Below are 272808 nucleotides of genomic sequence, written 5' to 3' on the forward strand. Positions count from 1 at the left end.
TTGGTTTTGGTGGTTTTGAAGTTGGCTGAAGTCAGGTCGCGTTTGGTCACAGCTGGATTCAGTTTGGTGTCCTCCTCCGCCTTTCGATGCTGGCAGCTCCATGTGAATAGTCCCGTTAGTGGTTGAAGACTGCTCACTGTCAGTGAACTGGGACACCCCACTGTCGCTGTCTGAACCTCCAGGTGTGTGAAAGGTGTCACTGGGGAGGAGTTTGTTCTGCGACCTCAGCAGCTTCCGCTCCTGTTTGCGTTTCTTCTTTTCAGCCCGCTCACGCTCCCTGCGTGCAATCTCCTCAGGGTCCATGGGCTCGCCGCTGCATGTGGTTGGGTGGGAGTTGTGAGCAGGCCGCCCTGGCCCTTTCTTTGTGTTCTCCTTTTTTCTCCATTTAGCACGTCGATTTTGGAACCAAACCTACACATACGCACACACACACACACACACACACACACACAAAATACACACATGCACACAGGTGGAAAATTGGCACATGAGTTGAATTTTGTTTGAAAGTAAGGTCTATGTTAAAACTATCTTTATTACAGTATACAGGCCATAGATTGGTTAAAAATATTTCCCATTTGTTTCATATTTGTTGGGCCTATAATGATCAAACAGGGCATCCTTTCATCTAATGCTGTACCTGTAAGGCTAGATGCCCACTTCAATACATAGCTCTTCAGCTGAAGTAGGCTATACATATAATGTCATAGCATGTGTTTCTAGACTACAGACAAGAACAGACCTGACACCTGCCATGACAGTACTATCAAAGTTATTATCAGACCAGTCTAAAGCCATATTGTCTCCAAATACAAACTGGACTTGCTGCTGGAAAATTCCACAAGGCCCTGAAACAAGTCTAATCTCTCTCTTCTCTCTTTCTCTCCTTTATTTAGTAGCAGCTTAAAGAGTATAGGCTAATAGGTCACAACCATGGACCAACAGATACACAGATGCGCTGGTTTTAATTGGCAATTGAGTTTGTGTAATAGGCAATTCTCCCAATTACGTTTAATTCTACCGTAGCTAAATCAGGCATATCCCCTCTCAATTTACTCTTTCGCACCCAGCCTCCTGCTCATATGGGCTAAACACTTGCACGGCAATTCTCCACTCTCCTCCCTCCGCACCGAGCCAAGAGAGGGAGACTCCCCCGCCTGAGAGCTCTCACCGCCCGGCCTCTAGGCGCGCTCAGGGCCGCATGTTCGGCGCTGATAACGCCGGGAGTTTAGCATGCAGAAGTAGGATCCGCGAACCCTGCATAATAACGACGGGACACCAACATCATGTGCTACAATGGTGCTTCTTATGAATTGTTAATGTTGGGTATATCTTTCCCTCACAAACCTGGCGATAAAGGAGCGCTAAGCAGCTTGAGGGAACAATAATCTGAGGTTTAGGAGCGAAATCCCCAAACAAGATACAGGGACGGCAAGCTCTCCTTCTTGCCCCCTTTCACTCTATCCAGCCATGCATGCGAGTTTTATATAGCATGCTTAAAAAAATAAAAGAAAATACGTGAAATAAAAAAAATAAAAACAAAACAAAACACAGATAGGCCTACAACTAACAAGCTACATTTGCCTATAAAGAGAGAACACACAACCTTACTATTACGTATTAACAAAGCATGAATTTTTAGCAATTATGTTATTATTATTACTAATATTACTATTATTCGCATTATTCTTATTATTATTCTTATTATTATCATTATCAGCATTATTATTATAGTAACAATCCAGCAGGCTTGATCAAGGCGAGGTATCCCATGTTCTTTACTTGTAACTTTTTGTTTTACATTGATGCAGTCTGCAGCTCTTTATGTCCTGTAAGAAAATGTACAATCTAAAGGTCAAAGGGAGTGCTGCTACAATGTGTCCTGGAACATAATTATTATGTTTTGCTCCGTGCGAGTCATTGTTCATAATCGACATCCTCCCCATCTGTTCCGTGCTGTTTGACATTTGCTGTTCGATTATTATTATTGGTAGTAGTAGTAGTAGTAGTAGTAGCCTAGTAGTAGTAATAGTAATATTAGCATATTAGTAGTAGTAGTAGTAGTAGTAGTAGTAGTAGCAGCCTATTATTAGCATATTATAATTATTAGTCTAAAATTATTATTATCATTATTATTATTATTGTTATTAGCACTAGTAGGTAGTAGTAGTAGTAGTAGAACTTGTTTATTTAGCTTATTAGGCTATTTTATTATTATTATTATTATTATTAGGCTAATATTATTATTATTATTATTATTATTATTATTATTATTATTATGGATTGTACTGCTACTACTAGCCTAACTGATCTTATCATACACATCATATTCGCATTTCATATTTTCATTATCACTTTGTGCCTTTTTCCATTTATTCAAGTATAGACGCTAAGTAATGAATTATCATCATCATCATAATCATTATACACAATCATTGAATATGATGTTACAAATAAGCAAAATAATGTAGGCTATATAATAATAATAATAATAATAATAATAATAATAATAATAGGCTAATAATAATGATAATAATTATAAAAATTATATAGAATGTTCTAAGTTCTCCCTCTCCCTCTCTTTCAAAAAAAAAAAAAGACTGAATTAACTGTCAAATAATTGAAGTATAAAAAAACTGAGCGCAGAAGGAAAGGACTATTTGTCATTTTCATCCGTGGGTTTGCTCAGTAAATAGCCCTGTTTTTATTAACCCCTAAATCAATAGGTTGCCTCCATGCATAATTCAAAAGAGACCCTTTATTGATGCTTTGATAATTGACAAATAGCTATCTCAGTATGGGGTAGGCCTTCACGGACCATCACAAAACAAATGCCCCTCTGTGGTAGACAGCCAATCCCCATTAGACAGACTGTGGATTTTGAGATGGGATGAGAAGTAATGTTCAATTTAATCGAAAAATCAAGAAAATAGCTAAACACCAACCGGGAAAATATCTAAACCACTAAAGAAATTAATTAATTCATGTTTTGCAATATTTGACTTGTTTTTCCAGGTCTTTACCTGAACCCTCGACTCCACGAGGTCAAGCCTGAGGGCGAGCGCCTCCCGCATGAACACATCCGGATAGTGACTCTCGTTAAAAGCCTTCTCAAGCTCCTCGAGCTGCCACCCGGTGAAATTCGTCCTCGTGCGTCTTCGTTTACAACCAGGACTGTCCTTATCCGGCTCCCCAGAATCTACAGAGGTGTATGTGTGTGTGTGTGTGTGTGTGTGTGTGTGAGAGAGAGAGAGAGAGAGAGAGAGAGAGAGAGAGTGAGAGAGAGGGGGGCAGAGAGAGAGAGAGAGAAGCTGTCAAAGACATGTGCATGGGACGATTCATACTACAACAACATGTTCAGGAGCCAGGACCACGACAGAATTTACTTTTAAAAAGGCAGCATCCATTTAGTGTAAAATGTATGAGTTCGACCATTGTTTTAATAATTTGTTACTGGTAAATGTTGTTAAATCACGTCACTGAATCTAGGCCTATACGCAATAAATGTATTTGAGATGCCCAGTATTTTCGAAATTCAATGGCCAGTCGTTTAAGCAAGAAATAGCCAAGAAACGTTAACATCAGTTTAACAAAGCTTGATGACAAGCTGTGTTACCGTTGTTTTAGCCTACGGTAGGTTGTCAAGTTAAAGAATGAGCCTGCACACTGAACTTTTTTTTAAAATAATTTACCAACCCAAAAACTTTGGAACAGCGTGGGTTTCTTTACAGACTGACTCTCTCCTCAGAATATATTTAGATATATCAAATACAATGATTTCGGCCTAAATAAGTCCACTTCAGATGACCATTATTTTGCTGTAGCCTAATTGCATTCACCACACTACCCATAACCATACAATGTTTCCACAGTAGATCTATTTATGAGACATAAAACCATATGAAAAAAAGACCCAATCAAACATAGGCCTACCTGAGAGTTTGTACTGCTGACTGTCGGACGAGAGGAGCGCGTTGGAGCTGACCACCGAGGCCGAGCAGGAACCGTTAAGTAATCCGTCTATAGAGAAGGGGACGGCCGCGGACTGCAGCTGATGGCCGCTGGCGAGCTCGTAGACGTGGTGGTGATGGTGGTGGTGATGAGGACCGAGGGGGTACGGGAAGCCGACCAGCCCGCCCAAGGCGCCTCCGAACTGGGCGTGAGGATGCTCGAGTACCCGGCTGTCCATGCTCGCCCGGGCTGCGGCGGGGCCGAAGTGAAGATGCAGAGGGAGGGAGTGTGGCTGAACATGCAGTCAAAAAGTAAGAGAGAGGAGGAAGAAGCGATGAGGAGGAGGAAGAGGTGAAGATGGAGGGGGAGAGACGGGAACCCAAACAACGTCTTCCGCGGTAACGGCGTAGCCTATAGTGAAGCAGCCGAGAGCAGACTGCGAGGTTTTTTACGTTTACGGTCCAGCCGAGATGTCAACCCTGCTCTTTCTCTCCGCGAGCCAGCTCATTAGGACTGCTCCATCTGCTCGCGGGACCAATAAGAAACGTTAATCGCCCTGTGACGTCAGAGGCGCGGTTAATGGAGAAACGGAAGAGAGAGAGCGAGCGAGAGAGAGAGAGAGAGCGTATTTTTTCCAGATCGATCGCTAATTACACCTGGCGTCGTCCTTTAATTCAGCCCTGTCAAAACAATGAGGACGAGGCTAAGCTGGGTGCGTGGAAACAGCCAAGTGATTGATAGGCCTACTCCATTAAATTCTCAGGAACATAGTACATGTTTTCTGCTTTTTTTTAATGAGAAAACACACATTTATTGTAACTTAAAAAAAACAATGACTCTCTCTCTCTCGCTCGCTCTCTCTCTCTCTCTCTCTCTCTCTCTCTCTCTCTCTCTCTCTCTCTGTATGCGTGTGTGCGCGCGCGTGTGTATGTGTGTAAGTGATGTTTTACAGGGGCATTGAGGGCCAGATTGATCCAATAACAGCGCCTTTATCATCCCCCTTTCCTGAGCTGTCACATCGCATTTTAAACTACAAGCCTTCCTCGATCTCCCAGGCACGAGACCCCCCACCCCCACCCCCCCTTCCACATCCAATGTGTTAGTAGTCCTACCGAAGCCAAACTTCCGCATCATTATGTCGATTTTTCACCTGAACAGCTTACACTGATGTTTAGTTGCATGAAGATGGTGAGAAAAGTGGGTTAAATATAAGCTTGACGCTACTGGCCAAGAATTCAATGTTCTACTATGGGTTCTCTTTAAAAGGCAGACTTAAGTGCTACAGGTTGCCCCAGTGCAATTATGAGGAATACTTTTCAACTTTTAACTGTTCTTTATTCACCAAAATACACAGTAGGGGGAAGTAGAGAGTATAGTGCAACTCACTTTAAAGTGAAAATCTTTGACATTTTCATATATTGCTATGTCTTATCACAGATTGACAATAGTGATTCAATCTATACCCAGTTTATTAATTATTTTACATTTGCTACATTTACTGTTCTAAATATTTGGAGTCGGGTAGTTCTTTCCCGGGCAAATTCCTCTGCAGCACAGGAAGTCATGGGTTTTATTTTTCCTCCAGCAGCAACAGTGGTTTGTTTGGATTAAATAAAATGAGAACTGGGTAGTTAGCATGAATAGCGATAGCTACCCAAAGAAATGTCCAGTAGGACTTACACAAACTCAAACTTCAGAAAATTCAAGGAAAAAGACGTCACCTACTGGCGATATTGTGTGATTGCCAGGTGATCTCTGGGAAGCACAGTGAAAAAACATCACAACAGTGACTGCTTATCACCAAAGATATAGCCAAAATAAAAAAAAATAAAAACACGGATCTCGTATATTATATAATTGACATTAAAAGTTGACATTGCAAGTGCTGCTTGTATGTATGCTGAATTGACCAGTGTCATGTTCTAGGAGGCATATTTACTGATAAGCAAGGCAACCTTAAACTGCCTGAATTCCCAATGGAGTTTGACAACCTGATCTCTCCCATACCAAGAAAGCATGACTGGCATGCTTGGGGGCTTGCTTGCCTATAGCTTGTAGCTACTGCAAACATTTTGCTAACTTGTCAGTCAAAGAGGAGAACATGTGCAGGCATTTTATTTTTCTTTAAGTGCATATAACACCATCCCTTATTCTCTTCCATCATTAACAGAAGCACCCCAAAAGATAGTGATCAACATCATCTAGCTCATGAGGCTAGCAGGTTTATTTAAGTCAATCAATATTGCAACATGTTCTCATTCAACGTTCCTATGATATCTTGCGAAAAATGTTTCCACCCTTGATTTGTACTACACCTACGCATTGATTCGTATTATACGTTTGCATGGCCAGCCGCATAACCTATCATAGTGCCAGAACAACTGAGGTTAAGGTTAGGGTTAGTCAACTAAAACTTTGGTTAAGGTTACACAACTTAAAGTTAGGGTACCACGTTTCAGTCATGTGAGCTCTGCCTCCTGTTTCACTCAATTCATAGAATATCATATGAAATTACAGTGCATTACGTTTCGTAACTATAAGTACAAATTTGATATGAGAACAGGCTCACGAATGCCATGCACCAAATTAGGTTGAAAATGGATCCAAGTCTTGGGCCTTAGCTTGAACAGATGTGAGAATATGCTGATGGATGCATATGAAATAACACTGCATACAGACATGAACACAACACATCTACATGGACTTAGGATGTGTATTATACAGACGTCAGATTCTTTGAAGTGTAAAAATAAGGGTTTCAAAATGATTCTTATGCCTTGTGTCCAGTGGCCTTCTTTCAGTTGTTTCAGGGAGAGGATGTGGCCACGCCTTTAGTCAACATGCTCCACCTTTTTTCTGCAACTGTTTGTGGCACTTCAGGTTGAAAACATTTACACAGAAAAGCGTTGTGCCTTTCCTTTGAATGATGGGTGAAAAGTCTTGGATATAAAATGCATTCACAGGACTTTTTTACCTCATTGCACCAAAGTACTACATCCCAACACTTCCCAGTGTCCTGCAGTGGTTTTCTGCTAGAAAAAGATGCATAACAGACATACAGCCTTGGCTAGGTGGCATGGTTCTGCCTAGAAATTTTTTAAATCTGAAGAGCCAATTTTGGAAAAGAAAAATTGTTCATAGGTTTCTTGAAAGTAATTGACTAAAAGATGATAACATGCTTGACCTTTCTTTGTTTTAGTTTCGTCTTTCAGAATTATTCTTATGTGTGGTCAGTGCAGTCTCAGAGGTTAGCTAATAACAATGATAATAATAATAAAAAAAAAAACACAAGCAAAATGGAGTTAGTGGGCCCTAGTGGTATAAGTCCACCACCATTATTGCTCCACCATGTACTGTTTAAGAAACCTTGTAACAACCAATCATCCGGTGTAGCTCAGTTGGTTAGAGTATCAAGCAGAGCAACCATGAAATTGGAATCATACAGTTTTTCCAGATTCTGATGCATAGAATAGACAGTAAGAGAAGGTACTTATTTTCCATTCTTATCCAAAATAATCCCTGAGAAAGGATACAAGATCACACCTAAAGAACCTCATACAGGGACCAACTGAAGAACCCTTAAAGGAGCTTAGTATAACCTTGTTTTATTTAGAGTGTGTGGTCAAACTATATGGACTAAGAGAGTGATTTATTGGCCTTCGGAATAATAACAAGGGGATTGCCTACATGGAGTCTGTAGGCCCTCAGATAGCAGGGATAAGCCAAAGATATTATAATCAACAGAGCTTTGGTTCTTTGGTAAACCCTTAATGGCTCTTTGTTATAAAAACTTCTGGTGTAATCCTTTTTATGTTTACTTGAATTTACTTATGACAGTAAGCCAATAAACACAGAATACTGCTATTTATTTTTCAATTTATAATGCACACTCTTGATAAAAATGTTGCCAGATAGAACCCTTGTAATTATTTCGATCTATGCATGGTTAGGCAAAAACACTGATGTCGATCCCTTTGAGAACAAACAAACAAATCATTCCATGTGTAGCCAGGCATTTTTAAGAGATGATAAAAGGGTTCTGACTGAAAAACATTTATTGGGATAGAACCCATAATGACTTATTTTGACATTGTGAGACTTTGTTGGTTATTGTTCTCTTCCAGACACAATTGTGTGTACACTTTATTCTGTTAGTTTTCTCTATTGAAACCAAGGGACACAGCTAACTGCAAGCTTCCAGTGAGCAATACTATCAAGCCATTTTAGTGAAGCTGAAGCACAAATGTAAAAAATATTGACCAATATGCAAAGATTTAAAGTTGTCCTATCCAGTTAAGGGTCCTAGTGCAGGGGGAAATGGTGCTCGATTTTTACTATTGCCTTTTACTAGGCCTATAGGAAAATACAAGGTTTTGAAATTTACAATCATGACATAGGCCAGAAGCAACTGGGTGTCCAGGTGGACATCTTTGGGGAAACGAGAGAGAGGGGCGGGAGAGAGAGGGGAGAGAAAGATTATACATATAAATTGTAAACGGTGTCGGAGGGGCCAAATCTTGCCTGAGGCGGTGACTGCTTCATTTTGTGTTAAATTTCTTGACAGAAAGCCACCCGCGTGCTGGTGAATACTGAATGGTAATCAGAGCTGGTTGAATAAGTGCCTCCCCCTCCCTCTTCCATTACTGTGAATTAATTCGACTTTATTTATCCAATTTCTGGAGCTGACAGAATGTTAATTTGAGTTGAGATTTCTCTCTGCTGTTCTGCGTGTGACCCCGTAGCCCTGGGATTGGCGTGTTGTAATAACCTGAATCTTTCACCAGAAGCTCCGATAATTGTTACCTTATTAGCATGTAAATTGTTTAATTAATATTATTATGAAGAACCATATAATCCCTCCGTTACTTGACCCCAAGTCCACACATGAGCAGGCTTTCTGCATTTCAATGTCTAGTTTTTAAATCGACTCTTTAATGTTCCCTGGTCGTTGGGCTGTTTTAAACCCCCTTTCCCCAATCTTAGTGCAACTTTGAACGGCTTGAGAGGGGCTTTTGATGTCACCCCGGCTCTTTTTATAGCCTATCTCTCTCTCACTTGCTCTCTCTATTTCGTTTTTTATTTCTTCTCTCCCCTTTCTGATGTCTATTTATTTTCCTTCTGCCATTTTTTGAACATCAAAATCCAATGCCTTCTTGTCATTTGCTTATAAAAGCGTTTTTTTTAAAGGCCCCCCTCCGCTTCCCCAGCCGCTGTGCGAGCCAAACACACGCAGTGCTCGATGAAAAGCAGCCCTTGACATGCGGTCCTGAGAGACCGCAGCATTTAAATTCGTTTTTCTTCCTTCCTCCTCCTTTTTTGCTGGGCACGAGTGACATTGTCAGATGCTAGCTTTAATTAACTTGATAATAAGATGTGCGAGACTCACATACAGGCCAGGGTTCGGCTTGCCTTGCCCCCCTCCCCTCCTCTCTCTCTCTCTCTCTCTCTCTCTCTCTCTCTCTCTCTCTCTCTCTCTCTCTCTCTCTCTCTCTCTCTCCCTCTCTCACGTATAGCTTAAGTACCTATGTCTAAACATCATGGACTATACCCATTCTTAGAAGAAAAAAAAATAACATGAGGTGATACTGCATGATAGTAAAATCGGACTTGAGCCTTTCTGTCTAAATACCAAATAAGAGGATAGGCTGAAGAGTTGATTGTTCAAGGAAGTGCCAAGATTAATCTATTTAAATTTCTCTTTTACTTTGTCAAAATTACCATAATAGCAATCTGAAAATCAGCAGTTCCAAGGATAATAGGCCCCTTTGATCACTTTCCGGGGGTCACAGGGGTCCCCAAATGAAGAATAGACATTCTTTAAACTGCTGTTTTAAGTAAAAGTCAATAAATTTACTATAAGTATACTAGCAAAATCCATCAGCCTTGGTCAAAATCTCAATATTATTGTATAACATAAAACATCCAATTAGCACTTCCCCTTAGAACCCCTCATATATAATCTATTCATATTGTATTTAATAAGATATCTCTAATTAAAACCTGGTCTAAATAAAATGTTTATATTGTTGCTGACTGAAAAGCTGGCACAATCAAACAACCGGAGCATGCATCATGTGGCTGTTCATCACTGTGTTCCATTTTACTTTCAGCCGAGACATACAGCAACTTAATGTTGAATTAGAAGACTTTCTGCAAATCCAAGCAGAATATTTACATCTGACATCCATGGAGATGTAGGCCTATTGTGTTTATTGTTAGTTTGTGTATTTGTGTGTGCAAGAGTGTGTTCGAGCAAGATACTATACAAGTCATGGAACAAAAACCAGAATGCTCATGGTGCTCTGTGAAAAAATGACCACGTAGCCTGAAGGGGGCACTCTAGTTAAAGATAACTTCTTAAAAGTTTGAAAGTGCGCAATATTTTTCCATGACATTTTGATGAGGGGGTGTGGGGTGTCCTTTGTCTTCATCTGAGCACCTCCCCCCTTAGGTCAGGTGGATGTGGTCCCACACCATGCAACCAATGCATCAATAGTAACTTGGTCACTTTTGAGATGAGACTAGGGCTACGTTCCATTCCAAAGGATTCAGGCCTAAATCCTATTCCCTGCACAGGTAGCTCTTCAGTCACCTGATGCCCGGGGAGCTCCACACTGCACTGAGAGACAATTTGACAAAGTTTGGAGTTCCCTGCCAATTGCTCATGCTCTTCTGCTCCTCTGAAATTTCAGACACACATATAAAGCCACACTGGTGATTGCTTCCCCCTACATGTGGTTAGGATAAATGATAAATGACAAATTCTTCAGCATCATCAGAAATGTTATTTAATTTTACGTCATGAAGTGTTTTGCTGTTGTTTTGTTGTAAACAAAGAGAAGTTGCTCATAACAGATAACATAATCCAGTGTAGCCAATTTTACACAACTACACTGAAAGAGGGTATCTTACAAGGCTACTTTATGTTACATCATTTCTCTTTAAAGAGCCATTGTAAAGTGATTGTCCATAGATAAAGACGATTATATTGTAACATTAGTAATGTGAATTATCTAATATTGTCAAATCTGCTTCAGTGTCTAGACTACAATAATACTAGTCAAGTCTGCTGACTTTGGCATGGCACTTTTTTGGCAAACTGGAAAATTGATGAGCGTTTTATATCTTTAGCTTCCTTAAGTAGGTGCAAACAAGGGGTAGGTTAGGGTAGGGTGATCTTTTTGCCCCCACTTCCTCCAAAGTTTCAGCTACATGTTTAGTTTGAAGGTAGCCTACCTCAGCAGTGACTGAAGTTAGCTGATCGGAACCTCACTGGTTATGGCGGAGACTTTGTTGATGCAGATAGGGACCCTGCTCAGGTAACTAGTGCGCGACTGGAGTGGGGCTTAGATCTTAGGTTCTACAGTGGAAACAAACTAAGATCTGTAGCCATAGGGCTTAGGTTCCACAGTTCCTACTCAACTTGTAGTTCCTGCTTCCTTCAGTTTGCCAATTAACAAGCTACCCTGCATTCATAGAAAATCGCAACTGGGAATTATCTGACCCCTTGAAACAGCTAACTGGCAGTTCAGGGAAAGTCAGAATCGACTTCCAGTATCGCTAACACAATGTTTGGTGGCACCAAATAGTGTTAGTATCAATAGAGTGTGTTAATTAACAGCATTATTGTAGTGGAATAGGGTAAAAAAGTGTTTTGCTAGCTAGAATACCTAGTTGAACTAGCTACAAATTTGACATCAGCCTTGACCTCTGGTATGCCTGTACTGGACTACTCCCTGTGGGCCACTAGAGGTCGCCAGTGTGCCCTGACCTCCCACTGTGGTTCGGGGGCTACCTCTGGTGCTAGCTACCAGTCGGCTACCAGTCATCATGATAGGTGGCAGGCAGACCAATGGTTCAAAGTTCCAACTTGCCAGGTAACTTGTTTCTGTCCAAAATACTTACAAAATAAATAAATATTGCACAAAACACAAAACTGCTCAGCTAGCTCTATCTTGTTATAAGATATTCACTGGGACATTTTTACAGACAGATTTAGCTGACTCAGTTGTGAATTTCATTCAGGGTTGCCCCAGCGGAAGATTCATTCTGTGTGTATACTTAAGTGCTTTCCCTCCATGTATTAATGCAGGCTATTTGCAATCATCAACATTATGCTTATAAATGTGCACACTGCAGACTCACAAAAAATGAAATGTACAGTAATTGTTCAAAAGTAAGAAATGGTATAGAAAAAGCAGAAAGTCATGGCTCATTCCACAGACTATTAATACTTAACAACAACATGAAATTCTAAGCTTTGGTTGCTGTGGTCCAACTTAAGTGATTTTGAACTAATGAATACAAAACGTTATGAACCTTGGAATGTTTGAACGGAAATTTAAAAATTTGTAATTACACTCACAACCAACCAATCATTGCAGTTCCTTTTCACGGTTCTAACCAAAACCATTTTGAACTCTATAGCAATTTAGCCAATTTCTAACTGAAGCCAGTTTAAGTAAAACCTACAGAGGTTAAAGTTAGGGTTAGTGGGTTTTTTTTTTTTTTGGAGAGTGGATAGGTCATTCACATTATTATTTTTCTTTATTGAGACAGATGGTAGGAAAACTGAGAGGGACGGAGGAGAAGAAACACAGGAGGGAAGGTTTTTTGTGGCAATCAGTCAGAGAGGCTACCAAGGGAATATGAGAGAGAACTGGGTAGTCTTTGGCTACTTCACCATCACCGGACACAGAAAAGGTTGCTTGGGCAAGTAGTTGGTTACTGTTACAGTTAGGGTTAGGAATGAATAGAATTCAGCTGCTATTGGGGAACAGTTGAGAAAGCTTTAATATTAAAAACCAATGTGTTTCAGCTGAAATATCATTTGTCAGGGTTTCAGAATTACACACATAACCAACAATAAATTTATTCAGATATCCAAAATGGCCAATTTGGACTTAGAGGCTTATATTAGTGTTAGGGCCAGCATTAGCTAAAACATCAACCAAACCTTTAAACACACACGCGCGCACACGCACACGCACACTCAAACAGGCGACGCCAGGCTTGAACACCCCAGGAGCTTTTTCACCAAAGAATCCTTACAAAACAGTCTTTTCCAAAAAGGGCTCATAAGAAAAAAAGCAAAAAAAAAAAAAGCTCAGAACCATGTACCTAAAATAAGAATCTCCTTTGAACCACAAAACCCTCCATATACCTCTTGAGACAAGGAATCAAGTCATATTTATTTTTAATTAGCAAACTAAAGTGAGGCGGTGGATGGTTAATTACTCAATTACTGCATGCAAGTTAATTTTTAACTATCTAAATGAAGTCGCTCATTATTTAGTCGATTGGTTGATAATTAAGAGTCGGGTAATCTAAATTAATTGTTGGGAGGTGATTTTGATCCTGTGTGCTTTGTGCAGCCTAAAACCGGGAAACTAGATGCGATTCCAATTAAGAGTGAAGGGATTTTATGTATTGATGTTTTGGTTTTTCCACAAATCTTTTTCCTGACACATAATGGAAGCTTTGATAATTTAGAGGAGGAAAGAACCCATTTCCTTCTGATCCTGCGAGTGTGTTAGCTCCTTCTCTAATCCAATGCAATTAGAAACTTTTCCTCCATCTAATTATCAGCATAATTGTGCGGCTGACAGAATATAATAGGAGGGAGACGCGAATTGTGATTGATTTGAAGTTTTCTTCTTTAATTCACCTCTTGTTTGATAGAAAGATAAAACGTGATTCTATTCAAATTATCTGAGGCAGTCCTGACAATCTAATGCCCCGTAAAACTCTCTGCGTTTATGTAAAGGGGAATATAAAATGAGAACGGACTTTAACAATAGCCAAACTTCCACTGGAGCAATAATTTCATTTCAATTAAAAGTGACTTATCACCTTTTGCTAAAACGTGCTTAATATGCCAAAAATTATCAATGCTTGAAGGAGTCCACAATGCCAGTTTAATTGTTATCAGGGAATCGGATCTCTCTCTCTCTCTCTCTCTCTCTCTCTCTCTCTCTCTCTCTCTCTCTCTCTCGCTCCCTTCTCTCTGCTCCTTGGCTGTCTTGGCATGAGCCGCACGGAAATAGACCTAATTTACCCCCCCTCCCTCCCTCCCCCCAGGGAAATCCGCTATGCAAATTAACATTTTCAAAATATAGTAATGATATAATTTGAGAAATGGTAACGCCAATTTGTGCGCAGTCTTTGTACTCGAATTATTTGCATACATTTTTACCGGTCCAATCCATATTCTCTCCTCCCGTTGATCATCTCGAGCGTGTGCGTGTGTGTGTGTGTGTGTGTGTGTGTGTGTGTGTGGGGGTGTGTGTGTGTGTGTGTGTGTGTGTGTATTGTGGGGTTGGGGAGGAGGGAGGGGGGGAGGGGGGGTTTAAATCAAATGTTCAGATCTGATAGGCATGCAGGAAGAATGGATCCGCCTATAGGCCTATTCGGCCACTGGCTGGCTACTGGAGCCCAACAAAACCATCTGCCGGCAGTGAGACGGTGGATGGATGGAAGGAGGGAAGAATAGCCCCCCCCCACCCCCCCCCACCCCCCACCCCCCCCCACCCCCCACCCCCCCTGAGGCCCGCTTAAACCCACTCTGTAAACGAGGAAAGATGTTTTAATTAGGAACCAAGTTAACGCGCATCTCATTTAAATCACTTTAATGAATAGCTCAGAGTGGCCTGTGTGTGAAAGAGCTGCAATATAGGGGCCGACTTAAAACAAAGGTGTTCTCTTTGCGGCACTTTTGGTTCATGTTTGGGTTTTGTCTCCTCATCTCACTAAGTCCCTCTGTCTCCTAACCCTTACTTTTCAATTTATGAGTTAGTGTGCCGTTCAGACCATTTACAAAGTTTAGTATTGAATTGTATTTAATCCAGAAGCTCCTAAGGCACCTGAAAACACATCTGCATTAGTATTCCATTAATGCAAATACTGTTGGTTCTATTGGAAAGCATGGCTACTCACACCGAGTGTGTCAGTACCTGCACCAATACTCTGTTACCATTCGGATTACTCAAATAGGCTATTCTAGTTTGGAGTTTGTCTATATGGGCCTAAACATCATATTCTTACAATAACCTGAATCAGATCTTAACCTATGTATGAGACACCGGAGATGCCTAGCATATATTGTGATGAGACATGTATATTTTATCCCATTTTCTGTTGGTTTTTGCTTAGTTTCCATAATATTAGGAATAATCTGTATATTCATGTATACAGATTATTGGTGAAAGGGATATGACAATACATAGATTCTAAATAAGACCTCTACCAGGATATGTGCTATTATTCTGACACAAGTAAATGCAGGAATTTAGAGAGCTAAATAAGCAAAATAAGCTATTACAGTTTCACCTCAGTTTATCCATTTACTGAGTTTATCAAATAGCTTATATGCCAAAAAGTACAAAAAACGTGCAACAATCAATTTCTAGTATCATGTAGTCAAAAATGGCACAACATGCTGTATCACTGATTAAGAGGGTTTTGTCAATTTCTTAATCATAATTCTGGAGATAATTTTCAAGCAAGTATAAAACTCCAGATAAGTCAGTTTCATTTAAAATATGCTGATGGATAAAATTATCACTATAAACAGTCACTGGTATAATTCTTCAGCCATATAGATTTTATATGGCCTAACACTGTCTCGTACCTCTGAAAACATCCTTAAGGGTGTAATCTAAGAAGTCATAATTCAAGGCACGGTTAGAGAGCAAGCCTTTATAAAGCGTCCTTCCAAAGATTTGAATGGTATTTTTAACAATGTTTTATAGAGGCTGTTTAAAGAACTGAGTGCCAAAATGACACAGCTATCCAGCTCATGGATAACCTTCCATATCCAGGAACCTGTGTGTTTGTGAGGTTCTTGTAGGATCTCCTGAACCTTGTCTCGAAGACTCGTGCACAGCGGCTCTGCAGAGAACCACCATAGACAGAGAAGTACATGGAAATTGTTTTGATTTGAAGTGTGAAAAGTGTGAGTGCATCCGTAGACTTTTTTTTGTTTTGTTTTGTTTTTTTAGTAAGCCTGCATGCACAACTGACATGCACACACACGCACAAACACACAAATACATGCACAGTGAACCTGTAAAAATCAGCAGAACTTTAAAGGTTCTTCTAAGAAGTTTGGGTGACTCAAACATCCACAAGGCTCAGTTCCTCCTGGAAGCAATATGTTAGGATGCCTCTAGGAACCTTACTGTAATTTTAATAGATCTGGTTATTATTAAATGGTAGGCCTGTTATCTTTTTGCACATGTATGGGCACCAGCAGGCTTTGTAAATGTGCATGGTTTAATATTTTGAACATTTTCATGACAATTACATGTATTTTCAGGAACCATGTTTGTGTTTTGCTTTAGGTTAAGGTGAACATTGTTGGTACATTTGTCATTATTGCATCTGGGCTACATAAAAGCCTGGGAAATTTAATTACTTGAATGGCATAGGCCACCAGCAACTGGAGCAGCACAAGAGATGAGCAGCCAAAGGAAACATGGCCAATTTGAAGATAGTTGGGTAAAAATTCATGTAAATTGTCTTTTTCATAGAAAATGTGACCTGAATGATGCAGTTTTCCACCTTTCCTTTCAAGAGTCCATCAATATTCTTAAAAATCTTATCGTATTGGTGCTTTAAATCAATATTTTACTTTGGTAGAACATTTTCTTCTTCATCAATTGATGATACAGGCCAAATTAGATCTCGAAAATTGCGACCACACAGAAAAAAATATTATAGTGTCTATATCATCATACTTTGTCTTAGAAGTATGACAGCTGAACTAAAATTACAAAATGAAACTGACTGACATAACTATGAATAATCAGGGCAGCCATAACTTTCATCAATTCATGTTGTAAAAAGTAATGTTGTACCAACGTGAAATATTATTTTATGAAGGGACCTCATGTCAAATGAGAGGATTATTGGTTTAATAAGTTTCTCTTAAAATTTTTATAACAATTAAAATAAATCCAAGCAGAACTATAGTAGCCTACCTAATAACCCTTTACAACACCCTTTAAAAACAACAACAAAAAAGTTCTCATAACCAGTCAAAGAGACACTTTTTGGAACTTTTTCTCTTGCACTTTATTTTCCACATGCAGTCCATGGATCATAGTCAAAATGAATGGACTAGGAACAGTTATGTCAATGTTTGTTTTGTGCAACTAATGCTGAAAGATATCAGTCAGTGAAAGTAAATAATTTCACATAAATGTCAGTCCACCAAGCGCAGCCTGATACCCTCTTGAATATCCCATCCTAACATATGCCTAATTGTTTACCATTGCTTGTTTACATAAACACAAAATGCTGTAGGGAAAGGCGGGAGAAGAGGAGGGTTTAGGCTCTGAACGCTAAGACTGAGCTTGAGAATTAATAACATTTTGTGGCAGATAATTACTTATCAATTAACGCTGTTATCCTGCCTAATTAGGCAACGTTCATTAAATTCAGCCAATTTAAACCTTAATCAAAGTTAGCAGGGCCTGACACCGTGGATCAGTGGCAGAGCGCCGCCCAGTGGACAAACGAATTGGCCTATTTCAGAGTAAAAGCTGAGTTGCTGCCGTGTGTCTGTTTTGTGTGTGTGTGTGTGTGTGTGTGTGTGTGTGTGTGTGTGTGTGTGTGTGTGTGTGCGCGCGCGTGTATGTGTGTGTGTGTGTGCGTGTGTGTGTGTGTGTGTGTCAGTGAGTGACAGAGTGAGAGAGAGAGAGAGAGAGAAAGAGAGAGAGCTAATGTTTTATTTTGTATTGGTCTATCCTGTGAAGAATAGAGGCTTTTTCGTTTCAACAAAAGCCAAAATAAAACTACAACCTATACACTCACGCCTAGAATTATTCTAGGCTTAACACGCTAGTTTACCCTTTGGCCTGTCGGCACTGATTCCAAAACCATAATTCCAAAACGTGTTGTAGGCAATTGAAAACAAAGCACTCGCTTCTAGGGGCGCCTCACACTCGGAACGAGTTAATTAATATTGGCTCTTGTTTGGTCTAGTTAATGAATGAGTGAATTATGCACCTCGGGGACACCGCCTCCCCAATCGGTTTAAATTATTCCCCCCGACATTGTCCTCCAATTTCCCCACTCTGATCCTCCACTGATGGGGTCCCTGTCACGAACCAGACCGCCCTCCACACACACACACATACACACACACACACACACACACACACACACACACACACACATGCACGCACACACGGAGAGACCAGGGCTACCCCGCCGTCTCCATCTGTCTGTCTTTGTCCTGCTCGGGTGTATTTTAGCTCATTGTCTCCAGCACATTTATTGACGCCTTTTTTAATTCAACGCTTCTGTTCGACCTCGCACCGTCAGCGCAGGGTGGCAATATCTTCCATCCCATTAACTCGTTTGAGAGGCGAGGCTAGTTAAACAAAGGCTGCCCGCAATCTGATCCTCTTCTTCAGTCTCTCTCTCTCTCTCTCTCTCTCTCTCTCTCTCTCTCTCTCTCTCTCTCTCTCTCTCCTCCCTCCCTCCCTCTTTGGCAGTGCTGTTGGCCAGAAAAGATCCATATTTGCATTAAAAGCCCCGCACCGTGAAATTCGGTTATAATTGCAAAGTGGGGTGCTGTGTATATGTAGATCAGGGACATGTGTGGAGTGAATCACGTTAGAATTCGTTTTGTGATATGCTAACACGGAATGTATGGTGACAGATTGCAATTATCCCGTTATTGTAATTGTCAAAGTCAATTCACTGGAAGGAAAGCAATCCGAGTGCAGACTCCGTGAGTGGCCCGCAGATTTTAGACATGACTTTCCAGATTTGATTGTCATTTGTTTTCAATCTGGTTAAAACACTGGCTTTAACAAACACTGTTGTTTCGCCTATTTGACGCAATAGCAGATTTGTGAAAATGATTTAAGAAGCCCCCCCCCCCCCCCCTCCTAAAGTGAACAAAAGCCTACATGGATCACCGTGAGATAAACCTATATAGGCCATTTTGCTAATTTAATTTGGAATTGAAGCACTTGAAGGTTATTTATTTGTTTGTTTTCAATAAAATTTGTTCTGAACTGGAAATACATTAAGCAATTTTGCAAGTAGGCCTATACTTGAGCACCTGCTAAAAATAAATGGCTTTCATTGAAGGGCTATAATTGTGCTACAAACACTTCCACTAAAATGTCTACACTACTTGTAAGCCTATAATGGTAATGTTTCTTAACATACTTCTGACAGAAGAAGTCCTTAAAGTTCCAATATGTTGAAGAAAATCTATGATAAATTTGCTAAAATGTGGTTGTGACTTCCAAAAGTGTCATCACTGACCACCTTCCAATGACATTGGCATTGTTCCTGTGACGGATATGTGATGGACTTGAGACCTTCAGTATGGGGGAGTTGGCCGTGGGCCTTCTTCAGAAATTAGCCACATAGCCTAGTTCCAAATCAGAAATATGCTATTGAACGTTATGATTGTGATACACTTTTCTGAAATTAAGTTTTTATTTAATTGTCAGCCAAATCTAATGAAACATTTACTGAGTAGCCTTCATGTGTTCAGAGTGATGAGGAGCCTCGTCAAAACATGTCGTCATTGCATAGTCACATCAGTCACATCATAAATTTGGCACAAATAATGAAATTGTTGCCGTAGTCGCTGTTAGGTTAGTGGCAATTTCACGCCAACTTTTAGTTTCATTATTGTGAAAGCAAACTCTCACCAGTCCCCCAAAACATCTCCGCAGCAGTGTGTTGACTCGCTCCGACGTGATGCTGTTGGTAATTGTCGTGTAATAGATCTCCAGCGCCCCCACCTGGTGAATCAGGCACAATGCAGCTCAACTGCTCCAAGAAGACCTCGGTGGCGGTGCCAATCTGCCCCTCTCTGTCTCTCACTCAGTGGCGTGTCCAGGCCATTTTGACTGGGGTGGCCGAGGTGGGGCACAGACTCAATGCAGGGTGGCACTGTGCGTGGCATTTAGGAAGGATGTAGGCAGGTCCCACTGCTGTGTGGGTGTTGAAAGGACATGTTTTAATCACTTTTTGGATTCAACTCTTGGAGATTGTGATTGCCCTGTGTGTTTGTAGCCTACCTATTGGACTGCAGTGTTCCCAGCTATCTGGAGGTGTGAAAGCTCACCGGTGAATTAAGTCAGCGGTTTTCAGTGTGGGGTCTGGGGACCACCAGGGGTCCATGAGGGTGTTCCAGGGGGTCCCCAGCAAATTGATGAATTGTTAAACTTCAACATCATTTCATTTACAAGAAGTTAACACAATTAGAGAATGTAGAAGAATGACTGTTTTGGTCATAGATTCACTGTTATCTCTCTGCCTACAATACAGATAGTCAAGGAATTCTGGACAAAATCATATCTAACAATAAAAATATTCTCAGATTTGGATCCGCTACAACAAATATAATCAAATGGGGGTCCGTGGCCCTAAATTTGATATGAAAAAGGTTGAGAATTACTGATGTTGCCTATATGTCCCTTATGTTTGTTGCTATCTAGATGATTAAATAAATGCAGATGATTGAAGTGTTATGGATGCTCATCTCAGCACTTGTTAGTCCTTTCTACAGTTAATTGAAACTATTTATGAATTCTCAGGTTACATGGAACAGTCTAACTGGAGATTGTAGTTTAGAATTTAAGTGATTTGTTTCCAGGAGAGTTTTGCCTGCAGCCTGCCTGAGAATAATAAATATTTCAAACTGTTAAATCAGTACTGATGAGAAATCAAGTCAAGATGCAGTTCTCAGGTTTGCTCATGATTGCTGGGATCAGATTCAGTTCAGTGACATCAGAGCTATAAGTTGCAAAAAAATATATTTCACATACTGTATATTTGAGAATATATTTAGAAAAATGCTTAAAAATATGTTGAGTTTTGTCAGATATTTATATACGTGTAGATGACATTAATTCTAAATGTAATTAGACACTGGAACAAGATTTTCTTGGGATATGCTGTTGATAATGTACGCAGCCTCAGGCCTCGGGGAACCTGGGCCAGCAGCAAGATGCTCCACAGTCTGGAATAGGAAACACACACTGAAGTGAAGAGTGTGAACAGCTCAAGCACAATGTATATTCTGACACTGTCTCTAAATTCAACTTTCTTTCAAAAATCATTTTTAAGCATCATCTTGAAGCTGAATAAAATCTAAAACACACAGCATCTTTGACAGTCCAGTCAGTCAAGGGGAACTTGGAATCTCACCAACCTCGTACAGTGTGATATCACAATGAGGGCAGTGAAAGCAGTGTGATATTACAATGTAACATCACACTTTGTGTTGGCTACCACGTTTTCTCCGTTATCCTATGAGATTAAGAGGTGTGTTAACAAACACTGGCATATTTTATCCAGTGACCCTTTAGTAGGTCATTCTTTCAAAGATTTGCCAATCTTTGCCAATAAGCGCGAAGAACCTATGGGACACCTTGGTCAGGGCTGATTGTTATGTACCTCCTCAACATTTTCTGTCTAACCCACCAGGTGGTAATTTCCCATGTTTGAGCTGTGCCCAGTGTAGTGCTATGATTAGAGGAGATGTTTTTTTACATCCCCATACTGGTAAAAAGTTCAACATTAAGAACAGGATCTCTTGCAGAACCAAATATGTGGTCTATCTCTTGAAATGTCCTTGTGGGTTAGCATATATGTATAGGTAAAACTAAACGGGAGTTGAAAACTAGGATTTCTGGACATAAAAGTAGCATAAGGAATAAAGATGAAAAATCCCCGCTGGCCAGACATTTCAATTCAGCTGACCATGATATATGTTCCCTTAAATTTCAAGGTATAGAAATGGTACATCCTTTTAAAAGGGGTGGTTATAGGGACAGATTTCTGTTACAGAGGGAAGCATATTGGATCCACACATTACAAACTGAGAGCCCAAAGGGTTTGAACGAAGAACTACTGTTGGGTTGCTTCGTATAATTTATCGGGGTCCCTATATTAGGATTCCATATTTAGATTGTGTAGATGTATTTATTCTTGTCATTTATCCTTGACATTGTGTCTACGATATTTTACTGTGCTCTCTTGAAAGGATTCATGCTAGTTGACAGGGTCATATAGCTTTTAATTAGTTTCCTTTTACATGCTATTTATCTTTATTATATTTTGTATATATATTTTGTCTTGACATTTTTTCCATGATATTTTTTTCTATATACTCTTGAAAGGGTTCAAACTATTTAACAGGGGCATATAGCTCTTAATTAAAAATTGGCATGCTATTTGTCCTTGCTATAATTGGATTCTTCATATGTATTTTGTGGATTACTATTTTTCCTCTATCGAGGCTCATATACAATGTGAATGTATACAGTATGAAGGTTATTTCTTCATAATGTTTTTGATGCTCTCTTGAAAAACTCAAACTATTTGGGCTAACAGGGTCATATAGCTCTTAATTTATTTCTTTTAACAGGCTATGTGTCCCCATTATAGACATATCCTGTTTCAGAGTTGTTTCAGAGTTTTTTCTATTAACGGAGTAGTTTGAGCCCTCTATTTACATAGAGAATTCATTAGTCAGTAATTTTTTCATTTATGTGCATCTTCATTTATTAATCAGGTTTGTATAGCTCTTTGTATATAGTCTCTTGCGTTTCCGGTCTTAGGCATTCAGTTTTATATATTCATTACTTTTCAGCTTGTGACACCAGTCATTGTTTTTTCTGATTATTGTGGTCACACCTCCTTCATTAGGAGAGGCCGTATCTGGGCGGTTCATTCACAGATGGATCCTATTATGCAATTAGGTATTCTCTTTTCTGGTTGGTGTTTGAACCTCACCTGTCTATATAAATTGTCATTTCTGCTGTTTTGATTACGCTGATGATGGCTTCTAGCTGAAACGAGTTTGTTTTTGCCCATAATAAATAAGAAGACTATTGTTCTGTGAGTGCCGGTGTTCTGTTTGTTTTGATCCTTGCCACAACCGTGCACCCGATATAGTATTCAAGATTTGGAGCTGTGCACACTGCCACTTTTCACAGTGATATGATGGCATCAAAGGAATGGGTCCAGAAGGCGTCTGAGGTGCTGCAGAACCAGCCTTTCAAAGGTCGTCATTAATAATAATAATCTGTAGAGAAATTATCATTTCATTAGACCCTCTCTAGGAAGGTCAGAGTGCAGGGTCAGATACAGAATAGCACTCCTTAAGCTGATGAGATTCAATGTATTGCTCAAGGAAACTTCAGCAGGATGGATGTTAGTCGCCACAGGACTTGAACATTGCATTGTCGTGCCTACTGTATTATTCTTATAGTTGCTGGTCTTGATGCTGATCAAATAGACTGAGCAGGTGGATCCAGGTGACAGCTGTGATCCCTTATTGATTTCGACGGCTGAATCTACTTCAGTCATGGATGGGAGATGAAGAAGGGAAGGGCTTTTAGTACTCTTGAAAATCAAGACATCAGTTGCAACTCAACAATAGAAAGGCAATATTTCCTAATATTTTGTACACTGAGTGAATGTAGTAAATCTTACTACAACACAATGAATTCAGAAATGGACAACGCAGACATGAGATTTGAAGCGCAGTCCAGAGGAGTCCCAGACTGAGGTTAGATGTCTTTCAGTTTACAGCCCTTTGCAGACATGGTATAGTAGCCTCTGTCCAGCCAAGTGGTGTGAGTAATAGCAAAATGCCACAAGTGGATTATGTAAATATATAGGCTACTAAACTTAAAAGTAGCTCCCTGCATGGCTTCAGTTGCTAATTTCAGCTGAAAGATGGGTGGTGTCCTATGAGAGTTATTGTTTTGTTAATTGCTTCTATTGGTAAGATTGGCAAGATTTAGGCAACTAGGCATCCTGCTAACTACAACAAGTGGAAAAGAGTGATGTATTTTACTCAAATAGAATCTGTTGCTTTGCTTACATTTTACTCAAGTCCCCTTGTCTATAAAAAAAAATTCTCCAGAAAGTAGATTAAGAGTAGTCTCACACACGGGTCTTAAAAAGACCCGTGTGTTAGTAGGCTAGATTGTAGGCTAAAGTCCCATCCAAAATCATTTGTACTCCAAAATTGCTCCAGAAATTAATTACCCGTTATAAAACGGATAGTTCCGGTCCTTGATTATGATTGGCTGAGCCGCGTTCGAAGCCGTTTTAAAATACTCTATAAACACGCACCTGTGACCGCATCACATCAGTATTACTGCGCCAAACAAATTGTCTGTGTGTGTTGCTTGGCAACCATTCTGCTAAATGTCGCTGAAGAACTACATTGCTTGGCGGAAGAATGATTATTTATTAATAAATGATTGCATTTTTTGTTGCTGTGTGTTTATTTTATGAAACCTTGCCAGGTATATGTAGTAACCGTTTTATAAAAGCAATAAGCCCCGCGAGGCCGTGGTTTACAGTGATTTTAGAACAGCTACGGGGTGTTGTTAGGCACGTCGCGGAGCGGAGCCCCAAGCCCCTCTTGGGGCTTATTGCTTTATTTTACTTTTTTTTTAAACACCTAAAAGAGCTCAACTATAAGTCCATTGGAAGTCGGAAGTCGATAGAGTTGGAATTCCAGAATTAGTACAATGGAATGCTGAATATACTATTTAAATGATTGCAAGTTAAATTGAATGCCGGTTGCACGCCGCTGTTCCTGTCGATGCGGAAGTGACAGAGCTGAGCAGGTGTAGAAGGCTTGGCGCACACCTGCACGGATTTCTACTTAATCAAATGCTCGATGCCGTGCTCAAACCAAGCCACGTTTTGTCTTGTGCAGTATCAAACTAATGATGGCTGAATCGCGGAGAGTCCAGTTGACTACTTTGTCCTGCGATGTACCCATATCCACTGATCCCGACAAGCCAGCTTTACCCCAGAAGTCACCCCCGCGTGCTTTGCAGGGAAAGGGAAACCATTCAGACCGAGCCGATGAAACCGAGTCGACAGTAAGATGCATCCTCACCTTATTTGAATCAGATGAAAGCGCCTTTCCAGAGTTCAGCTACGTTCAACTCGTGGACAACAAGGTGGGCTTTTATCCTAACTTCAACTGGGAAACTTGGGGAGTCATGATGCTCACTTAAGCTTTGGACAGGCAGAAAGTGGTACAGTCTTGCTTCCTTTAGTTGAGAACAATTTCCAAAATTGACTTTATAGGCCATTTTATCATTTAGAAATCTGGACAAAGTCATTCGTGGTTGTATTTCCTCACGTCTACACAGTGATTTTTTTATTCTTGCATCAACCAAGTGTCCTTCACGTCTCCAGCTTGTTCAAAAGGCTGCAGATGGGATTTTAACTGGTAGGGCTACTAACAGACAAAATCATCACTCCAACCTACACATGTTCACTGGTCAAGTTTCAGAATGGATTTGAGAATCGCGTTTAAAGTGAAGACTGGCCCCAAGCTGTATCACAGACCCTTAACCTCCTATGAGCCAATGTTCAGCCTCAAGGCTTTTGTTCCCAAGTCCAGGCTTTAGACTAAGGTGACTGGACTTTTGCCTTAAGGGCTCCTAGGCTTTGGAAAGATCTGCTGAAGGAGCTTAGACTAGCAGAATCGGCATCAGCTCTTGAATCACTTGAAGCTGCTATAGACTTGTTTTGATGTGGTGTCTTTTACCCTACTATATTTAGGCTACTATTATGTTGTTTCTGCTCTCTATTTTGCTGTCTTGTTTTTACTTGCTTTAAATAACTTTATGGGTATGTTTTGCTTTCCTGTGACTGTTAGCACTTTGTAAACTCTTTTAAAAATGTGCGATACCATAACTGTGACCTTGGTTTAGGACTTATTACTTAACATGGAAAATCCTTTGGCTCAGTGGTTAGTATTGTCACCTCACAGCAAGAAGGTCCTGGTTTTGATTCCCAGCTCTGGCTCTTTCTGTGTGGAGTTTGCATGTTCTCCCTGTGTCTGCATGTGTTTCTTCCCACATTATAAAGACAGTCAGCTGGATTGGAGACTGTGAGAATGTGAGTATGTCTGTATCTGTGTTAGCCCTGTGATGGACTGGTGACCTGTCCAGGGTTTTCCCCTGTCTTCCACCCAATGCATGCTGGGATAGACTCCAGCCCCCCATAAACCTTAATAGGAACAAGAGAGTAAAGACAATGAATGAATGGAAACAATTAACCTAAATGGCCTTTTCGCTGGAATCTGCAAGAAGGCCTTATGGTCAAATTGAGCTAATCCTGACAAGGACACAGGGTTGTTTTTTATTTTGGAAGAAAGTCTGTATCATAACTTTGAGACTTTATAATTTTTAGAGCAGCCATATATTGGTTAAAGATGGGAGCCCACCAAGCACATTTGAAGAGAAAGAAAATGGAGACAAAGATGAAGTGGCTGCCATTGCGAAGAAATTGGAGGAAAAATACGTAAGTATCTTACTGCAACAGTTCTCAGACCTTTTAATAAACACCACAAAATGGTATCACATTTTGCAGGTACCCCCTGTGTCTTGTGTGATCTCAGTGCCTCTCATTGCAGGGTGGCAAAACTAAGAGAATGAAGGACCGCGTACAGGACTTGGTTGATATTGGATATGGCTATGATGACGAGGATTCTTTCATTGACAACTCTGAAGCAGTGAGTTCAGTAATGAGTTACACATTTGGATTTTCCATGTAGCGTATTCGGGACGGAGAAAACGCTCATGAATTTGCATTTATTTCTGTATATTTCTTAAATCAGCATCCATTAAATAATCCTACTGTAATACAAAAAAGTAAGACAAGATTTTGTTATACCCCAGGCCTTAGTTTCTATTGATGGTTAAGGGAAACATTTTTTATTTATTTCTACTCATGACTGATCACACAACTCTTCTGCTCAAGTGTGTTTGTTAGCAGTAGTGCAATTCACTGTGATGAGCATGTGTCAAAATGCAATGCAAAATACAAACTCTTCCCAAAGGGGTGCAAAGATGACTAAATTAAGACTTGACCGGGTGACAAGTTCAGTTGCTGCTCAGACATGTGCCCTCACTTTGCATCCATGTTTCCCTCAAATTTGCCTCCTGATTTTTGATATGCATGAGAGCTGATCAGAGGCCTATGAGTCTGCCCAGATTTATGTAGTGCAGTCATCTTCAATCCATTGATCAAATCTATTCTGTTGTAACTGTAACATAATATTGCTTCCGGCTGGTCTCCTCAGTATGACGAGTTCGTGCCAGCCGCTATCACAACCAAATATGGAGGATTCTACGTTAATTCAGGCCTACTGCAGTTCCGCCAGGCTTCTGAAACTGAGACTGAGGACTTTGCAACAGAGAGGAAAACACTTGAGTCCTCTAAAGTACGTAGTGGATCTTGGAAACATGTGAAGTGTCCTAAAATGTTTCTTCAAAATGGAAATGTGTATAGATTTTTATTTAAGAACAGAATTCTCCTTGTCTCGTAAGTGAATCTTGGCCACCTGAATACTGAAGCTGTTCTTGGCACCACTCTGTCCCATCCCCCAAAGATGTAAAGCATTCAATATGGTTTGACTTGTGGAACACAAAAGACATAAGACATAACAACCAAATACATTTTTAGAAACGCAAACTGAACGGAGGAAAGGATAAGCCAAAGAAGAAGCAGTGCAAAGAAGTTGGAGAGATGAAGCCCACAGTGGATTCAAAGACTGGGTGAGACTGACCATAGCCATGTTGCCTCTTGATTACAAGGAGTCTGACACTTTTCTGTGAATATTGGTGCTAGGAGTACATTGGGCCTCATTCACGAAACATGCATACGATCAGATTTGATCTTAAAGTGTACTTACGAACGTTTCCAAGAACATTTCGGCATTCATCATTTTTTTTCTTACCTGAATTTGTTCTTTGGTACGATCAAAATCTACATGTGTTTGGAAACATGCGTGGGGCATTACGCATGAAGTGGTTTCTGCTTAAAATGCCTTATTCTTTAAGGGAAATCTATTAAAGCAGTCCCAGACCTCATATCAACAACAAAATGTGTTTCAGGCCATTTGTAAGCCTGGTGATAATAACCATATTAACAAAGCTAGGCCGATATGAACAAATTCATAGGCAATTCTATTCAATTTGAAACATGAGTGATTAAAGTGATTAATTAGTATTGTGTATACCGTATATATTATCATATTATATTATTTATTGATCAATAAAGTTCTATTTTATCTTACCACAGGAGCAATAGATGTGTGCATCAAAGCACCGTCTCCAAATGCTTTCCCTATTTAAATCGCAAACAATAACACACCATAAACATTAAATTAATTTGTGACGCCAACCTAAACCTCATACATGTGGTTTCCAGCTGTCCAGGAGGGATCCACGACTCGTTGGTGCTGCAGAACAGTAGGGTGTCGTGCGTCTTGACCAGGTGCTGCTGGAGATGCATGGCGCATATTGGACTGAATGGAAGTTAAATTAACCAGAGTCTCAAGACTAACTAGTTTGTCTCTAGGTGATAGAGGTTATGCCTTGACCACATTGCTAATGACACACCTGATAAACCTTCAGACCCCTCAGCAGCGATCATATAATTATCATACGTGCACTCGCTCCGCCACAGAGCGAGCGCAGCATACTGAGCTGGAAGGCTGTGATGAGTTTGGACACCGCAGGAAGAAAGCTCCTGTCAATAGCTACAGTCAAAACCAGCAATATTTTTATAAAGCCTAAAGTCTGAGCTTACCATCAGATGGAGATGCTGCTTGAATTAAACCAGTGTCCAACTCCGCTGATGACTGGACACCTGACAGCACAGTCTCCATATTATTTCCCCAAACATTTTGGCAGCGCCCTGCCCTCCGCCTGAAGCTAATAAACTGCATCTATTTGGAGTTAGACTATCGCCCTCGCTTTTTAGATTCTAACTGTAAGTCAAACCGTTTCTTTTTAATTTAATTCAAGGTGTGTGTTTCTGATGTTGCAGCATTGACAGCATCAGTAATTTCTTGCCATGTTTTCTTTCTCAGTTGCTGTCACTCCACCGCTTACACTTTTTAAAAAGTATATATATTTTTTTCTCTCACTCCCGAATACAACACTTCTATTTCAGAGTTTGAATTTTTCTTCTTGGGTCTGTTTGCCATTCTCCACCACTCCAGTAATGCTTTCCATTTGCGCACGACCCTTCAGACAGCAGACCTTTTATGGAGTTGCCAGGGCGTCTACCTATGCTAATCAGCATCAACAGGCACGCGCATCCAATTAAGGAACCAATGGCATTCATCATCAGATACACCTGGAATACGCAAAAATCAAGACTCTGCGCATGCTTCATGAATCCCACGTTGGTTTTGCGTAGGCATGTTTCTTAAGAACAAAAGTAAGAACAATTTAAGAAAAGTTTCGTGAATGAGGCCCATTGTCTTTGGTGTGACAAATGTAACACTTTAATAGACTAATGTAGGAGGTTGCAGTAACAATACTTTCTACTTAATACTTTCTAAATGATCCATGCAACATGTGATATGATTCAATTCTCAGAGTAATTCACTCATTGCCATTGCCTTTGTATTTCACAGCACTTTGTCTGAAATTGGAGTGGACGAACAGGTGAAGAAGAAAAAGAAGAAAAAGTCTGCTGGCACCTTGAGTGTCACAAACATGCTGAAAAAGTTTCAAAGAGAGAAAGAGAGGGAAAGACAGAAGAGAGAGAAAGAGAAGCAGAAGGTGGTACCTATCTTTGGTAATCCTACAATGCCTCTGTGCCCGGCAGATGCGGGTGGTGGTGGGGGCTCAGGATTGGCTGATCCTCTGCTCAGTTTAATTGGATCAACCAATGACCATGCACTTATCCAAGCAGCTAGCACAGTGGATTTTGATATTGATTTGGACTCTTTATTAGATGTCACTGAAGAGATTTCCCAGCCGAAATCGGTGCTTCAGCCTCCCGCAGAGACGCAGTTTATCCTACCTTCCCTAGCCAAAACGGATGTCCAGACCCAGGCCACTATTTTCTCTCAGGCCCAATTCCAACCTCCCAAATCCAAAACAAAGATAAGTGCCCAGCCTAAGCCTCATCCAGAGCAAACCCAGCTCCTTTCAGAAGCCAAGACTACTTCTCTACACCAGTGTGTGCCCTTGCCAGAGGGGCTTCCTCCAGTACTGGAAAAGAGAGTTGAAGAGCTTATGGCGGTAAGCTTGTACTTCATTAGTGGTAGTTATGTCATGCCAATGTTGATGTGTGTATGCTGAAGTGAACATCTCTTTGTGTGCATGTTGACAGATGGCATGCCTGTAAAACTGCACCATTTTCAGATAAATAGACAGTTGGAGGATGGGTGCACAGATTAACTTCTTTGATTGCTTCATGCACCTTTCAGGCTGCCAAGACCTCAGAAGGGGAGTCAAAACTCAAGTTCTTCACTCCAGAAATCAACTCAATTCTACTGGAGTGAGTTGCTGACCAACATATATGGAGCAAATGCTCTCGCTCTCTCTAGATTGTCGTCTTAGCTGTCTGTATGTATATGTTGAGTAGGGTTAGTATTTGAATGCATAGTTCTGCTTGCTGACTGTGTCTTGACCCAGTATTGAGCTGCAGTGTCGGGAGCAAGGTGGCCAGTTGCGCTCCAAGGTGTACACACACCTGTCCTCTTTCCTGCCCTGCAGCAGAGACACACTCCTTAAACGTGTAAAGAAACTATTGCATGCACATAAGGTGAGTGCACTTGTATTTGATTGATGTTGTATTTGATTGATTTGATGTGACTGATGACTGTGTCATTTTTGTATCTAATTTACACTGATCAGGAGGACCCCCTGCAGAAACTTAAGGAGGCCATTGGCAGAGCAATGCCAGAGCAGATTGCATGTTTCCATGACAACTGCCAGGCACGTGCACAAGTCAAATCTTCAAAGTACGTTCATCAACTAACATTATTTTTCATTATTCTTTGTTGGGGAGAGATGAGATGAGCCAACAGAGATCTGATGCAAGTATGGCATGGACAATCAGGACTTTGAAGTCTGTTGGACTTCAAGACACTGTCCCACAATAGTGACATATGATTGGCTCCAAAGCAAGAATGTGACTCCCATTTCATGTTACAAACCACCTTGTTTGCCAATTTCTGTTCTTCATACACAATCTGTCTAACCCAAAACATATAGGAAAACTTCCTAATCATTATCACTTATCCTAGGCATCAATATAATTTCAAATTATGTACAAACCAGACAAATAATGCTCGTATACCTTGTTGTACCGGCAACAGTTGAATACATTTATGTATTTTCTATATTTCACTGCAATAAGGATATCCCTCCTTGTAGGCTTACTATATGATCAAGAATATTGCATGTACTTTGACATCTTTCATATGGGATTTGGAAACATAACTCTTTTTCTTCCCATCTTAAACTCTGCTTACTTCCATGTTAGGGCAGCAGAGGAGGGGAAAGAGGGCAAACTGAAGGGGAATGTTGGCTCAGAGGACAATGTGGAGGAGAGAGGTGGGAAGAGGGGCCCTCAGAAGTTGTTCAGATGGAACGAGGAGATCAGGTGGGATATAAAGATCAGAGTATTTAAAGTGATCAACATACTACTTGTAATTGCCGAGAACAATTTGCATTGTTCACTCCTCTCAGATATCTTTGAAAGAGACAAGGTTTGTAGATATGTGAAAATGGGGACAGAGGGGGAATTTGAACTAGAAATGTCTCAAAAGATTAAGTTGCCTGCTTAGCACGTGTAATGAGTTTCTTTCGTTGCAACTCTGAGCTTATATTTTTATATACTTTATAAATATGATCTCATTATTTTCTCTCACACATGCAGGGAGTATTTATGCCATGTGGTAAAGGCAAAGATGGGCCGATATGAAATGGAAAGGAAGGGGAGCCAAGAGATGGAAGAGTACCTCAAGACCTTCCTGGACAGTGAGGTCAAACAGCTTTGGCCAAAAGGGTGGATGCAGCCTAGGTACTTACTCAGTCATATCATATTTAAACTAAAACACCTGTGTGACATGCTATCAAACATAATTTATTATCAAAATATACACTATACACTATACCTTTCTTACCATTCACATAATGTAATGCTTTGTTTTCTTAGGGTGCTGCTAAGGGAGAGCAGGAAAATTTTAGGCCCCCTCACTTCATTACCGTGAGTACAATAATGGTAGTGGTGACCAGTGCATAGCAGGGCACATTTCTTTGGTTCAGAAGTTACTATTGAATACTACTATTAATCTACTACTATCAATCTCAGGATCCGCCTAAAAGCAACAAATGTTATGAGTCTTATTCATTGTCATTATTACTTTCACTTGTTGTTGTTTTGACTTGTTATCAAAGTCTCATTTGAACTCTTTCTCCTAAATATATGCTCAGAGTAAAGAAGGCCAAGTCTGAGAAAAAGCAATCCTTTATCAGTGGCACTGCCACTCCGGCAAGTGGTTCCAGTGATTCAGCTGATTCCAATGCTCTCCAGGGGACAACAACACTGACAGGACTCTCCCTAGAAATGGACTGTGCCCTTGATGAAGGCCTCATCCCCAGTTCTCTTGCTGTGAAGAAGGACATTGATGCCTTGAAAATGGTGCAGGATAAACGTGGAGAAGGGGTGGGAGTGGATGTCGGCTCCCCCACACTTGCGGAGACGGGCAAGCAGCCTCTGTGCAGCACCGCCTCTGCGCCTGCCGTTCCCACTCATTCCCTTCTGGATCTGCTCGCTGAACAAGCACTGGCAAGAGAGCAACTTGTCTCGGACTCCATTTCCCAGGAACTCCTAGCAGCGGCCGTTGCCTCTGCAAAATGCAAACATTCAGTCCAGCACTGGAGCCTTGGTGTGGACTTCAAAAGTCCCCCTCTTCCTCCTCCACCTCCCCAGTCCAGCCCAGTGAGTTCCCCAGGGAACAGAGACTGTCATCTTGTTTTGCCTGCTGTGCTGCAGGTCGCACAATTCACTGAGCATGGAGATGCTACCAAAACGTCTGCCATATCTGATGTCGACATTACCGTACCATGACAACTCCACCATGGGTTTGCACACAGTAGGTTTGTGTGTGCTCATACATGTGTATTGTATTTTTGGATGTTCTTGTGTTAAAACCTTGGGTGACCGTACTTGCTCTTTCAGTCTGACTGGCATAATGTCGACATAAAATTAAAATGGAATTTTGTGTGTGTATAAATACAATTCTCATTTCAATGGACATTTTGTCTGACAGTAAAAGAGTGAAGAGTCACCTGAGGTTTAAACAAAAGAGCATATACACTATATTATACTAGGGCTGAACAATTAATCAAAATTTTATCGAAATCGCAATATGGCCTACTGCAATTTTAAAATCGCAGGAGGCGCAATATTTGTTAAAGGAGAAATGTGTGTCAAAATACCATTTTAAATTAAATATTGTCGTGCTGCAGAGATGTCCTGGCCTACACATCATATTCTACAGACTTAAGAAAACATCTTTGTTTGGTACAGATCCCCGCAAAAATCACACCATAATTATTTTAATACGTTTTTCAATGAAAATGAGAATAATGATGTAAAAATTATCATTCCCTCTAATATCGCAATCATATTTGCGATATGATTTGTGATATTAGAGGGAATGATAATTTTTACATACATTACATTTTGCAATATCAGTCAAAATAATCGCAATTAGATATTTTTTCAAAAACGTTCAGCCCTATATTATACACAGTATTTTTCTATTAAAGAATTGTGCCCTCCATCATAATCTTTGAATTTGGTGCACTGCTTTGATGGAGTAATCTGGAACAAAAGATAAACTAATAGTAAATGGGCTGGTGAACCTTGAATGATGATGTCAATGGTACACTAAAATCTGTATTTAAAGATGAGCAGTTTTATATTCAAAAAATCTTTTCTTTCTAGATGGGAGCAGTATTCTTGGAGAAGGACTGGACACGAGCAGGAACCTACATTATAAGAGATTCTGATATATAAACTCACAAACTGGCACTGTAGTTACATTAGTGCAACACTGCTGAGCACACAATCAACTGTGGTAACTGATTTAACCAACAGAGATCATTTGTTTGACTGGGTCAGTTTTGTTTTTGTTTTGTTTTGTTTTGTTTTGTTTTGTTTGTCCTTCTAAGACCATCAGCTGGGGTTCTTAGTTTGATGTGTTGTAATGCTCTCCCTGTCTTACTGACTGAAAACTTGCCTTATCTTTAGTCAAGTTTGGTTGCACAGGATGACTTGTCAACTGAGAAGGGGAAGAAAAGAAAGTGGCTCATTATTGGAAGCCTGGACTGGTGGTTTTGACCCATGCAATGAAAATAGGAGTGCTGCTTTTGCCGTCTCGTTTGGGCGAGGAATTTCAGACCTGAACTGCACATATATTGTACCCCCTGATCTGGGTCTGATAAGACCATTTGAGAAACATGCTGTCTACAGAAATAATCATTTTAATAATTTCCTTCAACACTGTGTGTCATTGTTTTGTGTTAAAAGGGCTCTATTTGAAATGGTAAGTGATTTACTTTGAATTGAGAAATAATAAAGGGATATTACAAGGTGTAAAGTCATACAGACGCCTGTTTTGTGATTGCACACCTACTATGGTTCCAGAAGTTATGACATTGTAGCCTAAATGTCTAACTTAATTTTTGACTATAATGTATAACCGCAATAAAGCAGTGAAGTTGCATGGTTTCACTGGTTCCAGAGTAAATTTGGCCCTTCAGTTGTAGTTTTGATTGAGTATATCACCAGAGGCTGGATTCTATAGTTTTGTTTTTCCACATTGATCAGTTGAAGTTAAGTGGTATAATTGCATTTTGAAAATCTCAGAATCGTAAGAATTGTGATTTAGTCTTAACCTTTTAAATTACCATTTATAAAAACTATTCACTGATTATTTGCCATGAAATGCAACCCATACCACCGCAGAGCCACCAGATCACTATAGCAGGACTGTTTTGATGACGTTCTTTTTGACTATACTTTGTAACGATGTAGGAAGAGTTTAAACTAAGGCAGCAAACCTAAAGCAAGCGCTTACTGCATGGGGATGCTTGTGATGGTTCAGAGTTTTAATGCACACTAGAGGACGCACAGAGTATATACAGTAGGACATGAAACATACCCCTCCACTGTGTGAGAAGACATCTAGTGATTTGGCTTTAAAATACATGCACCAAATGTGGGAAGTGGGACATTCTATAAAAAGACTTGAACCCAGGAAAGACACTGTAACATTGTTTAATGTATGCCAATGAAGTCAGTTCATAAAAATCATTTTTTCTAGACCAGAGCATGGACTGGTTCCCTGCCTGGAGCAGCTTTGAACAAAGGTGTGCTTTCATATTTAAAGTATTGATGCAATTTCCCCGGAGACTGAGTTTAAGAACATAAACAATGTACCTGGGCAGAAGCTGTCAAAGGGGAACATTTTGTATAAATTATGTGGTTATTATAGCATAACGCCATTATTTTGTTATCTGGAGTGTTGTTGACATTTAGATGCTATGCACAAAAAGACTAATGCACAAAACACTAATGAAAGTAATGGTATCAAACAGTGAAGCGGTCAACTGTATGTACATAGTCCACTTGGATGTAAGATGGGTGACAGAGAAAAAGCAATGAATCTTTGCAGGGAGTAACAATGACAAACATTTCTCACATCAGGAGGACCTTATCCAAACAGCATGGACAGTCTAGTTACAGGTTACATGGGGAGATTTCAGGCAGTTTACAGCCAGTTAATCAACTGAATGAGTAGGACAGCCACCAGGAAATGCCTGCTATCAGTATTTGAAGTTCCTAGAGAGAGGGAAAGAAAGAGTAACTGTGTTAATTCAGTCAACACGGGACGTTTCACCCTTACCTCAGTTACATTTGTCATAAAAATTTTGATCATGCAAGGCTGCCTCATGATAACAGAACAGAGCAAACTCTTTATCCAAATCTCTTAGGAATGGAGGTTGTTCAGAAGAATCAAATGTAAAATGAAAAAAAAGTGAAATATTTAGAAATTCATAACTGAACCAATCAATATATGCAACATTGTGTGTTTACAGTGTAATTTGCAGGCTGCATGCTTCTGGTGTCTTTTTCACATCACACCATTTATTAATCGTTACTACTGTTTGGTAGATAGATCAGTACAGAAATCTGTGCTTTGGATTGATGAGGTTCCATTGCACAGCCAAATACGAGGATAGCAAACTGTGGATACAAGCCAAAATGATGATATAGCATTGAATTTTTGTGTTTAGAATTCACCATGGAAATGTCAGATATGGCCAAGCACTAACAACACACGTTACACACTTGTGCAGATGACACACACACATAAATTCACACAGACACATACCACTGGCAGTGAGGATCTCCACCTCCAGTGCAAGGTTTTTCCGTCCAAGAGCTCCTGTTGCCCAGACTGTGTACTTCCCAGCATGCCTTCTGCTTGAGTGATTGGGTGGGGCCACCACCTGCCCATCTCTGAGCCAGGTGACTAATGGGCGAGGGTTTCCTCTGACCTCACAGGTTAGTGCCTCTCCCTCTCTAACCTGCACTTTTGTAGGACAAAGGAATTGTGGACCATCTAAAAAAGAGGAGAAACCAGAAGGAAGAGGGAGAGGGATATTGAAAATAGAAAAGAGAGACTGTATAGATGGAGAAACCTCAAGAGGGAGGTAGAGGGAAGAAGGAAAGAGATGGAGAATGGAAAGGGATATTCCATTAATAAAATGTGTCCATTGCATGAAGTCTGCAATAATAAATGCGAGAACATGTTACTATTGAACTCACAATGGACACTAGCTGTGAGGTTTTGCGACATCACCACAGGAGGGAGCTGCGGTCCTTCAGGTCCCAGGTCCAGCTTGGCTTCACACCAGTACTGGACTCCATCATCTTCTCTACTGGGGTTGATGTTCAGAGTGAAGATCTCGGTCACCGGTGTCTTCTCTGTGTTATTCTTGGACTGTGGAGGGCCGAGCGCCGCCTGTCCTCTGTAGAAAGTCACAGCGAGGCTCTCAACAGGAGCGACGTCCTGGACGATACACTGCAGAGTGTACTGATGACCCTCAAGCACTGGCCCAGAGTGATTTACATAGCTGATGGACACACTGTCTGGAGGCTCTGGGGAGACAGGCAGGCAGATAGAAAGACACACACAGACACATAGGATGATCAACAAATGCTTGACACATTTTTCTGATATACTTGAAAATATGTCAGCAAAACAAAAGTATCAACTCACTGTAGACCGTTAAATCTAGCCAAGTGTAGCAATGTCCTCCAAGATCAGAGCCTGCATAGCACATGGGCGTCATGCTCCACTCAGTCACATTATCCACTCTCCAGACCAGAAACCTAGTCATACTGAGAGGAGGGGTTCCCTAGAGTGTTTAAAGGTCACAGATCAGGAAAAGCTATTAAAGTTTTGTAAAATTGATTGATACAAATATTTAGAGTATTGCTATTTGGGTGGTATATATGTATCAAGATCAAGATAAGTGTCTTTGCCTTACATTTGTAATCTTAATGAAGGCATGTCTGATTGTTTTGAGAAGTAAGCTATTCATTTTGAAGAAAAGTGTATATTTTGGTATAAAAAAAATAGCCAATGCAGTCAATGTCTATTTACCACAAAAAAGCAGTAGTACATGTAGGCAAACCTAAGTCTTTTAGTGTCCGTATCACAAACTAGAGAATGAGCATATAAGCCTCTGCAGTTTGATGAATAATCACACTGAGCATTAGACGTCATTTCAATGTTGCGTCTCTGCTTTAGCTCTCATAGCCAGGATCTCTTTTGGCTATGTATAGCCCAGTTTTAGATCAAGCAGTACATAGATTATTATTATTTAAAAAATGCATAAACAACTGTAAATATCAAAAATATGCACCACATAAGTCAATATGTACAAAATAATGCTTTATTTTTGTCATTTACAGAAGACAGTCTTAGGCATAGACGTTTACTAGACTTTCACTTTTAAACCCTATGTAGCCTCGTTGTAGCCTAGACGTCTATAACCATTTAGACGTCTTTTAAATGACTAATCAATGTAAAATTGCTCAGGGCAATGTTTCTGTATGTGTGAGTAAATGCAAATTTCAATAGGGTCCTCGAGTCATAAATTAGTGAGCACTGACTCCCCTACCAGTTGGACTTCCCAGCCCAGGAAAGAAAAATCCATCGTTGGTACAGAGCAGTTGGCTGTCACTGGATCTCCAAACCTGTGACAATCGAGTTTATACACAGATTTATTTCTCACAAAATGTAAACAGGCACCAGCTGCTAAACAAACTTAGATCACTGCCACTGGATATACCAAAGATATGTAAACTAATGTAAAAGGACAATCTCTTATTACTTATTCTTGAATAAATATTGTTGTAGCAGCAGCAAAGTGATCTCTATTTAGATTATTTTTATTGGATGTTCCTTCTGCTTTTCCTAAAATGAAGAGGTCAGTTCCCCTCACTAGTCAGCTCCTCCCAGTAAATTTGACCATACCTGACCACCAGTGTGGAGGGTGAGATTATCAGAGGGCAGCGTTCTTCTTCTGATGAACCTGCAAGGGTGTCGATGAGAGGAGGGGTGGGGGACGGGGCACTGAGAGAAGGGGAAGACAGAGATGAGAGTATGGGTGGGTGGGAGGAAGGAGGAGGAGAAAACTGTGGTCGAAGAGACGTGGGAGAGAGAGTAGACACAGGGGATGAGGTAGCTGAGGTCACATGATATGGTCGGGGAGCGGGAAAGGAAGACAGACATACTCAGTCATTTATACATGTCAGAACAGAAGATACAACATAAGTTCCCCCAAATCATTGTGTACTTTAGGAGTTTATTTCCAGTACTACCTCAAAATAAATGATAACCTCCAGGTAATTATTCTTTTCCTCAAGGGATACATAGCATTTTGTAGCCTATACTTTCACTTTTTACTTTCACTTCTAAAACATAAACACTGACTCCAGAATTGTTGTACAGAGTTATGTGTGGTACCAAGATAGATGCCTTTTGAAAACTTTTTTTTTCAAACAAATTAATTGCATGAGCTCAAGTGATTTAAAGCTGTATGATTTGTTGGTATTGTTTGTAAACATTAGAGCAGGAAGGATCTACAGTTGTTTTTTTCTGTCTTCCTTTCAGGAATATATGCCAGTAAAGCTATAACTGATAAACTATATCAAAAAAATGGATTAGGGATTCAAAAGGATCTTAAAAAATAAAATATTGTCATGAATTTTGTGTCTTTACTTTTAATTGATTGATCGTTGAATACTGACTTTAGAGGTGTTAATGCCACATGCAACTGCAACTAGATTGTGGCGAGAACAAATTATACTTCGGATACAAGATTTGGGGAATTTTGGCCCCAGTGGAAATCAATGGCATTGAATTGTGTCGGCAAAGTGTGTAGCAAATGTGTCACATCCAATCACAGTAATTAATACTCTACCTTATCACATGCTTGTCTATCTTAGTGCTGTATTTCTGGATGATTTTTCCTTCTCCTTGCATAATGCAGGAAAAAGTCAATTGAATTTTGCCATTTAGTGAAATAATATTGCATTTAGCTGATCTGTTGAGAACCATTGTGTCCTAGCACACTGAATACACCCAGTGTGTTCCTCTCAGGAAGGAAGGACACCCTGCCCAAGTCAATGAGTTCGCTCCTCTTTTCTATGACCATTGTTCCATGGAAATCCTGAGGTTGTTCTCCTGGCTATCAGATGATCTCATACAGTAGCTCACTGATGTGTGTGTGTGTGTGTGTGTGTGTGTGTGTGTGTGTGTGTGTGTGTGTGTGTGTGTGTGTGTGTGTGTGTGTAGTCCCCCAGTATACCAGCTATCAAAATATATAATTATGTTGCTCAAATGCCATCCTGTAAAATCTATTCCATAAGAGAACTGCCAGTTTAGGTTTAGGGCAGAATAGATGGCATCGAAAAGACACAGAGGATGAAACAGAACAAATTTACCAGTGATCTAAACACAAAATCAATGATGTATGACAACAATTTTTCTGATTTACCAATACTGTTACTCATCAGTCATGAGACACACGAACATTGTCAGCTCTGTCCTTAGACTCTGGGCTATTTCAAGCTCAAATGTTTGAATTACTGATTACATTTTACTTAAAGTACTGTATTTTACTTTGCAATTACATAATTTACACCAATTCACTATTGAGGATTACCAGTCTGTATTATTTACATTATCCTGATTGTTTCCACAGCATGACATCCAGTAGGTTTGTTTCTAGTTTTGCATCTTAGTGCCCCATCCCATTGACACCCATTGCAGCTGTCATTCACTCACCTGACCCGAGGAGGGGAAAAAGGAGAAGAGTGATTGGCCATCCAAATACACACATCCTTTATCTGGGCTCCTGGATAGAAATATTAACAACTGTCTGATGTCTTCCTCAAAGAACAGTGACTGACTGTCTAATGATGACTGCCTGAGACTTCTGAGAAAAGACTGGGTAACTCAGATCTTTATGTGTGTGTGAGTGTGTGTGTGTGTGTGTGTGTGTGTGTGTGTGTGTGTGTGTAAGTGTGGGCGGGTGTATGTTGCGTATGTTTGTCTGTAGCTGATGATCAGGCGTTCCTTTTGCTTTGGCCTCTGAAACCCAGCATGGGCGTTCTCTATTGGTATATCAAGAGAGGAAGGAAGGGAGGGTCAAGAATAATGCAGTGTAGCACTGTAGCACCGAGGGCAAGGACGTGTGCGTGTGCGCGTGCACGCACACACACACACACACACACACACACACACACATGGGCTACTATAGAACTTTTGAGTATTGTTACAGAACACTGTGTTACCATGGAAAAGGCAGCATTTACATGAACAATCCAGTGACAATTGTATGAAAATAATGTTCTTTTACACAACATTATTATCAAAATTCTGTGGCAGTCATCTTAAAAATCCTCACAGAAATTACCATGATAGACGGTCAAGTGTCCTTTCTATACACACTTTTTTGTACTTTTTTTTTTATTATCTTCCTATTTATAAAGGGATGTTCTACATATTTACAACCAGTGGATGTGCATATATTTACATAACATCTGGTCTGCATGCCATCTCAAGACACTGATCTCAAAATGATCCAGCAGACAAAATTCCCTCCAACTCCGGCACACTGAGATGCTATACACTGCTTTTTGATGTGTGAATGAATGCAGCTTGTCAGGCTCCAGCCAAAAGAATACTGGTCCCAGTGTTGGTCCTTCAGTCAACAAACGTACACATTGTTGTCGTGTTTAGTGACCTTTGGTAACACCTTATATTTTCAGATAGACACCATTCTTTCAAGAGACTTCACTTTAGATTTTGACCTTGTGATCCTTAACCAGGTGGTATCATTTCACTGCCAAAACCAGCACCAGTTCTATTAGTGGAGTGTGTAAGAGACTAAGATACATGGAGAGGGCAGAAAGAGAAATTAAAGTGTAGGGGAGCAACAATGGAACAGTCAAGGTTTGTAACATTTCAAATAGCTTTTAAGTCCTATATTGTTAAGTGCAGCATCTCTCTTCAGTAAGGGAAAGATTATAGCCTACATTCATACTTAATTCAGCCCAGAAGAGACAGCCATGGTATTTTAACCATCGAATAGTCAGAAGGATGCTGTGTTGTCCCGCTTATCCAGGTACCCATTAAATTTGTAGGCTTTTGATGAAAACTGTGTTGTGTGAAACCTTGAAGAACACAGAAGCAGAAACCTCAAATTAAAGTAAGTAACAAATATAGTTTCACAATTCTTTTGCCCCTGGTAAAAAAAAAAAAAAAAAAAAAACCTAGTTCCTTATTGGAGCCGTCTATTTTAAACCTCCCCTAATCTGCTCAGCTCTGTAAGTGTCAGTCAGAAAGACAATTTAAAGGACCAATACGTTTCAATGATACGGGATAAATTAATTAAATGTCAGTTTCATGCTTTTGCTCTCCAGCAAAATGTCCTTTTCATTACGCAAGTGATGCAAATCTGTGGGCTAAACCAGGTCTATCTATCTATCTATCTATCTATCTATCTATCTATCTATCTGTCTATCAACTTGTCTGTCTCTTCTTCTGTGGTGGTGCCTAGACATCATCCTGGATGATCTCAGATGTTGAACATGTGGGCAGTCACATCTGCTGCGGAACTTCCTGTTAGAATAAGAGGAAGTTAGTTTGAAATCGACAGTATTATTGCAAGCGTTTCCGCGAAGACGATCTTACGGGTCGATTACTTAATTATTGGTGTTGAGGTAAGACATTTTGCATAATGATGCTTGGATGACCTTGGGTGTGTTGTGTTATAGCCTACTGGTGAACAACTGGGTCGCGGACTTCGTCTAGATCGGCTACGACGACGATGTATAGCCTATATGCAACCGACAGCGCATATGTTGTGATTATGCTGTATAGGCCTGTACTTCTGAAGTGATTTTCTTATTGATTGGTCTAAGATTATAAGTTTTGTATGTTATTATATCTGTTTCCAACACCTGACAGGTTGAATGGGCTTGTGATGGCTGCCCTCCTGCCTATCCTTATTGTTTACGGTCTGTCAGTCTCTACAGCCATTAGCCTATAGCCCTATCTCACAGTGCTAAACTCAGGCCTACAACGCCAAGTCCACACGACTCCAAGTTAGTTATAAAGTTATTATATTATTATATGGTTCTGTCTGACATTTTTTTTAAAAAGCAAAATTGAGTTATCCCCATATTCATGGTATTTGAATGATACTTTATGCCTGTGTGGTGTTTTTTTTTTCTTTTTCTTTTTTTATAACCTTTTGGGTTTGACACAGTTTTGTCAGCTGGTATATGTCAAACCTTTAATCCTCCATATCTCAGAACTGCACTCCACCCAGATAAAACCTTGTGATCCCAAACTCAGGAAATGTTCTATTATACCTTGATCTGAATATTTTCTATTCTATTTCTATGTAACTACAACCCTCATGTAGTGTAATTGATTTCCACATTTACCTTCAGTAACTGTCTAACATTGACCCATATACCTTTTGTGTTGGAGATTGGAGGGTTTGTCTTTTCTGTGTGTGCACTAACGTTCTACTGTCATGTGTGTTTGTTGCCACACAAAAGTGATTAATCTGGACATTGAAAGCTTATTTCCCCTCCTTTACCTATTCAGTGATCTGAAATGGATGTTCGACTACTGCTCTTGGCCACTCTGGATGATCTAGGTTCTGAAGATTTCAGAAGGTTTACGTGGCAACTCTCCTATTTAAATTTGGACGGATATAAAGCCATTCCTAAGGGCCATACTGAGAATGCACCCCGGCACGACATAGTAGAAAAGATGGTGAATAAATACCGCAAAGAAGGGGCTGTGACCGTCACTATTGAAGTCCTGGAGAAGATGGCCAACTTCGAAGCTGCAGATAACTTAAGGACAGCATTCAAGAAGGGACTTGGAGGTGTGAGGCTGTTAAAAACCGCTTCAACTTCATACAACTGTCATTTATCTCTTCTTACTAATTTCTGCACAAGCTCCATTTACATTGTCTCTGTGTCTCTGTCTTTCATCCTCAGAGGGAAAAGCAGCTGAGCAAAATCTTCCTCCTCCACCTTCCACCTCCTCGCCTGCTTTGCCTCCTCCTGCCAGTGTCACAATCACTGCTCAGAGTGGAAGTGTTGTCATCGCTCCTACAATCAGCGGTGGCAGTACTGTCGGGCCACTTAATATGAATGTCAAATAATCCCAAAGCACAACAAAATGTTTTAATATTCCTTGTAACATATGGGAGGACTGGTAGGGAATACACTTTATACATTTGATATCTTTGAGTCTGATTTTTAAACATCACTGAGCAATAATGCCATTTTGTTAGAAATGTATTTTTTCTCTGTCTTTTTTTTTAATCTGATTTGATGAGCCAAGATATTTTTATATGCTTACTGTGTTCCAGTTTATCACATTATGATCGATCAAATCCAGTCTTTGAGAGCTACATGTTTTCTAGGCCACCATTCATGTCTACCAAAGTGTCTATAGTGCTACCTGGTTTCAGCAGCTTCAACTGGGGCCAGGGATTGATATGACACCATGTCTTAGTTGACAAATCACAGCGGCAGCTAGCAAAACTTACTTTATTTGTAATGCATGCAGGTTAGGTCCTGACTGGCACTGGAAAGCACACCTAGACCACCAGGTTTCCACTGCTGATGTATAAGATAGTTTGCTTTACGGATTAGATTAAGACAGGAGAAAGCAGGGAGAGCATTGAAGTGGCATTCTTGGAAATTGCTCAAAATTTGTTTAATATCTGGTCATGTATTTTGTTGTTTCAGAGGAACCAAAATGAGATATCATTTGTCATTAAAAATGATTCAATTGAAACAAATCAATGATTCTGTTCCATAACTGGGGAAAGTGTGAATGTGAAGCTGAATGTACCTGACTGACATTTTCTGTTTTCCTTGTTGTTTCCTGTTTTTTTTTTTTTTTTTTAACTAAGATTAACTAAAATCCCAGACTAATGTTGAATTTAACTCTGGCCGCTCTTGGTGTTAAATATTCCCGTCATACCTTCATCTCCCACACTGAAGGTATATATCAAAATAACAGCCTCAGAATAGTTAATTATGTCTCCATTCAAGTGTGTTGATTGATATAGGTTTTATGTCTCATTTTGTGAAAAACTTCAAGTTAGTGTGAAATTTCAACAGTGAAGTGAAGCTAAATCATGTTTTGTAGACTCCAATGTAACTGACTCTTATACCATACACATACTTGAAATTCAACACTAATTTCCTCATAACTGAGCTCTACAGAAATTACATCAAATAAAACAATTTCAGTACAGTAGGACTCTTTTCCTGGTATTGCCAGGGTATTGCTTGATTACAAAGTGATAATAGACTAAAAATAGATCTGTACTGATGAAAATACAGAAAACATCACTCATCACATCATCCCTGAACAAGTACTTAATTCATTTATTTCTATATCGTTCCCATAATGTCAGAGTTATAGCCTTAGCTAAGTTTGACCCTCAATTCTGTTCGGTTTATGGAAATATCTTATTCTTTAAATAAGTCGAAATTGCACAAAAAATTACAAGCGGCACCAACATTAGACTTATAGCCTAGTTAGCATGTAAGTTATTTATGTAAAATAATAAGAATAAGAATAAAACATAAAAGATAATTATTTCCAACTCTTTTTTTCCACCACTTTGTTTTCCATCCCTGTTGTCCCCTAGTGAATAAATTAAGAATAAAAAAATAAATAAAAAGGCTTATTTCCATCTACAAGTCAAACTATTTGAGAACATATATTAATATACCTAAATGTGGACTGCCAATAAAAACAAAAAAACAACTTGGTCTAGCGCAGTGATTCTCAACCTTTTTCATATCAAGGACCCTAATTTAGTCCACATTAGGGCCACGGACCCCCATTTGATGACATTTTGTCTCTCGAACCCAAATATTTTTATTGTCAGATATGATTTTGTCCAGAATTCCATGACCATCTGTATTGTAGGCAGAGAGATGATCAAAACTATGACAACTATGATCAAAACAGTCATTCTTCTGCATTCTCTAATTCTCTATTTGTGTTAACTTAAATGGCATATTGGTCAAGTTTAATAATTCATCTGTTTGCTGGGGACCCCCTCAAGGACCCCTGGTGGTCCCCGGGCCCCACATTGAGAATCACTGGTCTAGCATACAGAAAATAAATGAGTTACAGAGCCATAGGTGATACCATTTTGAAGGTATGTGTTCCCAGACTTTCTCAGCAGGTGACTCTACATGGAGGTTGACAGATATGGAACACATCAAACCATGCATCGTTCATATTTGAGTTCTCAGAGGGAAAAAGAAAGCAAGATGCTGGTCACAAGCTGCACACAGGTTCACTTCTGTTATCTTCTGTTTGCATATTTCATTTCAAAAGAAAAATCAGTTGGGAAAGTAAAACCTGGTGAAGTATGTTTGTTGATTACACTGACATAGGCTACATTTCACATTTTAGACATTTGAGGTTCTCATGAGTGACTTACAATACGTAGAGCAGTTAAATTCTACAGTATAATATGATTGATGGTGTTCTGAGAATAAATTGTGCCTAAAAATCTCATTCTGTGTGACCTACAGCAAAGACAATGGCTTTGCATGTATTAAAAACATGTTGCTTGTTTTGGGCTTGTTTTGAGATCTTAGATTGCTTGATTTCTCCGTGACATCTGCAGACATGGCAACCTTAATGGTTCATGTGACGTGGAGGCTCCATCATCCATGGTGTGAACTGTTCAAGCCGGAAACTCTGCGCCACGTGACGAGTTCTAGGACAACTAGAACAAGGTTGAGTCAGATTCTGCGGAAGTAAACAACTCCATTGGTTGACAGGAAATCAACAAATTCGCTGGATAGTTTATTTAAAGATCGTTTATTCAAAGCTTTTGTAATTTACTTGTTGTGCTTTTGTTCTGTTGTACTGCATCGCCGCTTGTATTAAATCCATTCGCATGTTTAATGGTTGCGGAACTTTGGCATTATTGTGAACGTGTAAGCGACTGTCGTCGTTGGCTGCACCTTGGTTACTCTTGATACTAGACCAGGAAGCGAGATCTTGCCAGCTACCAGCTAGCTCACTCCCTGCGCAATGAAAGCACAAAAGAATTGGAAAACAGAAAATTCATAGATGTTACCATACAGATGGTTCTGAATTGATAATACGAAAGTAATTTAGAAAACCTCTACACTGAGTTCAAAGATTAACATTACTGTAACTGAGCGAGCTATCGATAAATATTGCTAGCTAGTGTTAGCTGGGTTGCTAGCTAACATTTGGCAGGATTGTTGGTCGCTAACGTTGGCAGATTCACGCAGTTAGCAAGTTGGGTGCTGGTGATGGCTGTGACACATAGCACAGGTTTGGTTGTGGCTGGATTTTTACTCCTGCTGGCTGGATGCAATGCAAGGATACACAAACTCACCCTCGAGGTAAGATGACGAACATTAACTAACGTTAAGTGAGCTAGGTAACGTTATTTCTGGCTGTGGTGGTTCACCAGGAGGCATTTGTAATAAGTCCTAAGTGTGTGTGTGTGAGTGAGTGAGTGAATCTACAGTTTTAGAAAATGGTATTAAAAATGGTGCCATATGTCATGACAACGGTAAAATTGATAAACGGCCATACGTGGCATTTCTGACCAATTTCGTAATTTAGCGGACCATTCTTTATGATCGTTCTTTTTTTCTACTTGACTTACGCATTTGCGTTGCTTTACTAGTAATTTTACTTTCTGTCCTTCCCAGAATGAAACCCGGTTTGTCATCCACCTCAACACTTTTGGTTTCTACGCCAACGGGACTCTGGATGTCAACCTGCATTCTCTGCGCCTCCAAGACGTGGTGGACTACAATAAATTCCCTGTAAGATGTGTGTGTGTGTGTGTGTGTGTGTGTGTGTGTGTGTGTGTGCGCGCTTGAGGCAGGGGTACACCTGCATGTGTATTTAGGGTGTGTAACTTCACTGAAGTTCTCCGCCTGCTTTCAGACAAGGCTTGTCTCTGCTATGCTTTTAGTGGAATTACTTTAATTTGAGATTCATATATATTGCTACTAAGTGACCCAACACGATTGTCTGTTTATCTTTGGATAATCTATTTTTAAACAATACATGTGCTTTTTAATAGATTGAGAAAATGTGTATTTTGCAAACTGTGTAAGGACGCAAGAACATGGTGAACAGTCGGCAGAAAGATTAATGCAAAGTAAACTGAAAGCCCAAGCAAGCCTAGGTAATATGCTACTGACATCATAGTGTGACATGTGGCTGTCAGTTCCTTAACTCAAAGTAGTCTTAAAAAACAGCAACATGTAAATTTTGTCATCACCTGTCGGTTGTAAGTAGGCTGATAACATTTGACAGTAGTATAGCATTATAGTATGAAATAGGTATTATCTTCAGATCTTACCTGCTTCTGCTTACCACTGCTCAGCCAGCAGCACTTCAGCATCAATTATGGGAGATACATACAAAAGGGCTCAGCATCAGACCACAACATTTTTATGACATTATCAATTGATAATCATTCTAATGCCATTATGCTACCCTGGCATTGGGGAGTGAGGGCATGAGTGGAGGGAACAGAATGGTTTGGAAGTAAGATATAGTAATTAGCCCGGTATCAAATCCTGGTATGGAGGGATAAGGAATTTAGCTCAGAAATTACAATTTTGTGGCACATGAGACACAATTTACTCAGAACTTTGGATAACTTTCACAAATTTCAAGTACAGTGTAATAACATTTGAACATAGTTATTTTTAATTGGGGAAAGATAATTCATATTAATTCATATTCAATTCATATATTGATTAAAATAAATGAATTCATATTTGACTATTAATGGACTATCTTACAAAAATCCTGCTAATACAAAAATGTTTCCAACAGCAGGTAAATGATGTCAGGCTAACTGACTAAGCTTACCAGCAAGCTAGCTGCCGTGCCAAACACAGTGATCATAAACTAGGAAGCTAATTTGCATGTTAGCTAGAAGGATGAGCCGTTTAATACCAAGACTTTGACACTTTTTCATAGTGGCCATCAGACCCCTAGTGGAAATTTCTTTTGTAAATGGAGCCTCAGATTTCATTCACACCATGATCACATCGAACTAGATTTAACTAGTAATACTGCATATGATACATTTGTCACTGGATGGGCCACAAAGAGTGAGTGACCGACCTCATCCAGGGAAATGAACATAGTCCATTGATTGACCATACTAAAAACTCTCTCCCTAGGTTGGTTTCAGTCTTTCCAAGTCTCGTGTGAGTGGAGTCCTGTCTTACACAGTAAGTACATCACATTCTAAATATCTCTGTGCTTCACAGATTATGCAGAAGACACACCAGCTAAACTGGGGGGGGTTCAGACATAGAGGCTTTACTAATAGTATGACAGTTATGCAGTCATGGAAAACTAATATCATATATGTAATTTTATTTTATTAGGTGATCAGGTGATGTACGGTTAAACATTGATACGTCAGATTACTGATAAATAAGGATGGATGTAGAGGTGAGATGTGACTGGAATAGGGCTGGGCGATATGGCCGAAAAATAAAATCTCTGATTTTTTCACACCTACACCCGATTTACGATTTTAATCAATTTTTTTTTCTTAAAAACAAACTAAGTGTTTGAAAAACATATGAAACATCAGCGCATCTGTAATGTCTTTCCACCGGGGCTCCTTCTTGTCATCTGGGATGCCACAGAAAAATGATGCTGCTAATGTTACCTGCTTTTTAGGAGCCGTTTGGGGGCTGCCGCTAGCTCGTGCATCTCGCTGTGCCACACACTTCTCCCTGTCGGCTGCTGCCTCTGTCGGAGATGCTGGAATAAATTTGTCGCGCTGCTGCCTTTAGTGGCCACAGACTTTAGACAAACTTTACAACGGACAGTGCTTCGCTCGACGTCGGACGTTGCAAAACCGAACCACTTCCAAACGAGCTCCTCACTTGTAGAAGCGTGTGCTGCCACCTTGATACTGTGTTTGTGTCTGAGGGGAAATCTCGGTGGGTGTTGTTGTCGACTGCGGAAGCTCAGGGAAGCGGTGGGGCTTGATTGACAGAGAGCGATCTGTGCCATATTTACCCAGGTTAAAGTGAATCTCGATTTTCATTTTTACACATCGTCCTAAACCATGAATTCGAATTAATTGATAAAATCTATTTATCGCCCAGCCCTAGACTGGACTGTTGAAACTTGTGATTTTGAGTGACTTTGTTGGTTGTGAATGTTTTTCCTCCAGGCAGAGGAGACCGAGAAATGCCCACTCAGTGTCACTCCGACTCAGACACCCAACAACGAGCCTGTCATCCTTTTTATCATTGATATCAAAAACCTCAGGTATGTATATTTGCGCGCCGCTGTCAAGTGAGAAAGCATATACATTGCATTGACAGCCTGATGCTTAGGTTGACTTTTTAACTGTGTGTGTGTCTGTTTGTGTAGTGTCAGTGTGACATCTTTCGGTGTACAAGACAACGTCTTGACAGCAAAGCCTTGGACAAAGGTGCCGCCTCCCAAAGACAAAGGTCAGTGCCACTCATACCTCATAGCTGTTATAAAATCATACCAATGATTTGTCGACTGTACATTACTTCCTACATTTCTCACATAAGCACCAGAATGAATTGATGGAATAATTTTGTAACTCATATCTGCCAGATTTCCACTCATTATAATGGTGTCAGAGCCTTCTTGGTTTATCACTGTACATACAGATTTTAGCTCACGGCCATTTTGTTAAAGCCAAAGGACATGATGGTTATCTGGTTGTTTGTGTCCTTTAGATGTGAGGAAGAGTAGGGAGAGTGCTCCTGGTCCAGGACCAGGACCAGATCCTGCTGCTAAGCCAGAAGAGCCCAAAGAATCAGATGATGACAAAACAGCGAAGGACAAAACGGCAGATGGCAAATTGCAGCCAGAACCTCCAGTAGAAGGCATTAAGAAAGTGGAGGACAACGTATTCCAGGTGAGAGGTGTGTGTGTATGTTTGTGTTTGTGTGTGTGTGTGTGTGTGTGTGTGTGTGTGTGTGTGTGTGTGTGTGTGTGTGTGTGTGTGTGTGTGTGTGTGTGTGTGATATACTCATGAAATCAATTTCTGATCTATACTTGCCTCTAGCTGGGGAAGACCAACCATCTGAGTTTAGCTCTGGACAAAATTAGTGGCTCCTACAACTTCAGCGTGAGTACACCAATCTTAAACAATATTTCTGATGTTCATACATATTCAAGGCATAATTTTTGAAGTTGAAAAATACAAGTTCAGACCCCCGTTGAACAAACATCTGCATGCATATTTTGATGTAAATCTGGTCCCTCATTTCAATGAATTTAAGTCATTTTAACATTTCACTTGTCTGAATGACCTCCATTCCAGAGGGGCTTAGAAAAGAGAAAAATCCCTCCTAAACTCTGATCTAACAGCTTTGGATTTGAACAGCAACCATCCATTGCATTGATTTCTCCTCAGTAGATCAGTATAGTGATGGTGTTTAAGGAGGGAATGAAAGAATGTCATTTGGTTGAGATTTAGATTCACTTGCTTTTGGTCTCTCCCTCTTCCACAGTTCCACATGAGGGTTGGCTTGCTGGCTGAGGGTCTGTACAACCTGAACTTCCACTACTGTCAAAACATGTATCCTGGGTACGACTTGCCCTACTCTTTCAGTGTAAGTTGAATGTCTTTCTGTACATATGTGTATGTGTTTGTGTGAGTATGTGTTTGTGTGTGTGTGTGTGTGTGTGTGTGTGTGTGTGCGTGCTAACCTGAATGTGTCCTCTGCAGGTGGACGTAACTGAGAAGAATCCCGGTGGCTACCTGTCTGCAGCAGAAATTCCCCTTTCCCGTCTTTACATTTGCATGGCTGGAGTCTTCTTCACAGCTGCCATGGTCTGGGTGTACACACTCATGAAGCACAGGTACACATGCATACACATGGGCTTGTGTGGTAGGAGTATACTGGTGCATTTCCAGCACATTCCTACTGCTCCCTCAGTTCAACATGCACTGAGAGCCGAATCACTTAAGTTTATGTTGTGATTTTGAATATTTTTATAGGTTACGGTAGCAACAAGTAGTGACCAGTATAATGTTAATCTCAGAAAAGATTTTATGTTTTCTTATCCAAGTACAATAAAATAAGTGATAAGTATAAATCTAAAAAAAAAATTTGAAAAAGTTCTGCCAAAGTCACAGAAGTGGGAAAATACTACATGTAGGTACAAGAATATTTGCCATATTATTTAAGCTACATGACTAACTTTTCCTGAATGATTGTCATGCGTGTTTCCTCTTTGATTTGGCGAGTGTCAGGGGATGCTTAAATGGTCGTTGGACCATAAGAGCTGCTGGGCATCAATAGAACAGTGCAGTGAGTCTTTGACATTCTGGAAAATATTTTCTGTTTTCTCATTCAGTTGGTAAAATGCCAAATCCAAAATCCCAAAATGCCCTACAAATTACTACACAGAGCCAAACACAGGGCCAAAAGTCTCCCTAGGGAAAGAAAGTCCCTACCCTTGCTCTGCTGTGAGTGTGGCACACTTTTGTTTGACACACCTTATACTCTCCAGACTTTGGCCCCAAAACCAAAGATCATATAGAACCTTGAGTATTGTGAACTTAAAAGATACCAATGCAACATCAGTACACAGTTTTGTTTAACATGTTCCCTGTGTTCTTGTTTGCAGGTACAGTGTGTTTAAGATCCACTGGCTGATGGCAGCCCTGGCCTTCACCAAGTCCATCTCTTTGGTCTTCCATAGTGTGAGTACACCAACAGCACAGAGCAGGCTATGGTCTGTTCTATAATCTTTAATGTTCGTATTCCGCTTCTTTTTGATGCACAGTTATGGCTACATTCTGTGTTAATTGTGCTCTCACTATACCTAAATTCTTTGTCTTTTTGCGGTGTCACGTTTATATCTACTGTCTCCATTCATTTGATGTCACAGTTCTGTCTTCATTTCCTGGTCTTTGAGATTTCAAAATCACATCTTCTCCTGGTCTTTGTGATGTCACAGTTAAATCTGCATCACCTAGCCTCTTGCAACAACAGATTATTCCATATCTGTTCTGTTCTGCTTTTTATGCATTTTCGGTTTGTCACACATTCATATAGGACCACCTGCAGCTCTAAGTGTTTTGGAGGACAACCACAGTTCTCTAAGTGTGCAATCTCTCCCTTTTGTCTCTCAGATCAACTATCACTTTATCAACACAAAGGGCCATCCTATTGAAGGCTGGGCCGTCATGTATTATATCACACATCTGTAAGTGGAACTGCGCAGACATTAGTAGTTTACCATTATTAAAATGTTCATTGTGTGCAACATGTGTAACTTGTACATGAGTTTGTATTCATATACTTTCCAGGCTTAAGGGCGCTCTCCTGTTCATCACGCTGGCACTGATCGGCACTGGCTGGGCTTTCGTTAAATACATCCTGTCTGACAAGGAAAAGAAGATCTTCATGATTGTCATCCCTCTACAGGTGTGTATGTGTGTTTGTGTGTGCGTGAGAGTAAGTGTGGGTGATTATTTATACTCATGGAATTTGTTTTGGTGACCCACTCGCCCGTTCCCCTCCAGGTCCTTGCTAACGTAGCCTACATCATCATTGAGTCTACAGAGGAAGGTTCCAGTGAGTACGCTCTCTGGAAGGAGATCCTCTTTCTGGTTGACCTCATCTGCTGTGGAGCCATCCTTTTCCCCGTTGTCTGGTCAGTATGCGTGTGCATGTGCACCCCTGTCAGTGAATACATTTTGAAGTGCATGTGCATTTGTAGTTCTTTAACATGCTGTAACTGTGTGTTTATAGGTCTATCCGTCACCTACAAGAGGCCTCCAGCACTGACGGCAAAGGTGAGTAGCCTGCAGTAATCAGTCATGACCAATAAGCTTTATGAGCTGCAGAGTTTGTAGTTGTTTGTTTATTTATTTTTGATCCGTCTCTCCTTCAGCTGCCATGAACTTGGAGAAGCTCAAGCTCTTCCGGCATTACTATGTGATGGTAAGTATAAGTTAGGCTCTGCTGTACTTTTCTTCTTTCCTTGACCATCCATCTGCAGGATCTGACCACTATAATTTGAAAACGCCTGGCACAATTTTGATAGCTTGCTGCATTGAAGCTCCTCAGATCGTACATATTTAGTTATGATCTTGCATGATTTTTTTTTTTTTTTCTCCAAACTATATTTTTTGTGTTATGTGGTATCATTCCCTATCATGAAGCTCAAGCTCTACCGGCATTACTATGTGATGGTAAGTATAAGTTAGGCTCTGCTGTACTTTTCTTCTTTCCTTGACCATCCATCTGCAGGATCTGACCACTATAATTTGAAAACGCCTGGCACAATTTTGATAGCTTGCTGCATTGAAGCTCCTCAGATTGTACATATTTAATTATGATCTTGCATGAATTTTTTTTTTTTTCTCCAAACTATATATTTTTTGTATTATGTGGTATCATGCCCTCCGATTATAACTTATTATGATTATTAAGCTGTGATGCAACATTTGGTAAGGCCACTACAGGTTCCAGTATCATTCAACAGAGTCAATGTATCAGAGCCAGCGCAAAACCCTCCCAAACAAACTCAAATATGTCCTTTTTGAAACTGAGATACTTGCACTCTAGTGACAGGTGTCTGATAATAATAAACTGAACTGAAATTAGAACTGGTCACAAAGTCGGCCTCACTAGCCTGGGAAGATTCATTCTTGATTAAACACTGCATCAGATCAAGCATCCAACTGCTGCTATTGTCATTTTTATTTACTAGTGCAGTGCCCGTTCGCCCTGCTGCTGCACAGAGCGCTGTTTGCTTGTTACTCTTGCATATATCTTCTTCTTCTTCTTCTTCTTGTTATTCTTCCGTGCGTTTCTTTGCTCACCTGTAACTCGAAAACCGTTCATGCTACACATACGTTCTTATATCAAAACATGCGGAATTCTTTGTAGATTTATGCAAATTCATAAAATACGCATACATTTAATGAGTTATTGCAGATTTAGAGGTTTTTTAAAAACGTCTTTGTCATGTATCTCCTCCTACAGTTTTAATGCCACACGGCCCATATGTCAAACCGTGCGGAATTCTTTGTAGATGTATGCTATGACTTTTATTAATGATACTCCTTATACTTTTTGAGTTATTAATTATTAAATTAAATTCCATAGACATCCATTGTATTTATAACTCAGCCTCTGTATACAGTAGAAACTCCATTCAAATTGCAAAATGCTCACTACGGCATACTGATCAACCGTTCATAAGCTCATAATGATGACATGTATACCGTAGTTTATGAGTTATAAAATACATGGCTGTCTATGGCCTTCCATCCACTTCCATGATATTTATAACTCAGCCACTGTATACAGTAGAAACTCCATTTAAATTTCAAAATGGTCGCCACGTCAGCTTACAGCAATCACACGCATTTTCTTCAGGAAATGCTTTTCTAGTTTATTCAAAGTTTATTTATATTGAACGTGTCGCGTGTCCAAATTGCACCAAATCCGACACTGCACGTCCTTGGGTCCCCAGCAATACACCCGCCAAGTGTGAAGTAGATCGGACGAACGGTTCTCGAGATATGTGAAGGACACATACATACAGAGATTCCTTGCTTTATAGTATGATGATTTTATTTATTTTTTCTAGATTGTGTGTTATATCTACTTTACGAGGATCATAGCCATTCTGCTCAAGGTGACTATGCCTTTCCAGTGGCAGTGGTGCTATGAGGTAAGAAGACATCAACATCACACAATAACATACTGACTTCATTTCTCAAAGAAGAAAGGGGAAGACAAAATATGTGCCGCCCCTTAATCTGCAATGTCACACAAATGGAAAAGGTTGCTGTCACAGTACCCTTTAGAGATGTCACATTTTATTCTGTGTGTTAATTATTTTATCTAATTATCTTTTTATATCTTGAGAGAACAGAAACTGAGTAATTGAAAATCAGACTTGATATACAGTATATTGTAATTATTCCACCTCCCTCATTGACAGACTTAACTGTACTTACCCGGTCAGATTTCTAATGTGTGTTTTCCTGTACGATGATATAAACACATTTCCAAGTCTTTCTCAAAGGTGATTGGGTATAGTCAGTTGAAATTTTCACTTGTATGCACACCAATATGATGACTGAGAACACGTTATTAAGTTAAAGGCTTTCATTACTTTGCACATTTAAATCAGAGCAAGCTGTCAAAACACAATTTGTTCCCCAGAGTTTTGGCAAGATATTAGCATTACTTGAAGGAGAAAATGTTGCGGGCTACACTGCATTTTGATTAAATCAGAGGCCCTTTATGTATCCCATCAAATTTGAGAATAAGTGCTTTTATACACCCACACTCTCCCATCTCCTCTCCACTCCTCTCTGCCTCTTCAGTTTCTGGTGGAGGTGTCTACTCTGATCTTTTTCGTGTTGACTGGATACAAGTTCCGACCAGCGTCCAATAACCCCTACCTGCAGCTTCCCCAGGACGAGGAGGACGTCGAGATGGATGAAGTGTAAGCATACACACTCAGTGCGGAGTGCATCCACGCCTCTCATTTCATAAAAGTTGAAAGAGGGCATTTCACCTAAAATAAACTGTTGCTCCCTCTCCCTTTCTCCTTGTGTCCAGAGTGACTGAGTCAGGTGCGTTGGAGGGAATCTCTAAAGTCAAGAAGACGTCTAACGGACGTGAGCGCCAGAAAGAGTCCACCTTGTGAGCGTGAAGCTGCATCTTTTGGGAGGGACCCACTAAACATCCCCAGGCCAGCTGGTATGAAGGGGTGCACACGGACCAAGGCTCCCCACCCCAGTAACAGCTTTCCTTTGAAACTCTTTAAGTGGTTGCAGTGGTAGTGCCCACTGTCTGGCTATGCAAAAAAAAAAAGAACTTGTTGGACTTGCTCTTCATTTCCTGGAACACTCCACCCAGAGACTCAGAATGGTTTATTTCAGGAGGAGAGGGGCTCCCGCAACATGGATGGATGGAAAGGTCCAGGATAGAATGGAAGGGGGCTCTGATATTTTTCTCCCTTTCTCTCTCTCTCTTTCTTTCTTTCTTTCTTTCTTTCTTTCTTTCTTTCTTTCTCTCTCTCTCTCTCTCTCTCGCTCTCTCTCCAAAGATAATGATCATTTTAGAGAAGACTTGCTTTTGGTGTGTTTATATTGGCTATTTAAACGGTACTTCTGCAAGCTTCTTAGCTGTACCTTTTTTTTGTGTGTGGTGTGAGTATATGTGTGTGCTATTCATATGAGAGAGAGAAAACACAAGATCTGAACACAACTGTTTTCCCTTGGAGTGGTCAAACAATAGCCCATACTCAGGTAATAGGCTAATCACTTATCGTGGAATCAAGACAACAATCTTACATGTTGTTTCCCCTTCCCGCTATTCAGGGGTCAGTAATGTCCCATTGGTCAACCTTGATCATACGACTTCCATCACCGCATATATCTGTTGCTTTATTTCTTACGTATTTGACTTGTATATTGAAATATATATATTTAAGAGGCGGTATATTTCAATATATTCACTTGCATATTGAAATATGTTATATTTCAGTATTATTGTTTTCATTTGAGAGGCATAGGAGTTCCTCCTGGTCTGTCACATGGACCACTGCTGTAATTTAGCGCTTTTCGTGGTTGAGGTCATCTCCAACTCTGTGAATTCAGTTCAGATTATAATATGTGGACCTCTTGATGAATAAACACAATTTATTGGATCAGTCTCTCAAATAACCAGAGCAGTGGAGTAGCCCTTGGCCCTAGCGTGTTCATTGGCGGCTTTTCTTTTTTGCCACGGTGTGCCAAGCAGGGCTGAAGAGAAGTGACCTAAATGATAATTTTTTGCATTTGTCTGCTTTTGGTTTTACCTTTTGCTGTTGATGTTAAGCTTATTTTATTCATTATTGATGGTTTATTGGTTGTGAATGGTCAGAAATGTGTGCAATGAGGCAGATGGGCATTTGTAAATAATTTACAGAGGAAGACTGTTGATTATGGGGGAGGCCACATTACACTTTGATAAGAATTGCATAGAGGCTTTCAGACAGTACTGGCACAGGTTCAGTTTCAATGAGATTTTTTGATTCCTTTTTTAGATGGAGGGGAGGGTAAAGGGGAGGAATCAAGGAAAGACTACTGAGATCTAACCACAGACACTCCTCTACAGGGATGACAGATCTACGCAGAGTTTAGAGAGATACATTGTCTCTAGGCTTTGTACTGTAGCTGGAAAAGCTGGAGCAAACAGACAATAAACCAGTGGACTTGATTGGAGACAGGTCTGCCAGTTTTGTGATTGCTATGGAGGGGTGTTTGATGTCTGTGTGAACTGTTAAAATAAAGCTGGTGTTTTGAGAAGGTACACAATTAAGCTGTTATGTGTGTATATGTGTCTTGAAGCAGTGATTTGTCTTTCAGCTGTGTTAAGGAGTGTGTGTGTGTTAGGGTTGTCAAAAGTACTGATACTTCGATAAGTATCGATACTAAAAATTTGAAACGGATACAATACTCATTTGCAACAGTATCGATACCAGCAGTGCTTTCTCTTAATGAAAAATCAAACGTATTATTTCTCCACCTCCACTAGCCACACACACACACACACATCCTGCACCGCAGCCCACAGCCCCTCCTCTCACTAGTAGCAGTCAGCTGGGTTGTTGCCTCAGTAGGGGTGGGCGATACCGCAAAATTTGGTTTCGATCCGATACCAAGTAATACAGGGCCAGAATCGCTGATATCGATACCGATACCGTTTATTATTAAAAGCGGCTCATGTACTTTCATGTAGGGGAGAGCAGTGTGTCATGATTTATGAGGTGAATGCATCATCAATAGGCTAAATCTGAATACATTTTCATGACCACTAAATTATTTGCCAAAGGTTACCAATCATTGTAAGGTGAGTGGTAGAATTTCTACCTGCCACCTGTGAGACCAGGGTTTGATTCCCAACTGAAGCATGTATGTAGCAAGCAAAGCAAAAAAAAACTGGCTTCATTCATTTATGTAGCACTTAGTAAAAAAGTGCTACATAAATGAATGAAGCCAGTTTTTTTTGCTTTCCACTGTTAATTACTTAATCACATGCATGTTAAAAACACAGGACAGTTTTTAAAGGCAAATAACAAAAATATTTTTTTATTATTGTAAATTGAATGTGCAAACATGAAAAAAAAAAAATTGTATAAACAAAGTGCACACAATTATTTGTGGAGAACAATGAATGTTTTAAAACTTTCACAACTTTTATAAATAAGCAAAGTGCAAATAACTAAACAAAAGCACAAACTACCCTCCCAACCATTCTTCTTTCCTTCAGTTAGAGCATGGGTCTCAAACTCGCGGCCCGCGGGCCAATTGCGGCCCGCGAGACGATATTTTGTGGCCCCCACCTTAATATGAAAGTTTAATGTTAGTGCGGCCCGCGAGTTTTATATGGATGGCACTTTACAGTATTGTGTGCGGAGCTGAACGAACCTACCAATCACGGTGGGGTATATGGCTCTCGGGGGTAGGACATCGACCGGGCTTGATGCAAGCAGAGAAACATTTCTCAATGAGTGAAAGTTACAGCAGCGTTGCCATGGAGAGTTTTCTTCCGTGCCTGGCTGGCTGCCTCGTTTCTATTGGGCACACGCGGACATTCGTCCCAGCGCGCTGCGTTCACAACACTTCCAAAAAAAAGATTTTAAAGTTGCTGCCCAGCGGGACATTATACGTATATATGTCTCTCTCTGACAAAATAAATCAAAGTGATGCGTACGCGGCGGGATAAAAGAAAAGTAAGGAACTCAATGTAGCCTAATGTAGCCTGCAGTCACATAGCGACACCTGTCCGTCGGCGATAACAGTCCCCGGTAACCCGGACCAATTATAGGGTCGCACCGTTATTTGTGGGTCATTATTTTTTATTTGCATCGCGCTATTTGCATTGCCTCACACGATGAACACTACATATATTTCTATATGATGTCATTTGTTTTTTTTGTTTCTATGACTACTGCCAGGTCTCTAGCAGCAAGGAGTAGGCAAGAGAAGCCATGTTCAGAAGAACAGTTCATGTTCTTCAATGTTCCATTCATGTTCAGGACAATTCATATTCAGAAGAACCCATTGAGGTTAAAGAACTGTTAATAAAGACGTTTAAATCTTATTTTGTGTTAAAAAATAAAAATAAAGACATTTGAGAAGATTGGAATTTTTTTAACAAAGCTTTTCTTGTGGAATACCTGATGCGGCCCAGCCTCACCCAGACTCTGCCTCCAGCGGCCCCCAGGTAAATTGAGTTTGAGACCCCTGAGTTAGAGCAATGGTTCTCAGGGTGCGCGCCGCGGCGCGTATGTTCGTTGTTTGAGTGCACACGACACGACAACAGCAGTGGAGAAGCAAAGAGTGCATGCATGCACTAAGATGTGTTCACGACAACGGAACGTTGTTTGCACAGACAGTTCTACTCTTTGATGAAATGGGTACAACGTAGAAGAGAGAAACTGAAACTGGTATCGACCCTATTGACGCTAGAATCGATCTTCAAAAACAAGACGTAGTATCTGTAGTATCGATATTTTGGGATCGATCCGCCCACCCCTATGCCTCAGTCAATGCTACAGAGTGGTGCGGACGAAGGGGGGTAACACGTCAAACTTGGCGAAGCACCTTAAGGACCGACACGCCAGTCTATATAAAGAATTTCGAGAGGTTAGCGAAAGCTCCCGTTTCAACATCACTGAAGCATTAAACATTTATCATAAACGTTAACGTACCCTGCACATCATCCTTTTTAGTTTAGCTAGCAAACCAAACGTTAGCTACAGAGCTAGCTAACGTTATCAAGTAGGTTTGCCAGATGCCCGGTTTTCGACCGGACTGTCCGGTTTTCAGATGCATTGTCCGGGCCGGTCAGAAGGCTCGACCGGACGTTGAAATGTCCGATTAACATCATTCTGTCAATAATAATCCACTAACTCTAGCCCTGCTGATTTTTTCCCTATCATTGGTGGGTATCTGTTGCTTCAACAAGCTAAAAGTGTTCTGATAGGCTGAAGACTAGAGCAGGGGTAATCTGCTGTGTAAACGCAGAAGTTTTGAATGAGTTTTATCGGGCCACGTTATGGAGAAGCGTCCGTCTGTCTGTCTGTCCGTCCATCTGTCTCGTTTGCACCGGGATTTTCCCCTGCGCTAGGAACGCAAAACTATTGCAAGGGAATGCAAAAGTATTGCGAGAGAACGCAAAAAAAAAAATTCTCGCCATGACCCTTGGGGGGGGGCTCCGTAATAATGGTAGGCCTATCGCATATCGATACTTTCCTGGGTATTGTATCGAAGTTAGACATTCTAGTATCGTGACAACCCTAGTGTGTGTGTGTGTGTGTGTGTTGGGTGTTCTCTTTAACACTTGCACTGTAGTGGAAACATCCATTTGTATCCTTATTAGCAACAGAGGAAGCCATGCTCCACTGCCACCAAGCCTCCTCCTCCCTCCTGGTCACCTAACTATTCTAATGCTGACATTGGATTCATAAGGCTCCTGTTGTCCAGGACTCAAACCATGCCACCTCATGCCACACGCCCTCAGGCGACAAAGGCTCCATTCTTCACACATAACACTGTCATTGATTACTTCTGTATCTGAGGTATGAGCATGTGGCCACTTCAAGTCTGCACTGCTTGTCCTTAGCAGGCACCATACCACTCCAGATTTCCATTTCATTTAGCCTTGCTTGTAACAGCTTTACTTACACTTTGTGCAACATTCATGTCCCATGATAAGTCAAAATACAACTCTATTTTGCTCTAATGTGCACAAACGCTGCAAACAGATCATATGACACAGCTACATAGCAACAATTCTTATATCAAGAGCAGTGTTAATGTGGGAGTGTTCCCCATCTCCATTCTTTGTCCTTGCATGACCCTTTTACATGACCCATCCGCGTGTGTTTGGATTACGGATAGGGCGTACAGGGTGGATGCTTGACCACAGTTCATACCTGCTACTGCAGCGCTGTTGATGAACTGACTAGAAGCGGATCACATGTAGTTTGGTTGCAGCCTCTCGCCACACCCCCTCTCTCGAGTTGCAGACGGAGCCTTCTCACTGCAGTCTGCAGTAAATCCGCCGGCGCGCCACACTGCAGTCTCCCTGCAGTCTCTCCATCCACACTCTTCCCTGCGGTCTCCTTGCAGGTGGAAAGGACGCATACGGCACCGGGACAATGTGAGTAGCCTATGCTGTAGTCTGGTAGTGAAAGTTATGTCTTTCAACAAAAATCATAGAAATATTATATGAGAAATATATTCATAGTTGGTTGACTATAGGTTATGCTCGGATCCAGCTATTAAAAGCGACTTTTCTGCATCGTTATTACAGTCTAAATGGACAGGTAAAGTTTATTTCTTTGTATTGCTGCTGATCAGTTGTGTATGCATGCGGGAAATGTCTTTGACCTTTTTATTCAATAATCTTAGAATGGTTTAATGATGCAGCCAATATTAACAGCCTGCCATACCATTTACAGAAGCTCTACAACAGTAGCTTATATGACTGAGCTGGTTGTCTCCCACCTTAAACTCAGTCATCTCGTCCTTAAATCGTCTTTATTTTTCACTAATTGGTTCACGGGTTGCTTAGGCCTAATTCGGGTATTAGTAGGCTAACTTGGGCCGTTGGAAGGTATAGACAGGAGTCTCGGTTATTATCAAGAGGATATAATGAGCCATTGACCGCTGATTCTGTCTGACCTCAAAACGCCTTTGCTTTTGAAAAGGTCGAGCGTGATGATGCAGCAGAATCTCTCTCTCTCTCTCTCTCTCTCTCTCTCTCTCTCTCTCTCTCTCTCTCTCTCCTCCCGCGTCGCTCTGAAAGGAGAGGATAATGTGTCCCACTTCATCTCCGCAGTGCCAACACTTGAATGCACCACACTTTGCGCGCACATACACACACAGACACATAAACCTCTAAATCTGCAATCCTCCCAATTTATGCAAAGTCTGTGTGTGTGAGTCCTAGGCCATAATATGGACTGCAGCCCGTATTAGAGATGACGCCACAAAACCTACCTTCCTTTTTTACTCTACATACCCAGACAAATTTTTTCCTGATTGTTCCATACACTCAATGAGAAATGAGAATGCCCTTCTACTAAGAAGTTTGCCTTAGTGTGAATAGATTGATGCAGAACAGGGCCCTTTTTGCTTTCTCTCTTTTAATCTACTTGGTTATTTTTTGGCTTTTTGGCAATTGTAAATGCAGTTTAAATGAAGGTATATGATTTGTATGGATATGTGTGTGTCCATCCTCAGGGCGTTCATCTCAGTCTTGGCGGTGTTGGCTCTGGTGGTTTCAGCTGAAGGCGGTGTAGGGTAAGTTGACCTTCTCTATGAGAGAGAGAGAGAATGGGAATTTCAGAGAGAGGGAGTGAATGAAAAGTAATTTCACCATCACTCTGTCCTATAGACCAAGTTCCAACACCAGCTTTTGCACTGAGTCAAAGGAGTGCCTGGAGTATGAGCTGATTTGCAAAACAGATGAATATGAGGTGAGTGACCCTAACCTGCCCTCTCCCAAACACATACACGCATACACACTCTCATCTTTTACCTACAATGTTGCTGTCTCTCCCTCTCAATCTCTCCCTTCCTCTGTGTGTGTGTGTGTGTGTGTGTGTGTGTGTGTGTGTGTGTGTGTGTGTGTCCAGGTGCGACACTACAGCCCGACCCGCTGGGTGTCAACAGATGCCGAAGCTTATTTTATGGGAGTGGGTGCAGCCATGGCCTTCAGGAGACTTTTCCAGTACATCACTGGAGCCAATGAAGGAGGTAAGGATAGGATGGGTGGAGAAATTCAATATCGATCAAGCATGATTGTTTTGTGTGTTACAGTGTGTGTGTGTGTGTGTGTTACTGTGTGTGTGTGTCTTTCGGCAGGCATCCAGATGGAGATGACTGCCCCTGTCCTGGTCAAGATCCCTGAGGAGACCAAGATGTGGGAGCCAGCTATCTACACTCTCAACTTCCCACTCCCTGCAGCCTATCAGGACAAGCCGCCCACACCCACCAATGACAAGGTGAGTGACGGGCTAGTCCAATACGTACGTAGGGAATGGTGGGAGGGAGAAAAGAGACGAGGGAATACAAGATGGAGTTGGTGAGTTGTTCTTAACTGCAGTCACAAGCTCAAATGTTTTTACATCTCCCTAGTATCTTTGTATAATTCGATTGTGTAGTAATTTGATCCCAGATTTTTGCCTTAAGATCAATAGAGAGCACTGATGGATATACAGTGCACAGTGCAGTGCTGTTCTCACTCAGCAGTTTAGAGATCAAGATAGTGCTCGCTCACGCAGGTATCAGTGCTGCTGCACTCTCTCTTTTTCACCCTTTCATTATTCGCACAGCCACACATCTCGAAAATGTCTAAATGTAGATTTAGACATTTCTGTGCATCTGTACAATCTGATCTAGTTTCATCCTATACATCTTAGGTGGTCCATATGATCTAGATATCCGCACAGTATTTAAGTCTCTGGAAGGTTTCTGAGTATGCTAAATTCAAAGTTAGCAGCAGGTCTAATGGAGTTTTAAGTTTTAACGATTTGCCTATCTGTGGTTTTTCTAATCCTATCAGATCTGGTTCAAATAGTATTTCTCCTCTTCTTTTTTAGCAGATAGGTACCAGCTAGGTGGAGTTCACCACATCAGGGCAATTCAAATGGTGTCAGATGACTTTGCAGTTAGAAAAGTTAGTAAATAGACTCTCAAATATTTTCCTCTGATTGTCTAAAACTCGTAACTCCAGTTTTGGTGATTTTCATGTTTTAACTTCAACTGAAAGACTACATGCTCTTCAATGGGGTGGGAAATTCTATAACCTTTGGGTTAAACCTTTTCAAGACCAATTAGATAAACTCAAAAATGCATGGTCATCAAGCTAAAAAACAAGGCTTTTTTTTAGTTGTCATTTTAGAAATGTGAAGTTTTCACCCAACAACAGTGATATGTTGGATAAAACAAATACTAATTGACCCAGGTCTGAATCTTACACTGATTATAGACAAGGAAATGTTTAGTATTCTGCATATGTCTTGAGTGTGTTAACATGTTCATAGGGAATATACAGTAATTCACCGTGCTGCATGCTGCATTGGACTTTTCTCTCTGTTGTGTCTACTGTCGTGGAGGATATGTCTATATGTGACTGCTAATGCTGCGTCTGTCTCTCCTGCACAGCTGTATTTCACAGAGATGCCAGACATGGATGTTTATGTGAGGAGCTATGGAGGCTGGATGCTGTCAGTCACCTCCAGGCTACATGCCCACCTGCTGACTAAAGAACTGGAGAGAGTACACGCTCCCTGTAACCGCACCTACCACTATGGAGTAGGCTATGACAGGTATACACATTTAACCATCCACAGACTCATGCACATACAAAACACACACACACGATTGGGTGGTTGTCCTATGACTTTTGGAAAGAGACGGTAAAATACCTAAGGGAAGAGCTCAGCAAACCACAAATGTTTTAATTAAATCACAGTAATGACAGATTACATATACACACATATCACTCCTAACTGTTTTGTATTTATCTGTGTGTGTGTGTGTGTGTAGTCCCCTGAAGCTGCTGAACAGGCACAACGAGGTGTGGTATGTGGCCGAGGGGGAGCCCGTTTGCACCGACCCACAGGAGCCCACCCCTGCGCACACACCCACGCCCACACCCACACAGACTGTGACCGACTCTCCCACCGACACGCCGCCTGACTCTCCCCCGCACACGCTGTCCGACTCGCCCTCGCTCGCGCCGTCCAACCTGTCCTCATATACGCCATCCAATTCTTCCTCACAGACGCCCTCCAACGCACCCTCCCTCCCCCCGTCTCACACCCCCGCTAGCGCCTCGTCCCACTTACCGTCCGAGGCCACGTTCAGCAACCCCCCCACCTCCGCCCAGGTCCCGGTGGAACCAACAACCAACTCGTCCGATCCCGTGCCGGCGAGCCCCGCCCTGGACCCCCAGGCTGATGTCGCCCTCTGGAACAACACAGCACACAGCTCTCTGGATACACAAGCTGACAGCGACCCTGTGGTTGAGCCAGTTGACACTCATTAGCAACCGTCACCATGGTTTTATCCACCCATTCCAGGTAGATTAACATGGAATCGAAATAGAAAGAATACAGAGAGAGAGAGAGGGATGTGACAGAAAGATGAGTGAATGTGTGTGACCACAGGGAAAATGTGAGATGAACATGCTCTTCTCTTCCTTGTGTGTGTGTGTGTGTGTGTGTGTGTGTGTGTGTGTGTGTGTGTGTGTGTGTGTGTGTGTGTGTGACCTGGTGTCCCCCAGCCTAGCCTCGCCTCTCTATTCATGTGTATTACACCCCCTCTTCCTAGTGGCACTTAAGTGTTTAACTACACGTTCTATCACAGCTATGCACCTGCAGCTCATAGTATCAGCAAACACAAAGTATTACGGCTATCCATTTTGTCATTCTAAAGGTATCATACAGTTACATCATAGAATTAAGTAAGATATATGTATTAGTTAGATAGTTAGGATTTAGGATTATTGTGTTAATTGACTCATCCAGCTAACTCGGAAGAAAGGGAGAGATGCCGCCAGGAGGGATCTCAACTCCAGAGACAACTAATGGGATTTTAATGGAAGTCTGTACATAATTGATTAGCAAAGCGTATGTTGGGATTAACCACAGTATTATAGCAGAGGACTGTCTTTATTCTCTTACTGTGTAATACCGACTCTTGTTAATGGAGTTGGATGCTGTATTTAGTGATTCTTGAAACTGTTTCCATCCATAGTTTTCTTGGTTGTTTGTTAGTAGCTGTTAAGTTCTTCAGGCTATGGATCAGCTTCTACTATCTGTTGAGCCTCATGTCAGTTAATTTCATGGTATGTGTGGCAACATAAAGCAAAGCTTCATCATAAGTTCACTGTGTCCATTCATTGGGATCATTGGTGCAGCCCTAATCTTAAATCGACATATAAACCTATAAAATTTGTTTTAGTGTTTCCCAAAATTCCATTTCCCCCATTTTTTTCCCTCCTGGATCCAACTTTTTTACACTCAGAAGTGCCTGTATTAACATGAACCATTGTCTTTATGTGTTATGCAACATTTTAATCTCTCAGTATTTATGTGTACTTATTTTTTAGTTACATATTGATAACTAGGCAACAAAACCCTGCAATAAATATTTTGAGCTTTTAATCACAATGGGCCTAACTCACACAAGAGTCAATTATAAAGGATGACTGAAAATATAAGCATTTAGAAGGATTCTTTTGCACGGTATAAACTTAGACCAAAACATTTCAGACATTAATGACAAGATGACCCAACATTCAGTTTATTATAAGACAGCTGTGTACAATTTCACACACATAAACTTATGCACACAGATTCACACACACTGCCCTGAATTTTGTTTCTTTTTTCCCATGCTACAAATCACCCAAATATCAAATATGTAAAACATTTTTCCCTAAACCTCTGAGTTCCATGTTATTTCATGTTTACCCACATTCTGTTAACCCATCTGTTTTTTACACATAGTAGAAAACATTGGGCCCTAAATTAATTCTCAATCCTAACCTTAATAACCTAATAAAACCTTAACCTGAAGCTGTTTCCAGAGACAGTATTTAACGTAAGGCTATATTTATACTGAGAAAGACAATCGGAAACTGATCCCTAATGTTAATTCATAGTCTTGGCGAGGTGCAGGTCTGAAGGCATCTTGCTAAGCTATCATGTGGCCTGTCAAGGCTAGAGTCCAATCTAGATGTACAGTATATGTGGTAGGATTGCCCCAAAGATCCCAAAGAACCATGCCTGATTAACCAATGCTACAACAATTAGATCAATTAATAATAGAGATTCTCTATCTATGTGTCTCTGAGCTACATGTTCTGAGGAAGGTGCAATAAAATACCATAACAAACTCTTGTTTGGTTCATTGTGTTTTTGGTGGCTTTGGACTGGAATAACCAAGAGACAAGCTTTTCAAATGTTGACCTCTTTCATGCTTTCCTGTCTAAGCATTTTGTTAAATTGATATCTGTATTTAACTGATTACTTTCTTAACTCTCACTTTTTATGAGTCATTAACAGTTATCCACTTCATGGCCAAACACAGAAAACATAGCATAGGACAGTGGCAATGAAGGCAAACAGAGACAAAGATCCCAAAGTCAGACAATCTTTTCCATTGAAGGTTCAATATTATTTGATAAAAGATCAACCATGGTTGTTGTCTGTATCTAAATTGGTGAAGTATGGTTGTAGATGACACACTACGTGTAAAGGAGTGTGTGTTGGGCCAGTGAAGAGCAGAGAGGGAAATCACTTCATGGCCATCACAGTCACCTCACCACTGGAGAGAGTGCCTGGAGGACAGAGACAGAAGAGGGGACATAACACAATAAAGATGATGAATGGTTTATCTTTAAAAATATATTTGGATATTGCAAAACATTCTTGTTTTTGGAGCTTTTATTTTTTAGGAGCTGCTAGGCACAGACACCATCCCGTCACCACATGATGACCATATCATGGTCATACCTCCTCAAGAACTGCTAGATTGCTCAGATATGGACTCTTCTCCTGCTGACAACATGTCGCCACTTGCAATCACGGCATCTCCTGTTGACATCATGGTTCCTTCCAATGACATCATTCCTTCACCGGATCTCATGGTGCCATCAGAGCCAGAAGATGAGGAGTTGAACTCAGAACTACTAGACTGCAGTGACACAGAAGCTTCCCCTGCCTCTCCACCTGAGACCATCATGTCTCCACCTGACATCGCAGCATCTCCTGATGACATCATGACTCCTCCTGATGACATAATTTCTCCACCTGATGTCATGGCACCTCCAGATGACACTTCTTCACCTGACATCAGGACAGCACCAGAGCTAATGCTGAACTCAGAGCTGCTAGACGGCACTGAGATGGATCCACCTCCTGATGACATCTCAACAGCAACCTCATCAATTACCATGGCCTCACCAGACATGGTGACCCCTTCTGATGACATCATAGCATCACCTGAAGACATCATAGCGCCTCCGTCCTTCATCAAGTCCCCAGCTGCACCCGTTTCACCTCCTGACACCACCATGTTTTCCACAGAGCTGCTAAACTCTGTGTGACTAGATTTCATCATCATGCCTCCTTCCACCACACTTCCTCTGACAGCCATTTCTGCAGCTTCTGCTGATGACATCATGGCTGCTTCTGATGGAGAAAGATCAGACAGTCACTATCCATCCATAACCTCATACTGTGAATATACTCAGGCAGTCAGTCAACCTAAAATATTTAACAAAGATTGTTCATTCTATGGACAGTCTTGATTATTACTGCATAACCTTTTACATTGCACTTGGCTGAAAGGATAATTCTTGCTTTCAATCTGATATTGACTTGGAACAGTCTACAAACGAAATGGAAATCATAGGAGAAACCATGACATGTTTTATAATTCTTGGCCAAATCACCTTGAATCAATGCTTCTGTTAATGTTTTATTCTAAAGAAGGATGATTTTGCTTAAGATTTGGAATACATTACAGTTATCCTTATGTCTCCCAATGATGTAGCATTTATTGTCAATAATTTGCTGTCATTCCTGCCATTGCTATTCCAATTGAACCAAACCAAGTATTCCAATCAGGCCTGGTTTTTAGACTATTCTCAGGTCAATGAACCATTTCATTAAATTTAATTTCATGAAAAAGAAATCATGCTTTAGTTTGGTTTCTGGGAAACCAACACAATAACACAACCTCAGAAAGAAAAACGCACAGTACAGTACAGTACAGTGCATCATGGGAGGGTCTCCACCAGGCATTGCACCTTTAGATGACATTACAGCTGCAGCAGCCCCACCTGATGGCATTATGGCTGATCCATCAGAGGAGGAAGAAGAGGAGGAAAACTTTGTAATGCTGGTTACCATACCTGCTGCCATCTTAGCTCCTGTGGTTGATATGGTTGCAGCCCCTCTTGATGTCGGCATAGATGCACCTGCTGCATCAGTGGCACCTGCTGTATCACCAGAGCTGCTTATGATGGTGACCGTCTTACTGGTTTTGATGACTGTGGATCCTCCCTCTGGTGTTGACATCATTGCAGCTCCTCTGGCACCACTTGATGACATCATGGCTGCCGCACTAGAGCTAGTGGATGAGGTGGAGATTTTTCTGGGTTTCATAATCAGTGAGGCCCCTTCTCTTCCCCCTGAAGCCATCATGGTGACTTCACCTCTTGGCAGTGAGACCATGCCAGCTCCAACAACGGCAGCCCCCTCTAGCAGCTGCTTGTAGGTGTTGATCTCCATCTCAAGACGGCTTTTGATGTCGAGCAACCTCTGGTACTCCTGGCCCTGTTGTGCGACACCCTGGTGGACTGAGGACAGCTCTCCCTCCAGTCCAGCCACCAGGCCACTCATGCCTAGAAGGCGTTGCTGGTACTGGGCCTCCACTTCTGCAAGCCTGTCCTTTAGGTTCTCATTCTGGAGAAAGACAACAGGAGGGAGAGGATACAGAGAGTGAGCGAATAAAAATCTATATTGTTTAATTCATGTGTGAGTGCATTCTTGTGTGTGTGCGTGTATGTTTGCATTCCATATAAGTGCATATGTTTGTGGTGCAGCTCACCCCCATGAGGAGAGCTTCCAGCTCCATCTGTAGAACAAGCGAGTGTTTGCGTCCATCTGTCACTTCATGTGTCTCACTGACTTCTGTCTCAGCTAGCTGGGCTGACTCTACCTGCTTCATCTCCACCTGAGATACACAGACACATATGCACACAAACACATACTCTGTTATACTGTCATAGTTAACACTGGTTCATTATATTTGTGATTTTAAACTGACCTGTCTGATGTACCAGCCCTCGGCCTGGCGTCTGTTGTGTTCCACAACAGCCTCATATTCTGCTCTGATGTCAGCCAGAACCTGGGACAGATTGGCGCTCTCAGCTGCCTGCACATTCACGTTGATGTGACCCGTCAGATTTCCACGTACAGATAATAGCTCCTGTTGAAGGAGTGGGGATTGAAGGGAGACGGGATGGAAGAAAAGTGGTGGAAAAACAGGTCGACATGTATCAATTTGTAATGATGATACCTTGAAACAAGTCAAAGGATAACAAACAGGTGCCATAAAGGACAAGCAACAGAACAAAGATAAAGACATTAATATGGGGCATATGCATACAAATATAGAAATAGACTAAACAAATGCTAATAATGTGATGATTAACAAAAAATAGGAGACCAAAGCAGTATTGAGGATATAGATGAAGTGCTTGCTGCAACAAAATGAGAGAAAACAGCAAGTGATAGAAAGGACACTTCTGTGTATCCATGTGTGAAAGAGGACATCTAAACATGGAGAGGGTTTGTAGTTTGGCACCTGTTGGTGATTTTTCTTCAGGGCCATGTACTCCTCTGTCAGAGATTGCAGGTCCTGCATCATCGCCTGGTTGGCCAGGTCATAGTCTCGTTGCAAAGCCCGGAGTCCTGCGATGTCTCCCTCCACTGTCTGGCGCATTGATAGCTCCGTCTCCCACCTATCGCCAAACGCACAGCGCTTATTTACAGTCTAGAATTCTAACAAGTTGTTTTTTTTCTGTTGAATAATTTGGTTTAATGAAAACATAATTTAGGTTACTTGTTTTTAAAGGGAGGACGTGACAGAATAAGGTGAACAAAGAGAAGTGATCAAACAAGTGTTCATATTTCAGCTTGATAGCTTTTTCGCATGGCTTATACACCGAGTTGCTTGAAAACAGCTGGTGATGGTAGCCTAAATATTTCAGATTTAGGTTAACAATAAGCTGCTTAGCCTAGAAGTTTCACCAAACATACCTAACTCGGAAGTCGTCCGCTGCCAGTTTGGCATTGTCAATCTCCAAAGAAATGCGTGCGTGCTGAAGAATAACAGCCAGTAGCTGTGGAGAGAAAAAGACCGGCTTATTCAGTGTTTAGTGTTTTGTGTGATTTTTTTTGTGTCTGTTGGGGAAGGTTTGGGAAAAAGGCAGCAGGGCTGAGACATTGCCTGGTCACAGTAGTCTGGTGCTGCCATACTTTTACGCATGGAGAGGCAATGGTTAGGGCAGCTACTTCAGAGTAAATCTTGAATGGTTGTTGGAGAGAAATGTTTTTATTTGGTTAGGAAGTATAAGTAGTATTTAGCCGTACCTGTTCCCTGAGCGGTTTGATCTGTGCGTCAAACTTGGTCAAGTCGTTTGGAACGACCTTGTTGAAAGTGATGCTTCTCAACTTCTCCTCCAGCTCACGGTTGGTGGCCTCCAGCATCCGCACCTGCTCCATGTAGGCAGCGAGACGGTCGTTCAAGAATCGCATGTGCATTTTCTCATTTCCCACAACGTCGCCGCCCATCCCGGCGCTCCCACCGGCACCAGCTCCCGTCCTGAGCGCACTGCCTCCGCTGCGGGATCCCCCGAACCCAAACTGTGCACCGGCACCCACCCCGCCTCCAAATCCCATTCCGCTACCGCGGGAGCTCATGTGGATGGACGTGACACCGAACCCACCTCCTCCACCCGCCACCCCGAAGCCTTTCCCGAACCCGATCGAGCCCAAACCCCCAACCCCCAGTCCACTGGAGGAGGAGGCCGCTCTGCGGCTCCCCAGCCCGGAGAAGGAGCTGGCTGAGAAACGCTGTGTACCGATCAGAGTCATAACTACTATCACAACTGCCTGGCTAACTGAGAGGAAAAACTTTTCTTATTTCTGTAGCCACTGCTGTTGTTAACAGACCGGTGTTGCGTCTATCCAGTTCAGTGGTGCGCGATGAGCTGGGAATATATAGAGAATTCGCTTGGTTTCCACGCCTTCGTCGAGATTTATTAACACCCCCTGCACACACACACACACACACACACACACACATACATACATACACACACACTTCGCACGCACGCGCGCGCGCATATGTGTACAAACACACACGCACACTCCCTCGGGCATTTGTTCCAGGACTTTTTGACAGAGACAGTAAAGTAGGCTACCCAAGGGAAGGGCTCAGTAAACCATAAATTCTTTAACATTATACCACAGTCAGGGGAACACTAAATAGAAAATGACTGTAAAGGCTAGCTGTAAACGTAATTGATTAGGGTACTACTTGGCACCAGAGACAGCTCAGACTAGGACTGACACCGTGCCAACTTCTGCGCACAAGGTGCTATAGCCCTCAGATAAGATAAGATAAGATAAGATAAGATAAGATAAGATAAGATAAGATAAGATAAGATAAGATAAGATAAGATAAGATAAGATAAGATAAGATAAGATAAGATAAGATGTGTGACTGGTAGTATCCTCTTCCTCTCTTCTTGGAATCAGTTTTCCAATCTGATTGGAAAAGAGAGGGAGAGGATACTACCTGTCACATATCCATCTCAGCCAGTCATTGGATCTGAGTCTTAACATTTTATTTTTCTTCAAGCAAGTGTGAAATTCTGCCATCGGAGTGAGATAGCCTAATTTCACTTTCCAAAGCAAGTCTACTTGTTTCAATTTTCTTCTGTGATGTAGGACCTATCTATCCTTTTCTTAATATTAGTGGAGTGATCTGCCTTATTCTGCCCTGTTTCAAGATATTGGCACTAGAAAATTCCTGAAACAAGTGTAAACAAGTGAAATGATCTCACCCTGCTGGCGGTTTTTTATTTGTTTTAACAAAAATAAGATTTCAAGACTGACTATGAGACTGGATGATAGTTTTTGCAATGCAATTCTTTCTTTTTATCATTTTGAAGAGTGTGATCGAAATCCACCCAAGTGGACCCCCTCCCCCAAGCAATGAAGGTGTAGCTTTATGAGGGTGAAGATGGGACTGAGAGATGAGGGGGGTTGAGCCTGTTTAAGTTCGAGGAGTTCAGAATGTTCTCTTTTTGCTCTCACCTGTCGCCCAAGGGAACACACAGAAATACAGGTCTTATCAAAACTGGATAGGGAGGAGAAAGGGGCAAGGATGCATGGGAAAACTTAACAGTGTTGGTAATAAAAGGAGCTTTGTCATGTAACATTTCAACTGATACTGGGAAAATTGGAAACATGCCAAGCCTTTTTTTCCCTTCGTTTTCATCTCGTCATTTCGTCTTTTTTTATGGTGTCAAGAAAATGGCAATCTCAGCAATATTTCAGTCTGTAGGCCTGACTCAACCCTCCAGCCCCACCTGTATTAATCACATAATCTATCATTGTATATCTTTATATCTGTATCCTGATCACTGCAGTTCCATCATACTCAGGTCCATACAGGAACGTTATGCAACAAGCTAAATTCCAATATGACAACCTTCAGTGTCATGATGGATGTGCCTATATAAAAGTGTATATGTCACTAAAATTCATAAGCAATGGTTGGTATCTCACTGCAGAAATTATGAAATGTTCCCAAGAGAAACAGGTCAGGTGGGTGGAGGAGGAAACCAGCAGAAACAGGACAATAGTGAGAGGGAGGGAGGCAGAGGCAGGGAGCGAGAATAAGATAGATCGAAAGAGAGAGAGACAGCTCAATCAGCCAAGTTTAATCCGGTCTGTCATTTCACACATGAAAGCTGGTTTGAAACACACCTATTTTATTCTGCCTACTGTACCATGAAGGCCACAACCCAGTTATCTCTTAATTTTAGCATGGCGTGATAGTTTGTTTACAGTTGCTTACTCTTGTCATCCTCTTCAGTGTACAAAAGTTGCTTAATTGGCATCTAATGCTCATATACCCACTGCCCACACAGCCTTATGAAACCACACATTTTCACTGCGATATCATAGTGAAATAAGATTTTACCACATAAATAACCATTCATGCTGTAGTGATCCTTCTCTGACAATCACAGATATATTTACAGGTCTTTGACTCGCTCCTAAAAACATTTTTACTCTCCTCTATTCACAGAACACTTCTTTATATGGGTATGGCTATCTTTCATTTTGAAAAACAAATGTGCTTTGATCCATCTACTGACAGTTGTTTGTAGAATTAAACTTGAAAACTGTACAAAAGAAAAGTCCTGCCAGTCACTCTGACATGAGAAGGCATTTACAGGTTTGTTTTCTCTGTTGTTTGGCTTAAGGTATAAAACAGATACCGTGGTGTTCGACAAAGACTTCAGTCCAACATTGTCATGTGAAGAACCAGTGGCTTTTGGAACAAATTCTCCTTATTCTTTGTGAAAGTCAATGTCAATAAACACAACTTATTACGCAACGTTTCCTTTTCTTCTTACAGAAAAAAACCCAGTGATTTTCAGTCTACATTTCAAACAATGAAATTATAAGTAATAAGACCTTATTACAATTATGAGTAACCGCTCATTGTGCAATTAAATTAACATTTTCCAAAACGTTCCACGGTGTCCTCTGGATGTGACGTGTCTCAGGGCTCGTTTTAGGGAAGAAGGTTGTGTTGTACCATTTTCATGCACATGAAGGGGAGTACAAATAACTCTTTGAGTATTAAGTATTTCTAGTAAAATTCAAGGGCAAGAGAGGTAACCTGTGTGTGTGTGTGTGTGTGTACACACCTGCGCACATGCATATGCTCATATGTGTGCATATGAATAACTGCATGTTTTTTATGTTTGAATATAGCTTTCACTATAACAACTTGGTGATTTTAGTGTTATCTTACATCATTCTGTCATGAGGTCTTATGTGATGGTACGTTTTCCTCACTTGGACACAGCAGCCTTCTTAGTAATGCTTGCTCTCCTGCTTCCTCCTCCTCCTCCTCCTCCGTACCAAAGGTGGCTAGGGATGGTGAAGGCATCCACACTCATGCCCATGGTTTTAGAGGGGATAGCGCTGAACTGCTTCCTGTCCGAACTGTATTTGTAGATGGACTCCACCTGGACGGAGCTTATTGTCCGCGGGCCCATGCCAGCCAATCGTGCGAGCTCCTGGGTGTCGGGGTTCATGGTGTACACGCCCCGGAACTGGCAGCTGGCATCACGGAACAGGATGAGGAAGTGGTTGGCAGGACTCTTCTCCATCTCCTGAGGGTGGAAGAAGGTAGGGAAGGAGAGTAAGAGAAAGGAGAGGGAGTTGTTCATCTTGACCGAGCATTTTAGTCTGCATCTGCTTGTATGTGAGCCACGGTGTGCATCTAATTGTACGATAATCAAATGTGAACAAGTAACCTAGCACAGTGCTTAAAAAAGCACAAAGTATAACAACAGGATTTGATCGACCAGTGTCGTGAATTTTACCAAAAAGGTATCAAAGAACTGAATCCTCTACCTCAACTATCTTGTTCTTTTGTGTCTCGTTGACCTTGCCAGCCAGACAGCAGCGAGAGAGAGCATTGTGAATGATGAATTTGTTGGACTTGAAGCTTGGCTCCTTGAAGAGTTTTGGACCTGCAAATGCGAACACACACACACACACACACATACTACTATTTACACAAATGCATGTATGCAAACAAATAGAAACACTTTGACGTTAAATACTGGTAGTCAAGAACTGAGAGATATGCTGTGTAGTACCAGTGTATTCTGGGACAGGCGAGGTGCCGTTGGAACCAGTCTCCCAGTCCTTATCTCCATTCTGATTGGTCAGTCTGCTCGGTGACATACATCGCAAAGGTGAAGCAGGATGGCTGTTGGAGAGACGTCAAACAATGAGTAGGGCCCACTCAGTCTTACCTGTATTGTTCGGATCCCTTGTACTATCCAGAACTTACTGATGCGTTTTAATGACTCGTGTAATATCAATGTGAACTGCCCTGTTCACATACTTGAACCCTGGAAGCAATTCAGCCATTCACAGGAGGTGTTCAAGTTCTAAATACACCTAACCTGGTTGAGCCCAGAGTCAAAGAAGGAGAGAGAGAGAGAGAGAGAGAGAGAGAGAGAGAGAGAGAGAGAGAGATTTTCAGCCCTGAGGAGGAACCTGACAGGTCTCCAATTAATTAGTTTTTTCGTTGAGCTGGAAGCATATTTGTACCCTGGCTGCTAGTCAAGCATATATGAATACATGAGTGAGCTGGAGCAAAGACAAGGAGGGAGAGACAGAAAAAGTGTGTGCATGTGCATCTACAGTATGTGACAGCACATTTTGTTTTGTGATTGATTGTTGATTAGTTAGATTTAGGTAGGTTTGTTCTTTGTAAAGTCCTTTGAGACATGCTTTTGTGATGAAGGGCTATAAAAATAAACTTGACTTGACTTGGCTTAACACAACTTAAAGGCAGAGGTCGGAAGAAAAAAATGTATGAATGAGAGGAAAGAGGCAAAGAAATGACCAAGGGAGAAAGAGGAGCGTACCTGGGGGGTTTCTTAGTGGGGTTGCTGCCACTGTTTCCTGGTTCATCAGCCATGGCTGCCAGGTTGAGGGAGGAGTGAGAGTAGACCTTAGTCAACTTAGAGCCTTGAGAAACAGAGACAGAGGAAGGAGAGAGAGAGAGAGAGAGAGAGAGAGAGAGAGAGAAGAAACAAAGGAAGACAACTGTGAGAAGAACAAAAGAAGAAAAGTCAACCTGTAGAAACTTTTAGTCTATAGTGTTGCCAGTTGAACCATCAACCAATACTCTACTTGACACAGTGAATATTGTGAACTGGTCAATAATTCTCTGTTTCTCTTTCTACATTACCTGCAGTTCCCTTGGCTGGGCTCTGGGACAGCTGTGACTCCTCCCTGGTCATGCTGCGGGGCCGCGAGCGAGTCTTCTTGACGGCAGCTCGTCCTGGATTGGCTGGTTTCTGCCGCAGCACTTTGTCCAGGTCAGCCATGATCCTGAGCTGGTGCCGCCGCGCGTACTCCTCTCGTGTGAAATCTCCACGGCGAGCGGGCGTAGCAGGAGGGGTGGGGGAGGGGGAGGTGGTGCCAGCAGGAGGCGTGTGAGAGGGAGAGCCCCTTCTGTCTTCTAAGGAGGCTGGTCTGAGGATGGGAGACGTTAAGGTTGCTTTGACATGGGCTCAGTTTAGCTTTTAATGTTTGAGCTGACAAATGTACACATTCAAACACTGAAAAGTTTGATTCAAGCTTTATGTATGTGTGTGTATGCAGGTGCATGCATGCATGTATGTGAGTGTTACCTGTTTTCCCTGTCTTGCTCATGCCACTGTTTCCTCCTCCTCAGCTCCTCGCTTCTCTTCTGCTGTCTCTCCAACAACAATGCTCTACGCTGGGCCATCTCCTCTTCACTATGTACCTCACCCTACAAACACACACACACACACACACACATCATAATTGTATTGTACAGACATTACTGTCACAAGGTATATGTACATGCAAAACAAGCTCCTGTTTCCCTTCTACTCACCTTAAAGAATAATCCTATTCCTCCTCTTGTCCCCAGCTCACTCTGCTCTCCACTCGGTTCCAAAGCTTCTGTCTGTCTTGTCTGTTCCTCTCTGGATTCTGTTTGCTGTTCTGACGACTCCATGGCTTCTGCTGCCAGATCCAGCTGCTCTGTGGGATCCGCAGGTTCTCCAGCCAGTTCTCTAGCGGGTTCCACGGCAGATTCTGTTTGGTCACTCATAGAATCCGAGGAAAACTCATGCCCCTCATCTGTTGGTTCATCACTGGCCCCCTCTGGCCCTCCCATGGATGACAGTGACACCTCAATCAGGCTGCAACGCTTCTCTGCAACTCCTCCTCTCCCTCCTTCCCCTGCTGCACTGTACGCTGCTGAAAGTGACAGAGTCTCGCTCTCAAATGAGCACTCCGAAGGAGCGCCTGAGCTGCTGCCGTCGGCAGCACCAGGACGCTCTCTTCTGAGCTGGGGCAAGGCTGCCAGGCTTCCCCCTACCTCCCCATCCTCCTGCTCCAGCTCCAGGCTGAACTGGGTGGGAGTCTCGCTAGATCCTGTTTCTGAGGCGCTCTCCTCAGGCTGTGGCTGCTGGGCAGGCTGGGGAGACTCCTGGGGAGTCCGCGGCCCGCCAATGCGGAAGGAAGAGGTGGTCTGCACTTGACACTTGCTGGGCGACACGCGGCGCAGGTGGGGGAGGGTGTCCACATTCTGGGGTGGCGTTAAGACACGGGTGAGCGGGGGGAACTTGAGCTCGGAGGGCCGTGGATGAGGCTGGTGAGGGGGGCGTGGGTGGTGTTTGGGGCTGCGGGGAGTGGAGGAGGAGAGGATCTTAGTGCGGGGGGCGGGGCAGGAGGAAGAAATGACGTTTTTGGGGGAAGTGGAGGAGGTGTGCATGAGAGAACGCCGTGAGGGGGAGGTGGCAGAGGAGGCGGCAGCAGGAATGACCCAAGCTTTAGTGGTGCTCCTGGTAGAAGCCTTAGTCGGGGTCCGTGGCGGTGTTTTGGTGGGGGTGCGGGGAGGGGTTTTGGGTGGTGTTCTGGGGTTGCTTTTAGGTGTTGATTTTGCCGTGGTTTTGGGTGTATTTTTGGGTGGAGTTCTCTGTTTGCCCATGAGTTGCTGTTGCTGTTCAGTCAGTTTCTGCATGTCCTTCTGCAGTGACTGCAGAGCTTCACTCAGTTTCTGCACCACTTCATTATACTCCATTAGGGCCTCACCTCCTTTCTCTTTCTCTCCCCCTTTCTCTTTCTCTGTCCCTTTCTTACTTTCAACAGAGAACGTGACCTGCTTCTCTAGTCGAGGTGGATGGTGGGCATTTCCTTCAGTTGGCCTCTCTTTCTCCCTCTCTCCCTCTCTTTCTTTATCCTTCTTTTCTGTCTCCTCCTTCTCCTCCTCCTGTTTCAGTTGCTCCTCCATGCGAGTGAGGCGCTCCTCCAGAGTTATATTATCCTCCTCTGCTCCTTCCCCTCCTCCCTCTCCTTGCTCTCTCTTCAGCTGAAGGAAGGCGGTTTTTCCCAGCCTCTGTCTGTGCTTGGAGAAGATGGCTTCAATACGTCTTTTCTGGGCTTCAATGCTTTTGCGTTTTTCCTCCAGACGAGCGCCCAACTCCCAGGCCTCAGAGCCCGGCTCCGGGGCTCTGGGACCCGGGCTGTCCTGGCGGCCAGGCCCCCCTGCTGGGGTGGAGGGTGTATGCGGGGTTCCTGGGGTGGTTGGGGTCGGGGTCGGGGTACAGGCTGACTCCTCTCCTGGAGCAGGGGGCTGTCTTCTTCTGCTGTCTCGTCGCTCAGCAAAACTGGTCATGCGTGGACTGTTGCTGGTGCTGTGGTTACCTTGGCGGCCATTACTGGGTCGGAGATTACCGGGAGTGTTTCTAGGAATATCGTCTGATGCTTCAGAGGAGTCGACACTGCCATCTCGTAGCACAGAGTCGTCGTCACGTGACATATCGGGGGTCCGCTTGGATCTCTCCCTCTTCTCTCCCCTTCCTTGCCTCTCAGTGTCACCCAATTCTCCTCCAACAGGCCGGTAGAAGATTCCAGAGCGGCAGGGGGCGGAGCTACTGAGCTGGGCAGTATCAACCTCAGGAGAGTGCAGGAAGAAGCCAGCAGGGGCTCCCTCTGGACGCAACCTGGGCTCTGGCCTTCCTCCCACCCCTCCTCTTCCTCCCCTTCCACCTTTCTCTGCTGTCTTTCCCTTCTTTCCATCTTTGCCTCCAGGAGTGTGGACGGCCTGCAGTGCCTCCTCGATGGTTGGCAGCTCTCCCAGTGGAGGTGTGTGCGAGTGTGTGTGAGGTCCCCAGGAAGAGCGCTGTGAGGGGGCAGAAGCGCTGACCAGGTGGCTGAGGTCTTCTGGGGGGCTGTACGGGACACAAACCATCCCTGATGATGTCATTGGTGATGTCATCGCAGGGATGCCAGTGGTCAGGCTGTCAGTGCTGACAGAGCGCAGGACAGAATCTATAGGGTTGCCCATGACAATGTCAACGTCACTGTCCAGCCCAAACGGTATGCTGAAAGTCACCGCTGAGAGAGGACGACTGGAGAGAGGTGGATGCACAGATTGATGGAAGGACAGATGGATGGGTTGTACAAGACAAGTCATGAAAAGGGAGGGATGATAGAGTAAGGAAGAAAAGCAAAGTGAGAAGATCAAAGAAACAATTCTGATAAAATGTGAAAGTAATTAAACATTTTCTAAACAAGCCATGTTAAACGTTTCAGTGTAGCTACCTTATTTGTTTCTTGGTCCAGGTTTTGCTTTCTGGAAAGGCAGATAAGAAAAAATTCAATAAGTCTATGTCAATTACAATCCAAGAAACATATTTCTAAACACTCCCTATTTCTTACCAGGTGACACTGGGGAGGAGATGGGCACAAAGGGCTGTTTGAAGATGAAGGAGGGAGAACCACTGGAACAGAACAAGCAAACATAAAATGTAATGTTTCAGTTGTGTGTGTGTGTGTGTGTGTGTGTGTGTGTGTGTGTGTGTGTGTGGTAGTGGAGGGATGCTGGTACCTGTTGCTATTCCCGCTGACAGGACTTGTGCAATCCAACAACCCTGAGGCATCTGAAACACACAGAAGCACTGTCATATTAATGTCTAATCATCAATGTGATACCCATACGTCAAACACTCAAACAGCCAATGAAACAATGTTAACGGATTTTTTTTAATGTATTATAAGTAACAGACCTGTGAGGTCAAGTGGTTGCATGGGCTGGACAAAGTCAGGCTTCTGAATCTCAAACCACTCCAGCAGCTCAGCTATGAAACTCATGATGTTCACCTGAGGAAAAGAACATAGGTTACTGTGGAGGCAGCTCACACATGTGAACACACTTCAGACACAGAATCAGCAAATTATCTTGGTGACTTTGGTTGAGAGACATGTTGACAACTCAACACACAAAGTTCACACAAATCACACAAAGTTTCAGTACAGTAGCACGTGTCAGAAGGACATCATACGCAGTGCAAAGGGCACACAATGGACACTGGACTGTAAACACATTCAACACTTGTACACATGCTGCCTGCTTTCCCCCACATACATCTCTCTGGCTCCTCACAAAAAACATACTGATCTTAGTATATTGATTACTGTGGAAATGTGAAAGGTGGGTGCCTACATGCAGAGCTGGTGGGGCGTAGAGCAGGTCCTCCACAGCCAGGGGGCAGCAGCTCTGCAGACTGTTCTCACAAAACTCTGTGATCATCTGCAGGTTGTACAGGCTGTCCGCCACTGACATGGTGTCCTTCAGACACACGTCTGGGAGAGGCAGGGCAGTAGAGTCAGGGTTGAGAGGAAAAAAGTATTCAGTTATAGGGATGCACAAATGTGTGTGCAGCGTGCGTGTCAGAGAGTAATCATTATGTTTTGAATAAGTAAAACCTAGTTCATTTTAATCCCTTGGGAATATGGGTTATTTCCTTTGAAAGGCTTTGAAAAATGAAATTCACTGAACTGCAGACCAAAGCTTATTCAAAATATGGAACATGTTTTGCATACACATTCAAAACTACCCTGCATAGTCTCATTTACAGCTGAAATGTTTGTACGGATGTACTAATAAGGAAATTCAGAAAAACTGCTAACTCAGTGAATAGAATATATTTTCAAATTGACGCATTTTTTGATTAATTAGGCCTATGTGGTGGACTGGAGGATTATTTTTATCTAGCTTCCACCATTCAAGCTGTTTAGTATCTCACAAGATAAGTCAAACTTAAACATTTCAAATATCTGAAACCATTTTCAAATGTATTTTGTCAATTGTGCGTGTGCCTGTGTGTGTTTGTGTCTGTGAATGTGAATGTGAATGTGTGTGTACCCTCCAGAGGCAGCAAGCTGGGGCAGTAGTAGTGCAATGCAGCAGCTATAGCGCAGCCGTTAGACAGATCTTTGACCCCATAGACCAGAGGAAAAGTAGGAGTCAGCTTAGACTGCACCTTATCCTTCCTATAGCGGATCTAAAGAAGAAAGAGAGGAGAGGAAGAGGAGGAGAGAGAGAAGAAGAAAAAGAAGAAGAGAGTTGTGCATGGAGAAGCATGGAAAAAGGAACAGCAAGTGGGCGGTAAGGGGAAGAGCAGAGGGACAGGAGGAGAGGGGCAGATACACAAAAAATTACAGATATGAAAATAGAAAAAAAGGCATAAGTATTTAATGTTGAGAGAGTTGTTACAGACATATAAGTGGCAAACGAAAGATCAAATCAGCCAGGATTGTCCCTCCTCCAGACAATACTGCTAAACAAAGAAATAACACCATCGACTCAAACTGTGAAGCCAGCCAACATCCAATAAAATTGCAAAGAGAATAAAACTAACAGAAACCAAGCACAAGACCAACAATGCCTCAATACACACACACACACACACACACACACACACACGCAGACACTCACACCAGAAGGTGCAGTGCACAGCTAAAAAAAAAAAAGGCATTGCAGTGAAAACAACAGATACAAAAACATGGGTAGAAAAAATGTGAGTGGTAGTGGAATGGGGAAGATTGCCCTCTGGTGTCCATGCAGCAGAAACAGGCAGTGGAGGCACCTGGGCCTCAATCTCCAATCAACCACTTTTGATCGGGTAAAAACTACACAGTCAGAATAAAACTGCCGAAAGGGAAAGCAAGTGAATTCTATCAAAAACAAAAACCCTGATGCTATAACCCCCTTTAGCAATGGGCACACAAGAGCCAAAATACACAGAGAGAATCCCGTCAACACAAAACAACTGCTGCATGTCTAAGTGCATGAACTGTAACTAATGTCGAATGACGTTACGGAGCCCTGCTGCAGGAGGACCGAGATGTCGGTAAACACAGTACTGTAATTGACTCAACATTCAAGAGTAATGTCCAGTTGTATAATGCCTCCCATAGCATGGCTTTGTAACACATACACCTCAAAGAAAAGCAATAAAATATAAATAAATATGGATAAGCAGTGTTAACAACTAAGGAGTTTTAACTGATCCATCCAACCTCGGGGTTGGAGTGGCAATTAGTTCGTAGTCTGTATGTCAGTCATTCCGCTGATTTGATTGACAGCGTGAGAAGAGGTGTGGCGATTCGTCAGTCTGTCTGTCAGTCAAGTATGTTGCTACGAGAGACAAGGAGGAGGAGGAGGAGGAGGAGGGTGAGAGAAGAGTGGCGTGTTATACATTACCACTGGCGGCTTATTCCCCGACTCCTTCAAACAAAAAGCGATAGCATGCTGGATGGGGGATGGCAGAGAGAGGGAGACAAGCATAAATGACAAGGGGGCCGGTCATCATGGGAACCGCCACACCACACAGTCACATGGCACTGCTCAGGGAGAAGAGAGCAACAGGGAAGGAGGAGAGAGGGGCGACAAGTAAGGGGGCAGAGATACTGGAATAACAAACTCTAACAAAGTCATTTCACCACCCTTCACTGCTCCATGCCCTCCCTCCTCTCCATCATCTCCTTCTCCCCCTCAGCTCTGATAACTGGGCAGTTTGAGATGAAACTGAGACACAGATGACCGATTGCAATAGACCAAGGTCAAAAACCCAGCGTCCAAAACATCATCAGTTAACAATAAGCAGTTACAGTACGTATGCGTGGTATCTCATCGGTCAGTTCAAAAGGTCAAGATTTTCTGAAAGACATTACTGTCCTACGCAAACACACCTCAAATGGGACAGAGAAGAGGTATGTATAGCATTTCCAGCAGGCACAATAATGTCAGCCATAGCAGACAGACAGACAGAGAGAGAGAGAGAGAGAGAGAGAGAGGGAGAGACAGAGAGAGAGAGAGAGAGAAAGGCAGAGACAAAGAGAAAGAAAAGAGAGAGACAGGGACAGAGAGACAGGAAGAGAGGACACTTACTGGGACTAGTTTCCAGTACCAACGGGTGGAGGGACACTGCCAGGCAGAAGCAAGGCATGAGGACAGAACAGGGGAAGAAGACAAAAAAAGCAGAGCAAGGTAGATGTTAGAAGCTTTAGCAACACGGCATTATAGTCTGTTGTAAAAAATTGCGTATGCGTGTGTGTGTGTGTGTGTGTGTGTGTGTGTGTGCATTTTCACCGTTTCCTGAGCAGGCTGCAGGTCTGTACACGTCTGAGATTTGGGAGGCTCTTCTTCTTCTGTGCTTTCTCTCAACTTCTGGTTCAGCTGTATGCACACACAACCACAGTTAAACAAATGGCAGCCTAACATTACTATACAGCATTCATTGATCTTGAATGATGAAGGTTTTAGAATAACAGTGTCTCAGATAAACACTGTGGCGCTGTGCTCTCACCCTGTTGACCCAGAAGAGCAGAGCGTTCTCCCACGGAGCCCCGGCCCCCATCTGCTCCGCCTCCACTGCCATCTTCACCCGGCCCACTGTCTCTTTGGCAGCCAGTGACATCAGTGCGTCAATCAGGGCTAGGTGGGCCTTCTGCACCCATCACAAGAGGGGAAACAACTGTCACGGACGAGGGTAGCAGGGTAGTAGTTTGTTATTCAAAAAGGAGAGTGGACAGTCCACAAACATTGTTTTTAATTTACCTAGACAGTACATCATGGCAGATTTGATTTTGTATACAAACTGGACAGATGGAATCTCAAAAAGAACAATAGAGGAACACACACACACTCTCACACACACAGCCACACCCACGCACACACCGTCTTGATGGGGATGTGGCTGAGGTCCTCCTCGGTGACGTCTGCATCCTGGTCCTTGGGGGTGAAGCCCTTCTTAATGAGGAGCTGCAGCAGGGCTGAGTTGTTGGCAGGGGATCCCTGCGATGCGGGCAGGGAGACCCCGTGGGCCTGGGCTAACAGGGCCTGGGCTCGGCAGTAGAGCTCCGGGGAGAGCAGCAGCTTGGACACGGCCGGCTTGAGGTGCTCTTGTTCATACTGGTCCTTGTAAAGTGGATCACGCAGCTCCACCGGAACATTCTCTGAACGGGGAGAGATGACGACACAGAGAGGTTTTTCAACGTGTAGAAAGGAGAGACGCACTGTGCTTATGAACAGAAAGAAGCACAGAATTAATATTTCAGTGGATGACACCAGCTGACTGAGTCTTCCTGAACATTGTCTACAAGGGGAAGGCACTCATTCAACAGCTCAAGGGCATTCTCTGTGCCGCATGTGAGGAGAGACAGACCCATGAAGGAGTCTATAGGGCAGATATAAGGGATACAGGAAGCAGAGAGGGGACAAACTGAGTCAGCTTCCCTAAATTGTTCTCTTAAGGGAGAGGGGAGCAGACTGGTTCAACTGTAGAGACTTTCTTTATGAAAGCACTGTCCCATGTGGAAGAGGTCACACAGGTCACACAGGCCCCTGGCAAGAGCCTACAGCGCTACTATCTTCTGTTCTGGGAGAGAGACAGGGAAAACTAAGTAACTGCTGGGCAAACCCGAAAAAAAGTTTTTCCATAAAGGAAATTAGGTGACAATAAGTGACAACTTCTGCAGGGAGACTGAAGGAGAAGAGTGAATAAGTCCCTTCCAGAGATAATGTCATCATCTGCATGAGCAGCTCAGCTAGGTTATCCAGACGTGTGTGTGTGTGTGTGTGTGTGTGTGTGTGTGTGTGTGTGTGTGTGTGTGTGCAAGAAGCTCAGACCTATTACATACAACACACCATGGATACTCTATGAGCGGGTCACTTCATAGACACATAGAGGCAGAACACACACAAAAATACACACACACACACACACACACACAGCTTCCCGGGCTGACCCATATTCCAACTCTGCAGTCTGTGGATGGCTGCTCAAGGAGTCAGGATAATCTTGGAGATTGGAGTGGAGTGGACTCTCCCACTCCCACAGGGAACGAGGGGGAATAGTCTTCCACTTCTCTCTGTTTCCTCTGCAGCCTCTGCTCCTACTCTCTAATCCCTCTCACTAATTCCACCCATTCCTTTACTTCTCGTCGGTCCATACACTGAAGACTCCAACTCCTTGTCGTTGCCACTTCTTCCTCCTCTCTGTACCTAATGTAAGCTTTCTTATGCAACCCCTTCTTCCCCTCCTCTCCCCCTCTCCCTATATCTAAACACCTAATTTTCTCTGCAGTGCTCAAATCCAGCAAACACTGAGGAGGGGAACAGTGGGGATCAAGAGAAGAGAAGAGAAGAGAAGAGGAGAAGAGAAGAGAAGAATTATTTGCAGTACCATTTGAGAGAAAAACGACAGTGAAATTTGAATGGAATTTCAAACAAACATCAGCTAAGCCAGATGCAAAGTGTGGAGAGCAGTCTAGAAAAATAAATGTAAACAACAGCTACTGAAAAAAGAACACTAATATGATTCACATCTTTCAAATTAATGTCATGCAGTGTAACACACACACCCCAGTGCAGTGTGACACACACTCATCACTCACAGTCAGAGTTATGAAAAGTGATCCACTCTGTACGGGGTTAAACCTTCGCCTTTCACACTCTGCAGCACTGCCGTCACTATGGGAACGGTAGAAGAGGAAACTGGCCATTCTGTCCCAATCAAAGCAGAGGCTGTGGGACTGGACTGTAGAGTAGGGACCGGCTAACCCATTTAGCATAATACTAACCTAATATGGTGGAAACAGAAACAGGCCAGTGGAGCTAAAACAGCACAGCAGCACAGCAGAAAACACTGCCAGAGTGCTGCAGCTTGGTGGCATGTGGCTTTGTTTGTGTGGGTTTTATGTGTATAATCAGGTGTTAGAAATCGCAGTAAATATCACAGTAACAAACAATACATGCAAGTAACAATGCATTATAATGACACTCACCGAAATTCCCATCACACACATACAAACACATGCACACACAAAACTTTGACACAGCCTGGAAGGGGTGATAGAGAATAAGAACACCGAGACTGGCTAATCAAGTGAAATCTGAAGAGGGACAATAAAGCACACACACGCACACACGCGCGCACACGCGCGCGCACACACACCCCCCACACACACACACACACTTCACTTCCTATTGCTAAGATCATATAAAGACAAAGGGATCTCTATAAAATCACTTGGCAAAGTCAGACATGTTCTAAATAAGTGAGAGCAAGGAGGACATAAGTGTGTGTATGTATGTGTGTGTGTGTGTGTGTGTGTGTGTGTGTGTGTGTGTGTGTGTGTGTGTGTGTGTGTGTGTGTGCGTGTACATCACTGACTATTTTTTGCAATGGGTCATCCTTTGGTCATGTCAGGTAAAATAAAATCTCTGGAGGGTAGCTAGCAGAAACCCATGTGTGACATTACTGTTATTTCCTTCCGGGCTTCCATTAAAATTCTATGAGGAACCCAGCTGACAGATAACAATGGAAACCCCCTGGTGAGATGTCTTCAGCTCATCTCTTTTCTCAACCTATTGACTGGTATAGGCTAGACAAAATGTAACAAGACTCTCTGTCCAAAGCTATCACTACAGAAACAAAACAAGGGCAATTACATAGAGATTAACTATGCAAGTTTACTACTGTGCTATTATAGTCTGACATCATTCTATTAGGCAGGAGAGCCTGATCATTATCACTGTGAGCGTATAGAGAGGGCTAATCATAGACTCAGATAAAAACGTGTCAGCTGTTCCCATACTGCTAAACATGCACATTCATTCGAAGTGTATTTTGGACAGTGGAAAACGTTTTCTTAAGATGCGCTGTTGACAACAAACATCTTCAATTAATCCATTATATTTTGGCCACTCAAAACATATTTCGAATGAATGTCATTTCCATGCACGCATACATTTTATGTTATTTTTGTATATCTTGAAAATGTATTATGAAGTACCTGTGAAGCACTGAAAAACCCATTGTCTTATCGACATACAGTACTATGCCACGCGTTAGGCTATATCACAGCGTGCGTAACACTGACACAAATATTATGCGGTCTATTGGCCCATTTACAGCCGGCCCACATAGTATCGGCTAGATATAGATGTACTAGGCCGTCTTGTCTTTGCAAAAAGTATAGCACTGTTTCTTAAATGATATTAGCCTATTTACTGTTATGTTGCCTTTACATATTTTGCCTGGTCAGCTTTATGATGGTAAACCCACTACAGGCCTATAGCCTAACCTGACAAAAGGCTTTGTTGCAATGCAGCGATGACAGCCTCCAGTTCCTTCCCTGCAACATGCACTATTATGAGGAAATTACCTCTCCCTGACACTACTCATATTCATGTAATTGATCTTGTAATTCCGCTTTAGGAATATGCTAAACTGCGTACAGCCTTAACCTGCACCGCCTGGGAGGGAGGGGGACTACAGTGAGCTATGTGGGGCAGCAGGGCAGCGGCTGTGAAGGATGGATGCTGGAGAGGATGACGACGGAGATTCCCTTCAACACCAAACAAAACGACAAAACGCTGATTTAACTCAGAGCCCCATATAGCATGATCAATTATTAAGCGCCCCACCCAAGCAGCGCGTCGCCTTTGGTTATGTGGGCAGCGCTTGTCTGCCTAGAAAAGCGGGTGAAAGCATCATCGGCTGAAGTCTACCTGCAGACCCGTAGGATTTTGCCAGCAGCCACCGGACGCTGGCGCAGATCTTGGCTCGGTTGAAATCGTACTGGTCCAGCGGTTTAATCTCCGGTACCGTGAACGTCTTCTTCATCGTGCTCGCATCCACCATGGCCGAGCTGTTCCGTACGAAGGACACGGAGACACCACCGCACCGGGTAAATGTGATGATGAAGGAGGAAGGAGGGAGGAGGGGAGGAGGGAGGAGGGGAGGAGGAGAGGAGGACTCAGCGGTGCAGCGGTGACATGCTGAACAACAAATGCGTGACAACTACAAGTTCAAAAACAAAGAGTGAAAATAGAAACAGACAATATTAACTGAATCCAAAACAATAACGTACAATAATAAAATATGTCACTTTTACAGTCAATTGTTGACACGCCTTCCACACCCCCCGCCCCCGTGAACGTCACATCTCGGCCACCGGGGCATCACAGAAAGTGTCACCTTTACTTGGCAGGGTTGGGCCCATCCATGAATTGAATTGAGAATGCACGGTAAATTCCAATTCAATACCTGGAGTTGGAATTGGAATGTCACCCAGCTCTAAGGAGAATTGGAGTTGAATTGGAATGACAGGAACAGAATTGATTTCTATTATTATTATTATTATATTATAATTCCCTGAAATTCCACTTTTGAGAGAGGCTGTCTTGACTTGCTAAACATTATAAATCAAACATTCTGAATCAAATAAAAGACAGTTAAACAAATCAAATACATTCAATCATAATAGGCTATATGTATTACGATTACATGTTATGCATTAAAATACCACCTGAAACCTAACACTTGATAACATGATATTCAGTACATATAAGTTATGTATTATCAATACTGAATAGTATTATCTATTACATTACACATAGTGTTAAATAATATAACACTACGTGTAATCTGTGGTAAGAAAAAACAAAAAAAACATGGAATTTCACAGAATTTCATTGAATTAAATTAAACTTCCTGAAATTCCAGTTCAATTCCAATTGTTTCCTGCAGATTTTTTCGAATTCCATTTCCAATTCCAATTCCTCAGTTGAATTGGAATTGATGAGTTCATTCATGAATTGACCCCGATCCTGTTACTTAGCAGGTTCATGTGCGCACGCCGATATTTCCGACAGCACATGAAGGTAGCAGTAGACTGAAGAGGAAACAGACCTGATAAATGGCATGACATGGCTTATCTCTCTGCTCTCTTTCACTAACGGCCTTGGCAGTAGTTAAATGCCATTGGGGATCAACTGATTCACTGTTTCAGCCTGAGAGCCCTTGACAGAATTACCACCGATTTGGATCTCCATATAGGCTGGGGTGGGAAAAACAAATGAGTAACAAAATTAGTAACAGTCTTCCCTTCCTCCATGCAGAGGTGCCCTTGAGCAAGGCACTTCACCCCAACCTTCCACAGCAGAAGGTTGTGGTTGTATTGGGCAGTGCAGAGAAACAGGATGTGTGTTCAGTTGACTTTTGCTGGTTAAATAAAAATTACCACACAGACACACAGGGTGAAGGCTGTCTCCTTTAGAGGTTTAAAGGTCACAGAGCCAAAATCCTGATGAACTTCAGTACATTAAGTTTTGGCCGCTTTTATCTGAAGTGACGACTACAAAGTGCTCCCAGCAAGAGTGTGATTCATTTTATCATATTGAATTAATTTGAACATAATCAGAAATCATAAAGTCTTGGGTTGAAATGAATATCTTTTCCATAGTTGTTGGACATTTTGACAAACATTTATTAACCATTAAAGACACCCTGACATGATGTTACTGCACAGTTGGTTGTCACTATATTTTTCAATGGAAAAGACACCATAAGTGTAGAAATTTTAAAACTTTTTTATAACTTTTTTGTTGTTTGTTTGTTTGTTTACTATTACATTACACAGTTTAACACCCCATGGTAAGTGCCATCATAGAAAACAGTACTTAATTAAAGCAACACAGCAATGAAAGAATTAGGAGCATTTAGAACATTCAAGCATTTCCTGAAGTGCAACACACAAAACAGAAGTCACAAGATCCTGTTTTTTGCAACTCACACTTAGACGTGTGTGTGTGTGTGTGTGTGTGTGTGTGTGTGTGTGTGTGTGTGTGTGTGTGTGTGTGAAACAAAACCTCTGCAACAGGAAACAAGCAAATAGTAAACATGTTGTCCCCCACCAGTGATGTAGTTCCACCCTTGGGTTAGTCAGTGATTGCTGAGTGTATTTGAAATATGAGTGAAATTGTGTAAGCATTTTGGTATGGGACAATGAAAGGACAGATTGACCATATATTTCTGTTGCCTACTCTCCTCAGAATTAAGCTTACAAGTTATATCTTGAAATGTAGTAACTGTAATTGTCCTGTTTTTACTCAATACAGTACAAAATATAAGAACTACAATATGCAATAAATACAATCCGTACATTACACAATGTACACTACAATACAATTTATAATACAATATACAATATAACATACAACACCAGGAGCGTGAGTGTTATGAATAATATAAATGCTAAATGATAAGTGATATATGGTATTGCACAGTAGGTAAGTGGTAATATGATATAAGTAGTCAACACTGACAGCACAGTGGTAGTGCAGTGATGAGTGCAATAACAGTACAACAGTCCAACAACTGTACAATAACTACAGTGTCTTGTGGTTAGAGGTTTGCCGAAAAATTCTCCATTGACTCTCACTTCACATCAAGCCAGTCTGATGTCTCCAAGTGTGTAGCATGTGTAGACTATCATGTTACCTATGATAACTTTAACTGTATTGCTTTACCACTGAGTCCCCATTCATTGTCCCCCACATTGTATGATAACTTTAACTGTATGACCTGCTTTACCACTGAGTCCCCATTCATTGTCCCTCACATTGTATGATAACTTTAACTGTATGACCTGCTTTACCACTGAGTCCCCATTCATTGTCAATGCCGCCCCCTAGCGGCACAAAGTCAACATTACAGTGTGACTAACTAACGAACAAACGAACTAACGGACGGAGACCGATCCATCGTCCCCCCTTTGGTGGGGGACAATGAACCTTGCGTAGCCTACATTAAAAAAAAAATCTAAGCTCTAAGCAAATTTAGCAACTCAGAAATAAGCTTAATTAAAGCTAACCCTCTTATACACATCATAAAGACCTTTGAGAAAACACTATGAAGGTAAAAATTAACTCTGGCCTATAAAAAATACAAAAATTACTCTCTCCTCAAAGCCATTTCCTTGCATGGGCAGTCCTCTTGCTCGTGTGCAAATTCTCACAGGTTTTGTGATGGAAATGCCACTATACCAAATGGCTATGCTCAGCACAAGAAGCTGCAGTTTTGGTATGAACAGCATCACACAGCTTAGCACTGTGACTCAGTGGTTTGCACCGTCGCCTCACAGCAAGAAGGTCCTGGGTTTGATTCCTAGCTCTCTCTGTGTAGAGTTTACAAGTTTACATGTTCTCCCTGTGCTCATGTGGGTTTCCATCAGGTGTTGTGGTTTCCTCCCACAGTCTAAAAACATGCAAGAAATGGATTGGAGACTCTGAATTGCCCATTGGCATGAATGGGAGTGGGAGCGCGTTATCCTGATAGTCTACCTTCCCGCCTGATGTAGTCTGACCCAGAATAGGAATGAATGCGTCCCGACAGTGCCCTCTAGTGTGGCTGTAATAAGCACTTTGCTACTCCCCTATACCACTCTTAACTTTTATTATAGTATTACTAATATTCCTTAGGGTAACGACATTCATTTGGCAGATTGCACTGTCCAACACAGGCTCAGAATATCATATTTATAGTCTTTATTGTCTCGAGCCTAGTGCCAAGCCATTGAACTCCTGTACAAACTGTACAGAGCAAATTTGCTACACTAAAGTTACTTATATACCACAAAAACAGATGCAAAAAGAGAGGGTGCAGCTCAATGTAGGTCAACAATGCATTTCTTTGAAAAAGGTTGCCCTACATATAGGTTTCCATGGCCATTTTTGGTTTGTGGTGCTTGAGAATGGGCAGAGATCAGCAGTGTCATCCACTGTCAACCACTAAGAATGTTGCAAAACTAGTTTGTTCTTGTGGGTTTTTTTCTTTGCTGGTAACTGACTGGGTGTATGTTAGTTTCAGCTGTAGTATATGTGTGACAGAAGAACATCTGGTACCCAGATCTAACCGCTCATCACATACCCACCGTGACATAAAAGGTAAGAACAGGATCATTATTCAGACTCCATTTTGACCAAAGAGGACATGAACAAACAATACACACTACTGCTCTAACTTAAACTTAAGGTGTGTTTTTAATGAGTCCATAGTCTACTGTAGGTTTGTGTGTGTGATGTGCGGAGGGTTGGCTGTATTTTTCTATGGTTATATTGGATTTTACGAGAAATGTGATTGGATGATGTACAGGAATAAATGCATGTTTTAACCCAATGCTAATTAGCCTACTGGTAGCCATGTACATCCAACTCCTAGTTTGGCATGATTGAATTTTTGGGAAAACATATTTTCATCATTCCAGATTAATTGGAAACAGACCCTTCCCAGCAGATGTAAGTGAAATTATATTTTTTAAATGTAATTTATAAGTTGTGTGTTTGTATGTTTGTGTATTTATGTATAAGAGGCACAAATGTGAAATAATTATTTGTTCCCCTGTGACTAAACTGTCCTCCACAGGAATCTTTGCGTTTGGGTTAATACCTGTTTTTCCTGCAGGTTAACGTGCCATGGGCAGCTCCTCCTCCAAGAAGACGTTCTTTGGGAGACAGAAGAAAGAAGCTTCACCTCTGAGTAAGGCCTGGGGCAGACTGAGGGGGGCGCTGCCCAATAAGAAACACAAGAAGAAGAAGAAGAGCATTCTGTCACTGGATAAATTCAGCCTGGATAACCTGAGGAAGGAGGAGTGTTCACAGAAGAGGTTCTCATTGGCAAGGGACAGGAAGGAGTCAATATCGATCAAAGGTCTCTCTCTTGGCAAACCTAGGAAGGAGCTAGTGTCAATACAGACTCTTTCACTAGGAAGAAAGGAGAGGAATGGAAGAGGAATAGGAGGAGTAGGAGAGCAGATAAAGAGGAGATTCTCTTTAAGGAACATCAGAAAGAGCTCACCTCCTAGCAAGAGGTTCTCTCTTGCTCTCTGAACTCTGTGTCACTTACAGTAAAGCACACAGAGAAACAGAGACGGAGCGAAAGTGTGTGAGTCTCCATTCATCCCCTGCATGGTCCTGCACCAAGTGCCCTCAAAACACACATTTTGAAACAAGTCAGAGAGATACTCAAGTATTCAATGTTTTTAATGTCAGTTACCCAGGACGGATTATTATGGCTGAGATCCATCTCCTGTCAGACACAAGGCTGTACTTTTCACACTCAAAAACAGCTGTACAGTCACAAACCTTCCTTCATATAAACATCTTGATGTCACTTTTACTCAACATGAACATCAATCAGCACATCAAATTATCACAAGTGAACATTGTTAAAACAAAATATTTTCCCTTTTGTTTCAAATCAATATCAATAAGACAGCTCTCTCCCTCTGCAAAACTCTCTAACCCAACCCTAACCCTAACCCTAAAAAAATGAAATGTCATTTTTGGATAATAATCTCAATGACATTTCATTTTTGGATATAATCTCAATGTAAAATTCAATTATTTGATTTGACGGTTTCTCTTTAATAAAGAGTCTTTATGTTGTATTACAGGAGGTGTCTCCAATGTCAAATCTGCAAAAGTTCACTAAATACATAATGTCTACTGTCATAATGTGATCATAAATAAAGCTTTATATCACAATACAATTGTGTATCAAACATATTAACAATTCTCATAATGTAAAACATTGACATAAAATTAGCATACAGTCTTAAACAACAAAAAACCACAGTAAAATAATCAGATATTGATGAAGGATCAGCTTACAGCATGATAACTACCATTTTGGCTCAGCTGCTTATGATGAGTTGGTTACCTATAGCAGTGCTTTTTAAGTGGCATTGCATTGGGACGCAAACTGGATCGTGTCCATTAAGTCGCAAGCCAATGATATTCAGTTTCATATAAAAAAAAAAAAAAACAATCAAGAAAACATGTCAGCCACAACATTGCAGGTCAGGTGATAGGCTTTGTGTCTGTTACAATCGGTGAAATTGCATTCATAGACTTCGAGGACAAGAAGTATCTAACATGAGTCTACATGAGCCTCATACACTTAAATATTAGGATCCTATAAATGTCCCACAGCTGAAACTGTGTAACGATCCCAGCAGGCACAATAAGCCCAGGAAGAATATTCTGTTTAGTTAAGACTTGGCTAGCTAGGGAATGGACACACAGGGTTTCCTCCATGAGCTTCAGGGGCCTTTGTGTTCATCTGACTGAAATAGTTTAATCTCAAATAAATGATAGCAATGTTAGCTTTCCAATGATATATATACATATTTTGGAGGATCATAAGGGTAACAAATTCCTGGATAAAAATCAGTCTGAGTCAGTTAGAAACTATTATATAAAAATCCAATGGGATTTTAAAAAAACAAAACAAAAACAGCAACCAGTTTTTGACCCTGTCAGAATGGTGATGTCCTAGTTGTGGAAAAACTGGTCTTTAGGCATTATGTGTCCATACACAGATCAGTGGATTTCAGTGTGTGTATGTATGCATGTCTTGAGTGTGTGTTGAAAGTTTATCTTAGTTCGGGTTAATTTCAGCTTTCCGAAGAGGCCTGGATGTCTTCTGCGTCTTCCAGCATGAGAGGTCTTCCGTTGGTCTTCTCGTCCAGCTCAGCACTACGAGACTTATAGGTCTACAGAGAGGGGTGGAGAGGCAGAAAAGTACAAGCCAGGGGGGGAAATGAGGTAAGGAATGGGCAGAAGGAAAAAAAGAATGGATAGGGAGAAAGAGGAAAGGGGATTAGGTGCAGCAGAAGGTAAAAGGGAGTGAAAAAGAAAAGAGAGAAAACAGGTTAGTCATGTCCAAACTAGCAAAAGAGGGAAACTGGTTAATAGGAAAAGACATATTTATTCCTGAGATACAGAGTGTTTCTTCTCAGTTTGAGGCCGACTGTTGAAATTTGCATTTGGAGCAGACAGACAATCATCACGCCAAGTCAATCACTGCATAAAGCACACAGCAGCAGGCAGGCAGGCGGACATAACCAGACAAACAACAGACATAGGTACATTTAAACCTGTGCATTTATTAATTTTGGTTGCAACATTTTTTGTACAAAAATAAAACAAAAATAATGTGAAAACGTTTTGAAACGTCAAAACTGAACAATATCAACAGTAAGCTTATAATATGAAAATGAGTATCAACAAGTAGATTTATGTGAGATCTGAAGACAAAGAATATAATTTGCATAATAGTATATCCCTTTAATAGCTTCTTGTATTGACATTCCCTTTAAGAGTACTGGTACTTACTGTAATGATTTACTAGTGGCCGTAAGTGGCAGTATACGCAAATGTATAACTTCCCTTTTATTGTGTGCGTCACCTGCATATTTTACTACCACAACACATGGTGAGGCAGAACATGCAAATCGTTCTCACCGTCCCACTTTACGCCGTCGTTCTTACATCTTTTCTAATGGTGATGTCATTGACAAGATGTGCAAGTATGTAAAACAACTCGTGAATCAGCACACACACTCAGAAATTCATGTAAACACACGCAAACCCACACACACGCACATGTTCACGACTACTTCTTACTAGCAGTAATAACAGAGTCATGAGGCTGTGTGGATGTGCGTGTGTGTGTGTGTGTGTGTGTGTGTGTTTCCCTGTGAGTGTGGGTATGCGAATGAGGGAATGCATGCCTCTTAACATACACACATGCCAGAGCAACAAGTCAGAGGAAATACGGCAAGGAGCATGACCCATTCTAACCACCAGAAGACATCTGGAGCGGTTTAAGACTGTACAGTGCTAGCAAACAATCTAACACAAATATTAGCAACAGCACAAATAACATACAAATGTTGCACTAGATATAGAATAAGCAAATATTGCATAAGAGCCAGGCATTTGAGCAATTCCAAATAACTCGTCTAATAACGTGTTTTTAACATGAGGCACTGTGAGTCAGGCTTTCTGTCTGTTACAAGACAGGCCTTGATTTAGCAATATTTGAGGGATTTGATTATGGCTAATGATGTTCTGCCAACTCTTTGTCTATTGGCAAGTGTGACATCCTGAGTGAATGTACATGCAAAGGTGCTTGTCTTTTTTGTATTTTATATGACACACAGTCACAAAGAACACTGATTTAAATCAATATTCCACTTAGTTTTAACATGGGGGTTATTTAGCACTTGACCACCATGAAAACCATACTAATCAACAAGATCGGATGCAGCTGGGGTGAGTTTGTAGTGTTCTGATTTTTACTTCCCATTCATTTGAATGAGGCCACGGAAGCCTGAAAACTCACATTTAACATGTTTGTGAACAGATTCAACAGCAGATCCCGCTTTTAGGACAACAAAGCAGTCCTGGGTCCGTCGTCATTTTGCACTTCTATTCTTGCTTCACACTAAAATTAGTATTTAAAAGTAAAAGCAGACCCGGCCTCCCAAACAGGAACTATCTCTCCTAAATGGTATCCCTCTGCTATGTTCTCTTGTATCAATAAAAATGCTATTTGGCGAAATTATGTTCTAAAACGTTGGACCCACAGTCAGGTGAAAACCTCAGTAGAGGGATCTGTTGCCCCTGCTGTCCCCGCTGCATCCGATCTTGGTGATTAGTTTGTATTACGTTTTTAAGGCGGTCAAGTGCCGAATAACCCCCGTGTTAAAATTAAGTGGAATATTGCTTTAAGTTCACAGATACACAATTGTGAAATTGCGCAGTCTTTACTTAGCTAACAATTGTTCAAATGGCACTGGCATTACTGTCATTTTCAGGAAATTTTGTTTGACTGGCTGACAGTGTAAGACAACTCTACTATTAACACCAGTCTAGACATGGTTGCTGACAATAGATATGATGTAACCAATACAGAGCAGCCAACCACAGAAAATCTCTCAGTTCTTCTTTTACTGTGCTTCTGTATTATGAGTGCACTGTTTTCTAACTGTCCTGAAGACTGGGAGCATGTATTTTAACTGCAGTGCAAGAAAAGAGCTCCATCACATTACTACAGATCATTAGGTGCTCGGGAGGAGCGTCTTTATAAGAGCCGCAGCTCTGTGTGTTCATTTTGTTCATTCATTTTTTACAATGTGCACTGCTTAGGGTAATTACGGTATGCACCATTTAGGCGGTGCAGAGCCCCAGTGCCCTGCATAAGGGAAACACAGTGTGCACTTGTACGCCAGGTAGTACGGTAAAAGTCAAACAAGTTTGGTGTGTCTCACACATGGTTCGCTCACTCCAATCATGCATAACCTCCCCGAGCACCTAAGAAGCGCAAGCACACTTGTTTATATTTGGTCAAAGCAGAGAATCGAGAGAGTTGGAACTGCTATGATTTTACAGTTGTGGTATATACTACTACAGCATACATAGCAGTCACTTTCAAACAATCACTCACCACCATTTTTTCTGATGATTAATCTGTTTTGTCAAGGCTAGCGTCAGTGTTTTCACTTTGCCTACTGACAGTTGTCATAACTATCGTGTGTTATTCACGTTACATTAAGTCAGCCAAAGTGTCAGTTTCTCGTTGCATAGCTTTCAAACAGCCATTACTTTTCGACTGGTGGCTGTCATGGTCATGCGTGTTGGGCTATAGTGGTGATCATCATAGTATTTCTACAGATACAGTCAGTGTGGTTTCAGGGGTTTATACTGTTAACAATCCTAGTCCTTAGTGCGAGTGGTTGTTTTGTTTGTGATTGATGTCGTCGCCTCCGTTGCTCTCGGACAGTACCTCATGCTCCATGGTGTTAAAACGAACTCCGGACTCCCCGTTTTGGTCGCCGCCCCGTCGGCACAGGCAGCACAGGATTCGTTTGAAGGTCCTCCTCATGTCTTTGTCCCTGAAGGAGTAGATGATGGGGTTGACAAAGGAGTTGCACTCCGCCAGCACCAGGCAGTACTTCTCATAGCGCAACACCTTGCACTTGTCACAGCCCAGACCGTCTAGCAGCAACACCACCAGGCCGGGCGTCCAGCAGATCACAAAACAGCCTACAGAGAGAGAGGGGTGTGGGGAGGGGGTTGCAGGAGATAAACGATACATGAGGGTGTTAAAAGACTGGGATAATAACATTGGTAAAAACAAGGGAGAGGAGTGAAAAGTGGTGAATAAAAAAAAGTTGCTCAGGGGAGAGACGAGGATACAATGAAATGAATAGACAGGCAGACAGAGTGGTGGAGAAGAATGTGAAGAAGTAGGGGGTGGCCAGGGGAGAGAGGGAATGTACTGTAAATTCCTCTGTTCCTCTGTATACAGTACAATACACACATGAACGCACACACACACAACATATCAGTGTGTGGACTGGGTTTAGCCTGTAAGATCAGATTTCATTATCATAATACTCGATTAGACAGCTCAGGAATTCATAATGTACACACACACAGCATGTTCAGCAGTAATTTATGCACACGTATAAGCTACAAATTGAAATGTGAAAATGCTGGGGTAGTGCACACACACACACACACACACACACACACACACACACACACACACACACACACACACACCCAGTAGTGTCATATGGGTAGGAGAGAAGCGATGAGGGAATGTTTTGGTGGCTGAACTATGCAGTTCTCTGTCAGGACATGCTCAGGGTTTCCTCACCCTCTTTACATGCCAGAGACGCTGAATGCTGGTGTGTGAGAGAAGGGAGAGCGGTATAACATTTTCTAACTTGAGGAATTTAATCGAATGTTAAAAGTGCAAGAGCAGAAGCAGGGGAGGGTGGGAAGAGAGAAGAGGAGCAAGGGAGAGTGGACAGAACAGAAAAGAGAGGAAACAGCAGGAGAGGGAGGGAAGGAGTGAATGTGGGGGGAGTGGAGTCTGGTTTAACAAGTTTAGACAAGCTAAGAGGGGAGCCTGCATGACACCGTATGTGTGCACGCATAGGCTTGAAAGATGGTCGGTGGCGCATTTTAGCACCTTTTTGTGTTGTTTGTGTGTGTTGCATATGAAGGTACAGGCAGGCATTTCCCCCATAACTACCCACATCTCTTACATATCAAGTAGCATGAGTAAACTGTACAAATGTTGATTGGTGTCTGTATAAATATGTGATGTGTGTAAACAGTGTGTGTGTGTGTGCGCTCCCTCACCCAGAATCATGGAGACAGTCTTCATCAGGTTGAACACTGTCTCCTTGTGTCTGATCTGGGTGGTGTGCTGCGACATCCTCTGGCTCTTGTGTCTCACATAGAGAAAGATCCTGGTGTAGACCGCCAGCATGATGGAGAAGGTCAGCAGGTTGAGCACGGCCCAGAACACCAGGTAGCTGCGGCTGTACATGGGTGCCATTGTGGAGCAGTTCTCCAAGTCACACAGACAGTGCCAGCCCATGGTGGGAACCAGGCCCATGATTATTGCCAGCGCCCAGATACCCAAGATGAGCAGCACCACACGCCGGTTGGTCATCTTACTGTGGAGTTGCATAGTGAAGATGGTTTGGTGGCGCTCCACTGCCACAGCCAAGAGGTTGACTACTGAGGCTGTCAGGCTGGTATCAATCAGCCCCTGGCGCACAAACCACTGGTACTTGGATAGCTTAATGGTCCAGGGACCAGTATGAAACATCATGTGGAGGTAGGAGATACCTGGGGAGAGGCAAGAGAGGGTTTCATTGCAATGAAATTCAAAATAGAGCTACCTAATGTTGCCACTCAGGCAGAAGGCGCTATTACACGTTGTGTTGACAAAATTAAAACAGCTAAACATTAGCAAAGATATAGGTTCTAATGTAAATGAAGAACACAGTAGTAATGCAGTGCCGAGGATTTATGAACGAGAAGAGACTTGTTGTGGTTCAAAATAGCTTAGATAGATGTAACAGTAAAGTGTGTGGGTCTAGTAGCACTAACTGCAGATATGAGTAACCCCGTGGATAGTCCCAGTACCTGATAAGAAGTCTAAGGCAGCCAGATTACCTGGTAGGTAGTAGATATTAATATATATACAGTATGTATTCCTAGCAGCATTAAAACTAGTTCTAGAAATAACTAGTATAGCCATATGTATACACCTTGTAGTACTAGTAGTAATAACCTAAAAGTAAATGTCAGTGATAATGATAGTACTGTCAGTAGGTTTAGTATTAGCCCAGTACCTGAGAAGAGGTCTGCAGCAGCCAGGTTACCCAGCAGGTAGTAGATGGGAAAGTGAAAGCGTCGGTTGATGAAAATGGCTGCCATGACCAACATGTTGGAAAAGATGACAATGAAACAGACCGTCATGCCCAGACTGACAACAACATAGTCACGGGCACGCCAACGGTCGCTGATGTTCTTGCCACTCTTGTCGTAGAAAAATTTGACAGTACGGTTGGTGTAGCAACCAGGTATATCATCGGTCAGCGTATCCATCTTTGACCATTCACACAGTGGGATTAGAGAAGAGTGGGTGAGGTTGGAGGGGACAGAGGCCTTTCAGGCAGCTCGGATGGGAAGCGGAGGGGTAGGACTAGGGCGGCATTCAGACTCGCCCTATTGGTGGGTTGGAAATCGGCATGCCATCAGCTCGGCAGGTGGCGATGGGAGGTATCCAGTTTGATATCTGAGTCCTTTACTCTTATGTTGTCTGAGACACTGGCCCCTCCTCTTGAAACTGTGGAAAAATAAATAATTTGTTTCAGACAACCACTCAAAGACAACCACGATGCATGAGGGCTTAATTCCAAAACGCTATATATCCAAAAATGTGTTTCTGGTGTTCATTTCTCACTATAGAAAAAAAAAAGAGGATAACATTTTAGATGATGCAAGATAGCTAATAAATTCATTGATATAGTGAGTTTTACTTTTATGTCAGCAATCATTTTGTCAGAGAAGAGGTCACATTTTTTTCAGAGGGTGGATAACTAATTTTGGGATGAAGCCCTTCATATATAAAGTAGCATATGTAACTGTTTAAATGTGGAGGATTAACTGTATTGTGATGCATCCAAGTCAATCACCAACTGAGGATGACATTCTTCTGTAAATGAAAATGCAGCACAAAAGCAGCCTTTACTGTATTACTATATTTTTACCTAGCCAACTGACTAACATCTATACAGCCGAACAAGGCATAGCAGGAACAGGCAATTCTTCACGACTGGGACACTGTAATCAAAACTAACCACAACTTGGAGCAGAATTCAGCAAGCAAGCCTCGATTTAAAAAGACACATCCGAAATGAGGCCAACAACAATGAGCTTTAATCCTCTATTTACGGTAAACTTGCAAGGCCCACATGGTGGGTTTTGAATCAACAACACTCCCTCACACATGCTCGCCCATTCCCTCTGATAATCACACCCAGCAAAGCACTCTCACACATACTGTACAACTCCAGTTCTGCTCGCTCAACAATGGAAACAACCGAGCAGCTCCCTACAGCAGAGACACACCTCACAATTACACAATCCAGCTATGTAACCCAATCTCAATCCAAACACACACACACACACACGCACGTACACACACACACATGCACAGAGGGATAGAGAGCCTCAGTGACCCACTCTCCTACCAAGGGTGTGGGGTTGGATGCCAAATCAAAAACAGCAAGACTGAAAACGTGAGAGACAGAGAATGAATAATCGAAAAGATAAGATGGCAAAAAAGGGTTTGATTGAGGCAACGATGTTAAATATTTGTGGAACATGCAAAAGGACCAAAGGGTAAAAACAAGAAGACTTGGGTGAATAAGAATGCTAAGAAAGGGTTTGTGGTGTGTGTGTGTGTGTGTGTGTGTGTGTGTGTGTGTGTGTGTGTGTGTGTGTAACTGACTAAGGAAGGGCAAGTCTTCATTTGCAAGTTCTTGTATGCGTGTGGCATACAGACAGGAAGTAGCATGTGTATCTCCTTTAGTAACGAGTAGTTCCTCCCACTTCCCTTGACTGCCCCTATCCCTGTCAGGACATGAGCTGTCATTTAAGCAACAGTGCTGCAACTGATCTTTGAACCCAAATCCAACTCAACACTTGCCACTTTTACAGTATGTGTACACAATCGTTCCACTTCCCACATCAGGAAATACCTGGACACTCTCCTCCCTCCTTCAGTTAACAGTGTCAATTTAAAAAAGTATCACCTTTCCAGTTCCCTTCAGGGTACATAAGCAATGTGCTAGCCTGTGTCCATATACTAACTTGCAGAGACACCATACGCACAGATAAACACTACAGCATTTCTACAGTCTAAATTATGTCTCAGATTTCGGGTGATTTTAAAAAATTCTGCAGTAGTAAAAACATGCAAGATTGTCTGTTCATAGGTAGTCAAATATGTTTTCATATTGTGAGTGGACGCGCACCACCATACAGGTATCTACTGTACTATACAGTACATTGTATGCATTTCAATGTGTGCCTGGAGGCTGTAACAGAAAGTCTTTCGTCACCTGAACCAGCATTGTGTGTGAGCAGACAAACCTGGCAAAGCAATCAGGTTACATTGAATCTGCAGTGTGGGACTTCTTCACCCAAGGTCGAAAGCTCTGGCTCATACAGGTGCAAGACGCTGGCTGCCAATTCTAATCTTGATTTAAAAGATTTCCTGTCCTGATATGAGCAACCTACAAACTGTTTATGACATGTTCTGTGAGCTACAGTGTGGCAAATAGGCAGGATCAGTATTTGCAATGAAGGTTACACTGGCAATAAAAGTGAGTTGCCTTGCATGCTCAAATAATCTTTGTTTAGATTTAGTTAATTACTCACTTTTCAACCACTCGGTAAGTACTGCCTCTTGAGAAACCAGCAGACAAGACTGAATCCTTATCACCACAGATTGATGTGGCTTGGATAGCCGGCAGGTAGCCTACAAAGCAGTACAAATGCCAACTTTATACCAATATTTTCTGTCTACTCAAGACTGAATACACTATTTTGAGCTTGTAAATTTCTTTTAGAATTTTCTCAGTTGCAATTAGCCCCTCTCCTAGGCTCTCGTGGATGTGCACCCATTGTAGTTCCTCTTATGATCATTTTATAGGCTAATTCTTCTCAAAAACTGATGAAATTGTACACAAAGATAATGCTGTGGTGACGGCTACAGGTACAACATACATGCAGCTGCCATCACGGGATCGGCAACCACAGGGAAATGAACAGTATAGCTGCTGACTCACAACCTGACAGTTTTTCCAGGGCCTGCCAGAGAATAACAGGTTCTACAGCGCATAGCACATGATTCTTTAAGCGCGAGAGTCCCATAAACAAATTGATTTAAGTGGGTTTGCTACAGTGCACCTGAATTGTCTTACTCCATAACTATCCAGGCGATAAACAGATGCATAATTATCCCAGAGGTGCGAAATTCACCAAACATGATTAAGATATGTGTGATATATGTACGGTCCCTCAACATTACCACAAGCTGTAAATGTTCTGATGACACTAAGTGTAGCTAACTAACACTATATCCCTAAACTAGACCTTCATGTATGAGTGGTATGTGTAGAGAAGAAGTGACAGACTGTATGCTTCCCTGGCACCAGACAGCAAGCCATCTGTGGTAGAATAGTTTCAGTTTCAACTTCTGCATGTGGCTCCAAGTGACTGTTTGTACGTGGTTGTGTGTGTGTGTGTGTGTGTGTGTGTGTGAGTGAACGTGTGTATGTTTGCATGCATCATATGTGATTAGGGTGTTTGTGTCTGTGTGTGTGTGTGCGTGTGTGAATGAACAGGGTTGAATCAGTAAACACCAGTCTGAATGCAAACCGGTCATTACCAGAGCAGCCACACCCGTGTCTCTTCCTCCGCTCTCTCCCTCTCCCTCTCTCCCTCTGTGTGTGAAAGAAGAGACTTGGTACCTCAACTTCAGCGAGCACTGATTTGGAAAAGGCAAGATTTACACCACACGCATTTTCGACTATAGCCAACAAGTCTACAGCGGAGGTGGCTGTGGTTGCGGTGGTGTGTGAGCGACAGAATGGGAGAGACAATCTAAAGGAGATTATGTGTTGCTTACTCACACCTTGACCTCTAATTCAAGGTAAAAAGGGAAATTCTGCTTATCCCTTTAGGAACGCACTGTTTGTGTGTGTTTAAATTAACAGGCCCTTTAAAAGCGTGTCTGTCCAACTGTGAAGTATGGACAGGCTACTGGTGGGACTGACCAGGAGTCGAGTTCGTAATGATTAGCTCAAGCCTAACCTCACTCATTTAATTATCCAGACACATGCACAGACAGTTCACCAGACACCTCTCTCCTCTCATCACAGGAAACCAATGTGGTCGATGTACTCTCCTTTAGAATCGTGGACAGTTTCTGAGAACACGACACCTGGTTGCTCAAGACAGCACAGAGCAACCTACACATTTCTGAGGAATGCTTTCTTTTTTTTTGTGTTTTTTTTTTTCAAAACAGGAGATGACACATTTTGGCACATTTTGACCAATGCACACAATCCATGCTTTAAGCTTTTGCTCTACAAAAGTCTAATTAGAGACATTTTTACATCAATCTATATCAAAGCCTTTACAAGAATGAACAAATCTATCGTTCTAAAGAACTCCGAAGCTGAAATCTATATTTTGGGGTTGTGCATTTAAACCAATGAAATGTTCAAGATAGTAAATGAACAGTGTTGCCAGTACGGAAACTGATCCCTTGAACGAAATATACAGAGAAACTGTTTTGCTTTGGTGGTCCTATTTCTCAAGTGTACATAATGAGGCATCTTCTGTGTTTACTCTCACTTTGCCTAAAAATATATTGTTTTTAGATTTGTAAAGATGAGCTTACAAATAGATTCTAAAATATTACATATGGATATTGTCATTTCCCCCTCACAAAACTTAGAATGGCAGCTGTAATCACATTTCTTCACTCGTCATCACAAACTCTGTGAAACATCAAGATAAAGGAGACAGATTTACAAGCACCTTTTTTTTTCTTAACCATCTTTCCTCTCTCTCAGGATGCTTACCATCTTTACATGTACTTTAATAACCCATGCACAGGAATAATTAAGCTAACTGTGATAAACATGTCACTGGATAGTAAATCAACTGTCCCAAACAACATTTACCTACTGGACAAGCATGTAGGATAGGCTCAAATGAAGGCGTTTATCTTACCAAGGATGCCAAATACATGTGTTAAATACTTGAACAGTTAAGCTGATCTTAGGATATCAACATCTGACTCATAATTAGCATGCATACAATCACAATTTCACTTTCTGTGTGCCACCTAGGCCAAGTGCACATGTAGCTGAGTGTAACAGACTCAAAAACAGCCAAGAGATCAAGATAAAAAAAAAAAATTTGAAACATATTTTTGTGTATCATCTTAAGGTTTTTTTCATGGAAGAATGAGCTATACTGCCTACTGCTTGCGTCTACAAAGGGGCAAAAGCTGTTTGTTTCACATTTGTGATTCAAGATGGGCTCATTTACAAGAAAGGGCACGGTCACATTCACAGCCTTGTGGATGTTCAGGCTGTAATGAACTCCAGGCTCCTTCCGACCCCTTGAGACAGTGCAGATGCCACAGCATGCTGATGGGAGCCAGCCGACCCCCGGCAGGGACGCGCACACAGCAGACAACAAGGTCGGTCTGAAAGGCGACAACTTTGTCTCCATTTCAACAGCCAAGTATTTCAAAACTCCGCGTTGCCTCACATGTGTAGCATTAGCCATAGAAATGTACAGGGGAAAAAACTCCTACTTTAAGCTATTTCTTCTTTCTTTGAACTCGTTTATCAAGTAAATCCAGATTTGAGGCCTTGCCGAGTTGTTAGGTGTGTTTTTTGTCGCACCTATGCTCACCTAGCCCTACGCAACTTCTACTACACCCACTGAACAATAGGTGAAAAGGTACAACACAAGGAGAAACGTGCGCTTACAGTTTTTCTTCTCTGCTTCTACTGGAGCTTCATTCCAGATGTTTTTTCTTTCTTGTTCGTTCCCTCCACAAAGGCAAACTCCACAGTCTTCCACTACCTGTGTTTTGGACTTTCGGTTCCCTCTGTTTTCAGCGGTAATACCTGTGCTGTACGCCCCGGGAGGAGAAAGGGTGCGGCAGAGTCTGCTGGCTCTCTATCACAATAGGGAGAGTGGAGGTTTTGGTACGCCGATACTCTCAACCTGAGCGCCCGGTATCCGCCCCCACCGGACCCCCGTTGGATGCCTGCGAGGCGGAACAACCAATCAGAGAAGGAGCTGAGGAGTGATTGACAGTGAATAGAGAAGGGATTTTATTCACGCGGGTTGGCATGATTTTATTTGTGTTAGGTTAGGAGCGAGGCCCAGGTTGAATTATTGATGTAGTGACGCGAGGTTAGCCGGAGGTTATTCTCGCGTAGAGGAATATTATAGCGAAAATGCATAAGCCTGGTATGAATCAATTTTCATTCACCACCTTGCACTCCAAGAGATTGAAAGGTGCTGAAGAGTACCAAAAAGTGTTTTTTTAGGATAGTGTTGTAACAGGGTGAAATATTCACCTGTAATTACACAAAATCTTAATCTATAGTTTTCATTACCTGAAGTGTAACCTTCCATTAAAAGTGTCTTTAATTGTCAGATGTACTGTGACTCTTCCTCCCACTGTCCCATGCCCTTCTTCTGGTCCCCTATACACTCCAACCCCTTCTGCTTCCCTTTTGTCATGCAATTTTAATCCATTTTACAGTGTTGTAGTATTCGAGTCCGACTCAAAACCCAGTTTTGATGACTTGTGACTCAACTCAGACTTAAATATTGATGACTTGGACTTGGATTCAGACATGCGCACTGAGGACCTGAACTTGGGACTCAATCATCTTAGACATAGCCTACACAACTTTTCAGCCTTGGCCTAAATTTGTACCTAATCATCTGGTTGGCCTACATGTAGATATAGGCTATGATAAATGTATCTTACAACACAACCACTGATAGGATGAAGCAACATATCAGTTATGCAGTGCATGGGAATGACAACATTGCTAGATGAAGATGCAGAAAAGCGGAAGAGACTGTATGCAAGCAAGACACAAATATTGTCCATGTGTTATTGTATCAATGTGGAAAATGAATCTATATGGGAAAATCTGTAGTTTTAGTAGTAGTGTTTTTTTTTAAATTTGTTCTTGCATGGATTACTTAAACTCAAAGTGGTTACTCAGACTCGGACTGGAGTACTGAGGACTTGAGACTCGACTCAGACATGACATTGGTAACTCGGACTTGGACTCAAATTTGGGACTTGAGGTTTGGTGATTTGACTACAACACTACCATCTTATAGTTTAAAGTCTTTCTAGTTACTTATTTTCACCCTACATTGTATAATACAGTTGTGTAGCCTACATGTTGATATGTGTATTGTCGTTTTTGGTAGTATGGATAACTTTATTTTCAACCTGTCATAACCTACAGGCTAGCCTCTTCTCTTTAAATGCTATTCCCCCTCTGTATCTACTCTCTGTAGGAGCTGTAGCTTTTGGTTGGGCACTGTTTAATTTGGAATGCTGTTTCTTTTGTTTGTTTGTCTGATTTCAGGTATGTCTCTTTATTTATTGGGTTTTGAGTCTTACAAAAAAGTTTTCTTATTGCCTTTTGTTGTAACTCCATGGGAAGAAGAGCTGTAGCTTTTGGTTGGGCACCATTTAATTTGGATGCTGTTTCTTTTTGTCTGACTTCAGAGAATAAATGAATCATCCTGCAACTACTGCAACCACACAACACAGAGATTACACCGGATATACTAGAAGCACTGACAACTTAATCAGTACTTCACATGATAATACCTCCATGAAGCACAATTTGCAATGCAGAATCTTAAATCTAATCAGTCTAACCTCTAGCCTAAACTCAAAATGAAGCCATTTCTGGTTTATAGGGAGATAAAAAAAAAAAAAAAAAAAGGTAAAGATAACAAGGCTGATGAAATGGCAAATAAACTGATCTGCCTGGCTGTTTCACCTTACTTGTGGTCCTAACAATAAAACTGTACCTCACCCATAACCTATGGAGAACGAACCTGTAGCTTGGAGTTTATCTGTCCATAGAGATAGTTATATGATACAATGTATGCAGTACAATATTCACCTCAACATTGAAAATAGATGTGACATTTCCGCAGTGCAAAGAGAGGATGTGGGCCATGGCTGTTTGCACTTGAGATTGCTGCAATAATGTTTATGGAACTTCAGAGGGCGATCAGAAGCACAGCCATTGTCTAATAATGAAAATGACTAGAGAAAGCGGGGAAAAGATAAGGAGGGAACGACAGGAAGAATGCAAGATAGACATAGATGGGGCGAGAGTGAAGGGGCAGAGTAAAGAAAGAGTGGAAACGCTTTCCTGTTTACAAGATGAACTGAGCGTGTGGGTGTGTGGAGGTTAGGGCTGAGAGGAGACACAGGCGTGTTTGCTCAACATGTACAACTTACTTTCCTTATTAGGTGCCCTTGTGTGCAAGTTGCATGTCACACTGTGTGTGTGTGTGTGTGTGTGTGTGTGTGTGTGTGTGTGTGTGTGTGTGTGTGTGTGCGTGCGTGTGTCTTCCAGCAGTCATACTTTCCAGTTGTTGTATCAGGCCCCTCCACTCCCTGATTTCCTCTCAGCGCCATGGACAGTTGCTCTGAGGCTGTTCTGTCACCATGACGACATGGATGCTGATCTCCTCCATGCCTTCCACACCTGTTTGACAGGTATAAACAAATATATAATATTAGGACAGGGAGACCAGTCAGCCAAAGGGGAATACCATTAAATTTGAAGTTTGAAATAATATTGCACTATGAATTACATACTGTGGCAATTATACAGTAGCAAGGGAGAAGGATTTGTATTATTCATTAACCTATAATGTCCTACTGAGGTACAGCTCCATTCAAAGTTCATCACAAGTTAATGTCTTGCCTCTCCATTGTCTAGATTTGGGAGAGAACTGTTGATGCTCACAAATAGTGATGGGTTATCCAAGGCCTTTAGGACAGCATATGAGAATTCTTCATTTAAGTGGTAATTCCCTATAAGGTGAGGGAGGTATGGTGCCAAAGCTCCTGGTGATAGAACCTTTTCATTAGCAGTGATATAGAATGTGGCATGCATTCACATTAAAGGGTCACCAAAATATTTTAATGTATCAGAAATAGTCATCAAAGGGGGTTGCAATGTAAACAACAATGGAGAAGAATCTGGAACGGCAACATTGTATATCATGGTTAAATAGATATGATGTGCTGGTGCAATTAATGTAGCCTGGGAATGGGATATTAATCTAGAATATAAAAAACAAAACCACTTATTTCTAAGCATAATGCTCTACTACTAAAAAAAAAAGTCTGAAAGGACTATGAGGTCAAAACACATCAAACATTTTTCATAAAAGAACACTGCTCTTAAATAATTTTGTTGGCGCAGCCTTTCACTGGGAGTTACCCATGGGAGACGAGATCCGGCGTATAAATTTTGGCTTTATTGCAGCAAACGGAAGTTCACCTAAGGAACAGGAAGAAGAAAGGGAAAAGGAAAGATTGCGTGACTCCAAAGACGACCACGGAGGAAAAGCAAGGTAACAGAAGGCCAGAGTGATTCATCAAGGAGGGAGTGAACGTTTTCGACCCAGTGTGGTGAAATAGCAGAGAGACAGGGGAAGGAATAGCCAGAGATTGTAACAAGAACTGAATGACAGCCAAACTGCCTCCCAGAGACATCCATGCGCACCATAAAACAGCGAGATCCAGTGCGTGAGACGGACTTTGCGTGTGAGAATGGGAATGTGTCAGCAAGTGTGTGTGTGTGGAAATTGAGTGGGGCTTGTGCAATGTGTACAAGTTTGTGGGATTGTGACTGTACGAGTTTATGTGTGTGTGTGTGTGTGTGTGTAAATGACATATGGAGTTGCTTATTGTCATCTGGCATCGATTTTGTGAGGGCCTTGATGTCCCAATGATTACCCTCATCCCCAATTCCATCCGCCCCAATCCTCCAGCACCATTAACGGGAAGACTGTAGCAACTCTTACTCACTCTGAGCTGAGTGTAGAGAGAACGAAAAAACGTACGTGTGTGCATAATGTGAGTTGTTGGTATGTAGTGCTGTATATGTGCATGCCCCCCAACCATGGCTTTTTCCCTCTTAAAAGATGACATCATCTCCTCCACTCTTCTGAAGAACTGTGTAGCTCACAGTGGACACTACCCTCTGTGTGGTCATGCCTGTTAGAGAGAAAACAGAACTGAAAGAGCGTGTGTGTGTGTGTGTGGGGAAGGTGGATTTTTGCATGGCAGCACACACATTTTTGTTAGCTGTAGCGGAGACAATATGCCTCAATATGCAATAAATACAAATTTGGGTGAAATTGAAATTTGTTCAGCTGTTTTTTTGCTTTTTTTTTTTGCTATCCGTAGTTTATACTGCTGGTTGATTGTATAAGAGGCCAGGAACGCTAAGAGTTGTGGTTCTCTGCTTCTACAAGAGGATCACATGACTGTTCCATGGACACACACACACACACACACACACAAACACACACACAGCTTGCCCACTGACCACAGTTGTGATTGAGCCAGCTCTAATATCGGTCCCTACACACTGTACAGTCATGCCTAATTTCTCTCATTCCATTTCGGCTATTCATTCACCTGCCCCATCATCCCTCTGCCTCATATTTTCCCCCTCTTCTTTTCTTACCCACTTATTTCTCTTCTTCTTCTTCTTCTTCTTCATTAACCCACTAATGCTCCCCATGTTCCCTTTCACTATTTCTCTTCTAAATGTTTCACTCAACTGTCAACACCCTACACTGTCAGCACCTCTCTGCCAACACTCCCTTGGGTCTTTTCTATTCAGGCATTCTCCTCCTCCCCTCCTTCAGTCATTTGTACATTACATATATATTGTAGGCATTCTTATCTGCAGAAGCAAGAGTGTGTGCGGTTTATCACCAGTATCCACTATCGTTCTTGCCCTTTTCTCAACCTCTCACCTGATAAATTCAGAGGCCTGCTTGGCAGTATTCCCTCACTTAGTTTCACTGACCCCCCCTCCTCCCCTCCCAGTGGGGTTTGGAAATGCAGCAGGTTTCTGTCACGCCCCTTGGCTTGATTTTAACATGCAAAATGTATATGCAAAACCACAGTGGCAATGGCATTCATTTGAAAGTCAAAGGTAAAGGAAGGGAAAAGCTGTGTCTTTCTGCTTGCCAAATGAAAGGAAGAAATGTTAAACACATCTGCACAACAGCAGATTTATCAGTGTACCCGGCACACTGGGCTATCAGACTGCTCAAGGTCACAGGCAACACCAAGTTTAGATACGTTTTAAGTAACAATGTGAACACATTCTACCAGGCCACAAAATTGTCTCTGATAAACACTTTGTTTCAGTCTTAATCTCTCTTTAGCCTCGCAACAAACACCTCCTTTTATATCACTTTACTCAAGCACACTCTACTTAAAGCTTCAGGCATATGATCACTGGCAAACATTTTTTAATAAAACAGTGGCAGTTGGTGACCAGTCTGCTGACACACATGAATATAAGCCTGATCCTGGATTGCTACATTCAAAAGGAGTGCTTTAATGAAAACAAAATAAATAATTTATAACTTATATTTTAAACTGTGCAATACTGATTCCAGTAATAATTTTGTGCAATAATAACAAAGGGGAAGGAAAAAAGCAGGAGTGAAAGGCCCAGGTCAGGGATTTCCTCCTACTCCTCCTCCCCCACACCCACCCACAAATTTCTTACAGTATTTTTCTTATTTCTATATTATTGTTGTTATATATTGCAGTATAATGCACATACTTTACATATTTTTATAATGCACATATGGTACTATACTACTTTTATTGTAGTATAATGCACATATTCTACATATTTTTATATTTATTTCTTATTTCTATTTTTCTTATAATTTCTCTATGACTATATATATTTCTGTGAGCAACTGCAACGAAACCCAGTTTCCCCTCGGGGATCAATAAAGTATTTCTGATTCTGAAAACCACTGTCCTCTTTGCTGATTTGAGTTAAATGTATATGTTAAATTGAAAAACCATAGCTCACCACCTCTTTCCATCTCATCAGCTCCCTCCCCTGGCTCAAACTGGACAAATCAAACTGGACTCCTCAGTGTTTGGTAATGGCTCCTCCAGGTCTGCGCCTCTGCCAAAGACAGCTACATTGTTTGAATGTCTCCCATATGAGAAGATCTCTCAATGCAGAACACAAAGAACAAAAACACGTACAATGAGGTTAAATTTTTTTTTATATTATTTTAATACTTTTCTTAAAAAAAAGAGATGTTTTACTCCATAATCAGAACAGGATGAATCTATTGACCTCAATACCTCACTCACCAACATACCAACAGGTTGTTCAAGGTAAAATAAATCAAAGAAAAATAGCGTAGGGGGGGAAAAAAACTCAAAACAATCAAATATGAAAAGGGAAAAGAAATGAATCAAACATTAAAAAACACAAAAAGCGAATATAGAACCGAATACACTCATGGATCTCTGGGCCAACCAAAGGGAAGTGGGACAATGTCCCGCCCCCTGAAAAACACAATGGCACACGACAACCCAAGACTGTTACCATGGACACTGGAAACATTTTTAAAATGGAACTAAAAAACAGGATGAAAATTAACCTAAATAGAGTCTATTATACAGATTGTAGAAGCTGTGATGATAGTGGTGGCGATTGTGGACAAGACAAGTAGGAAAGATTAAAAACATGAACATGATGAAATGAAACAATCCAAAAATGAAAGAAAATGTGTAAGTAATGAAACAATTAAGTGCAGTAGCTAGTTGATATAGCTACAGAACGGTGGAGCCTAGTAAAGTAGTGACATACAATGATTTGGAACCGCTTATTCAAACTATTACAGAGCAAACTGGTGCATAACATTTGATTTAAAAGGGATAAAGGAAAATTAAATAGCAATAAAAAAATGTAGCCTTTAATATAAAGTGAAAAGAAGATGCATTTTACATGTAAAAAAATGTGAATGAACTTTCAGCACTCAATAGATTGGTTTTGGCATAGAGTTGAGAAAAGACGGAAAAGGTATGAGAGAAAGAGAGAGAATATGACAGACGAAACAATCCTTTCAATAGAATCATAAAAAAGTTTTTTTCTTCTTTACAGTAAATTCTACAAAATCAAAACCAGAGCTCAGAGATGAACACAGAGACGAGCTTTGCTCCCCACAAACCAAATTCCTCTCATGTTCTTTTTTGTTGACTTTTCGTCGTATATAATATATATTCATGTATCTATTTATATATAATATGTATAATTTGTAGGGTGTGATCCTTAGTTTACAGGCCAGAGCGCTAAGGCAAAGGACACATTCCAACACTTTTAAAATGCCATCATTCCTTCCTCATTCCCCTCTCTTTGTTTACAAGCTTACACAGACCAAGCATCACTGGATTACCAAAATGCATGTAGGCTCCACCTCTCCAATTTGTTACATTGGTAGTGACTGATAAAGAGAGGAGTAGAAGGAAGAGAAGGAGGGAGGAGGGGAGGGAGGAAGGATGTCTTTGAAAAGTATGTGAATGTGGCCAGGGTGTCCATTCCCACTGTGTCCTGAGAAAACAACCAACTCTCAGATGACCTCTGAACCTGACAAACTAGACCGCCCCTACCCACCCCACCCAGTTAAAACCCAAACATAAAAAAGAGAAAAAAAAGACAAGATTAGGAGAGAGAAAAAACAAAAAAAGTGATCTGTCCATCCATAATCTTGTTCACCCGTTCCTTTAACACCCCCTTCTCTCCTATCAGACATTAGAGAATAAGGTTTTCTTCTTTTTCACTTAATTTCTTAAATTAAATCCTCTTCTTCACCACCACTATTTTTTCATTTAGAAGTTCTGTCCCCTCGTTTCGTTATGCCTTTCTTGTTTTCCTTCTTGTTCCATTCCAGAAGGGATGAGGGAGTTGACTATCTGATAATCAGTGTCCATTTTCACTCTGTTGTCCCTGGAAACTCATAACCAACAACCATAAACACAAGTCAGACACCAAAACGCATCCAAGGTTGGAGGAGAGAGGGTTGGGTTGGGTGTTCTTATTACTTCACTTCCCCCCTCTCATTCACATGTTACAAGCCAGTCGTTTCAACTACTGAGAGAAAGGGACAGTTACTACTATGTCTGTGTGTGTGTGTGTGTGTGTGTGAGCAGCGAGCATATGTATCAGAGCATTGTGGTCTATATATGTGTGTGTGTGTGTGTGTGTGTTTGCCAATGTGTGTCTAGGTCTTTCTCTCTTTCTCTCTGTTCCTCCTTTCTCACACCCATCTTCTCTTTTCCATGTCAGAACAGGTTCTCCTCAAAAATGGCCATAAGGTCGCTCTGGAAGTTGATGTCAATTGTGTCAGCCATCTGCAGAGCAGGGAGAGGGAGAGAGGGAACGACGAGGAGCATTAAAGGGTTATTATTACCATTCATTCTGCACTAGCTTGTACAACAACATTGTCACAGAGGTAAAATTCTACACATACCGCCTCTCTCCTGCGCCTCTCCTGCTCACGGCGGCGTGCCATCTCCCTCTGCTGGTCGAGGGCGTTCTGTGCTGCTGAGGAGGCTGGGGGCGGGGCTTGAGCCTGGCTGGATGGGGCCTGCGGGGAGTGGGTGGGTGGGGTGGAAGCTGGGGGCGTCGGAGCAAGTGGCGACTGTTGCTCCTGGCGACGGCGTGCATCCTCTTGTGCTCGTCGAGCCTGCTCCAAGGAGTCCTCATCATCACGGCTACCAGAGAAGAAGAGACAAGGAAGTGGGAATTGGCTGCGGTGAGGTGGAAACGTAGTTCTCAGCTATGAGGGGGAAGTCTCCTCGCTGCTCTCATTCTCTTTTGTTCTCTCTGGGTCTGTTGCGCCTGGTCAGTGTCCTTTCATATGTGTCACTTAATTTGATGGTAATGAAAGAGCTGTGCTTTTTATATTTCAAGATGCTGGTTGAATACAAAATTCAACAAATCAATATATATATATACTGGACAAATAAAACACCCATTTGCTTTGACTGAGCTGTAACGCTGGCTAGTCAGCCAACTCATATACTTTATAATCACAGCCTACATCTAAACAAAACTTGAATTTATTTTTTCAATACTGTATTACAAGCCCTACTACGAATACCTATTCTTACAGTTTGAAGTTAAGAACTTAGATGATTATTATTATTATTAAACCTTTATTTAGACAGGTAATCTCATTGAGACACGGGGTCTTCATTCTCAAGAGAGACCTGGTAAATGATACATGTAAATTCATCCAACAAGAGCCCAGTCAATCCTGATTCAACAAAGCAGTGTTTTTTGTCAACATACTCAGGGAAAGTAACTAAGGGACAATCTGCTCAAGTTTAACCTCCAATTATTTCCCTTCTCATCAAGTCCCTTTACCTCCCATTTCTTCTAATATAGTCACTCTTGCTGTCTGAGAGACTATTCAGACATTGCCTTCTGCTGTCCCCCCCTCTCTCTCCATTTCCCCCCTACCGTAGTTTTTCTTGCTCTCTCCTGGCCTGTTCAGCCTGTGCCTTCAGCTGTCTCTCTCTCTCCTCCTTCTCCCTGGCCGCCCGTCTGAACTGCTCAAAGCTGTCACTGGAGGAGCGAACGGAAGAGGCCGGGGTGGACTGGGACCTCTGAGCCAGGCTGGCCCAAGAACCCATGTTCTTTAACTTCACATCCTAGGAGAAGAGAGGATGTGAAGACAAGGAGGAAGGGAGTGGAAAGAGGGATTAAGAGGATGGATTAGGAATGAGAAGAGAAAACAAAGGAAGGTCAGCCTATAAATACTAATATAAACAAAATGTGGCTGTGTAGTTTTAATAAGGCTAAAGGCACGTGGGACACAAAGTGTGCTCCTATCTCACACACATACACACCTGTGTCTTCTTGGGGGCAATGGGAGTTTTGGGCTCTTGCTTCACTTTGTTGTCTTGCTGGGAGGGGGGCGGGGCTGGGGAGTCAGGGAGGCGGGAACCAAGGCGAGAACCATCCAATGGCTTCAGATCTGATCCTGCGGAGTCATGTGAGAGGTCATGAATTACAAATACACACCGGAATGTTCTGACAGCTTGTCATAAAAGCAATAATGCTGCATTAAATATGACAAACAAGTATAAACAAATAAGACAAAACCAAACACAAAGATCTCTCTCTGTACTCACTGTGAGATTGTTTGTTGTCGAGGGCTTTGTGTGTGTCCTGGTGCAGGGCGGGGCTGAAGGGGGAGGGAGGCAGGACTGGCGAGTGGGAAGGCTTCTCTTCTTTGACCCCCACCAGGTTGGACCTCTGCTCCTACAGACAGACATATACACACAAAAACTTAGTAAGGCTGCAAGATATGTGTGTGTGGGGGGGTGGGGTGGTGATGTCATTTTGTGGTTATTTAAATGCTGTGATTTGAACTGAGATACAAAACATCTGAGTTAACACCTTGTTTTCTTGTTACCAGGTTAAAAACGCAGATTCGGTGGTCTATCAGAAATAGATCATTAGAATGTGATGCTGTCATAACCAAAATTTCAACACTACTTCGATACAGATACTAAAAGTGCTACTAAAAAGTTTTCTGCACGCTGGAATTCAATTTCAATGTCACCTCCTGACAACGTATACGTGTGGATGGTGACGAGCCACAGTCTGGACTGCAGCAGGCAGCGCAAAAATTCAATGGAGTCGGGGGCGTCCAGTGGCTCAGTGGTCTAAGCCACATATCATGTAAACGCAACGTCTTAGGTTTGAATCTCAAACTGTTGGTTTGTGCCAATGTATGTCATCAGACATCAATGATGAGCTGAGTCAGCGCCCATGTGACTTATATGACATTGAGGTATTTTTTTCATCAATATATTAGGAAAATAACATTTTGCTTTTGCAATTTAACCATTAGCCAAAACAACAAAATCATTGTGAGAGGTGTTGAGAACAATGCTCAGCTGAGTTAGCAGAGGAATAGTGACAAGCCGTGAGTGACACACACACACACACACACACACAGCCCTACAGCTCACACACACAGTCCCCAAGAGGGAGTTAACGAACTTGTTACTTAGGCTGTGAGCGTAGTTATAGGCACAAAACTGTTTATCTGAAAACTATATTGTTTTCCCCAAAATCCGAAACAAATAGACAATGAACTGAATCTTGAACTGAATCCTAGCCCACCTAAACTGGCTGACAAAACTGCCGCCAGGAGCTATTTTGCTTACAAAGCTGACAAAGATGGGATACCCAACCAGCATATCAAAAGCCCGGTGCTAAAGTCGCTAAAGTTGGCAATTCATTGCTGGTTCATTGGTTTTTCTTGATTGCCATAGTATCATAGTAGTGTCAAAGGTTTACATATTAAACATAGCATGGGTATCAAAGTCAAAATTCTGGTATTGTGATAGCACTATTAGAATGAATGCACCTGTATCATAATAACTGAAACCATTCACACTATTTTCCAAACTTAATTTACTGTGATTGACTGAAGCACTCAACAACTGCTGAAAAATACAGCTGTCACATTACATGAACAATATGAAATAACAAAAATAAATTTAGCTTAAAATATTTCCAGCAGCAATACCTCTAATAAACATATGCAGTCACACACAGACAGCACAAAGACACAGGTAGATCACTAACATGTTTCTTGGTCTGTGAGGGTGAATGCTGTCCTATTGTATGGAACTGAGGCATCTGAGGAGAATGCATCATGAGTGAAGAAGGGCTTTCCCTCAGGGAACCTATCAAAACAAAAGAAAAAATTAATATGCAAAAAATCCTCTTAATTTTACTGATGAATTGAACCATTAGCAGCAATATCAATACTACAGTTTAGTCTTTAACTGTGATTTAGTACAATAAATGTATGTCTATGTGAGTGTATGTGTCCATGTGTCCATCTTTGTTTTACCTGCTGTGAAAGGTTCTGTTTTGCTGCGTGGTGACGGCTGTTGCTGATGTTGTTGCATCTGCTGTAGCTTCTGTTGCAGGGCCACCCCCTTCTGCTGCTGCTGTGTTGTTGAGGTGTGCGTGTGTGTGAACGACTGCTGCATGTGCGTATGCCCCGTGGCGTGCCTCTGTGTTGGGGCTGGGGTGGGTGTGGTTACAGCCTGCGTGTGCATTGACTGCATCAGCTGCGAGGCGGCCTGCGCAGGTGAATGTGTGTGTGTGTGCGGCGGCTGGGTTTGCGCAGATGGCCGGGGCTGGAGCGACTGCAGGTACATGTGGACCTGACTGAGGGGCAGCGATGGGGGCGGGGTTTCAGAACTGGTGGGTGTCGGCTCTTCGTCATCCTCCAACAGGGCTTGAGGAGGCTGTGCCGAGAGGGTACCCAAGATGCCGTGGGATGTGGGGGAAGGGACGCGGGGGCGGGGCACAGGCTGCGGGAGGGTGAGGGGAAGCGAGGGCTGAAGGGGCGCCGAGGAGGATGGGGGCAGAGAGGGGAGGGCGGAGGGGGGGGGCGGAGGGGCTTTAGGAGGAAGTGGTGCTGCACGATTGCTAGGTCTTGATGGTTGTTGGGGAAGAGCATTGTGGAGCGCTGCAAACAGGGAAGAGAGGGATGGAGAGAGTGGGAGGACAGAGAACAAAATTAGGATGAGAAAATTTGTTTCCTTATAGACAATGAAACAAGATCAAGAGAAAAAAATCCAACAGTCGCTGCAGCCTTGTCTTTCATTTCAAAGAGACAGGGTCAACAGCAGAACTACATCCCCCAAATGCAAAGGACAGAAAAAGCCATTTTCACAAAAACAACAACACTGCCAAATTCCTAACCACTTCTAAAATTAACTACGGATATGCTAGTTGAGAAATGTATTGCTGAGATATGCATACCTGGTGAAGGTATGATGGGATGTTGGTTTAGGAAGGGGTGCGTCTCAGCAGGTGTCTGGCTGGTGTGTGTGTTTGTGTTGAGGAGGCCAGAGCCAACAGGGGCACCAGCAGCAGAAATGGTTGGATTAGGCTCTGTGTTAGACTGTGACAGATGAGGGGTCATGAAGTGGGCCAGGGGATCAAATCCAGACCCCAACAACTGGGAGGAGTCCAGAGACGGAACAGAAACAGGAACAGGGGGAGGGGGGACGAAAGGAGGTTTGGACTGGACCACTTGGGGCTGTGTCGGAGGCTGAGGCTGGGGGGGTACTGGGCCAGCCCCGATGGTGAGGGACGGGTGGTGCGGTCTCTTCGTTTCCTTGTTAGACAAGGTCTTCTTCTTCTGCTGCTTGGGAACCAGCCCTGATAGATGGACAGAAAGTGAGAGCCGAAAAAAGAGAGAAGGAAGTGGGGGCAGGATAATAAAAGCAGACATAGCAGGAGGATTGGATAAACGCAGATCCAGACAGGAATATGGAATGTTTTGAGGAAATATGAGGAAACATGCTGTGAAGAACAGCTGTTGTTTCTACGAATAAGGTATGCTGGCTACAGCTGTTTTACACATGTGTACATGGAGGTGTATGTATGTTACCGTTCTCAGAGTCTTCACTGTCATCAGAGGAGTCACTGCTGCCTGATGATGAAGATCCTGTCTTCATCTTTGTCACATTTGTCACCTCCAAAGGCTTTTCTGCTGCAACACAACCACAACAAACAGAAAGGGATGGACTGACAGCTCGTCACAACTGACAGGCTTGTGTGCACACAAGACCTCCGGCAGTTGAGGAGAAAAATAAAAACGGCAATGAAAAAAATAAAAGCTCAATGGAAAAAATGAGTTGAGTCAATAGTTGGCCAAATATAATTAATTGAATATAATTATGTGAATGTGAGAAATTGTGTTCCTTTACAATATGTCCTATGGCTTGTTAAATTAAATATTAATGAAAATTAATGAGGGCTTTGATGTTATTTTAGGACCTTCAAACTGTGACCAGCCTATTAGTTTCAGTCTTCAAATACACAAAACAAAGATTTCTACATTTACAAATATTCCCATGAACGTATACAGTATATAACACCACAACAATTTCAAAGGAACCATGTCATACAAACAAAGTTTGTTGGCAAAGATGCTGCTTAATGTGGTAATCCTTTTTGGTGACATCTTTCTTGGTGTTTTTACACTGCAGTTGACATGAAACGGACATCAAATATGCAACATTTTGCCAATAATACTAAGTGGAGTATTAAGTCGTGAGCATGAGCACACATACACACAATCTACCTGTTTTTTTCTTCTTCCTAAGGCTGGTGGAGACATATTTTTCCAGCTCTCTCAGTGTGGAGGGCTTCAGCGTCTCAAAGTCTATTTCAATCTCATCAGGGTTGGAGTTCTTCAGTGAAGGCTCACGTGACTGGATTATGTGTACGACACGGCCCAGCTTGTCACCGGGCAATTTGTTGATGTCCAGGCTCAGTTGGCGCTTCTCCTCGTACGACATCGGCTTACACCTGTCACTGGACATTCCCCCAAACACATCTGGGAGGGAAAACATAACAGCCGGGTGATACTGGGGCATTGTTTAAAGAACAGGTAAGCCAGTCTAGTACATAGACTCGTTCAAAAAATATGTCAAATAATATCTGTTCTATCTCATACACACCAATGTCATCTTCTGCTTCGAGAGAGGCTGAGGGGACGAGAGGGGTTGGCCCGGGCTGAGGGGGCACGCCTGGGCGACTGTTCTTGACTCCTTCTTTCTTACTGTGATTGACAAATTATTTGATTAGCTACACGGAATACAGCTGTTATAACATTAATTATCTTATTAACTCTGCACAGCCTACCCAGGCTTTTTTCTGTCCTTCTTTACAATGATTGGCTCTTTGCTGCTCTTGCTCTTCTTGGAAGTTTGAAGCATGGCAGGGGGCGGGGCCTCCACAGGCTCCTCTGCTCCTGTTTTCTTCTTGTGCTTTTCTTTCTTCTTCTCCTTCTTCTCTCTCTCTTTCTTCTTGGGCTTGCTGGCCTGGGGCTGGGAGAGTGCGGCCAGCTGCTCATGGACAGCCTTGAGCTAGAGGAAACACACAAACACAGTCGGGGCCTGAAGAGACACACAGTGGCCTGCTATGCATTTCTTTCTCTGTGTTTCAGTCTTCACCCAGCTTCGGTAAAGCTGTTCAGCACGGCCCACCCACCTGTTGTTTCTCATAAGCCTCCCTCCCCTTCCATTTTCCATCCTCTAACCTGTTCCTGTAGCTCAGCCAACCGCTGTTGTCTCTCATGTTCCGAGTCTCCTGCCGAAGACTCCGATTCGGAGGAACTGGAGCTGTCGTCATCTGAGACGGCAGAAGGAGGCGGGGCTTGTCGAGTGGAGGGGGCAGGGTGGAGGGCTGGTGACAGGGTGGGGACAGGGGCAGGCTCCTCTGGCTCATCTGGCATTTTGGCAAAACGCATCTCAAACACATCCTGTCAGGAAAGATATTGTCACGAGGAGAAACTGTGAGCTTGAGTAGTAGAGATTTTGTACAGTCCCATGGCGTGGCATTGACGTACAGTTCTTACTAAATAGACATATAGCAATTTTACCTTTACATTTTTTCTTTGGAAAAAAATTACCTACTTGCCAAAAAACAATAAAGTCTGTTATTTTTGTTGGCCATCTACATGGACAGATTTACCATGTTTGAGTATATGCTATACAATGTTTTATTGTAGTTTGCTTAACAGTATGTGTGATGTGTTGCTTACCTGTAATTTGCGCGCCATACCAACCACATCGTGGTCTGGGGGATTATATTTGTAACAGTTGGAGAACATCAACCTGACATCAGCTGCAAACTCTTGAGCATCTCTGTACTGTCTGTTGTCCAGCTTATTCTGAGGAGACACACACACACACGCACACACACACACACACAGACCACCGAGATCAAATACTATCCAACTTCATAAGTTTCAAACTAGTCCTTATACTTATTTTCTCTTTTATCATTCCAATAAAATGCTGTCTATGTCTGAGGACTTCACCACTATAAAAATAAAGACTTATGTCTTGATGACATCAATTCTATTCAGGTTTGTCACCAATCCCGATAAGCTCACCTTGATGGTGCTGAGATCCATGGGGTGCTTGATGATGTCATGGTAGTCATGGAGACCGAGAGCTTGTACGTCAACGGGCTTGTAGAAAGGCCAGGCATACGCCACGTGTTTCTTAGACAGCATGTCTCTGACTAGGCCTCCACAGGACCGCAGCTGCTCCTGACGCTTCGGCGTTACCGTCCCTCCCAACACCAAACCACCACTAAGACCCAAGTGGTGCTGAGAGTCCGGCTGCGATGCGTCTCTTTTAGGCTGCTTCGGCGGACGACTGCTCTCTCGGCGCGGCCGAGTTTCGACAGAGATGGGAGATGATTCACTGAGCTGGTCGTTGGCGGTGGGTGTGGTGGTGTCTGCTTTCCTTTTCTGGCTCTTCCTCTGCTGTAGGAAGATCAGGGATCAGAAGTTAGTTAATGACAACAAACCAACTTGTGGCTAATAGAGAATGAATAGTGAATAAATTGAGAAGCTCTACATGGCAACCCCCCCCCCCCCTCCACCTCTCCACCTCTCCTTACCTTGATGGGGGCGGCGGAGCTCTGTGGCAGTGGCGGGGGATGGAGGCCTGGGTGAGCCGGCGGTGGAGGGGGAACAGAAGTCAGGCCCTGGGCCAGGACATCCAGTGTCGAGAGGGGGAATGGGGGTCCCAGCTGGGGAGCATGGGAGGGGGGTGTGGGAGGAACGCGTGGGGGCTGTGGCGGGGCCTGGGGAGGAAGGGCCAGGGGTAAGCTGGGGGGGCCCGGAGGAGTGGGCGTTAGGGCTGGTGCACGGGTATGGGGGGTGGTTGGAGGGGAAGAGAAGCCTCGTGTATGTGGGGTGGAGGAGGGGGACGACGAGTCTTGGCCTGAATCCGGCTTAGAGGTCAGACCTGGGTGAGGAGGGAAAAAGACACATTGAGTGAACGCAAGGAGAATACAGAGGATGACATCAAGGATCCCAGGAAGTAAGAGAGGCATAAAGACAGGACATGCCTTACTGAAGAGCCTGGGGCAATCAATGAATTAAGTTAACAACAAGTTCCAATGTTAGGTGTGGTTGATAAAGAGGAGGAACCAGTACAGATGGTATAAATACTGCACACACAAGCTTGGCTGGTTAGGTTAGTATCATTTAACTGTCATTGTAATTCACTCTGCTGCACCTCCTCATCACGCAATGTCCATAATATATGAAAAATCAATACTTTAAATTCAGAACACAATCCAAATTCCTTTTTTTTTAAATATAATTTTTACTGGCATGACCAAGACTCATTTGATTTTGGTGTCCAAATTTGCCACTTTTCTATGCGAGACAAAGACTTGCCAGTTTTGGAGCTCCTCTCAAACAGAGCCCCCCCCCCTGAAAGCCTTACCTTGCTCCCGTCTGGCCCCACGCCGCCCCTTGTTAACCACGGCAATCTCAGTCTCCTCCTGGGGCATCTCAGAGATCTTATTCAGGAACATCTTCTCCAAGGCCTCCGCCATTAACACAATATCATCACCAGGCTACACACACACACACACACACATTTTTAGAAGGCCCTAAGGATATTAGCTCCGTGTTTCTTTCTTTACATGAGGGATAAAACAGTTGAGCTATATATCTGTCTATCTGAACTACAAGAATAAATGTCATACATCGTGGGACAAGAAAGTCTTACATGGCCAGTGAGCATAGGCTTACCTTATTATAGATATAGCAATTTGTGAACATTGTATTGAAGTCTTGGATACACTCCTGGGCATTCCAGTAGTAACTGTTCTCCAGACGTTTCCTTATCGTGCCCATGTCCATAGGGGACTTGATGATCTTATAGTAGTCCTTGAGAGAGAGAGAAAGCAGGGAGAATGTGTGAGGTGAATACCCTGTCTGGACAGTATTTAACGAATCCGAGAAAAGAAGGACTCATGCATTTTTATTCCTTCTTTAACTCTCATCCTCCTCCTTACACTTTGATTGCATGCAGACACACACACACACACACACACACACACACACAACACACTACTCACAGGCAGATTGAGTTTGATGGCATCTACGGGAGCTTGGAAGGGCCATGCAAAGTGGTGTTTCCATAAAGTCTTCAACACCACTTTTAGCAGGTACTGAAAAATAGCAAAATGATACCTGAAATCAATCAAATTGTATTACAACACAAGGCGCAAGTTGAGATGTGCAAAGTACAACAGAACAAACACAGACACAATTCTCCCTACCTGTAGTTGGTTGGTCTGTCGTTTGGGTCTGGAGGGATTCCATGTTTCAGGGGGTGGAGGGTTGAAGGGGAGAGGCGGTGGGGCAGAGGGAGGGGCCTGGCTGCTGCCTGCCTCCAGTCCGTCTCCCATAGCAATGGTGGGTGGCTGCGCAGACAGTTTAGGCAGATTGGACCTGGCAGGGGCAGGCGGGACCGGGGGGCGCCCCCTCAGGCCATCACACTCCTGACTCGACGCTCTGAGGGAAGGATCAACATCATCATCATCATTATCACCTCTACTGTTGCCTGTACTATGCTTCTCAGCATCATCACCACCACTCATATTCCAAATAGGCCCACTACACCATCCTGAGAATTATAAATCATCACAATCTGGGCAACAGGTTATTGTTTGTTGATAAGGATCCCCATTAGCTGTGCACAAGTGAACAGCTAGTTATGGTGACTAACTAGTTGGCATGGGTTATATGGGTGGACAATAATATAATAGCATCAATTTATTTTTATGTGCACCAAATCACCAGAAACGGTACATTTTAATTTAAAAAAATTGTTATGATTTAATTTAGGCTATATGCAAAATAATTTTACAGTATGCCACTAGAAACAATGTGTTGTTGCCTTGTTCTTTTTTTCCATTCATAAAAGTGGAACGAATGCTAGCGTCAGCCATTAGGAATTGGATGTAAACATTTCTTGATGCTGGACACTCTCCAGTTGCTGCCAACGAAAGCAACGCAACATAGTTAGTGTAGCAGGGTCAACTGACTTTAAAGGTAGCTCTGTGATGCTTGACTTCTAAAATAACAGCCACCAAAAAACGACTTTTATTATAAGGTCCACTTTGTTAGTTCCAACCAAAAGAACTTGAATGTGCATCAAGTTGTATTAAAGACGTCTGGACTCGCCACCCACAGTTCGGTACACGCATGCGTGCCGCAGTTCATTCGGTTCTGTGTCCCTCCACTCCCCACGTGGGTCTGATCTCCCTGGAGAGTATCTGTCCAATCAGTTGTCAGAATTACATGTCAATCTACGATGACATCACAGCTGGATTAGCCTACTAACACAGGAGTAGCCAATGGGGAAAATTGTGGAATTTTAAGTTTCACTTTCAGGCTCTGCTGCTGCTGCTCTGCTGGTCTGTGAATCGCCAAATGACAAACATGACGTGATGCGCACATCGGCGCATTAGAGATAGATTTGGATCAATATCTGTAGCCTACATTGACCAACTTTTGATTTTGTGGCCTCTGTGTCGATATTGCGGCAGTGCGCCGCAGAAGAGCCCAACGTCACCCTGTAGTCACACATGCAGCAGGAGAAGAGCCGGTAGGACCAAAACAACTTTTTCTTCCCGCAGCAGCAATCTCTCAGTGCGAGTTCAGACAGGCACAGAGCAATAACCAAAACATTGGGGGTAGTGATGCGGTCAGGGTCAGGGGTCAGGGTTTTTTTTAAACCCGCGACCGCCTGATCCGACACATCAACATCCGAACCCGCCCGTTCGTTCTCAATATTATCGACCCAACCCGCCCCACCTGCAGATAAACCTGCGGGAGCCGCGGGTTTTGGATTGAGCCACGCATCACTATTTGGGCTGTTTATAGCAAAGATTTGTAGCCCTATTCAGTAGTGGAAGATTTCAGTAGGTACATGATTTAAGTTGCATTTTATGTTGATGCCCTGGAGTAAAGCCACTGAAAGTTGCATTTTATGTTGCAATTTATGTTGATGTTGGCCTACGTAGCCTATAATGCAGGGATATTTTATGTTAAAATAACAAAGAGCCAGTATTTACTTTACTTTTGAAAGAAAGTCTGTTGAATTAGTTATACTGGTCTTTCATTTTCAGTGAAAAAAGTTTTCATTCAGGAAAACTTAGGATTTTTTATATAACTACATTGTGTAAATTGGAATTTGCAATTGTACTTCTACTTCCCCTCCCCAGTGAACCAGATATATATAGCCAACCAAACTGAAACAGTGACCCCAAAACCGTGATATGAACTGAACCGTGAGTTTTCTGAACCGTTTACACCCCTACCTTGAACGCAACAAGAATGAGACAGCTGTGTAGGTATACGTGTCCAGTAGCCTATCATTTTGTTTTAGTATTTCTCAATCAATTTCTGATTCAGCGCATGTGCACATACTCAACTTCTAATTTATAAAATACAAACTAATAAACTATACAATAACAAAGTCCTATTTCAGAGGTCAGTGTTGTCAGACAGGACAGTACCAGTAGCCTATGTTGATCACTACAATGAAACAGCAAATAACTCAAATATAGAGTTAGTCCATTGCCTATGTTGCTTCCTTAATAATCACACTAGTGCAGAGAATTGTCTGCCATTAGCTAGTGTCAGCTGGTTTGGTTGTGTGTGAAATAAGGTTTGTCAGGTCTGTCATAGGACAAGTCAACTCCACTTTGGTCATCTGGGACAAACGTTTTGGTTAAAAACAAATGAGAATATACTTAATGATTTGAGATGATTTTAAACTCTTCAGCACTGACCAATGACACGCCTAAATCTGAAAATCTAGAGGCTGTGAACAGAGCTAACCAATATGGCCTACTTCATTACCTGTAGTGTAAAATTTAGTCTGGAGCCCAGATCCCTGAAGATTTAGATTGTAGGAAGGGAGGATGACCAAACTCCCTCCCTACAATCTAAATCTTTCCAAGTCTGTTCTCAAGAGCTCCTTCTAACTTCTGCTGCCCATCTTAATCTCTATACACTCTTTCAAAAGACTTTTTCATTATGATTATAATGTTTTTTTAACAGATATTCATTCATTGCCACAGACACTTCATCTTTCAAATGACAATGTTACCTCCTGTTATTAGAGGAGCACTAATACCCTGACAACCATCATTACAGTTGTTACAAGTTTTCTCATCTTAAGATAGATCTTAAGCCTCCAAAATGATTAGAAAAAAATAACAATACTATTTTCTAGCAGGGAACAACAGTTGCCAGTAAATATCACTCTGGCGTCATTGCAAAAAATGTGACCACGGATGCATGTTACAGAGAAAATATGCGCGATTAGAGAAGTACAAACTTTTCCCTCAATATTTGCTCATCTTGAAGTAGAATAAAAGCTTCTAAAGGTTCCAGGAAACACCAGTCTGGCTTTAGTGCAAAAAAAACAAACAAACATTCACTTCAGGTTGTTGATCAACCCTCTCTGGCTTAGGTGCAGACCTGTGGCATGTTACTATGTTACCACTGGTGAAGAATGCTCGTTCCGACGGGGCACTAACGGTGGGAATTCAGAGACGTTTTTTGCCCAAATTACACACCCTTGGAAAATTTGCCTCAATCTCATGCAGCTTCCAGCACTCCAGTGGATCTGTCTCACTGTCAAATTCAGTGTCACTGGCATCTTCGGTGTGGTACAGTTTGTTCCTTTAAGAAGGTACTCAAATTCTTCTTTGGCTTCTTAGCTGTCAGTTCAGGCTCAACTGCTGCAGCTTCTCCTGCTGCTGGTGGTGTGGAAACTTCCTTTTTCTCAGCATTGCCTGCACTACTAGCAATGGCTCAATCTATGCAGCTGCTTTTGCCTTAATGCAGTCCACCTTCTCGTCCTTGATATGGTTTACCTAAAACAGGGATCAAGGAGGAATGCCATGTCTAGCAGCTCCTGTGTGGCTGGTTCTCTTCTTATTCAAGAAGTAAGTAATTGTCTGTTTAATACTTTGGCTGAGCTGGGTGTCATCATCCTTTGGTTTCAGAATGCGTTCACTGAAAAGACGGAGCACAGGTTTAAGGTAGGAGACACTTGTATACTTCTCTCCAGACAAGGCATCAGTGAATTCCATCAGAGGGCTTAGGGCCTTGTTAACAGACTCAAGAACGTCCATGTCTTGCCAAGTTGGCACCAAATGCCTGGTCTTTCTGTGTGCCCTCAGCACTTGAGATATGGGCTTTTCCTGCTCAATGAACCTTTCGATCAATTTCTGCCAAGAGCTGGCTGGTGTTCTATTTGTGAGCTGGTGGAGAGGCAAGGCCAGTTCAGCCTGAGCGATGGCCAGTTCACGCTTGCTTTTCCATGTATTGGAGAAGGCACTCACCACTTTCTTGTGCATGCCACTAGCACATTCGACGTGATGCCATTTCACACTTCTCTCCGTTTTAAAATAATGTATTACAGATTTTAGCAATATTCTAATAATTCACATTTAAATTATGACAGGACAGAAATATCTCATCAGAGCATTAACCAACACTGTAGCCTCGTCCAGTCTTTCAGCTGGAGTGCCTTGATATTGTTTGTTGCCAGTAGTAACACAGACTTGGCATTCTTCTTTCAATCGTCACAGCTCCAGCGCTCCTCTGAGACTTTGGGCAATCATCTCTCCCGTGTGGTCGTCGGGGAGACGTCAACAAACATCTGCTATTCAGACTCCATTCTTTGATAAATTGGACTGTCAAGCTCATATATGGCTGTTATGAATCTTGTCCACACATCAGTTGTGGTAGAGAAGTGTGTCACACTGCAAAGCTCTTCTTCAGCTTTTCAACAACTCTCTCTGTTCAGCCATGGTATTTCTACTTAAAGTATTTATGGCTGGGCATTACATATCTTGAATTCAGTGTTTCTACCATTGCTTTGAAACCCTTGTTTTCCACAGTGTATGTGGCAGTCATGTCTTTGCACAGGTGTGTTATCTAATGTGTAATGTCTCTCCACCTTGAGGATTATTTATCATAGAGAGTGCCTTTAGGAAACAACTCAACTAAGGATGTCTGAGCTGCATCTTGAGCTTTCCTCTTTACTCCTGATATGGATCCCCGGGTGGATGGATGGATTTTAAGGATTTAGGATTTCCACATACTCGCTCACGCTTTGTCTTCAGGTAATTAAAGAGATTACTGGTGTTACCACCCATCGCAATGACGGTCGCACGACAAATCTTACAGATAATGCTTTTTGTCCACACAATTGAGGATGATCCCCCTTCTTGACCAGCTCTTCTTCATCTTTGTTCTGTTATAGTTTGCCAGCTTCACAATCGCTCCCCTAAAGCTCCACAGCATGTGTTACTGGGAAAGCAGCCCTACCCATGTTTTCAGCAATTTTGAGACTAATGACAAACTGCTTAATGTCAAAGATGTAGAACGTAAATTTCTGCGTGCATAATGTTCAATCAAAGATTGTTAAGCTCCAGCCTTTCTGGATCATCTGGTAGAAACAGCATGGGCAACTCTAAACCATATCACAGATTTCTATACTATCGATACCAATGTATAGATACCAGTATATAATACTGGTGCACCTGTACTAGCTACGGCTGCATCTGGAACACTCATATAGGAGATAATCAACACACAACAGAGCAACTTCTAGAATAAAGCAACACCTCAAGATGTTGGCATGGCAATTTCAGCAAATGTGATTTGTGTGTTTTTCTACCTGCCTGGGTGTGATGAATCAGCACAAGATGCTCACTGACAATCTAACCAGCTCAATAATGGAAAAGATGCTGATTAATGTTAGGTATAATCTCATACTAAGGCAAACATGGCATTGGACCTACATGACATGTAGTACGGTATTGCCATTTAGCCTATAATGGAAAGAAAAAATTAGAGGACAGGTTAAAAAGTATAGATTAGAGCTAAAAGGAATAAAGTTAGGTGAGAAGGTTCTAGAGTTCTCTTTTAGGGGTGCACTGACTGATCACCCACCAATCATAATCATCAGATAAACGTTCTAAATAGGTCAGCAGTGATCAGCTGATCGCCTTTTCAACTGCCCAATCCACAAAAAACATTCAATACCGTCACTGAATCGGGAAAGCGTTCGAATGCATGCCGTAAAATGTATGAGTCAATTTGTGGCAGAACGTCAGTAGCGTAGGCATGTCGTCCATCTGACATTGACACTTCATTTCCGATGTTACGTTTTGGATTTCACCGCCTATGATGCCACAATGAAAATCTTTTCATGTGCTACCAGTGTCAAGCACACACTATCATGTAATTACTATATTTGGATAAAACCTATGATTTATTTACACATGGATAGGCCAGCTATGTCATGCAGCCATAAGAACATATATGTGCTATATTTGAATTTTACTATTTATGCTTGCTGTGCATTCTTACACGATGTGCCGTTGTTAGTAGAAAGTCTGGTTTCAGTTGGTGATCGGCTGGGGGATATTGATTAGTCTCCTAACTAATAACAGCATTTTACTTTGGAAACTTAGGCTGCAAAGTGTGGAAAGTGCAAAATGTGCCATAGAGGAGCTACACATGTGTTATATAAAGAGCTCTATAGATTACTTTGTCAATTTCAATACATATAAATATTCGTGAACACAGATTTAGTCTGGACACTTACATGTTTGTTGCTGGGCAGCCTTGGTCTAATCCAGTTGTGCGATCATATCTCAAGGCCTGGGGAGGAGGCGATTTATGGAGGCAACACCGGAGGTTTGTCAGGAGGAAGAGGCACCTGACTGACTGGGCCGTGGGCAGATGATATAGGCTAGCCTAGCCTATCTGTAGAGCGGCTTCTGAAAGTGACGCGCTGTCGGGGCAAGGAAACCACACCACACCGATAAAGGGACTAATGTCACACCTGAGACAGAGAGAGAATCAGGGAATGCCAATGTAAATTGTGGTTGACATATCACATGCGGACTGTTTCTTTCCACACTTTATACCAGGTAACAAAAAATATGTGCATCATGTGTGTGTTCTCTCATTCCTCACACAAGACACCAGAACCAAGGCTGATACACCAGACAATCTGTGCAGTCAACAAACCATGAATCTATCTAGATTGTATATTTCAGAGGATTATGCATGGGGACAAATTACTTATGACATGATTTCATATAGTGATTTCTGCTTTCAAACTGTAGCTAATACTGTATGTACTGATAACAAGTCTAACTGACCAGGAGACTGAGGCTGATACTGGAGTCTGTAAGAAATCCAATCATATCCTGAGCGCAGCAAGCATTGGGAAGCTTAACGTTATGTCGTACGTTTCGATCATTCAGCACAAGGTGAATTTCATAACTTTGAGAACCTAGGCAACAAACGTCAAACATTGAGGGGGAAATTTGTTGGTTTGGCACCTGTTAATCGTTCTACAAAATTAATCAGCCATTTTGCCATTATTAACGCATCCCATATATCCTTCATACTATCGTTATCTGAGAAGCAAGTTAGCCAACGAAGCAGCGTGTCTTAAATATTTGACCCATCAATATTAGAAAATAGAGAAAACTTATTCAACAACAATTGTATTGCATTATGGTAAGTTTATTTTATTTTGCAAAAGTACACCTTTGCCTTGCTAACCTTCCATGTCAGTATATCGCCATGTCTGCTGTAAGCAACTGACAGCTCCGCACGTAAACGGCCTTTCAGAATACGACTTGGACGGGATTGATATTCTCGAAATGACGTACGTCGCATTTCACATGTGCTTCTGCGCCACTGTGCGTAAACTACGCTCCTGAGAAGACGTAACTTATGTCACGAATACGGCCTACGGGGCTACAAACAAACAGCCTAGCAGCTAACTGGCTAGCATGATACCGACCTGCAGCTAACGTGCACACTGACAACATGGAGTGTCCGATGCCATGAAAACGACCATAACACGAGTATTAAGAAGCTAAAGATGCAACACAGAATATGCGCAATAAAACCAAACCGCGCTAACTTAAAAGACAGAAATTGATCTTCTCGTGTGCCCGAACCGGTGCAAGGCCTGCGAAGGGACAGCTCATGCTCCGCTTGTCAAAGCGCACACTGACAGCGTGCAAAATACGCCACCGAGGCCAAATGTGAGCCTTTTATTGGACTCTCGGGACAGTATGCCTTCGTTTGATATACCAATGTCATCTGGAGAATAATCGAAAATGCGTTTTTTACCTTCTTCGGTCGGTTGTCAGCGCGCGCAGACCTTCCTCGCCCCAAATCCAGAACAAACAGTCCCGTTCGACGTCGATGACGTCAGACGCACGGGGGCAGGCCAAACGTTTGTCAGACGAATGTCACCTCTCCACGACCCCCTCCCCTCCGCCCCGTGTAAGCTCATGCAATACTATGCAATGATTTCAACGATAAAATAGGTTTAGATAATACAAATGTTATCTCTAAACAAACAGCTGTCTAAATGCACCAAACAAATTAAATTAAAAAATAAACTCACTAAACGCTCGTGTATCAGTTCATCACAAAAATGTGGCAAATGATGAATGTTTCTTATCGTCGTTATGGGTCATTTGCTTTTTAAGTCCTTCTTCCAAAATGAAGATCTATCAATCTCGAAAATTACGCGTTTTCCTTTCCAAAATGGCTTTAAATATATTTGTGATCTGTCGTTAGTGTCTGGGACCGAGGGAGTAGGTACGCCGCCTGGTGGTCAGTGGTGATACTGAAACCAAGGGAAGTGCAACCACGGAATTTGACTGTTGGGAGTTCAGCTGTTCAGCAAGATGCAAGTGTCATTTGCCCAAGGGTGAATGGGTAATAAGAGAAAATCAAGACGATTCTAGGTTATAAATATAATTGGCTGTAAAGTCTCTCTGGTTTATAAACCTTTGATGTAAGAAGCATATTAGGCCAATCCCATTGCCAGATGAAATGTAATTCGGATGTGCATTTGGGGAACTCAAATGAATTTGATTTGTTAGCCTCATTGTGAGTTTCTACATTTGTCATCCGATTCTCAAGTCTTGCACTCTGACCTTTCCTTTTTGTCATTATCTTGATGAGAATCTCACAGACAGAATGACAAGTCTGTGGGTGGTCAATCCCGACGCCTTCTAAATCCGTTGAGCAATGCCAGTCTAATGGCAGGAGAGTTGAAAATCAAAACAACTGATAAGTCAAAATCTTCAATAGAAAATACTGAGTGAAACAGTCATTTATTCAACAAGTTTATTTTTTACTTAGCAGAGCAAAACAAAACTGGCTTTCTGTTAAATGATAAAGATACCTATTCTACACACATATTCCTCTCAATGATCTTTCTCACCCCAGCTGAAGCGTAAAGCTCACCCTGTTCTAGATTTAACATGAGGTTGAGGGAAATCAGTCATTCATCACCACCACTATAGGTGACGGACAGAAAGGTACGGCATTGTGTAACTCTGTGAAGAGGGAAAAAAAGTAGATATTTCTCACCACTTAACAATAATGTTGATATCATCTTAAACAATTCTAAACAAATGAATCTAAATAAAAAGAATTTGAACAAAAGGCACAATAAAAAAAAGTCTATGAACAAAAATTAAAGTATAGACGTTCAGGCTTATTAGAGTGTGAGAAACCTGGGGATTAGGGCATGTATGTATATTAAATGAATGTGGCTGGAAAGAGAATGAGTCGAGCGGGACTGTGGGAGGCGTTGACTGGTCCAGACAGATTTTAAAGGTCAAGAAGTCACACAGAAGGTAAAAAAAGTCATTCATCATCATTCTTGTCTTCCTCCTCCACCACTGTTGCCTCTATTCCTTCATCCTCCTCGTCTTCCACCTCACCTTGTACTCCCTCTTCGCCAATCTCATCATCCACCACATATTCCTCCTCTTCTCCAACCTCAAAACCTTCCTCCTCCTCCTCCTCCTCCTGCCTCGCCTCTGCCGCCGCCGCCTCCTCCTCCTCCTGCACCTCCTGCACCCCCTGCTCCTCCTCCGGCTCCTCCTCCTGCTCCTCCTCTGCCTCCATTCCTTGCTCCTCCTCCATCTTTTCCTCCTCGGTCCCTTCGCCCTCAACCGCCTCTTGGGCCGTCACTCCCTCTGGCTCCGGCTCATCCTTGGTAGGCTCCACCTCTGTCTGGTTGTCATTGGTTAACTCCATCTCTGACACGTCCATCACCATGGAGTCCTCGGGATCTTGGTCGTCTTGGCTACCAGTAAAGGGGTTCTCGCCCTGCCAAAGGAAGAGGAAATAGTACACGGTTTGTTCTGTGCGTGTCTGCATTCTAGTCAAGTTAGATTTAACTCTGGGAGTAGTGTACTTCTCAGTGTACTGGTACTACAACTTATACCTCTGCTCCCTACGTACCTACATTTTCAGGAACAGTACCGCTATCACAGTACATGACATATTGTCCATCTTCAAATTTTAGAAAAGGTTATCACACTCAACCATACCAAAAACATGACAAATGTAAATCAAATTATTAGCAAAACAGTTTTAGCCAATATTTAACCAGAAAACTATAGACCAGACATCTTAGGTAGTCTGTGATCTGTAGTGACAAACATATTGTCAGACAAATCGTCAAAGGTGACCTAAGGTGCAACACTATGGTTTTTAATACCTTTGTTCAGTTTTGGTTTTGAATGTCATCATTTCAGTTTACAATTCAAACCATGATACCGGGTACTGTGCCATCACTACTCCAGGATCTCTTGAATTTGACTGCTTGGATAGCACACAGTTCATTTCCACGCACAAATGCTCATCTTTCAGTTAGCTGATCCAAAGAAACAAGCAATGGAAGATCTTCTTTAACTGATTAAACATGTTGCATGTTGTATTCAGTACTTGTTGAAATTTGTCAAATAAATTATGAAAGAAAGTCATGCCACACGTGACTTTAGATAATGCTGTGCTCCATTCTGAAGGCCAATGAGGTTTTGGTGCTGGCATTTGAGAGTATGAAGTTACACTGGCAAAATACTGTATGTCCCACAGGGAAACGCCTCTGGTAGTTTCAGTTCCCCCTATTCAACAGTAGTACTATAAATTGGCTTTTAATAGGAAACTAACCTAACCCCAAAGCAACAATTATTAGCATTATAGTATTAAACAGTTTTAAGGGATTTATCATTATTTTAAGTTATGTTGTTTAACCTTTTTTTTGGTTGCATATTTTCAGAAAAAAATACAATTTTCATGTCATGAAACTAGTGAGAGATGTACACCAGTTTCACCAATACTGTGGTTAAAAAAAGCCCAAAGAAACACTACTGCCAATTTCTATTGCTGTGACTATCAACTTTTCCAAAGGACCGCATGAATGCACTGCAGCACAGTACTGTTGTCAGGTGTTAATACGCATCATTGAAACTGCACAAAAAAAAGCCAAACAGCATATTTGTGCCGGAAGAAGGAGGTCAATTTGAACAAGATTTAAAAACAGAACATTGAATCTTCTATGTTCAAGAAAAAAAAATGTGTTACTACTACGTTTTAGCACCAATAATAGATTGTAAGTGCATTTTAGAGACAGAACTAATCACACCATGGATATACGTTACCAGCCCATGACCGTTACAATGTACAGACACTTTGAAATCTGTGCAGCACAGTATATACTGAAAGGTGGGTGCATGCCGCTGTGTATTTACCTTGAGGTAGCTCTCCAGCTTCTTGCCAATGAGTTTGTGGTTAAGGATGCTACGAGCGACCGACAGGCTGGCCCTCTTGGACTGTTCCATCATACCCTTGGATAACAGAAGGACAGACAAAAGTCATACACAGGACAGAGGGCAAAACAACCTCAACAAGAACAACACAACCTAGATGAGATTCAGAGCCTTTGGCTTTAGATACTGTCAACTGAATGACCCCAATTCTTTACTCCAGCATGAGGGCTGATGTCCCGTACCTTGCGGTTGTAGTTGTGGTCAGAAGACTTAATGTGTTTCTGAATCAGGTGGTGTTGCATGGGAATGAAGAGGTCACATGCTGCGCAGTGGGCCGCCTCCACTTTCCTCATGAAGTGTTCCATACCGAGCTCTACAGGAGAGTGGAAGAAAGATGAGAATATTTTCAATAAGAAACACTTGCCTGTTTTCTCTCTCTCGCTCTCTCACAGATACACACAGCTGCTGCTTTTACCTCTGGTGAGGTCCTGTTCCTTGTACACCTGGCAGATGGAAGCACTGTGGTTTTCCAGCTGAGTAATCCTCTGCTCAGTCTTCTTACACTTGTTCATTAAGTACTCCTAGAAAACACAAACATACAATCTTCAAATTTGTGGCGTTTCTGTGTAGTAGTTTGTGCATCATGTAAAAATGTGCATATACATTAGTCTCTCTCAGCCCTAGTGTATGCTCAGGAATTTAAGCAAAAAAGAAACATCTCTCATGACAGAAACTTTGTCTGGCCAAATTAACATCCGCTTTTACATAAAATAACCATGGACAGTAGGGAAAAAAGCTCCTTTTGTACATGTGTTGTATTGCAGGTTTGAGCAGCTCAAGGCTTCTTTTCAATCTTTGAAATAAAATGGATTATCTATTATTCTGTTCTAGCAGGGCTTAACTTTACCAGCCACTTGACACAGCCAGCACCAAATGGAAGTCGTGTTAGATGCATATGTGGGAGAAGAGGGATAGCTTATAGGACACTCAGTTAAGTTACATTGTTTTTAATTGTTTTTATTTTGCAGCTCTGGAATCCAAACGATGGAAATCCGTCAGTAACAGAAACTTAAATCCCTGTGAGTGCATCTGTCAAGTCTATGTGCGTTTAAGTCTCACCTGTAGGAAGTCTGTGGTGGGCTTGGACAGCTGGCTGGACAGGAACTTGAAGTGGTCCTTGTGGAAGCGACTCTCAAGATGAAGGGCCATGTCTTCCTTGTAGAACGAGCGGAACTTACACACAGAGCACGCAAACATCACCCTGCAAAATAGGAACATTTCATCATTGCCTCATTCATGAATTAACACCATCAGACAGGGGGTGGACAGAATGGCGGACAAACAGGAAAGGGAAAAAAGGGGGCAAATGAAAAAGGCGGAACTAGAGAGAAGGATAGGTGAAAAGAAAGGCCAATAATTGATCTCTCCAGGAAGAGGAAAGATGAGAAAGGGAAATGAGGCAAGAGAGAGATGAAGTAGGGTGATGTAGCATGTAATCCTGACCCCCGGGTCTTTAGTTTGCCTCCTCACCTTTCCAGGAAGCCCCTCCTCTTTCTCAGTTTGGGGTGCTTGTCCTGGGCTTGGACTGGGCTCGGTTTGCCCTGTTGCTTCTTCTTCGCCTGAGAGTTGTCCTCCTGTATGGGTGGAGCTAAGGTGGAAAAGAAGAGTAGAAGATGGGTATGCCAAGAGATCGCATAAGGAGTGTAGTTGATGTAGACAGCAAGAGCATAGCACAAGTCAGGGAGACAATTAGAATGAGGAGCAACAGCAGGTGAAGCTTACCTTTCTCCCCATCTGGTTCAGGTTTCGTCTCCTGTGGAGAAGAGAAAAAGCACCCCCTTATTTATAAACATAAATACATGGAATACTCAGTTGTTAGAGTAGAGATAATCAAAAGAGAACCAGTAGAGTTACTGCCAACATTGATCCTTGTATAAACATGATCTACTCACAGTAGCAGCAGTCTTTGGTTCGTTGCCATCACCATTTTTCTCTGCTGGCTCTATGGAGAAACAGCAGGTTAACATCAACCATTACCAAGCCAGCCAAACACAAGACAGACAAAGAAATGTTGTGTGTGGTGTAATGGGGCAGTTTATCTCTAGTATAGATTTACTGTGTGTTTCAGTGAGTACCTTGGACAGATTCTGTCCCTGCAATCTCTTTCTTATTCATCTTGGACTCTGGTTCATCAGCTGCAGTCAGTGTTTGCTTTCTCTTCTTCTGGCCATCACGCTGCGGCTTCACCTGCTAGGGTCAACACAATCAATTCGAACTCACAAAAACATATGGACACAAACAACGGACAATACAACGAGTGCTCATCTTGCAGACATGAATGGATTCTAGGCTAAACTCTTGTCAATGGCAATTTGGCACACTTTAAATGTCTGTCTCCCCTCTATGGGCATTCCCTTATCACTAACATTAGCCTTATCCTAAGAGTGTCCAGGGCTGGGGAAAAGAAAACAAAAATCAAAATAAAATCCAAAAAGTGAAATCGTAAAACACCCCCATATGTGAAGTGGACAAATGATGGGGCGGGGTGGTGACTGGGCACTTTTTGTAGAAAGAGGGCAGTTTAGCTCCCTGAGGCATTTCTGACCACATTGAACAAGGGCTGGGCAGATGGGAGGGCAGTGATGTGTCAAATTTGGGATTATGTGGGACAAGTTGCTTTAGATGACACATATCGATACTAGCATTTACGGTTGGCTTGCTAGTTGGCTGAAGGTACAAAAAGGAGGCAATTAAAATGCTCTTTACTTGTGCCCAGTGTTGGGGGGGGGGGGGGGCTTTCTAGTTTGGCTGGAGGTACTTACTTTGTTGAGGGGTCTCTTGCGGCCTCGCTGGCGGCCGGCCCGTGGGCCCCCTCCAAAATGCCTCCCAGGGAAGTCGTGAGGCCCTTGGGTGGAACCCTGATGGAAACCCCCACTCTCAGGGTACATGCGGTTGGACAGGAGGGATGGGAGCTTGCCTCTACCACCTCCTGGGGAGTGGCCACGGTGGGAGTGGCCACCACTACCACCTCCCCGCCCACCTCCTCCTAATGGAGTGGGGTCAGACCTGCGGCTTCCAAACCCTCCTCCAGCTCCTCGACCCCCGGCACTTCCACCCCTTCTGGGGGAGCGGCGGCCTGTTCCGGCCCATCCTCCACCTCCTGAACCTCCTCCCTGGCCACTGGTGAAGGACTCCCTCATATTCTGTCGCATCTTAGCGACTCCGTAGGACGAGGAGTGGCTGTCGAAGCCTCCTCCTCCCCCTAGCCCAATTCCCCCTCCGAAGCCTGAGCCTCCGCGCTGACCCAACAGCATGTTGTCCCCCCGGCCATCACCATAACCATAGCTACCGCCGCCGCCAGATCTGTAGAGATCTCGGGAAGAGGTGAGAGAGGAAGGGCGCGAGTCGAATGACTCGTACTGGTCAAACCTGCGGGAGGGAGGGAGGGAGAGGGGTGATAGAGAAGAGCAGAGAGTGAGGGAGGGAGGGAGGCAGTCAGGTTTGGATTTCTCCACCTGCTCTTCCTTCTCCTCCATGGTCTCGCTTTCTCTCTCCCTTTCTGTATTTGTCACTCCCAGCTTTATTTCATGATGAACCATGTAGGCAAGATAAACTGACGATCCAAAACAAGTTAAAAGTCTGGATGTGGTCTTTCATAGCACAGTAATGTTTTTCTCTGAACATTAAGTTTACAGAAACTCGTCCAACCACATCTCTCTGTTGGAGGTCAAAGGGTGAATAGTACCCTGCAGGTTAGGGGAAATGCATTTTTTTACCCCTTCCTTAGTACGAGATAGGTTTTCAAACCGTGGGAAGATGAGACAGAGGGAAATGGGGAGAGCTGTTGGTCACACAGAGAAACAGACAAGAGCATTGTCCATTAGAACCAGTGATGTCCTACGACAGATGCAAGAGGAGAAATACTTGGGAAGTGATTGGATTATACTTCGATACTCAAGAGAGGGGGTGCTTCAAATCAAGCTTCTTTTCAGGGGTATGGGAGTGATTTCTTATACAGCAGGTGGCCTTCAATAAACTTCAATTCAGCTTGACACAGTAATGCCATGCCAACACCTGTAAACTCATCGCTCTTGTGTAACCTAAAGCCAGGACACAGGATTAGGTCACGTGGAGGATGATGAAAACAAAATGTGTGTAAAACTAAAATAAAAAGTCAAGACAAAAGGCAATGTTGAAAGAGCGCTAGGTAAACAGGGAGTGGCTTCATATGGGAGGATGTTGATTTGTTAGACAAAGAGAGGCTGGCCTCTAATTCTACCTCCAACAAGGGGCCCTGTATTTTCACATGATATCTGAGGCTTGGAGGGGAACACCACTAAATAAAAAAAAAAGCATGGGTGGTGCTAATCATAATCCGCAAGGCCACGCCCCCTCAACCTACTGAGAATTGGCCAAGCATAGACAAAGAAAGGGGCACTAGTAGTAGTTATAACACATTACATGAACCTTCAAAAACTGAGAACAAACAAAAAGGAAAAAAATAGAAATCCATAGCAACCTTTTCTGACCGAATTAAAATCACTGCACTGGAAAAAAAACAGTCAAACAAAACATGAGGACATAGCAAATTGAGAGCACTCAAAGTCAAAGATTGGTCAGATTCTGAGCCATTCAAACGCACCCTGCGGCGTCTTGCTTGTGTGCAACTTGCACCTTCTTTACCCCAAAAGAAGACATTTACATATTTGCACCAAGGCCAACGTTTGCATACGTGTAAACTATGGGTAATTAACAACTTAACACCTGTAAGCAATTTTAAGTCTTCAGTTCACCTGACCTGCATGTCTTTGGACTGCGGGAGGAAACCTATGCAAACTCCACATAGAAAGGACCAGGGCCAATGTTTGAACCCAGGACCTTCTTGCTGTGAGGGGACAGTGCTCACAGCTGTTCTAACCATGGAGCCACCCATTATGTTAGTCAATGCAAAAACCTGCCTGCAAATGTTCCAATGTTAATGTCTGCCATCTTCCATCTTTAGCAACACCTTTTACAAACAGCCTCTGGTGAATCCATACCTTTACCCAAACAAACGTAGAGAAAAAAATGAGCTGGGGTGTGTGAACATGCAGGACCAAATTGAGTACTGAAGATACAGAGGGACCATAAAATGAAGGGGTAAAAGGAAGTAAATGTGCACTTTAAACTGCATGGTCAGTTGTCCATACTGTGTGCATGAGCAGACAGCTACTGGGTTGAAGGATAATTCTGGTCATTTCCCCACTTGGGCCTTATATTACCCAACCATACCAACCCAAATCTCATCCATTTTGCCATTACAGTGATCGCTCAATGCCAACTAGTAGCCCCAAAGGGACGCTAGATGGCTTTGATTTTTATGTGCCATTACTAGCGTGCCAAAGACTTCTATACAAAAACACCTACCAGGCACTTCATTTAAGCAGTTTCCAATCGGCTGCTGCTTGGTGGCTCAAATTCACCCTTACAACTTAAACGTTTCTGTCATTCAAAAGTCGCTTCTTAACCTGCAAAGTATTGTGCGCAACCCTTCACTCTCACAGGTTTTGGAATATTGCCGAGGAAACTTTACATGGTGCTTGATTGCTCTGAGCCACTGTTTACATAGTCCATTATCTTTTTCTGGAAAACAGTGAAAACTCACTCCTTTTCTCCTTCCTTGTATCCTGGCATCCAGGCATGATACACAAAGATCGCATGTTTACCAACAATCCATATATATAAAAATATCCGTAAATATTAAATAACAGTGTGTAATCCGTAAACTTGTAATGTCCACACTGCATGTGAAAACTGTACTGCTTGTTGTGAAGTGGATGCAAGTGAGACATCCTATAAAACACAAGGTAGACACACCCAACTCTGCAAGCCAGGTAGTTGGGGGCCAGGCATGGGGCTGGTGTCAAAGCTAGCGTGCAATGTAAACTGGTACATGTAGGCTCTGTGGGTAAGGCTCTGTAAGCAGACCATGTCCAAATTCTCTGCCACTATGAACCGCAATGGAAATAATATTACTTCAGTGGATGGCGCTAGCCCTCCAAATTGACCAAAAGTCCACAAAAGCAGATCCAAAGATTCCCTTAATGTGCCAAAACTCTTATGACACACAAGAGTTTGTTGTTTTGATGCTGAATGAATATTCCTATTTAAAAAAAAAACTATGTTGCGCCAAAGATATACACACCCATTCACAACTTCATAATGATGTACTAATCTATTCCATTAGGGCGGCATCCACAGTTGGTTGAGGAGCAAGTTAAAGACTGTGTTGCATCCTCTGATTTGATCGACAAAACATTATATCCACCCATAGCCGACCCTCCTATAGGCAGATCAGGACCCAAAGAACCACCAATTAGAAATCAGCACCCACAACAAATAGATTTGATAAGGCTTGATTTCATTGGTGATCATGAAATTTTCACTTGCCACTATATAGCACTACCCAACAGAATCACACTATAAGTTCTGCTCTCAAGTAGTAGGGCACAGAGTGCAGACCAAGGGGGCAAAGCTTGACACTGGGGTTGAAGCACTGATGAAGGCTTGCCATCTACTGGCTAAATGGTGTTACTGCACCCCGTTTCCACCAAGTAGTGTAAAAACCCCACCCACCTATAGTTAATGGGAAGAGCAGCAAGTAACTTCTGTCCTAATATACAATCAATAACAATCTCAAACAAATTCTCAGACAGTGGTTAAAAATGACTGAGGTTAGCAAACTGAAAGGTAAGTAGCAGAATGCTAAGGAGAACCAGTTTGAAGCAATGGCCAAGCCAATATAAAAAATATAGACATGTCTCACTATATCATACACATCAAGAGTTAAAACTGAAATAATTGTGTGCTTTTGAAGAAACTTGACTGTCAGTTTCCTTGGTAGATTGTATTGGAGGCAGCGTGTCCCGCCAACTCATTGGCCTTTAGAGGTTAAGTCACTCTATGGTAGCAAACGGATGAGATTTTAATTATAATCGATCAGCGTGACTACAAATGAGAAAACACGGCCCATGTTGAAAATAACCACACTTATCCTTTAAAAAGGAAAAATAATGTATTTTTTACATGCTGGTAAATTAAGTTAGGCCATCTCTACATCTCTGTCCATTACCTGTCACCGCGGCTCCCTTTCATTCCTCCTTCCAACTGTGTGAGCATGTCCAGGCGCTGGTTAATCTTGGCAATGACGGCATCTGCATTTGTGCCTGTGGATGAGAGCAGGGAGCCCCCGGAGAGACCTCTCTTCATCTGCCCACCTCCATAGCCGCCGAGCCCCGACATTGAGTCCTTATAACCTCCTCCATACAGGTCAAAGCTGCCAGAACCTAGTGGGGCGAGGAGTGAAAAGACGTTAATATCACCACTAGTCGGTCGCTTCTTGAAATCACAGACTGCATTATTCGTCTGTCTTTATACCATTACATTGTGCAGTGTGTATTGGCTTTTTTCCTCACCTCTGTTGCCTGACCCACCGCCTCCCCAACTGGAGTACCCTAGAAGAAGAGAAAATTGAGTGGTATAAGTGAACTCTGAAGTAACGTTAGCTAACTTTGGCTAACTACATCTGGTAACGAATAAGACTGTTAGTTTGCTTTTTGCAAGTTCGGTGAGAAGGACACATTACAAACACAAATATATACAATAAAGTTTTGTTAGTAGTTGTTGGCTGGTGTGGCGGCCATTTTATTAGCTTTAAGAGTCAATTTCGTGCCACACTGACTGACTCCATTTTAACGAGATTAGCTAGCTAACTTTAGCAAACTAGCTAAGAAATCTAACAAGAGTGAGCTAACGCGAGCCACATAGGTTAGCCTGTTACCAAATAAACGGCTTCATGGTTAAGTCGCTAGCCACCCAAACACTGTTAATGTTACCTGAATATAGCGGGTCTAGTTTCCTATTAATGTTAGCAATCATTAACGTTACATTTGGCCTGTGTAACGTTAGCTTGCTGAGCACAATGGAGAGGGAGCGTTATTTAGCTACGGCCAATCGGTTACAAGTTATAGCCGACTGGCAGCTGGCTAAAGCTAACGTTAGTTGATGTTAGCAAGGTAAAAATCTAAACAAAGCTAATGTTACCATGTTACTAGTGCTAACGCCACCGCTGTGACGCTACGCTGCAACAAAGCATTTGGCTAGCGGGCTAACGTTAACTGGGTTACATTGTAACCACTGTAGTTTAAAACAAAAACCTGCACCCCTACATAGGTTACAACGTTAATTTTGACGACGAACGGCCAGGCTTGTATTTACCAGAGCCGTAGCCTCGACCGTCCATGGTTTCGTTGTACGTTGTTCCAATGATCCGATTCACACTGCGGTAGCACGACTGCAACTGGGGGCTTCTCTTGTCTTTCTGCTGCGCCTTCTTCTTCCGTTTGTTGTTTAATGGCGGCTGGCAAACAACTTCCTGGCGCATTACCGCCACCAACTGTGCGGGAGTATGAATCGGGGAAACTTACCAAGGGAGGATAATATACAATTTTAGAATATCTATTCTTCTAACATGCATTTTCCCTGTTACATATACAACACAACCTTACCACATCCTTTCAAATGTAAATAAATACGAAAATTGTCCAGGTGGATTGGGGCATAGCATACTTTAATTAAAATAACAGTAGCCTATCTCCGACATCACACACATACATCGCAATAGGCTATACAAAATACACACACAGTTGATTGATTTTTCTGCCAGATGACTGTGTCCTGTGAATATATCAGTGCTCAGTTCTCTTTATCGCCTCATATAGGGAGGTGGTGGCTTTGAGCTTAAATTTGGGTTTGTGATTACAAGGTTGCCGATTCAAATTCGAGAAAATTTACGTAAGGAGAATGAATGAAAATGACCTCCATTCCTTTAAGCATAGTCAACATGCTGTTGAGCAAGGCACTTGGCTCCCAGATGCTCAGTGGCCAACAGTAGGACATCACTGTTGTATGGGCAGCTCCCATATGAATGTGTACGTATAACTTTGTGACTATGAAGCAAGGCAAAAAAATAATAAATAAAAGATGATATCCTACATGCTCAATCAACTTTTCCTAGATAAAAAAAGGTTAAAAAAAAATAAAAATAAAAAAAAACGAGCATTTCTTTTTCCTCTGAGGAATACTAGAAACCTGACTTTGTCCAAAAACTCCATTCATTATCTCATGTGTTTTCCAAACATTTCTGGTAGTCGACCTTCTGCCAAAGATATGAGGGAAGCGACTTGCAAGTTCCAACCCTGATTGGGCGAATTTAAATATCAAATTAGATCTTGCAGCAAAGATAGCATATTGGTAGCATTGAGTATTTAAGGGTTCCTCAGCAAAATGAGTATTCATCCAACTATATTTTTTATTTAGCTAGCTGACATTACAGCATGAATAGTCTCAAACTATACATCCTACCTGATTTTCTCACATCTATGGCTGACTTTTCCAAATGTACCAAAATGCAGGATGGTTGTTTTTTTTTTTTGTGGTGGTGTAGTGTCTGAAAGCAATAAACCTAAAGTAATCCAATCTAGTCTCCTGTATTAATAGACAACATTCAGTCTTTATTTTAGGTTTTTATTTTTTCCCATGCATTAAAGGTTAATTATACAAACCATAAAAAACAATCCACAAACCATTACTTTATATATTGTACATTGACGCAGATAAATAACTGATCCCTACTTACTCTGTCCCAGAGTTTAAAAACAATTCTCTCCCCTTTATCCCATATGTTGTGTAAGTCTGACTAACACAAAGAGCAAAATATACAACCCTCCTCCATTCACTTGGAACAAAAACATTTAGTAATGTATTTTTTAGAATTATACAATTCTGATAGTAATCTTAATATGAGAAATACTCAATGTATTTCTCATGCTGCCTTTAATTTTGATGCTGTAGTGTCTCTGCTGTGTTCTGTCTCTACATCATCTGCAGCATACATTCATCCAAGATACCACTGACTCAATATTACAGCACTATTTAAGAAATCCTTAATCATTTCTCACTTTAGATAATGCAAAACACACAGGGCCTTAATGTTCCATAATTAGGATAGGACAGTGCAAGTAGCACACATCTTCAAAGCTAAATGCATCTTCATTATGTATTAAATCAAATGCATTTTTGATTCATATTTTTGTTTACTCTGAATGTGTGCAATCTCTGGTTTCTCAGGCATGTATGTATAGCAAAGAAGATGGACTTAATGTGGCAGATGAATAGTCCCAAACAGCAGATACTCTTACAATGGCTGCATACCCAAACAAGTCTCTTCACCAAGGCGTACAGTATAAAGACAAGTCAAGAGAATATAAGTACATATATGATCCCATTCAAACAGACCTATCTTTTGGTCTTCAGAAACAAGGAATGATTGAAGGTGGGAATTTTAAGCATCGACTTAGAATGATATTAAAAAAGGAATGGAGGGAAAAAAAGCAGAATGGCACCCAAAATAGCCAAACCACCCAAATGGCTTTGATATATGATTATCATCTCAGGGAGAAGGTATAGTGCCTAAGGACAATCTTTCAAATGACCCCAATATGATAAATCCACTTGCCATCTAAAGCCTATTAAAACTTCATATAATAAGTCTAAATGTAGCCATTACCATCCTTCATCTCTACCATGACATGAGGTATCATCCTGAGGACGCCCTATAGACAGCACTGCAGCACAAGTCTGACGTTATTGCTGTGGCAAAGTGCAAAGGTCACTGAGCTTATGAGGCACCTCCTGCTGGGACGGATGGCCTGGTTCTCTTGGCAGCAGATTCCTCCACGGCGAAAGTGTAGCTATACTGAAAAAGCAAAATTAAAACACAGTTGGTACAAAGAACAGTACACAACGTAACACGCAGTGCTGTTAATGGATATTAGAATAAGAGAATACAAATTTAAAGTCATATGGGGACATAATTGATATAAACACCAATTTCTTCAAGAATTTATGTTACAGGATATTTTGTATGCAATAAAAATTTGATGTGTAGTACAATTTTGAGTTCAAATAAGTGCTAAAACATAGAGCTGAACTGAGAGCCACACATGACCCTACCTCATTTTCAATGTCCTGGAGAGACTTTATACGAATGTTGTTTAGTTGAGCGTTCAGCTGAGGAGTCTAAGAGACAGAGAGAGGCAAAGAGAAAGAAATTCACATAGATTTGTATAGTACATTTTTATATTAGATGTTTTGGGTGAAAATGAGAGAATAAGAGATGGAGTGAGGTAGAAAAAAACAGCTAATTTTTAAACTTTAGAGTACTGTTGGTAATGTTAAAAACAGCAAACGCACCGTGCCATTCGTCTGGATGTCAAACTTTGGGTGAAGGGTAAAGGGAACTCCATCTATAGCTAGGGGGAGTGAAGGTAGGGAACAGGTGAGTGGATCGCCGACAGGAAGAGATTAAGCGATCAATCGGTAACAGTGATCGTGTGTATCAAGAGAGACTTGGTGTACCTGTGATTACATGGATGCTGTTATCGGCAGCTTTGTCCAAGGTGTCCTTGGCCTGGAGGCTGTAACGCCTGTAACTTAGCTTGCCATAGGGCAGAGGAGGAGGAGGGTTGCTGCAGAGACAAACACAGGTAGGTGACGGTTAGGAACAACATGTCTCCAGGAACCAACCTGTCTTATACTGTAGATCAAAGGATGCATTTTAAGAGGGAATACTCAGACGCTCCTGCCCTGAATTACAGTGCCCAGCATCTGATATTAGTGCACACCCAGAAAAATTTTCAGGTGAACTTCTGCCAACTTAAAAAAAGTGTGAAAACACCATTATTTCAAGATGTGAGGAATTATGTTAGAGTCTATAATCACAATCTTAATGTCCTTTTCTCTTCAAACAAACACGTGTGCAATCCCTATTTTTTTCAAAAGTATTTGTAATCTGTGTTTGCTGTAACTGCAGTTATGTGTTTACTGCAATCCTGTTACATGTGATTTCGACGTTTGCAATGTTCTGATCCATATCATTCAGATTTGTTGGAAATTTCTTTGCTGTTGCTTATGTGAATTGCTGTAATTTAGGGCTTCTCTACATTAAACATGTGTCTCGGTGGAACTGTCAAAACAAATACCTGGGTCTGAGGGGCAGAGGAGGGGACGGCTGCTCCAGGGAGAGTTTGCGGAGGTCCAGGCTGACACTGCGAGGCTTGGCTTGGGGCATGGGGCCAGAAAAATGGCCCTTTCTGCACCACAACACATAGCCATGGATGTCTCTGGAGAAAATGACACATTCAATAAGACATTAATTACTAGATTGTTAATAATTAAGTATTGAATACTAGGCATGGGACGATATGAAAATTTCATGTCACGATTATCCTGGCCAAAATAATTGCGATTCACGATATTATCCCGATAATCATCAAAATATGCTTAAAACTCTTAAAATGGCACTAAAACATACTGGAATCACTTTACCTTACATTTTGTTAAGAAACAAATATTTTTATTGCATCATAGGACACATCTGTTTTTTTGTGAACATCCTTTTCAGTGAAAAACAAACAAGGACAGATTCAGACTCTCGCCAACACCCAGCAGGTAATCACAATGAGAGAAAAATATCCATTAATAAAAATAATCTACCTATCAACCTGATATCCAAGCATTCACATGGTTCAGTTAGTTATATGTTGTAAATGCACAGTAAATGAATAACTTGTTTTGTTTTCAGATCACACAGACAGAGGTACAGCAAGGACAGCAGAATGAATGCAAAAAAACAATCAAACAATCTTAAATAAGGTAATCATAAATTATAAGGTCCCCCTGCATAAATAAAGGATAAATAAATAAATAAAAAATAGCAACATTGTGTGAGTCTGTTCTTTAAATAAAATAAAATCAATAGGACTGTACGTTAGTGAGCTAGACAGCTTTTTCAAGTCACTCATGAGGATATTCACGCTCGTGACGATATTCACGATTATCCCGATAATGGAAATTCACCAAGATAAAATTATCTTGAGTGTCATTAAGTAACCTGTGTGTGTGTTTTCTATTGTGTGGGGTTTAAATGACAAATGTCCCCACAAGAATAGAAAAATCTGAAAAAGTGAGGACAAAATTTGGATTTGGATTTTAGGAATTTTAGAGTTAGAATATAAATTAGCCTATAGATTAAGGCATGTTGTGTTGAGGTTACAGAAGTAATGTAATACTCTGATGATGAAGTTTGTGTTTAACATTTATGTGTGTGTGTGTTCATGCATCAGTGTGAGTGGTACTACTAACCCCACACATGTGTAGTGCTGCAACATCATTTTGCTTTTGGCTGTCAGCTTGATATCCAACACAGCTGTGTCCACGCTGCCCACTGGGACGACACGTACACACACACGCTTCTTCTTCCACACAGAGGCCTCTGGACACACAAATACAGAAAAACTGGGTCGGTCGAACTGAAAATGAACTCAGAAGCAAGAAAATAACACACAGACCCCTACATTTTGCATCCAGTGTCAGGAATGTGTGTGTGTATCTGTGTGTGCGCATGGACTCACTAGGCTCCAGGTACTCCGCTATATAGCAGTAACCGTGAGGAATACTATCCTTGTCCGAAATGACCTGAACATCAGACACCACCATACCTCCTGACAATTCCTGGGGAGGAAGGGGGAGAGAGAGAGAGAGAGAGAGAGAGAGAGAATATGGAAAATGGAATAAAGGAGGGGCAAATGGAGAGAACAGAGGGTTAGGGCATGCATGATGTATTGGGGTAACGCGGAGACACAAGGGAAAGTGATCATTAAATTATGCAAGTGTCTCCCTGATCTAATCTCTGTCTGTTACCTTGCTGTAACAGAGATAATACCCAGACTTCATCCCAAAGCTGCGCGTGAAGTTAGCTGCTGCCCCGTCCTCTGTGATGCTGATCTGCAGAATGACAGAAAGACAGAGAGGAAAGGGGGTTAGATATATAACCTATGACCTATTATTTTTTAGTTTTATTATTCAGGTAAAGTCTCACTGAGATTTAAAATCTCTTCTGCAGAGACCTGGCCAAGACAGCAGCAATTAAACATACATCAAGTTACAGATAATGAAACTAAGAAAATAACTTACAAAATAGAAACATAAAACTATATCATGTCAAATACAGTTTCAAATCAAGTAGGGGTAAAATTGGGATTGGGGGTAAAAAAAAAAACCTAACAATTTAGACAATGTGTTTCCAAGTCTTTTTAAAAAAAGTGTTTAAATTCACCAAGGGTAATCAAATTTTCCAGCCACAAATCAGAAATTCAAATCAGTTAGTCGGTGGTAAGTCGCTCCTCTGTACCTGGTTGCTATCAAACTCTTCACACATCACAGTTTACAGCACTTGAGAAGATCATTTTCTAAAAATCATATCTGTTCTAACGAGCAGTATCTAATTAACAAAGAGTAAAAATTGTGTCATAGTGAAAATTAACTTTAACCATAAACCTTCACAACTGAGCTGTGACTTTTCACACAACTCCCACAATCATCTCTTGTATTCAAATTTACATGAGTTCCCACTATGTGAGAACTTACTTCTGGGTTCTTCCTCGCAATTATTTTACAAGAACTGCTGCAATACAGTGATGTAGGGTGATATATAGTGAAATCTTTTTATGATCATAAGACAATACATACTCTTGTATTTTACAATAAAGCACAATTGTTTTATAAACAGTGTTTCAATGTATGTATGTAGTATGTTAAAGTTAGTAAACTACATTTGCTAATGGATCAGTTGCTAACAAGCCAAGCAGCCTAACATACATACATACATACATTACATATTCACCATAAAAGAGATTAAGGCAGCTGATCAACTAGGGATCATGTCAGTATATTCATAGAGTGGGAAGTGTGTTTTGCAGCTAGTCAGTTATCAAAGCAAGGTAAAGCAGATTTAATGCTCCCTCCCTCCATCACTTAGTTGTGTAAACAGTGGTGATTTGCTGGCTGCCAGTCTGTCCTACCTCCAAAATGAGCCAGACAGTCACATACATGGATCAAGCCGCTTGGGTGTTTCAGCCCCTCTTTAGTTTAAGCTATGAATCCAGGCCAGTCTTTGTGCTTTTGCCTTGTCTGATTTTCCAGATGGAAACCTGATGGAAACCGAACGAACCTAAATCTGTTTCCTCTGGACAACTTTTGCATGCAGCCCCAAGCAAGCACTGTATTTTTTTAGTCACTGTATACTTAGTTTTGCGGTGTTCTCACTTGGCAGTGCGTGGGGCCGCTGTCTAGTAAAACTGGCATATGCCTGGCTCCTGGTTGTTTGCAAACTTTCAAATTAGGTCTTCTACATGGCCACCCCAAAGGCACAACGAGACTGTGCAGAAGCTGTACTTGTTTTGTGCCAGTCTGCTTCTGTGCCCTGTGGATACCCATAACTCCCCATGTGTGGCCCTGTGCAGAGTGTATGAGCAGTGGTATAAACCTTTAATCTACATCTCTGTCCCTACCAGGCTGAAGTCTTTGGGGCACGTGCTGCTGTTGGAGGTCCAGGCCAATGATGTCACTGGTCTGACAGCAAGTCCCCCACGCTCCATCAAAGACATCTGAGGAAGAAGAGGGAGTGGAGAAAGATGCAAGGAAGGCAGACGAAAGCAGGAGAGGAGGACAGAGGTTTAAATATGAATATAAATACATAAATAAAATCCTGTCACTTTTTATTCCTAGAAGAAATCAAAACAGCATGTTTGCATTTTTTCATGTGTATGTGTGTGCTTTCTCTGGGACTTAATGGTGTTATGAGATCCGTGTTGTGACCATGAGAACAGTGATGACTTAAAAAGTGGAATACTATCCAGTCTAATAATTTATGCTATCCCTCAGGCAGTAAATATACTATTCAGTCTAATAATTCTTGTTATCCCTGTTATCTAGGACAATCTGGGTGATATCTGTTTATATGATCACCTTCCCTGTACTTTGTTCTGCTACTGTACTGTGCATTGCTGCTGTGACACACGAATTTCCCCTAGGGGATCAACAAAGTGCATCTTATCTTACCTTATCTTATCTGTCCCAATGCCAGAAACAAGAGAACTAAGCCTGGGAACATGTGATGTAAAAACTGAATTGAGGCGAGATTTATTTTGTTTTACTTTCTTGTTCCATAATAAACTCTAACCTATTATAGATAGTATCAGGAAGGGAAATCGACACCAGCCAAATGCAGATTAATCGTGACTTGACAGTTTGCCAAGTCTATCAACAACTTTAGTAGGTAACCAGCCAGTTTACAACCCTAGTAACTCTAGTAGCATTATCACACTTTTTACCACCTTCTCTATCTATCTCATTCACTATGGAGTGGCTATAAATTTGACATCAAGTAGCCTAACAGAACTTCAAGCCTCTAATTTAAGTTATGGCAGAGAAACGTTCATGGGCAAATATATTTATTCTTATGGACAGTCGTACACGAAGCTGAAGTTAGCTCCCGATTCGTAGCCTAGTCCATAAAAATCAGAATAAAAAATGAATTCTTAGTGAATGGTCTTCCCATATAAACAAGCAGAGTCACTCAAGCAATTCACACACGACAAAATGTTGTTGAGCTTGCCTCACAATAGACGTTGACTGTCTCATTGACATAACTTCGCTGCTACGTGTGCAAAACTACTTTGATTCCTTGTGTTTCACGAATATACTGAAATATCCACCAAGATACATACTTACCCCGCCTCTGTATTCACTTTTACTCCTTTGAGGTTTGATCTTGTGGCGGGTGAACAACTTTTTAGATATCAGCCGAAATTCTTTGGCTTTCCTCGTCAAAGCAGGAAGTACTGATTCCATTTTGACTTCAACTCCCATCAAGCCACGCGCTACCGACGTCAGAATAAATTGCCAATTCACCTGAACGCAAGATGGCAGTATTATAAAACAAGTCTGACTAATACAGTCTAGCTGGTGTCTATCAATTTCCATAGCTTCCATAGATATTGTTTGTTCATTATTCATTGTCTGTGCATTAACTGTAAAATATGGTATTTTACAGTTTTGATATTATGATATTTTTGGACTCCATACACACTGACTCCAGTCACAATCGTTGATCTGAAGAGAAATAACCTAGGAAGAGATAAACATTTAATTTTTGTTCCTTCACAATCAAACGCTGCACATACATAGGTGCGTTAGGTGTGTTGGGGGAGGGATAGACAGAAGGGTTAGAGTGTTGAGAGAAAGATCGATTCTCATTTACATGAAAATGAGGGAGAGCAGGGGAGATTGAGGGTGGGAGAGAGAGTGAGAGAAGGATAATGGAAAAGGGGGGGAAGGGTGGTGGAGAAAGGGCGAGGGAGAAGGCAGAAGGAGAAAGGAGGCAGGCGGGATGGGGAGAGGTGTGTGACGGAGAGAACAAGGGGCGCGGAAGGAGATAACAGGGAGGAGAGGGAATGTGAGATACATGGGAGATGAAAGGGGAAAAAGAGCAGTGGGGTAAAAGAGGGCAGGGGAAAAGACAGAGGGGAAAACTGGCAAGGAAATGGGAAATACACACACACACATACACGGTCACACACACACACACGGTCACACACATCTGGTTTAATGTACTGTTTTAATGTGAATGCCTTGGTGACACAAGATAATCTTCATGACAATGACACCAGGCAATAGGCTGCAGTGGCGCCACACCAGCAGGGTCGAATACAGAGAGGTTGAATTTCTTGTGTCCTCACGTCCTCTTTCTCCTCACCAGGTGAAAGGATCTTTGATGTTTGCATCTGCTATGTTGAGAAGGAAGTAAGCACATATAGAATGCAAATAATCCAGACAAATTGTAAATATCTAGGAAGGTTATTCTTAATGATTGTTTATCTTTTTTTCTATGCAGTATGCTTGGAGCTGCACCATATAAACAGTTCAGTTCACTGTTATGTCATCACATATCTTTGGGCCTTTGATAGCACCAGACAATACACACTCATAGTAGACATAAACACTCTTTTTTAATCAACCTTCATCTGTGTGTGTGTATGTGTGAAATAGAGAGAGAGAGAGAGAGAGAGAGAGAGAGAGAGAGAGAGAGAGAGAGAGAGAGAGAGAGAGAGAGAGAGAGAAAGAGGCAGACAGACAGAGAGATGAGCTACAGACACTTAGATGGAGCATCCAGAGGTGCTCAGGTCCCCGTTGGCATGGCAACATGCAGAGCAGACCACGGGGGTGGCTGTAGGGGGGTTGGAGCGGGTGGACTGTTCCATCTGGGCGAGAAAGGAAATCAGTGTTTATTCAGGGCATTTAGCTTAATTGGCTGATTGACCAATTAATGAGAATGAGCCAGCAGTAATCTGCTGAGATTTAACCAAGGGGGAGAAAGGGGCAAATTGCCAGAGTGCGTGTGTGTGTGTGTGCGTCAGTGTTTCTGTGTGTTTGTGTGTGAGTGTGTATTTGTGCCTGTGCAATATGTGTGTCTGCGTGTTGAGAGTGCATGTAGCTGTGTGTGTGAGTGTGAGTTTGTAAATGTGAGAACGATAGAGTGAGAGAGAGAGCAGTTTCAGCCGTTGTGTTGTTTCCTGCGATGTCGTGGGATTCATTCATCTGTTCCATTAGATGGCCTCCTGTCTCTATCAGAGTGACAGGCTGGCCATTGCCACACATGCACTAACACTAGCACGCTCGTGTGCAAACAAACACATGTATACACACACACACACACACACACACACACTCTAGGCTTTAGATATCTGTGGGGTAACATTAAGGATGTTTCTGTTCCCTGTGCTCTCAAAAGCATTAGGCCTCAATCACACTGAATTGAGAAGAAAAAATATACTATATTCCCTGGCCCCTCTTCAATCCACCAAGCACATGCGCGCACACGCACACACACACACACACACACACACACACACACACACACACACACACAGACACAGACACAGCCTCCAGATCTGTGAGGTAATGGAGGAGGTGGTGGTAAGTGGGGGTGTAAATGAAACTCTAAACCACGGCTCCTGCCCTCCCCCCTCTTCCAGACCAGCCGTCAATCATCCTGAAAGGAGGCGGGCTAATGTCCCAACGTTCTACCCCCCCACCCCCTCTCCCCCTGCTATGGCAACCAAGCTGCCAATCAAATGAGGGGACTGGGTACAGCTGTCTGAAACTCTCAATTTATGGGTTCAGGCTTTGGAAGAAACCATACAATCCTTCACTAAGCAGTAGACATGCTCTAGTTCTTACTGTGCGTAGCTTTGCTCTTCTTATGTGAGACTGCATTGTGGAAACATAATTTACAACCTTTTAATGGAAATTATATACAATGCATGTCAGGAGAATTTCATGGTCTGATGCCACAAATGTTGCAGACACTGTAAGCTAATGATATACAAAAATGAAAATAAAGATCGAAAAAATATATTACTTGTGTATATTTATCCCTATCCTACTGTCACTCAAACACACACACACACACACACACACACACACACACAATACACAGAGCTAATTAAGTCATTAGCTGAAAGCGTGAGGACTCAGTCACTCCTCTGTCTTCAACAGCAGCTTTCTCATTAGAGGATAGCTGAATGACTCAATCTTCACGGAACAAAAGGGCTCAGACCGATGCTATAGCCATGTCTGAGGTAAGGCCAGATGATACCTTTGAAATATTCTCTTTATCTCTCTTTCAGGGGTTTTTCCAAACTTTTTTCATGTCAGCAATCCTCCAAATAGATCTGCATTAGACCACCAACCACCATTCGATAAGATTTTGTCCCAAAGAACCCTTTCTGAGAAGATGCTGCTGTTACATATGACTTGAACCAGAATTACATAACTGCCTACTGGGAACCTATGCTCAATACAACCATCCCTAAAGGCTACATTCTTTCATTGTGCACATGTCCAGTGACTGAAATAATTGTGAAATTAAACTATTCTTAATTTTGCTACATAGGGATCCTCTGGAAACCCCAGTTTGGGAACTACTGCCTGTCTAGAAAGACTTCATTGTCTTAAAGCAGAGCATCTTACAAACAAAAGCTGACATGATTATCATCATCACCATTGACAACAAGGGTGGCTACCATGGTGGCCTGTCTGATTGGCTTAATGCAGATGATCTTACAAACCACCCTCACAAAAAAGAGCAATACATTTTAGAAGGATACTACACAAATATCTAAGCAAAATTATAAACCATAATATCCTATATGAATATTATAGTGATGCCATAGGAAATAAAAAATATCATGAAGTAGCCTACAATACGACAAACATGAACTCACTATTGAGTAGTACCACAGACACAGTATAAATCCCTATAAGAAAAGAGGCGCCTCTAGGAATTCTAGGCCCCCTGACAAGACCCCCCCCCCCCCCCCCCCCCACCACCACCACCACCACCACCACACACACACACACACACACACACACACACAACCACCCTGATGCCTCTAATTTAGTACAGTGTCACTTCGGGCCCCTCTTGTTTGGAGACTCTGAGAGTATTCCCTCTTTAACCCCCACTAGACATTCCTGTACTGGAATATCAGAATATTATGGTGATTTTTCATTGGGGCTGAGAATCTTACTATTACTAGCCTATTACTATGTTATCATTATTATTATTATTATTATTATTCATAATAATAATAATAACAACAGACAACAGTAACAACAACAAAAAACAACAACAACAACAAGGATTGTTTCCATGGTGAACTGATGAACTGGCCTCTCCGCGGTCTCAAATGAAACTGCACCATTCCCCGGGGCCCGCTGACGTAGGGCGAGGGGATGAGGACTGAAGCTGCGTCAAGGCAACCAGAGGCAGCCAGAACAAGACCGGAATTTAAGCTATTTTGCCTTCAAAATAAAAGCACCGACACTGGCGCTTGGAGGCCTGACTGCAAAGACATTTTTAGGAACGATGATGCACGTGCCACTGCTGGGGGTTAAAATGGACTTTTGCAAGATATACATCCTTCCTTCAGTTATCTGGCATAAGTTTTGTGCTTGCTTGCTATGGTTGTGGCAGGCACAGGGTATTTCAGTGGTGGCTTATACTGGCTGACTTCACACTGGGTATTCACACCATTTTATAGCTTTTAGGAACTATTGTGCCAAAACTGGGGTAAAGATGCATTAAGTCATTTATGGCCTCTGTGACTACTTCTACTGGCAATTAGTGCAATAACATAGACAGGTCTCTCTCTCTCTCTCTTTTTTATTTTTTTATTTTTATTTTTTAACTTCGAGTCATTTTAAAATGACAGGTCTCTGATGGGGAGAGAGTAACAGAGAAAACAGAGTTTGGACCAGAATGTATGTTTTGAAAGCCAGAAATTTCAGCACCTGGCAAAGTAATCGTTGAGTCACTGGTAATGATCAACAGCCCTATCAACCCCTCGCAGATATATTGTAGACATTTTGTGCTATGGGGCAGTAAAGATCTTGCTTATTGCCCCTTAAACAGATATATAGAGATATATAGACATTTCCAAGGTAGTAGTAGAGTAGTAGATAGTAGCCTAGTACTATCCTTTCAAAGTTCTTTGGTATTTGTTTTGTGATTGAGTCTGTATATTTTGGCAGCCCAGTATATGACATCTTGCATTGGCTTACGTCTATGCTGCCAAAAGGGCATATTGGAAAAAACAAAACAATAATTGTACTTTAATTTACTATAGATTCCTCAACTAAATGTATCCTATATTTTAATTTCTTTATTTACTTATACTTTGAACATGATTGTTAATAGGGCTTTTAGTTTGAAAAATGTGACCGGAAATCACGTCTTTGTTATCCTGTCTAGCTTGACAGTGGTGAGCACAGCTTGCTCCGTGTGTGATCGGTAATGTAGCTCTGGGAGGAGTGGAGCAGGAGGGGGAGAGAGCCGCGCAGAGAAAGAAAACGGGAATAAGGAACAACCAATAGTATAAACTGGGTATTGTTGGACTTGGACGGAACCAGACGAAACAAGCTGGATGGAGTTCCTCGTAATTATCTTTTTCAGTCCGTATTTTATGTGATTCTGTCGGTCGCACACTTTTAATGACCGTGCAGGTCTTTGGGACTTATGAATAATAGCGAAGACGGCAACCATAAAACGGTCACGTTGGACTCTCTGTTCATTAGATAATAAGCTATACCACTGGTCCTACCATCGTTCAAAACGCAAGGGTAGCCTATGGTTTTTCTACAGTGTTTTTTTCCTTGGCGTTTGCAGAGGCAGCGATTTGGAAACAGGCCGGACAGTCTTCCAAAGCAGGAATGAGTTACATTTGTAACGAGCCAGTGTGGTAATTGTTGCCATTTTCTTGCTCGTAGCAAGCCCACTCTCCATCTCTTTGTCGTTTGCATGGCTGGCCGTTCAGATACTCTACCTTTCTCTTCCTGTCGAAGCCTCCTCGCCTCTCCGGAGCCTCCCGGTCTTGTCTTTACACTGGAAGAAAAACCATGCATACGCGCGCCCTCCTCATAATCTTACAATAGTATCTTACAGTAGTATTTTGTGAATCGTGCCCTCTCATGCCAAAGAAGCACCGCAGATTGTAGAGGCCTAATCGCTTTGCCTTTGTCACTTTACTCAGACAAGTAAATGGTAAGGGTGCACTTTTTTCTCTTTTCCTTTGTTATTCGGACCAGGATATGCGCTGGTGCCAATAGCCCCAACGGAGCCTAACAGGCTACACTGCTCTGTTTTGTGACCTACGGTTTTTGCATTTTTCTGACAACTTTTCAACCTCTCCGTGTTTCAAGTTTCAAGTGCAGCATATTGGTGAAAGTTACCTCTTTGAAAAGGAGCCCCCCCCCCCCTTTCCAGCCACCTTCCCTCCTCCCCCTTTTTATCTACAGTGGAATAACTGTCACATTTACTCCCCCCATCTTGTCAAAACGACATTTTTGCGAAAGGTATGGATGACCAGGCCCGCATGATGTCGAGTCTTGTTGGACTAGCTGGACTGACTCAGGGGGACGTGGTGGATCCTGACGCCATACGGAAGCAACATAGCCTCGGCCAGCCGCAGCAGGACATCGGTGACATCCTCCAGCAGATCATGGCCATCACAGACGAGAGTTTGGACGAGGCCCAGGCCAGGTAATAACACAGGAGTAAGACCAGAGGAAGGAGCCTGATTGGCCTGTGGGGAGCGAGGACAAAATGTGTGAATAGGAGCTGGTAGGAAGAGTTTGTTTTGGGCCTGCAGGAGAAAATGATCATGGGATCCCCTCATTCTTGCATGGTCGCGCGCACGCATACACACACACACACACACACACACACACACACACACACACACACACACACAGTGTTGTAGTGTTAAATAAAGGTGTGTTAACTAAGACATCCAGTGTCGGGTATCATCATGAAACAAGAAAACATGAACAAAAAACAATTCTATTTTCAGAAAAAATAGTGCCCCCCCCCCCCCCCTTTAAATTACACTGTCCCCATTTAAATTGCATCAGTTTGATGCCACTTACTATGATGTCTATTAGGAATTTAGGTCATAAAGATTTATGTCAGCCTATAACTTGGGCAGGACGAAATTATTCCGCAAATATGAAGGTGGTTAAACTGAGTTTAGGTGGGTTTATGTTTACCCTCCACACACACACGCGCACACACACACACACACACTGCATCCCGCTGTCCTCCTCTGTATAAATACTCGTAAGTTTCATGACCGCCCAGCGGGCTAATTAAGTGCGATGAGTTTGCGAGCCGCCTCTGATTGATCGGCCATCACGCCATTAACGCTGAATAACGACAAAGGCCTGGAGAGAGAGGTGTGTGTGTGTGTGGGGGGGTGGGGGGGTGGGGGGGCGCTTTCTCTTCCCACATTTGAAATGTAGATGGCCTTTTGGGAGTGTGGGGGTGAGGGAGGGAGGTGTTAGCAGTGTTGGTGTGAAGCTGCTTATCGGTTGCAGGGTGAGGGGATCGAATTTCACTTGGTTTGACCCCATGTCTGCTGTAAATAGCCCCCATGACCCCTATGACCCAGACTACCCCTGTCCTGCCCCCTCCTCTCACACACACTAGTTCATAGGTGTTAATTCATAGGGTGCTGTGTTATTATGGTGTAATATTTACCAGCCTCCTGTAGGATACAGTAAATTCTGACCTGTAACCCCGCTGACTGTCTCCTGGCTCTGTAATGTTCTAGAGGTTGGAGTGCTGTAGTGCACAAGGCCACCGGACACATGATTCTGTTTCATATGACCTAGAATTATTCATCACCAATACCATCACCTGGCTAAGTTTATTTAGCACACACACACACACACACACACACACACACACACACACACACAGTCTTGTTCTCTCCACAGAGTTTTGTTGGTTTCATTGTGCAGAGTGCAGTCAATTTTCTAATAATGTGCATGCAAACACAGCTCTGCTCTCCTCTCCTCTCCTCTCCTCTGCTGTTCTCTCCTCTCTTCATTGAGGTGAGTAAGTTCAGGTGGATTAGATAGTTATGTGCTCAGGCCTGTTTTCAGTAAAAGGCTTAAACTAGTCTGGTGGCACACTTAACACACACCTCTAAAGCCAATCTGTTTAACACTGACTTGCTCTGCGTGCGTGTGTATGGGTGTATGATCTAATGCTGGTGTGCGTGTATATGAGTGTGTTAGTGTGTGTAGTCACAGAGGGGTTCATCATAATTCACAATCTCTCTCTCTCTCTCTCTCTCTCTCTCTTTCTCTCGTTCTTTTGTTTTCCATAAAAGGAAACATGCGTTAAACTGCCACAGAATGAAACCTGCCCTCTTCAGTGTCCTGTGCGAGATCAAAGAAAAGACAGGTGAGTTGCTAATTGACTGCTGCTTTTTTCATATCAACCAATGAATGCAAATGTTACACGCTAATTAGGATAAACATCTTTACTCCTTCAGTATATCCAGTGTAAACCCACTTCAACCCAGTTTACCACCTTTTTATTTGAGATAGGCTGCCGTTTAAGGCTGACAAAAATCTTATACATCATACTTAATATATCAAATTGATGATAGTTATATGAGGATTGAGTTTTTTTTAAGGGAAAACAATGCATAAATGAATGCTTTTCTGAAAATATAATATAGATTATTGTTCATATTGGTGGTTGTGATGATCACAACAATTCTGAGAGAGAGAAAGAGATGGCAGACAGAAAGAGACAGATAAGCAGATTGCAGTATGTAAGGCCAGCTGCATTCACCTAGCTTTCATTCATCTAATCTTACTTCTTATTAATGTCGTTGTCTCTCTTTCTCCCTCCCTTGCTCTTGTGTGTCTCACTCTCGTGCCCTTCACTTTGTGATGCAATATATTACAAGGCATCCTCTGCTGGCTGCCTAGGTGATTTCAATGCTCTCTTTCAATTGCTCAGTGGGTGAAAAGGCTGGAAGAGCTTATACAAGGAGGGGTCAAGCAGTGTCATAATAGCAGAGGCTTTTGACTGAGAAATGCATGGGAGCAGCAGGATTGTCTAATCTGATTAACAATGTTAATTTATGCCAGCAGTTGAGAAAACATATGTTGAAGTAGCTTTAATTGCTTGTGAATCACACAAATAAACTGAATAGTAGCAGAATACTGGTTGGTAGTAAACAAGCTAGTTGATGTAAAGATTTTACACCATCTCATGCTAAATATGAGATGGTTTTTATTCCAGACTCAGTGATCGTCATTCATCCCCACCCTGATTCAGGTGTCATGTAGAGCAGTTTTTCTCAACTTCAGGGTCCATAGTGCTGCTGGTTTTCTATTTTGCCAGGTACTTTTCATTCTAGCTGTCTCATCGGGGACTGTTTAGGCATGGGAGGACAGGTGAATGCGATTAACTAGCTGGCAGAATAGAAAACCAGCAGGACTGATGTAGAGGACCCCTTCCACACAAAGCACAGAGAAGTGTGAGATGCACAGCAGCTCTCGTTATTACCTAATTCCATTCAATTACCTTGGAAAGAGGAGGCCTGAGGTTGGCAGCAGGAGGGATACATAGTTTCCAAGGCAACTAGTTGTCTTACCTACTCACTGTCATTCACTTTGATTTTTACACTGTCACAGTCTGAGTTTACAACACTGGCAGAGGAGGGGGAGAGAGAAAGAGAGCGGTAGGAAAGACGGGAAATGCATTACAGGGGAGGAAACAGTTTGGCGCGAGGGTCAGAAAAGTGCGGGAGAAGGGTAAAGATGAAAGAGTGGTAGAGGGATTCTTGGGAAGATTCTCCCGCCTTTCTCGAATCATGAGAGGGGGAGAAAGTTGCTCTTGCTTGCCTCCGCTCCTACCTATTCAACTCTGCTGGAAAGTTGCTGTTCCACTCCCCTGTCCCCCGGTGTGTTGTTGCTCCTTCATGCCCATTTGACCACTACCATTCTGCTCATTAACTGGCCAAAATCCTCAGAGAAGAAACTGCTTTCTCACTCGACATTTTTATTTCTCTGCCTCTCCCCCTCTCTTGCTCTCTGGGTTTTCAGACACGTAAATAGTTGTGGATGTTTAGAAAGTAGTTCTCTCCCTTTGTCTCGGCCAAGCTCTCTCTCTGCCTCCCTCTCTCTGTCGTCATTGTCTCCTTCTCTTCCTCTCCGTCCCAAGTTAGAACCATTAAAAATAACTCCTCACATGATGGTGGCAGTCAAAAACACTGTTGTTTTCTAGGATGTATACTCCTCCCGCTCTCTCTCTCTGGATATATCTGTCCACTTCCTTGTCATCCTATATCCGTCTCTGTCTTTTCCTCCTTTCTGACCCCTCTGCCACGCTATTCCCCATACATCCCTCTATTTTTATCTTCCCTCTTTTTGTCTATTTTTGAGAGTATTCCAAGGTACAAAATAGGACTTCATTTTTAGAGGCAAAGTGGCAGTAAGAAAGCAGAGAGGCGGGAACGGGACAAGAAACGAAAATGAAAGTGGGAGAGAGAGAGATAGATAGAGAGAGGGGGAGACAGACAGACAGATTGATGGATGAGTTGGAGGGAGAGGCTGTAATGGTTGTGTTTCATGGATTGGCAGACAGTTGATAATCTCCAGACCCCGAGTCCTGTCAGCCCACACCGCTAACACTCATTCTCACTGGGGGGCAGTTGCCACCCACCGCCCCTGGTGGGCTCACAAAGCCGGCTTACTCTGCCACAGCACTCTTTACCACGAGATGTCATGGACAGCAGCTCAGTCAACATCTCTTTCTCCCTCACACTGTGTGTGTGTGTGTATGCTCTACAGAGTGGGCAGTCTGGGAGGCTGGCCCATAATCCAGACTAATTATGGATTAATTAAAATTAATGGGACCTGGCTCCCTCAAACATAGCAGTCTTTCTCTCACTCTCTCTCACTCTGTCACTGTCCTCTCTTTCTCCCTCTCCTCTCTCTCTCTGCTTGTATATTTTTACCTCTGAATATAATTCCGCAATTTTTGCCCTCGTTATTTCTCCCATGTACCAGGCTGCATCTTTCATCACCCTTTTTTTCTTTCTCTAACTTTATTTCCCTCGTCTTGTCTCTCTCATCTTCCCCGCTACACAAGTTTCTCAGTTAAACTTAGAAAACGTTAGAGTGTAAAGAGCTTATCAGAGGACTGACTGGAAGATAGAGAGAGGGAGATAGGGAGAGAGCCAGCGTGGTTGAAATTGGGGAATGGTGAGAGATAGGGGGAGAGAGAGGGACTGTGGCACTGGAAAGTATGGAAGAATAAATGCAGGAAGAGGGGGAAGGGGGGGGCGCGGAGTGGGGAGGCAGAGAAGGACTTCTCTGTAAGCTGTAAACTGTAAGCCTTGCTAATCCCCCCCCTCTTCTTCCATACTTCCAAGAAACTGGGGGATCCTCTTTACAGTCTGTTATCTGCAGCCATGGGAGATGCACACATGCGCACCTACCACACACACATTTGCTTAGACTGTGAGTGTGTATGGATTATTGAGCGTTTGGATTATATTGTAATCTGGTTAACCTGCCACACTAAGGTATTAGGTGCAGCACTCTCATGCGCTCTATGTTAAATTTTCCATAGGGGGTATGCAATGCCGTGCACATAATGTGGGTTGGGAGGTCACTGAGTGTTGGGTACATGGGTAAAATTAGAGGTGATCACATTGAGTGTTATTGTTCATAAGTGTGTGTGTGTATGTGTGTGTGTGTTCGCTGTAGACGGTTGTGGCGGTTAGCCAGATGCGGAGGCTGTCATAGCCCTCGTTGTGGGATTATGAATGTGAGACGATCCCTGGAACTACGCAGTAATTGCCACCTAATTTGCATAACTGTGCAAATTAATGACCTCTCAAATGAGCATTCATTTTTCACAGGGTCTTTAGTAGCTCCTTAAGAGCCAGCGTTAATTAACGGCTGTGTGTGTGCGAGCGTGCTTGTGTGTGTGTGTGTGTGTGTGTGTGTGTGTTGTTTTTTTTTGGCTTGGGGATGCCAGGGAAAGCTGGCATCACTACCATAGCAACAGCTAGTGTTTTTCTTTCTATTCATCCTCTCTCCCTCACTCCCTCCCCCTCTCTCTATCTCTGTCTCCCTCCCTGTCTTTCTCTTTCTGTCTCACTCTGTCCTCTCTCCTCTCTCTCTTTCCCCCTCTCTCTCTCTCTGTCTCTCTCTTTCTCTCTGTTCACAATGTGCGTGTCGCCAGCCCCAGTGCATAGACTAACAGACGCTACTTAGACTTGATCTCCTTACACCCCCCCATCAAACACAGGCACACAAACAGAGCTATAGCTAAGTTTCTTATGTCATCCAGTGTGTATGGCAGCCCCTCCTGCACTATCAAACCATGGTTTCTCTGAAGTGTCTCATCTCGGCTGTCTGATCGCGGCACAGACTGGACATTTTAATCCCTGTAGTTGCTCTGGTGATGCCAGGCTATGCCACTAAAAGTTATTTCTTTGTAGGTTATTCTAATTTTTTCAGCAACATTGCCCCATGAAGGCAATTAGTGGCCATTGTCACATGTTGTCTAGGAATAGACTGGGCCAAGCCAAGTGTCTAGGTCGTATGAGATTAGAAGCTGGGGCTTGTTTCTCGACTGGGCTGAGTGCCTGGCAGATAATGATTGACTTTGTTGAGATTGCTCTGGAAATTGAGTATTTTTCCTTGGATAATAACTTTCCTTTGTCTTTGCTGAAGGACACTCTAATGAGCGACGTCAAGAAAAAGTTAGAAGGAAAGAACAAAATGAGAGAATCTAAATGCAGTCTGGAAATGTGCCTCTTGTTGGTTCTGTATTGTAAGATAGTGCCCTCTGCTGGCTAACAAGGGAACTGCATTGTTCTGTACTGAAAACTGTACACTTTATACACAATTCAAACAATAACAACTGTCCCTACTAATTATGCTGTATGCTGTAGCATGCAGTTTGTGAAAAATATACTGAATTAAGTATTTTCACAATTTTAAGTAGAATATACTCTATTTAAAATTGTGAAAATACTTGATTCAAACCATACTGAAAACCAAACACTGGTTTGTCTAGCATTACATTGTTTTCTGTGATTCTTTCATTTTACCATCATTGATTAGGTGCAGCGCTGGGGGAAGTTTTTACTTACTTTTTAATTATATGAATATTTGCAACATTTAGGCTACTTACTGGAAAACAGTATAACACACTGGCATGTTCAGTATGCTGATACAAACACATAATTTGTAATGAGCTGTGACCAGATTGGTGCAGGTTACCTTACTGGGGCCGTTGTGACAAGTGGCATCCTAAAGAACTTGTTTAGATTGTGCAGTCACTAATAGGCATGTTCATGATTAGGCCTAATGTTATTTAGGCCCAATTTCAATCAATTTGATCAAAGTAAAACATTAATTTTGCTGTGGGGCGTAACGTTTTTCTTAGTATCTTGATGGAAAAATGCTATCTTTGAAATTGACCATGGGAAATAGCATTATGTAAACTGTCTGTGCTTGCTGGGTTCAAGAGTGTCAAACTCTGTTTGAATCATTTGCCAACACCGAGAAAAAATCCCAGGACACCCACATGAAAGTCTGCTGCAGGAAGAAAGTCTGCAGGAAGCGTGGCTTCCTGAGAAACTTATATGCATGGTCTGCATGGTCACAGCTAAAAATTGGCTATTAATCATTTAAATTCATTGTACTGAAACGGGCTACTGATCAGCAGGTATTACACAGTTTTTGGACATGGGGATAGAGGTTTGACTGAACATCAAGGGGTTGTGTGTATAAAGCTTGCCTTCCTCCACTACTGATATTATTTAGTCTGTCTAACACATCCTTGTGTGACGTGCACCCTGTTTTTCCAAGATGGCTGAACTTGGAATTCTGAATGCAGATTACAGCATTACATACAAGGGACATACAAAGTTGCTATTCTATCTCCCTTTTCCCTCAACTCTTATCACCCATCACCGTCTCTACTCTGAATCCTCCCAGAGCCATTTATCGAGAAAGATTGAACGCATGATCCAAGCAGTTTCCAAAACCTCCTGATAGTATGTTCAATAAACATAATGCTGCCAGGCTAATATTGTTTAGCAACAGAATTTAGTAGCAGGAAGTAAGGGGAGCAGATCAGCAGGGTGGCATAGTGAGTAAGTAAACTGTCTTTCAGCTGGAAGCCCTGGGTTCAAGCAACAAGCCTCCGTCCCGCTGAAGTGTCTTTGACTTGACTTGACTACACCACATTCGATCCATGACAGTTTCTCTCCTTCTCCTCCCACATCCACAGTCCTCAGTATCCGAGGCATCCAAGAAGAGGACCCTCCAGACCCACAGATCATGCGACTGGACAACATGCTGTTAGCAGAGGGTGTTTCGGGTCCAGAGAAGGGCGGGGCCTCTGCAGCGGCGGCGGCAGTTGCTGCGGCAGCCGGGGGGTCACCTAGCGACGGGAGCATAGAGCATTCAGACTACAGAGCCAAGCTAGCCCAGATACGACAGATCTACCACTCCGAACTGGAGAAATACGAACAGGTATGTTAGTCCGAACAGCTCAAGAGGTGCTGTCAGCCACAACGCTAAGTAGAGCTAAGTAGAGTAAAACGGCGGTAACACACCATTGTAATTAAAAAGAACACAACTTTTTATTTTAACCAATAATAATAAGCAATATGGCTGTAGTACTGGTATGAGTGGTGATTTTCGGTTAGCATGTTGATATTTCAATTAACACTTATGTGGTCACAGGTGTGCATTTATCAGGTATTTTACAACAGCTCCCCACATGACTCAGCCAATCAGAACTGAAGACCGGAACAATCCAGTTTCTAATGACAATGTTTGGCTTCGGCATGCCAGGGAAAGCTGGCACCACTACCATGGCAACAACTGCTGTTGCTCACTCTCTCTTTCTCTCTCTGTCTCTCTGTCTCTCTTTCTCTCTCTCTCTCTCTCTCTCTCTCTCTCTCTCTCTCACCCTCACTCCTAAACCCCTCTCACCTCTTGCTCTCCCCTCCTCCCATGCAGGCTTGCAGTGAGTTCACCAACCATGTGATGAACCTGCTGAGGGAACAGTCCCGTACGCGGCCCATCTCGCCCAAAGAGATCGAGCGCATGGTGGGAATCATCCACCGCAAGTTCAGCTCCATCCAGATGCAGCTGAAACAGAGCACCTGCGAAGCTGTCATGATCCTACGCTCCAGGTTCCTGGATGCCAGGTCGGTTTGTGTCTCTCTTCTTGTTTGCGTTTCTCTTCCTGTCTCTCTCAGCCGGTGCTTGAGTTCTTGTCTGCCAGTCTCTGTCTGACAGTAACAGCAACTTACTGAAAAAAGTATCTGCTCGTGTCTGACAGTTTACTGATGCAATCTCCCTCCTCTGTCAGGCGGAAGCGTCGAAATTTCAACAAGCAGGCGACAGAGGTGTTGAATGAGTATTTCTACTCCCACCTGGCCAACCCCTACCCCAGCGAGGAGGCCAAGGAGGAGCTGGCCAAGAAGTGTGCCATCACTGTCTCTCAGGTCAGCACTCAGGGGTCAAGGGTCAGACGGGGTAGACGGCACACAGTCAAACACCCTGGGGTCAAAAGGGGCTTCATCATATAGAAGAAAAAAAAACATACTTACACATACATGACAAACATACACATACTTGAATATGATTGAGTATACGAAGCAAGATCAATTTCTTGGTATGTTTTTGAGTTTCTTTTTAGCTCTTTCACGCCATCCAATAAATATCTATCTATCTATTTTCCATCCCTCTCTCTCAGGTGTCTAACTGGTTTGGTAATAAAAGGATTCGGTATAAGAAGAACATTGGGAAGTTCCAGGAGGAGGCTAACCTGTATGCTATGAAGACAGCTGTGGATGCAGCCAGTGTATCTTCGCAGGCTAGCCAAGCCAACTCCCCAGCCACACCAAACTCAGGTACACACACACACACACACACACACACACACACACACACACCTGAGTACCTGAGTAAACTAAAACTCACAATTCAAGATATCGTGCCCTCCTCTGCCAATGTATAAATCCAAATCAAAGTCCTTTTCCCTGGGTGCGGGTCTATAAATCACCTGCTCCTCGCTCCAGCGGCCTTTCTCCTGATCAGCTGAATATCACATTCTGCAGGCTCATCGGGCTCCTACAGTCGGCCCAGCACAGGTCACGCCCACCTGGGTTTGAACTCAGCCAATGGGGAGGGGTTATTTCTCAACCCCTCAATGCAGCCTCAGGTAGGACTGCAGCGAGGTCCCTTCCTCCTAGACCAGTCCTCCCTCAGTGTCCACCGTATGCCTTTGTTGTACCTCCTCGCACCTAGTTCCTTTCCTCAGGCCCTCCTTCCCCTACTTCTCCCATCCCACAACTCTCCCTCCCACCTAGACAAAGCTGACTTCATATGTTCCCACGAGTTCCTCAAGCCAAGCCACATCTAACTGCTCCCCAGTCTAGTTGGAGGTGCATCGCAAGCCAGTAAGATGCAAAGCTGAAACTAGGTGGAGCTGGCATGCCCAGTTGTTTCATATTTGTGGAGGTGTGAGGGAACAGCTATGTTGTTCCACTGCCTCTGGCTTCATTCCTCTGGAGGCCCTCCACTGGCGTGATGGGTGGGTGTGGTTTGATCTGCTCCATACTCTTCCTGGCTTTGTCAAATAGACTGACCCCACACAGTAGAATCCCAATCCCTCATTCCTACCAGCAGATGTCTTTTTTGCCAGGGGTGTTCAACCTTTTATAAATCGCAGACTCCAAATTAATTTAGGTCGAAGCTATTTTCTATTTATTTGCTATTTTGTACAGCTACCCGCTGTCCTTGTGTAGGACAGTAACATAAACTGTTCTACACAAGGACAGGGTTTTTCCCTATTTCTGATCTAGTGAGGTGGTTCACCTTGGTGATCGCACAGGAGGTCTAACCTGAGAAAAATGAAGATCTAGTTATAGTCTTGAGTGGTGAATAATTGCCCTTAAAATATGTTATTTCAGCAGACTTTCAAATTTTGCATCAATCTCTTTCTCAGTCTGCTTTGAACTGTTAGGTTCCCCTTTTGTGTGTGACTTTGCTAGAGGTCACAGTAAGCCCAGAAAGAACATAATGATTTAGACGAAAATAGGAGAGAGCTAACTGGGTGAAAGTCACTTCCAAGAGCTCCAGTGACCTCGGTGTTCGTCTGACAAAGCAGTATGTTGGTCTCAAGTGAAGGAGAAGTTCACCTTTGCAGCTATGCCAATAAAAACATATTGCAAATGCATGAGGCTCTTGATATTGCAAGTCAGTGTATTTTTGTCACCCCCAAATTTTCCTTCATCCCCTGCAATGGCATTACCTCCCCAGGTTGAAGACCCAATCAGTGTGTTGGCCCTTAGAGTTGTTGTCAAAGGTTTTGCCTCTTTGTGTTGAGTGTTTGATTTCTTTGTGTGTTTTGTTATGTGTTTAAATGTGTGTGTGTGTGTGTGTGTGTGTGTGTGTGTGTGTGTGCATGTGTGTGCGGCGTCTGTACATGACGTGTTCCCTGTTCATCCCTCAGGAGGATACCCAGCCCCGTGTTACACTCCTGACGGGAGGTTATGAGGACCTGCCTGGAGGAACTCTCTTCCCCCCTCACTGTCTCCATGTGAGTAGCCATGGTTACACACTGTTGCTATAGTAACACACTCACCAAGAGAGTGGCCATGGTAACAGGGTCTCCCTGTGGTAGCATGCTGTACGGTGCACACCTTTTGTAGACCCTATTGATGTAGTTTCTGTCTTTACACCACATTACCCCTCTGAACCTGAACACCAGTGTTTGTTGAGCTTTAAGGGAAAACCCCTAAAACAAATTAAAACTGGTCAAACAAAACCTATGGGCGATGCGCTTTGTTGTTTGGTGGTGTATTTTTCTTATTCCCATGAATAGCTGGCCAAACGTCGATGACATCATCATGATGTCATGCTGAACATAATGGCCAAACATAGATGATGTGACGTCACATCAAGATATTTAATAGAGTAGCTAACTATCTAAAACATTAACAGTAAACATCAGGTTTTGGTGTCAGCTCTCAGAATCAAAGAGCAAGGGCTTCTTTCTAGACTCACCATTTAGCATCATACAGGGAATAGAAAAGAACCCGCACACTGTATCTTGCTTGTAGCACTTGAGTGATTTATTGTGCTTTGTGCATCGGTCAGACGGCCTTCGTCAGAGCAATGCATGCATCATACAGGGAGAAATTCATTGTAGAAGAGGCAGAGATGCCAATTTCTCTACTGACAGCCTCAATAGACCAGAATGCAATGCAGCAACAAGACATGTTGTGTTTTGAGTAAGGCGCACAGCCGCAATCATAGATACACACCAAATTATTTGGCTAACTAGCTACAGTATATTGATATGCTGATATGCCAACCTTTGATTGAAAACAAAAAATACCCCTTCTCGGGGTTGTTGAAAGTCATTCTGGGAAATGTAGGAAATCGCTAACTGAAGTAGAAGTAGATGAGGCAGGTTGAGGGAAAGTAGATACAACAAAAAAGTAAATTACAACACTTCATCACAACATAACACATGCACTGAACAAAACAGATTGGTGATATACAACAGTGGAGAGTATCTAAGACTATCTCCCCCCCCTCTCTCTCTCTCTCTCTCTCTCTCTCTCTCTCTCTCTCTCTCTGTCTCTCTCTTCAGGTTGATGATGGCTGGCAGGACAGCGCTGATCCCCCCTCCCTCACCCCCCCACCCAGGGCACCAGGCAGTGTGCACTCTGACACCTCCAACTGAGGCTCTACCTTCCCATTCCTAACCTTGTCATCCTTACCCCGTCCCCCCATCCGACTCCTCAGACTAACACGAGTCCAACCTGTAGTCAAACCTCAAGCCGAGCCACAGACGGCCTCTTCCACAGCTCACAAAACTCCACAACTCCTCTTGTTTGTTTTTTTTAACGCCGACCTCCACCACGACTCCCCCACAACAGTCTCTTACCCCCCTTTCCCTTCCAAGTTAGCCAATGTCTTGACACCATTATCTTTTTTCTTTCTTTTTATAATCACTCACCATGTTTTTTTTCTTCTCTCATTTTTTAAAAGATAAATCTAGTCACTGATGTAGAGAGGCTTTTTCTAATACTGTTTCACTACAACGGGGCACCTGCCTGTATGTGGCCTGGAGCCAGATGTGGATTCATCATTTTATTTCAAAGAATGAAAAAAAAAAAAAAAAGTTTTAATGGAAAAAAGGCAAAAAAATAAATAAATATGTTACTTGTCTTCCATGCATGTAGTCCTTTTTAGATGTTTAGCTATGATTGTATTTTTTCTTTTTTTCTTGGACTTTTTTAAAAAAAGGTTGCTACAGAGAAAAATGTATAGGTACAACAAAAACTTCTAAATGGCAGAAATAACCAAAAATGAATAAACACATTGTATGTCAGTTATTACATTTTTGTGTCCTGTGGTGTTTTTGTTTCTGATAAGAATTGAATTTGCATTTGTTTTTATTAATATGAATGATGAATGCAAGTACAGTATTACTTTAAGGGGTTATGTAGTTGTTTCGTAAAACCAAAACCAGCGTTTAGCCATAATGAACCTGCTGATGAATTCTGGAGCTGCTGGAATGCAGTCTCTCCAGCGGTGGAATGGTTTACATGTTGAGCAGAGTTTCTCTGTTGCAAAGTGCAGAAAACTGTATATGGATATGTAGCCTAGTACAGCCAAGATAGTGTCTTTGATTATGTTTGTTTTTTATGGTGTACTTTTTGTCATAGTGATACATAAGAAGTAGTACAAGATGCTCTTCAGGTCAACTATTCTCAGTGAGTCTTCATTATTATTTTTTGAGACAATATATAAGTTAAGTGACGCAGAGAAGGAGACTCAGGTGAGATTTACCCAGTTGGGGTTTAACCTGAGGCTAACAGGCATACCAGGCAGAACCGGTCCTAATAGCTATGCTCAGTCTCAGATCATACCAAGCAGTAGGTCCAGGTTTGTCCTTTGTCCCTCTGCACCCTCTAGTGTTGAGTATTGTCCCTGCACCTGATCTGCCTCTGGACCTTCAGGGCATTATGAAACTATGTCCTGCCAAACCAGGCCCTCCAAGAAGACGATCAGTAACACGGGGAATAACCACAACAGGTTTTCCTATGTTTTCAAAAATTGCACCGCCCTGGACCTTTTATTACAGTGCTTTTACCATTTTGAGTCTCACTGTAACAAGACCTTTGGCATGAAACACAACCCCACTTTTTAAACTATAACCTTGTTTTCTCTACCTCGTTCCCCTCCCAGTTCTTTTATTGTTGATCTTAAAGTGTGAATGTCAACAAGTCTTGGGACCTGATAGCCTGTAAGAAAGGTACAAAGAATCTGGCTGGCTTTCAGTCATTTATCTGCTGGTTGTAGGTGGTGCTGAGGTGAGAAAAGCCCTGAAGCAACTGATAATAATAATAATAATTTTTACTGACGATGTAATAATATTGACCAATAATTTAAGAATTATAAGAATAATAAAAATGTAGTAACTCTTGCTAGTCAATATTCTTGTTATTATTTCATCAGTTAAAAATATGTTACACCCCATATAAAGTGGGCCTAATGATCACTGGTTAATGTTATAATGTTATTAAATTATCCAGCAATTTATCACATGAACAGCTTTCATTACTCTTTCAAGCCATTTAGAGGGACATTTTATAACATTTGTCCTTCCCCACAATGAAAATAAAATGGATTCATTGGAAGTTCATGAGGAGTCCACTCTATCTACCAGAGAAAGAAATTAACTATTCCAGCGCTCATACCTCATATGGAAGCTTTCATAGCTTATGTGTCGCACGAGGTAAACAAGGAGAGATACATGGTGTTTATCCAAACTAATCTAGAGTAACACTGATATCTAGGGACCTTTTTGTGTTTTCATTGAGTTTTCTAAATATTCTTGCTTGCTTCCAGGCAGTACACCTCAAAATCTTGTTAAAAATTACTGGGCATGTTTTCCCCACATTTTCCATAACAGCTATACTACTAAATAGCAAATGACTAGTAGCTTGTGGCAAAAAGTAAAGGTTATGCATCATCATTTGTAACTGCGTAATAATCCTTCCAAACATTCCCGCAGGTGACTCACTAACCTGCCAAGTTCTTTGACCAGGACCGGAGCAGAGACAGGGCCGGACAACTGTGCTTTGAAGAACCTTCTGAATTCTGCTTCAGCAGCCAGCAGCACGTCCGTCTCGCTGGACGATACAGACACATGGGGGAAGGGGAGCATCTGGCTTGAGTGTGATCGTTTTCCTGGAAAGTGGAGTAAAACGGCTCATAGTGTGAAGGCTGCAGTGATGAAAGCAATGTCAAAACGGATTTTTTTTTCCACTACTGCAGCACATTTTCTAAAAGGATCGCAGTTTGAGTGCATTAAGCCTACAAAGTCAGGCTGATTTACTTTTCGCTTATTTACTTCCCAGAATCCTTGGAATGTCGGTGGCATGACTTATTCATTTCTGTTTATTCATTTGTCAGGCATGCACAGGGGATTTCAAATGCCTTGAATATCAATTTAGGCAGACCAGATGTTTTTGAAATTGAAATAAAATCAGATAATTGCTTCAAACCTAGCAGTACATTCAAACACTGTATTCTATGCCCCTGCTGCCTTACTGACAATGGTCTGTGTATAAGGTTTGAGTAGGGGAAGGGGTAAACAGTAAGTGAGGGATTAAAGGTTGAGAGTGCTGGCATGAGAGAGAGTGACAGACAGAGAGAGAGAGATTGTACAGCGGAGGGAAAGTGTCTCTGTCCTCTGTTCATCATGGATGTCTCGCCTGTTGCTCTGATCCTGTGCTCTCTGCTATGTTCAGGTAACAAATCTGCTTTAGGATTTAGGATAGCAACACCTGCTATAACGGTTTGAATTTAGCAGAGGATGTGTCTGTCATTTTAACTGCTTTTCAGTTAATATTCTACACGAGGTGCACATGTAGTCATTTTGATTTATTAGGGAAATTATTACACTTTTCAAGAAATCAACTGTTTTAATATTTTGGTATGACACATTGACTATCATTTTGCTCTTTGAAAGAATTTTGCTTCGTTTTTGCGCATTTTTTCCTTTTTTTTTGCTTAGTCATCAAATAGCTGTTCAGTTCAATCTGTGTATTTGCTTAGGCTGTTTGCTTTGGGGTGGTATTTGTTTACATTGTATTTTTCCCAGACCCGACTAAAGGTTCAAAGAGTTGCATTGTACATGTGTGTCTGGGTGCGAGTGTGTCTGGTCGTGTTTTATCATCATCCCTCCCTCCCTCTGCAGTGGGTGCCCAGGCCCCTGTCGTCTCGGTGGAGCCCCGGGTGGCCGCAGTGCGCCAGGGGGAGTCTGCCAGCTTTAGGTGCCAAGTGGCGAGTGGGGCGCAGCCCGTCCAACTGGAGTGGAAGAGAGCCAGTAACCAAGCGTTTCCAGGTCAGGAGTGTCTAATAAATAAGCACCTACAACACCATCCTCTGTGAAGTATCACTGAATACAACGGCTGGGTTCTGCTTATCTCCCTAGACAATGTGAAGGTTGGGCCTGATGGTTCTGTGTTGACGATTGCTAATGCCCGACCTGGCAACCAGGGCCAGTACCGCTGCGTGGCAAGCAACTCTGTGGGCCGCAGCTCTGCCACAGCTGTGCTGAACGTCAGACGTGAGCTTGTCTTGTGCACTTTGTGTTTCTGTAATTGTGTGTGTGTGCATGTATGTGTGTTTGCTGTATATGACAAATTCTATTCCTGGTACCAGGTATTCCAAAAAAAACCCCATCAGTAACACAGGGAATAACCACAAAAGGGTTTCCTCACAAATTGCATCACCCTGTACCTTTTACTAGTGCCAATTTGACATTCACTGTAACAAGACCTTTGGTATGAAACACAGTCCCACTTTTCTTTCCCCAGAACCTTGTTTTCTCTACCTTGTTCCCCTCCCAGTTCTTTTATTGTTAATCTTAAAGTGTGAATGTCTGTATGAGTGTGCCTTTATAAGTTTCTAATATCCTGTCTGTATGCACTCTCCCTCAGATTCTCCTAAGGTGCGGCTGACGCCAGCGGGGCCCCTGCGGGTCAGGATGGGTGAACCTGTGTCTGTGGAGTGTCGTGCCACAGGCAGGCCACGCCCCACACTGACCTGGAAACGCCAAGGCTCCACCCTCCAGCTGATTACTACGACAACAAATGATGCAAACACCATACAGGTGAATTATGGACACACAGACACGTGGACACTAATATCATCATCATCATCATCATCATCATCATCATCATCATCATCTTCTCTCTTTCCCCAGTGGGCTGCAGTGCGTCCTGAAGACTCAGGAGTGTATGTTTGCCAAGCTGAAAACAACGAGGGGGTGACGGAGGTCAAAGTTGAAGTCATTGTCGAGGGTGGGCAGGGTGCTCCAGTGGCCTCAGTGGCCGCTGAGCAAATGACAGTAGTGGAGGGACACACAATCACTATGGAGTGTCGCGCCAGTGGTAAGATGTGTGTGTGTGTGTGTGTGTGTGTTTGTGTGTTGTAGTTACCATCAAAAGTAAATTATCTTTCCCAGTCCTAATCTCATGCCTTTTCCTCCTCATCCTTTCTTCCCATTTAACTCTCTCTCCACTCTCCAGGTTCTCCCCTTCCTGTCATCACCTGGTCCAAGCTACGGGCACCGTTGCCGTGGAAACACACAATGGTGGGTGGAGTTCTGACACTGACCAGTGTGGGGCGTCAAGACTCAGGACAATACATCTGCAACGCAACCAACATACATGGCTACAGCGAGGCTTACACGCAGATGGAGGTGGAGTGTGAGTAGAGAAAACAGACGCACACAGATTCTGATTCTTTGTCGTAGGTCATGATGAGAGTAATTTGCTTGCTCTCTCTTCTTCCCCTAGCCCCTCCCTACACCACCTGTCTGCCTGACCAGGTGAGGCTGCAGCCGGGGGACGCCCTGCAGCTGCAGTGCCTCGCCCACGGCTCTCACCCCCTCCAGTTCCACTGGAGCAGAGTGGGCAGGCCGGCCCTGCCTGCGGGGGCAGAGACCACCAAGGACGGCAAGCTGCAGATAGCCCGTGTGAAACTGGCCGACAGCGGGACCTACAAATGTGTGGCCACCAACCACATCGGCTCCAGTGAGGCACTGGCCAAAGTCACCGTAAAAAGTGAGTTGGTGTTTGGGTTGGGACAGGAGTCCTCTGCTCTGTGAATTCAAAGTCCATAATTATAACTGATCTCACTTTCTCCTCCCCCTCTTTCTTTCCCTTTCTCTCCCCCACACAAACCCGCTCTTTCCCTCCTTTGCTTTCTTTTACAGTTTAAGCCAAGGCGATCACGCTGTGCCTCTCTCACTGACACACCCTCAATGCAGCGCTTAATGTAACAGACTACTACTTTCTGCAAGATTGGGTTATTGCCATTGAGAAGACCAAAAGGTTAATTGAGGCAACTGAGAAAATGACATTCAATAGATTCATGTATTTGGTCTTCAGAAAGTGAAAGACATCAATGTTGCTCAAAATCTTGATATTACTGTGCATATGGGGTTAATTTTATATTTTTATAGAAAGTCACAGCTTGTTGCTTTGTCTACTGCCTCATATCTCCCTTTGGAATGTTGTACCTCTGAAACGCTGTGAAGACTGACGACCGAGATGCAGGAGGAGTTACTGCTGCTGCTCCAGTGTCTGCTAACTCGCCTCCTCATCCCATCATCATTCCCTTTGTGTCAACTGCCAAGTCTACACTGTTGCAGAACAACTAAAACCTTGACATAATATTAATACCTTTATGCCATAAAATATCAATATAACTCACATCAAATGCTGATATATTTACAGTAATTTAAATGAAAAACTATGTTGGTGAATTCTGAATTCTGATGAATTCTTTTACAAAATTGTGGACTGAAATATAAGCTAAATTATATCCAAATTAATGTTTAAAAATGTGTTGTCATTTTGCCACGCTGCTTTTCCGTCTGAAACAACATAGGGCTGGTGTCAAACTTTGAACATCAGAAGGTTACAAATGGGAGCCATTTCTCTCACCACTTGGTGGCAATATGTAGCTATGAGGTACAGATACAGTCTGCAGACTGAAGAAGAACAATTTGATGTTGTCACACCCTGGAAGGGCTAATGCTGTTCACAGTGGACCTATTGTTTTCCAATGACTACAAGTCATCCCTAAGTTTAAAAAAGGAAAAGCAGTTGGCTGGACATATCAGCTCACTCTGTAAACATGGACTGTAAACTCCTCTTGAACAGGCAAAGTTCTGTTTGTTCAGACAAATGTGGCACAAACGGCCACATCAGTGGCAGATGTTAGACAAACTTCAATGCAGCTCTTCCTAAATGTGATGTTAGATGGACTGTCCTGTCACATTTCAGATTTGTAGCAGCAGCAGTAGGTTGGACAGATAGCTACCATTGTGCTCTTGCCAGAACGAAGCCTGTATCTGCTGTATGTGATTGTGGCCTCCCTTGTAAAACGTCCAACCTCCATGGGAGAACAGTCTTTACTCTTTCATCACACCTCTTCCACTAGGGGGTTTAAGTGTTCTGGTCTACTTTTCCTCTCTCCGTCTTTACAAGCACCTTCAAAGCCAGGGAGGAAACATCTGCCCTTTATCACCTCTCACCACCCCCTCACTTCACAGACAGACCAAGGCAGAGAGGGAGGGGGGGCAGATTAAGTAGACAAAAAACTACACTAAAGATGAGATAGTGAAGGGGGAAGTCCGAAGGAAAAAGGCAGAAATCAAAAATCTAATTTAGATGATATATAGAGAGGGAATAGAGGAATAGAGGGAAAAAAAGATTGAATCAATGACAGAAAAGAAGCTCTACTTCACAAAATCTGTTTGTGTGTGTGTGTGTGTGTGTGTGTGTGTGTGTGTGTGTGTGTGTGTGTGTGTGTGTGAGTATGCGCACATGCTCTTGTGTACGTAATAACCAGACATAGATATATTCTCTGTAATGGAGTCTGACATAAACAGTGAGGTTCATAAGAGTCCAGATGACATCCCAGAAAAAAGGAAATGCACAAACAAAGACACACACACACACACACACACACACACACACGCACCCAAACACTTCCTCACTGCTTCATCCAAACACACATTCGTTTATATTACAGTAGGAGTACACAGAAGTGCTACATTTACTCTGGACCTATCATTGCTTATATTAACCTTTTAGAGGAGATGGAAGAGGAAAACAGGCACTCAATCTTACACTTGTATGTGCGCGCTTGGGGAATACATACATCCCTCTTCCTGAGCACCATATATGAGAATAATTAAAGACTGTTAAAGTTGCTGCATGACGTCCCTGCAGTAATGATCTGGGAAACCAGATCTTTCAGGAAGGAACCAATGAGGTGAGAGTTTCCCCAGGAAGTGAGAGGTGGATGGGAGGCACCCGTCAAGTCTGTTGCTACGGTTTCCACCTGTGGAATTCTGTTAAGCTGCAGGGCCGGGGTCGCAGGAACAACAGTTGCTGCCTGGCATAGGAAGGTAGGCTGATGGGGCGATAGAGAATGGAGTCCCACTATTCTGTTGGTTGCAGAGCCAAGACGACTAAGTTGCCTCATATCTGATCTTACATTGTTTCAAGGACATTTTCTTCCTCCTAACTGGTGCAGCAGAAAGCCATAACAGTCTGCGCCTGATGTTGATCTTACTGTAGAACAGCCTTTTACAAATCAGCTGAAAGACACTTGGATACTCTCACTCACATAAAGAGGGAGAGCCAGTAATCCCTCTGTGAAACCAGACTGGGGATAAGTGCTGACAGGAAGGGCTGTTCCCCGGGCTCAAGGGGTCAAAGGTCACTGTACAAGGAAATAGGCTGCATCTTAATATCCAATAATGCAGTGGTTCTCAACGTGGGGTCCGGGGACCACCAGGGGTCCTTGAGGGAGTTCCAGGGGGTCCCCAGCAAATTGATGAATTGTTAAATTTCAGCATTATTTCATTTACAAACAGTTAACACAATTAGAGAATGTAGAAGAAAAGACTATTTTGATCATAGTTTCACTGTTATCTCTCTACCTATAATGCAGATAGTCATGGAATTCTGGACAAAATCATATCTAACAATAAAAATATTCTCAGATTTGGGTCTGAGAGACAAAATCTCATCAAATGGGGGTCCGTGGCTCTAATGTGGACTAAATTAGGGGTCCATTGTATGAAAAAGGTTGAGAATCACTGCAATAATGGATCATCGTCTTTGCCTTCTGACTACTCTTACCTCTGATCTGAAGGTGTAATATAGGGAGGTGCTTGAAACCAAATGAATGACTTGACTTGACTGTGGGCCCCCAGGGGTCCTTGAGGGGGTTCCATGAGGTCCCCAGCAAATTGAAGAATAGGCTAATTACACTATAATATAATTCACTAGAAATGATCCCAATTACAGAATACTGTATGATTATAACTATTCTGATCATAAGTTTTACTATTATTATTTCCCCATGTACAGTTTAACCAGTTATACAGTTCAAAACTAAATCAATAACAACAAAAACCTTACCAAATTGGGAGTCTGTGACTTGAAATCCCCTACATTAGACCATTAATTGAAGGTTTTCTGAGTCTGAGATTCAGTCTTAAAAGCAGGATCACTCCCTCCACCACAGCCATATCATCTTGATTTTGGCAACAGTATACCACACAACAGCAGAGAAAACAGATGTTAGTCTTGGCTTGGTCTGTTTTGTAAATGAATACTTTTGATGTCCTTTGAAGTAGCTTTTCTTATGTATATTTGTTTTACAGAATTTAATAGTGGGATGTGGTAGGTTGGGACAGGGAATAGAAGCACCCCTGTTGTTGGTAGCACCCAGTGGTGAAAGGGGATAAAAGGCTGCCAGCTCCATCAGGCTGTAAAGACACAGACACTGACACTGTGGCTGGTTGTTGCCAGGCACCATGCTAAATAAATACCCATGGTTGGGCTTTCTGTGATCAGTGCCTCTGCCTTTTCACGTGAAATTACAACCTCATAATTGGCCATCTTAGCACACGCACACAGTTGCACACGCTACACTTCTTCCTGCACTCTGCACTGATGCAAGATCTCCTTCCCCTCCTTTGGAGGTGCAGTGGGTTGAAGAGAAATGTTGATCTTTCATCAACTTAGCCACAAATGGAACATTATGTGTGTGAGTGTGTGTGTATACGTGTGCATGTGATTGAGTGTATGTTTGTGTGTACTTCCTGAGAGTGTGTCACTGGTATTTGTGGCATCATAAGAAAACCACTTGAGGCTAAGAAAAAAAGTTTAAAAGTTTAAGTTTCACTTTTGGTTAAAAATATGCCCTATAAAAGCAGAAGAGAGAGGGAGGCACACAGACTGAGCGAACGCCAGAGAGACAGAGTGATGCTACCATTTAGCTTACCACCATGTCAACCACCAACTCAGGCATAGATAGGCAACTTGTTTTTCTAATCTGGCACATAGAAATCCTGGTGACTCATAACCTGGACACAAAAATGGTACTGTTTGGCCCATAGGGAACGCTATAGTAAGCCCTCAAAGTCTAAAAGGCTCAGTACACATATGTATCTGGACATGCTGAATGATTTTGACTGTAATAATGTCCGTCATAAATGTTTGGCTGCCATTTGGATTTTTTGAAAAACCTCTAAAGATCTTCTTCTCATGAACCACAGGTCAGAATGACACAAAATCTGGCAAATACATTACCTGGGTGTGTGCCTTTTCTGAGCTAAGGGAACGGCTCAAAAATGGCCAAGTCATTAACCTATCAATTCTTAAAAATTTGCACAAGAAGTTCAACTGACTGTAAAATCATGACATCCACTTGAAATTCTACTTTATCAGAAACATCAGTTGAAAGCTGTCAACCAGGCCACATGCTAATATGTTGAGATTTGAAGAATATACACCCATTTGAATTCTATTTTATTTGTGATAATAACAAAGAGTCACAATGCTTTGCGGGGCAGTCAGGGAACTCACTGCAGTTTTTGTCACACTGTGGTAACTTGTTCAGTGCTGCTAGCAGCTATATTCATATTTGCATCTGAATTTGTTAAACCAACCACATTTTTTGTATTTGTATTCAGATAAAAGTGGAAGTGGTTGGGGCTTAAGGCAGAAGTGGGCATGGCTTAGACTTAAAAGTCTTAGCTATTTTCTTTGTAATTATTGCACTTTCTAGGATATTAAATCATTAAACTCATGATTTTACAATGACCTATCAATAATAAACAAGTATAAATAATTTGCTTTCTGAAGCTGTATGTAACAACAACCTAGATGTTATGTATCCTTAAACAGGCTTTTATAAACACAACAATCATAGACATAAACAATTCTAAACAGGGACACTAATTATAAACTGAAAACGGTTCAGTTCCCTCCTCCCTGGGGAACACTGAACATTATTTATGGACTGGGAAAAAGGTTGAGGAGTTGAGGAGAAGATTCGGACGGAATCAACGGGAGAGAAAATGGGCAAAAGAGTCAGTGAAATAAACATGAGACCAACACAAAAGATCGACACAGAGAGAGGCAAGGAGAGAGAGAAGAGAGAGAAGAGAAGAAGAGGGGTAGAAAGAGGATGTGAAAGTGGGTAGAGAAGGAGGATGTGACTAAGGAGGAGACAGAGAGAGAGTTAATCTCGTTAATCATCAATCATCAGCACAGTCTTAGCAGTCTTTGTTAAAAAAAGAACTGTCCAGAATTCAGTTGGTGGAAAACCCGTGAGAACCACTTTTCCAAAGCTCAGTGCTCAGCATTTGTTAGTGTGTGTGTGTGTGTGTGTGTGTGTGTGTGTGTGTGTCTCTGTGCCTGAATGCCACAGAGTAAATAACAACTGCAACTGTATCTACATCTGCATCTATGTGATTATGATCCACTCACTTATCTCTGTTAACATATGGAAAGACCCAGTGTATGAATATGTGTGCGTGTGTGCGTGTGTGTGTGTGTGTGTGTGTGTGCGTGCGTGCGTATATGAGTGAGTCAGTATGTAAACAGCAGCTCCAACTGCATCTGTATCTGCAACTGTGTAATCATAGTCTTTTTGCACTTCAGTGTTTCCTTATGAAAAGATCAAGTGTGTGTGTGTGTGTGTGTGTGTGTGTGTGTGTGTGTGTCTGTGTCTGTCTCTGTGCCTGAATGACACAGAATAAATAGCAACTGCAACTGTATCGGTATCTGCATCTATGTGATTATGATCCACTCAAATTTCTCTGTTAACATATGGAAAGATCTAGTGTGTGTGTGTGTGTGTGTGTGTGTGTGTGTGTGTGTCTCTGTGCCTGAATGACACAGAGTAAATAGCAACTGCAACTGTATCGGCATCTGCATCTATGTGATTATGATCCGCTCAATGACTTAAGTCACTTTCAGGGACACACACCAGACTTAAGACCAGTTGACTGGGGACAGCTTGTGCAATTGGAGACAAAAGCCGTGTCCCCAGTTGGTAAAAAGCTGATTTGTGGGTCAGTGGTTAAGGTTAGGGTTAGGGTTAGGCAAGTAGTGGTTTGGGTTATGGTTAGGGTAAGTCTCCAGGAAATGAATGTAAGTCTATGTAAATACACCAAAAGTGACTTAAGTAAGACTGTGTGTGTGTGTGTGTGTGTGCGTGCGTGTGTGCGTGCGTGCGTGCGTGAGTGAGAGTCAGTATGTAAACAGCAGCTCCAACTACATCTGTATCTGCAACTGTGTAATCATAGTCTTTCTGCACTTTAGTGTTTCCTTATGAAAAGATCAAGTGTGTGTGTCTGTGTGTGTGTGTGTGTGTGTGTGTGTGTGTGTGTGTGTGTGTGTGTATATCGAGGGCTTGGAGCCAAAGGGGCGTAAGTGCGTTATAGTAGATTGTACAGGAGAGCCAAAACAAATTTTGATCAAACTTGGATCAGCTGCCGTTACCACATACTAAGCACAATATTTTAACTTTTTGTGTTATCAGATTGAGCATTACTATAAAAACAATACTGCTACAGTTTAAGTTGAATTATATTTGTTAACTTTTTTAAAAATGGCAAAAGAGTGAAGTATGCCTTTTTGGCACAAACATTGTCCCAATACAGCCATGCAGAATATGGGCGTATGTAAGTAAACAATTGTAAAACACATTCATTTTAATACAAATCTAGCAATTACACTTCAATCAACACTGAAATATAAAACAAGATCAGAATGAATATCTTTATCTTGAAGTAATGCTCAGCAACTTTCACCAAGGCCTTTAAAATTGTAGGCTACATGGAGCATATCAAATTGATTGATACATTTTTTCTGTTAAAAACTTTTAATAAACCTTTTTAATAAACCTCTATAGACATAAGAAACTTCTTTTGCTAGTATAATACATTTTTGTATGTGTCCCAGGACACATCACTTATTGATGTGTCCTGGGACACATTCAAAGACCTGTAAAACTCCTCATAACACTGAGGGATAACTTCAGCTACCAGCAGTCTTACTACCAGAGCTCATCTTGACCAGTTCACACTCCTAACATTATAAAATAACATTTTGAATCTATAGGCCTAAGTATTTCATGGGAATATTAACATATTTACATTCCTCTAATATTGACCTAGAATATTAATTAGGATATGAATAGGATACTAAAAATGATGTGATCATGCTGCCATGCTAGCATTACTTACGTCAGCATGCATTTTGAGTTGACCTAAGTGTTGTTAGAATCCTCTACCCACAATGCTTGTTCAGTGTCAAAAGTGGGGTTTTGCTAGGTGTCAAAAAGGCATAAGTGCAGTTACGCCCTTTTGGCAGCAAACAAAACCCTACTTTTACTGTTACAGCTTTCAGTTTTTGTTTAATTAAAACTTATGGGTCATGATTTCAGTTGTGTCCTTTTGGCACTGAAAAGATCTCACTGAGACCTTTCAATTGATATATACTGTAATACTCATATTCGCCCAAAATTGCACTTACCCCCCTTTGGCTCCAAGCCCTCGATATGTGTGTGTGTGTGTGTGTCTGTCTCTGTGCCTGAATGACACAGAGTAAATAGCAACTGCAACTGTATCTACATCTGCATCTATGTGATTATGATCCACTCATGTTTCTCTGTTAACATATGGAAAGATCTAGTGTGTGTGTGTGTGTGTGTGTGTGTGTGTGTGTGGGTATGACTTAAGTCACTTTCAGGGACACACACCAGACTTAAGACCAGTTGATTGGGGACGGCTTGTGCAATTGGGGACAAAAGCCGTGTCCCCAATTGGTAAAAAGCTGATTTTTGGGTCAGTAGTTAAGGTTAGGGTTAGGTTAAGGTTAGGGTTAGGGTTAGGCAAGTAGTGGTTATGGTTAGGGTTAGGGTAAGTCTCCAGGAAATGAATGTAAGTCTATGTAAATACCCCAAAAGTGACTTAAGTAAGACTGTGTGTGTGTGTGTGTGTGTGTGTGTGTGTGTGTCTGTATGTGTGTTTTCAGTGTACATGTGGCTGTGGGTGTGTTAACATTTGGTCATTTGTCATTACATATGTGATTTACAGATACATATATCTTTCAAAAGTAAATCAGCAAAACGCTCTAAAAGTTTTGGGCTGTGATGGAAGAGTTGTCTTCCATCAATGTGTTTCATCACAGGCCAAACTCTATGATTTGTTTTTCTCCTCTTACTTTTGAAAAATAAATAATACGTCATGCTCTGCTGAGGCTACAAACTATGCTGAACTAGCATAGACAGCTCCAAAGCACCACTTCCAGATGCAAAGTATATAATTTATCAGCAATTATGTATGAAACTATGCCATTTATTTCCCTCTAGATATTTATTCATCAAGTCTTAAGTCCACTCTTATCAGATCTACAGCACTTTCCCTGGGCCTCTGGAGTTGAGTGTGTGTAAAAGTTTTATTCTCTCTCCTATGAATTCAGTAACAAAGCCACATTCTACAAAAATTATTTTGTTCAGTGCATAAACAAACGCCTATTCTAACCCCCCCCCCCACACACACACACACACACACACACACTCTCTCACACACACACACAGAGGAAGTATGTGAAGTGCAAAGATGCTTACGTTGGTGCTAATGTACTTGTGTGTTTTGCACACACATACACTTACACATATGCCTCTGCACCCACACACACTGTACATGCACTGCTAACACCAGCTTCCGACAGTCGCCCATGTCTGGTTTTTGCATTTTATAATCCAGTTGAAGCAGCAGAGCAGAGGAGAGATTAGAGATTGTTGTAAAATAATTACTGTAGGCAATTCCAGAAAATTGATAATGGACAAAGAAATGCATTCCCTTTGCCCTATTACATATGTACCTGTAATGAAAACAGATGATTCATTGTGCTTTCCAATACCATTCCAGTCTTCATTACAAACGCAAAAATCTGTGTGTGTGTGTGTGTGTGTGTGTGTGTGTGTGTGTGTGTATTTTGGCAGTTATAGGTAGTGAAAATTAGTCCCACATGCCTATTGCCTTGTAACTCCAATTTTGGTGATTTCAATTTTTTCACTTCAACAGAAGGATTACATGGTCCTCTATGGCAATGGTACTCAAGCTGGGGGTCGGGGCCTCCAGGGGGTCATGAGATACATTTTCGGGGGTCACAAGATGATTTCTGGGATAGGAAAAAAAAATATTTCTACTGTACAAATTTATGATGTGTAATTTTTCAGATTTTCTCTATTTGCTTTTTTTCTTTTTGAAATACTGAATAGTTTTCCGCCTCTAGGCCTCCTCTGATAATCAAAAGACAAGCTGAAAAGGGAAAATCATTTTTAAGGTGAACTGTTCACCACTCTGCATGTGCAGCCTGTCGCAAGTACAGGCATTGCTTCATTTTAAGGGGTCAGAGCCATAAAGGTTGAGAACCAGTGCTCTAGGGGTTGAGAAAATTCTCCAAACTCTTGTACTTATGAAACCTTTTCAAAGCACATAGGAAAAAAAAAGCATCATCAAGCTAAAAACAAGCCTGTTAGTTCTTAGTTCCTCAAAAGATTTCAAAGATTTTAGAGATACAAGGTTTTCACCCAACAGCGATGATATGGTGGATGTCTGTACATTGTGACCTTCACTCATCCAAAAAGAGAAACTGTATGAGAAAAATGTAATCTGCCAGGGGAAACACATACTGTACAAGAGACTACTATATGTATCAACAACCATTAGACAGTTATGACAAAACCACGTGGTTAAGTGCTCAATTTCCCTTTTATTTGTGAGCAGTGGAGCCCTGTTCTTCTTCTTCCACTGTGAGTCAAACCAGTCGCTCTGACATCACGCTTGTCTTGTGATCTGGGACTTCTAGGCTTTACTCTCTGACCTCCTGTGATCTGGATGACGAACTCTAAAGTCACACACACGCAAGCACAAATGTAAGCAGGAACACAACACAACACACATTACGTAACTATTGTAAAGTAATCACGTACTAACACGTACAAACATGTACTATGCACATATGGACAAACAAACAAATGTGCACGTGTTTTGCTAAGTTTAGGTCATGACACAAACTTAGGTCATGGGTAGAGGGATGATTTTGGAGGAAGTGGTAACAAAAGCCATCAGTCAGGTCATGTTTTATAAAGCCAAACCTGTGCAGCATATGTTAAGCTTTTGAGGTTTAGCAGGTTAGCTGCCTAAAGATGGATACATTTTAGATCAGCATGCTAATTAGCCAGGAAAATGTAACTGCAGTGAAAGAAAGCCCATTTTTTACAAGAGTTTGATAACTAACACTTTACACACACACACACACACACACACACACACACCACAAATGGTAAAGTGAGTGCGTACTCGCATACCAAACACTATCGAATGGAATGTTAGGAGAAGGGAAGTCAGAAGAAAACTCTTTTAGTCTGGCTACTTTAACGAAGTGAAAATGTGAAACGTCACTTGCATCAGACAAAAAAACCCAACAACTTCACAGTGTGCGCTGCTCCTGACTGATACAAGTTTGCTATACAGTTTCTCTTTTTGGATGACTGATGGTCACAATGTACAGACAGCCACCATATGCTTGTAGGACTAATATTCACTAGCTGCCAAAATAAACACAGGCACATGCACGCACGCACGTACACACACACACACACACACACGCTGAATCTTTCCATATGGAAACACTGAAGAGTAAGCAGACCATAATCATACATTTGCAGATACAGATACAGTTAAAGTTGCTATTTACATCCTGACACTCACTGAGACACAGAGAAGAGGCCGACACACAGGCACGCAGATGGATAAAAACACACACACACACACACACACACACACACACACACACACACACACACACACATACACACACTCACACACACGCACGCACACACAAACTAATGATCTGTTAGCAAGATGTGTCTGCTTTTATTTAGCTTCTTGTTTACTAAAGCTGCTTAAGCGATGCAAACTTGCATGTTCTCATCCTCTTCCCGTCTACATGTGTTTGTGATTTGTCTGTCTCTCTGTCTCCGTATGTCTGGTCCTCTGTCTCTGTATGTCTGGTCCTCTGTCTCTGGTCCTCTGTCTGTATGAACATGATGAAAAATGACGATAGAAAATCAAGATGATATAAAGAAAATCAAGACACAGAGAGAGAGAGAGAGAGAAAGGCACGATGGGAGACTGGAGGAGGGAAAGAGGAATGCGACATGCTGCACACATACTATGAAGGAGCTTGAAGGCCACGGACACAGCCAGCTAGCTTTCCCCTCACTGTGTGTTTGTTGAGATCAGCTGAGAATGCATGACCCCTCACAGCTCATTATGGAAATACTGACACTCTGTGCAACTGCTGTGTGGGAATGCACATGTTTTGTTTGCTAGTAACAGAAAAGCCTCAACCTTAACCACTTCCACCACAATAAACATACATGGAACAGATAACCCATATCTATCAACTGTGTCATATCCTTAACAGTGTGTAACAAATCATACAGATGTACTAAAGATTGTGCTTTGCTTGTTCGTCTGTAACCATGGTGACTGAAATCATCGAACACTTCTTCTGACACCTTGCAGCAGAAGTGGAGCGTGCCTCACTTGCATTTTGCACTTTAATGTGCACTCAGTATATCGAGGGCTTGGAGCCAAAGGGGTGTAAGTGCGTTATAGTAGATTTTACAGGAGAGCCAAAACAAATTTTGATCAAACTTGGATCAGCTGCCGTTACCACATACTAAGTCATACGTCAGCATGCATTTTGAGTTGACCTAAGTGCTGTTAGAATCCTCTACCCACAATGCTTGTTCAGTGTCAAAAATGGGGTTTTGCTTGGTGTCAAAAGGGCGTAAGTGCAGTTACTCCCTTTTGACAGCAAACAAAACCCTACTTTTACTGTTACGGCTTTCAGTTTTTGTTTAATTAAAACTTATGGGTCATGATTTCAGTTGTGTCCTTTTGGCACTGAAAAGATCTCACTGAGACCTTTCAATTATAATACTCATATTTGCCCAAAATCGCACTTACGCCCCTTTGGCTCCAAGCCCTCGATATTTTGTGGTGTTTTTCATGCACTGTAGACACACCTAGCACTGTACAAAGTATCTTTGCATATTCCTTTGTGTTACCAAGCTTCTTTGAATAGTTTGTACTTTGTACATCATCCTGGTCGCATTGTTCTAGTGATAAAGCACATTTTAATATGTGGCTATTGTTTTCTGGAAGATAAGTCCAGAGCTTTGTAGAATTTTACGTGACACAATTTGGTTTGATGGTATTGTGTTAAGTCTGTACCAAGGCAGTTTGGTCTGACATTTACCCTTTAAGGGGATTTAACTTCAACACAGGTCATCTTATCTTCCTCTCCAGTATGTTTGTTTGCTGTCTGGGAGGTTGGGAAAATACAGAAGGCTCATCACTGGAATTGGGGTGAAAGGGCTGGATGTTTGGGGGAAAGTGGGCTAGAGTGGAGGAAAAGTAGGAGGAGAGAGAGTAGGAGTTGGGGGAGAGTGGGAACGGATATTAGATTACTTACTGGCAAAATTCAAAGTACAGCAGCAGCTGTTTAGATTAAGTGTTAGTCATCGCCCTCTCTCTGTCTCTGCCCCCCGCCCCCCTTCACTCCCCCCCCCCCCTTTCACTGTCTCTCCCTCCCCATGAGAGGGTTGTGAATAGCTCCTGAAACCGAGCCCAGTAGAGCAGAGAGGGAAGAGAAAGAGGGTGATTGAGCAGGGAATGTGATACAGGACCAGTGTTAGAATTGTGCTTGCATGGAAAGACATGGAGTGAAAGAAAAGCACAAGAAAGACTGCCATGGGTGAAGGACAAGGCCACACAGACAAATGAAGGGGGGGAGAAAAGAGAAAGAAATTGAAAGAGAGAAAAAATAGAGAGAAAGAAAGGGTGGGAGGGAGAGAGAGCGAGGGGAAGAAAGAGAGAGAGAGAGAGAGAGAGAAAGAGAGCGAGAGGGGGCGGAGAATCAAGGAGAAAGAGTGAGGCGGGCTCAGCCTGAGAGACTGAATCTGAGCGGGGGACAAAACAGTGCTAAAGCAGAGAAGGCTCACTGTTATTTTGCCGGTCACACACAGGATTTATCCTCTAGAGAAAGGATTTATCTTTTTCGTGTGTTTCATTTCCCTACTTTTTCATCGTGTCTGTGGATTTTATGGACCTTGGACTGTAATTCTGACTGAGGATTCTACAAAATATTACTTCGGGGAGACAAGTACCAGACTTACAACTATAGTTCTGATACAGTTTTGAGTCGTGTGAGGATAATCTGTCTGCCTTTGACATGGGGTGTAGAAAGGCGTTGCTTATTCTGGGTAAGTCCATGAGAGCACAGTGTGTGTGTGTGTGTGTGTGTGTGTGTGTGTATGTGCGTGTGTGTGTGTGTGTATTGTGTGTGAGGGCTGAGAATGGAGAACTTTTTCGAGAAAGAAGAAATAGAAGAAGAAATAGAGGAAAATTTGGCAATTCTGATAATGAGAATGTAACATTTGGTTGATGTACTTCCACATTTTGTTTCAACCAGAGTCACAGATACACAGAGAGTTTGGCCATTGTGGTTTTTGGTGGCACACATCTAAGAACATATTACACCACTTATATCCTATATCCCCTAATTAATAAGGGGCACTTTTTGAAATAGCTTGATCTCTGGTATGGCTGTCTATCATGCTGACAAGTTCTTACTAGCATGAATGACACCTGTACTGTTGACCAGGACCACAAGGTGAACACAGTCCTCCAGCTGCAGTTGGTGCTGTGATGTGTGGAGTAAGTTCAGAGCGGGTGGTATAGCAGTAACGTCTCTTTCCAGAATGGTGCCGTAGACTTGAACCGGCCAGTCAAAGCAGCTCCTCAGACTGACAGACTAATAGGTTGAATGAGCTCGGCACGTTGCAGCGGTCTCTCAGGCTGACATAATAAGACTCATGAGTATGAGACTGAGAGAGGCTCACCACAGGAAGAATCTGTACAAACTACACACACACTACTGAATGAATGTACTGTCTGTGTGTAAGTATAAAATAGGTGGGCAACATTACAGTACACATTACAAAGGCGAGAAAAACAAAGATACAGTCAAAAGTTTGGACACACCTGTTTGAATGTACTATGCTTTTCATTATCTTAAAGCCATTTTGATCTAAAAGCTTATTCTTAAATGCTTGAAATGTGTTGTTTGACAAATATAAATAGTAAAGTTGATGCCTATGTATGAATTTCTTTCCAAAGCCTTTGCCTTTTCATCAAGGCAAAGGGTGGCTACTTTTTGATGTCTTTACTATTATTCTAAAATGTGAAATATAGTAAAAATAAAGAAAAATGCGTGTGTCCAAACTTTTGACTGGTAGTGTACCTTGGTAGGATGATTTTATTGGTGGCTTATGAATCTATGGAAGCCAATTTTTAGATGCTCACCCCTGTAGTAAATCTATGGAGGGCATATTTGTCACATATGTATCATATATTTGTTCCATATTTGCCAAACCCTTTCTTTCCAGTTCCGATAGCAGCGAAAAGTAATAACTTCTGTTGCTGCTATTGCAAAAATATCTTAATGTTTCATATCCTGATGCAAGACCTTCCTTCTCAGGAAATTACAGTCACTCACATACGCACACTCCCTCACACACAAAAAGCCTCATCTACGCATATGTGAAGAAACAGATATGTGGACACACTAATAGATACGCAAAGCACACACACACACACGCACACACTCACGCACACACACACACATACATATACAGTACATAATGTAGACACTTAAGTACGTGTTAGGTTGATAACTTCCACTTTGAATTAGGCTGAAACAGAATGGCTATATACAACAGATAGAGAGACAGACAAATACGCAACATATAGCATATATAAAGATATGGGAAACAGAAGAGACAGACAGAACAGACATACAGAGAGGAGGAGTGTGCTTACTGGTGAATGAAAGTCGGCTGCGAGTTGTACATAAAGTCATTCTTTGTGTATTTGAGGCCTTGTTACTGTTCACAGTCATTCAATTATGAAGTTAGCCTCAGTCACACTGTCTCTCACACACACCCACACACTGTCACTTATCCTATCTCACGCACACACAGACACACACACAGATGAATTCCTGATAAAGCATTACCAGGGCAATTTATGTTATGTCTGGTTTTCCCAAAGTGGAATGACTGCGGGAGCTGCAGCCTCATCAGAGAACACAGAGGGTTCAGTGTGGCGGAGGGACGGGAACAGAGCATGAGTCATCGGGACACCAAACAGTTACCCTGCTCACCCATTCATTGGACTGCGAGGCACTGCTAGTGTTGGGGAAAAATGGGGAGTACTTTCAGGGGAACTCTGGCAGGGAGATAGTGTGCCAGTTTAGATGGGTCCGGTTGGGATGTGCGTGTGTGCGTATGCGTGTGAGTGTCTGGTGTCACATCTTGTCAGGCGGTTCAGAGTTTCTCACAGCGCCACTGGATGTGGTTTCTGGACGCTGTACTGTGGTTGCTTGGCACGGAGTTTGAAAAACAGAATGTAACATTGCTTATCTCTCCCCACAGGCTTACTGTGTATGCTGAGGAGAAGTGTCTCCACATGTGGTCCGGGCTACACCGCTGATGATCGTGGTGATGGTGGTTGTCATGGTAATTATCTGCTATGACCTCTTATCTTAACTATCCCTGATCACCTTATCCCTTACCACCACCTTTCTTCTGTAGCCTACACTAATGCTCGGTTGTGGCTTATACACATGACGAGACACTCAAACATTCAAAAGAAATGATGTTCCTATTGAGTTCCTTCTGCTGACTGGAGTTTCGAGGGAATAGTAACCTTTAACGACATTACGTACGATGCTCTTATCCAGTAACTTACACAGTGAGTAAATGAGAATTTACTCACTAGAACTCTCAGAGACTGTCAGAGTAAATGTAATGTGTAACTTTTAAATCTAGTGATGATGAATTTGATCTATGGGATATATCACAATATTTGTATTCTTGTTGCTTACTGTATTTGTATGTAAATCTACAGATGAAGATGAGTGTGAAGAACATCAAATCCGATGTGGGAATAACACACGCTGTATCAACACACTGGGGAGCTTCTACTGTCAGTGCCGTGATGGGTTCAGCAACAGTAGAGGGCCAGAGAACTTCACTGCCATAAATGGACAATGCCAAGGTGACCCTGTGTGTGTGTGTGTGTGTGTCTGTCTGCCTGTCTGCCTGTGTGTTTGTGGTGTATCTGTGTGGGTAACATACACATGACTGATGATGTCTCTCTCTCTTGTGCAACCTCTTGCTACTGTCTTCCCTTATTCCTCTGTCAGACATCAACGAGTGCATGAACAACAACAAGAACAGCGACATCTGTGGCGCCAAGGCCTACTGTACCAACCTGATTGGGGACTACAGCTGCACCTGCCTGGCTGGGTATAGAAACCCCAGCGGTAGCCATGCCGACTGCACAGGTGAGGCTGTGCTACCTCTGTTTGCAGCTCACTGGTGCACTATTAATTTGTAAAGACCCCATGAAATGGCATCTTTACTTCCTTGATTTGATGCATTTCCTGTTGAAACAGGATGTTGGGGCGGGACATAATGCAGTGAGGGATCATTCAAAAGTCTAAACCAATGGAATATGAGTCCACAATTTTATTTGATGGGAGGGGTGCAGAGGGGCGGGATTGTTCAAAGATCTGATTGTTATATTATACTTATTATATTATACTACTAGTGCAGCATGAGGTCACCATGAAAGATACTTTGTTTTCCAGGAAGCAAAAGTAATGGGAGCTCATTTCATGGGGTCTTTAAAGCTATCGTCAGCAAATAATGCAGTAGACAAATAATTTGGACATCACAGAAAAGTACGTAGATCAATCATTTTTCTTGGAGTGGTTCGAAGGCCAAAGTTTCAGTCATCATTAGAAATTTCAATCCATCATTTCCCGCTCTGCTTTCCTCAGAGTGTACAGTAGACTAGAGTAAGTTTCAGAACAGCTGCTAGAGGAATGTCAGTCATTAATTATGGGGCTGTCTCTACCTCCCTCTCTATACCCAGACATAGATGAATGCAAGGAAGACAAAACACAAAAATAAAACATTTGTGTGTGTGTGTGTGTGTGTGTGTGTGTGTGTGTGTGTGTGTCTGTCTGTCTGTCTGTCTGTCTGTCTGTCTGTCTGTCTGTCTGCCTGCCTGTGTGTTTGTGGTGTGTCTGTGTGGGTAACATACACATGACTGATGATGTCTCTCTCTCTTGTGCAACCTCTTGCTACTGTCTCCCCTTATTCCTCTGTCAGACATCAACGAGTGCATGAACAACAACAAGACCAGCGACATCTGTGGCGCCAATGCCAACTGTACCAACCTGATTGGGAACTACAGCTGCACCTGCCTGGCTGGGTATACAAACCTCAGCGGTAGCCGTGCTGTTTGCACAGGTGAGGCTGTGCTACCTCTGTTAGCTCACTGGTGCACTATTAATCTTTAAAGCTATCGTCAGCAAATAACGCAGTAGACAAATAATTTGGACATCACAGAAAAGTACGTAGATCAACCATTTTTCTTGGAGTGGTTCGAAGGCCAAAGTTTCAGTCATCATTAGAAGTTTCAATCCATCATTCCCTGCTCTGCTTTCCTCAGAGTGTACAGTAGACTAGAGTAAGTTTCAGAACAGCTGCTAGAGGAACGTCAGTCATTAATTATGGGGCTGTCTCTACCTCTCCCTCTATACCCAGACATAGACGAATGCAAGGAAGATAAAACACAAAAAGAAAACATTTGTGGAATGAACGGGACTTGTGAAAACCTTGATGGGAGCTACTTGTGCGAGTGTCCATCCGGATTCACTACTTATGACAACGAAAGGACTAAATGCTCAGGTGAGTTCTATATATAATACACTGTCCCCATGTATTGCCTTTTGTTATTTCCTATTAGAGGCTCAATTCAAGGCTTTCATTTCCTCCTATTATGTGCATGTGAGGATTGGCTCTATTCCAGTTTCCTTGTGTTGCACTTTGCTTACTTTATCTTCCCTCATCTCCAAGTTAAATCTCGCTGTAGTAAAGCATCCAAGATTCCTTCTTTCAGTCCTTTCAGTCTATATTGATGGGTAGAGAGGAGGAAACAAAGCTAGGAATGAATGTGTATTTTTGAGTGTTTAGTCCAATATCTTCTGATTATTGTAAATATTGTATATATAATATTCACCATTGTATTTTGTTATAAATAAGACTGATATCAGATCTAGGAACAGTACAAAAATAGATGCTTCTCATCATGTGTAGCGGCTTGTTTTTATTGTGGTGATCAGTTAAACCACTTCTCATCACCAGTTCTTTGCATTAGCTTCCTCACAGATGTTGTGATAGCTGCAGTGGGGTATACACACATTAACTTACCTACACACACGCACGCACACACACACGCACACACATACGCGTGCGCACAAACACACACGCTGTGGCAGGAAAATGATTCCCCACACATGCTTAGTCTCTGCTGGTGATGGTTACTGTGCCTTTCTGCTGCTTTTTATTTCGATGCATGCGTCTGATGAAGCATTGTGCATAATCATTACCATAACTCGTCTCATAACAAGTCTCTCAAGAGTTTCTATTTTGTGTTGTTGCTGTGCTATGCCGAGTTACTGTAAGCAACACTCTGAAGTGTGAAACTGTTATGTGTGAAGAGGGGCTGTGTAGACCTGATATGTTTTCTCTTCCATCTAGAGCTGAGCTGCGATCGCTTCAAAGCAAACAGTGAGTCTGCACAGGTGAGTTGCATGTTTAAAAACAGAATTATTAGCTTAACAGAAGTACTACAATAATCATCAATAAATAACATGTATTGATCCCCATAGGGAAATTCTCTTTTCACCTGTCCCTCTTCAGAGAGGTCAGAGGTCAGGGTCAGCTATAGAGTAGCACCCTGCAGCTGGTAGGGACCCAGAGTCTTGCTCAAGCACACGTCAGTAGAGCAGTTGCTTGTTGATACGGTGCCTTGAACCCAGGTCCTTATACTGAAGGGACGCCTCCTTACTCACTATGACACCCTGCTGCCCTAGGGTTTAGTGTATCACTGCAAAGTGAATAGTTGCATTATTCACACTCTCTCTCTCTCTCTCTCTCTCTCTCTCTCTCTCTCTCTCTCTCTCTCTCTCTCTCTCTCTCTCTCAGTCTCTTGCAGGCCTGGCAGATATCTTGTCCCTGATGAGGACCAGCTGTTTGGCTCTGTCTAACCCTGACTCAGCTGGTGAAGGGAAGGCCAATGGGGAGGTGCTACTTGAGGTAGGAAACATGTGTATAAAGCACACACACGGCGCATGCGCGTACACACACACACACACACACACACACACACACACACACACACACACACACACACATACACACACACACAATACTCTCAATTCCCCCTTCTGTATCCTGCAATTTGGGTAGAAACTGTTTACGGCGACTGAAGACCTCCTGTCCCCTGGTCGCCTCAATAGCAGTGATGATGTGAGTGGGTTACTTGGTGTGGTGGAAGATGCCATGAGGCTCATCGGTCCCCAGCTCAAACACAGCAGCACCAGAATGGAGACAAGTGAGACAGGTAACAGTAGCCATAAACTCAACATACCTTGGACATTTGAAAAACAAGTCGAGCAGGAACAGAATAGCATAAAAACCTATCATGGCATTTTCCCTGAAAGATGATACATGCAGAGTTTAATGAATGGAAGTAGACAAACTTTTCAGAACTAATATAACCTGAAGGCCATTTGAAATGAGTAATTTGTTTGAGTAGAGGTGGAGCTTGCTGTACGGAGGGGGACGACTCCACCCACTGGACCAATCCATCTGACCAATGAGAATGCAAGCCTGGAGACTGACTGGACAACGGCAACTGGGAATGGAACATACCCTGGTAAACTGCTCTCTTCTCTTCTCTTCTCTTTTCTTCTCTTCTCTTCTCTTCTCTTCTCTTCTCTTCTCTTCTGACAGTTCAATGACAATTCTTATCAATAAACACCTCATTTTTTAATCTGTTTTGCAGGTTTTGCCCTTGCTGCGTTAGTGAGCTACAAGAACCTGGAGAAATCTGTTAACAGGGCCTTTGAGCAGCTCACAGGATACCAAAAAGATGGTGTAGATCCCACCTTCCAGGTTAACTCCAAAGTGGTGTCCGCTGTGGTCTCCAACCCATCCACACGGCACCTGAACCACCATGTCAACCTCACCTTCAGGCATCTACAGGTAGTCCTATCTGTGGAGACCTGCTCCCACAGTCTTTTCAATATAGCCGTATTGCTACTGCTAATGCATATTATTTATTTTGATCAGTTCAGTCAAAAGTAAATAGCATTATCTGCAGACCAGTCAGGCCAGAGGGCATTGCAAATTGCAGACAAGATTTCTAACATTAGCCTAACTGCAAGATCATGGGTCACTGGAATAGGAAGAAGAAAAATAGGCAGGCAGACCAATTTGAAACATAAAGCCTGCCTTTGCTATATTGTTTGTTTTTGTGTATTAAGAGGGAGGAGCGTTCTCCGGTGAGCTACATCTGTGCATACTGGCAGGCGGGCCCTGATGGGCAGGATGAAGGGGGGGCGTGGTCCACAGATGGTTGCTATAACCGCTCCTCCAACGCCACACACACTGTGTGTGGCTGTGAACACCTGAGCAGCTTCGCTGTGCTCATGGCTCTCTACCCCATCAAGGTGAGGAACATGCACAGGCACACACACACACAATTGAACTTGGTTGGCTACACTGCAAAAAATGTCCATATCAAATGTAATTTAGTCTCAAATTCAGTCTTAGAATCTTATTTCTTTTTAATTACTTGTTTTAAGTAAAATAAGATTTGAAGACTCAATACCAGATTAAACATCTTGCTCGGATGGATATTTCAGTGAAGTGTATGTTGGAAAATAAAATAAAAACAAAAAAAAGAGATTTCTCTCTTTCAGTGTATGTTGGAAAATTAAAAAAAAAAAAAAAAAAGAAGAGATTTCTCTCTTTCCCTCTGTCCCTCACTTTTAAATGTGTCAATGTGAACACACACACACACACACACACACGCACACACACACACACACGCACACACACACACACACACGCACACACACACACACACACACACACACACACACACACACACATACACACACACACACATACAGACATCATGGCGTAAATAGTTACCTTGCCATTTTAATTACACACTACTTGACATGGTATATCTTTCCCTCCAGCACACCTTTGGGCTCCTGTTGGTGACCAAGATAGGCCTGATCGTCTCCCTGCTGTGTCTGGTACTGTGCATCCTGACCTTCAAGTTCTGCCGCTCCATACAAGGGACGCGCACCACCATCCACCTGCACCTCTGCATCTGCCTCTTTGTGGCTGACCTCCTTTTCCTCACTGCCATTTCACGAACTAAACCTGAGGTGTGTATGTCCAGGGATATATAGTATGTGTATAGGCTTGGGGCAGCAGCCATAGGAAATAAAGTGAACCACAACAACTCATTCCACTGCTTTTACTTCTCCCTGCCTGATTCTGTTTTTCTTCATATCTTCATATTACATTACAGGGCGGCTGCAGGGTTGTCGCAGGATGCCTCCATTTCTTGTTCTTGGGAGTGTTTAGCTGGATGCTGTTAGAAGGGGTGCAGCTGTATCGTATGGTGGTCCTGGTGTTCAATGCCACCATCCGGCCCCTCTACCTATTCGCTGTTGGCTATGGAACACCCTTGGTTATAGTAGCTATATCTGCCATTAGTAGACCAAATGGATACGGCACTGACGAATAGTGAGTGTGCGAACCGAAAGGGAGGAAAAGTGTGTGAAGTGTGAAAAAGAAATGATGTATGTGTGTGAGAGGGAGAGGAGCGGCGGATGTGTGTGTATGTAAGTGTGTCTGTGTATGCGTACAAACTTTGTATGATGGCAATAATGTCAATGCAACAACACTGACCCTCTGTTATCTAGTTCAGTGACGTAAGGAGAACCCTAACATCAACATTGTGTTCCCTCCCTCCTAGCTGCTGGCTGTCCCTGGAACACGGCCTCATCTGGAGTTTCTTTGGCCCCGTGTGTCTCATCATCATCTTCAACGTCTTCTTCTTCATCATCACTGTGTGGAAGCTCGCCCAGAAGTTCTCCAGCCTCAACCCAGACCTTTCCAAACTGAACAAAATTAAGTCAGTCTGTGTGTTTGTTTGTGTATGTGTTGTATGCGTATTATAGCTTGCCTCTCTCTGTGTGTATCTATGCCAGTGTGTTTCTTTATGTCTAGTATAGATACACTACCAGTCAAAAGTTTGGACACACCAAATGTTTACTATTTTCCACATTTTAGCATAATAGTAAAGACATCAAAACTATGAAATAACACAAATGGAATTGCGCAGTGACCAAAAAAGTGTTAAACTATCTTATATTTTAGATTCTTTAAAGTAGCCGCCCTTTGCCTTGATGGAAAGGCAAAGGCTTTGGAAAGAAATTCATACATAGGCATCAACTTCACTATTTATATTTGTCTAAGAAACAGATTTCAAGCATTTAAGCATAAGCCTTTAGATCAAAATGGCTTTAAGATAATGAAAAACATAATACATTCAAAGGTGTGTCCAAACTTTTGACTGGTAGTGTATCTTTGTTTTTCTCACCCATGATATGTACTGTATGCTATACCTATTCTATACTGCTACACAGGCAAACGTTGAATCAAAACCTATGTGGGGAAAGGGGGCAGCTTTGGTAGTTGTCCCACTGGACCATGAGAAATGGATGGATGGAAAGAATGTGAGAGGGTTGGGGAGGAAAAAATGTGCAGAATGTTTCCGCAGTACCAACCCTGCTCTCTAATAGAGTGCTACTGAGGGGTTTGGCTCCTCTTTTTCCCCTATAATCATTATCTCTGCTCATTTTTCATTTCTCCCCAACAACTGTCTCCACCCAGTGCATTCATAGACAATGCTGTCGTCACGCATCCAGCTGTAAAACACATCTCACTTTTCATCTTCATCCACTGCCTATCACTCGACGACGAACTTACTAAGAGCCTAATGAGAAACTGAGCCCCGTTTCTGTTCTGAAACTGTTCTCATTTTCTTCAGCTTGCTTTAGCATCCATCTCTTTTCCTCTTCCTTTCCACTCTCCAGAGGTCTGTCAGCAACTGCGGTAGCTTAGTTTGTACATGTGTTCACTCACATGACCGTTCTTTCTCTTTCTGTTCCCCTTCCTCCCATCCCTCCCCCCCTTCCTTTTCCTCTCTGCAGAGCATTCACAGTGACAGCTATAGCCCAGATGTGTGTGCTGGGCCTAATGTGGGTGTCTGGGGCCTTCGTGTTTCAAGAAGGTACAGCGCCAGCAGCATATATCTTCACTATCCTCAACAGCCTGCAGGGAGCGCTGGTCTTCGTCATGCACTGCCTACTGTCTAAGCAGGTAGGGCAGCCGTGTGTGTGTGTGTTAGTGTGTGTGTGGATGACAGAACAAAACAGAAAGATGTGAGATTGTTGGCAATGTATTTTTCATGATGTTCTGCTGCCCTCTACAGGTGAGAGATGAGTACGCCAATTTCCTCTCCTGTATCTGTGCACAACCGAAGAGGAAGTACTCCGAGTTCAGCAGCACCAATCCCTCTAGTAGTCGATCACAAGTAAGCATCCAGTGCAATAAATAATCTCTCTCTCTCTCTCTCTCTCTCTCTCTCTCTCTCTCTCTCTCTCTCTCTCTCTCTCTCTCTCTCTCTCACACACACACGCACACACACACATACGTATTCTCATTCATGCACACACTGGCTTACTCTTTCTCTGAATTTGTGGTGTGTGTGTGTGTGTGTGTGTGTATTCATTTAGGGCTCTCGGAGTGGACACCACACAGGAGAATCCCAAATATGAAGAGCTCTATTTCTACCTCTACCCACAAGACAGACCTTCCCACCTTTTTTAATCCAGCTTTGATTTTAAACAAATAGTTCACGCCAAAATGGAAATTCAACCCCAGGTCAGTTGTAACTCCATTGAAGTTCATTGGACCATCAAACACCCAGCTAGTTGGCCCCTGTAGTTCCATCTCAGTCTTTTCCCATGTCCTATGGAAGTTTACAACTCCAAAAAACATTACATGTCCATCAAATCCTCCAAAACGCTTCTGCAACATAATCTAAGTATTTTGGAGACAAACAATTGCATTGTGGGTCCAAAAATCCAACATTTACCTCATTATCTGATACATTTGATATATATTGACTGAATTTTCATTTTGTGGTGAACTAATCATTCAATGGGTAGCTCAAATGTGTATCCAGGGTTAATAGAAGTGAAAGTCGAGGTACTTTATTAGCTTATCAATCCATCCAGAACATATCATAATCATGATAAAAGCTGTATTCCCTTTAGATTTGTTAAATTGATTCTATAGGCTATTTATTTCCAATTTATTATGTAGGCTTTAAGAAAATGTATTATGAGCGATGCTCTATGTTTTGAAGGTTACAAAACAGTTTACGCTGTATTTTATATTACTGTATGTTACTATATTTTTATGTAAAAATCAGGATTGGCGTGCTGTTGGTTTATAGGTTTTCTTTGGAGAGAAACCTACAGTGTTTCACAGTAGGCTATGTTTGGAGGGAAGGACAGCTCGGAAGACAAGAAGGAGATCATGTGTAAAGCTGATGATGCAAATTGCTTTTTAAGTGCTTATGGGATTCCCTTCTTGGTCAAGCAAATCCCATGTATCGCTACTGCAAGGACTTTATTTCTGTTGGTTCTTTGTTGAACAAAATAAGTGATTTGCTGTCACTTATGGCTCTTACTTTAAGAAGCTATCTTGGTTTACCATTGACAAGCCGTTACTCTTTGTTTGACCGGCTTAATTTATCTGTGAATTTTTGTGAATTGGAGTTTTCAGCCAACAGAATAAATCTGACCCAACATGATGGCTGAAAGGCATGGCTGTCTGGAATGTGACGTCACAATAGCCGATAGGCCTACAGCTCGCTGCAATCAGAATCTGTTTATGGAATAAAAATCCAATTTGTTATCATGCTACAAAGGATTCTTGTTTATAGCGAGCAGCGAGTAGCCTGTGGCTCACCAAAATATAAGTGACTATATTATAATGGCCTAAATAAGAACTCCACTGTGCGGGGGTAATGGCAGTTGTAAAACCCTGCATTTATGGATCGTTAATTTTATTGCACTTTTTCTTTGACCATCAATATTTTTATTCAAGCATTGCAAAATGTATTTTTATGTGAAGAACTGTTTGCAGTATTTTGTGAATGTAATAATCTTGTCCTTAGAATATAGTATATGTCTTCTAGCCTGAATGTATATGAACATATTTTTCTACTTTTGTGTTGTGTTTTATATGTTGGTTGGTACTGTTTTCTTTTAAGAAATTTCTCCACAAATTTTTATTAAAGCTCCTATTTCAATAATCTGTAAGTTGTTTGGGGTTCTATCACACAGAGACTCCAGGGGTCCTTGAATGTAGGATATTCCAGAGGGGAACCCGGCAAAATGAGGAATAGTTTAATATCACCATTATTTCACTGATTCGATGTTGTCATAATTACAGATTATATAAGAACAACTCTCACCACTATAGGCTAATACCATACCTAGACAATTATATAGTTCTGTAGCCTACTAAATCATAACCAACCACTAAAATCCTTCTGGGATGTGGGATCCCTTTGGATATAGCCTTATCAAATGGTGATCCGTGGTCCAGTGTGTTGGCTGATCTACTTGGGGGGTCTTGATGTGAAAAGTTCAGTCCCTCCAGCAATTTGTGATCGCAACAATTAATGCAAATTCATCCAATCTCTGCAAAATTTGCAATATTTTACAAATTTAGCGCAAATGTTCCTCATGAGACAGCCAAATCATTACTTCTCGCATAAAATGCTCCCATCAAACTGTACACTAACTCGATTGATTGAGTTTGTTAAACAATTCCATTTAAAAGCAGTGAACAGTAGGGGAGAGTGGGGTAAGTTGTCACGTGGGTAGGTTGTCTCAGTGGCTTCATTGGTGAAACAACATTTTTTAGAGCCAAAAGTCCAATTACAAAAATGTTTACTTTCTTAATAAGAGGATACCTATGTTGAATACAACAGTCAAAGTCAAAACACTCAACTCAAACACTCAATCAAGCAATTTGTATACCTGAAAGTAAATAATGAAAATCTTAGTGTTTTTCATGTCATTTTTTTCTTATAAAGGAATCAAAATAATTATCCATTGTGACACATAAAAACAAGGGTCAGCTATTAGCCTAATAATAAATTTGGTGGTTTACTGAAGCTGTGTGCTCAGGGAAGGGACCTTTGTCAGGAAAGCCTGGGTGGGGCATGTTGTCACATTGATTTCGGAGCATGTTGTCATAACTATCCAAATCCTTTTTATGATTAGAAATATCTTTAAATTAATTATTTTCTGAATAAATACGATTTTGGTACTTGCACCCACAAACCTCTGGCTTGTGTAGCAAGTGGCCTCACTGCTGGACCAGACTCACATACAGTCACAGAGGCAGATTACTACTATTACTGTTTTCTTTAAGTGACTAAGATGCCATTTTACATAAGAAAACATCAAATTAAATGTGTATATACTACATGTACATTAATATATCATACTGTTAGAAATTGTATAAGAATGTAGGCCTATGTTTGTCAGGGCATCCCAGGACAGGTGAGGTATGGGTTATTTTACCTGGTGTGAGGTGGGTGACGATTTCTGAGATGAAGTATGTTGTTTTCAATACAAGTATGAGTATACACGAGTATGTTTTTCATGTAACTATAGTATATATACTTCAGAGGAAATGGAATTGTGTGCACAAACACAGCACACTTGTCTATGTGACAACATGCCCTGACATGGGATAAGTTGTCACAAGTTGTCAAGAGGTATTTCATCAGTAATAACTTTTTCTTCCAGTAAATTATTCAAAATGTAAAAATGGCATTTTTTTTTTAGAGAAGACCTTAATCTACCTAGAAAAATATATATTGTATCTCAGTAAGGGACTACTGAGAAATACACCACTGAGTAAAAAGTGTGACAACATGCCCTGCTCTCCTCTATATAAAACACAGAATATCATGTCATGTCAAGAATATCATGTCAAGTCAAGGATGACACAATAAAGCCTTAAGGCTCACCTGGCTTACTTCCAATGCGGTCCTTTAAAATTGTGGATACTGTGTGTGTGTGTGTGTGTGTGTGTGTGTGTGTGTGTGTGTGTGTGTGCATGCACGTGTGCATGCATACCAACTTGGAGGAGGGACAAATAGGCCTACTAGAATCATAGAAAATACCAGAACTCCACAGTGGAGCGCAAAACACCTAAAGTTCTAAAGTTCTGCAAACTGCATAGAGAAAATCTACCCTAAAATCACAAATTTTTATTAGCAATAATCATAAAAAAGTCAGGAAGATATGGGTTGCTGTAGCTCACTCCGCTGAACCTATGAACAAATGTGTTTTTTTCCCTGCTGCCCCGCCACTGGGTCCATCATTACAAACGCAGGTTGCACGACCAAGCTTTGTTCAAACCCACAGAACTTAATTTATATTCTAGTCAAGATAACAAGTTTGCCAAAGACACCAAATATGTCATGCTGAATTACAGGGAAACATGTATAAAATGATAAATGATCAGATAAAGAATATGGATGTGACATTGTTGAATTTTTTTTTCTTCTAAGTTTTAAGCTACATAACGGGAAATTTAATGGGAAAGTTAGGTTAAGTCAGGGTACAAGGGGTTAAATCAGACCTTCTATGCAAATTTTGACTCTAGGGCAATGAATCACATTCTGGCTGTAACTAAGACATGAGTAGGCTACATCTGAAATGACGCATATGTTTATGAGTTATACCTGCGCCGCTCCCCCTGAGCTTGGTGTATTTCTTGCCATTCATCACGCATTTTAACCTTGACAACCGGTCTGCGCGCATCTACTTGCCTACATTTTCTGAGCTGAGCTTTTGATCAGCTGCATATGTTTTGAGAACTGCTGCTGGTGTTGATTCTGTAAGTTTATGGATATTTCTTTGGACTGACTCCCAAGTGACAACCCACATCCGCACCCAGAGCTGTTGTAGCTGTCAACTCCCCAAACCCACACCGGAGTTTCCCCTTGTATTCCTCGGTCGACCAGCAGTGAAGTCCTTGGACAGGTAAGCCTCCTCGCCCAGCCATGAAATGTTATGTCGTGTAGTGCATGTGTTGTGGTGTTTTATAGTGTGTTGTGTTGAGCTGTGTGTGTGTGAGAGAGAGAGTGAACACTAAGTCACAGTTTGTATCCTTATAGATCACTATGCATCTGATGAGTGGCATTACAGTGTGTCTCAGTTCCATTGGGGTTATAAGGCTGTTCTCCATCCACTGGCTCTGGAGCCTGTTGGCGGGGCTGGGGCTCTGTGTGGCCTGGAGGGGCTCCTGGAGGTTCCTCTATGTCGCTCTCTGCACCATAAAGAGAGACCTCATGTAAGTAGTGTGTGTGTGTGTGTGTGTGTGTGTGTGTGTGTGTGTTTCCCTCTCCTGTGCTTTTATTTTCCTCTCATACCCCCAAATTCATTCCTGCCACCTCCTCCCTCCTCTCTGCCTAAGGTGTCTGGCTGTTATACTGCGAGTGAGGTTCTCCATGTACCGAAACATGCGTAACAGCAGCACCATCCCTGCCCTGTTTGCCCAGATGGTGGTGCTGCACCCAGACAAGCCGGCCTTGGTCTATGAAGACACAGGAGAGGTGAGGGGAGACAGAGGACTACATATAGATATGGCTTTGTTTCATCTATAGCTGCACACCGCCGGCACCTTCACTCAGATGTAAAAGAACAGTATTGGTGCAAAGGTTTACAGTGATCATATTATTTTCAATATTTGATTCCAGGTGTGGAGTTTCAGGGAGCTGGCAGAGCGATGCCATGCTGTGGCCCACTGGGCGTTGGCACAGGGCTGGACCGAGGGGGATGTAGTGGCCTTATACTTGGAAAGTCGCCCTTTATTGGTGGCTCTCTGGTTGGGTCTGGCAATGATTGGTGTAGAGGCCGCACTCATCAACCACAATCTGCGGCGGCACTCGCTGCTGCACTGTGTTGGTGTGTCTGGGGCCCGGGCGATGGTGTTCGGCACAGAGCTCACTGAGGGTAAGAATAGATCTTAGAACAGTGGTCTTCAATCCTGGTTCCTCGGGACGTACAGTAGTCCTGCTCGTTTTCTATCTGCCGGTAATTGCGTTCACCTTGCATCCCAGGTGTAAAATAGTCCCTGAGGAGACAGCTAGAATGAAAACCAGCAGGACTCTGGGTCCCGAGGATCAAGATTGAAGACCACTGTCTTAGGATGTAGATAGAGTAATTAGACGGACAGACACTTATTTATGCCAGAGGAAAGTTTTATTGAATTTGATACAGTTGAATAGATGAGTAAATGGGCCTACAATAGTATCGGCTGTTCCTGTGGCATGCTGCTGATGCACTGATAATGCAAAAAGGTGAATGCTTCTGATGCAAAATAAAATATATTTGTAACACGTGTCATTTGCTGATCCTCTCCAAGCGGTATCAGAGGTGAGTGATTCTCTGGAGCCGTCCATGGTTTTGTTCAGCAGTGGTGACCCGGATGATGAAGACAAGCTCTCCAGCCTCCCAGTACAGAGCCTGGACCCCCTACTGGCCTGCTGTCCCACAGACCCCCCACAATACACACTTCGCAAGGGATTCAATGGTGAGGCTCTTCACTGGGTGGCTGTGAAAATGTTGGTGTTTGTGTGTGTCTGTGCGTGTGTGTGTGTACGTGTGTGTGTGTGTGTGTGTGTGTGTGTGTGTGTTGGGGGGAGGGTATGGGTGGGTGTACAAGTGAGTAAGTGCTACCATATCATGGTATTATGTGACATGTTACAAAATGATTGCAACACCTTTTTCTTTTTAGCAAGCCTTTGCACGCCCGAGTATACTTCTTGCTGCCTTTTTTCTCTCTTGCGTCCTCCCTTATATTAATCCCCCAACACCACGCACCCCCCCCCCCCCCCCCCCCCCCACACACACACACACACACGTACATACCACTCATCTCCAAACAAATCTTCAAATAGCTTATAAGTAATATTCAACCCTTATACAACCAGTCTATTTTTAACTATATTTCTATTTTATTAACATGATAGATTTAAATTTCAGTCCGTTTTCCTCAGGGACTGATCTATTTGCACAGTTCACTTCCCAATCACTTGCTTATCTTGATGTGTTTTTTTTCCCCGCATATTTGTGATCAGTTGACATTCCTAAGGGGATGATCTTCAAGTCTTTGCATGTACAGCTCCTAGACATACAGAGGATTTAGAAGGAGTGACAGAAACATGGCAGGGAGAGCGAGAGGGAGAGTGAGGGTACATTCCACCTATATGTCAAACACTGGCAAATGATCAAAAGAGAAAGGGTTAGGGTTAAATACCTCTCTTTTATCCCTCCTTTCCCTTCTCTCCATGCAGACAGACTGTTCTACATCTATACCTCTGGTACAACAGGGATGCCAAAGGCGGCCATAGTGGTGCACAGTAGGTGAGTTATAGTCTGGATCTCATTTTAGCTGTTCCAACCTTGGTGCATATCTCTGCAGTGAAACAACCATGTACCTCCAAGAAGACGACTCAAGGAAAATAGAAATAAAAAACATACTTTTAGAATGACGCTCATGCAACTTTTTGGGCAACTCTGGTGGGCAACAGTGTCCAAGCATTTGCCTTAACATTGATGATTTATATGCATGAGGACATCTTGTCGCCAAAACACACCTGACTACCTGACTCACCCTAAATCTCACTTTATCAGTAATTGCTGTTCGCATTAACCATCTCCATTGCTCCATTGCCCCAAAATGTGCCTAGTGTATCACCCTTACACTCTAAGGTCATGAAAACCTGCTCAATCCATGAAGGACCATATACATTTTCAATACATCAAGAACATCAAAATCACCAAATTGTGTTTCATGTGACATCAGGAATCTCTATCATGCGATAGAGTCCTGGAGTCCAGTGTTGACAGATAAGTTCAAGGCTGATACAGTTGTCCTATTACTGTACTGTTAAACAGATGTGAGGGGTCAATGCAGTTGTTCTGTCTGTCTGTCAGGTATTACCGCATTGCTGCCTTTGGTTTCCACTCCTTCGGCCTGCGGCATGATGATGTCATCTATAACTGCCTCCCCCTCTACCACTCTGCAGGTAGGACACTCTCTTTGTCCTCTCTCTCTGTCATCATTTTTTTCTGTCCTTCTAACAAGTCCTTCTGCTGTATATTCCATGACTGATTTACTCCCTATATCAGTCCATTTTGTTGTTGTGTGTATGTCTGTGTGTGTATATATGGATGTTTCTAGGTAACATCATGGGTGTAGGCCAATGTTTACTCTTTGGTCTGACTGTTGTGGTGAGGAGGAAGTTCTCAGCCAGTCGCTTCTGGGATGACTGTGTCAAACACAACTGCACCGTGAGTACACACTGAAATCACATGCAACAGTAATGAGGAGTGTCCTGCTGCTGGCCAGTTGTTGCATCCATGCAATCTCTTGTACCAATGGTGACTGATCTCACATTTATAAGCAAGAGAAGTTAACTTGTTTTTGCCTTTGTCTCATTGTATCTCTGTGTATGTGTGTGTGTGTCCAGGTAATCCAATACATAGGTGAGATCTGCCGTTACCTGCTGGCCCAGCCTGTTCGTCCGTCTGAGGTGCATCACCAGGTGCGTGTTGCCATGGGTAACGGCCTCCGTCCTTGTGTGTGGGAGGAGTTTGTCCAGAGATTCAGAATCCGACGAGTCGGGGAATTCTATGGAGCTACGGAGTGCAACTGCAGCCTCATAAACATAGACGGAAAGGTGTGTGTGTGTTATGTTTAAGGACGTCCTCTGGCCCAGAAGAGTGTATGTATTTTCCCCCAGTTGTAATCTCTCCCATGTACATGTTATATTCCTACATGTCCAGGTGGGGGCGTGTGGCTTCAACAGTCGCATCCTGCCCAGCTTCTACCCCATCAGACTGTTCAGGGTGCAGGAGGAGACCATTGACCTGCTCAGGGACACACAGGGGCTCTGTATACCCTGTCTGCCTGGTGAGAGCACACACACACACACACACACACACACACACACACACACACACACACAAAGCCACAGTGTGATACTAAAGGATGTTGTCAAGTGTTCTCTCTTCTCTCCTCTCATCTCTCCTTCCCTATCTCCCTGCAGGTGAGCCTGGTGTGTTAGTGGGACACATCAACCAGAGCGACCCACTAAGGAGATTCGATGGCTACGCTGATCAGGATTCCACCAGTCAGAAAATAGCTCACAATGTCTTCAGGATGGGAGACTCTGCTTATATCTCAGGCATGTTTTATTTTGTTTCATTAACGTTAGGATGATGATGATGATGATGTAAGGGTGGCACAGTGCCTCAGCGGTCTCCTCACAGCAAGAAAGGTTCCCGGTTCGCTTTCTATGTTTGCATGTTCACCCTGTGTTTACGAGGGTTTCCTGTGGGTGCTCCGGTTTCCTCCCACATTCCAAAGACATGCAAGTCAGGTGAATTGCAGACTCTAAAATGCCCATAGGTATGATTGTGAGTGTTTGTCTGTCTATGCGTTAGCCCTGTGATGGACTGGCAACCTGTCCAGGGTGTTTCCTTGCCTTCGGCCCAATGCATGCTGGGATAGGCTCCAGACCCCTGTGACCCTGACTAGGAATAAGCGGTAAAGACAATGAATGATGATGATTAGATCAGATTCACTTTATTTATCTCAACTGGGGGAAACTGAAATTCTGATCCTACACACCAAGAACAGGAATACAAAGGACAACAATACATACAATGTCCCACAAACATTCCACCTCAGCAAAACGCAGTACAAGAAAATCATGATCCTATCTTGAGATGTCCTCATTAGATGCCCCCCCTCCCCTCTCTCCAGGTGACGTGCTGGTGATGGATGAGTATGGCTATATGTATTTCCGGGACCGTAGCGGCGATACGTTTCGTTGGCGAGGGGAGAATGTCTCCACCACGGAGGTGGAGGGAGTCCTCAGCGGCCTGCTGGGACAGACTGATGTAGCCGTGTATGGAGTGTCTGTACCAGGTACGAATAACACACAGAAAAAGAAGAGGAGAGTGAGTCAGGATGTTCACTACCTCACCTATCTGTCTGTCTGTCTGTCTGTCTGTCTCTCTGTCTGTCTGTCTGTCCCTCTGTCTGTATGAAGGTGTGGAGGGAAAGGCTGGTATGGCAGCTATAGCTGATGCAGGAGGCCAGTTTGACCTAGATGCGTTCTTGCTCGCTGTACAGAAAGCCCTGCCCTCCTACGCTCGCCCCGTCTTCCTCCGACTCATGCCATATGTTGACACTACAGGTGAGACAGAGATGCAAGCACACACACACACTTGTATAAAGTCACATCAAAACTTATTTGTCTTTTACTTTTGTCCTCAGGTACCTTTAAAATTCAGAAGATGAGGCTGCAGAAGGAAGGATACAATCCACAGCACTCAAGTGAACAGATTTATTTTCTGAATAGCCGTGCTGGGTGTTATGAGGCTCTTACTCATGAACTATATAGTGGCATCATGGAGGAGAGGGTGCATCTATGAGACAGGAGAGGAAGAGATACAGACTGATGTAGAGAATAGTGTGTATTTCAAAGGAGAGAGAGAGCGAGAGAGTGTGTGTGTACATGAGAGAGAGAAAGAGATAGAATGAGAGAGAATATCACTGCTTTGTTGCTTGGAAGCAGAGGGGAAATGTGTACATATGTAGATGAGGACTAGCCATGTATAGTAATGACTATATCCATATACTGTAAATACTAATGGAGGTGGAAATATGATTGTATTTCTTGCAATTAAATGAAATCATTGTAATCTAATTTTACCAAACTGTTTATTGTTTTTTCTTTATTCAATAACATTGCACAATGTGACATTATTGTTTGATAATATTCAGTGTATAATTATACATCCAGTAAAATACATTTAGTAATAATGCTAAAGCTTGTAACAATTTATTTTAATAACAGTAATTACAACAGAAGATCACATGGACAGAATTTTGTACTAACCATCTGAAAAATGAAACATATGAAAGTAAATCTCAATTTTGAGTATAAAGTAAAACGCACAATTACTACTAGTGCTTGAGTGCTTTACTTGGGATTTAAAGGATGTAACATCTGTGCTTTTTAAATAATGAGCAACTAACATCAGGCATTTTTTTAATTTTTTTTATCGAACCCCTCACAAACACATGCTTCCAATCAATTATTAAATGTATCTGAAAAACATACTTGTAAGTGAAAAATGTTGCCATTTTTTTTATTTAATTGTACTGGGTATTTAAAAAACACACCATAGCTGAAGACATATTCTTATTCATTACTAATGCACTGAGTCGAATGATCAAAATGATTTCTGGATCTGGATCTCTTGGTCCTTGTCAGATGTATCAATGATGTTTCGGGCTCTGTCCAGTGAGACATGGTAGGTCACACTGAATCTGGTCTTGCTTGTCTGTTTTTTGACAGGAGGTTTATTGTCTGTTTTCTTTTCCTTTCCAGTGGGTTTGGTTTTGGTGAGCTGGTCCTTCTTGTTGGATCTCCTCACCTGAGGTTTGCCCTCATTCGTGGATGCCTTCTTCTGGGTCTGGGTAACATTTGTTGATGGGTTCTTGTCTTCAGTTGGACATCTGTTCTCTAACATCTTGCTGTTGCTGTCAGTGGATCTAGCGATGCCAATGATCTCTCCCTCAGCGGAAGCTCCATTTTCTGTCACTTTATCCTCCCCAGTGATCGCTGTGCCGTCTACAGGGATGAGATCTGACCCCACACTCACATTCACTCTCTGTGCCAACACTGCAAGGCCGCCCCCGCAAATGGATATACTCTCAAAGTATGGGTACACCTTTTCAGCGAAACGATGTGTAAATGTGAAAAGAATTGTGTCAGTATCGACGTCCACGAAATCCAACTGCCCTTCATCCCAGTCCAGCCTCACATGGACCCTCTTTAGGTGGTATGACTTGTCGAGGTTGAGGATCTGAGAGGGTGTGGTCAGTGCTCGGTACTCGCCCTCCCGTAGGCTGATACACCACAGCCCCGCCTCTGGGCACGCCTCAAACTCTTCGATTCTGCACAATGACTGACCAGCGATACCAATCGTCCAATTGTTGCTGTCACCAACCTGTTGAAATAAAGAAGAGAGTTTAGATGCACTGACGGTTTGATATGTGGATGGGTGGGAGAAATAATGACTTGGAAGTTTTGAAAGCATCCGTTTATATGTACTGTATGTATGCATGCATGTGTATGTGTGATTGTATGTACTGTATGTATGTCTTTGTGCATTTCCATGCCTCAATATCCCAACAGTGTATTCCTGAGTTGTAGCCCTCTCTCGCCAGGACGCAGGAGTAAGGGTGGAAACGTTCAGGGTTGGCTGGCACAGGAACTGCCACACCTACATGCTGATCCAGGTCCTGGGACGGTCCAGGAGCGATCTGGACACTGTTTAGCCCAGGAGACACTCTCAGGGATCGGCAAGCTGTCCTGGGGTCTAGGGTCACCGGAGCTGGAGGGTAGGAGGTCAGAGAGATGGAAGTAGAGGAGGGAGGGAATGAGAAGCTGAGAAGGACAAGATAATATATTCGCACGCATACACACTAAAAGAAACTAACTGTAGGGGGCGATGTGCTTCATCTTGTCCCAGACGTTGTACTGGAGGTTGCCCAGGTGTTTGGCCACATCTATCAGAGGTCCACAAATCTCCTCTGACTGCCTTGTCCTGCAATACATAAACATGGACCCACACTCAAACAATTACACACCTTGCCATGCATGTGTAGTGTGTAAAAAATAGAAAGAGACATCACATACCTTTTACTTGTGCCTTGGTAGTGCTGTAAAAGAGGAGTTTGTTTGGTTACTACTTTAAACTTCAAACTCATTTTCCCATTCTTTGACTAATGATTTAACATTTAACTTCTGTTACCTGTAAAAATTCAACCCCATTCCCCTCTGCATCTAGCTCCTCCTCAATCAGTTGGATCCTCTCCTCCAGAGATTCTATCGCCTGGGTCATTCTGTCCATACTTTCTCCCACCTCTCTCTTCTTCTCCTCCTGTTCCTCCCTGAGTGCAACCAGCCTGGCTTCTTCCTCCTCTCTCAGAAACTGATGAAGTTTCATAAACTCTTCCTTTATCTGCACCTCTGTAAATTGGGCCTGGGCCTGGGAAGAATGGAAAGAGGGAGGAAGCCAGAGGCAAAGAGGAAGACACAGATAGTGATAAACCAAAGAAATTCCTTAGTTTAGCAATATTGTTGATATAAATTTGAATTTGATGTTGAGTTTGGGATGTGCGGCCCTACCTGGTTATGTTTTGATGCATGTTCACAGGTCTGTGTGACTCTGTCAAAGTGGATCACCTTCTTCTGCAGTCCATCCAGTGATGTTCTGAGCTCTTCCTAGTGGTCAAATGTAAAATATTAGCATGTTTTGACCGCAGGATAGGTGAACACATAAGGGTCATTTTTGTGCCCACTCTGTTAACTGAGAAGCTGACAATACAATACAGAAAAATGTTTTAACCATCGCTTTACTCAATGTCTTGGCAACTCTTATCTATAATGTGCTGGTCCAAATCATTCTTCCCTGCACTTGTTTTATATGTAACTATTGAGTTTATGAGCGCAACAGATAACATTGAGAGCACAGGTAAGATTGGATGCATATTCAGCTGTGTGGAATATTCTTTATTCTATATTCTAATATTCTAACATTCAGCCTATTAGACCGTCATTGAGTGAGATGCATCAAGTGTATTTACGTGTTTGTGCACATGAAGATCAATGAGCAGTGTACCAGTACAGACAGTATCAACTGACATTCTTCATAGAAACTCAATACATCCAGCTACTCAGACTATTCTTAGTATTTTGGTGTGTGTGTGTGTGTGCGCGCGTGTGTGTGTGTGTGTGTGTATTTCTGTCTGTCTGTCTGTGTGACTGTCTGTCTGAGGGTCATGGAGAGAGGGACATTTATGGGGTCAAATGTCATGTCTTGTGAGAACTAGACAGGCATTTGTGATCAGAAATAACACCTTAATGAGTCCAAACAAGAGCCATTTTGAAGGAGACTATCTATTTTGCCCCAACCTGGACCTGGAAACACTGACAAATATATATATATATATATATATATATAAAAATCATCCAAAAGTCCTATATTGTCCCATTAGATTCACAGTGGTTGGGCTTGGTTGATGGTTCTGGGTCCAGGTGCGAAAGGTCCTGGTCCCATCAGGGATTTCATTGCCTTAACTGCAAATTATGTCAGAAGTGGGATTCCAAACTGCACGTCAATGAAAGACTGCTACCTGAACACTGCACCTTTGACCTCTTTTGACTGCTTCCTCCTTTAATGCTGTGCTCTCAGAAAAGGCCAGAATTAATGAGATAGAGAAGTATTCATAGGGGGGCTTACTGGGGAATGATTCTCACTTCAGGTGCAAGAGGTCCAGGCTTCAAATCCCAGACAAGCCCTTACACTTGCCCTTGAAGTTTTGTTTGCTACCATTTGCTTGGCCTGTTTAAAAACAGGGGTTGTGTGAGGAAGGATCATGCACAGCCAACAAAATTGAAGGTAATTAGGGGGATTGTTGTCCCTGGAGAGATTTACGCCAATATGATTAACACCTGCACCAGTCCCTGATAAATCAAAAGAGCCTGGCTGTACCTTTCCTAATCTCTTTTCAAAACAGTAAGAAACTCATATGTAAAGTCCAGCAGAAATACCTGGAGTGGCTGTGGTGAGGAATTATGTTCTCCACTATATCATTAATTTGCTGAGACAGAGACCAGCTGGATGATCACTAATGGCACAGAATCCTTATGGTCTGCTGGGGAGATTAGCTTTCGGACCAGCAACATCAGAACATACCGCAGTGGCTGGCAGCTGAGCACAGGTCAACACATCCAAGCACATTCAAGTCCACATCCGACACATATGCATATCGAGAACACTTGCGCACCTCTGGCCTTCAAACATAATTTTCTTTCTCCTTCTCTATACCTGATAGTCAATGCTTCTCAAAAGGGACTACAATGATTAAAGTTCTCAACTATAGTTTTTATAATGTGTTACGTACAAAATCTTTTTTAAGTCTCAATTGCAGTACCCGAATACCTGCTGCCTACCTTGCAGTCAGTTGCAGCCTCTGTTAAGGGGTAAACTCTGTGTCCTGCATGGCTCCCAGTTGCACCACATTGCCTACACAAAGGCTCCAAGTCATCCACACAGAACACAGACAGGCTCTCTTCATGTTCCCCACACAGCTCTGGAGATCCAAGAGACAGGGAAGAGACATCCGCCTCAGCTCCAGGACGGGAGTCACGGAGAGGGGATAGGCGACCCGTGGAAGGGCTGCACATGGTGGTGGAAGCCATGAATTTGGTTTGCCACAGAGAGAGAGAGAGAGGGTAGCAGCAGACGGAGCTAACATGAAATGGATGAGGAGAGGGAACATGGGAGGACAAGAAAAGGGGAGGAGGAGCATGTCAGTGTGTGTTACTGTTTGGCTCGTGTGTGTTAGCATCAGTGGTTTATGTGCTGTCTACCCAATTGCCATAAACTACCAGTCAAAAGTTTGGACACATCACATTTTTCTTCATTTTTACTATTTTCCACATTTTAGAATAGTAAAGACATCAAAACTATGAAGTAACACAAATGGAATTATGCAATGACCAAAAAAGTGTTAAACAAATCAAAACTATCTTGTATTTTAGATTCTTTAAAGTAGCCACCTTTTGCCTTGATGGAAAGGCAAAGGCTTTGGAAAGAAATTCATACATAGGCTTCAACTTCACAATTTATATTTGTCTAAGAAACAAATTTCAAGCATTTAAGCATAAGGCTTTAGATCAAAATGGCTTTAAGATAATGAAAAACATACCACATCAGGTGTGTCCTAACTTTTGACTGGTAGTGTACATCTGTCAGAATCCCTGTAGGCTTGTGATTTTACGTGCATGCATGTGTGTGCATGTGTGTGGGGCATGAGTTCTTGCAGTACTCTGTGTACAGCACGAGAGGGTCATTAAAGTCATACAGATCTGCTTACACCAGCTTCTATTGCCAACTTGAAACATAGCCAACCTGCCCAAGTCAGATGTAGCCATACATCATGCTGTAGTGTCCGTTTGACTTGCAAGGCCCTGTGATTTATTGTATATTCTCATATCTCAAGGCCAGCTTCATTCCTGTGACCTCACATGTATTTTTATGACTTCATCCTTTGCACTTCTGTCATTGAGTAGCATGTTTTCCAATGGCCAAGCATATACTACAAAGCCAAGATCTATTTTAGACATGTTTCAGACAACTTTTTGTGATCTGCTTGTGCAAATACATTTTTACACATTCACATTACTCACATTATTTAACATATATTTTTTGTAATGTGAGCAATTTCAGATTTTGTAAAACAGTTGAAGTGTACTTGAGCAAGTTACTGAATCCCTACCAGCTCCAGTGTTTGGCCCTAACCCTGCACTCTGACCTAGGGAGGGGGCAAGCGGAAAGAGAATTTCTGCTTCAGGTATCAGTAAGGCATCACATTACCATACCTCAGCTTATCTCTAACTGTTTATTTCCCATCAACATTACCTAAAGTGGAACTATTAAAAAGTAGCAATAGATTTATCTCTTCAGATTTATCTGTTCCTAAACACAATTCCTTAAAAAATGTCTGCAAGGTGCTCAGTTTGGTGTTCTATATGGTTCAGCTGATGTTAAATGGATCTAGTTTCATTTCCCTCTAAGATTCATCATGAGCTTCACAGATCCTCAGCAGGTAGGACAGATCAGTCTTGACAGACGATTCATATTTCGTTGCTCCATATGCTCTAATGCGTTGGTATGGCGACATGCGATGCATTCTCAATCTGCTATGGAATATAAATGCAGACCAACAGCATCTATATTTATATACTGCTACTGCTAGACTGCTAGAGACGTCAGGTGCTACAGAGTGATATACAGTGGACAGACTCAGATAGTTAACCTTTACGGATACGTAAAAGCTGTAAAGTTGTTGTGCACTTAAGGCCATCAGCTGTGACTCTGTTAGCTGTTAGCGCAATCATTTCCCTAACCTTTTCCTTTACACACACACACACACACACACACACACACACACATTTTTAATCTATATTAGGATCTCTCTGCGCCCCACCCCCTCCATCTACATTGTTTACATACATGCTATACATTCACACACTTTAGACAGATTATATGTGTGTGTGTGTGTGAGTGTGTGTGTGTGTTTGTGTGTGGATTGGCAGACATAGCAGAGTTTCATAATCAGACAAGGTTTGTGATCCTATAACTGATTTGGCCAAACACTTGGGTAACCTCCGACCCACTGTCTGGGACAAGATGAAACACATCGCACCTTCAGGTAGTGTCTTTGTATGTGTGTGTATGTGTGTGTGTGTGTGTGTGTGTGTGTTTGTATTCGTGTGTGCATGAGATTTCTGTAATGTTTTTGTACAATGTGTCACAGCACGTTCAGTGTCTCTGCTTCCTCTTTTTCTCTCTCCCTCTTTTCCCCTCTCCTCCACTGCTCTCTCCTCCTCCACCATCCCTCCCTTCTGCTCAAGTCAGTGTTATTTCCCACAGCTGAGCAGTGAGCACACACACTGTTGGCTGTAGGTGTGTGCAGACTATAATGGTGGCTGTGTGAGCTTGAGGGATGCAGACAATGACGCACTCCTTCACACACTCATTTACTTAGAATCCTCCCTGACTTCTCTACTTACATCCAACTTCATCTGTCATCAGAAAGGGTGAAGGTGGAAACAGAGAAGCTTGGGTAAGAAGAAGAGGGCAGGAAAGAGAGGGAAGGGAGGGTTAGGAGATGAAATTGACAATATATAAAAGAGACAAAAGGAGTAAAGGGGGATTTGATTAGACAAGAGGATGAAAGAGGGAAGAAGGTGGAACTAAAAGCTGAAAAAATAAACAGATAGAGGAGAGAAAGAGTTTCTGTGGCTACAGCGGGACAGCTGTTAACCACTAATCCTCATCTGTAATCTGGACAATGGCTCCATTTCTAATCAAGTGACTGGGTGTTTCAAGGGCTAGAGTCATGCTTTTGATATTTATCTGCACAGCTGCTATTCATGATACCATTGTTTAATATTGCTGCAACTAAATAGGAGTATGAGGGTATCACTGTAGTGTTGGCGGCTGTTTTGCCACGGTTGTCTTAAGTATTGACTGTCAACACAGATCAATTTTATTGAGTCTATCACAGTGAAATGAGGCGTGAGAAAAGGAGGGAGTGAGTGGAAGAAAGAGGAGGGTGAGAATTACAATTAGAAGCAGAGTGCTGTAGAGAGTGGAGAAGACATTCAATGCGTGTGCCCAGTTTGACAACAAAAATTAAAAGCCGAGTGGTAGTGTACCAGGTTCTGCTGTGGTAGAGCTTTGGATCAGATAGGAGGAGAGAAGAGGGAGAAAGAGAGAGACGAGAGGAAAAGAAAAGAAGAATGGGAGGGAGACACACCTGCCACTTAAACTCCAAGCAACACAGGTACATCTCAGGTAAGCCTGTAATATAGAGTTGGTGAAAGACATTAGTTGTGTAGAGCAGGGGGTTCTGGTCATTGGATCTGTAGGCCAGTAACATTCTTATCTTTCTCTGTTTTACTGAAAGATGTTAAAAGTTGTTGGTTTTGGAGTGGTAACTTCAATCTTATTGTACTCGGCTTTGCTATTTAATATTTTTTTTATGCTACAGAAAAAAACCTTTAAAGGAACACCAGCAATAACCTTGTCCTCACCTTCCCTCTCTCTGTCGCCACTATCCCTATAACCTCACTCTCTCTCTCTATCCATGCTTGACAGCTGACATTCGATAACACTGTTATTTACCAAACACCTACAAGTGCACGCACACACACACACACACACACACACACACACACACACACACACACACACACACATGCAAACTGCAAATGAATACAATGTTGATATCTGCCATTGTATGTATCTTCACACCGACCTTGTGTGAAACCAAAAGAATTAACTTCCATGAACCCTCACTAAGGTAACATACATTACACACTAGTAGTATGACACTGAAATCTGGTCATTCCTCCTGTCTCTCTGGTGTGAATGGACAGATCACATAGCTGGCATCATGGAGAATTTGGCCCCTCTCTATCAGCGTCACTACTGCTCAAATCTACTGAAGAACACGAGGAACAAACACATGGAGCCCGCTGAGCCCCGCCCTCTGATTCAGAGTCCTGTGAGAGAATTACACCAACATGTTTTAATCCTTATTCAGTTTAGGGAGCAGTGATGCTACAGTAATACATGACATCAAATCGTGCATTTTGTGTTCATTCATGGTACTAAAACTGCACAGTAGCTTTAACAAAGTTGGACCTTGTACTGCAGGATGCTATTCCACATGGTGGGATTGTGTTGGAAGGGACTCTGCCTCAGTACCTGGATGGGACCTGGAGACATCGCCACCTACAGGTCACCAGCAGTTTAACAGTTGAGAGCCGCGACTCCAAAGAGGTACAATGAGTTACACTGCTAGCTATCTGTGCTATGAACTTCAGGCGGTTCATTTACTGTAGACTGATCAAGTGTGTGCATGTGTGCATTTGTTCCAGGTATTTAAAGGTGGTTGGGGGTGTAAGAAAGAGCTGGTTCTGTCAGGTTGTCAGATCTGCACCTCCATACCAGAGCACTGTGTCTTAGTGGATAACATGTGCAAACACATCACAGGTATGCTAAGAGAGCACAGCTTGTATTTGTTGTCTGTAGGAAGTAAGAAAGTATACATTGTTGACATTGTTCTATTTTGTTCAAACAGGCACATTGGTGTGTGTGTGTGTGTGTGTGTGTGTGTGTGCCTCAGGTAGATCAGGTGGTAAGATGGTATTTTGGGATTGCCCCACGGCATTCCCTGTGTTCATACAGCACCCTTACAGCGCCCCCGTGTGTCTGGCCACCGCATCGTTCCAGGAGCAGACGAGGTGGGCCAACACACTGCGAGCAGCAACGCAGCATCAGAGCTCTGGTATAGTTTATTGTTTATTGTTTATTTAGATCCCCATTAGCTGCTGCAATAGCAGTAGCTACTCTTCCTGGGGTCCAAATAAATTATTGACAATACTTGTGTGAATTGATACATATAACATACACCTATACAAACACATACAAACATATATATACATATACACACATATACACATATACATACATACTTAAACATACACATAAACTACACTAGTGCAACACACAGCTAACAAAACTTTATAATCACAAAAATAAAAAATACAAATAAAAAATAGCTCCTTCATCATTAAAGCTCCACAATTAACTAAAGAAAGAAAATAAAGATAAGCTGTATTTACAAGAGAGCTAATTTACAAGAGAGATAATACATTATGAGAAAATAAGATAATAATGATAAGAATAAGAATAATTTGTGTCAACATAATTATCAATTTGTACCAATTAAATATGGTCCGACATCCTTCCATAGTTCTGTGTTATTCAGTTGTTACTCTTAAAGTCACTTCCCTCCTGTCCGTTCCCTTGAGCATGGTTTGTTCTTGTCTGATACTTGGCTTGACTGCCTGTTAGCGCTGTGGAGCGATGATTCTCCACAGTCCAGGGCCTTCTTGGATGCTGTGTCCTCCTTGAAGCGGCTCAGGGGGAGCTGTCAAACAGGAGTCCTTCCAATGGGCAACGAGGAAGAGGTGGGCAATCATCAGACAAGAGGTTTGGTATTTTCTCTAGTTTCGGTTGTCTGCTGTCTTCTTTTCCCATCCTCTGAACCTCCTTGCCTCCCTTATATCTCCCTCCTCTGTCCTTCTCTTCTGTTTCCCTTGACTACCCATCCCTTCACTTGACTGCCAATCATCAGACAAGAGGTTTGGTATTTTCACTCGTTTGTGTTGTATGCTGTCATGTATAGTCTCTGTTGTCTGCTGTCTTCTTTTTCCATCCCCTGAGCCTTGTTGCCTCTCTTATTTCTCCCTCCTCTGTCTGTTTTCCACTGCCCGCTCCTCCGTTTCCCTTGACTACCCAGGTGTTGGTGAGCATGGTGATGGAGGAAGTGATGTCCTATCTGAGGGAGCAAGTATTTCCCAGGACGGCTGCGCATCACAACAGGAGTACACAGGCCTGGATCAGAGTGAGGGAAAAATATAAGGATTAATATCATATACTATTATAAAATCTTTGGACTTATAGGCATACACATACACATGCACTCTTAGAATCCTATGGATAAATGCATCTTACGTCTTTCTCTTCACCTACATACTGTATGTATTGTGCATGTGTGTGTGTGTGTGTGTGTGTGTGTGTGCATGTCAGTTGCTGTCTGAGGTCTACAGGGAGGCATGTCAACAAGTAAAAGCAGCAGTGGCAGTTCTGAAGGAGGAGCTGTCTCTCTGTCATTCTGACCTGGAAAAACAGATCTCTGCAGGACAGCAACAGGCCAGTCTGCTGCAAGAAAACATTGCTCACACTATCACAGGTGTGTGTGTGTGTGTGTGTGTGTGTGTGTGCGTGTGTTTAGAGGAAGATGGGAGATGAGACTGAGTGAATTTCTTTATCTCGCTCATCTTTCCTGCTGTGCTTCTCCCACCTTAGAGGACATGTGTGGCCTGATGTTGCAGTCCCTCCTACATGTTATCATCCCAAGACTTGACCGCACTCTGCAGGAAGTAGCCACGCCCATCTGTGATGGATTTGCCTCTACCCGGCAATACTTCCTGGAAACCTGCGATAACATCATAGACCAGGGATCCAAAGGCAGATCAATGAAAGAGGTACATATGAAAACTGTGGTGCATTATGTGGCAGGTTGTATCATTTAAAGCATAACTTACTATTTATTTTTTTTCTATACTCTCTCTAGTACTCAGTGTACTCACTATAGACTATGCTGTCCATTAGTTTTAAGGATGTATAGATGTTGCTCTTTTACATTAATAACATATTTTTAGCAGTGAAATGTACTAAACCTAAAAGTGGTAAAGGTGTACCGAAACATACTGTTCATCTGGCACAAAGCAACAGCAGCATTTTCCTGAGGCAACACTGTGGGTGTTTTTATTCTGTTTTTAGACCACTTTATTATTTGATTGACAGCAAAGCAATTTTAAAATTATGCAGTGGATTTTGAAATGCTTCTGTAGCCTGTAGGGGCATGAAATATTTAAATAAAAGATCATGTAATCTTTCATTTCAAAATAACAAATTGAAATGTCAAGGTTTGCAAGAGTTATTTAAGGAAATGTATGCTAAAACGCACAAACACAAGGAGGCAGTATCAACCATCTTCTATTGAATCAGAGTGGAAAATATGATGTTCAGCAGCCAACTTCACCATAATGCACCATAATTCCAAGTCTTGGAGGAAGGGTGTAATACAGTTGTAGCCTACATGTAATTGGCTGCTCACTAACAATGTGGAAAAATTCAAGGTTGGTTTAATACTTTCTGGAAGCACTGCACATGAAAGGTTTTTCATCCTACTGAAGGTGCTGAGACCTCTGAGCGGCCTGGGTCCAGATGACACCAGGATGTGGCAGTGCCTGGCCAGGCTGGAGATGAGCTCAGAAGGACGAGCATGGCTCCAGGAGGCATGGGGGGTCCACACTGGAGCCTGGAGACCTTTGGCACTCAAAGCTCAGAATGCTCTCTACAAGGTAATTCTGCAAATATGTTGATGTATCCACTGGATTATGGGAAAAAAAATGCATTCTGTTAATCTCTCTCTCTCAATGTATTTACCTTGCATTCTTTCACATCCCTCCCCCCTTCTCTTTCTCTCAGGTGGTTGATATGTGTGCTGTGATGTTTCGGAGGTTGGTCTCACGATATCCATGTTGTTCTCTTGATCGTTCCCAGCTCGGTGCTGTCCTGTGTAGGGTCAGAGACAGAGTGGTAAAGGTGTGTGACTGGATGGGTGTGGAAAAACTTCCCTAATTCCTAGTTTGTAAAAAGCATGTTATTACTGATTGAACTTCTAACCAATTATATATTTTTCTGTCTCTGTCCCTGTTTCTGTGTTACTCACTGATACACACACACACACACACACACACACACACACACACACAACATACCTATACACAGCAACTGGATACAGAACTGTTGGCTGTTCGCTCTCAGTTAATTCTGGAGTCTATCCTGCAGCTAACATTGCCAACATTCACACAGAGTGTGGGTGCGCAGGTATGTGTGTGTGCATCTGTATGGGTGTGTGTATCTGTGTTAGATCATAGCCTTGTTTGTCTTTATTTTCATGGTAACTCCTCCTGGTCTTAGGATCTGTCCCGTTACGACGCCATGGTCACCTCAGACCAAGCAGTCTTCATCCACTCTGACATCATCTTTCACTGCATCCTGAGAGACAGCATGGCCTGTCACATCCAATCAGGTACACTGTCTGATGAGTGACTGGCTGGGCATAGACAAGATCAAGTGTTATGTCTTCCGCTCCACCTGAAAAAACTCTACCTTGATCCATTAGTCCTCAATAACAAGGGAGCTTTTTCAAAGTCACCTTTCACCTGCAAACTTTTCAAGAATGTCGTATCTAAGTTATAATTCCAGTATTCCAATAAGTCAACACGCCTCTGTGTGTGTGTGTGTGTGTGTGTGTCTGTGTGTGTGTGTTCCCACAGTGATGAGATACTCCCTCCCCCAGCAGTGTGTGCCTCTTCCTGCCAGTCCCAGTAATCTCTCCAGCTGCAGCTCTGATTTCTCAGAGTTTGTGTGCCAAGATCTGCTGCCTCCTGGTGACCGCCAGCAGAACTTGTGCCAAACCTCTGAAGGCTCTGCTTCAGGATCTGACACACTCACCCCGAGCACTTTGTCTGAGCAGGATGCCCCTCTGTGTCTAGCTGTGGTCAAGGAGCCTGTCACCAAGGAAAACCACGCTCCCACACTGCTTGATGCAGGAGAATACATCCATCTCACTGAGTCGTGATTGAAAGATTATAAAGGCTTATTAGTGTAGCACAGTACAGCACAGCACAGCACAGTAGTAGTGTGTGTGGAAATATTGTTTTCAGCCATATGGACCCATATTGAACAAACTGATCCTGGCTCATGATGGCATGCAGTAGGCTATTACTCTTGCCATGCAGGCTTGGTTTAGGCAATACACCTTATTGTAGCTTTTATGTTGTTTATTTGTAGAAGACCTTTGTTCCACACAAGTCTCCATGCTGCTCACGAAATGTCACGTGTCTTGTTTCGGGTAAAATAGACGAAGTTAGTTGCAATAAAGTTTGGAAAACCTGTGGTCAAGTTACACTATTTCATTTGAATGAAACGTCCATTTAACCCCATGTTCAAATACAAGTGTCCTTGTAATACTGCAGAAATTTGCCAATATTTCTAGAGTTTTCTAGTAACTTAATTAACGTTGGGGTATGACAGGCCTGTTGAACACATGGACACGCCCATATTGTTTTCTGGCAGCTTCCAAATGGACTACAGCTGGATCTGGTCTTAAAGGGGAGGGCGGAATCTCACAGATGGAAAAGAAATAGGATACTTGGCCTTCTGGGATACAATATTTTATTTATATAAAATAACTTTTCCCCGAGACCCAGCAGGAACTCCCCGATTAGAGAAATGACATTATAGAGATTTTTCATTTTACCCTTTAAAAACGAGACACTGAAACGACTTTATATGGTCTACGTTCTTTTAAGAACACAGAGTTCCCTTTAAACCAGTCTGGACCTGCCCTTTAACTCAGCCAACTCCTCCGCCATGTATTTTGACTTAGAGTCGGCATAACGCAGCAGCGGGACCCCCCCCAACCAACATCCTCTGCGCCCTTCTCTCTGTCTCGCTGCGCCGCGTCAGACCTCGCCTCTCCTGCAGCCATCAGCGAGTTCCTCTCCCTGCCATGCACCGGGTCACCTCGCTGCTGTCTGCCCTTCTGTTTGTTCTCCTGCCGGGGTTGAGCCGGGGATATTTCCCCGAGGAGCGGTGGAGCCCCGAGTCTCCGCTCCTCGCTCCCCGGGTCCTCATCGCGCTGGTCTGCCGCAACTCGGCGCACTCTCTGCCGCTGTTCCTCGGCACCATCGAGCGCCTCAACTACCCGAAGGACCGAATTGCCCTATGGTGAGTGTCATCCTCCCATGAATTGAAATTGTAACCCTTATGAATAAGAACTATGGTAATACTATAGCCCACTTTACAAATATCACAGTCAAACTCTCTATATTATCCTATAGGAATAGTCTATTACAGAAATTTGATACCATAGGAGGTAAAAGTACGATAGAGTATGTCTACGTTACTATAAAGTCCCTATAGGAATATTATAGTGGTTTTTCGATAGGTCAGTTCGATTAGAGGGAGGACAACTCTGGGTGTGCGCGCTTGTCAGCGCTCGCCGGATGGGGGTTTATAAATTAAGATGAGAGAAAACGCATGGGCGCGTTTTCTCTGAAGTTAACAAATCTAGACGTTAGTGAAATTAGCGGAAATGAAAGCAGTGTGGTGAGGTATGCGCTGATCGAGGCATTTAATGGGCTGCCTTGGGCATGGAGAGGCCTGGCGCACCAGCAGACGTGTCCAAAAAGTTCCATTCAGTCACAGAGCCTCTCTCTCATCGCCCCTTCGTTTTTCCCCTCTTCCCCTCCCTCTCCTTTTCTTTCCCCTCCCTCTTCCCCTTCCACATCTTCGTGTCTTATAGGCTTGACTCGAAACATAACCAACACTGTTTGAAAGAAAACTCATGGTGCGTAAAAGGGCATGGCCATCTAAACTGTCTAGTTCTGTCATGGCCCAGATGCAGAAGTATGTAAAGGTGTTTATTGTATTACTCGGCTGAGCCTACCTTCCATCACCTCAGGCTATTATTCTGTCACCCTGCCCCCAATCTCCCAGATCATTCCTGTTCTCCTACACTGCTCACTTCCACTCATTTTGATCTTGTGCCAGTGGATCAGTTACTGAAGACTACTAATTTTCATTGGCATTCATCCCTGACTGGCTATATTCTTTTTTTCCAACTCAGCAGCCAAATACATGCACCATAAAGCCAGTCTCCATTAAGCAGTCTTGTTTTAAGTATGCGCTCGAAAATCCCGCTTTTAAGTACAAGCATTGTTCACTCCTATGCAGCGATTGTTTGCTCACTTGATGCCAGATAGCCCCAAGAAGGCGTGTAGTGTTTCATCTGAGCCAGAGTGAATGCTGAGGCTTCTCTGATCCCACTCCTTGAACTGATGGAATAAAGTCTACTTTTTACTCCTGTTGTTGATCAGCAGGAAAGCAAGGGCTAAAATGAGGCATTCTAGTGTGTGTGTGTGTGTGTGTGTGTGTGTGTATGCTCTGCAGGGACATGTAGACCAACGGTGGTCGCTTTCTCCTAGGGGTTTTATCCATCCATAAATCTTACCTTGAGGGATCCTTAGTGTGTGTGTGTGTGTGTGTGTGTGTGTGTGCATGCACAGGAATGTGCATGTGTGTGTGCCTTTCTGTGCACAAACCAGGCCTAAATATTCTTGAGCTGGTCAGCAACTCCATCTCTGTGCCTGACTAACTACACCTACAGTATGTGGGAAACCTCTCAAAAGTACAGTTTTGTGCTTGGTTGGTTTGAGCTACATTCTCTCTGTTCCCTCAAACTGATGTAGAATCCTAGTCCAACTTTCAGGTTGTACTGAAGAAATTGTGAATGTTGCAAATGAATGAAACACTTAAAGTGAGCTGCTGTGGCCACCTGCCGATACATGCCGTTATCAGACAAGTGTGACAGCTAAGATGGAATACCTGGCAAGTGGCAACACACACACACATACATGCATGCACACTGTTTTATGGTGTGTGTGTGTGTGTAAGTGTGTGTGTGTGTTCTGCAGGGACATGTAGGACTGTGGCGCTCTCTCCTGGGATTTCAATCAAACCATAAATCTTACACTTTCATCCCTCTGCCTCTTCCCCCAGCGATCTCTTATCCTTTAGGCATAGTTCTGTCACTGGCATGCAAGCAATGACAAATATTTACTCTCCATAAGCCTTTTTCACTCGCTATGGCCACTCTAACAGTCCAAAACAGTCGAACAGCCTCTGACAAATCTAGAGGCAGAGAGAGAGAGGGAAAGACAGATAGATGGAGGGAGACAGATAGAAGATGGATTGGCGAGCCGGTCACACGTAGGTGTTGGGACAGCACTGCTGTGTTAAAGCGCTGCAGACAGATGTGAAACTGATACCTGCAGCACGCCCACTGTCACTCAGTACATGACAGGGTTGGGAGCAAGTCCATTTCTCTCACATTTGTGCATTCTTTCTCTCTCTGTGTGTGTCTCTCTCTCTCTCCCTCACACACACACACACACACACACACATGGTATTTAGCTATATAAACTGAGAGCTGTTATGATAACACAGACAGCAAAGACAAATGCCAGTCCTCCCCATCTCAACCCTCCGCTGTCTGTCTTTGTTCTTCTCTATCCACGCTTGACATTCGTGATGTGTAACCATGCTCTAATGACAAGGAAAATCTCAAAAAGACTGAAAGGCCAAAGTAACACCTTATTATCTAGAAGAAATTATCCCATAGCTGGTGGTACTGCTGATCACATTCTGTAAAATAAAGATGCATTCTGTACTGCTTTTTGTACTTAGAATCTCTCTCTCTCTCTCTCTCTCTGTCTCTCTCTCTCTGGCTCTCTCTCTCTCTCTCTCTCTCTCTCTCTCTCTCTCTCTCTCTCTCTCTCTCTCTCTCTCCTCCCTCTCTGCTGTGTGTTCTCCCCCCCACAGGGTGGCGACAGACCACAATACAGATAACACCACAGCCATCCTGAGAGACTGGCTCATCAAGGTGCAGAACTACTACCACTATGTGGAGTGGAGACCCCAAGAAGATCCCGGGTACTTATATACTTATATACATACAGTATATATGTGTGTGTGAGTGCTATTATTATCGATTCAATGAATTATTTTATACCTTCATGAATTTGTGTGTGTATGTCTCAGTGGCTTTGAAGATGAGGCGGGGCCCAAGCACTGGACTAACCTTCGTTACGAACATGTTCTGAAGCTCCGTCAGGCAGCGCTGGACACGGCCCGCGAGATATGGGCTGACTACTTCCTGGTACGTCCCTCTAAAGTATCCCCCGCTCAGCATCTTAATACGTTACTTTTGATTATTTACTTTCCCTGATAAATTTACATTATCAAATTTGTCAGGTCAAATGTATAGTCAGCTAATTCATGGCATCTGATTATCATCAATTAAAGAAAATATACTAGGGATATTCCTTGCCAGTCACGTAGATACATATGAGAAAAAAATAAATAAAGGCAGGCTCCAAATGGGATTTATTTGATTTTTTCTCATATGTATCTATGTGTCTGGCAAGGAATATCTCTAGTATAGTTTCTTCGGTATTGTACCCGCCAACCACTGAGCACCTGTTTTTTGCCGTGTTCTACCTCAGATCCAAGAAGCGCTCCTTCCTTATTCTTTTTTCTAGATATTCATAAATTAACGTGCTAGTATGCTGTAGAAGATTAAAAAACACAAAGATGTGGAAGAAAAAGTGGAGCTCAATGTTCTACTTAAATAAGGAAAAAGACTGGATGACAAAGTGATATGACTAAATTGATGACTAAATCGATGACTAATCTAATGACTAAAGCCATGTTTCTCATTATTTTAAAATCTGTTGTAAAAACAAAGGAAAACTGAAAAATAGAGCCTTTTTGTATCTCCAAAAGCCAACAAATGTGTCATCAGAGATCATCTTTATGACATGTTATTGTTTTGCCATTTTGTTACAGCAGATTTAAAACATAATAGTGTGGATATAAAACATCAATTCAGAGAACTACAGAACGATGTGATAATATGAAAAGTGACAGGCCAGTTTAAGCATACTCTCAAGCTAGAGGGTGATATAGGCAGTGTATACATGTAGCAGTGGGTGCTGCATGAAAAACAAATTGTGGACAAATATTTGGGCCAAAGAAAATGGCAGTTGACTGGCAGTATATCAAGCACTACATGTCAAGCCAAGTTCATCTATATAGCCCTTCATCACAAAAGCATGGCTCAAAGGACTTTAAAGACTCATGCAGACAAACAAACACAAGGGTTAAACGTTGAGTTGTGGTTAAATGTTGAGTTGTGGTTAAATGTTGAGTCGTGTCGCTGGAAAAACTCTTACTCTCTGGACATGGAACAGTCGTTCTAAATGCATAGCCACACCAGTGTAAAGAATAGCCTACTGTAAATATAAATACCGCCCGTCAGCACGGGTCACGTCAAATCATAGGCTGTGAAATGAGAAGGAGTGGTCGGAACGCTCTAGTTATTCTCACAGCTCTCTGTGATCAAACCACGTCAATCATTGTACTTGCGTGTGCAGATGCGTATGTGGTCGTTGTTCACGTTGAACCTTTTAGCCCTGTGACCCCGTCCCGTATTTTAGGTGGCCGACTGCGACAACCTGCTCACCAATCAGGATGTGCTGTGGAAACTGATGAGAGAGAACAAGACCATCACAGCTCCCATGCTGGAGTCCAGAGCTGCTTACTCCAACTACTGGTGCGGCATGACTTCACAGGTACTGCAGATGTGTTTGTTTGTGCCGCTAACCATTACAGATTTAATTTAGATACACCTTCATATCCTCCAGGTTTATTAAACGCCTGTGGCTGGATTCACAAAACCCTCTCAAAACCTTCGTTAGTGCCGTTGTTTCATAACTTTAGTCTTAAGAATAAAGGTAAGAAAAGAAGAAATTCATCAAAATAGTTCTCAAGTATTTTCTTAACTTTACTCTTATTTTGCTTCTAGGTCTTCTAGGTTGCTTCGTTTTTATTTCCACCTGGTTTGCTCTCTGTGTCAATCTGATTTGTGTCCGCCTCCTTTCCTCCCTTTGCAATATTTGCTATACGGATATTGGTCTACTTGTAATTACCTTTATTGTAATCACCTGTGGGGTTGTTTATTCCCACCTCTTGTATTGTAGATTGTCTTTTTCTGTTGTTAATTATCTAATGAAGGTCGTGTAGACCGAAGTGTCATGGTTTTTAATAAATAGAGATCTATTTTTGGATATTGAGAGTGTTGCGCCTTCCTATTTTATTATGAATTTTTACATTTAAGTTAGCACCTCCTCAGATCTCTCTTTCACCTTTTTATTTTGCTTCCTAAGGAAAAACTTAGGGATAAGTGGGATTCCTGAAAGAAAAGTTCTACATTTTGTTAACTTTTTCTTAACTTTAAGATAACCTTCCACTTAAAATTGTAATGTAATTTGTTGTTATCAATATTCAAGCCTGAGTCGAGTCATGAATCATCAAAATTGGTACTCGAGTACTACAACACTGGCTTATTTAAATTACTGAAAGTAAATGTTTTGTATTTTTATGCTTGTTTAAATCATGTTTGCTAGGTAGGCCTTATTTCAGAAGTTTGTAAGTAAGAATCCAAGAGAAGTTCATAAGAGATGAGACTAATATTCATAAAGTAGTAGGGAATTGCACTTAAGAGCCTTCTTAAGAACTTGCTATAGTTTCTCAGGTAACTTCTTAAAAACTATCTTAAGTAAATCTGGCCCCAGATCTGTATCTGCTTAGTGCTGCCCACTGTTGAAACACTGTAACCTCACCAAATTCTTTATATAAATGGTATTTCATTGGATTAAAGGAATTTTTCCCTCTGAAATTTGACTTTGAGCTTTGGATATGAGGAGTGACAACCCATAAATCATACTCTTCTTCATTAACTTAAGTGAATATACACAAAAATACCATCGTCAGATACATGCAAGACTGTAACTGTAAGGTGTTCTTGTGTATTACCTGCAGGGTTACTACAAGCGCACTCCGGCCTACATGCCTATCCGTAAGCATGAGCGCCGTGGCTGTTTCGCCGTGCCTATGGTCCACTCTAGTTACCTGGTGGACCTGCGTAAAGACGCCTCCCGTCAGCTGGCCTTTTATCCCCCACACCCAGAGTACAACTGGGCCCTGGACGATGTCATCATCTTCGCCTACTCAGCTCGCATGGCAGGTGAGGGGGATGCAAGAGAGGCAGGCTTGCTGTCTGGAGAGCCAGTTGTTCATTTAGCTGCTTATGCATTCTGTGTGTGTTTATTTCATGTTTTGCCTCTCTCTTCTCTGCCTTCCTCAGATGTACAGATGTATGTGTGCAACAAAGAATCGTACGGGTATTTCCCAGTCCCAGTGCGCTCCCACAGTACCTTGCAGGATGAGGCGGAGAGCTTCCTGCATACTCAGCTTGAGGTCATGGGTGAGTCAAGAGGTCAAGGGGTGATCAGAAACACAAGGATTATTTCAAACATGTCCTCTACTTTTAAGTTATAAGGTGTTCGCTCATATATCAGACTAAGATTGCAGACCCGTTAGTGAATGAGATCAAATTTTCACAAAAAGGGGAGCGTTTACTTATGATGGGGATGTTTCAACACCTCAGTCTTCTAACAACATATCCATTGCACATCTTCTTTCTGACCCTCCCCCACTTCTCTTCCATAGTGAAAAATCCTCCGTTGGAACCCTCCAGCTTCCTGTCTGTTCCCCCCAAGCAGCGTAATAAGATGGGCTTCGATGAGGTATGCACACACACACACACACACACACGCATGCTAACCTTTATGTAGAGCATTATTTAGTGTTTATGTATTTACATTTTGTGTGTGTCTAGGTATTTATGATAAATCTGGTGCGGCGAGCTGACCGGCGCGAGCGCATGCTAAGAGCGCTGTACGAGCAAGAACTCAGCTGTAAGGTTGTTGCTGCTGTGGATGGCAAGTACGTTTCTCGTCCTCTTCCTCCCCCACTGCCTGTGTCTTTCTGATTTGTGTCATCATCACACCCTGATGAATGCCTCTCACTGAAACGCTGGTGTCCTAAATAAAATGTCACGCAATGAGTGTTGAGTGTGCGGCTACACTTAACTTTTTATAGACTCTGGTTTTGCCTTAGCTAGCACCACTGCTTGGGTGTGCAGATCCTTTCATGATTTGTGTCTCATGCAACATGCAATGTAGATAGACATGGAGAGGCAGGACTAAGACAAACAACCAGGTGAAAACTAGCAGAATGCACGCTTTCATTTAAACATTCTCTGAACCATATATTTTTAGATTGTCTAAAAAACAAAATCTGAATCTCTTGAATTTTTTTTAGCCTTTCATTAAGTTAATTATGTCTGATATGACATATTTGACTGTCTGGAATTAACAGAATTTAAATTAGTACGAATGAAAAAGATTGTAATGCTAACAGGCAGAAAGAGAGACTGGTAGCATCATTAGTAAGTTGGCTTTGCCCTGCAATACCTGCATGGCTTGTGTGTATTTGGCACCTTAGTAATGACACCTGTGTACTTGTCCTATTCCTCTCCATTTTCACACCAATCACATCTATCCTCTTTCTATCCCTTACCTCTTTCTCCTTCCCCTCCCTTTCTCCCAGAGCTCTGAATGTGACTGATATGGAGTCTATGGGGATTAAGATGCTGCCGGGATACAAAGACCCCTACCATGGCCGGCCTCTCACCAAGGGGGAACTGGGCTGCTTCCTCTCTCATTACAACATCTGGAAGGAGGTGAGGTGCTTGGACAAGCCTCAGGCATCTAGGCCTACCTGTCCATATATGACCTGGAGGATTGCAAAAAACATATGTTTGAGTATGTGTGAGGACAGTTTGCAGTTTGGTAGTAGTAATGCACTGGATTTACATGTGTTTTGAGGATGGTAAGGTTTTTGATCTTTGATCTAGCTTAGCATCATCTCAAAAGCACTGCAGTGTACTAAATAAAGGTGTATGTCTGTCTGCAGATTGTAGATCGTGGTCTCCAGACCTCCCTGGTCATAGAGGACGACCTTCGCTTCGAGGTTTTCTTCAAACGACGCCTCCAGACCCTGTTGCATGAGGTGAAGATGCACAAGCTGGACTGGGATCTCATGTGAGTACTGCCTCAATGCAGGAGGATGTGATGAACAGGGGAAAAGTGATGAATAAAGGGGAGAGAATAATTGGTCCCCCACAGTGAAATCTGTCCGTCTGTCACACATGATATCTCAGACACCGGTGATTGGATTTTGACAAAGCTCGGGGGAATGATGCATCTTTTAAAATTACACTAATTAGCCCAAGGGGGCACTACATAATTTGTTTGTTCATTCATTCGTTCATCCATGTTCGTTCAGCCCAAAATGGCTCTACAATTACAGGTTAAAACAAGGTGACATATTTGTTACTGATTGGTCCAGAGGGGGGCTGCATCATTTTTTGGAATTTCTGATATTAATTTTCTTCTCTCTGACTCTTTCTTTTGCCTTCAACACTCATAAATAAATACAGTTACATTGGGCGGAAGCGCATGCAGGTGGACCACCCAGAGAAGTCTGTTCCAAAGATACACAATCTGGTGGAGGCAGACTATTCCTACTGGACACTAGGCTACATGATGTCATTACAAGGTGCTCAGAAGCTCCTAAGGGCGGAGCCTTTGAACAAGATGCTTCCTGTTGATGAGTTCCTTCCTGTTATGTACGATAAACATCCTGTGTGAGTATGCCCCATCGCCTGTCTTCATCTTCTGTCTCCTCCTGTTCTCTCTCTCATTTTGCTGCTATTTTCTTACTCTTTTGTTAATCTAATCACATCTCCATTCGTCTCTCTCTTATCAGTTCAGAGTACATGGATCACTTTGAGCATCGGGACCTGCATGCCTTTTCTGCCGAGCCGCTTTTGGTGTATCCAACCCATTACACAGGAGACCAAGGCTACATCAGCGACACAGAAACCTCCGTGGTCTGGGACAACGAAGGGGTCCGAACCGACTGGGACCGAGCCAAGTCGAGGAAAACTCAGGAGCAGGAGGAGCTGAGCACTGAGGCCCAGAACTCTGACGTGCTGCAGTCTGAACTGGAGAACTGGAGCGCACGGGACGAGCTGTGATGAAGAGAGGAAAGGAGCAGGACTGAGAGAGAGCTCTGGCACACAGAGATAAGAATGAGGGAGGCAGAAAAAAGCTGTGATAGCAGGGGAAATGGATAAGAGGGAGTGAATACAGTAGAATGTAGGAGAATGGGGAGGAAAGGGAGGGGCAAGAGAAATGGGAATGGGCGAGTGGGTCAGATGAGGGACAATTGCTTTCCCTTGTACATTTCTCTCAACACTTTTTCATCTTTCTCTTAACCTCTAAAGAGACGAGGTTAGATGTAGAGTTAACTCTTGAAGACTCAGCAAGCAGCTTTTGTTTTATTTATTGCATCCACTGCACGTCCTTTGACTAAGGCCTGGTCCAGTAACAATTCCATGTTCTCTTTAAGTAGTTTTTTGCCCCAACACATCAAAAAGAAAGTAATTTTGGACATGCAGTACTTCAGCCTCCTCTAAAATGTCTCTAAAAGACTGCTGGTAGCATTTTCCACAGTCCCGTACAATTTTTATACATCACCAAAAATCCAACTAATTACATGTTAAAGCTGCAATATGTTTGGGATTTAAAATGGCAGCCTCTGAAATGTCAAAAGATTATATTACATCTCTTTAGTGTTGACTGTATATAGCTCTCTAGGGGGAAGCTGGATCCATAAAACATTGCCTTAGCTATATATTAGCCATTTTGTTGTAGTGACCCAAGCCTCCTACCATGTTAACAATACAAAGAAGCATCTTTGCATCTGACTCTTTGCACTGTGCTGGTTAGTTTAGCTTCAGGTAGTTAGTGTTTAATTTATTGAGTTTACAAGGTTTTTACTTGTGAATTTTTCATTCATGAATGTATCATGGCACGTCAAGATCATTTGATAAATCTGATATCCAAACTCCTTACAAATTTACACTGTTAACGACAGCAGCATTCACTGACATTACATTGGTATAGTGTTTTTTCTCCCTCACTACATATTGCAGTTTTAAGCTAAATTTGAAGCATTTTGTTTTATTTTGTGTATTTTGAGTATAAAAAAACAAATGAGTATAGATTTTCAATCCACCTCATTTCTTAGTTTGATTTAACTTTCATATTTTGTCTCCTATGTTTACAAATTGTATCTTTTTTTTTTTTTTTTTTTACCAAAGAATAAAGAAAGACCTTTTATAATGAAAAGGTTGTTTGGTTATTTAGTTTTCCACTGAATTTAGCTCAGGCAAAAACAGGATGTACTTGAATAATAGTCCGACACAGCTCTGTTAAAAGTACATGTTGGCACCAACACAAATTATGGGTTCATTTGTAGCAGGGCTATGATGGCGGAAACACCAAAATGAACACTGCAGTTTCTCCTCATTTGGCTCACAGCTGTTGCATTTCGACACGGACACAGACTTTCCCCATCCCAGTTTAGACAACTCTCTCTCTGCCTTGGTTCACTGTTACCTGTACAGAAGACCCTGCTATACCTGCTGCTGCTGCAGTAGGCTTATGGTTAGGCTACAGGTTTATGATGACGTTTGCATCCAACATAAGATTTTCTCATCCAGAAATCATCTGGCATGCAAACTCCAAAATGCAGATCTTCATATTGAATTAGATGTAATTAGTTATCCCATTCAACTATTTGCAGAGAAATTATACTTTGATGATGATTATATTGAAAGCACAGGTCTTAACTGTTGTGTGTGTGTGTGTGTGTGTGTGTGTGTGTGTGTGTGTGTGTGTACAGTCTATGGTGTACACACTTTCATGCAGGGCAGACTGCAAGTACAGGCTGTACAGGCTGTATATTTGGCCACCATGGGCACCATCCTTCATTGCCAACTATGCCAATGGAATTTTACCAATCCTATTTTACTTCTTTCCAGAAATAACATCAGTAACTGTTCTGTCATATCACCAACACTCTTAATGAGTCTCTGAAGACTATCCAAACACTCCTTGGGGATTGTTTGATCATTTTGGTTTGGAATCCTTACCATTTTGTTGCGTGTCCTGGCAGGTGCTGTGTGTGTGTGTGTGTGTGTGTGTGTGTGTGTGTGTCTGCACACGTGTTTGCAGCATGTATATGTTTATTATACCAGAGTCGTCTCTGAATGCCTGCATCCACGTGTGGCTGCACAAGTCTGTGTCTCAGACTAATCCTATTAGATCTCTCTCCCTACCTCTATATTTACCTCACCCCCTCTGAGATTAACTCTGGTATTTTCAGCAAGTGCGTCTGCAGATCAATAGCCACTCTTCGACAGTAGAGACTGGAGGGGTTTACTAGAGCCAGGCCTGACTCAAAATGTTGACTTTCTCTGTTCATTTACTTGAGATGATATCCCAGCTGTGAAATCATCTCGATAACAGAATTCAAAAACAATATGCTTTTGGGGAGGGGTGTGTGTGTCTGTGGTTTTTCTTTCTTTCTGTTTCACCCTCACTTGACCTATATTTCAGTCCTTTCTTTGCAATCCAATTTGTCCCTCTTTTCTCATCCGTCTTTTCCTTCCCCTCCCTCCCTTCTTCTCTTGAAGTAATGAGATTGCTACTGTTGAGCCGGAGTTTGAAGGCTCTGTGTATACACACACACACACACACACACACACACCACTCTCTCTCTCTCTCTCTCTCTCTCTCTGTCTCTCTCTCTCTCACACACACACACCACACTCTCTCTCTCTCTCTCTCTCTCTCTCTCTCTCTCTCTCTCTCTCTCACACACACACACACACACACACCAGACAGACACGCTCCCTCTGCCCCTGAGTTACAGCACTGCCTCACCTACAGCTATCTTTAATCTCCCTCTCTAGACAAAGAGGCTGCAGGCTGGACAAATTAGAGAGGGAGGAGTAGAAGAGGCAATGTAAGGCGACATTTAAAACAACACAAACTGGAGAGGCTTGGAAGGAAGACTGAAAGACTGAGACGGAGTGAAAGAGAGAGAAAACAAGGAAAAGAAACTAAATACAATGGCGTAAGAGAGAGGAGGGGAGAAACACTTGGGTACATTTCTTCTCTTGGTGGAGTCGCAGAGTTTCAAGGTGAGGTAAATTACTAGTGGTATTAAGCTGCCACAGCAAGTACGAGGATTGATGGCCTATTAAGTTAGCCACTAGCAAGTAGCTAGTATATATCACAAGGCACAATCAATGAGCCTACTTCAAAAAGAGAACTAGAAGATTTGGAAATTACTTTTCTAAGTTCAGGACTTCAAGTTCTGACCTCTCAGAGAGGAAGCAGTAAATCCTCTCTTTAGGTCCAGTGCTGCTCTTTTTCAAACATGTTGCTACTGCAGCAGCCTTGGAAAATTTCAGTCCAAAGTTGTGGACATAAACACTTCTCGGTCAGAGCTGAAAGGCAGAGAACCAAAACTAATTTGTGAGGTTATCGCTGTCTATTCACAGCCTGCAGCAACTCCTTTTTGACGCTGAAATACAGGCTGAGGTTATTGACAGATAAAACGCTTGTCTGAGCTGTCATGTCTATAGGAACTTTATTTCGTATGTGTTATTTGTTCTGAACTATAAATCTACCCTCGGGGAAAACTCAAAATAACCTAACATCATGGCTAGTTGACTTAACTGTGAGGGACTTGGCTGCTCTCGTGTATTTGGCTACGGGAGTTAAGTTTCATTACTGTAAATGTAAAGAAAGGGATCCATCAGCCAGTCACCAGGCCGCATCAATTAAAGGGAAAATCCACCCCAAAAACACTTTAACACTGTTAGATAACAGCTATGGGCGATGCACCTTGCATTTATGGGCCCATTTAGTTTAGTGGTGTATTTCTTATTCCTGTGGATAAACATAGAAAAAACAAAAACATCAAAGGTAAACGTCAGGTTTTGGTGTCAGTCCCTTAGAATCAAAGAGCAAGAGACTCAACATTTTGCACTGACGTCCAACAATCATACATCGCAGAAGTGGCAGGATACCAATTTCTCCACAGAGCCTTAAAGTAATACTCTGTAACTTAGTCATGAATAAATGTCTGTTTTGGGGCGCCCCGGTGGATCAGGCGGTAGAGCACGTGTCATAAAGGCTAAGTCCTTATCACAGCCTTATCACAGCGACACGGGTTTGGATCTGACCTGTGCCCTTTGCTGCATGTCAACTTCTCTCTCTGCCCTGTCTTTCCTGTCTGTCTCCACTGTGACTGTCCAAATAAAGCAGAAATGACAAAAAAATTATCTAAAAAAAAAAAATGTCTGTTTTGATACGTTATTGCCGATAGATACCATACAATAGTGATTCAACCTGTACCCATTTAAACACCTATGATGGGGTCCATTTTTCCTGGTAAAAATCCTCTGCTGCACAGGAAGTGATGCGTTTTATGTTTATGGAAGCAACAACAGCGGTTTGTTTAGAATAAATATAAGAAGGTAGAGGAACTGTCTTTATTCTAACAGTATTTTTTTGTCCAAGCGACCATAGCAACGACTGCTTATCACCGAATGTGTCGCCAAAATCAAGAAAAACAAGAATCTTGCGGATTATCACTTTAACAGACCATAAAGCAATGCGGCCACAAGGCTCTTGCTTTTACAATGCTATCGCTGTCGTTGAATGCAACAACTTAACGCCCGTCCTCTTGGGTTGTCGAAAGTCATTCTGGGAAATGTAGAAAATCAGCACCTGAAGTAGCTGCAGATGAGGCAGGTTTAGGGAAACTTACAACACTTAATCACAAAATAGCTCCTGGAAACTCCCTTGAGAAGGCAAGATGCCAACATGCGTCAGAGTTAGTTCTTTATATAGCACTTGCCAATGAAATAAAGGCATTTTTCACTTCAAGTTGAGTGCCTTGGCTCTTCTCATCCTCTTAAGTGGAACTCCTGGAATGCATTGAAAATCACAGATTGATGATATCTAGTGTAAGAGTATCTGATGGTGGATTTTTCCTTTAAGGGCAAACAGCATTCTTGCAGGCATTTAATTGCATTGGTCACAGCACTGGCTGCACATGCTGAACACATAATGTGTATTGACAATTTTTTATTTCACTGTCCCTTTTCCACAGAAGGCTCTTATTCTTTCCCACCCCTATTCTTTCATCATGGTGGACCTGTTCCTCGACCGAGTTTTGGTGAAGAACAACTGGGACCAGGATGAACTCAACACAGAGCGCGAGATCATCGGGATCCTTGAAAACCGCATCCTGATGCTGTTCTTTGCATCTGCTGAGTGTGACAGGTGCCAAGAGTTTGTTCCTACTCTGAATGATTTCTTCAAGCGACTGAAGGATCCGTACTACATCGAGAACCCGGCGTTGCTCGCCCTCGTCTACATCAGGTTTCTGTCTGCCCTTGTCTTTCTCTCTCTCTCTCTCTCTCTCTCTCTGCACAAACTCACACATACACACCGTTTTATCACTCACAAGCTTTTCTTTTCCATCTCTTCTCTGTCTCAGCTTGGACCAATCAGAGGAGCAGCAGGAAAACTTCCTCAAAGAGCTGCACAAAAAGTGTCTGTTTTTAGCCCACGAAGACCCATACAGAAAGTAAGTAGAGAGAGGGAGGGAGGGAGGGAGGGAGTGAGAGAGAGAGAGAGAAAGAGAGAGAGAGAGAGAGAGTATTTGTGTGTAACTGTATTTATGTGTGTACTTAACCTGTGCGATATGTGTTTGTGAAGCTACAGTAGAATGATATATCAGATAAATCTGATATTAACACCAATGAACAAAAATAAGCTGCCTAGTCAAGTGAAGCTATGACATATGATAGCCTGTGTGTGTGTTTCTGCTGTTTTCAGGGAGCTGCAGGCCATGTTCAAGGTGAAGGACGTACCAACAGTAGTGGTCCTTCGTCCTGATTGCTCCATCCTCTCTTCAAATGCTGTGGAGGACATCTGTCGCTTTGGTTCTGACTGTTTCCGCAATTGGCAGGAATCAGCAGAGCTTGTTGAAAGGAGCTTCATGCTCAACGAGGAGTTCGACAATCTAAATTTGCGCAGCGCCACTGACCCCGTGAGAAGACTCAAGTACAAGACAGAGGACGACAAGAGGAAAAAGAAGTGGTGGAAATTATGGGGGAAGGAGAAAGCGGGATATGAAGAAGAGGAAGAACAAGACGGAGGTTGGGATGCGAAGGGCAAAGAAGGAGGAAGAGGATTATGGAGGAGAAGATGAAGAGAAAGAGGAAAGGAGAAAAAAAAGACTTTTTCATTTATAAAAGAGAAAGCCTTTCATGTTGATCCTCTCCAGTAATTGTCTTACAGTAGTTCTTCAAGTCCGGCTTCTTGAAATACTAATTACTTCTGGATTGCTGATACTGCCAAGACATTCTCATCTTTCACATAGACGTGTTACAGACAAAAATAGCATCCAGAAACGTTTTCTGTGCCTGTATTGGCATGTGCAACTGAGAGAGATAAGGTGTCCCACTCCTGGCATCTCCTAGTGTGAATAAGATCACACAAAACTTTTAAGTGTATGAGATGAACGTGACGGCATAGGCATAGTTGGTTGTAAACTGTAAAATTGAGTTCTTTTGCAAAATGTTATATATCCATTTTGAAAAAAATATTATAAGATTGATCAGTCCTTTTCTGTAAAATAAGATAATCCAACTAATCAAGTCAACTAATGACTTAAGTTACCTATTATCCTACAGAAAATCACAGTCAAAATTGACCTAGGCGCCGGTGCCTGTTGCTGTGTATATAGGGTTAAAATTTGGGATTAACATTTTACTGAACACTATATGTTTCTTTTTAGCATCACTTTGCTGTTCTGTGTTGTTTATGGCATGTCTCTTTTCTGGTGCACAAGTCAATTAAATTTACTTGAATTATTACTAAATCGTACAGGTTTTCAGTGTCCCTGCTCTAGTTGCAGATTGATTTCATGTATTGATCTCCAAAAAATGAATTCTCTACTGCCAATACGTACTGTAGCTGTATAAGTCACTGATGTGTCTTCAAGGCTGTATTGGGCCTGGTTCCAATCTATACACCAGAGTCTACCACCACTATCCAAATATTCCCTGTGGTAGAGTTCCTCCAAGAGTTACTGAATAATAAAGTTCTTCCTGTGGACAACTTCATGGTTCTGTGTTTTTATTTTCAAGCATATCTCTCTTTCTGTACTTTCAGCACAGGCAAGCACGCACACATGCATACTCGCTCACTCACTCTACTCACTCTACCTCTCTTTCTTCTCACACACACATACACACACCTCATTCTGACTGAGTACTGTATGTCCCTTGTTCTTCTGTCCCTCTGTCACCTTGTCTTTTAATCCCTCCCCTCCAGACAGAGGAGGGGAGGTGGAGTGGAGAGACAAAGGAAGCGAGCGAGGGCGACGGCGGGAGGCAGTGGGCAGCTACAGCCACCATCAAGGTGAAGGAGAGACATTCAGTGAGTGACAGAGATAGAGGCTGACAGCCTTGGAACAGATGCAAGGAAGACCCAGGAGGAGGAGGTGGTGAAAAGGAAAAAAAAAAACATTTTTTGAAAGCTGTTCTCTGGCTGGGTTTGCTGCCTCAAGGTGAGATAAAATGTATTGGAGGTATTAGGGTGCTGAAGCAACTAGGAGGATTACTTGACTTAGCAGCTAGCAAAACAAAATGTACTCAGGTGATTCATAGATCATTATGAATAAACAGAAACATAAAATAGGGCCTACATCAATAATTCCATTAAACTAAGGCACACTAATCAAACTATATTCAAGACAAAATAGTCTCATTATGTGTGTGTTTATGGTTATTTCAGTATGTTTGTCAGAGGATATGTGTGAATATTCATGCTGTAAATCCAGAATGTTTAAAACCTTCACAAATGACTGTCTTTATTTTTTGTTTATTTCCTTTACTACATGCTATCTAGTGCATTTATAAGAACTTTTTTTTTTACATAATGTATATAAAAATGCTCCCTGCTCCTTTCCTAAGCCTCGTTACTGCACCCCTTCGTCATGGTGGACCTGTTCCTCGGTCGGGTCCTAGTGAAGAACAACAAGGACCAGGATGAGCTGGATACAGAGCAAGAGATTGTTCTGCGCCTGCAGAATCGTATCCTAATGCTGTTCTTTGCATCTGCTGAATGTGAGAGCTGCCAGCAGTTTGCCACCACACTTCACGACTTCTTCAAACGGCTGACAGATGAATTCTATGTGGACCGCTCTGCCCAGCTGGTTCTCCTATACATCAGGTATGGGAGACACACCCACCACCCACCACCCACACACACACACACGCACACACACACACACACACACACACACACACACACACACACACACACACACACAGGTTTGTATTACCATACTTGTGAGCACTTTCCATTGACTACATTCGTTCCCTATCCCCCCCTATACCCGAGTCCTAACCCTCAACTAGTCCATTGAAAAATGAGGCAAAATGTCCTCAGTTTGGATGATCTTTCTATCCTTGTGAGGACATTTGGTGAGAACACAGCAAACCCATACTGTCTTTGCTGCTTCTTTCTTGTCTCAGCTTGGACCAGTCAGAGGATCAGCAGGAAAGCTTTCTCAAAGAGCTGCCCAAGAAGTGCCTGTTCCTGGCCTATGAGGACCCCTACAGGAGGTGTGTGGGAAGGGCCAGTTGGTTGTGTGCATAACCTGGTGGTGGATGATTGTAATGTAAATGTACATAGCTGTATAAATACATTAGCTATAGTATATATACCGATGTGTGTGCCAGTGCCTGTATGATTGTGTTCCCAGGGAGCTAGAGGCCATGTTTGACGTGGAGGAGCTGCCCACAGTGGTGGTGCTGCGTCCCGACTGCTCAGTCCTCATCCCAAACGCAGTGGAGGAGATCAGCCGCCTCGGTCCGGACTGCTACCGCAACTGGCAGGAGGCGGCGGAGCTTATCGACAGGAACTTCATGATCAATGAGGACTTTGATGAAAAGGCCATGAGGAGCTTCACCGACCGTGTGAGAAGACTCAAGTACAAGGTGGAAGATGACAAGAAGAAAAAGAAGAAGAAGAAGAAAAAGCGGTGGGGTGGAGATGGAGATGAAGATGAGGAAGTGGATGGGGGAGCGGATGCAAAGGATGGGGGAGGAGGAGGATGGTGATGAAGACAAAGAACAGGAGGACAAGAGAACTGACTGAGAGTTTCCCAAAAGTTGCCATGATTGGTAATAGAAATCTTCCTGAATTAAGATTTGATTGTCAGAAACTTTTTTACTCTACTGATACTGCCAAGACAACACAATTTTGTTTAGCCAAATCTTTACAGTTAAAGTGAATGTCAAAGTGAATGTCAAAAAAATAAAGACACTTTTCATCCTATTCAGTACCAATAATTAGAGCTCTCAAGTAACTGATTTATTGTGCATAGCTTTGCTCTCCAACATCAATGCTAGCATTAGCTGGATCATAAACTGGTGAATGGCAGTGAGTCTTATTGGTAACCTAACTCCAGTATAACTGGGAGCGGATATGCCAAAAAGCAATAGAAAGCAATGTAAAGCACTATCTAAAAGAACCTTGAATGCTGCTAACCAGTGCTGACTCCAGCTTAGAATAGGCTGCCTTTAATGTCTTTGAAAGCTGCCAACTGTAGAGTCAAGCCAAGGATAGATCTGAGCCAAGTCTTGCCATTATGGCCTGTTTTATTACTCCTTGGAGATTACTCTAACCATTTTCTCTTTTTCAACGATAGACCACTGTAATGTACTTTTTCACATGATAATTTGCACTGGTCCAATCAAAACTCAACATGCATATCTGAAATCAATGAATTATTCAACACCAGCAAAAACAATTTTGTCAGTGACTGCTGTGCTTCGAGTGTTTATGAAGTCTAGCTCCACTTTGTAGCCTACACAAGAACCAATCAAAACTATTCAGAATGTTTCTTGTGAAATTGCAGAGATGCTTTCTGGTCTGAAAGTTGACTTTCTTCCTCCATAATCAGTGATTTTCTAAGATAATGACTCTTCTTCCTTCCGCTGGATATAAGGATTCTATATTTAGCCTTTCTACACTTCCTTGCACATGGAAACTGCAAAGATAATGCTGTTATGAGATCAATTACGATCATCACTGCTTGTCTGTAGCAGCCCCCATGCTCCTAACAGATTTCCACTAAATAACCACAGAGAAAGGTTTTGCTTCTTTGGCTTCAGAAATTAGTTCCAGACCTTCTTCTCCCATCTGAGTGAGCTGGGCCTTAACGCCGCATTTCTCCTTAAATGAAAAAGTAGAGGATAATATTGCTACAAGTGCCAGAACTGGGGGTAAAATGCATGTGCAGTGATAGATTCCAAGATCATGTTTTAACTAAAAAACATGCCAATTCTGGGCTCCCATCACATCTTGTGATGATAATGACCTCTTCTGCATTTGCATTTAGCATGAATCCAGGAGAGTCCGGAGTTAAGCTACTCTGTGACAGGCCTCCATATCCATAAAATAGAAACAGAAATTAGCAAATTAGAACAGACTTTCCAGTATTTCTGATACTTTGACTATTGGACAATAGATGTTTTTGGCTATTGCACTGCCATCCTGTCTGGTCTACCATGCAGGGCAACTGGACAATTGAACTAACAAATTTCTATTGAACTATCAATTAAATATGCTCCTGCTGTTGTGGCCAAGTGCGCCTTGTAAAAGAGATATTTGATATCAAAGGTAGCATTTGTCTTTTCATCTAATCTCTCCAAAACATAGCCTAAGGCCTGCATGTCTGTATGAAGGTACAGCTTGAACACAAAGTGTGGAGAGAAGTCTTGACATGCTAAAGTGATATGATTATAACAGAAGGGTGGAATCGAAGACACAAATGTCGTCGGGCGCTGTGTAGAGAGAATGTGACTGGGTGCCTGGTTGATAGGTGGAGGTTTGATGCACCTTATGAATGGGAGACATGATGATCTGTGTCAAAAGCAACCAATCTTACAGTCTGTAACTGGATATGAAAGTGGAGGAGGAGTGACTGACGAATAGGCCATATCTATTTTCTTTTAGGGCACACTGTAAACCCTTTCCTTCTACTGGGTATTTGGCTGCTATATAGACAAGGCTCGTGCTGGGTTTCACGGAAATATTGCAAATGCCTGTTATATAGCCGAGCTGGACCTACGCAGTACAGAATACAGCAGGCACAATGTCTTTCTTCATGCTCTTGTCATAGGAGAAAACCTAAATGCTGAGACCAGTAGCAGCACCTAAACCAGAGCCAGGTCAGGCCTATATGGCACTTAAATAAATATAAGCCATTGTTTATTCCATATTCGTTTACTGCCTACACAGCAGGTTATTGTTGCTCAGTCAGACAAACCTAGATAATATAGTCGAAGCCCCCTCCCTCTGCCTCTCTCTCTCTCTCTCTCTCTCTCTCCCTCTCTCTGTCAAATACACGCACGCCCACACGCCCGCATGCACACACGCACATTCACATACGCACACACACACACACACACACACACACACACACACACACACACACACACACACACACACTGCACGTTGCGCGCTCTCGAGTGCAGAACGCGCAACAAGCGGACCAGCGGATGGAGAGAGAGAGCGCCAGGAGAAGAGAGAGAAGGACGGATGCTAGGCGAGGCCAGGAGCGGGAAACCCTATCTCTTATGGTTGTCCAGCTGTTGTTTTTTTTCTAATTATCATTTTATTGTAGGACTCCTGCCTTTTTTTAGGGCCTATTTCCCAGATACGATTCCCTGATGTGGTGCTGCGCCTCATCACGATTCCTCAAGGATGTGCAAAGCGGCTGTTATCACGTCGACGTTATTTTCCGCGAAATGAGAGGATGTAATTGAATGATATTGGAGCATATGATCACAGTGACGAATAACAACTGGGCTTGATCAATTTTAGAAATCGACAGAGGAGAACAGAGTAGCCCGGGTCTTTCTATCAATTGCGTCTATTTTTTTTTTTTGTGTGTGATCGTATTTTTCCCTCTCATCTATTGGAGCTATAAGGCCTATAGCCCGCATCATCTCTGGGCATGAAACCCGTGGGAATTATGATACCAACGTGACGCACAGTCACACAGCACAGCGGGGAAGACATCGAGCCTCGACAGGACGGAGGGAGGGTGTGAAGTCTAGCCGAAATTGTGTGAGTGCATAGCCCATAGCGTGCATAGCGTATGAGCAGTGTGAGGAGGAGGACGCCCAGTTGTTGTCGGATATATCATCTAATGACTGCCTCGTCGTAGTATCGCCCGGGCGCGAACGGCATCTTCCCTACTGAATATTTTATTTCATGCATCGGGCAGAGGACAGAGGGAGAAAGGGAGGAGAGTACTGTGGGTGAGCGGCGGGAGGGCGCGGACACGGAGAGACGGGATGCGGGAGACGCAGTGAACGAGGAGGCGGAGGGAAACCGGAGGATTGACGGTAAGATATGGATATAGGCTATGAGATGCTCCCCCCTCCCCTCCTGTTTCTCTCTCTCGATCTCCCTCTCTCTCTCACGCTCGCTCTTTTTCTTTCCACACTCGCTCGCGCGTGCACGCATGCACTCAACCACGCGCACACACATACACACACACACACACGCACACGTACACACGCACTATCATTTAGGGCACGGGCATGATCCACACACACGCACACGCACACACACACACACACGCACACACGCACACACACATGATCAATGCCTCAAAGACAGCAGAGGTGCCCCACTCCTTAGTCCTGTCAAGGGCCATTTTGATCATTTGCTGAGAGGGACGGGATGCTGTGATGTGCTGTTGTGCTGGCATTACAGTCTGGTGACTTGTGCATAGCAGTATACAGTATGAGGCGTGAGTGCTGTGCAATATTCATGTGGATGTGATTAGCTTCCATCAGCGTGTGTGCAAGTGGAGGGAAAAGTGGTAATGACTCAGGCTGGCCCGCCAGAGGTGTGTGTGTCGCAGGTGGGCTGAATTATGCTGATCTGTGGTCCCGTGATAACGTGCCTGACTGTCACACATTCTCAAAGGTGCCACAGTTTCTTTACCACCACCCCCCCTTGCACACACGCGTGCGCTCAGGCACACACACACAGAAACGCACACACACTCACCCTTCGTTGCAGTGTCTCCGGTGTAGCCCCTGCTGCAGTGCACACTGGTGTAAACATGCACACACAGTACAGAGGTATAAATGCTTGATTGGTTCGATTGTTGCCTCTCATAGTTTGCTGATTCCCACAGATGCGGACATCACGAAAAACAGAGCGAGGAAGACAGAGAGAGAGAAAGAGAAGGGGAGAGCAACAGACAGGACAGACAGAAAGAGTGAGAGTCCATCATCAATATTTCAGAGAGGAGGAGGGAGAGGTGGGGGGGGGGGGGGGGGGGGGGGGGGGGGGACTGGGTCAGTGGAGGAGGCCAGGGAAGCAGGAGTGACCATGAAGAAGAGAGGGAGACGCAGAGGAGAAGGGAAGAGGAGTGGGAGGGGAGGCGGAGGAGCGCTGAGCATGGCTGATTAGGAAAGGGAGCGTTGCAAAGGACGAAGGATAGAGTGATGAGAGAGGAGAAAGAGACAGCCGGGGATGCTCACTGGCTGACAGGATTTTGAGTCATGACTCATGCTCTCCTGTCAGGCTGATTTTCTAATACATTTGTAACCTTGAGTGTGTGTGTGTGTGTGTGTGTGTGTTTGTGTGTGTGCGTCGATCCTTGAAGAGGGTATTGCTGTTTAGTATTATTTCACTCTGTCTGTGTGTAATATTTTTATAGAAGGGCTTAGAGTTTGGGTGAAATGGAAATGACGACTGATTTGAACTGATTTATTTGTAGATACATCTGTGGACACAGTAATTTTAATATCGTGACTCACCTCAGTTGTGTGTATGTGTGTGGTGTGTGTATGTGTGTGTGTGTCTGTGTATGTGCTGTGCATGCTAGATGGGAAAGAAACAAAGGTAGCGAGGTTTGTTTGTCCACCCTCTGCATGTAGGGATCATTTACATCAACCACTGAGGAGAAAAAAAGCAAGCTGATTTGCTTAAACCACACACACACGCATGCACACACACACGCACGCACACACGCACGCACGCACACACACACACACACACACACACACACACAATTTGGATAGATTTTCTGGAATTTGAATTGTAAAACGCACCATATTTGTCTGTTTTGGGTTTGGACCACCCAACACAGGTTCCCATGTCGCTCTCCATCAGTCAGCTACAGACTGAGTCAGTCTCCCTGCTTATGCTGTGAGCCTTTGCGCGGGCCTGTCCTGCATTCCTGCTAACAAACTATTGGACACACTTGTGTCGGCTCCGACGTCTTCTTAGTCACGGTGGCTTTGCTTTCATTGTCACAATAACCCAATCGCTGGGAGGAGAACGGATCTCGGCTCATAGTAGCGCTGTTCATAGCTGCTGTGATGACATGCAATTATCATGCCTCAGAATCACAGTCACAATTGCTTTGTTTGTACAGAAATTTGTCACGGTGACTTTTGTGCAGAAACACATCAACAGCTCACATAGTGACAGAAGTTCATAATGACACACAAGGTACAGGGTCAACAGGACCCCACATGTAGTACAACACATACAGCAGACAGGAGACCGCATGTCACTCAAAGGGTTGAGCAAAAGGGGCATAAAGACATTTTGGCCAAAAATGAGTATATTATATATCATTGGTTAACTTTTGTTGAGCTTGAATCTGATGGTCAAAAGAACACATTTGTAACCATAAACAATATTAAAATGTGTGTGTCAAGTGAAAACCCGATTAAATTAAGCGCAAAAAGGGTGCAGCTGCACTTAAAAGCTTTTTATAGAAAATCAATTTTCTGAATGTTAACCTCTGTGAAAGAATGAATGGCTTCTGTGTTTTGAATAAAAAAAGAATCCAATCATTTAAAGTTTTGTTTTTGCTCTGATGTAAAACTAGGAAAAGGTCACATACGCCCCTTTTGGCTCTAAACTCTCGCACTCTGCATATATTGAACACTTTATCATCACATGCTTTCAGGCAGCATGGCACCCGGGATGGGTGCAGCTGTGGATTTATCATATATTTAACATTAGAGATTTATCATGAATGAACAATTCTGGCAGCCACAACGTATTTTTCCCTTAATGCATCCTTTCCCCGCTGTTTTATTGTAAGAACGTACAGCAGCGTAAAGGATAATCGCAGTAACACAGCGCTATTTTTAAGATCACAGCTTTTGTGACTTTTTTTCCCTGCAACTCACTGCCACCAGCTCTACTACTTCATGGTGATCAGGTAAAAAACTAATACAATAAATGAACAAACATACTTAGGAAATCCAGGGGAGTCTTTGGACAGGAAGGAAATGGATATTGGAGTGCACCTGCTTTTACAACCAGACACTAAAAGACATGGTGCGATTTTGTTCGGAGACTCTGTGCTCAAGGCAGGATTAGGAACTTGATAAATACATTCATAAATAAAATACCTTGACTTCTTGAACGAACCCTATAGGCCCTAATGCTCTCAAACCGTCTCTGCCACATACAGTGTAGATACACACATCCATCTGGGTCCATGCATCTGGGTGCAGCTTTCTCTGTAGCAATGTCACCAGTCTCTCTTTGTATCTGTTAGCATTACAAAGTTATTCAATCTAGTCTATTGGCAGAAGAGACAGACAAATATGTAAAAGCTTACGTGGCTCACATCAAGACGAGCTAACAAACATCTGTTCCAGCAGTGATCTAAAAATGCATCACCTAGTGCTCGAACGATCAGTCGATTAATTGATTAGTCACTGGCAGAACATTTAATCTTATATTATAATTAGCATTTATAATTACAAGAGAAAAAGATTTGCCTGATTTTCTCTGTTTCATATCATTATAAAATTAATACTTTATTTTTTTTTTTGGGCTGCTGGTCAGACTAAGTAAGCAATTTTAAGACATCGGACAGACAAGACTAAATATGATTAATCGGTTAATAAAAAAAAAAGATCTATAGATTAATTGATAATGAACATAATGGTTAGTTGCAGCCCTAGTGTCATCTGTAGATGGGAATGTCCATGTACCTGCTTATGTTCCTCCTGTTTTCTGTTATTCAGACCTGCTTCTCTGTGTATCGAACACTCTGAGGCTGGCTCCTCCTGCCACATACAGTATAAACTCTACTGCTGTAGAGAACAAACCTAAAACAAACAGTGTACGTCCTCATACTCTGAAACTGCCTCTACCCATCGCCTCGGTTTCCTGGCTGCAACAAGCAAATGATTGACAGGCGGGGGAGACCTCCATTCCCCAGAGTCATGCATCAACCAGACAAACACACAGGCTCTAAAACCCTGTAAGTGGCTCTGACTGTGGCCTGTAGGCCTCCCTGCTCTGGGACCTGCAGAGGTCAATGGTCTGAAAGTGGCTTGTACTCGCAGAAGGCGCCGCAGTGTTGATTAAAATCCTTTCTTCTCCATCTATCCTTAAATATCATCCAGCTACGAGAACATTCTTGCCACTCTTCTTATTGAAAGGTTTTTCATCCAACAAAGCAACTTGGAAATAGATGTATTTTCTGTGCTGTCAGAGATGTCCAATCTCTCTCTCCCTCTTCTCTCTCTCTCTCTCTCTCTCTCTCTCTCTCTCTCTCTCTCTCTCTCTCTCTCTCTCACACACACACACACACACACACGCACGCACACACACATTCATTCTTCCATTAAGAACATAACACTACAAGGCTGTTTTGTTGCTTTGTGCTTCATAGCCATCTACCCTAGGGCACTGATGGCTCTCTGACCAAAAGATGAGGAGGTTGCTCTCTCTCTCTCTCTGTCTCTCTGTCTCTCTCTCTCTCTCTCCACACACTCTCCCCCCTCTCTTTTTCTCTCTCTCACCCCTCTTCGATTTTATGGCCTGCACCTCCGGCGGTGTGACTCTTTGTACCTGGTGTGATTTCATATCAGTGTGAATGATTTATCAATGGTTGACTTTGATGGTTTTCATGTATCATTCACATCCCGCATTGATATATTTCCCTTTCTCAGTCACTATTAAGTAGGACTGAAAGATATTGTCAAAAAATCTAATTGCGATTATTTGACAGAATATTGAAATTGAAAGATTTTCTTCTCAAATTTACTTTAAAATTGTGTAAAGAAAAGTAATTTTGTTAAAAAGAAATAGATGTCAATATGCAGGATTTACTGAGAATGAGTATAACACCTTGTTTAGAAATCCATTTTGGACGCCTCTGTCTCTTAAGCAATTAATTGCAGCCACTGCGATTTGGAAATTCATATCGCAATTTCGATTTTTTTTTTTTTTTTTCTCGATGAATTGTTCCGCTCTATACTATTAAGGTTGTTGGATACATACTGTAGAGAGTTCCACAGAAGTGAAACATAATGTAATAATTAGTGAGCGCTCTGTGTACAGCAGTGCTACTTCTCCTGGTTGCCAGACAGAGCAGGAACCAATATAGTCCAAAATATGAATAATCCGGCACACACCAGAAGTCACTCTTTTACAGATTTGACCATCTAATACATCCAGTACAGTGTGTGGGTGTGTGCAAACATACTTGGGTCTGTGCATGCTTGTGTGTATATACTACAGTATGTGTTTGTGCATAATGCCTGTGTGTGGGTAATTTATTTCACTCAAGGCTCACTCTCACTCTCTCATACTTAGGTTCCTGTTCCTCCAAGTAGGCCGGCCTCTGGCCTGGGGCTAAATTTTGGTTGCAGCCAGGGTGCATGGTGCTGGGAGTAGGGGACTGGGTGCGTGGCTTTGTCAAGGCCCATCAGTGTCCTTGCTCTACTTACTCTGCATCAACACTTAAGGGTGTGTGTGTGTGTGTGTGTGTGTGAGAGAGAGAGAGAGGGGGGGGGGGTTGCAAGAGAAAGAATATGCTGCCATAGGGGTTTTGGATGAGATGAGACGTATTGTAGTGTGTGTGTGTGCGTGTGTGTGTGTGTGTGTATACATGTATGTGTGTGTTAGTGTTTGCATGTGACGAAAAGAGATGGAGGAAGGGGATAGTGTTGACCGTGAAATGATTACACTAGAAGGTTCTCATTCTGCGGAGTCTTTTATGTACTATGGTGTGTGTGTGTGTGTGTGTGTGTGTGTGTGTGTGTGTGTCAGGGTGGTCCTGGGGCCTGGATTACAGACTTGTTGGTTCAGTGGGCTTAAAGGAGGCAGAGGTCTCTCTTTCCTCTTTGTGTGTGCGTGTTTGTGTATGTGTGTGTGTGTGTGTGTGTGTGTGTGTGTGTGTGTGTGTGTGTATGTGTATGTGTGTATGTGTGTTTGTGTGTATGTGTGTGTGGGCCTGCACATGTACAAGCATAAGTCTTTGAATGCATGTTGGACATTTGTTGAAGAGTGACCTAAATCTGTCTGCCATCATTACCTAACAAGAAGACAGAGAGAAAAGCATGTCAGGAATAAACACACGCAACTACACATAAACATATGTACGTGTACACACAGACACACACACACACACACACACACACACACACACACACAGACTAGAGTCCCTCATTCTAGCCGTTGTACAAAATGACAAACTACAGCAGCAGAATGGAACCCTTCGCATGAAAAAGAGAAATTATTTTCTGCAGTGCATGTTGCGTTCCAGCCTCTATCATCAAACTCCCCCTCACCCTCTCTCTCCCTCTCTCTCTCTCTCTCTCTCTCTCTCTCTCTGTCTATCTTTCCCTTCTGTCGGGGGCCAAGAGTTCAGTCTGCTATATTAAGGAATCATATTACTGTTCTTCCTTTGTAGCTCGGTTAGCCCTTCTCCTCTGCCTGCATCCCTTATGCTCTCCCTCTTAAAACTGACCGCGGCATCACCCTCTGATCACCTGTACTTTCATTCAGCTGTTTACCTCATTCCACTGCTGAGGAGGAGATCTTCTCCAGGACATCATTTATTTAGGATTACTGAAAATTGACCTAAGCTCAGCCCAGCACTGTGTGTGTCTGTACGTGTGTGTGTGTGTGTGTGTGTGTGTGTGTGTGTGAGAGTGAGGATAGAAAGGTTAAGACTCTTTTATGGGTCAGTGGCCAGTGTTACTTCTAGCTAATTATGGACTTAAAGCACGTACTGTGTGTGTGCTTTCACACACACACACACACACACACACACACACACACACACACACACATTTACAGATACACACACCAGCCATATTCCCCCGTCTTCGCTCTCTCTCTTCTCTCTCTCTCTCTCTCTCTTTCTCTCTCTCTCTCTCTCTCTCTCTCTCTCTCTCAGGCTGCACCGTGCTATCACCATGGTAACAGCAGATTGAGGGACTTTTCGCTGCACCGATTGCTCTGTTATCTCTCATTCTCTCTCGCTCTCTATTTCTCTTTCTCTCTTTCTGTCTCTATTCTGCCCTCCTCCCACCCTACTCTGTCTCTCCCATTCACTCTTTCATTGTCAAATTCTGTTACAGTCTGCGCAGCTACAGCAGGAGCTGCGTTGTCCTGCCCTTTCTGCTCCTCATTTTCTCATTCCCTTTTCCAGTTTGCCGTGCCTCCCTCACTCGCTTCCTCATTTCCCTCTGTCTCTCTCACTCTCTCTCTGTTTTAACACAACACGCATGTACATATGCATGCACATGTGCACACACACACACACACACACACACACACACACACACATTCACACACACTCACAGGGAGAGATGGTGCAGTACTTCACATCTCTCACTTCCCCTCTTCTTCCTCAGGCTCTCCTGACACGGCTGGTGGTGTTACGTCCTAACTCTTCCCGCCCAGCATGGCTGTGTCACTGTGGTTCCTGGGGGTGTGTGCGCTCACCCTGGCTCACGTTGCCCCCTCCGGTCAAGGTAAGAGTCACACCCCTGAGGAGGTATCATGTCGAGGTGTTGATCCAGGAGGATGACATCACTCGCTAGGCGAAAAATCAAAACAAATCAGCCATTTCATTGAATAGGAAAGTCCTCACAAACTGGAACTCAGCCCAGCGCTTGTGCATCTAGAGTAAGGCAAAGTCATCTTGGCAAAGTTTATGAAACGCTGTGACCTATATAAACAAAAGATTACTGACATATTTGAAGTGTGGAGCTTGCCAAAGGGAATGTTTCAGATGTCACAGACTCATTCAGTACCACGGACAGCTACAATGGCAGCTAACCAATCCCACTGACCTCCATTACATGGTTTGTATGTGGGCTTGATCGTAGTACATTGGGCACGTTTACATGCACGTAATACTCCAGCTGCTGTGAATAACCAGATTAAGGTAATAGTTTGATTAAAGTGTTACATGGTCTGGAGAGTAATGCGATTTCCTCCACTAACCCGGGTTTACACAGATTAATTTGATAGTCAGGTTCATTTTCTCAGAGAAAGATGTGAGGCAGTGAGTTCCGGCCTGCCGCCATCTCGACATCAGACAAAACAAATGTCAGAACATTTGGTTAGATCACGTCTACAGAACACCTGCACGCCAGAGATAGGCTTTTATTCTCACTGCTGACTTAAAACACAAGATACCGTAATGCACCTGCACAGAATATGACGTGAGAAACAAACACACTGCCACTGCATCCAGGACACCTTCCCATGCAACCTTTTAGACACATGCTCACATTTAAAAAACATGAATGAAATCAAGGTGTTCACATGGACAAATAAATAAATGAATTGAAAAATATTGAGCAGAAATCGAGGTGTTTTTACTGTGTTATGCTACACCAGTTACAGGTATGGCCATACTTGGATTAATTTAATCAGATTAAGGCATTTACATGACATTTGTTACAGTCAGACTATTGCCTTAATCAGGTTCAGATCGGATTATTAGTGTGCCAGTGAACGTACCCGCTGATTATATTGGATGGCTGATCTAATCCCCTAGATCAGGTTTCTCACTCTGCACTCAGGCTGCTAGCAATCATATCTTTTTCTTACTGTCCATGAGGAGACAAAGGTGACCATCGCCTGCATAAATCGACCTGTTTCAGGTTACAGAAAATAAATGGACTTCTGTCAACTGGTTTCTTGAGTTCTTGAGTTTCTTGCAGTGTGAAGACTCTAAATGTAGTGGTATACTGGTATAGTTTTTGATTTGTGCTTGAAATTCTTTCTTTCTTTCTTTATTTCTTTCTTTCTTGCTTTCTTGCTTTTTTCCCTCTGTTTTGTTACCTCCACCTTTTACCCTCCACCTTAACTTAATGCCCCCTCTCCTCTACCCCCACCCCCCATGTGCAGCTATGTCCAGGGCAGCCATGCCGTTCGGGCTGCTGCGCAGGGAGCTGGCGTGCGAGGGCTACCCCATCGAGCTGCGCTGCCCGGGCAGTGATGTGGTGATGGTGGAAACAGCCAACTACGGACGCACCGATGACAAGATCTGTGATGCAGACCCCTTCCAGATGGAGAACACACAGTGTTACCTCCCTGATGCACTAAAGATCATGGCCCAGAGGTGTGTGTGGGGTTTCAGTGACAGATCGTTGCTGAATCAGTTTAACCAGTGACTAGGTTACACATCTATAGCATTGTGCATGTACTACTCTATACTATGTTCATGTAAGAGGTAATGTTACACAACAAGGAAGCGAATCTGTGTCATTCATGTGCCATTTGTGTGTGTGTGTGTGTGTGTGTGTGTGTGTGTGGTTGACATTTGTGAATCAATTAAACCAATCAATGGTTTCAACATCTATGGTGTTGCACATGTACTGCTGCATACATGTGGGTTCAATGTTATGCAAGACAATTGCTTGTGCTGTATGCCATTTGCTTGTGTGTGTGTGTGTGTGTATGTGTGTGTGTGTGTATGTGCATGCACGCGCATGTGCGTGTTTGTGTGTTTGTGTGTGTGCAAGTGCAGTAATCCCTCCAGCTGAGTCTGAGTGCTGGCACCATTAGCTGTGTACTCAGCAGTGTTTTCCTAGAAGAACTGATCAATATTCAAAGAGAGGGAGAGAGAGAGAGGCAGAGCGAAAGAGGGAGAGAGCGAGAGAGAGAGAGTAGACAAATGGAGTGTCCTTTGCTTCCCCTTTCCTGTCTGTTAATCACTCTCCCTCTTTTTTCTTCCTTTCTCCCTTACTCCATCTCCCCTCTTACCCATCCATCCACACATCCATCCATCCATCCATCCATGCATCCTTCCATCCATCCATCCTTCCATCCATCCCCATCCATCCATTCTGCCCTATTTTCCAGGTGTAACAACAGGACTCAGTGTGTGGTGGTAGCAGGGGTGGACGTCTTCCCAGACCCCTGTCCCGGAACATACAAATACCTGGAGATCCAGTATGAGTGTGTCCCTTACAGTGAGTATACACACACACAGGCACATGCGCCCCCACACACACACACACACACACACACTCATAATGGGTACATGCAAACATGTGCATGTACACACAACACACCGAGACTAACACTATTTTTGTCCAGCTGCATTTTTTCTTACAACCAGATTTTTTTTCTTATAACTTCTAATGTCTGCTGTCTCCCTGAGAGAGATTGATGGATAGAGGAGATTGGGAAGTTTGATGTGCTTTATTCTCAGGGACTGTGCATCTGTGCGTCTGTGTGTGTGTGTGTGTGTGTGTGTGTGTGTATGTGTGTGTGTGTGTCTGCGTTTGTGAGAGTTTGTATGTCTGTTGGTGTGAGATAGAGACAAGAGGACAGAAAAAAAGACAGAGAGAAACTGTAGGATGTTTGTGTATGCGTTTGTGTGTGTGTGTGTGTGTGTGTGTGTGCGTGCGCGTCTGCATGTGTGTAAGCCTGCACCCGTGCGTGTGCGTGCATGTGGATACGTGTGTGCGTGCATGTGGATACGTGCACACGTGTGTGTGCGCGTGCGTGTGTGTTTTCTTTTCCAGATTCACACCACAGGAGTTGCTCTCTTTTCTCCACAGGAGCCTGATTGAGGGAAGGAGAGATGGAGGAGTGGAGGGGAGAGGGGGGTGTGGGGTCGGGGGGGTATGGAGGTAAAGGGGGCGGGGGGGGGGGGGGGGGGCAGCTGGGTCTTTGCTCTTTCTCTTTTGTGCTTCTTCTATCTTTTTTTGTGAACTATAATGTTTGTGGCGAGGATGAGTTCCAAAGTCTTTTTCTGTGCAATTCTTTCTTTTTCTTTCTTTCTTTCTTTCTTTCTTTCTTTCTTTCTTTCTTTCTTTCTTACTTTCTTTCTTTCTTTTCTTCCCTTCTTTCACCCTCTGACTTCTCTTTCTTTCTCTCCCTCTTTTTTCCTATGCTTGAGTAGAAGTGGACCAAAAAGGTAAAGACAATACATTGTAGCATCTTGATCTCTCCTTGCCCCGACCCCTCTTTCTCTCCTTCTCTTCCTCTCTCCTACCATTTCTCTCTTCCTCCTACCCTAGGACGTTGTTTCGTAGTCATGCTGGATGTTGCCCCCCTTTTTTCATTTCCTTTTTTTTCTTCATTTGATCCATCTCTCGTTGTATGGAAACCCGCCCTTCAATTTTATCCAGGTTCTGCACCTAGCCTCTCTCCTTCTCTTTTCTATTTCTCTCTCGAGCTTCTAATCTTTCTCCCTCTTCTTGCTCCTAGTTCATCTCTCCGTCTCTTCTCTCCCTCCGTCTATCTGTTCTATGCGCACACACAAACACAAACACTATTGCTTTCTCTTCCTACCTTTTCTCTCTGCTCTCTCACACACATGCGCACACACACATGCACGCACGCACACACACACACACACACTTTTCCTCCCCCTTTCTCTGCTTTACACTCACACAGCACCAATATTTTCCCCACAGTACCTGCACTCACATCTTGAACATCCTTTCTTTCTTTCTTTCTTTCTTTCTTTCTTTCTTTCTTTCTTTCTTTCTTTCTCTTTCTTTCTTTCTTTCTTTCTTTCTTTCTTTCTTTCTTTCTTCCTTCCTTCCTTCCTGTCCTGTCATCCTCTTCATGCTTATTTTCCCTTTTCTTCCCTTATAGGAAGAGCCCCTTATTTATCTTCATAGGAAAAATAAGACCAAATGTGTGTGATTGTATATCTGTCTGGGTGTGTGCTTACTAAGCACTGCTTATGCGTGTGAGTGTGTGTGCATGCCTATTTGCATGCCAGTGTGAGACTGTACAGTATACATATGTGTCCATACAGTGGTTGACATGTGGGTGGACCAATCCTTGTGCTCTGCGTAAACTAACCTGCCCTCTCATTCACTTCAAGGCAAAATGTAGCCCCGCCCTCTGCGTCCCTGATTCTACCTCACACTCTTGAACCTTTATGCACTAACACACATACACACACACACACACACACACAAAAGCACATAAATACACTCACACACCTTTCATTGCAGTGTCCCTGTTGTATTACTCACCACACACACACTAACAGTGTGTGATTTTCAACCCTTTTACGTCTCTTCAGTTACTTGTCCTTCAAGAACCACACCGGTGTTTTAAATCCCTCTCTCTTTCTCTCTTCTTTCTTTGTCTCAATCTCGCTGCATCAACTGCATCTAATTCAATCCATTTTCCATACATCAATCCATTTTCCCCTCCACCTGTTTCCACGATATCTTCCCACTCTGTCCTGCTTTTTTCTCTCCTTTGCTCTCCCTCACTTCACTTCTCCTCCCTCTCTCTCCCTTCTCATATCCTCCTCTCTCCCCCACCCAACTCCCCTCTTGCAGTTTTCGTGTGTCCTGGCTCACTGCTCAGCATCCAGCCGGCCTCCTCCCTCCTGGAGGCGGAGCATCAGTCGGGGGCATGGTGTAAGGACCCGCTGCAGGCCGGTGATAGGCTGTATGTCATGCCATGGACGCCCTATAGGACAGAGGTGCTGTATGAGTACGCCACCTGGGACGACTACCGCCAGAACAGAGTCACCACCACCTACAAGTGAGTGACGTGTGCATGTGTGTGTATCAGAGCTAGTGTCAATTGACTTTCAGTTCAATTCATCCAAAATGGAAATAGAAACAACAATTAATTTGCCAATGAGAGGCCAGAAAATCTCTATTATTTCTTAAGAGAATGTTTGCATGCCAAAAGAAGAATTTGGTAGGAAATCATCTTCCTAAATTGAAAATGAATTGAACCCAACCCTGGGGCACAGAGTCTACATGTTTCATCACTCACTCTCGTTCTTTTGTGGCCTTAGGTTGCCCAGCCGTGTGGACGGTACAGGCTTTGTGGTGTATGACGGCGCCGTGTTTTACAACAAGGAGCGAACGCGCAACCTGGTCAAGTATGACCTGCGGACACGCATCAAGAGCGGCGAGGCGGTGGTGGTCAACGCAAACTACCACGACACCTCGCCCTACCGCTGGGGAGGGAAGTCAGACATCGATCTGGCGGTGGACGAGAACGGCCTCTGGGTCATCTACTCTACCGAGGCCAACAACGGACGCATCGTGGTCAGCCAGGTAGGAGAGGCGGAAAGAGGGGAAAGATGGATGGCTGGAAGTTGGGAGGGAAGCAGTGCAGGAGGAAGGGCGTTCTGCTGATCCTCCATGTGTCTGCCCTGTTCTCCAGGTGAACCCGTACACCCTGCGCTTCGAGGGTACGTGGGCCACGGGCTTCGACAAACGCGGGGCCAGCAACGCCTTCATGGCGTGCGGCGTGCTCTACGCCGTGCGCTCCGTCTTCCAGGATGACGAGGGGCAGGCGGAGGGCCGGGTCGGCGGCGACATGGTGGTGTACGCCTACGACACCAGCCGCGGCCAGGAGCTGCCGGTTCAGATTCCCTTCCCCAACCCGTACCAGTACATCTCCTCCATAGACTACAACCCCAGAGACAACCAGCTGTATGTGTGGAATAACTACTACGTGCTGAGATACCCCCTGCAGTTCACACCTCCACCACCCACCAAAGGTCTGTTGAACATGTTTGTATTGCGATATATTGAATTTTGATATATCATCCAATCCCTAGTGTTTAGAAATATATTCGTGATGATGCTAGAGAATCAATAGTGATTGCGTCCCACCCAGGTCCCCTCTCCTCTCTGATGACCACGGTCCGCTCCTACACGGCCACCGTAGCCCTGGCCCCTGTGCGGCCCTCAGCGTCTCACCCTATAGGCGTCATCAACCGAGGGCCCTTCGACCAGCGCCCGATCACAGCCATGGTCCCTTTAACCCCACGCCCCCCTCTGCGTGTCCCCTTGGCTCCCGGGGGCCCCGGCCAGGTGGGGGGTTGCGAGGGCCGGGTGGCGCGAGGGGTGCAATGGCCCCCCACCCTGAAGGGAGAGACGGTGGAGAGGCCCTGCCCTAAAGGGTCGCTGGGTAAGTGTGTGTGTGTGTGTGTGTGTGTGTGTGTTTGTGTAGTGGGTGGGTAATAGTATGGGCGTGTGATTTTACTGTTTTAAATTTGTACAGTAAATTGTATCATGTTTTCACTTGCACATGCTTTTTTGTTTTTCTGTTCTCTGCCCTTCTGCGTGTGTGTGTGTATGTGTGTGTGTGTGTGTATGTGGTATTTGCATGTGTGTGTCTGGATCTCGTTTCCCTTTGAAATATAGTCGGATGTCCTCTCTTTGAACTTGCCTCCAGATGAGACAGAGAGAAAGTGAGAGAGAGAGAGAGAGAAAGAGAGAGAGAGGCTGTGTTATATAGGGAGGTGGGATTGTTTATCACCTTTTCCTTTCCCTGTGCATTTCTCTGCCTCTGAGGAAAACCTGTTATGCAGATTATGCAGATGAGGCTGTGGTGCATTTTGCCCCGGCCCAATCACGTTGCATGGCTCGGACACGGGCTTAGCACTGAGGTGTTGATTACATCGGGGGAGTAGTCTTATCTTAAATCATGTTTATAACTGAAAAGGGGTGTCTTATACTTAAAGATGCATGAGAAAAGAAGCGCAGGGAGAGACAGAGGTGACAAACCACCTCAGGTAAAACAGTACTCTCTCTATCCTCCACATACACACACACACACACACACACACACAAACACCTCTCTTTTTCACTATTTCTGTCTACCTGTCTGCATCTGTCTCTCCAGGTATAGCCTCCTATCAGTGCATGTTGTCTCCAGTGGGATGGAGCTCCAGAGGGCCTGACCTTTCCAACTGCACCTCTCCCTGGGTCAGCCAGATCGCGCAGAAGGTTAGTCACACACACACACACACACACACTCATAGACACACACACAAATACACACGCTGCGCAAATGCCCTAAAGCCAGTCAGCAAGCAGTTCTCTCTTAAATGTCAAAATGTTTGACATTATAAACACCCCCACCCCCCTCCAGATTAAGAGCGGGGAGAATGCAGCCAACATCGCTGGGGAGTTGGTCAACCTGACCCGGGGGCGGGTCTACGCCGGTGATGTCAGCATGTCCGTCAAGCTAATTGAGCAGCTATTGGACATTCTGGACTCCCAGCTCCAGGCCTTGAGACCGGCCAATAAAGAATCGGCAGCACGCAATTACAACAAGGTATATTGTTCCCGCTGTCGATACGGATCTGTACTTGACCTTTCCTGGAAATGAAAGCGGAAATGTCAGTGATGATGATTCTAACAATAGACGTTTGATGTTTTTCTCCCTTTCAGCTGCAGAAGAGGGAACGCACATGTAGAGCTTATGTTCAGGTAAGCTATGAGACTCTGGTAGAGTGGCTGTTATAGAGATAGATAGATAGATAGATAGATAGATAGATAGATTGATAGATAGATAGATAGATAGATAGATAGATAGATAGATAGATAGATAGATAGACAGACAGACAGACAGACAGGTTGTGCCTTGTTTTATTATTCTTTTTATTAGTAGCAGTAGTAATAGCAGTTGGAGAGTAGGAGAAGGAGAGAAGCGAAAATTATTTACCTCTTTCTCTCCCTTTCTCTCTCTCTCTCTCTCTCTGTCTCTTTTGCTTTCTCTCTCTCTCTCTCTCTCTCTCTCTCTCTCTCACTCTCAGGCGGTCGTTCAAACAGTTGATAACCTGTTGGGTCCTGAGGCTCTGGTTTCCTGGGCTGATATGAGCAATGCTGACCAGTCGCGCTCTGCATCACTGCTACTAGATGCAATAGAGAAAGGAGCATTTCTATTGGCTAACAATCTCTATGAAGGCCGTTTCAGTGACAGGGCACCTAATGTTGGTACGTGGCTTTTGTGCCTGTTTCTTAGCTGTGTAACTCAATGTTTTGTGGAATTTACCAACTCATCTGTGCGTGTGTTTGTGTGTCCGTTCGTGCACAGATCTGGAGGTGTATGTATTGAATACAGAAGCAGACATACAGGACCTGACGTTCCCTCACTCCTACGACAGCGACAGTATTCTACAGATTTCAGCGCTGGCCCTGCAACAGTATAGCAACAACGGTTTGTGGCACACACCATACTGCACCGCCACCTCTTTGTATCTCAATATTCTGTATGGTCTGTTTTCTTAAACCATGGGTCGGACCAAAAATGGGTTATGGGAGTACTCCTGGTGTGTCTCCACATGTCAGAAATCAGAACAATCTTTAAATGAGTCTCAGTATAACACACCAAATTTCTCATTTGGGATGAAAAAAATGTAATAAGTATAGAAACAATGGAAGAAATGTATACTTCAGTCAGGAACACTCTCGTCATAGATTAAACCATTTATTGCAACAAATGGAAATACAGTTATGCTTGGCGCTGATGGCTCCGCTCTTTAGATGCTCCCTGGATTAGCCAAGCAGCATGCTAAGCCAAAACAGTCAGCGCAATGCAGAAAACCCCCCAGGGTATACAAGAGTGGGCCCAAAGCAAGACACTGAATACAATTTTAACCTTTGAGCCTTGTTAAGACTCTGAACTAGAAAGGTGGAGGCTGGGGTGGTGGAGGCAAAGCTTTGCCAGCAGCAGCAGCAGCGGTGAGTGAGGCAGCATTGGTGTAGCGAGGATCAGTGTAGAAGGGAGTCATATTTAAATGGACCGCCTTGATGTGAGAATGGGCTGTGATTGGTGTATGACTGATTGGAAACGCTGATTCGATCAGCGGGCTGTCAGCTGATTACAGCTGGGGCGTATGACTTCCGTGTCCTGCATGAACTAATGCGATGCTTCATTTTTTACCCCTCTCTTTACCATGTCATCCTCCCCTCTGTCGTTTCGTCTCCAGGCCAGGTGAAGTTGGTCCTGTCTCTCTATAAGAACCTGGGCTCCTTCCTGACCACCCAGAACTCGACTCTGCGGCTGGGGCTGGGGCTGGGGCTGGGGCTGGGCCAGGGGTCAGAGGTCAGGGGGAGGAGCCTGGTGGTCAACTCCCATGTCATCTCTGCCTCGGTCCATAGAGGTTCCAACAGAGTCTACCTCTCCGAACCTGTGATCTTCACTCTCAGACACCTGCAGGTGTGTTGAAACTACAATGATTTCACTTCAGAATTGAATTAGAATGCAAATTCCTAACTAAGGCGTTTCCGTGTGTGTGTGTGCATGTGTGTGTGTGTCTCCACAGCTGGAGAACCACTTTGGCCCCAACTGTTCTTTCTGGAATGGATCAGGGGCTTCTGGGAGTGGCAGGTGGTCTACACAGGGCTGTCGCCTGTTACACACCAACAACACACACACTACCTGCGCCTGCAACCATCTGTCCAGCTATGCTGTCCTCATGACATACCAGCAACCTGCTGTAAGTAACACACAACAACAATTCACTAATCAGTTTCATGGAAGACAAAATGCCGATTTAAAGCTAAAGCCCATGATTTGTGCTCGGTTTCTGTTCATGTGCACCCTCTTGCGGCTGTGCAAGAGGAATTACATACATGCCCCAGAATGTAAAGACTTTGTTTTTAGCAAAAGCTAACCTTGCTGGCTAGCTAGCATACTGATGCTAACTAGCATGGTAATATTAATCAAAACTTCACTTACTAGTGTAGCAAGACTGTAGTTAGCTCTTGATCAATGGAAAACCTTTTTGAGTTTTTAGTGCTCTCGGTTGTCATTTGTCATGGAGTGTTTAATCCTGTGAAGTTCACACACAGTTTGATTATTAAGGAAAGTGACAACTGCATTCACTACCTGAAAAATTCAGGTATTGACTACTGAATTCGATTGCGGATGCGGTTAGTCTGCATAGTATGTACCAGAATCCACGCTGTACAACTGGTTATTAAGCGACGGTCCTTAGATTACATAATGGTCCCTTCCACCCTCTTTGTTCATTTGAAAATATTACGAGACAAAATTGTTATTAAGTAGCTACCTAAAGAAACCAGAGGGTGTTTGACATCATTTCTGTGCTGATGGTGCTGATGGTGCAAAACAATGCAATTAAGTCTCTGAAAACCACTTAAAAGTATCAAGTTGGAGAAAAAGAATACAATGAGAATATGATGTCGGTTTATTAAGATCTTATGGATAAATTGACGCCTCTGGTTACTGGTGTTACTGGTGCCAAGTAAACTGAAAACACAGGTGATGGTAGCTGCCGCCATATTGGTCTGAAGTAAACATTATTGTGACAGGTTACAGACATTATTTACAGCCATCTCAAGATCAGAGGAGTGGAGTGACTCCCGTTACCCGTATAGTCTAGTAATTTTACTCCGCTCTGCTCCAATGTGTACCATACATATATGCATTCACTCTCATTCATAAATTCGGTTGTCACTACCAAATTCTGGCAGTGTGTACGTAGCCCATTTGACAAATGCTTAGCCAATATTGAACCGGTGCCGGGAACGGTCATGCACTGGCTTTTCCGTGCGCCGTTTCTTAGTTGTAGGTAGAGGATCAGTAGAGTAGATGTAGAGTCTAACATCATTACTGCTAACGTAATCTTTGTAGATGGTCAGTTTCCAACTTCAATTTATCTGTCTCCAATCCAAATCCAACCTCTGTCACCATAGGCGTCCTGCCCCCATCCTTATATGCTCACCTGGAGGCTTTGCTGTTGCACTTTGCCCCACCACCCTCTCAACTCAATGTGTAAGCACAGGTTGGGGCGATGCATAATTTGCAGATTGTAGCTTTAAGAGAGAGACGGATGAAGGCCTGAGGGTGTTTTGTCTGCCGTGAAATTCAATTAAGTGTTGTAAGATGTTCTCTTTGTTAAGTACGATTTCATTCCTTTGAATAGACGTTATGTGACACACACACACACACACATACAGACATACACATACACATATATATGCACACACATCACACCACAAGATGCACCCACATATCCCCACAAACCTACGTCAACACGTGTGCCTACATCCATACATGTACTCTTCATGTTCATAACTCACTGCTCATTCTTTCTTTTCTCCTCTCCTTGCCAGTCGGGGGTGGGTGTGGAAGAGCTGCTGGTCTATGTGGTCTCCTGGGTGGGCATCTCAGTAGCCCTGGTGTGTTTGGCCACCTGCCTTACCACCCTGTGCTGCCAGGGGGCACCATGGCACACAGACCACAGCAGTATCCACTGCAATCTGTGGGCCAACCTCCTCATCACTGAGCTGCTCTTCCTTGTTGGTGCCAACAAGACCCAATTCACAGTGAGTGTTGTGATACTGGACTAATCCAGAGTAGAAGAGCAGTCGAGTAGAGTGGAGTAGTAGGATAGGCTGATGCTGTATGTTACCGAGTGTATTATTGTGGTATTTTTAAAACATTTGCACCCCAATGTAAGGTCATATTCTTTGTGCTCTTTGTGTTTTTTGCTAAATAGTTTGTACAAATGTTGACATGACTGTTATGGGTTGTTTCTTTGTTGCTACTTTTGCATCATGTTCTGTCTCACTATCTCTGTGTTTTGCACTCTCCCTCACTATCCACATTTCCAGGTAGCGTGCTCCATCATTGCTGGCCTGCTGCACTTCTCCCTGCTGTCAGTGTTTTGCTGGTTGTGTCTGGAGGGGGTGGAACTGTACCTGCTGCAGCGGGAGGTATTTGAGGGACGGAACTCCAGGAGGAAGTATTTCTACCTGTGTGGCTACTCTATTCCTGGGCTGGTGGTGGCTGTGTCCGCGGCCATAGACTTCAGGGGCTACGGCTCAAACACTGCGTAGGTGGAGCTCTGTGTGTGTGTGTGTGTGTGTGTGTGTGTGTGTGCGTGCGCACGGAGCGTGCGTGCATGCAGGTATACCTGCTTGTGTGTTTGTATATTTGCAGATGAGTACAGTTACTGGCCTATATGTGTATTCTTGTGTCAGCTACCAGACTGACTGTTATTTTAGATGTCTCAATTTTCCTGTGATTTGTGTGTATGCGAATGTGTGTGCGCACGTGTGTGTGTGTGTGTGTGTGTGTGTGTATGTAGATGCTGGTTACGGACAGACAATTACTTCATCTGGAGTTTCCTAGGACCTGTAGCTGTCATAATAACGGTGAGACTTTACACTCACATACAGTAATGCCAAAAAAACATTACAATCCTTTCATATATTTTATATTGCAATCAGTTCCACCTATAATAGCATTGTGTTGAGTGATTATTATTAAGTACATGTTATACAATGCAATATCTGATGTTTGAATTTATTTGACCTCAGCTGAACCTGGTTGTCTTGGTGATGACCCTCCATAAGATGCACAGCTCCGCTGCCCTGAAGCCAGACTCCAGTCGCCACGACAACCTTAGGTCAGTATCGCAGACCCATGTTGATCTGCTTTGGGAAATCATGGGTAGATCTAGGAATAAAGAGGTTCATTTCGATTCAGTAGCTTTGACTTTTCAGTTAAATCGAGTCGTAAAGAAACAAAAAAAAGGTAAAATGGAATGCATGGATAATGCGACCCTGAAGCTCTCAGAACAAACTTTACTTCTGTCTCCCCTTCCCTCCTGCCTCACTCCCCTCTTTAACCCCATCTCCTGTCTTCCTCCTGCGGTCTCACCAGGGCGTGGGCAGTGGGCTCCCTCACCCTCCTCTTCCTGCAGAGTGTGACCTGGTCCTCCGGCCTGGTCTTCCTCTCTGCCCCGTCTCTACTCCTGGCCTACCTCTTCTCCTCCCTCAACACAGCCCAGGGCCTGCTCATCACTATACTGCACTGCACCCTCGCCAGGAAGGTGGGTCTGTGTGTGGCTGTCACTGTGTGTGTGTGTGTGTTGTTTCTTATGTAATCACATGCATCTCTCTTTATACTTAAATATCTTTATTCATGGCTATACAAATGTGTTATGTATGTAAATGTTGTGTGTAGGGCCAGAAGGACTATGGGCGATGCCTGCGTCTCTCCCAGTGCTGCGGCTCCTCCTCCTCCAGCTCTCCTGACTCAGTAAAGGGCGCCGCCCTGCGCTCCAACAGCCGCTACAGCAGCAGCCAGGGTCGGAGGGCCACTGCTAACAGACAGGTACAGTACAATATCTCTCTCTCTCCCTCTTTCTCTCCCGCTGTCTCTCTCTCCAAGTGCATTTTGATCCTGTGTGTAATTTATCTGTTATCAGAGTCGTATTAGGAGGATGTGGAATGACACTGTTCGCAGACAGACCGAATCCTCCTTCATCGCTGCAGATGTTAACAATACTCCTACACTTAACCGAGGTAAAGATCACTATCCATTTTTTATTCTACTTCTCTTTTTTCTCACATTCTTAATGTTATCATTTAATCTTTCAAGAATTTGACATTTATTTGTTTATGGTTGTTGTTTGTATTTTATCTCCCTCTCCCTCTCCAGCTGCTTTGGGGAACCATTTCCTGACTAATCCAGTGTTGCAGACCCATCCTGGAGCCTCTCCTTACGACACTCTGCTGGCCCAGGGATACAATCAACCCTTCACCTCTACAGGTACACCTCACTACAGCTCTCTCTGCCACTCTCACTCTATACTTTTGTGTCTATTTTTCTCTGCCCTGTCCTCTGTGTGTTTGTATCTCTGACTATCCTCTTACCTAGGACCAATGTGTGTGCAGTTTGCTGTTTTTCTGTTTGTGTAACACTTAAAATTTTCAGTCACAGTGCACGTTTTATGCCAGTGCAGTGTACCATTTTGAGTTTTGGACCTTGAAATGTTTGTGTGTCTTTTTGACTGTTTTTTGCCCCTTTCCCTTTCTGTCTCTCTGTCTTAACGTGGACCAATAGGAACCTTCAGAAACAAGCAGAGTATGAGCTCTCCTTTATTGTGCTCACTCTCAGATCATTGAGCGCCACTTCCTTGTGTACTGTGGTTCAATTCATAGAGCATATCTGTGCATTAAATGTGCACACAGTAACTATGCATAGATCATGAAGACATACATATAACGTACATCTCTTCCATGTGACTATATAACATTTCATCAAAGAATGTTGTTATTACCCAAATCTTCTTGGTACTGCCAGGGGCCCTCAGTGTGCACATGAACTCCTAAATCTCTGCCCATTCATTCATAAGTTCACTCATGTAAATCTCTTTCAACGGATTTGCACCTTTTATGGTATACCTGTCCTCCTGTGACTGACATCTACCTGTTCCTTCTAACAGAGGGCGTTGTGTCCCAGAGCCAGGAGTCCTGTGGGTTAGACAGTGTGTGTCTCAACGGGGGCTACACCCCCAACACCTTCACCCTGCACGGTCTGGGAGCCGGACCTGGGTCCCGAGCCGGGGTGGTGGGCAGCACCGACCTTCTGAGGGAGGGGGGAGTCGGGATGGGAGGGGATGACGTCTCCCCGGCCCTTCTCACCCCCCACGGAGCTGCAGATCTGGGCAGCGCCACTGGAATGCGCAGGAACCTGTCTGACGCGGCGGCACTGGAGAAGATGATCATCTCGGAGCTGGTGCAGAGCAACCTGAGGCCCCAGGTTCCCATGCCCGTTCCCCCCGAGCGCTACGGCAGCCTGGCGAGGCCTCACCACCACGACAGGCCAGCTCTCACTCACACTGCCACACTGACTCGACACTCGCAGCACCCCCAGGAGGGCTGGGCTGCCACCATGCAGACACACACACGGCACAACACGCAAGAGGGTTGGACACACACGAGGCATCAGACACAAGACCCTGAAACACATGCCACAGCACGCGGACAAGATCACGCTACGACGCCGCGCTTACAGGACGGCTGGTCACACACGCGCGTTCCCGGAGACGCCGAGTCTCGTGAGCAGCTTAAGGACGGGGAAAGGTCACAGTTGCAAGGCACTCTGGGTCGCCGCGGACTCCAGGACAGGCAGCAAGCGCGTCCCCCTGACGTTCAGGCCCGGCCCTACTCCACGCTCAGCCGCACCCCTGGCACACTGTCCCGCCACCGCAGTGCAGTGGAGTCGAGCGGAGGGACAGAGAGAGACAGAGAGAGAGACAGGGAGAGGGAACGTTACCGGGACAGGCCCCTGCCCCCTCCTCCTCCCCCTCCCCCCCAGGAGTCTGAGCCCCTCTACAAGGCTCTGGAAGAACCGCTGCTGATGAAACAGAGGGAGGCAAACATAGAAGGATGGAGAGGAGGCCAGGACAGAGAGAAGGAAGAGACATTTCTCTTGAAAAGGGATGGAATTATGGAGGAATGGAGGGGAGGAGCCGAGCGAGAGAGGGATGAGTCGTTTCTCTCTCAGAAGAGAGATGGAGAGATGGAAGAATGGAGAGGTGGGATGGAGAGAGGGAGGGAGGAGCCCCTTCTTTTGGAGAAGAGAGATGGAAGGATGGAGGTATGGCGGGGAGGGGCGGAGGCGGAGCAGGAGGAGACGTTTATAACTCAGAAGAAAGATTTTGGGATTGATGGATGGAGAGGTGGGATGGAGAGAGAAAAAGAAGAATCCTTGTTTTTAAAGGACAGGGAAGGATGGAGAGCGGGGATTGAACGAGAGAATGAGAATGTGAAACAGAAGGACAGGGCACTGGATGTATGGAGAGGGGGAATAGATATAGACAGGGATGAATCCTTCCTATTTGAGAGCAAAGATGGAGGGCTAGACGGATGGAAAAGAGGGAAAGAGAGAGGTTCTCTTCGCTACCATGGTGACCCAGACGATTCCGACAGCTTTGCTCTGCCTTTGACCCCTGATCTTGACCTCGACCCTGACTCCTCACCTATCTACGCCAGAGATTCCAACCCCTCCCCGCTCTACCCCGGAGATCGCCGCTCGCCGCCACTCAGCATCTTCCCACGAAGCTCTCCCCCAACCAACATCTTCGCTCCACGAGACACTAACTCGCCTCCCAACAATCTGTACTCCCGCCACTCTCCCCAGGTGTACAGCCGAAGCAGTTCTCCTCCTCGCTTCTACACCCGGACCTCCCCCCCGACCCTCTCTTACCCTGACAGCAGCCCCGAAGGTCACGAAGAGGTGAGCCCCACTGGCCAGCCCCAGCGGCCCGCCCTGGAACTGCCCTACAGCCTGGGCCGGCCCCCTCTGGGCCCGCGGCCCAATCACTTGCAGACCTTCTACCAGCCCCCGCCGCTGGCAGCCAATGGGGAGGCGGTGTACACAGCAGAGCCAACGTCTGAGGGAGACGATGGACAGATGCAGCGGGTGACGAGCCTGTGACTAGGGCGGTGGTGATCGGGGCATAGAAACCAGGGAGGAGGAGGAAGATGGTGATAATGATAAATAATGATGAGGAAGCTGATGAAAATAATGATGATGATGATGTTGAATACAGTGATGAAGAGGATAAGGATAATAATGACGATGATGATGGTAATGATGATGATAGTGACGATGTTAATGATGGCTCCTTCCTGCTTCTATCTCCCGATCACCACGAGACATCCCCCTTTTCATGTTTTGTTACTTTTCTATGACTGTGATCCATTTATAACTCTCCTCTCTCTCTCTGTTCCTCTCCCTCTCCCCTCTTTCCTAAACCCTACTGTGTCTTCCCGTCTCATCGGTGCTTTATCCTTATTGGCCCATTGTCTAAGTTTCTATTGGTTCATCGGCTGGGTGTTGCCCTTCCCTGTAGCAAGCAAACAGTGTGTCAAAGAAGCACTTGTGTGTTGCCAAAAAATCCTTTCAAAGAACATGTGCATGACTTTATAGTGGCTTTACAAGGATACATACTGTAGGAGGAAAGTGCTGAAGTGTGTGCGTGTGCGTGTGTGCGTGCGTGTGGATGGGTGAGCATGCGTGTGTGTGTATGCGTGTGTGTGTGTAAGTGTGTGTGCGCGCACGTGTGTGTATATACATCATTCTTGTATAATTAACGTATCACAGTGGAGCATTTTATCAATATCAATGGGGGGCCCCTTACACACACACCCCTCCTGCTGATTTTGAACTCTTGACCAATCCCATTCACATCAAGACCAAAACCTCTGCCCCCTGCCACTGACTGTTGGTGATGGAACACGTTGCCTTGGCGTTTGCCATAGCAACAGAACTCTTGACTCCAGAACCGATCATATAAACCTCAGAACTTTTCTGCGATCCTGAGATCCTTGTACATATTGACCCTGAAGTGTTCTGATTGTCTTGTATTGCTATTGAAGTTCAAGTAAACATGTGAAACTAATGTGTCTGTCTTTGTTTGTATCACTGTACAGAGACATGGAGGGATTTAGAAAAAGGAGGAATATATCCAGTGGAACATAGGGGCGGGGGGGTGAGACAGAATGAGATACTGATGAGGCATATGATGAAGAGGGGAAGGAAAGGCACTGAATAAGGCAGCAGCCGGAATAATAAATACTGTGGCATGCCGAGACAGAGGAATAGAGGATCTAATTTCAGATGAAAGGAAGACATGAAGAACTTCATTCAGTGAAATATTCCCTTCAGTGACAATAACTGGCATAAAAATTATAGCTGGCATAAACCAAAAACTATTACTATAATTGAAATTGTTAGCTACATTTAGCTATTTACTTAAAAAACAGTTCCATTTTAGAGGGTATAGTCATCTGTTTTTGTTTTTTTTTACATTTTATACCCACAATATACACCAGTAGTTAGCATTTTGGAATGACTGAGTAATTGAATTTAAAAGAGGCAGCTGTTAAAAAAAATCACCATCATCTTTAATGGTCTGTGTGCTCTTGGACTGGAAGGTTATGCTAGCAACATACATGGTATTGTACAAACATCTGAGCAAACAGTAGCAAATACTCTTACATGGGTTATTTGTATGGTCTACACAGTTGCTAATTCTGTCATCAGTAAACTATATGAGGTTCTGCACCGGGGTGCACACACACATGGAGGGACACTCGGAAACATTCAGACACACCTATATAATCCGTATCTAATGTTATACCACATTATGAGAATGAGTTGTTTTATCGCTATTGTTGCTTTCCTTCAGCACCATTACATTCACTGAGTTTATGTACAAACATCAAAACCGGCTACAAGATATTTATGTATATTACATTTTTTGTATAAAATATATTACATTCTAAGTACCAAATCATTACAATGCGGTAATATATAATACTAATATGTAAATCAAAAAGTGCTTTTACTGTATAATACGAGTTGTACAAAATCTGTATGTATTTACAGTTGACTTCTAGAAATGCTAGTGGTCGATCTGTGTTTAGGCTACAATCATCTCATCTCAGGACGAGTAATGCCTCCAGCCAAGCAGAGTGCACAGTTTCCTCTCTCCCATCACATATGTATTCTCTATTGAGCCACATGTCTGAATCGTTCAAAATAGCTCTACTCTCCCCCTTTCTCTTGAAGATCACTGAAAGAGGTCTGTCTCTCTCTCTCTTTCTCTCTCTCCCTCTCTGTCTCCCTCCCTCTCTCTCTTTCTCTCTGTCTGTCTGTCTGTCCGAAAACTGAGGTATGTGATTTGACTTCACAGGAAATGGTCTGACATTCTTCAAATCTCTGTCTATGCAAACCAGACTACAGACAGGTGGTAGGATCA

General features: G+C 42.8%; 21 protein-coding genes and 2 long non-coding RNA genes across 36 annotated transcripts in view; 13 read left to right on the top strand and 10 right to left on the bottom strand.

The window, feature by feature from the left end:
* The window catches only part of LOC139933620 (homeobox protein unc-4 homolog), a 4945-nt gene extending 756 nt beyond the window's left edge, over window positions 1-4189 (bottom strand). The window contains exons 1-3 of the mRNA XM_071927762.2: window positions 3934-4189; window positions 3024-3199; window positions 1-411 (exon numbers count right to left, since the gene is read on the bottom strand). The exon at window positions 1-411 is cut by the window's left edge and continues 756 nt beyond it. Of these exons, the coding sequence (XP_071783863.1) occupies window positions 1-411; window positions 3024-3199; window positions 3934-4189 (843 nt within the window). The remainder of the gene's footprint in view (window positions 412-3023; window positions 3200-3933) is intronic.
* A 30871-nt stretch (window positions 4190-35060) lies between these two features.
* Window positions 35061-40293, bottom strand: LOC139933642 (intercellular adhesion molecule 3-like). Of its 2 annotated transcripts, none has more exons than XM_071927788.2 (7): window positions 40157-40293; window positions 38342-38440; window positions 37986-38061; window positions 37079-37217; window positions 36625-36957; window positions 36188-36418; window positions 35061-35634 (listed from the first exon to the last, which is right to left on the bottom strand). In XM_071927788.2, the coding sequence occupies exons 1-7, from the start codon at window positions 40195-40197 to the stop codon at window positions 35564-35566; spliced, it is 990 nt and encodes a 329-aa protein (XP_071783889.1). In that variant the 5' UTR covers window positions 40198-40293; the 3' UTR covers window positions 35061-35563. The 2 variants fall into 2 exon arrangements, with proteins under 2 accessions (XP_071783889.1, XP_071783888.1); XM_071927787.2 differs by having other exon boundaries at window positions 38342-38552.
* Window positions 40294-42038: 1745 nt separating this feature from the next.
* Window positions 42039-43003, top strand: LOC139933643 (uncharacterized). The gene is made up of 3 exons (XR_011785608.1): window positions 42039-42096; window positions 42344-42480; window positions 42992-43003. It is a non-coding gene; the product is annotated as an uncharacterized LOC139933643 (long non-coding RNA).
* Window positions 43004-46213: 3210 nt separating this feature from the next.
* gpr108 (G protein-coupled receptor 108) lies at window positions 46214-57795 on the top strand. The gene is made up of 18 exons (XM_071927670.2): window positions 46214-46815; window positions 47131-47247; window positions 48628-48678; window positions 49641-49738; window positions 49844-49926; window positions 50185-50366; window positions 50517-50579; window positions 50965-51066; window positions 51183-51316; window positions 52088-52163; window positions 52596-52669; window positions 52773-52890; window positions 52989-53119; window positions 53218-53261; window positions 53360-53409; window positions 55067-55150; window positions 55812-55933; window positions 56050-57795. Exons 1-18 carry the CDS (start codon window positions 46723-46725, stop codon window positions 56135-56137), a joined length of 1710 nt encoding a protein of 569 aa, XP_071783771.2. The 5' UTR covers window positions 46214-46722; the 3' UTR covers window positions 56138-57795.
* Window positions 57796-59736: 1941 nt separating this feature from the next.
* Window positions 59737-65541, top strand: soul5l (heme-binding protein soul5, like). Its single transcript, XM_071927777.2, has 8 exons — window positions 59737-59764; window positions 61614-61644; window positions 62730-62789; window positions 62884-62965; window positions 63125-63245; window positions 63354-63493; window positions 64656-64819; window positions 65040-65541. Exons 1-8 carry the CDS (start codon window positions 59737-59739, stop codon window positions 65539-65541), a joined length of 1128 nt encoding a protein of 375 aa, XP_071783878.2.
* Window positions 65542-67034: 1493 nt separating this feature from the next.
* LOC139933632 (uncharacterized) lies at window positions 67035-72013 on the bottom strand. Its single transcript, XM_078282310.1, has 8 exons — window positions 71663-72013; window positions 71330-71412; window positions 70875-71031; window positions 70335-70496; window positions 70116-70241; window positions 69418-69970; window positions 68015-68692; window positions 67035-67839 (listed from the first exon to the last, which is right to left on the bottom strand). Exons 1-7 carry the CDS (start codon window positions 71990-71992, stop codon window positions 68019-68021), a joined length of 2085 nt encoding a protein of 694 aa, XP_078138436.1. The 5' UTR covers window positions 71993-72013; the 3' UTR covers window positions 67035-67839; window positions 68015-68018.
* Window positions 72014-74056: 2043 nt separating this feature from the next.
* Window positions 74057-88872, bottom strand: LOC139933548 (calmodulin-regulated spectrin-associated protein 3). The gene is made up of 19 exons (XM_071927660.2): window positions 88740-88872; window positions 84903-85180; window positions 84532-84672; window positions 84315-84401; window positions 84114-84149; window positions 83427-83474; window positions 82086-82224; window positions 81384-81523; window positions 80947-81040; window positions 80769-80820; window positions 80600-80661; window positions 80483-80513; window positions 77766-80289; window positions 77536-77657; window positions 77091-77377; window positions 76765-76867; window positions 75985-76097; window positions 75737-75855; window positions 74057-75492 (listed from the first exon to the last, which is right to left on the bottom strand). The coding sequence occupies exons 1-19, from the start codon at window positions 88870-88872 to the stop codon at window positions 75169-75171; spliced, it is 4833 nt and encodes a 1610-aa protein (XP_071783761.1). The 3' UTR covers window positions 74057-75168.
* Window positions 88873-92810: 3938 nt separating this feature from the next.
* On the top strand, window positions 92811-94236 carry LOC139933617 (uncharacterized). Its single transcript, XR_011785607.2, has 3 exons — window positions 92811-92957; window positions 93278-93308; window positions 93475-94236. It is a non-coding gene; the product is annotated as an uncharacterized LOC139933617 (long non-coding RNA).
* lpar2b (lysophosphatidic acid receptor 2b) lies at window positions 94035-106935 on the bottom strand. The gene is made up of 5 exons (XM_071927701.2): window positions 106748-106935; window positions 101018-101514; window positions 100014-100508; window positions 98644-98903; window positions 94035-95566 (listed from the first exon to the last, which is right to left on the bottom strand). Exons 2-5 carry the CDS (start codon window positions 101271-101273, stop codon window positions 95468-95470), a joined length of 1110 nt encoding a protein of 369 aa, XP_071783802.1. The 5' UTR covers window positions 101274-101514; window positions 106748-106935; the 3' UTR covers window positions 94035-95467.
* Window positions 106936-113095: 6160 nt separating this feature from the next.
* On the bottom strand, window positions 113096-133003 carry LOC139933555 (bromodomain-containing protein 4-like). Of its 5 annotated transcripts, none has more exons than XM_078290768.1 (22): window positions 132945-132993; window positions 131395-131634; window positions 125036-125270; window positions 124832-124924; window positions 124503-124640; window positions 124192-124324; window positions 123356-123705; window positions 122841-123215; window positions 122487-122615; window positions 121983-122204; window positions 121586-121809; window positions 121402-121502; window positions 121023-121277; window positions 120327-120428; window positions 119693-120094; window positions 118770-119396; window positions 118499-118599; window positions 117031-117160; window positions 116746-116879; window positions 116357-116547; window positions 115362-115605; window positions 113096-115242 (listed from the first exon to the last, which is right to left on the bottom strand). In XM_078290768.1, exons 3-22 carry the CDS (start codon window positions 125162-125164, stop codon window positions 115174-115176), a joined length of 4149 nt encoding a protein of 1382 aa, XP_078146894.1. In that variant the 5' UTR covers window positions 125165-125270; window positions 131395-131634; window positions 132945-132993; the 3' UTR covers window positions 113096-115173. The 5 variants fall into 5 exon arrangements, with proteins under 5 accessions (XP_078146894.1, XP_078146896.1, XP_078146883.1 ...); XM_078290770.1 differs by having other exon boundaries at window positions 120327-120425; window positions 122841-123218; XM_078290757.1 differs by having other exon boundaries at window positions 122841-123218.
* Window positions 133004-133941: 938 nt separating this feature from the next.
* Window positions 133942-144765, bottom strand: akap8l (A kinase (PRKA) anchor protein 8-like). Of its 4 annotated transcripts, XM_078282657.1 has the most exons (14): window positions 144650-144764; window positions 143848-143886; window positions 143505-143718; window positions 139216-139822; window positions 138529-138643; window positions 138346-138395; window positions 138176-138206; window positions 137924-138041; window positions 137513-137654; window positions 136869-136974; window positions 136636-136766; window positions 136376-136471; window positions 134688-134948; window positions 133942-134642 (listed from the first exon to the last, which is right to left on the bottom strand). In XM_078282657.1, the coding sequence occupies exons 1-14, from the start codon at window positions 144672-144674 to the stop codon at window positions 134481-134483; spliced, it is 2097 nt and encodes a 698-aa protein (XP_078138783.1). In that variant the 5' UTR covers window positions 144675-144764; the 3' UTR covers window positions 133942-134480. The 4 variants fall into 4 exon arrangements, with proteins under 4 accessions (XP_078138783.1, XP_071783800.1, XP_071783799.1 ...); XM_071927699.2 differs by having other exon boundaries at window positions 133942-134948; window positions 138176-138203; window positions 144650-144765; XM_071927698.2 differs by having other exon boundaries at window positions 133942-134948; window positions 138529-138640.
* Window positions 144766-145946: 1181 nt separating this feature from the next.
* On the bottom strand, window positions 145947-153184 carry mvb12a (multivesicular body subunit 12A). Its single transcript, XM_071927719.2, has 10 exons — window positions 153065-153184; window positions 151843-151938; window positions 150194-150277; window positions 149905-150004; window positions 149636-149765; window positions 148474-148614; window positions 147851-147960; window positions 147686-147744; window positions 147446-147511; window positions 145947-147188 (listed from the first exon to the last, which is right to left on the bottom strand). Exons 1-10 carry the CDS (start codon window positions 153182-153184, stop codon window positions 147111-147113), a joined length of 984 nt encoding a protein of 327 aa, XP_071783820.1. The 3' UTR covers window positions 145947-147110.
* A 5023-nt stretch (window positions 153185-158207) lies between these two features.
* LOC139933550 (pre-B-cell leukemia transcription factor 1-like) lies at window positions 158208-172146 on the top strand. The gene is made up of 8 exons (XM_071927664.2): window positions 158208-159434; window positions 161068-161141; window positions 167010-167254; window positions 167747-167937; window positions 168102-168237; window positions 168489-168645; window positions 170250-170336; window positions 171396-172146. The coding sequence occupies exons 1-7, from the start codon at window positions 159250-159252 to the stop codon at window positions 170291-170293; spliced, it is 1032 nt and encodes a 343-aa protein (XP_071783765.1). The 5' UTR covers window positions 158208-159249; the 3' UTR covers window positions 170294-170336; window positions 171396-172146.
* A 2372-nt stretch (window positions 172147-174518) lies between these two features.
* On the top strand, window positions 174519-176933 carry sid4 (secreted immunoglobulin domain 4). The gene is made up of 7 exons (XM_071927774.1): window positions 174519-174567; window positions 175017-175163; window positions 175254-175388; window positions 175762-175934; window positions 176028-176214; window positions 176353-176532; window positions 176623-176933. The coding sequence occupies exons 1-7, from the start codon at window positions 174519-174521 to the stop codon at window positions 176931-176933; spliced, it is 1182 nt and encodes a 393-aa protein (XP_071783875.1).
* Window positions 176934-190276: 13343 nt separating this feature from the next.
* Window positions 190277-202603, top strand: adgre5b.1 (adhesion G protein-coupled receptor E5b, duplicate 1). Of its 2 annotated transcripts, XM_071927700.2 has the most exons (17): window positions 190277-190489; window positions 192722-192805; window positions 193197-193346; window positions 193495-193635; window positions 194906-195049; window positions 195902-195945; window positions 196349-196459; window positions 196613-196766; window positions 196962-197081; window positions 197211-197410; window positions 197692-197877; window positions 198415-198609; window positions 198756-198973; window positions 199206-199364; window positions 200446-200614; window positions 200727-200828; window positions 201031-202603. In XM_071927700.2, exons 1-17 carry the CDS (start codon window positions 190459-190461, stop codon window positions 201070-201072), a joined length of 2250 nt encoding a protein of 749 aa, XP_071783801.2. In that variant the 5' UTR covers window positions 190277-190458; the 3' UTR covers window positions 201073-202603. The 2 variants fall into 2 exon arrangements, with proteins under 2 accessions (XP_071783801.2, XP_078138879.1); XM_078282753.1 differs by lacking the exons at window positions 190277-190489; window positions 192722-192805; window positions 193197-193346; window positions 193495-193635 and adding an exon at window positions 194472-194608.
* Window positions 202604-205126: 2523 nt separating this feature from the next.
* On the top strand, window positions 205127-211125 carry LOC139933560 (long-chain fatty acid transport protein 1-like). Its single transcript, XM_071927680.2, has 14 exons — window positions 205127-205374; window positions 205509-205684; window positions 205808-205946; window positions 206091-206346; window positions 206759-206926; window positions 207690-207759; window positions 208333-208424; window positions 208580-208689; window positions 208869-209078; window positions 209185-209311; window positions 209448-209585; window positions 210167-210331; window positions 210456-210602; window positions 210683-211125. The coding sequence occupies exons 2-14, from the start codon at window positions 205515-205517 to the stop codon at window positions 210838-210840; spliced, it is 1950 nt and encodes a 649-aa protein (XP_071783781.2). The 5' UTR covers window positions 205127-205374; window positions 205509-205514; the 3' UTR covers window positions 210841-211125.
* Window positions 211126-211644: 519 nt separating this feature from the next.
* Window positions 211645-215669, bottom strand: LOC139933630 (E3 ubiquitin-protein ligase TRIM35-like). Its single transcript, XM_071927773.2, has 7 exons — window positions 215436-215669; window positions 213609-213704; window positions 213232-213468; window positions 213117-213139; window positions 212918-213024; window positions 212597-212811; window positions 211645-212424 (listed from the first exon to the last, which is right to left on the bottom strand). The coding sequence occupies exons 1-7, from the start codon at window positions 215667-215669 to the stop codon at window positions 211645-211647; spliced, it is 1692 nt and encodes a 563-aa protein (XP_071783874.2).
* A 2976-nt stretch (window positions 215670-218645) lies between these two features.
* LOC139933608 (protein Niban 1-like) lies at window positions 218646-224601 on the top strand. 5 transcript variants are annotated; one of them, XM_071927734.2, is made up of 13 exons: window positions 218646-218847; window positions 219432-219559; window positions 219712-219837; window positions 219936-220050; window positions 220139-221030; window positions 221363-221467; window positions 221653-221815; window positions 221932-222110; window positions 222825-222992; window positions 223120-223236; window positions 223423-223521; window positions 223615-223726; window positions 223974-224601. In XM_071927734.2, exons 5-13 carry the CDS (start codon window positions 221013-221015, stop codon window positions 224276-224278), a joined length of 1266 nt encoding a protein of 421 aa, XP_071783835.1. In that variant the 5' UTR covers window positions 218646-218847; window positions 219432-219559; window positions 219712-219837; window positions 219936-220050; window positions 220139-221012; the 3' UTR covers window positions 224279-224601. The 5 variants fall into 5 exon arrangements, with proteins under 5 accessions (XP_071783835.1, XP_071783836.1, XP_078146328.1 ...); XM_071927735.2 differs by having other exon boundaries at window positions 220184-221030; XM_078290202.1 differs by having other exon boundaries at window positions 219936-221030.
* Window positions 224602-225211: 610 nt separating this feature from the next.
* Window positions 225212-235342, top strand: LOC139933572 (procollagen galactosyltransferase 1-like). Its single transcript, XM_071927693.2, has 12 exons — window positions 225212-225429; window positions 228085-228195; window positions 228304-228421; window positions 229761-229895; window positions 231145-231349; window positions 231470-231589; window positions 231835-231911; window positions 232004-232110; window positions 232777-232909; window positions 233143-233270; window positions 233669-233875; window positions 233998-235342. The coding sequence occupies exons 1-12, from the start codon at window positions 225212-225214 to the stop codon at window positions 234266-234268; spliced, it is 1830 nt and encodes a 609-aa protein (XP_071783794.2). The 3' UTR covers window positions 234269-235342.
* A 1845-nt stretch (window positions 235343-237187) lies between these two features.
* Window positions 237188-240637, top strand: LOC139933618 (nucleoredoxin-like protein 1). The gene is made up of 4 exons (XM_071927760.2): window positions 237188-237283; window positions 239266-239537; window positions 239656-239745; window positions 239997-240637. The coding sequence occupies exons 2-4, from the start codon at window positions 239302-239304 to the stop codon at window positions 240370-240372; spliced, it is 702 nt and encodes a 233-aa protein (XP_071783861.1). The 5' UTR covers window positions 237188-237283; window positions 239266-239301; the 3' UTR covers window positions 240373-240637.
* Window positions 240638-242163: 1526 nt separating this feature from the next.
* On the top strand, window positions 242164-243457 carry LOC139933619 (nucleoredoxin-like protein 1). The gene is made up of 3 exons (XM_071927761.1): window positions 242164-242399; window positions 242705-242794; window positions 242935-243457. Exons 1-3 carry the CDS (start codon window positions 242164-242166, stop codon window positions 243290-243292), a joined length of 684 nt encoding a protein of 227 aa, XP_071783862.1. The 3' UTR covers window positions 243293-243457.
* A 10478-nt stretch (window positions 243458-253935) lies between these two features.
* Window positions 253936-270479, top strand: LOC139933612 (adhesion G protein-coupled receptor L1-like). Its single transcript, XM_071927743.2, has 25 exons — window positions 253936-254005; window positions 255393-255606; window positions 256350-256459; window positions 257398-257412; window positions 258803-259010; window positions 259273-259537; window positions 259647-259986; window positions 260106-260399; window positions 261117-261220; window positions 261366-261551; window positions 261668-261706; window positions 262033-262213; window positions 262314-262436; window positions 263209-263438; window positions 263545-263718; window positions 265361-265573; window positions 265862-266082; window positions 266338-266404; window positions 266570-266658; window positions 266916-267084; window positions 267219-267368; window positions 267463-267559; window positions 267696-267806; window positions 268101-268121; window positions 268483-270479. The coding sequence occupies exons 1-25, from the start codon at window positions 253936-253938 to the stop codon at window positions 270477-270479; spliced, it is 5688 nt and encodes a 1895-aa protein (XP_071783844.2).
* A 1452-nt stretch (window positions 270480-271931) lies between these two features.
* Window positions 271932-272808, bottom strand: part of LOC139933583 (phospholipid phosphatase 3-like) — a 6002-nt gene continuing 5125 nt past the window's right edge. Inside the window, exon 6 of the mRNA XM_071927710.2 lies at window positions 271932-272808. This exon is cut by the window's right edge and continues 122 nt beyond it. The gene's annotated coding sequence lies outside the window, so the exon portion shown is untranslated.

This window comes from Centroberyx gerrardi, chromosome 3 (assembly GCF_048128805.1).
Source record: "Centroberyx gerrardi isolate f3 chromosome 3, fCenGer3.hap1.cur.20231027, whole genome shotgun sequence".
Classification (NCBI taxonomy): Eukaryota; Metazoa; Chordata; class Actinopteri; order Beryciformes; family Berycidae; genus Centroberyx; species Centroberyx gerrardi.

Excerpts from the sequence above, each read along its gene's own strand:
- soul5l (XM_071927777.2), top strand. The coding sequence starts at position 59,737 with ATGGTTCTCAGGGTGCGCGCCGCGGCGC. Across the intron at positions 61,645-62,729 it reads GCATACGGCACCGGGACAAT|GGCGTTCATCTCAGTCTTGG; the intron begins GTGAGTAGCCTA and ends GTCCATCCTCAG. Across the intron at positions 63,246-63,353 it reads CACTGGAGCCAATGAAGGAG|GCATCCAGATGGAGATGACT; the intron begins GTAAGGATAGGA and ends GTCTTTCGGCAG.
- LOC139933560 (XM_071927680.2), top strand. The coding sequence starts at position 205,515 with ATGCATCTGATGAGTGGCATTACAGTGTGTCTCAGTTCCATTGGGGTT. Across the intron at positions 207,760-208,332 it reads GCCATAGTGGTGCACAGTAG|GTATTACCGCATTGCTGCCT; the intron begins GTGAGTTATAGT and ends TCTGTCTGTCAG. Across the intron at positions 209,586-210,166 it reads AGACTCTGCTTATATCTCAG|GTGACGTGCTGGTGATGGAT; the intron begins GCATGTTTTATT and ends CCCTCTCTCCAG.
- adgre5b.1 (XM_071927700.2), top strand. The coding sequence starts at position 190,459 with ATGGGGTGTAGAAAGGCGTTGCTTATTCTGG. Across the intron at positions 197,878-198,414 it reads TGGCTCTCTACCCCATCAAG|CACACCTTTGGGCTCCTGTT; the intron begins GTGAGGAACATG and ends CTTTCCCTCCAG. Across the intron at positions 200,615-200,726 it reads ACTGCCTACTGTCTAAGCAG|GTGAGAGATGAGTACGCCAA; the intron begins GTAGGGCAGCCG and ends TGCCCTCTACAG.
- LOC139933555 (XM_078290761.1), bottom strand. The coding sequence starts at position 125,164 with ATGGGAGACGGACTGGAGGCAGGCAGCAGCCAGGCCCCTCCCTCTGCC. Across the intron at positions 118,600-118,769 it reads AACAGAACCTTTCACAGCAG|GTTCCCTGAGGGAAAGCCCT; the intron begins GTAAAACAAAGA and ends TTGTTTTGATAG. Across the intron at positions 116,548-116,745 it reads TTGCCCCCAAGAAGACACAG|GATGTGAAGTTAAAGAACAT; the intron begins GTGTGTATGTGT and ends CTCTTCTCCTAG.
- LOC139933630 (XM_071927773.2), bottom strand. The coding sequence starts at position 215,669 with ATGTGCAGCCCTTCCACGGGTCGCCTATCCCCTCTCCGTGACTCCCGT. Across the intron at positions 213,025-213,116 it reads TACCAAGGCACAAGTAAAAG|GACAAGGCAGTCAGAGGAGA; the intron begins GTATGTGATGTC and ends TATGTATTGCAG. Across the intron at positions 212,812-212,917 it reads GAAGCACATCGCCCCCTACA|CTCCGGTGACCCTAGACCCC; the intron begins GTTAGTTTCTTT and ends CCTACCCTCCAG.
- mvb12a (XM_071927719.2), bottom strand. The coding sequence starts at position 153,184 with ATGGAATCAGTACTTCCTGCTTTGACGAGGAAAGCCAAAGAATTTCGG. Across the intron at positions 148,615-149,635 it reads CAGCACTACACATGTGTGGG|AGACATCCATGGCTATGTGT; the intron begins GTTAGTAGTACC and ends CATTTTCTCCAG. Across the intron at positions 147,745-147,850 it reads CAGCATCCATGTAATCACAG|CTATAGATGGAGTTCCCTTT; the intron begins GTACACCAAGTC and ends CACTCCCCCTAG.
- LOC139933619 (XM_071927761.1), top strand. The coding sequence starts at position 242,164 with ATGGTGGACCTGTTCCTCGGTCGGGTCCTAGTGAAGAACAACAAGGAC. Across the intron at positions 242,400-242,704 it reads CTGGTTCTCCTATACATCAG|CTTGGACCAGTCAGAGGATC; the intron begins GTATGGGAGACA and ends TTCTTGTCTCAG. Across the intron at positions 242,795-242,934 it reads TATGAGGACCCCTACAGGAG|GGAGCTAGAGGCCATGTTTG; the intron begins GTGTGTGGGAAG and ends TTGTGTTCCCAG.
- LOC139933632 (XM_078282310.1), bottom strand. The coding sequence starts at position 71,992 with ATGAGCTCCCGCGGTAGCGGAATGGGATTTGGAGGCGGGGTGGGTGCC. Across the intron at positions 71,413-71,662 it reads TCAAACCGCTCAGGGAACAG|CTACTGGCTGTTATTCTTCA; the intron begins GTACGGCTAAAT and ends TTCTCTCCACAG. Across the intron at positions 71,032-71,329 it reads GCGGACGACTTCCGAGTTAG|GTGGGAGACGGAGCTATCAA; the intron begins GTATGTTTGGTG and ends GTTTGGCGATAG.
- sid4 (XM_071927774.1), top strand. The coding sequence starts at position 174,519 with ATGGATGTCTCGCCTGTTGCTCTGATCCTGTGCTCTCTGCTATGTTCA. Across the intron at positions 175,935-176,027 it reads ATGATGCAAACACCATACAG|TGGGCTGCAGTGCGTCCTGA; the intron begins GTGAATTATGGA and ends CTCTTTCCCCAG. Across the intron at positions 176,533-176,622 it reads CACGCAGATGGAGGTGGAGT|CCCCTCCCTACACCACCTGT; the intron begins GTGAGTAGAGAA and ends TTCTTCCCCTAG.
- lpar2b (XM_071927701.2), bottom strand. The coding sequence starts at position 101,273 with ATGGATACGCTGACCGATGATATACCTGGTTGCTACACCAACCGTACT. Across the intron at positions 98,904-100,013 it reads GACTGTCTCCATGATTCTGG|GCTGTTTTGTGATCTGCTGG; the intron begins GTGAGGGAGCGC and ends CTCTCTCTGTAG. Across the intron at positions 95,567-98,643 it reads TTAACACCATGGAGCATGAG|ACCTATAAGTCTCGTAGTGC; the intron begins GTACTGTCCGAG and ends CCCTCTCTGTAG.
- LOC139933550 (XM_071927664.2), top strand. The coding sequence starts at position 159,250 with ATGGATGACCAGGCCCGCATGATGTCGAGTCTTGTTGGACTAGCTGGA. Across the intron at positions 167,938-168,101 it reads TCCAGGTTCCTGGATGCCAG|GCGGAAGCGTCGAAATTTCA; the intron begins GTCGGTTTGTGT and ends CTCCTCTGTCAG. Across the intron at positions 168,238-168,488 it reads GTGCCATCACTGTCTCTCAG|GTGTCTAACTGGTTTGGTAA; the intron begins GTCAGCACTCAG and ends CCTCTCTCTCAG.
- gpr108 (XM_071927670.2), top strand. The coding sequence starts at position 46,723 with ATGGCTGTGACACATAGCACAGGTTTGGTTGTGGCTGGATTTTTACTC. Across the intron at positions 46,816-47,130 it reads TACACAAACTCACCCTCGAG|AATGAAACCCGGTTTGTCAT; the intron begins GTAAGATGACGA and ends TGTCCTTCCCAG. Across the intron at positions 52,891-52,988 it reads TGATTGTCATCCCTCTACAG|GTCCTTGCTAACGTAGCCTA; the intron begins GTGTGTATGTGT and ends GTTCCCCTCCAG.
- LOC139933572 (XM_071927693.2), top strand. The coding sequence starts at position 225,212 with ATGCACCGGGTCACCTCGCTGCTGTCTGCCCTTCTGTTTGTTCTCCTG. Across the intron at positions 225,430-228,084 it reads AAGGACCGAATTGCCCTATG|GGTGGCGACAGACCACAATA; the intron begins GTGAGTGTCATC and ends TCCCCCCCACAG. Across the intron at positions 228,422-229,760 it reads TATGGGCTGACTACTTCCTG|GTGGCCGACTGCGACAACCT; the intron begins GTACGTCCCTCT and ends CCCGTATTTTAG.
- LOC139933548 (XM_071927660.2), bottom strand. The coding sequence starts at position 88,872 with ATGGTGGATGCGAGCACGATGAAGAAGACGTTCACGGTACCGGAGATT. Across the intron at positions 81,524-82,085 it reads CAGCTTGCTGCCTCTGGAGG|ACGTGTGTCTGAAGGACACC; the intron begins GTACACACACAT and ends TGCCTCTCCCAG. Across the intron at positions 81,041-81,383 it reads ACGCCCCACCAGCTCTGCAT|GTGAACATCATGAGTTTCAT; the intron begins GTAGGCACCCAC and ends TCTTTTCCTCAG.
- LOC139933612 (XM_071927743.2), top strand. The coding sequence starts at position 253,936 with ATGGCTGTGTCACTGTGGTTCCTGGGGGTGTGTGCGCTCACCCTGGCT. Across the intron at positions 261,707-262,032 it reads CATGTAGAGCTTATGTTCAG|GCGGTCGTTCAAACAGTTGA; the intron begins GTAAGCTATGAG and ends TCTCACTCTCAG. Across the intron at positions 262,214-262,313 it reads TGACAGGGCACCTAATGTTG|ATCTGGAGGTGTATGTATTG; the intron begins GTACGTGGCTTT and ends GTTCGTGCACAG.
- LOC139933608 (XM_078290202.1), top strand. Across the intron at positions 222,111-222,824 it reads AAGGCAGATCAATGAAAGAG|GTGCTGAGACCTCTGAGCGG; the intron begins GTACATATGAAA and ends ATCCTACTGAAG. Across the intron at positions 222,993-223,119 it reads CTCAGAATGCTCTCTACAAG|GTGGTTGATATGTGTGCTGT; the intron begins GTAATTCTGCAA and ends TCTTTCTCTCAG.
- akap8l (XM_071927697.2), bottom strand. The coding sequence starts at position 144,674 with ATGGACGGTCGAGGCTACGGCTCTG. Across the intron at positions 138,644-139,215 it reads GCAAGAGACCCCTCAACAAA|CAGGTGAAGCCGCAGCGTGA; the intron begins GTAAGTACCTCC and ends TGTTGACCCTAG. Across the intron at positions 137,655-137,923 it reads AGGAGGGGCTTCCTGGAAAG|GGTGATGTTTGCGTGCTCTG; the intron begins GTGAGGAGGCAA and ends CCTATTTTGCAG.
- LOC139933618 (XM_071927760.2), top strand. The coding sequence starts at position 239,302 with ATGGTGGACCTGTTCCTCGACCGAGTTTTGGTGAAGAACAACTGGGAC. Across the intron at positions 239,538-239,655 it reads CTCGCCCTCGTCTACATCAG|CTTGGACCAATCAGAGGAGC; the intron begins GTTTCTGTCTGC and ends TCTCTGTCTCAG. Across the intron at positions 239,746-239,996 it reads CACGAAGACCCATACAGAAA|GGAGCTGCAGGCCATGTTCA; the intron begins GTAAGTAGAGAG and ends TGCTGTTTTCAG.
- LOC139933642 (XM_071927787.2), bottom strand. The coding sequence starts at position 40,211 with ATGTGTGTATTTGGATGGCCAATCACTCTTCTCCTTTTTCCCCTCCTC. Across the intron at positions 36,419-36,624 it reads CCTCACAGCTAGTGTCCATT|ATGGTCCACAATTCCTTTGT; the intron begins GTGAGTTCAATA and ends CCTCTTTTTTAG. Across the intron at positions 35,635-36,187 it reads GGAGATCCTCACTGCCAGTG|GAACTTCAAATACTGATAGC; the intron begins GTATGTGTCTGT and ends CCCTCTCTCTAG.